The sequence below is a fragment of the Girardinichthys multiradiatus genome, chromosome 3 (genome assembly GCF_021462225.1).
Source record: "Girardinichthys multiradiatus isolate DD_20200921_A chromosome 3, DD_fGirMul_XY1, whole genome shotgun sequence".
Classification (NCBI taxonomy): domain Eukaryota; kingdom Metazoa; phylum Chordata; class Actinopteri; order Cyprinodontiformes; family Goodeidae; genus Girardinichthys; species Girardinichthys multiradiatus.
This window is the reverse complement of record NC_061796.1, coordinates 22,617,810-22,861,602: the sequence shown is the minus strand read 5'-3', so window position 1 is coordinate 22,861,602 and position 243,793 is coordinate 22,617,810. Positions and strand designations below refer to the sequence as shown.

At 41.9% G+C, this 243,793-nt stretch overlaps 5 protein-coding genes across 9 annotated transcripts; 2 read left to right on the top strand and 3 right to left on the bottom strand.

Moving 5' to 3' along the window:
- Positions 1 to 274: 274 nt before the first annotated feature.
- abhd5a (abhydrolase domain containing 5a) lies at positions 275 to 15,819 on the bottom strand. Its single transcript, XM_047360829.1, has 8 exons — positions 15,766 to 15,819; positions 12,223 to 12,303; positions 8,275 to 8,360; positions 6,964 to 7,339; positions 4,430 to 4,584; positions 4,098 to 4,209; positions 3,824 to 4,010; positions 275 to 1,876 (listed from the first exon to the last, which is right to left on the bottom strand). The coding sequence occupies exons 1-8, from the start codon at positions 15,795 to 15,797 to the stop codon at positions 1,787 to 1,789; spliced, it is 1,119 nt and encodes a 372-aa protein (XP_047216785.1). The 5' UTR covers positions 15,798 to 15,819; the 3' UTR covers positions 275 to 1,786.
- Positions 15,820 to 15,904: 85 nt separating this feature from the next.
- Positions 15,905 to 66,504, top strand: ano10a (anoctamin 10a). 2 transcript variants are annotated; one of them, XM_047360826.1, is made up of 14 exons: positions 15,905 to 16,039; positions 18,113 to 18,259; positions 18,344 to 18,541; positions 21,064 to 21,198; positions 23,827 to 23,946; positions 24,736 to 24,920; positions 28,442 to 28,826; positions 29,058 to 29,113; positions 29,364 to 29,438; positions 29,527 to 29,715; positions 29,794 to 29,985; positions 31,706 to 31,834; positions 49,087 to 49,203; positions 65,245 to 66,504. In XM_047360826.1, exons 2-14 carry the CDS (start codon positions 18,130 to 18,132, stop codon positions 65,284 to 65,286), a joined length of 1,953 nt encoding a protein of 650 aa, XP_047216782.1. In that variant the 5' UTR covers positions 15,905 to 16,039; positions 18,113 to 18,129; the 3' UTR covers positions 65,287 to 66,504. The 2 variants fall into 2 exon arrangements, with proteins under 2 accessions (XP_047216782.1, XP_047216783.1); XM_047360827.1 differs by lacking the exon at positions 15,905 to 16,039 and adding an exon at positions 17,462 to 17,617.
- A 6,633-nt stretch (positions 66,505 to 73,137) lies between these two features.
- snrka (SNF related kinase a) lies at positions 73,138 to 104,097 on the bottom strand. Of its 2 annotated transcripts, XM_047361034.1 has the most exons (9): positions 103,958 to 104,061; positions 103,359 to 103,481; positions 100,463 to 101,176; positions 92,068 to 92,209; positions 85,426 to 85,638; positions 84,506 to 84,640; positions 80,856 to 81,045; positions 78,361 to 78,461; positions 73,138 to 78,186 (listed from the first exon to the last, which is right to left on the bottom strand). In XM_047361034.1, exons 3-9 carry the CDS (start codon positions 101,049 to 101,051, stop codon positions 77,052 to 77,054), a joined length of 2,505 nt encoding a protein of 834 aa, XP_047216990.1. In that variant the 5' UTR covers positions 101,052 to 101,176; positions 103,359 to 103,481; positions 103,958 to 104,061; the 3' UTR covers positions 73,138 to 77,051. The 2 variants fall into 2 exon arrangements, with proteins under 2 accessions (XP_047216990.1, XP_047216989.1); XM_047361033.1 differs by lacking the exon at positions 103,359 to 103,481 and having other exon boundaries at positions 103,958 to 104,097.
- A 2,308-nt stretch (positions 104,098 to 106,405) lies between these two features.
- pomgnt2 (protein O-linked mannose N-acetylglucosaminyltransferase 2 (beta 1,4-)) lies at positions 106,406 to 127,987 on the top strand. Of its 2 annotated transcripts, none has more exons than XM_047361613.1 (2): positions 106,406 to 106,720; positions 120,528 to 127,987. In XM_047361613.1, exon 2 carries the CDS (start codon positions 120,616 to 120,618, stop codon positions 122,422 to 122,424), a length of 1,809 nt encoding a protein of 602 aa, XP_047217569.1. In that variant the 5' UTR covers positions 106,406 to 106,720; positions 120,528 to 120,615; the 3' UTR covers positions 122,425 to 127,987. The 2 variants fall into 2 exon arrangements, with proteins under 2 accessions (XP_047217569.1, XP_047217571.1); XM_047361615.1 differs by lacking the exon at positions 106,406 to 106,720 and adding an exon at positions 116,282 to 116,305.
- A 13,076-nt stretch (positions 127,988 to 141,063) lies between these two features.
- Positions 141,064 to 208,972, bottom strand: gask1a (golgi associated kinase 1A). Of its 2 annotated transcripts, XM_047357776.1 has the most exons (6): positions 208,614 to 208,972; positions 182,652 to 183,761; positions 180,237 to 180,668; positions 148,050 to 148,172; positions 144,321 to 144,424; positions 141,064 to 141,615 (listed from the first exon to the last, which is right to left on the bottom strand). In XM_047357776.1, exons 1-6 carry the CDS (start codon positions 208,614 to 208,616, stop codon positions 141,411 to 141,413), a joined length of 1,977 nt encoding a protein of 658 aa, XP_047213732.1. In that variant the 5' UTR covers positions 208,617 to 208,972; the 3' UTR covers positions 141,064 to 141,410. The 2 variants fall into 2 exon arrangements, with proteins under 2 accessions (XP_047213732.1, XP_047213738.1); XM_047357782.1 differs by lacking the exon at positions 182,652 to 183,761 and having other exon boundaries at positions 208,614 to 208,969.
- Between the last annotated feature and the right edge of the window lie 34,821 nt (positions 208,973 to 243,793).

Genomic DNA, 243,793 nt, shown 5'->3' with positions numbered 1-243,793 from the left:
AATTTTGGGTTTTCATGAGCTGTATGCCAAAATCATCCGTATTAAGACAATAAAAGACCTGAAATATTTCAGTTAGTGTGCAATGAATCTAAAATATATGAATGTTAAATTTTCATCATTACATTATGGAAAATAATTAACTTTATCACAATATGCTAATATTTTGAGAAGGACCTGTATGATTGAGCTAGATCATTAAGAGCTTTTAGTAAAAAGCCAAAGTTGCTTCAGTTGATTTCATCATGGCTGTAACATCAACACACAGAGAACAGAATTAAATATGTCTGTGACAAACATCTGATTTATTTATTCAAACTGAATATACAGTAGGACCCATGCAGCATGGACTATGTAGGCAACAGAGCCTTTTCAGAATCATTTTACATTCAAAAGCAGGAACATATCTTACCTTCTGACAGAGCACATTTGATTTCGGAAGCAACTTTAAACTTAAAGCCAAAGTTCCTGAAAAACATTGTGAAACAAAGACAGAAAATGGCTAGATAGATCATTTCCTAACATAGAGTCGCTCTGACTTCCTACTTTAGCTCAGAGAGAGATAAACATACAACCCAGTTTATTCCGTATGAATCCTCTGCTCTTCATTTTTGGATTTTTCCATTTGTGAAAAGACATTGTCCATGTCCTTAGTTTGTGCTTTAATTGATTTCAATTTGATGTGCTGTTCAGTATTCATCTGATCTCAGCCCAAACCCTCATTAAGCACACAACTATTTTAAATAGATCACCAACAAAGCCAATAATTTACAAAATGCTTCTTTTGCTTTTCAAAAAAGATACAAATAAGAGCTGTGTTTAGAAAACCACTCATTCATCAGATATATGCGGTTCTTCTCTTCAGTCTGAATAGTTATTGTTACTCAACAGTTTTCCACTGTTTCTAATCTTCTATCTACTGCATGACTCTGTTCATTCTGAACAGATGAAAACAGTTCAATTAAATGAGAATCTTTGTACCAGAGAAATAAAAAACTCTTTCAGATTAGAACCTTCTCCATCCCAAGAACACCAGCTGCCCTGGATCCTCCAAACTTAATTAAAAGGACTGAGGAAGAGGCCACTGGTTTGATTACACTGTTAGCAGTAAATCGGAGGCCCAGAACAGTAACACCAGTCAGAGCTGGACAGGAAAAGCTAAGGCTGAGCAAAGAAGAACCATGTTTTAGTGGAGGTCACTTCTTCGCTCATGCTGTCTGTTGGACAGAACATCTCCCACCTGTATCTGTGGAGGTAAAGTGGTGCTGGGTTAGAACAAAAACTCTCTTTATTTTTGTAAAAATTTCGTTTTAAAGAAAATAATATCATTTTCAGATTCTTATAAAATGTAAGAGGTTTGGGTGAGATGATGCATGTAGATTAATGGAGTGGTCAAGATGGATGTTCCAGAGTTTGGAATACATCCTCCAGCTCTCTGACCATGAATGTAAAGTAAGACTTGTCCATGTGCCGCACAGACGTCATCCAAATGAACCACACAATGCTGGCCAACTGAGATTATTGGATCATTCAAGGAATCCTGTTAAAAAGCACCGATCTGATGGATGGCATGAACTCTGGAGCTATATTTATTTGGGTTTCTAGGAATACCACTGAGTCACTGGTCTGATGATCCTAACCATGTCCTCATGGCCGAGTCACACTCTGAACCACGCTCTGATCTCCATCTACAAACACATTTTCCTTTTTTTCCTCTATGAGATCATAAAGTGATGCAAATCATGCTCCCCTTTTTCTCCAGAGTTTAATATCCTGCCCGGTCCGGTTCTCAGTGTATGTTTTCACACACTTGCAGAACTTTGTGGTTGAAGTCGTCAGGCTGGTCGGCGTAAACGTAGTGTCCAGCTCCTCGGATGGTCTGCAGAAACAAGAGAGAAACAGAGATAGAGAGTGGTCAAAAAGCGACATGTTGAGGAAGCCTAGAAGCCCCTTCAGCACATTTATTCAGCAACCTCTATGAACAATCTGGTTTCCGCCCTCGGCACAGCGCAGAAACTGCCCTAATAAAAATCTCCAATGACCTCCTGATGACAGCAGACTCTGGACTACTAAGCATTCTCATCCTACTCGACCTCAGTACAGCTTTTGACACCATCTCCCAAACCGTCCTACTCGAGTGACTGCAATGTATTGGAATATTGGACACACCTCTGGATTGGTTTAAATCTTACCTCACTGACCGCTCACAATTCATTCAGGTGAAATCTGCCAGATCCCAGCTATCTCCACTCTCCTCTGGTGTTCCCCAGTACTCTGTCCTTGGCCCAATCTAATTTATAATTTACCTCCTCCCTCTTGGTCATTTGCTCTGTAAATTCAGCATCAATTTCCACTGTTTTGCTGATGATACCCAGCTCTACCTCTCCACCAAACCATCCTCTACTGCCCCACCTACTTCCCTTTGTGACCGTTTACAGAAAATGAAAACCTGGTTTTCATCTAATTTTCTCAAACTCAACAGCGACAAAACAGAAATGATATTAATTGGGACCAAATCCTTCCACTTTCACCCTCACCATCGACAACTCATCTGTCTCTCCATCCACTCGAGGTAAGAGCCTGGGGGTCATATTTGACGGCACTCTATCCTTTCAAAGCCACATCAACAACATCACCTGCTCCGCCTACTTTCACCTACGTAATCTGTTAGTCGCCTCCACCCATCCCTCACTCCTGCCACCGTTGCGGTCCTGATCCACACTCTGGTCACATTTCGCCTGGACTACTGTAACTGTCTTCTCTTTGGTCTCCCCCATAAATCCACTCAAACCCCAGCGGGTACAGATCGCTGCTGCCCGGGTCATCTCCAGAACATCACTCACCAGTCACATTTCACCTGTACTTCCAACAGCTCAACTGGCTCCCAATCAGATACCACCTGGAATTCAAAACCTTGCTCTATACATTTAAGGCCACCCATCACCTCGCTCCTTTATATCTTTCTGACCTCCTCCACATTAATACTCCCTCCCTGTCTCTGAGGTCAGCCTCCTCTATCAACCTCTTGGTGCCTCCTGCTCGACTGACCACCATGGGATTCAGGGCCTTTAGTCGATTTGCCCTACGCCTCTGGAATGCCCTCCCTCCCGACATCAGAAACACCAGCACTCTCTCCCTTTTCAAATCCTCACTAAAAACCCATCTGTACAAACGATGTGTTTATTTTGGCTTTTATTGGTTTTTACTTTGTAAGGTGACCTTGAGTACCCTGAAAGGCACCTTAAATAAAATTTATTATTATTAAGTATCTAAACATGGCTCAAGCTTTTACAGCCAGATGGTGTCAGGAAAAGCAGAACATTTCTTAACTGCTTTTATTTAATATAGAAAAGCAGTGATTAAATAACGCTAAAATAATGTAATATGAGTGTTGCAGTGATAGTTTTCAGGGAAATGTGTTTATTGTGCAGAATAATATTCCCTGTTTTGTTCAGTTCTTCATAGAGAACACTGAGTCTAACGAGCTGATATTAGCAGGTTAAGAAGTCGGGACATCTGACAAGATGCACATAGCTTTGCATCTGTAGTGCTAAATTAGCCTTACTTCAATAGGTGGCACACCATGACTGTCTTTGGGTTTTTTTTCTTCTTATGAGGTTTACATATAGGGGCTTTTCTTTGAGTCAGCTGAACAGCAGTGCATAGCAACGGGTTACTCTGCACATCGTACTCATTAAAGCGGCTTCAAACTGTAGGAATGGTATGAGGGAAAGTTTTAAGGCTCAGGATTCTTCTAACCAGTCCCACCTGTTCATTATGCTGGGGGACAATGAAGACCCTGCAGTTTACCACAACCTTCACTCACAATAATCTCCACATGAGAGTTGGTTCTCATCTCTTTGATGGAGCTGGCCGAGATGCTGTCTATACAGGAGCGGGAGCCGTAGATGATGGAGATAGGGATGTCAGGATGTAGCTGGTCCAACCTGTCCAGCATGGGCCTCTTTGCCCAGCCGCAGGAACCAGTCATGCTCTTAAAAGCCGTTTCTCCACTGAGACAAAACGTCAAATGAGTGATATAAGGTGGTGTGAGTGATGTTAAAAGTGGACAAGAAAGAGAGAAGCAGAAAGAGGCAAACCTGGGAGACTGGACGTTCAGGTGGTAGATGTACTCTGACACAGTGTTGTCCGAGAACATGGAGGAGAACTTCTTCTTGAAGTCAGGCCTGAGAGTCTGAACCAGAGTGAGACCTGCCAGGGACACGGAGACACTCACGTCCCAAATGTAAGCAGTTAGAGATTGAGACAGAAGGCTGCTTGCTGGTAAATAATCTGTTCTTGTGTAGATCCTCAAGAACCTCAGCTATAACATTACTGCTACTATTCCAATCTCTTAGTTCCTTCTCCAGTTAATGGAAGTGTAGGTACCACCATTACCTGAAAGAGTAGAAAGGTGCTGCTGCACTCTTACCGAGGGGTCCAACCAGTCTCAGGCCAGCCAGGGGGTTGAAGGGACTGAACATAGCTCCAAAGGCTTTGATCCACACAGGAATGGGTCGGTCTGCTTCCACCGTCTCCTGAAACTCAGGAAAACCCCACGGCTCCACCAGTATGATATGTTTAACCCTGTAATGGAATAAAATGCTCAGTTGATGCCTGGGATGTTTAAAATGGACTCCGGGAATCATTATGCTGTTCTGTCAGCTTTACATAGAGAGGCAGAGGTGGCCTTCTGCTGAGACCTTGATATCAAACATTAAGCTAATCTGGTTCTGTTCATGGACTGGACATGTTCAGTGCATCAGGAGGAATTCCTCTGAGTACAATAAGCATGCAGGAAAACATGGTGGCGATGACTTTATTAGGTTACGTTAACACAAGCAGTGTCTAACAATGAACAGTGGCAGATGGTGTTGACTGCATCTTCTCAAAGTTTCAGGACATTGTCTTTCAGTCCTCTGTCACCCATCTTCCTGTCCAGGTTCCCTTCTCCTGTTATGGCTTTCTTACAAGCCATTGATAGAATTTTACCCAGAAATTACATATTCATCTAATAATGGCCATGTGATGGATTGGTGACCGTTCTCCAGGGTGTACCCTGCCTCTCACCCAATGAATGCTCTAAGTAGGCACCAGCCCCCTCTGCTAAGATAAGCGGGGATAGATAATAGGTGGATGGAGGGATCTACTAATGACCAAGGTAAATAACAGAGACATGTTTATGTCTTCTCATAAATGTTTCTTCATTGCACATGTCCAGAATATAGGACTATGGTAATAGTGTAAGCATAACTTATTCAAAAAGGTGGCTGAGCTGATGGCCGCTCACTTCTAAGAGCAAACACCTAAGCAATGCCGGGAGTAGCTTAAAAAGTTGAGAAGCGATTACTGGACCACAAGGACCACAACGGTATAGTACAAAAGGGCTTGGTCAATGATTTTTTTGTACACTGATGGCTCCTTTTCAAGAAAAGGTAACCTATATCATTATAGAAGTTTATGTGCTCATTTACACGACTAGTAAGGGGGTGGATCCCTGCGCAATCAAGCTGGTAGCGTTTTATTAATTCATTGTTGTTCATTAAATGGAGAATCTCTCTCCTTTCTCTCTGCCTTTCCTCAATCTTCTCTGTTTAAGTCATCCTCACTCTCAACATTTCCTTACGCTAGGAGCTCTATTAAGGTCTAAGATGCTTCGTGAATAACTATTATCGTACCGAGGGAAAATTCTAAGAAAAATCTAAGAATTCAAGAAATTCTAAGATTTTTCTCAGAATGACATCACTAGGAGCTACTTTTAGTCTTAGGATTCTTTGTGAATACGAGCCCTCAGTGTGAGTGGCCCTTCTCTTCCTTAAGAGGGGCCACTCTTCACTAAAAATGGTATCTTGTCACTCCAGAGCTGGATGCAGTTTGTTGCACAGGAAGTTAAACATTTATCCAGATATCCTGATGTTCTGTAACCATTGCGCGTTTGTGAAACCAGGAACAATAACATCCCACCACTGGGAGGCTGGGTCAAACACCACACTGACGGTTTGCGGCGATAAATTTGCAGCCGAGCCGAGTAGAACAGCCAAACGAGCGGTGACACCACACTCTGAAGTAAGCTGTGAATTTAACTTTCCAGAGGGAGAGATCATCTGATGAAGTTAGATTGTCATCAGCTAAAGAAAATCTAAATGTTCTCCAACCCTGAAAGTTGTTCGATTTCATCTGTTAGTAACTTCTTTATTATACAAGTGTGATCACTAATTAATTATTGATTATTTTCGACAACTGATTCAATACCGTCATTCAGTTTATACTTCAAGTATCATCATTGTGCTTCTGAGAAATAATATATTTTTATATTATAATTTCTCCCATTCCTTTCACGTAATTTAGGCTTCCTGAAAAAGAGAATTTATTCAGACTGATTAAAATATTATTAAATGAGACTGAAAATTATTTCTAATTCAGCAAAGGATTTTTTAAAAAGGATTTTTAAAACATTCTTTCATTAAAATAATGTTTTATTTTCCCCTTCTGCATTGCATTGTGAACTGGTTGTTTGAACACATAGCAAATATTGTTATTTGCTAGCTTTGAAAGCTAATTTGACCTTATTACCAATTCCTCTAAACAATTCTTGGTTCATAAACATATTCAACCTGAATGTGATATCGCTGCATCAATTTATTTCATCTTGTTCTATAATACCACACCTCACCAGGCAGGTATTCATAAATACTAAATACAGGCTGATAGCTGCTTGGCTATTAGTTCGGTGGTGCCCGGCTAGGTCATTTTAATCAAAATAAGTACATTTATTAATAATTGCATTTGGCACTTATTAATGGTTATTCATAGCCAAACCTTTTTTTGCATAACAATGCGTTGGTCTGTCAGGGTAACATACATTAACGTTTGGGTCTGTAACAGGATAAAATTTGGAAGAGTATGAAAGCTTTTAGAAAGCTCACTAAGAATCTAAAAACACTAATGGAAGATAACAGAACTCACCTGCCTGGGTTTTTAATAGAATAGGACACAGCCAGGAATCCTCCCAAGTTGTGACCGAGGAGTATCATGGACTCGAGACCCACTTTGGTCCTCCACTGTTCGATAGACTCCACAAACTGAGCTTCTGCTTCCTGGGGGTCAGTGGAGAACACAGGCCTGGTGCTCTGGCCAAAGCCCAGCAGGTCCAAAGCGTAGACTGGTCGGTCCTGTGAGAGAGCTTCCAGGTTCTGAGCCCAAAGACCCACGCCACCTCCAAAGCCATGCAGCAGAACCACAGGGGTTTTATCTTTAACATATTCACTGCAAAAAGTCAGCGTCCACAACATGTTGCCACAGGAGACGGGGACAAACTGTCTGGCAAATGCAGTGTTGATGCCTGACAAGAACAAAAAGAGCCATAAGAAAGAGGAAAAAATATTAGAATATAAAACACTGAAACATAGTCAAATAAAATTGTGCGTATATGCTAGAAAAGGGCTTTTTTTAGCCAGGAATTGATCCGAACAGAGGGCAGAACCATTGTGCTTCAATGTAGGATGGATTGAATAGTTTTTAACAGATTGTTATATGATTAATTAGCACTGGATAACAGGAATGTAAGCTTAACACTGCTTTGGAGATTAAAGTTCACACGTGAATATTACTACATAGACTTTTTAGAATTGAATTTTGTGATTACTTTAAACTTACATTTGACATTTACTAGTTATTAACTGTTAACTTGAACTTATATTAGACATACAGTATATTGGTTAGCTTATGCATTAGTACTTTGTAGGTTTTATGATTTTTCATGGAACTTCTCTTTGTATTCATACAATCTTCTTAGAGCTGAGAAACAGAGGAGAAAGGTCATTGCTGTACAGTACAGTGGGTCCGTTGCAATTAGATACACGCTCAGGAACAACTCTCACACACTATTGTAGCACATTCCAATAAGTTCATGTGTGCAGAGGTTGACCTGCCCACAGTATTAGCGTATGGCCAATTAGATCGCGGTGCTTGCCTAAATCCGCCAGATTATACGAGGCATTCGTATAATGCCCTGGAAGATAAATATGTATTGTCCTCTAATTACGGGGCTCTTATCTGCGGAAAGAGTCCAGCGCTGTGCAACTTAATATGTAGTCAAGATAAATTAGGCTTTGGCTTCTGAGAACTTAAGATGACTTAAGACTCCAGCTCCTTTCCTTTAAAACATTTAAAACATTTAAAACCTAAAACCAGAGAATATCTGTGGTGCCATAAGACATCCTGATCAGGGTACTGAATGGTTAAGTGGGAAAAGAAAAGAGAGGCCATGATGCTTACATCGCAGCATCTTGTCCTCTGCAGCCTTAAGATGGCTCGGAGAGGTGGGACACCATGAGGGCAGCCAGTCAGGGATCCAACACCACCTAAAAACACACAGAGAAAAAGCCTTGCTGTGCATATATCAACTAACACAATCTTTTTATGACTCAATATTAGTGTCAGTGAAATAACATGAGGATGTTCTGCTGGTGCCTCTCCATCCTAAAAGGAACCTTGCTGCAGGACAAGGTGAAAAAAGCCATTTCTCCAATTATTGGTGGCTGTCTGTACAGTTCCAGGATGTGTTCCATAGTCTTCTCCTGACTAATACACTCATACACTGAGATCACGTTGATCCTCTGTAAGCTCTCCGTAAAGATTAAAGCTAGAAAAAGTTCTCCGACGATTAACCAGGGTCTCCGTCTTTATATGTCACAAGGACCTGGTGTTTTAACAGGGGTGTGTAGACTTCTTTGTACCCACTATCTGTGTGAACATAACATTTAATGACCCCCGTATCAGCTGCTCAGTCAAAGAGGTTTCTAAAGCAGATGGTTTAGAAAGGGCAGAACATCAGAGCTGGAGCAGAGCTTTGCTTATTTCATAAAGCAGGAGAAGAAGAAATCTGTCTAACTGAACAAAAAGGGAAATTCCCTCTGTCACAATATGTGAAGATGTGAAAATAAAAATCCTTAAAGAGGAAGAAACCAAAGGAAGTTCTACCCTATTCCTCTCCAACACACTCCTTCTGGTGCTTTATTAGGTTATTGTAGTTTGTATCACCGGATGTTTCCATGGAAACTGTTTTAATTACCACTGTGTCACACCAGTGCATGTGTTCGGATCAACCCGTTCAACACTTTTACATTTAATTACTGATGTAATCATTAATGTTAGCTGGCTGTTTTCAGTCACTGTAAGGATAGGAAAGGGAACCTCTCTGACCCGCAAACCTCAGCTATCTGCTGATTCCACCCTCTGATGGAGAATAAACACAGTCTCATAACTACACAGTCGGTATTTAGTCAAGAATCTGTTTTTAACTGGACTGAGATCCAGACTGGCCATGTCATGTTCAGGTTTCACTGACATGGCACCAAACAAATGTCCCTGCATCATCTTCTGGGTCGACCCAAACTCGGGATTCATTCCTGAATCCCACTTTCATCCAATCCTCCACATTCCATGACTGGTTCCCTGCAGTCCACTGGAACCTTACTTTCTTCAGACGTTAGTGATGCATTTAGTGTGGGTCACTTTCCCTCAGCGGAGTTATTTGCTCTCAAACATGGACTCCTGGTTCTGTCCACTTCTCTGTCACCATGTCCTGTCCGCCAGAGTAGAGCTCAGAATTGTTATCTGACTGCCAAGAAAAAGCCCAACAGATTTACTTTCACAAGCTAACGCTTTAAAGCTCTGCTTGATATTTATAAAAGAAACTTTATTACAAACTGCTTTGGGATTATTTCAATTGTTACGGACACACAGACAGAAATGAAAAGGAAAAAAAAAGAAGCACGAAAGAGAGAAAGGGGGGCAAAAAGGAAAAGGGGAGAGAAGGAGAATAGAATGGAGGAAAGAAAGAAGGACGAAGAGATTACAACATAACACTGGACCCTAACCCTAACCCTGGACTCAGGGGTGAAATGGGATAAATCTTGGAGAAAGTTGTTCGCTCGGATCTGGCAGAAAGACCAGGAATTTGTCTATTTGGATTCGCCTTTGAGAAGCACCAGCGAGACTCTCAAGGCTGACAGAAAATTAAGAGTCAGCCTAACACAAATAATTATTGTTTTTCTGAATCTGGCTCCCCTGCACGGCCTTGATGGCTGGCTATCTTCAACTTCTCCTGGAAGTTATGTAAACATGACGCTCTGCCCCCTCCCTTCCCTGAGGACACCTGTGGACCTGCTCAGAACTTTGTGGCCGGTTGATGAACATTCCAACATACCATCAAGGACAATGGCCTCTGTGACAGTGTTTCATGGACTTACTTGCACACAATCACTTGCACACACACACATGCTCAAGATAAACGTATGCACCCCTCACACCACCTTCACCGTTCCCAGCATGATGTTGTTTTGTCAACTTGTTGCTTCTTTGTTCTGAGGTTTTTTGCAATCTCAAACTGTATCCTGCTAAGGATAAAGTGTGAAATATGATTTTTTTCCTCTACTTACCTAATGTGGCCTCTTTTCTCATCTAACAAGGGCAGCGCCTGTGAGCGGGCAGCAAAGCCTCGGTGACCCGTCCCCCCTTGTCTTGTGTCATGATGTATGTTTGGACGGGTTGTACTGGAATTCTAATTTCCCCTCAGGGATCAATAAAATATCTTTGAATTGAATTTGAATTGAATTGAATCTAAACACATGTGGGTCTGAGTGTGAGCGCGCATGTGCATACAAGGTTTCTCCATAAAAATATGCAATGGCGAGTGTGAGGAGCTACAGACCCGCCCCCCAGACCCAGTACAGATACGTAGGAGAACCGAGCCACAGATATCTAAAGGCCCACCAGAGCACAGGGCATGAGCCATCACACACCAAAGCACCCAGCCCCGGACACCGAGAACCTCAAGTACACCGGCGGGGAGAGACACCAACCACTGGCAGGTAGTGTGGCGGGGATGAAATAGGCCCCACATTTGATGGGAGGCCTAAACTGATCCAGGAGAGGGAGCAGCCCAAGATCCAACCTGACACAAAAAACAGGCACACACATTCACAATCACACATTCCCACCCTCATGCGTACACAAAAACACTCACACCCATGTACCTACCGTAAAAACAAACAACAATGCACTCACTCACACTCACCATACATACTCTGCACTCCCAGATCCAGGTGCCGATATCCCATAGGGAGAACCAGCCTCCAGACCCAGGAGGTGGTCCCCTTCCCTCCGGAGGTGGAGACAGGCAGACCGCCCCAGCACCTGAACCTGGTCCAGGCTAGCCCAGGCTCGTACCTGAACCTGAGTGACCCAGGCCTGGACCCCAACCCGGATCCCGACTCCCCGCACCGACCCCAGTCCCCAACGGCCCCCATCCTCATCCGAAGAGGGGGCCATGTACAAAAGAGAGGTCTATATGGTCCAAACTAGCCTGCCAACCAGAGCCGCCACAGAATAAAATAGTCCCAACCCCTCAATGAATTCCAATCCCAATCCAAGCACATCCCACCAGCCGCCCCAGTGAAGGCACAAGACATGCTCCCACCCCACCCACCCAACTGCTAACCTTAGCCCGGCGCCCAGCCAGGGGAAAGAGCCATAGAAGGAAGCATTGGAGGAAGGACACCACAGCATACCAAGGACCGGGCACCCTGCCAAGCCCGCACCCAAACCCCGGAGGTGCGCCAGGATGTTGGCCACCCACCCTCCCGCACGGCACACCTCGGCGCACCAAGCGGGCTGGCCAGTCCCTCCACCAAAGCGAAGCCACATCTCAATCAACACTGCTCACTGCCTGGCCAAGACCTCCTTGCCGGAGCCCGGTGCCCCCCCAACCGATGGACCAGGCACCGGAGCCAGGGACTGAGATCCAAGGAAATCCAAGCGATCCTAAGAGAGCCGAAAACCCAGCACCAGACAACCCCCAAGTTCCGAACCCCAACTCCAGCCCAGATCCCGACCACAAGGCCCGCTCCCTCTCCCGGCCTCCGACCCCAGGATGAATTAGAATTAGACCACGAGCCAGGCCTTCTCATCCAGCATCAGTATCTGACCTCACACATGATCTCCTGGAAGAATAGAATAGAACAGATTCAAATAAACATACACCTAAACTTTGAGGACCCTTCCTAGAAGAGTTGAACAGCAGTTAGGCTAAAATATCCAAGTAAGGGTACAACAAGGACAGTCTGTGGGTGGCAGGGGGTCATAGTAGTGTTTCATCAACCACAGGGGATGTGGAAGGAGTCTGTGGAAGTTGTTTCTGGATGGCCACAAACCAGGAATTACCTTATGGTGATATCCACGTAGCTCCAAACACTGCTGGCCAGACTGGGAACTCCAGCAACAGATAAGACTCTCTGCACAATCCTGCAGAGGAGCAAAGGTGGAGAAGGGCAGGGATCACTGAGCTGGTACAGGAACACTGATGCTACACTGTCACCATCATGAGTTGAGCTCTAAATGACTATATATGGCTGACAGGACAAAACGGCACATAGCAACAGAGCCCACATATCCAACTGGATGCCTGCCGCTGTTCACAAACAGGTACATCTAAATACATTGAAATGTTGAGACAAAGTTCGATATTTGATGTCCCTTATTTCAGAAAGTAGAACTCATATAGATTTGTTACACATAGAGTGAGTTGATATCATCCAGTATGTTATAAAGAATTCCAGATGTCAGGAAGACCAAGGAGCAACACTGGAAATATTTACCTTTTCCATACGTCACATAGAACAGTAAGTGAACCTGCTAAATAGTAAACATGAAAAAGGGAACAATCAGCATGTATGACGTCAGGTTCCCAGCATGTTTTGGTAACTGGGTTTTCTCAACACAAATCACTGATGAAAAACTTTGTTTATTTAAGTGATATAAGAAAATTGGCCAATTTATCTATGTTATTGTTTTATTAGTTTAAATATAAAAAGATTATCAAACAAAATATTGATTTATGCTGTTTTTAACCACAAATCAGAAAAACTGTCTTTCAATTTCATATTTTATATCTGAAATCGCTGGTTTTTGATGATAATATCCAAACAGCAAGAACACAGGGATCGGACCAGACTGTTCCGACCCACGACAACCTTTGACGTTAACCTTCAGGGGTGGACTCAGAGGTCAGGTTCATGATAACCAGGTCAGCGACAAACAGAGGGGAACCTGAGGGGCTCCAGCTAGAATGGAAGTTACGCTTTAACTATGGTTCTGTGAATTCCTGGATGACTGCCAGTGGCGGTAAACAAAGTGGATATGTCTCCTCACGCTCCGCGCATGTCGAGATTAAATGTAAAATGTGTTAGCCAGCCTCTGTTCCTCAGACTGAAGTGGGGGAGGGCAGTATGCCCCCAGTTCAATGGCTGTATTCACGTAGCCTGGGGGCAGAACCTTAGGGAAAAAGGCTATGTACAGCCACAGCGTTACGCCAGACTCACCTGCATTCCAACGCAGACAGGTAGGGGTGATGGCGAGTGCGTGGAGCTCACTGAACCGCTTGGCTGTTGTTACCGCCAACAAAAAAGCAGTCTTAACAGACACCAGTTTCAGTGGGGCAGCACAAAAGGTGGCCCACTCAGGGCCTTCAACATCAGTGGGAGGTCCCATGCTGGTGCCGGTCTCCCTAACGGGGGGCGCAGCCTCCTTGCACCCCGGAGAAATTGTGACACCCAATAGTGTGTCCCCACTCGTCTGCCATCCAAGACATCGTGGCTGGCTGAAATGGCAGCCAGGTGCACCTTCAGGGTAGATGCCGCCCGTCCAGCATCCAATAGACCCTGCAGGTACCTCAAAATATTATACAGCGAACACGAAACTGGGTCAACTCCTCCACATCTGCACCACTCCTCCAAACGCTGCCAGCAATGGGCATAAGTCCTCAATGTGTAAGGAGCCCTGGCCTTCTGCAGTATCCGCTGAATGGAGGGCTCCAGATCCGTCAGGGGATGTCAGCACCCCTCAGCGGCCACACCGTGAGGAGAAGATGGCCCGGAGACGGATACCAAACATTCTCCTCCAACTGAGACAGCAGGTCTGCCCTAACCGGGAACCGCCATGGCTCCCCGTCCAGCAAACTGAGGAGCAGTGGGGACCAGACCCTCATGAGCCACTCGGGGGCCACCAACAGAACCTTGAGGGTCGACGACCTCACTCGGTGGAGAGTGGGCAGAAGCAACGGAAATGGGGGAAAGGCATACAGTAGGGCGGCTGGCCATACGTTCGCTAGGGCATCCATCCCCAGCGGGGAGCTGGCCTCCGCAAGGGAAAACCATAAGGGGCAATGTGTACTGCTCCTTGAGGCAAAAAGGTCGACCTGGGCCCTCCTGAACCGATCCCATATCTGCAGTACGACCTGAGGATGCAGCCTCCAATCCCCGGGGGGGGGAGCCTCTGTCGGGACAGATAATCAGCCACAGAGTTTCTCGTCCCCGGTAGGTGCATTGCCCTGATGGAGGCGACGCGAGGGTATGCCCAGGTCCACAGCCTTTGGGCCTCCCTCAGGCACTGCAGTGATCTGGTCCCACCATGGTGGTTGACGTGGAACACTGCTGAGGTGCTGTCCTGACGAGCACATGCTTGCCCTCGAGAAAGGGTGAGAAGTGCCTTAGCACCAAACAAATCGTCCTGAGCTCCAGGACATTGATGTGCAGACTTCCCTCCTGAGGCCCCCACAGCCCCTGGACGGACCTGCACTGCCACACTGCTCCCCATCCTAGAGTTGATGCGTCCGTAGTCACCACCTCCCGTCTTGCGGGGACCGTACCGAGGGCGACCCCACGCTGCAGATATTTCGCGTCATTTGTGTGCTTTTGCTCGCTTGACATTCTGCGTGAACTCCGCGTTGCAAAATGGCAAAAAGGGGCAACGCTTCGCCGCTTCATCAAATAGGAGGAGCTTCTATCTGCTGCTTGCTGGTTTCAACTGAACATGGCGGACATGGATTTCACGGACCTAATTACGGTGTTTTACCTGTGGAGAGCCGGAAAACGACGTCAACGTCCCTGGGTTCACGAGATTCTTCAGGGACGGGAACAGTTCGAAGAGTACCACCACTTACTCCAGGAGCTGCGTCTGGATGACAGTAGTACAATGGTGCTATTTTAAAGTTTTACCTGCTACTCCAGTCTCTTCACTGACTCTTCTCCAGGCCCGGTCCTTTCTGTACTTGACTCGGTAAAAATAATTAGTTGAGTCATACAACTGTGGCTTGACGCACACCGCCACTATGATCTGGTCCTCCATTATCACTGACAACCGCTTCTTCTCTGCTGCGGTCACAGCCACATCCAGTCCCTGATTGGTTGGCAACACGAAGTTAGAAAAAAGTTCAGATTTTTCAACTCATCCACTGCTCTCGCTTTGCTCGGCGCGCCTTTCGCACCGCATCCTTCCTCTCCTTCGCACCGCACCTCTACATAGAGATAACACGCAAATCGGCCGCTCCTACCGCAGAATCCGCATTCGGTGTGAACGAACCGGAGCGAACAACTTGCGAAACAGGGATGGTCGACAGTGAGAAGATCAAAGAGACCGAACTGTAGCCTTTCAAGTGCTACTTATAGACGCACGCCCAGGTGGGCTACATGTCACGTGACTTTGTTTACATTTAATCTCAACCTTTGTTTACTGCCACTGGCAGTCAGGAAGGAATGAAACAGAACTCTCCATCTGAACTCAGGTTTAACCTGTGTTCCGGTTTTCACAGCAACACGCAGACCTTTAACACAGAACCAAACAGAACCTCTCAAAGCGGTTCTGACCGATAGTTAACCACTTTAGAACATTCTGCAGCTGGTCAGACAGACACTGAGAGCTGGAACTCACCCGCTGCTCGCCGTCTCGTCCCGCTCCGCCATACTGCAGCTGCTGTCACGTGACTCTCACTGACGCTGACGTAACTCAGTCCGAGCGTGGCGTTTGATTTATTGTTCAGGATAACTCTGCCGGGCGGCAGCACATTGTTATCGTGCAATTCACGGCAGCGTTGGTTTTCATCTGTGCGGAAAAAGGAACACATCACGGACTGACAGCTGAGTTTTGCGGAAGTGGACTTTTGTGTTTCCAACTCTGCGAACTACTGAGGAGGAAAGGGGCTGTGGTGAGTGTTTCATTCAGATCATCTGAGCTAATCAGGACGAGTTACAGGAGCAAGATGCGTCCAATGCCTTATTTAATATAACAGATCAGACGTGACGGCGTCAGGTCGGTAACGTTAACCTGTCCATGTCCTGCCTCCAGCTGCAGCTCTTCTGGCTCTGCTTGTCCACTTCATCCAGCTTGTAAGAAAAGCGTATTTTCTGGAGTTAATAAAGAAAGGAGTAATAAAGAATGAGCAAAGCAGCTGGAGTTTCTTTAAGCTTTCCAAGCTACACACTTTTTCCTTCTCTTTGCCTTTCATGGGGGACTTCACTTAAAGTGTTTTACTTGTATCCAGATTTATGTATAAATAAAAGAAATGGCACAAATTATTAATTTTCTTAGTAAATAATAACATTTTATTATAGTGACAACTTTATTGAGATCAAGTATTAACCAAATCAGCCCCTTGTTGCTTTTCTGACAGCTGGAAATTTTGTGGGAGAACTTCACAGATCCCAACATCCTCTCAGCTCTGCAGGGTGGAGACTTGTCCTGGTCCTCTCAGACTTTTATTTCCCTTTGCTGAGGAAAACCTCTTAAGGCTCGCTGGCAAAATGCCTGGTCATCCTGGAAAATTACTTCATCATCAAATCATATCAACATTTTAATTTTAGCTCTGTTTTCCAAAGCCAGAATAATGAGCTGAAAGATTTTATTTTTTTTTACTGAACTTTCTCAATATTTTTTCAAGATGATAATAATAATACTAAAACACTGATGCTTCCCCTTACATTGAGTTCGATGTTAGTTTTATGTCATCAAATGTATGTTTCTTTCTTAACTTCATCATTTTCCATATAATCTCTTTCCACAATATTGTTGATCAGGTAGAAAACAACAAGCGATGAAGATGGGAAGAAAATAGACAGACAGTGCCATTAATTGCGTATTTTTCTACTTATGTTTATTAAACGAAGGATTGGATTTAAATGTTTATGACAATAGAAAGAAATAGACAATATTGGCACTGAGGTGTTTTTTTAAAGCGAGTAATTGTGAAACAGTATTTCTAAATTCCATCAGTCTGCAAAAAAAAAACATTTCTTTAGATTATATGACACCAGTGGGCATCATTATTAGTAATCATACAGGAAATGGGCAGAGAGACATGCAGCAAAGGTGTAAGGTTGGGAATTGAACCCTAGACTGCTGGACTGAGGACTATAAGCCACTATATATGGAGACCTGCTCCAGGGCTTCATCACATGCCGCCCATCAGAACAGATTTTAGCTTTTTTTTAAAAGGTTTTTTTTCATGGAGAGCTGATTCCAGCAGGGGGCACCATAATGGCTACACAAACGTGTATTAAAATCTTTTTTTAACCCAGGGAGCCACCAGCTAAACAGACCTGACGGTGACACTCCAGGCTGTGGGCTGGCCCGTGACGTGACACAGAGCTCCACAGTTCAAGTCCAAACACACACAACACACACACACTGCTCCTTGATTTGCTAACCATTCCATTTACGGGTCAGCCGGACACCGGCCCTGAGATCTGGTGTGCTGGAAGGTCCGTGTGTTTAAAGAGAAGCTGAGGTAGGACTGATATCAGCCGTGTAGACCCACAGCTATTAATATCATGCTCTACAGAGGGTCCGTCCTCCCTCTGTCTGTCTGCTTCTGTCAGGTTCAGTCTCTGCTCTGCTGGACTCTTTCCTTTCAGTCTGTTTCTGCTGAATAAAGCATGTTCAGCACCACACAGCAGGACTAATGTGTAGTATTTCCTCCAGGAAAAGATCGCTTTATTTTAGTTCTCTGTTAACAGTGTGTGTACTTGACACACCCTGGGTAGGAATGCCAGAGAGATTTCCTGGATATTATCCTTAGACTCCCAGCAGCTGGTCTGGGCAAGCAAAACATTTGCCTTTCTTTTACATTTTGCCTCTTGCATACATTTATATTTGGGTAAAGCGCCCCCTTCTCCTCTACTTTTTAAAATATCTGGGACAATACATCTAGTTATCCACCACCAACAGAAACAGGAAGGATCACCTTACTAGTGGAGCTCAGCTGATTGTTGGTCTGGTGCAGGAGCTCCAGCCGATGGGATGATGCCTACAGCAGACAGCAGTTCCTCCCCCTTTGATCCGCTGGTGGTGTTGGAGCTCGTCTCGGACACCAAGGAGGAGGCCGTCACATGGCTGCTGAGCAGGATCAGAGACCCACCGCAGATTGGAGGTGTGGCAGTCATTCTGCCCTGTCTGTTTGGTTTTTCTCCACTAGATTCCACACATTGCCACTGATGTCCTCTCTCCCACTCAGGTGCTGGGTTACTGGTGGAGCAGCTAGGCCCTGGCGTCGGAGCTGAAGAGAAGGACAACCTTAACCTGTTTTTGGTGGGTGCCTCCTTGGAGAGGCTGCTGTCTGGTGCTGAGGATTTGGGCCTCTTCAAGGAGTACAACGATGGGTCCATGAGAGGCTTCACCCGCTCCAACAAACACAACTTTAAAGACTTCAAAGGTGTTTCTTCCGCATGTGTTTTATGTGTCAGACGAGCAGCTGTTCTGCTGTAACATTATTCCAGGTCCAGTCAGACACCACTTAGTTCATTAGGTGTTCTGCTTTAGTAGCATCATATGGTCACCTGCAAACACACACCCCAGTGTGTTTTACGGGAGTTTTATGTGACAGACCAACACAAAGTAATAGATTACTCTGAAGTGGAAATAAAAAAACTTTATTTTCACCCCTCTTTTGCCCTTGTTTGTAAAGCAGTTTAAACTCATTAGACTAGATGGAACACATCTGTGCAACCGTTTTCCATCCTTACAGATTCTCGGTTGGATGTAAGACCGGACTTTAACTAGGCCATTGTAACACAGGAATCTGCTTTGTTCTAAACCAGTCCAATGTGGCTCTGGCTGCGTGTTTAAGGTAGTTGTCCTGCTGGAAGGTGATGTTTTTTGTCACAGATGGTTTTGCATTTGATCTAGAAAGCTCGACCTTGTTCTCCTCTGATCAGACCTCCTTCTCCATGTGAGCTGTGTCTCCTGCAAGGCTTGTTTAAGACTCCAGCCTGTCAGTTTAGGTAGACGTCCACGTCTTGTTAGGGCTGCAGATGAGATATCTGAATGTAGCTGGTTGCAGTGGATTTTATTTGATGGCATCAGAGTAAAGCATACCCTAAATCCAAATGCATGCCGCACTTTTCAGATTTTTATCTTAAAGAAAAGGTAATAAAACCATGGGTCCCCTGACATAAGCTGGCTTGTGTTGGTCTGTCACATAATATCCCAGTAAAATACATCGAGGTCTGCAATGAAATTTGGAAAAGGTGAAGAAGGTTGAATACTTTTGCAAATCACTGTAGCTACATACAATCACCAGCCACTTTATTAGGTACACCTGTCCAACTGCGTGTTAATGCAAATTTCTAAACAGCCAATCACATGGCAGTAACTCAATGCATTTAGGCATGTAGACATGGTCAAGACAATCTGCTGCAGTTCAAACCAAGCATCAGAATGGGGAAGAAAGGTGATTTAAGTGACTTTGAACGTGAGATGGTTGTTGGTGCCAGACAGGCTGGTCTGACTATTTTAGAAACTACTGATCTACTTGGATTTTCATGCAGTATCATCTCTAGGGTTTACAGAGAGTGGTCAGAAAAAGAGAAAATATCCAGTGAGCAGCAGTTCTGTGGACGCAAATGCTTTGTTGATGCCAGAGGTCAGAGGAGAATGGCCAAACTGGTTCGAGCTGATAGAAAGGCAACAGTAATTCAAATAATAACTCGTTGCAACCAAAGCAATGAAGAGGAGCATCTCTGAACGCACAACACGTCGAACCTTGAGGCGGATGGGCTACAGCAGCAGAAGACCACACCGGGTGCCACTCCTGTCAGCTAAGAACAGGAAACTGAGGCTACAATTCACACAGGCTCACCAAAATTGGACAATAGAAGATTGGAAAATCGTTGCCTGGTCTGATGAGTCTCGATTTCTGCTGCGACATTCGGATGGTAGGTTCAGAATTTGGCGTCAACAACATGAAAGCATGGATCCATCCTGCCTTGTATCAACGGTTCAGCCTGGTGGTGGTGGTGTAATGGTGTGGGGGATATTTTCTTGGCACACTTTGGGCCCCTTAGTACCAATTGAGCATCGTGTCAATGCCACAGTATTGTTGCTGACCATGTCCATCCCTTTATGACCACAGTGTACCCATCTTCTGATGGTTACTTCCTGCAGGATAAGGCGCCATGTCATAAAGCACGACTCATCTCAGACTGGTTTCTTGAACATGACAATGAGTTCACTGAACTCAAATGGCCTCCACAGTCACCAGATCTCAATCCAATAGAGCACCTTTGGGATGTGGTAGAACGGGAGATTCGCATCATGGATGTGCAGCCGACAAATCTGCAGCATCTGTGTGATGCTATCATGTCAATATGGACCAAACTCTCTGAGGAATGTTTCCAGTACCTTGTTGAATCTATGCCACGAAGGATTAATGCAGTTCTGAAGGCAAAAGGGGGTTCAACCCGGTACTAGCAAGGTGTACCTAATAAAGTAGCCGGTGAGTGTATATAATGCATAGACCAGCTGACCAGCTCGGCTTTGCTGCTGAATCAGAAGCTCTGGTTTGATGGCCATCTGAAGGAGACCCTCTCCACAGGACTTATATCTCCACACTTCCTTTGGGTTTCAAATGTCATCTTGGCTCATGTTTAGACGAAGGTAGCGGACCTAGAGCTTACACATATTATAGAAAAGACATATCAGATATGGATTTTAGATGAGTGAGAACAAGATACTGAATGTGTTGTAGATGTCTAACTATAAAGGGAACTGTAGAGAAGAATCCTGCCTACTGATCAGTGATGAATTACTTACATGGTAGGTTGCGTTGCAGCCTTGGTGATGAAATGAATTCCAGTTGCAGGATTTCTCTTCATTCATCACTCCCACTTTCCAGACTGCTCCTGAACTTCTGTTCCTTACAAAGGAAACAATCTGTGATGTTCTTTGCACCTCCAGGGGACGGAGATGGCTTCCTGAGCATGGCAGAGTGTCAGTACATTGTCAAACATGAGTTGGACACACTGCGAGCCAAAGAAGAGACTCATGTACCAGGATACAGCCATGTCAAGCTTTATCCAGGAAAATCTATCAGTAAGTGTCTGTCTGTGTCACTCTACTGCTTCTACATGTCACCTCAGCTACTGCTTCAGCATTTCACTTAAACCTCAGACACATTCAGATGTTTTTCATCTGTTTTTAATGCTTTAAAAGATTGTTCTCTTGGATTTTCTAGAAGATGAGTCCTTTACTAACTTTCAGTCTCTTCAAATGACCTTTATGTCCATAAATTAAACAGTTTCACTAAATATCAGAAATTAGACAGGTTTTAGTTTATTAATTACATTAATTTCACCGGAAGATGAGTTTTTAACCTTCCTATCTAGTTTAAAACTGTATTTGAAGAAGAAGGAGGAGGAGATATCTTTATTTTAATGACGCCTAATGGATAAAGTGAACAGCTTACTAAAAGCCATATCTTCCTCCTACTCATTGTTAATCTGCTAAACTAGAACTCAAGTACGTAAACAGGCAGGCCTAATTAACCAAGAAGCATGGCAGCGAAGGAGTAAAGGACGCACCTTCTTCTGACTAAACGTTAGAATGTAGCTGGAGCTCCTTTCTCTAGAACAACTGAGCTCATTATCGGGACTCTCTTGGACTGTCCAGCGTCCAGAGATGGGTTCATTTTGGTGGTCCTGTGGGGAGACTTATCATCTAATGGTAAATTTGAAGACTAAATTTGGGAGTGAGAAAATATAAAAAATGGGGAAGGTTGGAGGAAAATCTTTTTTTTTTTTATGTAACAAACACGCCCACACACATATCAGGCCCTGCTCAATACATGTGAGGAACGTTCAGCTTAGGTCCGATACATGTTGCTGTGTTCATTTCATCTGACCAGGCCTGGATCTTCTGCCCTCTTACTATCATACTTTTGGGGAGACACATCCAAACTGCTTCTGTTAGCCCACAGATGTTACTCGAAACCACGGCAGATGTCGTGGTCTCTTTTTGTGCCCGGTTTAGATGACTGCCAATATTCAAGACAGATTTGTCCAAAATGCAGAAGCAGGGTGTGAAAAAGAGTCAGCAAAGGTGACCACCTCTCTAACAGTAGAAATCTGTTTCTGCTCTGGGACGTTCAGGGCCAATCATATCTGTTAGAAATTCTCTATTCTTCTAAATCCTGTTGATGGCCCAGTGTGGGCCCAGCTTCATCTCTCTGACCACAAATTTAGAATATTCTGGTAGACAGAGGAGTTCATGGTTGACTCCAAGACTGTGAAGTGCTCAGGGCCCAAATCATCACTCTTCCACCACCATCATTGAGCCCTTATGAGGTGTTTCAGCCCTATGTAGGTATCTCCAAACATAGTACGGTGTTATGGTGAATCTTTTAATTCATCTGTGCACATTGTTCTAGAAGGTTTATTCTGATCTTTCTTCAGACCTAAGATGTGCTGCCATATTGGTTTTAGAGATAAATGGGTTTCACCTGGGAACCTCTCCATGCAAACCCCCCTTTTTTCAGGATCTTCTCAGCTTCTATTAAATTCATGATGACTTGCTGTAACATGCTTCATGTTGTTGATCTGAAGTTTAGTTGTAAACTTGGTAACAACTAGATGATTTTTTTTTTTTTTTTGTATGACCTTCTTTGTTAAACCAAAGAAACAGAACCGGACCGATTTGCCTGTTAACACATGAATCCGGTGAAGGCGATCATTTCATTTCATCCTCTGACTGGACGCTACTGTTGTCTCAGCTAATGAGAAATAATTCTGGTTTTGTTGTATCCAAGCTGAGCTGTTGGGAAAAAAAACAGCTCTCTACTGCCTTCTGTTGTCCTTGGGAGCAAACTCTGCTTAACTGTAGGAGGTCATCTTGTCTTTGGTCACCAGTCTAGGCTGGATATACATGCTATAAGAACTTCTGAAGGACCAGATCTCCAGTCCAAGTGTAGATCAAGGATTTTAGACCAGAATAGGAAAGAACAGACTTTAATCGGTTAAATTTGACTTATAAACAGTTCACTCAGTAAATGAATGTCAAAACAGCCTTATTTCACCAAACAGGGCTCGTTGTTGTGTTTGATACACTTGAATGCTGTTGCTTAAAGCTTGAAACCATTCGATGACATTGACCGGACTGGAGTTCCATGTTTTACCCAGGCTTGTGTTGCTCAAACCCGGCAGAACTTCTGTTAAATGTCCCCACTGCTGCTTCTCTGTTTCTGCTCATCTTTCTCTGTCTGCAGCAGCATGATAGAAACAATGAAAGTGGAAACATGCTGAAATATCCTGGCAGCGAGATAAGGAAGCAGTGAACTCGCCGTATTAAGCAGCCTATGTTTGACAAATAGTTCATTAGCAAAATGCCTTCATTTTCTACAGATGACTCATGCTTTGAGGCATTGTGGATGAAACAATAGGAATGAATGTGTTGGGTGATAGATTGAGCTATTTTTTAGTGTTGTGGCTTCAGGAGCTTAAGCTCCATTGTTGTTTAGTCACGAGGGAATGAACTGCAGGATTATTTTTCCATATCATACAGTGCAGCATGTTCCCAACTTTAACTTTAACTCACCTTTACTAGAACCCCTGTCCGTATCCTACTAATAACAGATCAGAGTGACAACTGTGTGAATTGATGGCAAAATAAAAATGGAATCAAACACACAGGAAGTAACATACTGCCTTTTTTATTTTAACATCTTAGTACGCAGATTGCTGTCCAAACGGATCCTGGTCCAGATATTTCCTCTACATCATAAAGAAGAACTCAAGAGACTCTCTTTTTCTTGGTACAAAAAAGTCAAGCTGTCCCTTCAGCCTCTCGGTGAGTAAAGCAGATGTCATTATATTCAATTCAGCAGAGTTCAGTTTATTTTAGAGCTGATTCACAACCAATGTCTTCTTAAGGCACTGTTCAAACAAACAAAAAGCATCCAATTTATATATAAAAATATGCAGTCAATTCAGTCCATTCACACAGACAGATTCCAAGTCTAGTACATTCATTCCATTTGATCCCAGTTATCAAACAATGCAGTCAAGTTTGGTTTATTACGTTTAAAACGTTTTTCTGTCTAAGGAAACCCAGCAGATTGTATTGAGTCATTGACTTTGCAGCAATCCCTGAGCATGCATGGAGAGCAAAACTACTCTTTAACAGGAAGAAACCTCCGGCAGAACTATTAAATGCAACAATGTCCCAGATGCATCCTTAATAGGAAAGTAACCATAACTATATAAGTAGTCCAGTAACTGGACTTACATTTTTCAATCTCAAAGTGCTACAATATAAAATCAAATAGAAAAACAGAGCAAGAACTGCAAAATGAAAAATACACAGTATAAAATCTGTAGTAGTTTTAAATGAATGGAAAATGCAGCAAAGCATTTGTCTGGTTCCTTTTACTGAACTCAGAACAAAGTGCATCAGGACATGCTTGTTGGTGTGTTTACTGATTAAATAAAGTAGGAGTTTGGCTGATTTATCTCACTCTCAGATTGATTGGTGCATCAGTAAATGTCTGTTTGAACATACTGTGATATTAGTAGATGTTCAGACACTGTGATGTCAGTACTCCTTCTCCTGTCTTTATTTACCTCCTTCTCTTTCCAGATGATATCAGACACTACTATGGTGAGGGCCAGGCACTCTACTTTGGCTTCCTGGAGTACTTCACCTTTGCCCTGGTGCCAATGGCTCTATTAGGAGTGCCTTACTACCTGTTTGACTGGGAGGATTATGACAAATATGTAGTCTTTGCTGTTTTCAACGTGGTCTGGTGCACTATTATTCTGGAGGTATAAAAACTGATTTCACTGACTAAATAACAAATCATATAATACACAGCCATTCACAGTGCTGTGTACAGTATTTTCCATCATATAGATACCTCATGTTCTTGGATTTTTTGTCAGTGACTTTGTTTCTCATCTGTTCTTCAGTTTCTTTAGATCGGGGTATGATGTGTTGCTTTCTGAGCCCTTTCAGCCTACTTCGTGTTGTCAGACAGATTCTTTTTAAGTGATTACTCGGTTCTACAAGTCTGGTAGTAATCAGGCCTGGGTGCGGCTAGGTTTAGGGGGTAATTACTGTTTAACACAGTGCCAGGTTGGTTTGAATAGCTTTTTTTCTTCAATAAATGAAACCGTCGTTCAAAAATAACATTTTGAGAGGTTATAGACAGATGGAGAAGAAGGCAAATGGGCAGAAAATGTACTTTAAGGTCAGTCTGTACAACAACCCAAACAGGAACTCCCTCCTAGACCCTATAGGCCTTGGTTAGTATGTGAAATCAGGAGAGAGTCACTTGTCTCCCAGCCAGGTTTACAGAACAGGTTATGTTTGAGTTTTTGCCACAGATGGGACTGGTATGGAGACATTTGGACTTAAAGGACAGCACCAGATTTACTAAAAGTCCTAACAGCAAATAAGCCAAAAAGTCTTTAAAGCTCAAGCATGGTGGTGGTCAGTCTGTATCCTCCTATAGCATCATAAACAACACAAAGACAGCTCTTTTGTTACAATGACCCCTGTCGGACTTCCCTGATTGGATCTTCCCAACCTGTCTCCACAGGGGTAGTGATCTGGGCTTGTTGAGCAGCCAGCTTGTTGTTACTAAGTGAATAAAAATCTCTAAGGGATCCTAGAGTCAAATGTGAGGCATGACGTGTATTGATCCATCTTAACAGGACAATGATCCCAAACACAGTAGCTGACCTCCAACACAATGGCTTCAAGAAAAAAGAATCAAGGTGCCGCAATGTCCCAGTCAAAGTCCAGAGCTCAACCTGATTGATGAGTTGTGGTAGGACCTGGAGAAATCGTCTCCCAAAATATGTCTGTAGCAAAGTGGATGACAGATGATGTCCTACAGAGGACAGTTACTTCACGAGTGGTTCTCCCAGCTGTTGCATCATGGATGGACTAACGTTGGGTTAGCTTTTCTTAGCTTGTGTTTGAAACCAGCCAGGGGGCAGAAAACCTGTATGATGTCCTTTTGAATTTAAAAACTTAGAAGTTGGAAGGTTTTATAACGAAGTGCTGGATCTCAAATATCTACCCCCCCCTGATAAATGTCATTTTTGGGGGGATGTAAAACATGAGATCATGATCAGTTATTTTCACACATTTACTGCCTTTAATGTGAGATTTATCCTACACAGTTCAGCTAGGAAACAAACATGTGGTTGGGGCAGGGCAATGTGCAATAACCTGTATTTATAAGTGTGCACACCCTTTGCTAATACCTCCGTTTTCAGCTCTTAGCATTCAGTCTTCTTTGGGTCACACCTTCTATCAACTACAGGTCCTTCTCAAAGAATTAGCATATTGTGATAAAGTTCATTATTTTCCAAAATGTCATGATGAAAATTTAACATTCATATATTTTAGATTCATTGCACACTAACTGAAATATTTCAGGTCTTTTATTGTCTTAATACGGATGATTTTGGCATACAGCTCATGAAAACCCAAAATTAATATCTCACAAAATTAGCATATCATTAAAAGGGTCTCTAAACGAGCTATGAACCTAATCATCTGAATCAACGAGTTAACTCTAAACACCTGCAAAAGATTCCTGAGGCCTTTAAAACTCCCAGCCTGGTTCATCACTCAAAACCCCAATCATGGGTAAGACTGCCGACCTGACTGCTGTCCAGAAGGCCACTATTGACACCATCAAGCAAGAGGGTAAAACACAGAAATAAATTTCTGAACCAATAGACTGTTCCCAGAGTGCTGTATCAAGGCACCTCAGTGGGAAGTCTGTGGGAAGGAAAAAGTGTGGCAGAAAACGCTGCACAACGAGAAGAGGTGACCGGACCCTGAGGAAGATTGTGGAGAAGGGCCGATTCCAGACCTTGGGGGACCTGCGGAAGCAGTGGACTGAGTCTGGAGTAGAAACATCCAGAGCCACCGTGCACAGGTGTGTGCAGGAAATGGGCTACAGGTGCCACATTCCCCAGGTCAAGCCACTTTTGAACCAGAAAAAGCGGCAGAAGCGCCTGACCTGGGCTACAGAGAAGCAGCACTGGACTGTTGCTCAGTGGTCCAAAGTACTTTTTTCGGATGAAAGCAAATTCTGCATGTCATTCAGAAATCAAGGTGCCAGAGTCTGGAGGAAGACTGGGGAGAAGGAAATGCCAAAATGCCAGAAGTCCAGTGTCAAGTACCCACAGTCAGTGATGGTCTGGGGTGCCGTGTCAACTGCTGGTGTTGGTCCACTGTGTTTTATCAAGGGCAGGGTCAATGCAGCTAGCTATCAGGAGATTTTGGAGCACTTCATGCTTCCATCTGCTGAAAAGCTTTATGGAGATGAAGATTTCATTTTTCAGCACGACCTGGCACCTGCTCACAGTGCCAAAACCACTGGTAAATGGTTTACTGACCATGGTATCACTGTGCTCAATTGGCCTGCCAACTCTCCTGACCTGAACCCCATAGAGAATCTGTGGGATATTGTGAAGAGAACGTTGAGAGACTCAAGACCCAACACTCTGGATGAGCTAAAGGCCGCAATCGAAGCATCGTGGGCCTCCATAAGACCTCAGCAGTGCCACAGGCTGATTGCCTCCATGCCACGCCGCATTGAAGCAGTCATTTCTGCAAAAGGATTCCCGACCAAGTATTGAGTGCATAACTGTACATGATTATTTGAAGGTTGACGTTTTTTTGTATTAAAAACACTTTTCTTTTATTGGTCGGATGAAATATGCTAATTGTGTGAGATAGGAATTTTGGGTTTTCATGAGCTGTATGCCAAAATCATCCGTATTAAGACAATAAAAGACCTGAAATATTTCAGTTAGTGTGCAATGAATCTAAAATATATGAATGTTAAATTTCCATCATTACATGATGGAAAATAATGAACTTTATCACAATATGCTAATATTTTGAGAAGGACCTGTATAATCAATCAGAGTAACAAAGCTTAGCTGTCCTTGTTAGGGTTCTTTGACATTTCCATATGTGTGGCGTTTAGCTGAAGCTATAGTTAGCAGAGAGATTTAAATGGATCACAGGGTTCAGATCAACCTGGAAAAGTCTGGATTTTGATTCTATGTTTATGACAGCCTGTCATGCTTTTTCTGAGTTCCAGAAAGCAGCTGATTGTTAATTTGACAGAGAAAATTAGGCAGTTTGTTGGTGAAAAATAACAGATTAAATGTTAATCCTGGAATGTACTTCCTGTTAGAAGGTACCCTGCATCTAAGCTATAAGTTCAGAACTGTAGAAGCCTGTTGAAGTCTTTACTGAATGAGTTTACCACTGACAGCTGAGTAACAGGTTTACTGGACCTTCCCTCCAACAGTTATGGAAGAGATTCAGTGCCTCGCTGGCCTACCACTGGGGCACGCTGAGCAGGAAGAAGGCCTTCGAAGAACCTCGACCTGGTTTCCATGGCGTCCTCGGGTTCAACCCTGTGACGGGTCGGGAGGAGCCTCTGTACTCCAACACTATGCGCCAGCTGCGTATCTACCTGGTGTCCCTGCCGTTCGTCCTGCTCTGTCTCTACCTGTCTCTCTACGTCATGATGATCTACTTCCATATGGAAGGCTGGGTGCTGTCCATGCATGACCAGGACCCTACGTTCTGGACAGGAGTGCTCCTTTACATCCCCAGTATCATCTACGCTGTGGTGATAGAGGCGATAAACCTTGTTTACAGATACGCTGCTGAGTTCCTCACAGAATGGGGTGAGGAGGTCTAATGACTCTAAATACACTCTTAGACACACAAGATGATCAGTAATTTATACTGAGATTAAATCACACTATCTTTATTAATCTGACTCTTCAGGTAGTTGCTTTCACTGGATTTTATTTAGAGGATCAGAATGAAACATTTTCAGATTTTTCTGAGTTGGTTTATCATAAAATGGTTTGATGCTCACACACTGAACCAACTTCTTGTTGGTGTGTGTTTAGAGAATCACCGGCTGGAGTCTTCATATCAGAACCACTTGGTCCTAAAAGTACTTGTTGTGAGTATAAATGACTTGTGTACGATTTTTTCCCTTTAATAAATTAAATCCACATTTGAAAACAGCTGCTTGGTTTTACACAGATTGTCTGTGTCCAATATTAAAATTAGTTTGATGTTCTAGAAACATTTAAGTGGAGAAACAGAAAAAATCTGTAAAGGTGTAAATACTTTTTACAGCTCTGCTGGTGTTCTGTACTGCTGCCACCTTCAGGGCCTAATAGGTCTAATCTCCTCATCTTGTCTTATAGTTCAACTTCTTCAACTGTTTCGCCTCGCTGTTCTACATCGCATTTGTAATGCAGGACATGGCGCTGCTCAGGCAGGTAGGTTGCCTCCTTTCAGGTCCATTTACTTCTCCATGTAAGTCCAGGCTTGGACTCATCTCCTTCCTGTGTTATTTTCCATCATTAGAGTCTGGCTACCTTACTGATCACCAGTCAGATCTTGAATCAGGTCATGGAGGCCTTCTTCCCCTACTGGCTGCAGAAGAGACGCAACAAGAAGATGATTCGCAAACTTCAGAAGAGAAGAGCTTTTGGGGACAAAGAGCTTCCTCTGGCAGATCAGGTCCGGCTGGAGGCCGATATGTGCACCTACTTGGTAAGCTCACATTTCTTCTGATGAAAGCCACAATAATCAGCTCAACAAAGTCTGATCTGTGATGGCTTCCTCTCTCAGGGTACATTTGATGACTACCTGGAGCTCTTTCTGCTCTTTGGCTACGTGAGCCTGTTCTCCTGCGTCTACCCTCTGGCTGCTGTCCTGGTGGTTCTGAACAACATCACAGAGGTTTACTCTGATGCCTTCAAAATGTGTCATGTGTTCAAAAGACCCTTTGCTGACCCTGCTGCAAACATCGGAGTCTGGCAGGTTGGTATTTGTAACGTTTACCTGTACAAAGTTAAACTGGTGGTACAGCAGACGTTTCCACTGTTCTCAGGCTAGTCATCTAACTATTTAAACAATCTGTAGACCCTAGATTTAGATTTGCTCATATTCATTCATTCCATCAGGAATTACAGTCAATAAAGTCTTAGAAAAGACTGTGTAGTATTTATGTCTAAGAGGCATAAAGACTTAAGTATAAATGAATGAACCTCACTCATACCATACCACTTTATATGTAAAGCATATAAACAAATTAACAGCTATAAATTACTGTATAGGAGCTATAGAAAATATAAAATAGTAATAGTACACATGCTAACTCACTTAGGGTTTTTCAACAAGTTTCAAAAACAGCCAGATATGGAGCCTGCTGGACCTGCAGCTGCAGGTCATCCCATGTTTTAGGAAGGCTCTGTCTCCTTTGGATTTATAAAATGTCTTCACAAAAGTCAAACGTATCTGGTGAGCTGATCTAAGAGCACGCCATGGCATGTAAAGGTGAAGCGGCTCAGACAAATAAGAAGGGCTGGGACCATTAGGAGACTTAAATACAAATAAAATAATTTTAAAATGGATTTGAAACTAAACGGGAAGCCGGTGAAGGGTAGCTAAGACTCGTGTTCTGTGCTCTCCTTTACTTGTACCAGTTAAAAATCCTGCAAGAGTAGGCCTCGCTACCTCCAATCAAAAGAATGTTAAAAATAATCCAAGCATGAGGTGGAAAAAACATGGAGCAGGGTCCAGGTTAGGGTCCATTTTTACACCTAAATTGGTGATGCTGGATGTTTTGGAGTTATTTAATGGTGGTGAGATCAGCAGCACGGTTGTTTTCACTATTACGCTGATGACACCCAGTTGTACATATCAATAATTCCTAATAAGACTAATCGCCTAATAAAGTGACAGGCCTGTATGAGGATGTAAAGATCTGGATGACTCATTGTTATGGAAATTAGGACAGTAATCATCCTAAAAACGTCAGGGAGTTTCTTTCACAGTTTCTGTTTAAAGAGTCTCATTGGCTTCAATAAACACTAAAAAACCATGGAAAAATTCTGGAGCACTACTTAAATTTTACTTCACACACCAAGCAAAGCAATATGAGAGCTTTTTTTTTAGCACTGTAATATTTCTAAGATCAAGACAATTCTTACGCAAAAAGAAGCAGGAACATTAATACATACTTTCATCAGTAGTAGATCAGATTATTGCAATACCTTTTTATCTGGTTGGTCAAAAATGTGTTGGCTTCTCTGGCCCCATCTTCATAAAATAATTTGTTATTCATTATGGGTGAAGGATTCTGAGGTTTATTGGACTCAAACTCCAGGTGGTAGTAGTTTTGATAATTTTAGACTTTTTCTGTTAAATCTGGCCAGTAAGTGATGGAAGAACATTTCTGGAATTCTAACATTTTGCTATTTTAAATACAGTAACGTTTAAATGTCTTAATCTGCTTTTAGAAATGCTAGAATGTTCTAATTGTGCTTCAGGTCCAGTTTATGTAGATTCTAAATTGTTTCATAAAGCAGTGTGTCCTCTATTCCTTAGTTCTGGTATTAAACCCGTTAGCCTTACACAGTCTGTGATCCTCAGCCCATCTGATCCGATCTGATCTGGGTCGGGTACTTTTAAAGCGAAGTGGTGGATATATTGCAGCCATTGACAGCAGCTGCTGCTCTCTGTGTCTCTGACTCTGCAGCTCGCCTTTGAGACCATAAGTGTGATTGCTGTTGTGACCAACTGTGCGCTCATTGGCATGTCTCCACAAATCAAAGCATACTTCCCGGACTCCGAGACCCAGCTCATACTGTGGACGGTCACCATCGAGGTAATTCATGTATGACTCACTGCCTTTCTGTGTGAAATAAGCGTCAGTCCACAATATTGAAACTTTGCATTCTGATTATGTATGCACTGCAATAAAATAATCCAATCAAAAATCACACCAGCTGGTCTTCAGCTGGACCAAAGAACTACTTGAAGGGTTCTGCATATTCTGCCTCTTCTCTTTGTCTGCCTTTGTGGTTTTGGCGGACAAAGGTTATTAGAAGGAGGCATCTGCAGCAAGTTGTTTCATACTGACCATGCCACCGTTAGTATCTGCTGAACAACTGAGGATTTCAGGTAGAGTTGTGTAAAATGTGGTCCATGGACCACATGTGGCCCTTGAAATGATTTTGTGCGGTCCTCGATCATAATTCAAGACTGAAAACAAGTTTGGCTTGGCAGCACAAGCAGTTGATGCAGCTAGACACTGGGCATGTTTTAGGGTGTGATGTCCACTGATAAATTAAAATCTTCACAATAAATTAAAATCTTCTTGGTAAACAACTTATTTATTTATCTTTTATTAAACACACTTTTTACTTTTATATGAATTTCATTGTAAATAAGTCCACAAACATCCAGCAGGTTTCCTCTAAAGCAGACCTGGGCTAATTACAGCTGGCCAAGTGTTTTTAAAGAAACAGTGACCCATGTCCTGTTCTTGGTACTGGGAATGAAGAAAACTAAGATCATAGAAAATGTAGAAAATCTTTGCCCTTCATTTAATAAAGTAAATTGCCAGGCCCTTTTTATGTTTTGGATGGTTTATGGTTTATAAAATTCTTATTACTCAGTTTGTTCCGTTGAAATAATCTATGTTTTGTTCATTGTTAAGCAGATGAACCTAATAAATCCCAACAAAATGCAGTAATGGCTGGAGCTCACTGATCCGTTTTTAGCTTTATTGTGCAAATTTCAAGGAGTCTAACATTTCAGCACCATCTGTATCTTCATCAGAGTCACAGGTCTGATCAGTGAGCTCCAGCCTTTTCCACATTGGCAAGTTTAATGTCCTGCAGCACCTAGTTCTGCCACTCTTTACTGGAAGCTGCACAAAGTGCCTACATTTTATTCAACTTTTTGTGTTTTTAATTTAAAAATATATTGTTTTTTTTGTCGCCTGCAAGTACTTTCAATTTGAGGTTTTTGGCCCATGTGGCAAAACGTTTGGACACCACTGATTTAAAGTAATTTCCTGAAACGTTCTGATGAGGCTAGGTAAGAAAATGTGGTTATGTGACTGCAGTAAACGATATCTACCAGCAGGAGGTTGCTCACAGTTATTTTAGATTGGTCTGTTGTATTTTATAAGAATCATCTGGACCAAATGGGATCAGAACACTCACACTCATTGGAAATATTCTGTTAGAAACTCTTAAAATAATAAAAATCTAAATATGCAACTAAATTACAAAACATGTGGGATTTCAGCCTTTCTCTGCTTATTTATCTACAGGATTCATTTAGTTACTGAACTACACAGAAAGCAGAAACTCAACCCAGTGGTTTCAGAACATGGGTATTGTGGGCAGGTGCGCAACTACATACTTTCTGAGGGGTATGCGGACACATTACAGGTGATCCACAAAGCCCTGTCTTTTAGTGTTTAACCCTTTCTCTCTCCTAGACATGGCAATTGACTGAGCTTCTACTGTAACTAACTCTATGTTCTCTCTTTCAGACTCTAACCTTGAAAACTGGCTCAGAGTTTATCTGTTCTTTCTTTCTAGGTGAAACGACTAAAGGAGCTACATCCATTAACATTTACTTTTCCTTCCCATAGAAAGTACTCCTGGATCAGTGCTTCTTTGTTCTCTTTGTGTCTCTGCTCTGTTCTCTCAAACCCCCAGTCGGTCGTGGCAGATGGCCGCTCACACTGAGCCTGGTTCTGCTGGAGGTTTCTTCCTGTTAAAAGAGAGTTTTTCCTCTCCGCTGTCGCTACATGCATGCTCAGTATGAGGGATTGCTGCAAAGTCAACGCCAGTGACTGTCCACTGTCTCTACATGCTCATCTGGGAGGAGTGAATGCTGCAAGTCACTGACTGGATGCAATCTGCTGGGTTTCCTAAGATAGAAAAACTTTTTATCCAATTTGAATAAGTAACTAACTCTGGCTGCACTGTTCAATGGTTAGGATTAATTGGAATGTATGTACCTGACTTTTGTGAAGTGCCTTGAGACAACATGTGTTGTGAATTGGCGCTATATAAATAAACTGAATTGAATTGAATTTACATACATATTACAGCAGGTGATCAACTCAACCAAAAAAAAAGTCATACCATGTAACAGCAGCGACACCCAGTGCTCAATACATTCTCTTTAGCTTGTACTCCAGAATATTAAAACTAAATTTGTCAAGAATGGCATCAAATGAAATAGACCTGTTTTCAGTAGAGGTCACTGCTAACTGAGTGAAGCGATCGAACAAAGCTGTGTTTTTATAAGCTTCAGCTTATTAAAGGATCTCTCAGCAGATGCAACAATCAGAGGCATGGTAGCAACCCTTCACTCTTTGTGCTCTTCTCTGCTAAGTCATGTGGTCAAACAAGCATTATTTAATAGCTTTAAATAATTTACACATCTGGCTAACACACTTTTTCAACCTAAATAATATTTAAAGATGAATCACTTAGTTCCTACACTTCCCCTTCCCCTTTCTGTCCTGATTGTTTCTCTCTCTTCTTCTCTTCTTTCTCTCCATCCTGACAGCTGAATTACATTGAAAATACTGCAGTCAAACCACAAATAAAAACGTGAAATTATAATTTTACCTGATATCCTTGTTGGATATCAGTTACCGATTGGACGCTACATCTGAGCAGACTTAACAGATACATCACAACAGCACTGTAGTATTATATCCCAGTGAAGACATTTAAACTCAAGTACATCACTTCCAAGTTCTATAATTTATCTGTTTTATGATTCACCATCTAGTTAAAGTCCCTTTATTTTTCTTGTGATTTTCAGTGGCGTGCCTCTGTTATTGATCATATCAGTTACACATGCATTAACAGCTGTTAATACGGAAAATGCTGACTAAAAATCAATCCCCCACCCTCTAACGCAGCACCCCTGTGCATATAGTGCATACAAATTTTTTTTGCCACTGATTGTGGGTCAGAAAAAAAATCCACAAAGAATTCAAACTTGTACACCCATCAAATTCAATGTTGCTGCTATGAACACTGAATGAAAAGGTAAATAGAGAAAGCAACGTTCTATGTGAACAGTAATAAAGAACAGAACTTATTCATATAAATGTACCATCAGAACCAGAAGAAGCCCCACTGCGTAGCTCTGGACATCCACCAGCAAACCTAGAGCTGATGTAGTTTTTCTCACTAGATGGAGCCACAGTCCAAACTGGCTCAGAGGAGAGGAGATTCTGTGGGAGTGTGTTGGACATGTACACCTGAAACCCGATGTTTACATACGCTGTTTGAAAAGACAGAACCATATATCTCACTGTCTGACATTAATCAGAACAAGCTTCTCCACTTTTTAGTCAGTTTGAGTTACCAGCATTTTTTCTATTTGCTGTCAGAATAGTGAGAGAGAAATTTTATTACTTTCTTTCAATTCACAAGTTTTCCATCCATTTCCTTGGTATTTAGTAGAATAACCTTTTAAACTGTATGAACTGGGTCAAACGTTTCGGGTTGCCATCCAAAACCTTCTCACAATAGTTTGCTGAAATTCTGGCCCATTCCACCTGACAGAACCTGTAAGCGGGTCTTTTGTAGGCCTCCTTGCTCTCACACATCTTTTCGGCTCTGCCCACAAATGTTTTTAGGACTGAGATCAGGACTTTGTGATTGTCACTCCAGAACAGATGGAGTCAGATGAGCAGGGGATGGCACATCTGTTTATCAAATGTTTATTAAAAATGTCAACCATGCACCCCTTGTCTGTTGCCATGATGTTGTCAATGTTTAGTGATAGATATAGATTGGAATTAGGCCTATTTTACAGATCTTTCACTGTTTTCCAGAACTGTTTTGGATCAGAGCCACAAAGTAAAAACTGTTCTTTAAAATAATCAGATTTAGCCTTGTGAACAGCCTTCAAGGCCTTATTTCTGTTTTGCCTAAAACACAAGATATTGCAGGACATCTTGAAAACCGTGCTCTATGGCATATGTCGTTTTATGTCTGAGGAGCACTGTTGGGCTCATGGCCAAACCAGGGGCTTTGCCATCTCTATATTTCTAAACCTTTTTGCAGGGGCCAACTTATTAACAACGGGCCTGAAAGGTTCAGGGAACAGATTTCATGCCTCCTCTACTGTTGGGATCTGGCTGATTCTAGGCCAGTCCTCATATGCTAGGTCATGTAAAAAGGCTTGTGGATTGAAGTTTTGTTCGTAGCTAATGCAAGCTGACAGAGTAGCCTTTTTGCACACGTGCAATAAAAGGGATCACTGATATCCGGACAGAACACCCCAGAATGGTAACTATGGGCGAACTACGTTAGGATAACATCAATCAGAGATTTTGGTGCCATAATTGTGGGGGTACAAACAATTTGAAAAAGATTTAAAGCATCAAATTGTTCCAAATCCAGGTTCTTTATAAAGCACATTTAAAAATAGCAAGTTTGCCAAAGTGTTGTACATACTAAAATAAAAAAATAAAAAAATAAAAGCTATAACAAGACATCCAGCAGACATTTAAAACACATAAAATACAATAGATACAATAGAAGAGTCAACTCACAACTGGTCAAATGCTACTGAGCAAAGATGTGTTTCGAACAGAGACTTGTCTTGGCTTTTCACTTGGCTGGCCCAGGTCCTGCTGGACTGCTCCAGCCGGGGAACAACTGCCCTGTACGGTTTTAGGGATCTAGGGGGATTCTGGCCGGCACCTTGGCTCCCATACCCTCGTCTATAATGTATGCAACACCACACATCAGTGTGATCTTGAGGTGTGGGATGATGGACTTTGGTTTAGGTTTAGTGGTTAACTCCAGGGCCGAGGGGCATGGCAAGGTCCTCTTTTGTTGCCGCCTCTGGCGGCATATAATAAATTATATTTTACAAAACAATAACTGGTTGTTCCATCCTTGTCAGCACAAACTGCCATCAAGCATTTGTGATAACTGGCAATGGATCTTTTCCATCACTGTGGAGGAATTTTGGTCCACTCTGGTTTGCAGAATTGCTTTAATTTAGCATTTGGGGGATTTCCAGCAAAAAAGGCTTGTCTAAGGTCACTTTACAGCATCTTAGTCAGATTGAAATTTACACTTTGACTAGGCCACACGAAAACCATTTTGTTTAGTTTTTTCAGCCAAACAGCAATGGATTTGCAGGTTTGCTTAATGTCATTTTTTCTGCTCCCAAGGCTTAGAAATGGCTATGTAACCCTTTCCATACTGATAGATATCAGGGACGTATCTCATTTGTTCTTGGATTTCTTTAAATTGGGGCATGATGTGTTGCAGTTTGAGATGTTATGGCTCAGAACAGGTCCTATTTAAATAATTCCTTTATTCTACAGGTCTGACGTAATTAGTCCCGAGTGTGACTGTTGAAGGATTGCTTTGAAAATCTTAGTTCCCCTAATAAATGAAACCATCATTTAAAAAATGAATTAGTTTTTACTCATGTTGTCTTTCTTTGATAATAAAATTCAATTGATTATTACATTTAAGTGTGGAAAAAAAGCAAAAGCAGAGGAAATCTGTAAGGGTGTAAAACCTTTTTACAGCTCTGTAGATATACTGGAATACTCCAAGAGAAGGTTAGGCATGGGAATATGACTTTTTATTGTTGTGGACAGGGCTCTGTTTGACTCATGGGCCCTCTGCAGGTGAGACACTGCTCTGCTGAACATAGACAGAAACCAGGACAGCTCCTGGCATGTGGCCATAGCGCAGGTCTATGGTAATAACAGGCTGTACCACTCAGAGCCATCCTGCATATGTTTGTGACAGAGGCTACAAATCCTGAGCAAGATGACAAACACAACCAAATGCTTATTGTACATCTGAACATGTTTCTACGTCATCAGTATCACCAACATCATCATCATATTCATGCACATTTCTTATAATAGAGCGAGGGTTGCAGCCTCCAGTCCAGACTAATAGTGTGAAGACCCAGCTAGGTATGCTGGATGTCCACATTCAGAACAGTTTGGGTTAAAAGTAGAGCTCACTGTTTCTCTTATCTTGGTTGTTGGGCTCCTTGAAGATTTCCGGCAGTGGTGCTATGATAGCTGGGTAATTACTATATAGAGCTTCCTCACATCACTGAACAGTAACTAGGCAACAGGCCGGTCTGTCGCAGAGACAGAGAATTTCTTTCAGAGTCACAGGGCTGTCTTGTTTTAGAGCAGCTGAGCTTACAGAGCAAACCCTCTGAGCAAAGTGTGCAACTTCAACAGCCAGCTGCTTGTCTTCTGGACAAAACAGAGTTTTAAGAGGAAAACATCAGTAGTGCAGGTTTTTGATACTGAGTTTTATAATGTTGGTGACCTGATCTGCAGTTAAGTGCATGTAGTTTATTCACTCGTATTTGCTTTTTACACAGGTCCAAGTTAGTTCGGATAGCTATTTCCTTTAATTACAGATAGATCATCATTTGAAAACTGCTTTTTGTATTTTAGTAGGTTATCTTTGTCTGATATTAACATTAGTTTAAAGATCATTTAGATGACTAAAAGCAAAAAGATCTATATGCATTAATATTCTACTATCTGATTCAAGAGTTTATTTATTGTTTCATTTCATTATTTTTGTTTCACCAAACCATTGTCATTTTAAACCACCATAATAGTTCTGATGACATGCATCATGTTCTGCTGTGGCTGGAGGCTGCATCAGGCCAGCAGAGACTGGTAGATCTTGTCACAACCTGGCTCATGGTTTATGACAAAAAAAAAAAGGGAAAGGACACCAGATGACAATTTACAATTATTTATTTGAAAGTAATTACCAAAAAGTAGCAATAGTTCATTGTATGGAGTCGGTAAAATCAGTCATGTGGACGTGAATGGGTGACAATGTTGAATGTAAGTGTTGGGTGTTAAATTAAGCAAACCAAACATAAGCAGACCAAATCTAATCCTGGAGGACAACCATGGCCAAGAGATCAGACGATTCCCACCCTTGCTGTGCAACACCCAGGCCTTTATATAGGAGTAAAGGATCAACTCAGGTGTTTTTGACCAGTATGCCTGCTGCACTCCAGCCAATGGATCTGTCACAGTCTTCCCTTTCCTTTATTCAGTGGCCAGAAAAGAGTTTCATACCCACAAGCACTCTGTGTTGGCAGCCCATGTGAAACATGAAAACAATTTATTTAGGCCTCATTATTGGTTTGTTTACTTAAAGTGTCCAGTTACTATCAGTTTCCACTCTTGCAAGTGATCTGAATGAATCGATTTAAAATTCTTGCAATTCAGATAGAAAAAGAAATCAGTTTTAAAATAAACACATTTGATAATTGCTATTATTCATGATAATAGAGATCTGCAGCTGTAACTTGAGCCAGAGAACACATCTTACAGAAATATCTCTGTCAGATTGTCAGTAAATGCCACATTTTTGTGCCTTATTAGTTAAAATGATGGTGGATTGAAATGATAATTTTCTAACTAACAGTGGAGGGATACCATGGTTGTACTGGACTGGAAATAGCTCTGTGACTTTTGCCAGAATCTTCAGAAATGAACCTGTCTGTAATTGCTTGGGATGGAATACCAGCTGTAAAATTATTTTAGACAAATGGTCAAGATATAATTTAAAATCTTCCTACATTACATTTTTATTTATGTATGATATTTTTCTCTGTTGAGTGATATTATTTATTGATATTAAATTAGGACAGTCTAAGCAATCATCAAGTAAAAAGTCAGGTTTCAGTTCTATTCTTCAACATGCTGGAGGTATTTGTTAACTGACACATTTCTAACCCACGAAGTCCATTAGCAACACTGAGGCTAACAGAACTTGGCTCCTTTTATCTTAACCAGGTTCTTTGAATGGGGAACACCCTGCATATAGTAAATATTTTCTGCCACCGTCCGTCCTAAAGGACATTTTAAGCCGAGTCTGCCTGACATCATCATCGGCAATATGAGATTGCTTTCAAATAAGATGGGAGACCTGACGGCACTGTCACAGAGTCAAAAGGACATAGTGGATGACAACGCTGTCTCTGCATACTTCCACACAACATGAGCACACAGAGGGAAGAACGAATGCTAATCTAAGGGATGCATTCAGCTCTTCCCCCCTTCCACCACTTGGCAAGTCAGATCTTGACCTGGTTCCCCTTTTTCTCCCGCTACGTGAATCTGGTGAACCACTTGCCTATTACCTAAAAGAAAACTGAAGAGGTAGACAGATGGGGCCATGGAGGCACTGAGGGGCTGCTTTGAAGGGACAGACTGGTCGGCACTCTATGAGCCCTACGGCAAGGACATTGATGGGCTCACAGAATGGTTCACTGAAGACATAAACTTCTGTGTAGACGATGTGGTAGTAACAAGGACTGTTAAATGTTACCCCATTAACAAGCTGTGGGTAACTAAGGACACTAAAACACAACACCTTCAGCGCAGGAATCAAGGTGTGGCATGAGAACCATCACCGGCAACAGCCCAAGCAACAGGAGAAGTTGATGGCAATGTTGAGCGAGCAAATTAGTTGAATCAGTTTTTCAACAGATTTGACTTTGTAATTCCAACGCAATCCCTTGACTACTCTTCTGGTTAACGGCAGGTTGCGGCCACTCCGCCCCCACTCCTCTGTCTCCCCCTTCCTATCAACCACATCCACACTAAGCTTCACAACTGATCTGGTGAGAAGACAGCTGCAAAGACTTGCAAAGCTGCAGGAACTGATGGCACAAGTCCAGCCATCCTGAAAGCTTGTGCCCCCCAGCTAGGTGGATCATTGTATCCTTAGTCTTCACAGAATCCCTGTGATGTGGAAGACGACATGCCTTGTTTGAGGATGCTGAGGAGAAGCCTGGACCTTGATGCTCTAAGGCAATGTGGAGCGGGCTCTGGAGTTCTCTGACAGGCTGCTGGAAGGCTATCGAGACTCTTCAGATGAAGACATGAAGTGAAAAGCTGAGCCATCCATTCTGGAACTGGAGTGGATGTCCAGCAACGCTGTCTGTGACTAGAGGTTAGCGTAGCAGCAGGCAAGCCGGAGATGTTGGCCAGACCCTCCATGACAGGGGAGAAGGCATCAGCCGGACCCTCAGAGACAGGCACGGAAGCATCAGCTGGACCCCCGGAGAATGGAGCAGAGGCTGCCTGCTGGTGACGCAAAGAGAAGGAAACAGATGGAGGCACCGACACAGGTGACGGTGGAGGAGACAACCTGTGCTTGCAACTGAGACAAATTGTGGAAAATCTCTGCCCTGCTGCATGTAACACATGTACAGCTGCTGGGGATCGCAGGGCTGGACCACCATGTCACAAAAGACTCTCACAGTCCTCTTTAGCATCTCATAAAACTCCTCTGAAAAAAGCTCTGCTGAGTCAAACTGGCTGGTTCCTTCTGCCATGTTTCGGTTAATGATGACCCAAATGCAAAGCAAGCGTTAAATAAGAATGAGAGCTTTTTGATAGAAAAAATTAAGAGAACTTACAAACATCAGGCAGACAAGCAAGACCAACTGGAATAATGGAGCAGAGAAATGGACCAAAAGACAGTTCAATGGAAGGAACCAGTGAAGAACAAAGAGAGACAGTGAGTATATAAATAATAAGGCAGGGGTTGAGAAATGACAGGTTAACCAGATGAGCTCATCTGGTTAACCTGTCATTTCTCAACCCCTGCCTCATTATTTATATCAGTGTCACATTGTGACAATAGGAATTTCCTCTTGAGGATTAATAAAGTAATTCTGATTCTAATAAGGCCCACATGGCACTGGGAGAACTCAACCTGAAGCCTGTTGCCCATAAAAATCTCCAGCACTGTGCTCACTGCTTGAGGACGTCTTCCAACTGAGGAAAACTTGATCACCTCCATACTGCGCCCAGAGTCAGCTGTGTTGGTTGCTGGGTTACCAAAGGAACTCATGAGCTTTTCTGCCTGAAGTTATAAGGCAGGATGCACCTGTCAGGCTGGTGAAGAACAGGCCTAGCATCATAGCTACAGATGAGGGGTGAAAAGAGGCAGAAAAAACTCAAACAACACTTAGACTCATACTCCACTGTGTAAAGAACAATGTTACAATTTGAGTGTGTTTAGTTTCAACCAATAAAATATGCAAATAATATTGCATACAGATGATGTCATGGGGTGTACTTGCCCCACATACTCAACACACACACACATTCAAACTCACATACACATACACCTGTGTCAGCATGTCTGAATTTCTGCCTGGTGCTCAGTCCTGTTCCTCATCACAGTAATGAACTGATGTAAGCTTTAGTAGCTGGACAGGGCAGACTCAGACTGGATCCCTATCTCCATCAGACATTGGACGAGAGACAGGTGAAAACCAGAACAGATCACCTGTCCCTCACAAAACTCATCTGCTTTAGGCCCTGTCCCAATACTCGCACTTCCACCCTTGTGTCCCTGAATTGCGTGTTCCCGTTGATGGATTTGAGTGCGTAGTGTGTCCTAATTCTCCAGAGTGGTCCTTAGCCCCGCCCCCTTTGTGCCCTCAATCCACACTTTGGCTAAGCACGCATCTAAGTGGACTTCGCCGAAGTATATTACCCACAATTCACTGCTGAAGATGACGTTCTGAGAAAATACCAATCACAACCATCAATGTAATCAACTATCAAATCAGAATAACAAGAACTGCGTAAACTGTAGAGAGCAAGCCGACATATACATAATTTTACTGGTTTTCCAGGGTCAACATTGTAAGATACCACTGGGTTCAGAGTGAGTCTGGGCAGTCAGTAGGCCATAACACTGAAATACCTTTCAAACAAACACTGGCTTGGCGAGAGTCTGGTGTATAATCCTCCTTCGCTTCCTGTACATTCTTCTCCTCAAAACAATTGCTTGTTGCAGTTTTAAAATATTTTTTTAGCAGCAAGACAGCAAAAACAACACCGGTCCTCCCCCTTTTTGATGTTACAGTTACGGTGCAGAGGTGCAAGTCGATGACGTAACCCCTACTGTCCCAATTCTCCAATTTTGCACACTTGTAACCTGCGCACTTCAACCCCTACATGCACTTGTACAAAGTACACACTTCATAGAGGGGCGTAGGGTGTAGTGTGGGTATTGGGACAGGGCCTTAATTACTATGAAGAAGTCTGGCTTTAAATTCTGAAACAACATTACTGCTAAAAGAAAGCATGAGGACCGTACCCTGGCAAGGTTACAACTGCCAGTCTCAGCACGGTTTATCTGGACCCTGGAGCGGTTGAATGCAAACCGCATCGACTAAAGAGGTCAATTTTCTCACAATTACAGATCCCTGGACTGGACCAGCAGTGTGATTGCACCCTTAAAGTGCACAATAAAGACTCCAGCTCTTAGCTGATTGCTAATGTTGTTCAAGGCCAGTTTATTTATCTGACGTCTCAGCAGCACAAGGTTAGCCTGAACACTAAGGATGTTAAGGCTTGGACCATAAACTGTGTTTTGCCTGAAATAATGGATGTGAAATTCCAAATGATATCTGCACCGTCACTGCTGCTCGGAGCTGGCATGGCAACGGTATGAGTCCTCATTCAGACAAATGATAAGACATACGTTATCCATCACTGACTCCCTGTTGTGATAAGTTACTTTAAATATAAGAGTTATATGTAATGAATCTTGAATTTGCTTACCAATGACACAACCAGCATTGGAAGCAGCAACCCCTCATTAGACCTCATGTCAGTAAAAATGGGTTTCCATGGAGATGCTCAATTTATGATGTTTATTGTGAAACAAATAAGCCACACTAGGTGAAGTGTTCCTTTCTGTTGGTGACCTATCAAACTTTCTTGCACCAGGAAGTTTGTTTAAACAGCATGCAGTAACACTGATATAATGTTGTTAATCTTTCTTCATCTTATCAGTGTCTTCTCATTGGCTCTGACAGAGTTGGAGATAGTTCCTCACGATATACTAGCCTGAATAAAGAGACAATGTACAATGTTGCTTCACTTATTACCTTTCCCTGAAATCACCAGGCTGCCCATCTGTTTCTCCCTCTATTTGGAAAGATGGACTGGGGTCCTGTCTGCAGTAATGCCAGTGATGCTGTGGTCTATCATGAATAATACCAAAAAACAAAGCTCTTGTTTTACTGGTCCATCTTTAGCAGTCATTTTTGGTAAGGGGATATGGACCATGATTGAATGAATAAAATCCCACATACAAGCAGCTGAAATGAGGTGCATAGCTCACTCTGCACTTCACTGAATTTCTCACCTGAAATGACGTCAAGCTAAATATCAACATAGCAGATACCGGAGAAAAATCAGTCCAAATTCAGCTGCCTCAGGCATTCAACCAGTCAGAAACACTGCATAGCATATGAGATGTTTCTAAACACTGGTACTGTCGTTCTATCCATAACTGTCCACTTGTCCTATTCACTCAAGCAGCTCCTCTTCAAGCTCAGGTCTTCTACCAGAGGATTGTGAGCTTGAGGGTTCTGCACAATATGTTAGCAGTTCCTAGGACTGCTCTCTTCTGGACCGACGTTGTTCCTGGAATCTGCTCCAGCCACTCCTACAGTTAAGTGGTTACAGCTCCAAGTGTTCCAATGACCACTGGAACCACTGAGGCCTATGCTCTCCACAACTGCTGTATTTCTTCTTTAAGTACTTGATATTTTGTGATCTTCTCATGTTTCTTTTTCTTGATGTTTCTGTTAAATGTGATTGCTTCATCTATCAGTACTGCACTTTTTTCTGCTTTGACCACCAACCCGCCATCACTGGATCTTAAAGTCCCACAGGATCTTAGTCCTGTCGTTCTGCAACATTCTGTGTGTCTCGCTTTGAATGAGGAACCTCCATCCCATATTCGGCACAGAGGTCTCTGTACACTATACCTGCCTTCTGGTTATGGTGTTTTACCTGCCAGTATCTGGCACCCAGGTTTAATGTGTTTGACTGTTTCAGGGGTGTCAGGTGTTGTAGACCCAGGGCTCTATTGTTCTTGTGCTGAGTGCTAACTCGTGCTGTCATGATTAGTGTCCCTGAGCAGTCTAGCCAGCTCTAGCCATTGGTAGAACTTCTTCATATGAGCCACATTTACAAACTGTCTGTGACCGTGGCTCCACCTGGTCCTTCTCTTATGTATTGGATTTCTGCTGCCTGAGACATTTATATCTCGGCCTCTTAGATCTTAGGTTAAGATATTGTGCCAGTGTATCAAGATCTGTCCTACAATGGTTTTCCTCATATCTTTCTGATCGTTCATTCTGGGTCATTGTTCAAATTATTGGTATTCCTTAAGCCTTCTTCATTTTGGTGTACTTCAGGGTTCTGTTTTGGGGTCTTTATTATTTTTGGTTTCCAAGCTGCCTGTTCATTACTTTTAAAGATGTCTCATGTCACTGCCACACAGACGATATTCAGTTATTCATCTCTTTTTGGCCTTATGAGGTATCAAAACTACATGTGTTACATAATTACTTAGCCTGTGTAAAAAAGGTGAATGGCTAAATATTTTGTCTAACTAAATGAACATAAAACTAAAATTCTTGTTTGAGCTCCAGAAAAGCATACAACTCTAATAATAGAAACTCTTGGTTCTTTAGCCGCTTATGCTAAGTCTTCCATCTGGAACGCTAGGGTAAATTTTGTCTCTGGTTTTACTTGTATATGTTTTTATCACTCACAAAATATTGCTAAGCTAAGTAGTATTATTTCATGTACAGAACTGAAAATTGTTATTCATGCATTTGTTTCTTCGAGATTAAATTACAGAGCTCATTATTCACATGCTTAAACAAAGCATCACTGGACCTTCTACATGTTGTACAAAACACTGCTGCCAGACTTCTGACCAAATTACCAAAGTTTCTCACATCACGCCTACTCATCAGGGTCCATTGGCTACCCATCCATTCCAGAGTACACTTCAAGATCTTGGTTCTCGCCTACTAGGCTTTGAGTGGTCAAGCACCGGCATACATCTCAGAACTTTTACATCTGAAAAAGGTCATGTGACCTAGTCCTGCTGGTTGTGCCATGTATGAGGCTGAAAACAATTTTTTTTCTGTAGGTGAAAACTAACTTTTTCTGTAGGTACTTCCTTGCAACCTTATTAAGGTTGCCAATTGCCTGTTGGATCCCAACCTATTTGTACCTGTCTTCAACATCTTTAATGTTCACTTCTCATAGTTAAACTCCTTCAGTAGCAATCACCTTGCTCCCCTAAAATACTGTTCAACCACATCTATCTTTTCTGAATGACATTCTGATGTCCTTGCTTTATATCCTGGTGAGGTGGATCATTAGATAGGTGTGTCACTCATTCTTTGCATATAGCTCGATGCCATTCATGTACAGGACGTGACTGATGGTGGCACCACTTTGAAAATAGTATTTATAGCCACTCTCTGTAATGATCGGGGGTTTAAAACTTTGCAGAACAGTCGTGGAGACAGAGCGTAATGCTTTGAGCATACCTTAGTGTGTATGCATGTGTGTGTGTGTACATGTTTTAACATTTGTTACAGTGTGAGGCCCATTTTTTCCAACATACTATGTTGAGAGGACCCACTGCTCCTTATGAGACCCAAAGCCTAGGTGCCATAAGTAACTGTTTTGGGGTTAGGGGTTAGGTTTATGGGGCAGGTTTAGGGATAGGTATGTACTGGTAATGGTAAGGGTTAGGGTTAGGCCATAGAAATGAATGGGAACTGAATGGAAGTCAATGCAAAGTCCTTGTAAAGATAGAAACACATGGTGTGCGACACGTGGCGTAGCAGTAGAAACACATAATATGGGTGAGTGTGTGTGTGTGTATACACACGTTTACCTAACTCACTTAAGACCTTTTCCTGTTATATTCACTAACCTTCTGAAGACTGATTGGCCATATGGGGAACAAAGCCCATACCTAAGGCAGCCACCCTGTTTTAGAGGTATAGTATGAGGTTAGGGTCAGAAATACACTAATAGTAAGCGTTGGGGTAGGCATTACAGTTAGGCCTAAATGCAGTTACCAAAATGGAAGTCAATACAAATTCCAGATATGGGTATAAATACAGTTGTTCAATTCAGTTTATTTATATAGCGCCAATTCATAACACATGTCGTCTCAAGGCACTTCACAAAAGTCAGGTACATACATTCCAATTAATACTAACAATTGAACAGTGCAGTCAGATTCAGTTATTTATTCAAATTGGATAAAAAGTTTTTCTGTCTAAGGAAACCCAGCAGATTGCATCCAGTCAGTGACTTGCAGCATTCACTCCTCCCGGATGAGCATGTAGAGACAGTGGACAGTCACTGGCGTTGACTTTGCAACAATCCCTCATACTGAGCATGCATGTAGCGACAGTGGAGAGGAAAAACTCCCTTTTAACAGGAAGAAACCTCCAGCAGAACCAGAACCAGGCTCAGTGTGAGCAGCCATCTGCCACGACCGACTGGGTTTTGAGAGAACAGAGCAGAGACACAAAGAGAACAAAGAAGCACTGATCCAGAAGTACTTTCTATGGGAAGGAAAAGTAAATGTTAATGGATGTAGCTCCTTTAGTCGTTTCACCTAGAAAGAAAGAACAGATAAACTCTGAGCCAGTTTTCAAGGTAAGAGTCTGAAAGAGAGCACATAAAGTTAGTCACAGTAGAAGCTCAGTCAATTGCTATATCTAGGAGAGAGAACGGGTTAAACACTGAAAGACAGGGCTATGTGGATCATCTGTAGAAGGTGAGCATTAAGTTGTTGCCTGCAGAAGCTTGGACGATGCCCCTCTCTAGGAAGGTGTCACAGGTAGACACAGAGTCAGGCCAGGTGTAGCTTCAAGGAAGAGAAAAGAGAGAGAACAAAGTTAAAAGCTGAAATAACAGCAAATAATGCAGAATTGGAGAGTAGTGTGAGAATGTAGCGAAGAGGGGGAAAGTGATCATTATGTCCTCCAGCAGCCTAAGCCTATAGCAACATAACTACAGAGATAGCTCAGGATAACCTAAGCCACTCTAACTATAAGCTTTATCAAAAAGGAAAGTTTTAAGCCTAGCCTTAAAAGTAGACAGTTTGTCCATCTAGAACCCACTGATGGCCATTTTTATACTAAAAACCACAACGATTAGTATGCCTCTCTCTGTCAGATTGACCATAACCATTGGAAGCCATAACCGTGTGTGTGTGTGTGTGTGTGTGTGTGTGTGTGTGTGTGTGTGTGTGTGTGTGTGTGCGTGTGTGTGTGTGTGTGAATGGGAGGTGTGTGGGTGGTTAAGAGCAATGGTAACAGCATATATCCAATGCCTTGCAAATTTTTTGCACCCCTTGAACTTTCCCACATTCTGTTCTGCTTTCATGTGACACAAGGCAGTGCATTATTGTGAAGTGAAATTGTGAAGTGTGAAAATTGGTTTTAAATTGTTTTACAAATAAAAATCTGACATTTTTAATTCAGACCCTTTTATCCCATAACTAAAATCCATTGCTAGCAGTTAAGTCACCTGATTGGTTACTAGAGTCCAGCTGTCTTTAATCTAATGTCAGTATAAATCTAATTTAAAATGAATCGTATGTGCCAGGCAACAAAGAAATTTATATTAACTCTACCAATTCTACCAAACATCCAGCCTGACTGAAGTCAGAAGGTTGTTGATGGCTGTAAAAAGGGTGTGCTCAAAGTGCAACTGCCTAAGGGACATTTAGCTAATACAAGTGAGGGTTTATGAATATTTATGAGCCTGTATGTATAATTCTGAGTCTTGCCTGCGATTTTATTTGGTATTGTCATCGCAGCTTTGAAAAAAAAAAACAACTGATGTTAGTTAATTGAATGACATCCATGATCAGAGCAGGTAAAACATTGAACACAACTTCTTCAGGAGGCGAGGAAAGTTCGTTATGATGATGTTTTCCTGGCTCAGACCTCTTGGACATCAGCAGCATCTTTATACTCATAAACCTGAAGACATATCCACTCAGTCACTTTGTCTGTCTTCCTCTGTCCCTGCAGAATTCTGCTGTGTTGTCATTTCTTTCAAATCAAGCTTCCTTCACCTTATGTAGGCAAAACCACAATTAATTGAGCACTGAAGATTATTTACTGTGATATGCTTAAAACTGCTCTTTGAAACTAATTGTGTGATTTTTTTTTTTTTTTTTTTTTTTTTAGCACGGACTGCTGGCTTTCAAGTTCATCCTGACCTTCCTTATCCCAGATGTCCCCAAACACATCCAGATCAAACTGGCCCAGCTTGAGTTTGAGTCACTGGAGGCTCTTAAGAAGAAGGTAAATTGACTGGTTTGGAGTACAGTAGATTCTCCAGGACAGGACAATAAGTGAAGGCAGGGGTGTTTTTAGAGTCTTAAAAAAGTTAGGAGCTTTAGGCCAGACCCCAAATATTTTATTTTTCACAAGATAGCAGCCCAGTTTATAAGTAACTTAAAGTTAAAATAACATGAGACATGTTTTACCAGTTCTCTGCCTTGGCTGAGTTTTCATTGTACATAATTTATTGTGAATCAAACAAAAAAGGTACAATAATTACAACAATTTTACTTGGTTTTAATTTTTTGTTAGAAGCCGAATGAAGGACAAAGAGAAACAGAGTTTAGGATTGATGAAAAAAAACATTTTGCTGAAACAGAAAATGCCACATTTTGTGGTTTTTAGAAAAAAAAGTTCTTAAATTCAGAGATCTTTTCTCATCTACACAAATTAGTTTTTTCAATGTTCATTCATCATATTATTCCACTCCTGAGGCTCCATGGTCTTAATTTCATACTTAAAAAAACACATTTACTTATTTTATTATGCTGAGCTTTCCAAACATTTCATTGAAATGATTTCTTCTTTGATAAACCTGTTCTGTTTTACTGTTATCTTTCCAACCCTTAATTCCAGGTATGAATACTAATAATAATAAATGAAACATTTTACAACGCAGCCTGTTGTTCTCTACTGATCATGTGAGTCTTTACTATTACACACACACAGAAAAGGGTGTTAAATTGTGGTGTTTGTAATACAAGCATTTCATCCTGGACCTTTCTTGGACTCTCATCTTTTGTCCTGTTATCAGGACTAACATTACAGATATTAATAACTGTCTACATATGGTATGTATGTATTGCCTTAAGTAAAACTGTATCCTTGTTTAATTAGCTTAGTTCATATAGTATTCCACATTACATGTAGTATTGAGAAATATAGAATCGTTGACTAGTTAATGGTCCACTTGTGATGAATTGCTGTGATTTATTTCTTATTAATTCAGCACCTTTAAAAAACCCAGAGCTGTATGTTTAGAATCAGCACAGAAGATATAAAAGAGAAGAGGGAGGCTTACTTTTGCTTTTTCTACTACGTCTTACTGGAACCAGGAGATATTTTCCCAGTTTATTGAGCAACACGTTTTTTTGTCTACATGTAGAACTAGACTATAGGACTGGCTGCAGCCATGAGATGCAATGTGTTGATCTGAAGAACCTTGTAATGTGTTTAGCTGCTTTAGGATTAAATGCTTTGATTGCGACTAAACCAGTGGACCAAACACTTTCACAGCATGATGTAAATGCAGCCAGAAGCTCACAAAGAGGGTTCCTACTGATTTCTATCACTGCCAGGTCATTTAACGTTAGCTGTATCTCAGGTAAAGCTCCTCATCATGACCCTGATGATGCTCATTAGGGTCAACCTCTACTGAGTCAGCATTCAGGTTTTATTGCTGCCTGTGTTGAGCTGCTCTGCTTCCACCTGTTCCTGGGCGCACACACACCACCAGACTCCCACTCTGGTTGGCTCTGTTACTGCTCTGAAATCTCCCCTATTGTAGTCCTGTCCAAGGTGCTGAGTGTAACTTTTTGTTTAATGAAAGAGGCAGGCTGACAGCCCTGGACTGAACAGCCGTTGTGAACTTCTCCAGAATGGAAAAATACAATTGCCAGGCTGCCTCTGTTTGTGCACATAGTTGCACAGTTGTGGTGCTGCAAATGGAATACAATAGAAACAAATGTGATTGTTTTTGAATAAAAATTTGAAATCTAATGTCATTTGGGGCATAGTGCATTGATATGTTAAGGTCTTCTTTCATGAGGCTATTCATGAGCCGGAGGCTATTTAGAAAACATCCGGGATTCAGCCCTGGGAGCAGGTCTAACGACGTGCCTGAGTGAGGGCATCTGGACTTTGCTTGTTTCTTTAATATGTTTCATTTTTCATCCAAAATGCTTTTTCAGTTGTAATCATGGATCAGGAGTCTAAGACGTTTCAGCTGTAGTCACAAAAACAGCAATGATAGAGCCTTTAAGGTAACAGGAGTCACTGACCCAGACCTTCATCATTTTAATTGGGTTATTATTTTACCTGAAATGCTTCTCGCCCTGCTGGAGACGCTGTGATGTGCAGGGGAAATATGATTTGATATACATTTTTCTACTGGAGCCAGCTTCCGTTATCTGAGTTCTGTGTGTGATGTGGGGTGTTACCTACTGGCAAAGCTGAAGTTGCAGCCAGTTGTTTGGTAGTTCTGTTGGTGGCCGAGTATATAAATATATTCACGAAGTGACCTCTCCAGTGTGGGGATAAGATCCAACAATCAAGTTTTTTTCCCAGTTTTTGTAGACAGTTGTTGACCTTCTTCCTATGTTTGTTCCTCCAAAGAACCCCCTTTGTCTTATGGTAAAATGGTGATGCTTTGGTCATGCCTGAGGGATGTTGTTGGCTCTTCTGGAATCTGAGGGTAGAAGGAGGAGGCAGAGCTAGCGTGAGGGCTTCATTCGGCTTTAACTCTTTGTTTGCATCCTTGGAAAAATACCTCCAAACAACGCTTTTGCCTTGTTTTCAACTAAAGAGCGTTACAAAGACGTTTCTCCGGATGTACTTGCCATGTCAGCAGAGTTTTACACTTCCAGCAGCAGCTGCGCATTGTTTGGATTTTCAGTCATGGTCCGTAATAGGGGGCTCTGGGTTGTGTGCCAACTTGGGGGGATGAAAATGGGTAACTTTTTTGACATGAATGACAATCTGTAAGGAATTAATTTTCTTAGTATCTATATGTTATATCAACAAATAGATTATTCTGAATCAAGTACAGCGCCGTGGCCTCAGATTCTTATCTGGTGGATCCTGATGATTCTAAAACATGGGTGGATTTTTTGCTGCAGTCTGCGTAATTTGTATTCCTTCTATTCTTTGGTCCTGTCATGTTAGGAAACCTGGGCTTTTCCTGTGAAACTGGAAGCTTCTTTAATGATTGAAGTAGAAAGTAGTCTAGACATCTTTGAGCAGATCGTTAAGGCATCCAAGATTTCAAGAAATTACTCAACTGAGTCCAGTGAAGGAGAAAATATCGTCATTGCTTGATTGTCCTAGAAATATTTTCCAAGCCCAATATTCAGAAACATTTTAAACCCAATAACATTGCAAAATCCAGCAAAACTCTCAGACTGAGACTGGCTCATAGTAAAGATAAAACGCCCAAAAACAAACTAAATATTGTGGTATGTGCAGTCCAGTGCACCGAGCAATGTTCAGACCTCTACACTGGAGAAACTAAACAGTAAATACAACAAAAGATGGCCCAACACCAAAATGCCATCTCACTGGGTCAATACTCAGTGGTTCATTTACATCTGAGGGACAAGGAACACATTTTTGAAGACGGCAATGTGCACATTTTGGAATAGGAAGACAGGTGGTTTGAGAAAAGAGTGAAAGAAGCTAACTTTAACAACTAACACTATACAGAGAAGGTGTCTTCAGGTTCGATCTTTTTAACACCTACATTGATCTGGACTCTTCTCCCCAGATGGTTTTACAGAAGAATTAACACTTGGAGTCAGGTGATCAAAATAATTCACATATTGACATGGTTAGCATATGGACTGCCATGTGCATATGACCCAAACTTTAAACCAGATGGAGGGCATCTGTTAATTCACTCTCTGTCAGTTAGGATTGCAAAGATTATTTCCATTTGCTAAATGCCAGAATAATGAGAAAAAAATCTTTAAATATTCTCCAAAGTCACAGGTTTACATGCATTCCTTCAGTATTTGGTGGAATTGCCTTTTAAACCTTCGAACTTGGATCAAATGTTTTGGGTTTCCTTCTTCAAGCTTCTCGCAGTAGTTTGCAGAAATTTAGGCCCATTCCTCCTGACAGAACTGGTGTAACTGGGCCAGTTTTGCAGACCGCCTTGGTCATACACACCTTTTCACATCTTACAATTTGATGCTAAGCTTTAGGGACATTGTCTATGTGGAAGACTTGTTTGTGTCCAAGTTTTAATGTCCTGGATGATGTCTGGAGATGTTACTTCAGTATTTTCGTCTGTGTTTTAGGAGCTAGACATGATGTGGGACTGTGGGTGATATTTCCAGATTGCAGGTGACACACACTGAGGCAGAAATACAGCAGATGGCTAAAAAACGGAATCAGTTGGTCCAGTCAAAGTCCAGACCTTAAACTTACTGAAATGCAGTGGTGGGACCTTATTAGAGCTGTGCATAATACAGCTGAATGTTAAAGGACTTACCCCTCGTGTTAACCATGACTAAATTCTGGTCCTAACTCTAAAACCCAGTCTGAGCTATCACTGATCCTTTGTGGCCATGGGGACAGTCTCCCATGCTGTGTGGTTGTTTTGCTGCAGGAGGAACTGGCACAAGAACATTAGGCGAATCAAGGAATTTTACTTCGGTTGACTGCAGGTCTAAAGCAAATGTCCAGAACAAAACGCTGGGTTATAGCTTTCCATTTAGCCGGTACCTCTGCCAGAGACAAAGCGTTGGCAGCATGCTGACAATATTGATGTGGCTCCTTTGTGAAGCATTAGCTTACTTTGTGTTGCAGTCACTTGTTTGATGTGGACTGACCAGGCTAAGTGTATTTCTAATCAGGTCTTTATCATACTATCTATGACAGACTTCTCCTGCTGCGGCATCTTCTAGTTCTGCACTTTTTTACTGCATTTTACTTCTACAACACCTCATACAGAGAAATGATTGAGAGGAACTCAAGCAGAAGGACCCTATGAATCTGTTTTAGTTGTTGTTTTCCCAAAAAATATTGTCCTCTCAGTCCTACACACAGAGCTGCACAGTTGGATTCACACCCCTTGAACCTTTTCATACTTTGTCACATTACAACAACAAACTTCGGAATATTTTAATGGGACTTAATGTTGCAAACACAAAGTAGTGAATAACTGTGAAGTAGAAGGAAAGTTATTAATAAATTTTAAAATGTTTTACAAATAGAAAAGTGTCCTGTATGGTTGTATTCAGCCCCCTCTACTCAGCCCCCTCTAAGTCATTGTTGAAATAAAGTCATAAGAAATGTAGTTCGCTGCAAACCATTTAGGGGACAAAGTAAACCTATGGAAAACCACTAGATGTAAAACACTATGTGTGGGAAAAAAATCACGAAGCCCATCACCCTGAGCACACCATTATCATGGTGAAACATGGTGGTGGCATCATTATGCTGTGGGGATTTGTTTCTTTAGCTGAACAGGGAAGCTGGTCAGAGTTGATAGGAAGATGGATGGAGGAAAATCCTGGACAATCCTGGATGAAGACCTGATATAAATGAACGACACACCATGAATCATTTTCTTTCTCTCTCATAATTATTCACACTTTTGTTTTGGCCCATCACATAAAATCCTAATGAAACACAATGAAGTTTGTGGTTGAAACGTGGCAACATGTGAAAAAGTTGGAGGGGTACTTTAGCAAGGCACTGTATCAGGTCGAAATAATAATGGTCATTGCCAACTGTACAAACATATACAACTGAATGAAGCCAAAATGAAAAGGCTGTGGACACAAAAGTGCACCCTGTCTGATCTTGTTGGTTTTAAAAGGTGGAGGAGCAGCCAGGTTCTGCTAATCAAGTGAATCTGGTCATCAGTGTGTGTACCTTTTGTAAAAACAAGAGTTTGTCAGTCTGTTGCTCTGGAGGATGCAGGTGTGTGTTAGTACCATGCCAAGAAGGAAAGACATCGGCAACGTAAAAGTAAAGCTGACAGCTTTTCTCCATCCTTCTTCTGAATTGGGGTTAAGCTGCTTATATTAATGTCCACGCCCTCATATGAGCTTCTGAGGTTTGATTTATTAAGTTGTTCTCTACTCTCTTGCTTCTCCAGAGGCAGCCCCATGCAGGGTGAGTAGCTCCGGGTTGGTTTTGACTTTGGATTATTTTGATTGTAGTATATTCTGACTGATGCTTTTTTTATAGTAACACATGATAATATTTTACAACGTTGGCTACTCTTCTAATATCTAAACTCATGACTCAGTTTGTGATCTAACATTCAGAGCTTTATAATACTGTTGCAGCTGTAATACACTTATTGATGGTGTGTTTTCCGGCATGGGCTAAAGTATAACAATACTATGGCAAGCCAAAAGAGTCAAAAATCATCCGTATATTAACGCATTGTTCCAGTCCTTAAAAAACAGGATGTACTGTTTTTTACGCACAAATGTGTTGTGAATCTCAATGCACGGAGAGATAAATAACGCGCGTATGGTGGCATTCTATGCATATCTTATCATCAAGAGGCGGTCTTATTAGTAGTCAGCCACTAGATGTTAGGGCATTTTACTCAATCAGTGACATTCAACTCACTTTACATTAGTCATCTTTAACAGGCTATTTATTATTAAACTAAACAGATATTAGCATTTGATTACACAGATACAACCTACAGAAAGGCTCACTTTGTTTAGTCCACTGCTGTATTTTCTGGTTTTTTGTATTTTATTTTGAGAGATTTACTTTAAATGGCTGTTCTTTGCATTTTTCTTGTCCTTATAGATGAACTGTGTTTTTTGGAGTAAAAATGTCTTTTTCTTTTGAGGCTCGGGGATTGGGATTTCATATTACAGGTGGAAAAGAGAAAATACACACTCTTCTAGTTCTTAGGTTTTACATTTTAAATTAAATAATTAACACCACATATTGGCAACATGTTAAAAATTAAGTTCTTCCTCACTGCTTCCATTGAAATTGATGATGCAAACAACAAACTCAGTCTTACACTCTTGAATCAATAATTTAATGAATAATTTATATCAGACATTCCAACAAATTGACCAAAATATCAAAATAATACATAAAGACATTTTTCACAGTGCAAATACATACACCATGTTACATATTTATATCAGAATGCAACATTTATTATTTTGTGGTTATAAATGAAATGAATTGAATTGAATTATGTCTGAAAAGGGTTATGAGGAAGTAAAACATATTTAATCATACCCCTTCTCTTATAGTGTTTAACATAAATGGTTTTCCAGAATCCTGTTCATTCTTATGAGTTAACAGAATTCCTATGCCAAAATGTTAACATTAGATATATATACACTAATTACAAAAAGTTAGGGATATTTGGCTTTTAGGTGGAATTTATAAAAAAGCGTAAAAGGTTCACACTACAGTGTTATTATATCATGAAAGTAGTGTATTTAGGTATGAGCATACAATGGTGATTTCCTCATCTCAAACAAAGTATTAAAACAAAAGCCAAAAACAGTATACTACAACAAAAAATGTAAACGTCTGAATATTGTGTCATGTGCCCTTGAGCATCAATTACAGTTTGAAAACAACGTGTCATGCTGTTCACAAGTCGACTTATAATCTGTTGAGGCATAGCATCCTATGTGCCTGGAGTTGAGTGGCATTCATCATTCGGTTCCACAGGGCACTGTTCACAGTGAAGCAGTCATCAGTTTAGGATGTAGCGAAAGGACGTCCACTTCTATGGTTTTCTGTGACTCTTCCAGTCTCTCTGTTGCAACCTGTTGATAACAGTCTGTGACACTCGAAGTGGCCACTTCCATCTGAAAACATCCTGTTTAAAGCCTCACAATGGTGAGGTACTGTTGATCAGTTGTCAGGTGTCGTCTTGGTCTCAAGATGTCAAAAATACAATATCATGATGAGGAGGACTGTTTTATTGCCAAGTCTGATTGAACCAGGAAATGTATTGGTGGATTCATAATCAAACACCTGTTGTGAATTTAGTCATTAAGCTCCTAACATTCTGTGAGTGGTGTATAAATATGGATAACCACGTACATACTCATAGGTAAACACACCCATAAACATACACTACCGGTCAAAACTTTTTGGTACATAATTCCATCTGTTCATTCACAGTTTTGAGGCCTTCAGTGAGAATCTACGTATAGTGTAAATAGTCATAATAGTCAAAAATATAAAAAAAAACATTAAATGAGAAAGTGTTTCTAAAACGTTTGACATATATATACATGCACACATACATATGCACATCTGCATAAACACACACACATATATATATATATATATGCAGGAACTAGTTGTTCTGAGGTACATAAACCACTATCAAGGCAACAGGCATCTGTGTATATACTGTATACATATTCAAGAGGTAGTCACCTGAAATGATTTTCACTTCACAGTAGAGGCTGACATTTTTTCGGGAGTCCCACGGGTCACGGGATTCCCACGGGAATCCTGCGGGACGGGAGACAGCACCAGTAAAGATCACGTGATTGGGACGGTACAGGATAAAACATGAACTGGAGCAGACGGGAGCGGGAGCCAACCAATAGGAGGGAAAATAAACTAGGATCAATTGTCTTTGGAAATGTAAAACTGAGACTTTGTTATAAACTTTAAGAAAAAAAAACTTGAATTGATGCCGCCATTGTGTAGTTTTTTTTCCAAGAAGCCTATACTATAATGCGAGTCAAACGAACTACACGACCCACAAGCCAACAGTGCTTCTGCTCGATGTTTTCCACCTGCGTTCAGAATGGAGGGAGCAAACGCAGGTGGAGAAGTGGACGTGGTAAAATTGGATTTGTAACGTAAAGTCAGAAGTAAGGACTTATCTATTAAACTCATAGAGCTGACAGGAAAGTCACAAATATTACCGAACTTCAGGAGAGTTGAATGTAGCGTGTTAACACGCAGTCTGCTGCTTGTAAAACGTGTTTCGTCGTAATCAAGGACACCAGTGATTAAGGGACACTTGTGCTGCATGTGCACTAAAGATTTAAGAGGTAAGGTACGGAAGCCCATGAGGGGACATGGGGAAATGTATTTATTTTGCGTCCCCATGCAATACTTTTGCATTTGGCATTTTGGAACAGCAGCACAGATGACAAATTGCTCATAAAACAAACAGCACTGATATGTGATTGATATGATTTATTTGTCATATGTAGTTTAACACGCAGTCAACAATGCGATTAAATGCTTAGGATAAGAAGAACCGTTCAAATCACGATAAAAACAAAAACACTAATGGCGTACAAAAAAAAAGTACAGGTCCTTCTCAAAGTATTAGCATATTGTGGTAAAGTTCATTATTTTCCATAATGTCATGATGAAAATTTAACATTCATATATTTTAGATTCATTGCACACTAACTGAAATATTTCAGGTCTTTTATTGTCTTAATACGGAGGATTTTGGCATACAGCTCATGAAAACCCAAAATTCCTATCTCACAAAATTAGCATATCATTAAAAGGGTCTCTAAACGAGATATGAACCTAATCAACAAGTTAACTCTAAACACCTGCAAAAGATTAATTAAAAATTAGCATATTTCATCCGACCAATAAAAGAAAAGTGTTTTTAATACAAAAAACGTCAACCTTCAAATAATCATGTACAGTTATGCACTCAATACTTGGTCGGAAATCCTTTGGCAGAAATGACTGCTTCAATGCGGCGTGGCATGGAGGCAATCAGCCTGTGGCACTGCTGAGGTCTTATGGAGGACCAGGATGCTTCGATAGCGGCCTTTAGCTCATCCAGAGTGTTGGGTCTTGAGTCTCTCAACGTTCTCTTCACAATATCCCACAGATTCTCTATTGGGTTCAGGTCAGGAGAGTTGGCAGGCCAATTGAGCACAGTGATACCATGGTCAGTAAACCATTAACCAGTGGTTTTGGCACTGTGAGCAGGTGCCAGGTCGTGCTGAAAAATGAAATCTTCATCTCCATAAAGCTTTTCAGCAGATGGAAGCATGAAGTGCTCCAAAATCTCATGATAGCTAGCTGCATTGACCCTGCCCTTGATAAAACACAGTGGACCAACACCAGCAGCTGACACGGCACCCCAGACCATCACTGACTGTGGGTACTTGACACTGGACTTCTGGCATTTTGGCATTTCCTTCTCCCCAGTCTTCCTACAGACTCTAGCACCTTGATTTCCGAATGACATGCAGACTTTGCTTTCATCCGAAAAAAGTACTTTGGACCACTGAGCAACAGTCCAGTGCTACTTCTCTGTAGCCCAGGTCAGGCGCTTCTGCTGCTGTTTCTGGTTCAAAAGTGGCTTGACCTGGGGAATGCGGCACCTGTAGCCCATTTCCTGCACACACCTGTGCACGGTGGCTCTGGATGTTTCTACTCCAGACTCAGTCCACTGCTTCCGCAGGTCCCCCAAGGTCTGGAATCGGCCCTTCTCCACAATTTTCCTCAGGGTCCAGTCACCTCTTCTCGTTGTACTGCGTTTTCTGCCACACCTTTTCCTTCCCACAGACTTCCCACTGAGGTGCCTTGATACAGCACTCTGGGAACAGTCTATTCATTCAGAAATTTCTTTCTGTGTCTTACCCTTTTGCTTGAGGGTGTCAATAGTGGCCTTCTGGACAGCAGTCAGGTCGGCAGTCTTACCCATGATTGGGGTTTTGAGTGATGAACCAGGCTGGGAGTTTTAAAGGCCTCAGGAATCTTTTGCAGGTGTTTAGAGTTAACTTGTTGATTAGGTTCATATCTCGTTTAGAGACCCTTTTAATGATATGCTAATTTTGTGAGATAGGAATTTTGGGTTTTCATGAGCTGTATGCCAAAATCATCTGTATTAAGACAATAAAAGACCTGAAATATTTCAGTTAGTGTGCAATGAATCTAAAATATATGAATGTTAAATTATCATCATGACATTATCGAAAATAATGAACTTTATCACAATATGCTAATATTTTGAGAAGGACCTGTACACATCATGCAGCAGTAATAAGCAAACAAAGTGTCTCAGATGGGGTTTCGTGTAGTTTTATGGTCCAGAGTTCAGTAGTTTAACAGCTTGTGGATAAAAATAGTCTTTTAGTCTGATTTGAAGATAATTTTATTTAAGGCTGATTTCAAAATAAAACTCAATAAATCTCAAAACGGGTGTAGTGTTTGTTTAATTTTTGCAGTTATCTGGTTTAGAAACTATCCCACAAAGTATTGCGAAATAACTCGAAGATTATTGCGTGAGAACGCAAAAAGAGAAAAAATTCCCCATGTCCCCTCGCGGACCTCGTTGAAAGGCTTCATCAAGAGAAGATATTAAATAAATATGTTGTGAAATAGAAAAAAAATTAATGTACCATTAAATGTACAATTTATTTAATACATCATTAAATATTAAGTGTACCACTAATTACGTCATGTCGTCTTTAAAATTATACGTAATTATTCAGTGGTACATTTAATTGCATAATAGTCCATTTCATGATATAATGTACATTTATTGTTTCTAATGATGTATTAAATAAATAAATGGTACCTTTAATTTAATGGCACATTTAACGTTACATTTCTTTCATGTTACATTTACTTCACTTATGGGACATTCACAACATTTATTTATTTAATGATGATTTTATTGTATTAATTTTGTCCAGTTTGACCCTCCATTCTTGATGCCTGTATAGGAGGTCATGTCAGAATTTGAATCAGGTGTTCTGGAGCAGACACACATCTAAAACCTGCAGGGAAGGGGCCCCTGAGGACCAGGACTGTGAACCATTGTGGTACAGTTTCTAAATTGTGAAGGTAATGCCTTTTTGGCCTTTTGTTCAACAAGTACAGTTCTCTTGCTAGGTGCATTTTTCTTTCGTTTCAGCAACTTGAAACATAAAAGTAATGTCATTGTTCAAAGGAAACAATCACTTAATAAATAAGTAAAAGACAACTATGTACATTTTGTTTATTCAGCTAAGATAGGCATGGTCTGTTTCCTTGTTTGATATTTTATTATTTCTTCATTATTATTCTTTTTACTTTAACTGGCCTTTACTACAACTAAAAACAGGGACCTAACTGGTCCTTCAAAGAAAGAAATTGCCAAAAGACTAAATGAAGAAAACAAAAATGGGAGAGTCACAGGAGTGGGAGTCGTTCTGAATGGGAGCGGGAGTCAATTTACCAGGAGTGGGACGGGACAGGATTTTTTTCGTTATGCTGGCCTGGGATTGGGATGGGACAAGACATTTTTCTGTGGGAGCGGGATGGGACAGGAGAGAAAATCCACTCCCGTGTCACCCTCTACTTCACAGGTGTGCCCTGTCAGGTTTAATAAGTGGGATTTCAAGCCTTATAAATGGGGTTGGGACCATCAGTTGTGTTGTGCAGGAGGTAGATAGAGTACACAGCTAATAGTCCTACTGAATAGACTGTTAGAATTTGTATTATGAAGAGAAAAAAGCAGCTAAGTAAAGAAAAACGAGTGGCCATCATTACTTTAAGAAATGAAGGTCAGTCAGTCCGAACAATTGGAAAAACTTTGAAAGTGTCCCCAAGTGCAGTCGCAAAAACCATCAAGCGCTACAAAGAAACTGGCTCACTTGAGGACCGCCCCAGGAAAGGAAGACCAAGAGTCACCTCTGCTGCGGATGATAAGTTCATCCGAGTCACCAGCCTCAGAAATCGCAGGCTATAAATAGCAAGTTGTTGAAAGTACATCTCCCCGTTTCACTCCGAAAGGGTTTGGAAACCAACCAGTCATAAAACGGTTTACCTGTATACATGCGTGTGGATCATTTTAAAGAGCTTTAATAGCGTTGTAGAACTTTCCTCAAATTCCAAGATTTAGTTGTAGTAGTAGTAGTAGTAATTTATATTGTAAAAAGTCTCTATTAATCAAATCAATGGCTTTTTGAAATCTGTAAAACAAACAAAAGTCATTTTCCTTTCATAGAGTCGTGCTCTCACTACTGTAGCCAAAACATAATACAGACTCGATTCTTTCTAAAGGCATTCTGCTCATCCACTAATACGTCGTACGTCACTAAGTAATTAACCAATCATCAATTAATTATTCCAGACTATATTTTATACATTGTACTCATTAAACTAATACCTCTTTAATTCAAAGGAACTCATGGGTCAACTTTTATAGATTTGGGAATAGGTTATATAATTATTCCACAAAGAAGGAATATTACCATTGAAGAAACATGTCTGAAATAATGGTAAAATGATCTAACTCAGGATTTAATCTTCCATTAAGCACGCAGCACTTGCCCCCTTTAAAATTTATTTTTTAATCCTTTATCCAAAATAATTCTAGAAGAAATATTGTCAGCTGACTCCACAAAATCTTTCTGATCTGAAATACAGCTATTAAAACCCCCACAAATATATACATTCTGCTTTGGCAGAATAAATCAAAGCCAACAAATTACCGAAAAATCCACATTTTGACCCCATATAGAGGTTTCTGCTGACAAGTAACAGAAAATTATCATCAAAGAATAATTTGACACCTGATGTTCACAGAATAATAATAAGAACACATACAAAGTTTCATTTGGTAGTTCAATCTTCTAAATCTGGATGAGGAAGAACCAGATGTCCTGACCTAAAGATGCAATACGAATGTAGAAATCTTTAACGCTCTGTTAATAAATGTGCAAATTAAAATAATGATATTTTCCCTGATGTTTCCTTTGTGTGTTGAAAGTTGGGCTCAAGTGTGTGTTCAGATTATTGTCCCAAAGATGCAGTTTCCTTCATATCGGTGCGTCTAATGTTAATGCAGTGGAATAAATGATACTTATTGGCTCCCAGTGTTCAGGCACAGAGAAGTTTTAAGTTCGGCAGAGTTCACATTCCCACATGAGACACTTGATCAGGCTGATGAGAGAATTTCTTGGCTGCACATCTCCATCTCCAAATCAACTTGCTGTGCAGCACCATTTGAGCTGATCAGTCACAGCAGCCTAAGATCCAGTCATACCTTCAGACTGCTGTCATTGGACCAACGGCCCCACAGCCACAGGCTCAGCAAGCACACAAAGACACACAATGTACAGTAGCTTACTGATGTCATCTCTGCTGAACATTCTGGATGGCACATTTTTCTGGGTCTACTGTCCTTTTCCAGAGCAAAAATAGCCAACTCGTCTTTGCATTTATTTCACATACACTGCTAGGATTGTAGGTGCTCAAGTCTATCCTTGACCGGTCTATTTAAATAATCATCCCAGAAAAAGTCTCAGCAATCTTTGTGGAGGTGACAAATCTAAATGTCCAAAGCCAGAGAAGATCCTAAGAAAGGAGGTTGTTCTGATTGAAATTGACACATCAAAAACTTGGCGGTAATTACTGTTTCATTTTTGGGTTCTTGTAAGGATGTGGGGTCAATACAGGGGTGGAGTTATTAGTTATTAGTTATTATTGAATTCCAGCCTGGCTCTGTCCACATGAATTTGCATGTTCTCACTTTGCATGCATGGATTCTCTGCAGGTACTCTAGCGTCCTCCCACAGTCTGAAAACATGACTTATGTTAATTGGTCTCTCTAAAACTGGGATTAGGTATGAGTGTGTGTGCATAGTTTTCTGTCCTTTGTGTCTCTGTGTTGTCCTGTGATGGACTGGCGATCTGTCCAGCGTGTGCCTCACCTCTCCCCCAGTAACCCAGAGACGGGCACCTAAACGTAAATATCTGCCATTACTGAAATGTCCCTTAACATCTAGTGTTGATTTTGTCCTGGTTTTGTGTAGCTAACATAAATAAGACACACTGACACTATCAGCTTTACTGCCACAATTCATGTCCATACCTTTGACTTTATGTTACAAGGCTGATAATTGCATACGTCTCAGAACACTCTTTTCTTTCCTGTATTCACAGTCTCTAAATCTGGGAGTGTAATATGTTGTAAAATGGTCTGAAAGCCACACAAAGCAAGAAAATCACACCATACTCCAACATTGTAATGTAAGGAGCCTTTCTGCTGTGAAGGTGAATCCTTTATGAGAGGAGATTATCTTGTGTGTGTACATAAGAGGTTAGGGGAAGTAACAAATTCAAAAATATTTAGTTTTTTTAGTAGTTAGCCGTGTTAGTGCTGTTAAGTCTTTGAAGCATCTATGTTGCTTTTGATGCACTCCTGTTCTAAATAGTGCATATGTACTGGGATCAATGGTGTGGAATTCACAGTGCTGCATTAGGAAGAGTATGTAACTTTTGCGTTACTGTCACCATCACTTCCTGTTTATTTTTTATTTATATTTAAGGATCAGCTAACCATACGGAAATTATATTTCAATTGTCATCAGTTGGTTAGAATAGTATTTGCCTTTTTAATTAAATTGATAAAGCTATCAGTTTTAACTTTCAGTTTTAAGCAGTCAGCATACTGAGGTATTTTCATCAGACCAGACATCCCATTTTCATAGTGTTGCATAACATTAATTACTGTTATTGCTGGATCATTACTAATATGTTTGAGTAGCAGTTGTGTAATTACTGTAGCAGTGGTGCACATTTGTAGTTTATATGGCATGTGTGTGGCTCTTGTGCTATAGAACCTTGGAAGACACCCAGGAAAGCCATGGCAGCCTGTTTAATCTGCTGATCACACCACATATGCTGCAGTGTTAAGTGCGACGGAAGACAATGATGGAAGACAATGCTTACCTCAGCCAATATATATCCCAAATAATGTGATGGAGCTTGAGGACATTAACACGAAATCATTTGTGTGAGCCACTAGTTCAACAGTAAATGCAACAAACATTAACCATAAAAGAAAAAAAAAAATGTCATGCAGGTTATCTGACATTTTCCCTGAAGTTTAAAATGAACTATAAAAACACAGGCAACCAGTGGAGGCCAGAACACAGCACTGAATACAGGGACAAAAAACAGTGAAGTAGAACTGAGTCCTGGGAGCTTACATGACAGAGGAGCACTGGATGGTTCTGAGTCTAAAATGTTGATGCAGAAAGGCTTATTTTCCAGATAAGATTGACCCCAGTCAAGTGCTGCGTCCTAAATGCTAAGTGATTTAAACGTGATATTAAAATGTTGTTGTACACATTGTCAAAGGCAGCAGTTAGGTCTAGCAGAACCAGAACAGCATAGTCACCAGAATCACATGCCAAAAAGATATGTTCTGTTAATAATGTTAATTTAATTCTGTGGCAAGCTTTAAAACCAGACTGAAAGATTTCCAGAATGCAATCTTCTCTAAAATTTCTGAAACAAATAATAAATTAATATGTGTTGCTTTTGGTGTTGTTTCAGAAAATACTGGAAGTCTCGGAGTTCAGTAAGAACATCCATTGAGGAGAGGAGGACCTGCACACTCTGATGTCACCGGCGTTTGACAGAAGCTCCTTTTTTTATACTTTAAGAATCACACCTTGTTATTTTTAAACTTTATTGGCTCATTGTTTGAATGCACATTGAAAATCTGGTTTAATATTAGAGTGCCAGACTGGAGGAGGCATGCATGAAGAGTTCATACAGTTTAAGCAGTGATATGGGGTTCTGTGTTAGGGTGCTGTGTAACTTTAAGAATAAATGATGGGATACATGTTGGGATGAAAGAGCTGCTGTTCAAATCTTCTCTAGATATTATGCACTGTAAACATAATTGGTTATACCAAAGAGTGTTTATGAAAATAACTGCATTTGTGTTCTTATGTTCAGTCGCTAAAGTCAGTGTGGGTTCAGTCATTAGTTTGGTTCAGAATGGTGCAAACTAACAAAAATGGATAAAAGCCCAGGTGTCACTCCAGTAAACGAGGGCCGGTGTTGTGCAGCTTTTAGATGTGTCTCTGCTTCAACCCACCTGAATCAGATTATAAGGTGATTCGCAGGACTCTGTAGAACCCGCCTGCATACTGAGGAGGAAAAGTAGCTATTTGATTCAGGCGTGTTGGACCAGAGACGCATCGAAAAGTTGCAAGACACTGGCCCTCAAACTGGAGTTTCACACCCTGGGTTAGAGGCTGCAAGGTGGTGGTGTGTGCACAGTAACCACACTTCAGACTCTACCTGATTGGCTGCTGGCTCAACTGATAACGCGACAGCCTATTGGATGGTAGCTGATACTTCTGTCCACAGAACTCCAGGTATGAAAGCATAGAAAGGCCAAAAAATTCAACGTATTAAAGCAACATTGGACTTGATTTGGTAATGTGAGTAAACACAACTTCCAGGTTTCTTCCAGACATGCATGAGGGAACAAGGTTTGGGATTTATTCTGACTCTTCCATACTGTTCCTCACAGTTAACCACGCTTCCTGCACTGAACTGGTTTGGCCTTTCTTTGTTCCCACAAACACAATCACAGTAACATGCTGTATAATCGTTGCCTGTGTTTTATCATCAGTTATTTACCTTCAGGGTAGAGAAACATGAGAGGAAGTTTGAAGCACTACTGTAACACTCCTGGTGCCTTAGATGCCTGCTGTTTTACTCATAAAATGTATCATAGCTGCAGCAGCAGGTTAGACTGGATCAGCCTTGGCTTCAATAAACGAACAAACTTGGAACTTATATGGATGTCCAGTTTATTCTGCTCTACTACAGCAGCGTCTGAACACAAACTCCACTGTTTCACTGGGATTTTATGTGACAGACCAATATAACATAGCGTTTGTGAACAGCAGTTTTCAGATCTTGCCACAGATTCTCGATGGGGTTTAGGTCTGGACTTTGATTGGGCCATTCTAACACATGGATACGTTTTGTTTTAAACCACTCCATTGTAGCCCTGGCTTTATGTTTAGGGTCGTTGTCCTGCTGGAAGGTGAACCTCCGCCCCAGGCTCAAGTCTTTTGCACCAGGTGCTCCAACAGGTTTTCTTCCAAGATTGTGATGTACAGGTCCTTCTCAAAATATTAGCATATTGTGATAAAGTTCATTTTTTCCATAATGTCATGATGAAAATTTAACATTCATATATTTTAGATTCATTGCACACTAACTGAAATATTTCAGGTCTTTTATTGTCTTAATACGGATGATTTTGGCATACAGCTCATGAAAACCCAAAATTCCTATCTCACAAAATTAGCATATCATTAAAAGGGTCTCTAAACGAGCTATGAACCTAATCATCTGAATCAACGAGTTAACTCTAAACACCTGCAAAAGATTCCTGAGGCCTTTAAAACTCCCAGCCTGGTTCATCACTCAAACCCCAATCATGGGTAAGACTGCCGACCTGACTGCTGTCCAGAAGGCCACTATTGACACCCTCAAGCAAGAGGGTAAGACACAGACAGAAATGTCTGAACGAATAGGCTGTTCCCAGATTGCTGTATCAAGGCACCTCAGTGGGAAGTCTGTGGGAAGGAAAAAGTGTGGCAGAAAACGCTGCACAACGAGAAGAGGTGACCGGACCCCGAGGAAGATTGTGGAGAAGGGCCGATTCCAGACCTTGGGGGACTTGCGGAAGCAGTGGACTGAGTCTGGAGTAGAAACATCCAGAGCCACCGTGCACAGGTGTGTGCAGGAAATGGGCTACAGGTGCAGCATTCCCCAAGTCAAGCCACTTTTGAACCAGAAACAGCGGCAGAAGCGCCTGACCTGGGCTACAGAGAAGCAGCACTGGACTGTTGCTCAGTGGTCCAAAGTACTTTTTTCGGATGAAAGCAAATTCTGCATGTCATTCGGAAATCAAGGTGCCAGACTCTGGAGGAAGACTGGGGAGAAGGAAATGCCAAAATGCCAGAAGTCCAGTGTCAAGTACCCACAGTCAGTGATGGTCTGGGGTGCCGTGTCAACTGCTGGTGTTGGTCCACTGTGTTTTATCAAGGGCAGGGTCAATGCAGCTAGCTATCAGGAGATTTTGGAGCACTTCATGCTTCCATCTGCTGAAAAGCTTTATGGAGATGAACATTTCATTTTTCAGCACGACCTGGCACCTGCTCACAGTGCCAAAACCACTGGTAAATGGTTTACTGACCATGGTATCACTGTGCTCAATTGGCCTGCCAACTCTCCTGACCTGAACCCCATAGAGAATCTGTGGGATATTGTGAAGAGAACGTTGAGAGACTCAAGACCCAACACTCTGGATGAGCTAAAGGCCGCTATCGAAGCATCCTGGGCCTCCATAAGACCTCAGCAGTGCCACAGGCTGATTGCCTCCATGCCACGCCGCATTGAAGCAGTCATTTCTGCCAAAGGATTCCCGACCAAGTATTGAGTGCATAACTGTACATGATTATTTGAAGGTTGACGTTTTTTGTATTAAAAACACTTTTCTTTTATTGGTCGGATGAAATATGCTAATTTTGTGAGATAGGAATTTTGGGTTTTCATGAGCTGTATGCCAAAATCATCCGTATTAAGACAATAAAAGACCTGAAATATTTCAGTTAGTGTGCAATGAATCTAAAATATATGAATGTTAAATTTTCATCATGACATTATGGAAAATAATTAACTTTATCACAATATGCTAATATTTTGAGAAGGATCTGTATTTGGCTCCATTCATCTTGCCATCAACTCTGACCACCTTCCCTGTCTCTGCTGAAGAGAAGCAACCCCAGAGCATGTTGCTGCCACCACTATATTTTTCAGTGGGGATGGTGTGTTCAGAGTAATGTGCAGTGTTAGTTCTCTGCCACACATAGTGTTTTGCATTTTGGCCAAAAGGTTTCTTCCACATGTTTGCTGTGTCCCCAACATGGCAAAATGAGCTGTGGATCTCTGCAGTTCATCCAGAGTCACCATGGGCCTCTTGGCTGCATCTCTGATCAGTGCTCTCCTTGTTCAGCCTGTAAGTTTAAGTGGATGGCCTTGTCTTGGTAGGTTAACAGTTGTGTCGTACTCTTTCTATTTCCGGATGATGGATTGAACAGTTCTCCGTGAGATGTTCAAAGCTTGGGAAATCTTTTTATAGCCTAAGTCTGCTTTAAACGTCTCCACAACTTTATCCCTGACCTGTCTGGTGTGTTCCTTGGACTTCATGATGCTGTTTACTACCCAATATTCTCTTAACCAACCTCTGAGGCTGTCATGGAGCAGCATGGGGCTGAATACGTTTCTTACCGCACTTTTCAGTTTTCTATTTGTAAAAAATGTTTTAAGTCATGTATAATTTTCTTTCACATCACAATTGTATACCACTTTGTGTTGGTCTTTCACATAAAATTTCAATAAAATATATTTAAATATATTTAAAATTATTAAAATATTTTAAACGTTCAAGGGGTATGAATACTTTTACAAGCCACTGTAACTGTACTGTGTGTGTGTGTGTGTGTGTGTGTGTGTGTGTGTGTGTGTGTGTGTATAGGTACAGTATATGTGTGTTTTCATAAGCCACTTCTTGTTCTGTGATTAGTCTTTGGTTCTGTATAATAGAATAATCCACCACCTCCCTCTTGTTGATCTGGTGGACCAGACATGATGAAGGAAACCAGACACACAGGATCCAGACCGTTTGTTTTCATCACAGTGTTTGTGTGAGGAGCTCTGAATGAACACACATCGTGCCAGCTGGTCTGGAAGCTTCTAGGTTATTTGAGTCGAGAGGAGGAGGCTGCCAAACAGCTTGTTCATCATAGCTGAGAGCTTTTCGACACCTTTTACTGGTCTGGGTCTCATTCAGAGACCCTCGCAGCTCTGTATCTGCTTCACAAGACCATGTCTTAGGGACAGCCTGAAAGAAATGCAGTCTTCAAAAGCTGGAGCTGAAAGAAGACAGGAGGTCCAGCAGGGAGTTCCTGGAAGGACAGAAGGCTCCTAATAAAAAAAGCATAGACAGAAGTGTTGGGACCCACAGCCATGGTTACAACGTGAAAGGCCAGTACAGACTTTCCTGGAACTTTCAAAATAAATTGCATTAACTTACTGCCGGCACAGCCAGGAAATGGGGTAACTGCGAACTTCCTGTGACGTCACTGTCCAAATAAAAGCACCGCTCTTGCTACATCCTGTCTCTTCCACGCCGGTGATCATCGGGATAGGAGGGGAAACAGTGCGCCAATGTCTCTTTGCTGGCAAAAAGACATAAACTCTTCAAACTGGATCCAAGGGTGTCATAAGATCACGCGCTCCTATGCACAAAGTTATGGATGAATTACTGTTTGTGTATCCGGTGTATTCATTAATAAAAAGGGGAAATTAAGGTATAAGCATTGCTTACTTTCTCTCTGAGGCCTGCAGAAGCAAACTGTGTCCCAGAGAAGTCCCCAGTAGAGACACTGTCTCTACAAGCCGAGTCTGAGAGGCCAACAACAGGAGTCGCATCCCGTGGTAACGTGCAGTGTGGTCAGCGGACAGAACGAGCCATCTTCCAGCCGCAGCTCCAGAGGTTAGCTGGAAGCTATGGAAAATAATGAAGTTTATCACAATATGCTAATATTTTGAGAAGGACCTGTATGTGCAGAGTTTATGCTGTTCAATAATGTCCTTTCTATTTTGTCCTGTGTTTTGTGTAAGACCACAAACTGAAAATGAATTAACTTTGCAGTTAATTTTAGTATCTGACGTAATTTTGATGCATGTATCCATTCAGAAACTTTATAGTTTTATGTTTTGAAAGAATAGGATTTTTGCCAGATTAAATCCCAAAATTTAGTCTAATCCACCCTGCCATAAAGGGGGAGTGAACCAAAAGTCAAATTGCAATAATTACCCTCAGGAGGTGTAGCAATTTTCTTTTTCCTTTGCATTTTTAAACAAAATTCCCTTAAAGGTTAAGAGTAGTGTCTAATCACTAGTTCCTCCAAAGAAATGTGAAAAATTAATGCTAAAATCACAAAATATCCTTAGAGAAAGGAATAGCATTGTAACACTTAGAGCATAGTGTTGTCACAAGATACAGGTTGAATGATCAACGTTTGTGCCCATTTTACAATCATCTGTTTTTGCTGTTCAATAATGTCAGAGCTCATCTCACACCTTTCTATTTTGTCCTAATACTATCGCCTTACTGGGCTGGTATTCACAGGACAACCCTTAACAGACCGAAATATTATTTGATAAAATATTAAAATATTAATATTAAATACTATTCTCAGATTCATAATCACAACAAAAGTAACAACAGATCCAATCCAGTTTGTGAACATAAAACTTTGTACTAAGAACAAGAAGCATTAAGTCACGCCTGCATTTGAGAGGGACTTTGACATCCTTATGACTTGGAATAAGAGAACCTGATCTCTGGAGCAGATCCAGGTGAAATACACACTCTAGGGCTGCTTGACCTTTTGGGAGGCAGAGCTAGATTCCTTTGGCCTGGGTGGTCCTCGTGATACTTCTCTGTCTTCTGTTCCTACTCGGGTCCTCATCAAGCTTCTCTTATCTTGTGCAACACTTGTAAATACTTGTATTTAAAGGGATTCACTTACAGTTAGCCTGAGATTGACAGAAATCCAGCACACACACCAAAGAGATAAGAACTACTTACGTTGCATCTTAAGCCCCTGAAAATGTTTGTCCAAGGTACACCATGAAGATCTAAGGAGAAGAATTATAGCTTTACTTATGTTGGGAAAAACATTTAGAACCCATTTCTAAACGAGTTAAGATTCCAAGATTATCAGTTCAACCCAGAAACAGCCATGGCTCAGGAATACCATGAACTAGAAGCTGTGGGAGATGTATTGTGACTGTCCACCATGAAACCAGTTTCACATCACCAGGAACTGAGAGGGTTTAAGAACACAGGACCAAATTCTTGCAGTGGAAACTTGTATTAAATTGTTCCAACTGGAAAATGATCCCAAATGTACTTTAAATATGGCTTTGGATTGGTGCACGGCCGTGGCGCAGGGGTCAAACATGCAACCCATATAGGCTTCAGTCCTCATCGTGGGTTTGATTATGCTTTGATCCTACATTTCAATGATCTCTTCCGTTTCTGCTGAGGAGAGAAAATATCAGCCAGAATGATGCTGGAAGCCTTCTGGTGAGGTGGAGATGAAAGCTTGCTGCGAAACGTCTAACCAAATATTTCTGGGTTGTATGTATATATTTGAGCTTGTGTGTACTCATTTGACTTGCTGAGGATCACTGTAGGGTTGCAGCATTGTGTGGTAATTTCCTGTGTGAATTCAACACGGACAGGAGCTTTCCTGCTTTTTCAAACGGAGCTTCTTTAGAACTGTAGACCAACATTTTGAGTTTATCTGTCGGCCATGTCCAATTCCTGAATGCTGTCCTTGTTCTAGAATCCATTTCTCCTCTCATCCTAAACCTTCCTTTGATTTTTTTTTTTTTTACATTTTGCTTTGTGTGAGAGGTGAAAGTTCTTGAGAAGGAAAGAAATTAAAGTTAATAATTTCCCTTTCCTTGTTTTCAAACATGTTGCCTGTCAAAGGGAAATATTTTATACAAAGTCAGGTGACTTGGAAGGACTTGTCAAGTGTAGCTTTCAGACATGAATAGCCACCACAGTGTGGAGCATGTTGCCTTTATTAACACAGATCTAACTGACCCAGATGTTACTCAGATTAGTTTGGTTTGTTGTTGAACGTTTTGTTGTAAAGCTCATCAGTATGCTCACCATGTCATTTTTACAGTGTTCAACAAATTATTTACAGCCTGGTACTATTTAGCAAGGACACATATCCTTTATTTTTGGATGATCGTTTTGAAGGAGACCATCAGTGACACCCTTTACATGCTTGTAAAGGGTCAGTGCTGTATCTAAGTGTATGTGTGAATGGAAAGTTGAGTGGAAGGAAAAATCTAACATATTGTAACAAATGTCATCTGTAACAGACTAGGTCAGGTTGGTTCTGACGTCTTCAGAAGAGATAAAGGTCCATCACAAAGAGGAGAAAATGTTTCTGGCTAGAAGCTGAAGTCTAACTCAAGGTGACCAACAGAAACCAAGAAGTCAAAGTGTGGATTCAGTTCAACTCTGTACTGATCATGAATAAATTATGGGTAATTTCAAAAGCTGAGTCCTTAACAAGCAGAATGAGATCACTGACTTTAAGGACATATCTGACATGTTTTCACTTGCATCCTAATAAGACCTTCACCATTACTGCTTCCCAGTCATAAACATTTGGACATGGTTTAATAACTTTATGGTCAAAGCTTATTTCAGTTGAATCTGATATCATGATGAAGGCCTGTTGCACATGTCTGCAGAAGGTCAGATCTCCAAGGGTCTCCATCTACATTTGAAGGAAAAACAAACACCCAGACAACATGTATGAGACAAAAATTCAGCTTTTATTGTTGGGATGTTACCAGAGTTATATGCATTGTCTGACAACAGGTATCAACTACAGAATATTACAGCGATTTTGTTTTCTTTCTCCTGTTGTTGCCTTTTGGTCCAGTAAGATTTCTGTGGCAGATTATCTGCTCCAACACTGAGACACATGCACATCATTCACCTGAAAACAGCTGAGTAAGACAACAGTCAAAGAGACCCGACGGTATGAAGAGAACACATCCATACAGTATTACTACGGTCATTATAAGGCTAGATTTACTGTACAACTATGCACCAAAAGATTCTAAATAAAGAGAGCACCATATTTACAACTTTATGTACATTTGGTTCTTCAGCAAACCTCCAACAAAACTACAAATCTTTTTTTTTTTTTTTTTTTTTTGCTGAAAGCAGAAACTGCAGAAGTGTGGAAGAAAATGTGAAGCTAACGAAGTTTCTGTACAGATAGCTGCAACACAATGCCCTAAAACATGGCTGCTCCCTGCCGACTCTCACCTGGCAGATTTTCTTTAATACGCCAGCAAAGAAACAAAAACTAAAAACCAAAAAGCAGACGTCTCACAAAATGTTCATGTTTAAAAAATACACTTTTAATCTTCAGAACGCTGTATGTACAGAACACATGACTCAGCAGCTGAATGAACAGTGAGCTTTGGGAGGCGGAGAAAACGAACACCAATCAGCTTATTTTTCCAATGTTGGTCAGCAGTAAGATTTTCATGCAGGAATATCCAAACAATGTTGGGCTTTTTTTCAAATGTTTCTTTTAGAAGGTGCTGCTTCAGAAGCCAGAAATGGCCATCCACTCATGTTCATGGACCTCCCAATAATTTATCTGAGTAAGGACTCAACAACTGCAATCATTTTCAAAAACAAGGACTGAGTGCATGTTTTAATTTCTGGGCCAGATATATACATACACCCAGCTAGAACCTGGACCGAGGCCAAGGCCTCTAACTGCTAGTGATCCTGATTTTTTCTCAACCATAAACACAGCAGAACTCACTGGTCCAAACCACCAACCGGTACTGATTCTGCCAAGAACAGCAGTCAGATATCCAGCAGAACATTTGGAAAGACCTCTAGAAGAGACATTTAACTAAATATGAATGGGGGTGTATATTGTACTCTATTGAAGACCAATTTAAACCAGTTCTTGTTTTTAAAGCTTCCTGCAGCTGTATAATCCTCCCAGCCTGCAGAATGGGTGGGTCTGATTCTAAGAGATCATTAAAAGCCCCAAAATAAATAATATTCATGCTCATGTGTGTAGAGCTTTGTGATCAGAGCTTTAAAGGTGTGCAGACATGGCTCCTCTGACAGGAGGAAGAGGCGGCCAGCACGTGCTACAGATTGTCAGAGTGCATCGTGAATTTGAGACGGTATCAGAAGCGGAAGCAATCCTCCACAGAGATGATTCATGGTGGTTGTGATGAAGATCACACAAATCAGGAGCAAAGGTGCTCCTAGAGCCCCCTGATGCTCCACACCAACCAGTGTTTGGACAAAAAGATCATGTGGGGACAATGAAGAAATTCCCCAGAAAAGAATTTTTTTTAATGGAAGGAATCTAAATGTCACAGTAAAAAATCTTTTTATCCAGCAGCTTTAAAATGACCATCATTTGCTTTCCTATTAAACATGCAAACCTGAAGGACCTGTCTGCTTCCAGCCCAGCCAGCCTTGGACTTTCCTCCACCTCTCTTGTAACACACTTGTCTCCAGCTCATGTGTTACCTTTATTGGGCCAAATATTTCAGTATTAATTACGGAACATTGGTGTGTTTATGTAATTTATGGCCTTACATCTGAGGAGGCTTTTCCACCAAAACCAGGCCCACTGTTACACAAGTGCTACTGCTGGCTTGGCACCAGTTCCTCCAGTTTTCACCTACAAAAACCACAAACTGGTGGTTTATTGGTTCTGTCTTGGCACCAACTCTTAGCTGGGTCAGGAGAAAGAGCAGCTTTGTTCAGGAGAAGGCGGGTTCACAGGGATGAAAACCCAATCAAATGTTCCCAGAACCACATTTTCAAACTTCTGAGTTTCTTCCTGAAATTCAACTTGATTACAGATTAAAACAATGAAACCAGTAAGTTACTGTCTGCAATCCGCCTCCTCTTCTCAGACTGAATCCATCTCTGCACTCAGAGCCACTGCTTACGGTTCCTGTTTGCTGGGCGCTTAGATGTTGGTTGTAGGGTTCTGTCATGTCAGTGTGCTGTCAGATACTGGACCAGAACAACTTATTCTGATGTTGGAGTGTCTCCTAGTAAATCACATGACCTGGACTCAGGAGTTCATTTTATGGGATCTGGTTTTACTCTACAGGTGGTATCCCCCAAAGCTGTAAAACCCAAATAACCTCTTTGTTTAGAGATCCTTCCTCTGTTCCAAGTGTTGTCTGCAGACAACCTCAGTGGATTTAATGTGTCAGACCATCTGTGAAAAGGAAGGAAAATACATGGGCTTCATTTGTTTTATATACATACAAATCTGAACGGTAGGGCAAAGAACATTCAGACCTGTGTAAACACTATGATGCCCCTAAATAAAATCCAGTGAAACCCAATGCCGATCAGTCCAGCTCTGTGTGATCAGATTATAACCCCAGCCGTTCTGAATCTGGCCTCAGAGGTTTGTTGGAGAACATCAGAATACAAACAGCACCATGAAGGCCAAGGAACACAGCAGTGAGGTGAGGGAGGAAGATGTGGAGATGTTTAAAGCAGGGTTAGGTTCTAAAAACAATATTCCAAGTTTTAAACATCTTCCAGAGCTCTGTTCAATCCATCATCTGAACATAGAGAGGATGGACCAGGAGACCTGAGATTGGGATGGAGGTTCACCTTCCAGCAGGTCAACCACCCTAAACATACAGCCAGAGATAAAATGGGATGGTTTAGTTCAAAGCAGATTCATCTGTTAGAATGGCCTAGTCAAAGAGTCTCCGTTCCAGTGTCTCGATCCAATCTGACTGAACTCCAGCTGTTTCAGTCTGCAGATGCTCAAAGCTGATAGACATTCCCCAAAAGACCGGCAGCCAAAGGCGGCTCTACAAAGTATTGACTAACTGGGGCGTGAATATGACTTCACACCACACTTTTCAGATTTCAGAAAAACAAAATGAAAACCATGAATCATTTTCATTTCACTTCTGCTCTACTTTCTGTTGGTCCGTCACATTAAATCCAATGAAAACACTGAGGTTTATGCCTGGAATGGGACAACTGTGGAAAAGTTGAAGGAGTGTAAATACTTTGTAAGGTGCTGTATGCTGGTTATCACAGCCACGTCTTCTTCACATCTCGGTTGGACCAACAACTAAATGAAGGGTAGAAGGGCTGACAGAGTAGGAAGTCCAAGGCTGCAGTGTGTTCTCTCTTCTTAACTATATTTATAGTTTGGTCTGTCTGGGAAACTATTCAGTGATATAAAAGTAAATCTTTGAGATACCTGACCTAGAACCTGACTCAGAACTCTTTGTGAAATTAACACAAATTCAGTTATACATTTTGCACCATTCCCAGTTAATGTTCTTATATGACTCAGGCTTCAAAAGCTGATTTTCCACCCACATTAGCAGATACCTTCCATATTTATGTTCAACAATACACCATTTCAACTGTATGAAGCTCTCTCTGGGGTCCCTGTCGTGTTTAAAGGTCATTGTAAAAAAGCTTTGTTTAGTAGTTTTAGTTCTTTATCAATATGGACTCCCTTCTACTCGGCTTGACATTCAGGTGAAGAACGTTAAAGTGCAGTTGGGTTAAAAAAAACCAAATGAAAATGGGAGAAGGTATCTTCCTACAAACAAGCGGCTAAAAGGAGTTGTTTAAAAGGTCAGAGAAGGTAGAAGGAGGAGGGAGCCATGTCTGGTGGTCCTCAGATGACCTGGCAGCAGCTAGCTGGAGCTGAGGTACACAGCAGACCATCTCTGGAGCCCCGCCGGATGTTGACAGAGATGGTCTTCTCACACAGAGGTAGTTGCAGAACACCGTTTTTCAGGGCGTTCATGTTGCTGTGAAGGTCCCTGCTGCCGGGCCCTGTTTGCAGGCCTTTCAGTACCGCTTTCTGGTGGAGATGCAGTACAGCGTGAGAGCGAGGAAGGCCGGTGTTGGTAGTGGTGGGGGTGAGGGTGATGGAGTCCAGGCTCTCGGTGGAGCCGATGCAGATCCTCCACGCTGATTTCTCCTGGACTTTCACACCTCGAGGGTCTATGATGACCTTGGCCCCTCCTGCTCGTCCCTCCCGCATGCTGCGGTGCTGCTGCAGCTGGGAGCTGAGGCAAAGGCTCATCAGCTTCAGACTCTCCACTAGCTCAGTGCCGCGGCTCGCTGTGCGGGAGGGTCGGGACGCCATGCTGAGGGATGGCTTCGTAGAGCTACTGTTGCTACAACAACTCGAGGGGCGGTCCTGTCCTTGGTTACCTCCTCCTGCCCTCCCACTCCCACCTCCACCGCCACCACCTTCTCTTTCTCCATTACCACCAGCACCAGGACTGCCTTTGTCAGGGCCAGAGGAGCTGCCTCCCTCAGAGGGGGGTTTCCCCTGCCCAGAGCTGCTGCCTCCCCCATTTCCCCCCTCGCTGCCAGGTGGCCCCTCGCTGCTGTCCCTCCGGTTCCAGCTGTAGGTGAAACCTGAGTCCTTGTCCAGACGTCTCCTATGGCTCTCTGAGTCGTCGTCGCTCGTCTCCGAGCTGGAACATGACGACCCCCTTCCCTGGCTCTTACGCCTGTGGTAGCGCTTCTGCGTGGGCCCTGGGGATGCCCCAGAGCTCAGGCCGCCAGCAGTCCCAGCAATGTTCATCTTGAGTCGGCTGAGTTTGGGTGGAAGGCCCTCCTCCATCTCAAAGTCGTCGTCTGACTCGCCCTCCTCTTCAAAGATCTGGTTGAGCACCGGGGCACTCTTCCTAGAGGTGAGGCGGTTGGTGATGGAAGGGGGCTTACGCCGCAGGATCACTTGGGTCGGGAGGGTAGAAGGGTCCTGCTCTTCCTCCTCCTCTTCATCCTCCTCCACTCTAACACCCACAGAGAACATAATTGACTAGTTAAAAGAGGATCAAAGAGCAACAACAGAAGTGATTACATAGTATTATCAAATCATCTGATCAACAGACAGTCTAGAGTTTATTTTAGAAACAGTTTTTATGTTTTTAATTCTTCTAGAGCTGAAGCCAGAATAATAATCAGACCTGAACAGACAGATTCTCTGCTTGGCTGCTGTTGTGGAGGGACCTGGAGCTCTGAAGGACCCAGGAGAAGGAGCAGGGCCAGAAGCCGTTGCCCAGGGTCCCTGTGGTGAACACACAACACAGGAGAAGCATTGTAGGTAACACCACAAAGCTGCACACACACACTATGACATGTACACACAGGAAGCATCACAACACACACGATCTTATTTACCCAGTCAGTAAAAAAAAAAATAATCAAGAAATCATAGAAAACAACAGAGGGAACACACATAGGGTCCACACAAAACACACTGCATAGCAGCTTCACCTGGACGTTCAGATGAATAAAGTAAAAAACCTTGGTGTTATTTTTGACCAGGATATGTCATTTAAATCCTATATTAAACAGGTTTCTATGATTTCCTCCTTTCACCTATGGAACATTGTCAAAATTAGAAATATCCTGTCCAGGAGTGACGCTGAAAAACTAGTCCATGCATTTGTTACTTCAAGGCTGGACTATTGTAATTCTTTACTATCAGGATGTCCACAAAATGCAGTTAAAAGCCTTCAGCTGATTCAAAATGCTGCAGCAAGAGTTCTGATGAAAATTAAAAAGAGAGATCATATTTCTCCTACTTTAGCTTCCCTTCATTGGCTCCCTGTTAAATCCAGAATAGAATTTAAAATTCTCCTCCTCACATATAAAGCCCTTAATGATCTAGCTCCATCATACATCAGAGATCTGATTGTTCCATATGTTCCTAACAGAGCACTTCGTTCTCAGACTGCAGGTTTACTGGTGGTTCCTAGAGTCTCTAGAAGTAGAATGGGAGGCAGATCCTTTAGTTATCAGGCTCCTCTCCTGTGGAACCAGCTCCCAGCTTTAATCCGTGAGGCAGACACCCTGTCTACTTTTAAGGCTAAGCTTAAAACTTTCCTTTTTGATCTAGCTTATAGTTAGAGTGGCTTAGGTTATCCTGACCTATCTCTGTAGTTATGCTGCTATAGGCTTAGGCTGCTGGAGGACATAATGACCACTTCCACTCTCTCTGCCACATTCTCATACTACTCTCCAATTTTGCAGTATTATTATGCTATTATTTCAGCTTTTAAATCTATGTTCTCTCTCTGTTTTTTTCTCTTCCAAGAAGCTACACCTGGCCAGGCTCTGTACAAAAAGCAAATTAAGGAGCTATTGCTCCGACAATCTTTGCTATGTACTATGATTTGCAGATCAGATTTCTATCCTGTATCACTAAAGAAGCTACTACTGCCATTACTCTACTCCAGGGATACTTTCACATAGAAAGTATCCCTGGATCAGTGCTTCTGAGTTCTTTTGTGTCTCTGCTCTGTCTTCTTAAACCCCCAGTCGATAATGGCAGGTAGTCGCTCACACTGAGCCTGGTTCTGATTTTTGTGGAGGTTTCTTCCTGTTAAAAGGAAATTTTTCCTCTCCGCTGTTACTTCATGAATGCTTAATATACAAGCAACTGTCCACTGTCTCTACATGCTCATCCAGGAGGAGTGAATGCTGCAAGTCCCAGACTGGATACAATCTGCTGGGTTTCCTTATATAGAAAAACTTTATTGTCCAAAGGAAATTTGTCTTGGATACAAACACTGACTGCAGCACAATGCAACATTCATAGACATTACATAACATTCACTCATATCCACTTCCCCCTCAACATATTGCACAATGCAAATACTAAATGTATAAGATCAAAAGGAAACAAATATAAACAATAAAAAAAACACATGAAATTATTAAAAGTACTATTAACCATTATCTGTACCTGTAACCAATTTGAATAGTAAACTGAATTTGACTGCATTGTTTGATACCGAGAATTAACTGGGATGTATGCAGCTGACTTCAAATCTGTCTGCATAATTGGATTAAATTGACTTTATATTTCTGTGTATGAACTGGATCTGTGTGCCTTTTAAGTGCCTCGAGACAAAGTTTTTTGTGGATTGGCTCCATATTAATAAGCTAAATTAAATTGAACCCACTTAGGACTCACACACATAAACAGTAACACTGGGCTTTATGAAGCAGATATGTGAGCCTAATTCTTATGTTTTTTAATGGATCAAGGCTTAGGTTTCCTGACCAATATCATCAGAACCAGGATGAAACTATGAGAGCACATCAGCTTGACGGCACCAGCTGGCCATTATAGAGACATGGTTGCATTCAGAGCAGGTCCATACGGAGCTGCAGCTGTGGAAATCCAACCAGCCAGCAGTAAACCATCACATTTGAAGTCTTGTCCTCCAAGATCAGTCACATTTAAAACTACTTTCCCATTTTTAACAGTACCACAGCACATGTCCACTCATTAGGAGGTGGAATAATGATGTTGGGATGTTTTCCCCCTGATCATTTTATCTTTGGGCTGACATGTTTGGATGCACTGTTTGTAGCTGAAGGTAAAATCTGGCCTTCTCATGGTGAAACACTTCAATCACTTCTGCACATGTGAGGTGAAATGTGATAAAACCTGAGCTGAGTCGGTGACTGAAATCTCCTCCCGTCGGCCCAGGTCCATCATGCCTTTAGAGCGATGCCCGTTGAGCAAGTTCTCTGCACTTCGAGCAGGGGACTGGGGGCCTCCAGCGTGCGAGATAGGTGAAGAAGCCAACGTGTCCTCTATATCCTGATGCATGTCCATTCTGGTTGGCCAGGACTGCCTGCAGAGACGAGAGAGATGGCATGGTTCCATCAAGTCAATGAATTTGGTGAGAGGAACCTGACCAGGAACACAAACCACACTCCTGCCACTCAGTGACAGCATGAATGATGCCAGACACCATCTGCACTGTTTGACTTTCTGAAGTGGACTAATAAACAGCAGCTGAGAATATCGCATCGGTGGCCTTCTGGATTACTCAAATACCTTCAAACACGTTAAATCAGCGAAACAGAGGAAACTGTTAAAAACTGTTTGACATGTTAAGATCCTGCACCAAATACTGCTCATCAGCGTAGAGCGCTATGACTGTGGAGGGCAGTGAGCAGCAGATATCCAGCAGTAGGTTCAGCTGTCAGTCATATTCAGAGCCTTACACACAAGATTGTCAAATTAAACCACAGACTTCAGGGGTTTTTATTGAGATTTTATGTGATAGACCAACACGTTCTCTAATGTTTTCTAACAAACCAAAATAGAACAGCTGGGTTTATAATTTGCTTATACAGAACTGGACCGATTGGAGACTTCTGAAGGCTATGGATTGCACTCCATTGTGTTTAGGGGGATCGGAACAAGAGGAACCGAATAGATATTCACACCAACCCTTCAGAATATTATTTGTACAACATTTTGAAAACCATGTATCATTTTCCTTACAGCTGACATTTATTCAAAGCTTGTTGATGGTCTGTAAAATAAGTCAATTAAACAAACTAAAGACTGTTTCAAAAATGACAAAATGTGCATAGATGTCTGAATATCTCTATAAGGCTCTTTATAAATCTGATCAAACCTGGTATACAGCTGCTGTCACAGCTACAGTATTGCTCTAAATAAATGTAGCACACATCAACACCAGGGGAGGAAACAAGTAAAACGTCCAGCAGCAGGAGCATCAAGGTGGTGAATGCGTACATCACAAGTCAATGAACAGAAGGAGCCCTACACCCACCCTGTGCTGTGTGGAAGCTAATGCCCCATCACACTGTTACTCCTACTGCCATAGGAAGACATAACGGTACAGGAGAATAATGCTCTGACATCGCCTTACTACGCCTTTAATTCTGTAGCATACACAGCTTCATCAACAGATAAGCCAGACTGCAGCTGATTTATGTGGACTGGTCAGAAACATCCAGTGCTGCTGTGAACAACCACTGAACTCAGCATGCTGGCTGCATGAAAATGAAAGTTAGACTAATGGTTGAACCTACAGGGGTTGGACAATGAAACTGAAACACCTGGTTTTAGACCACAATAATTTATTAGTATGATGTAGGGCCTCCTTTTGCGGCCAATACAGCGTCAATTCATCTTGGGAATGACATATAAAAGTCCTGCACAGTGGTCAGAGGGATTTTAAGCCATTCTTCTTGCAGGATAGTGGCCAGGTCACTACGTGATACTGGTGGAGGAAAACGTTTCCTGACTCGCTCCTCCAAAACACCCCAAAGTGGCTCAATAATATTTAGATCTGGTGACTGTGCAGGCCATGGGAGATGTTCAACTTCACTTTCATGTTCATCAAACCAATCTTTCACCAGTCTTGCTGTGTGTATTGGTGCATTGTCATCCAGATACACGGCACCGCCTTCAGGATACAATGTTTGAACCATTGGATGCACATGGTCCTCAAGAATGGTTCGATCACTGAGTGATCAAAGGTTTGGCTATAGCAGCCCGGCCGTGTATATTGACCCCGTGGAGCTCCTGATGGATAGTTCTGGTGGAAACAGGAGAGTTGAGGTGCACATTTAATTCTCCCGTGATTTGGGCAGCCATGGTTTTATGTTTTTTGGATACAATCCGGGTTAGCACCCGAACATCCCTTTCAGACAGCTTCCTCTTGCGTCCACAGTTAATCCTGTTGGATGTGGTTCGTCCTTCTTGGTGGTATGCTGACATTACCCTGGATACCGTGGCTCTTGATACATCACAAAGACTTGCTGTTTTGGTCACAGATGCGCCAGCAAGACGTGCACCAACAATTTGTCCTCTTTTGAACTCTGGTATGTCACCCATAATGTTGTGTGCATTTCAATATTTTGAGCTAAACTGTGCTCTTACCCTGCTAATTGAACCTTCAAACTCTGTTCTTACTGGTGCAATGTGCAATCAATGAAGACTGGCTACCAGGCTGGTCCAATTTAGCCATGAAACCTCCCACACTAAAATGACAGATGTTTCAGTTTCATTGTCCAACCCCTGTACTTTCAGCATGATTCAGCCAATAATTATCTGATCACCTTGGGGCGCTCATAAAGCAATGAAATTCTTATGGTCAGAGAGGAAACAGTGTGGCAAGTTAAAGGACTCCACCCGTCATTCTTATTAAGGCAGTGCTGTCTGAAAAGTTGAAAGGGACATATGCTTTTAAATCCTTTCCTTTCCCCCTTAAACCACTCAGTTGTAGTCTATATAAAGTGAAACTGGAATGCTTTGGTCTGAATTCCTTGTTTAATAATTCCTTGTTGATGTTTATTCTGGATTTCTAAAATGTTTCAAAATCAAAACAATTAATAAATATTATAACTCCATTTTATCTTTGGTAATCATTATAGTAAATTATTTCAATCTAATAATAATGTTGCTTTACTGTTTTAAATAAAAGCAATTAGATCATGCTTTAGATTTGTTTGAAACACCTAAACTCCCAACAGAACCTTGTCAGTTCTGTTTAATTTGCCCTTAGTGCTCAGTCGTTCTGTATGAAAGGAAAATGCTTCCATTTTAGATACAAGAACCACAGCACACACCTGCAGATGTCAGTGTGGTGTTTAGCTAGGTCACTGTTGCTATGTACACAGCACTGGAAAATCTGATCACACACGCGTCCTCCTCTGGTGTGTTAAACCAGATATGGAGTTAATTGCTTGGGAGTTCCCAGATTCCCCATAGTGCACCTGAGCATCCAAGTCAGGATGTCAGTAAACAGCTGCTTTAAACCTTTAAAGTCTTCCAGCTTTGTTGAGTGAAGAAAGAATACAGAGGGAGCTGAGTGAGTGTGTCCCGTAACGTCTCTCCTCCCTTTATAACCAGAGAATCAATGCTGGCAAGGAACCCTGGAGCAAATATTTGAACTGCTGAGCAATGAACTGAACAAGAACGCATCTTCTTAGTTTATAGCAGCATAGCTAACACTGCTGGGAGCAGAGAGGAATGTCAGAATTAACAGACGGTGGTAAAAATGACAGAAACCGATGATGAGACACAGATAACGGTTGAGACTTGAAGGATCTTTTTATAGTTCAGAGCATTTCCTCTCATCCAGTTCCCCTGATTCCCACAGGTGAAGGCTTGGACATCACACTCAGTCTCATATAACTGGGACTGGGATCTGTAGAGCAGTGGACCGTGATAGGTCAATTTTACTCCAAACTTTATTATAACAATGACAGTGAAATGTAGTTACTAAAGGTACATGATTTCTACTTTAGTCGCAGTGTATAGTGCATTACCTGAAGTGGGCCTTGATGTTGCTGGGGCTGGAGGAGCGTGTCTGGACCTCCTTCTCCTGCTTCTCCCTCAGGATCCTCTCTGCTAACAGGTAGTATGTTGCTGAGATGTGGTTGTATTTGTTGGTCTCCAGGGCCCTGAAACAACAGAGAAATGATGAGGCTGCAGGACAAACAGGACGTGTCCTGCTCACACTATCTGCTAACAGTAATACTAAAAATAATAAATTAATTTTCTAAGACGCCAGCCAACGTTCTTTGTTTCGGTCACCACACGGAACCTTCACAACGTGGTGAACAACTGTGAACATTAGTTTTCAAGCAGCCTCTAACAGGTTTTCTTCCAGGATGCTCCTGAATTTACCTCTATCCATCACCCCATCAACTGAGCAGCTACTGGAGAACAACATCTCCACAGCATGATGCTGCCACCACCCTGCTGTGTATATAACCTGATGTGCAGTGTTTTGCATAAAATTCAAAGTTACATTTTGGTCTCCTCTAATCAGAGCACCTTCTTCCACAGGAGTGGCCAGAGATTAAACAGTAAGAAGTTCTGTTTCCTTTAACAAGGATGTTATTGTGTTTTTTGTAAGGTGGAATCATCAGAAATATGTGAGCTTTGCTTTTTGTATTGAATCACTGAAATAAATTAGCCTTCCAATAAATACTGTCTTCAGGTAGAGCTCACTGATGCCAGAAATATTGTGGTGTTTTTATATCAAGATGGCTTGTTACACCCCTAGCTGTTGTGACTGATTATATCCAATAAAACACACACTGCAGTATGTTTGCTATGTAGCCAATAATGGATCCCTATACTAATGATAACGCCGCTGTTTTATGACATTCATATAAAGAGTAATAAAAACAATGATAAATAGAAGAGCTTTATAGGTCACTCAGAGCGAAATGAAACTTACTCGACTATAGTCTCTCTGTCAGCGATGTCTCCCAGCACCATGCGCTGGATGATACTGTTGTGCTCCTCCTCTGATAGATTCTTGTGGGAGACCAGGGGAGTGCTGTACTTGGTGGCTGGCGAGGGGTCCACCCCCTGCAGCCAGGTGTGGCTCTCAATCTCCTCCAGTGATGCCCGGCGCTTGGGGTCCCTCTGCAGCATGCGGTCTATTAGACTGGAATAAGATGGAGAGGAGAGTTAGAGATGAAGACTCTGAAAATCAGAAAGGGACGCGGGGCCATCTGAATGCTTGGACATGTTACAGTCTGCAGGTCGAAATGTTCTTAGAGGTTTCATAATACTTTCTTATGTGATGCAAGTTTAAATATAACATTTATTTAGGTACTCTGGCTTCTTTTAGCAGTGCATTCATTGGAGGAAAGAGTTTCCATTTTATGCTGATGAGGATGAGGTGTGCCTGGCCTGGACAACGCTGCTCAACGCGGTGATAAGATCTGACATTCAGGGCCAGGCAGGGACACATTTAGTGCTGTTAATTGGAGAAACATTGATCCTTATGTCTTTTAGGTTGCACTCTGCAAACACATGGAAGAAGTAAGTGTACGGTGTGTTATGTTGACAGACAGTGGGAGATGTTGGCTTTGATGATGCTAAACTGAAGCTGGTGGGCAGGTGGCACTGTAAGCTGAGATCGAACTTCCACAGGATCAGATGGGATATAGGACCAGGGAAAAAAAACTTTAGGTATCAACTTGTTTTCTACTGTTGTTGTACAGTGGTAAACAAACACTCCCAAATATGACTGAAGGTTCCCAGTAATTACTCATATAGAGCTAACAACATCTGTACACAGACTGACCCAAACTGTGGGCACTAAAATCAAAGCAACCTGCACACAGCCTTCATTTTAGCTTCACTACGTTACTTCTTCTAACTCTACCTAATCTCCCAGCATATATGCATCACAGTGTGGGACAGACCACACTAATGGATGCTACAGGCTACAATGTTGCGTAGAACTATACGGTGCTGCCTGTCAGTCATGCTGGGGATTAGCCTAGCTAATTAGCCTCCAGCAGGAGCTAGCATACCTACACATGTATAATCATGCAAGATACGGTCATATGTTCGTTTTAGATTCCGGATTGTTTTGATTCTCTTGGTTAATGCCAAAGATGAGCCAGAGCTTCTCCTGATCGTGGTCAACCTGTAGCTGAGGTGATACTAAAGAGGCAACCCAGAATACTAAGTGGTGAACCTCAGGTCTGTTCTACTGCCATTTGATTTTTAAGCCAATAATATTAACAACGTACGTGCACACATTTCAGCTTCTATAATGGAAAATAAGGCGTGGAGCAGCCAACACCACTGACCGAACATCTCTTTTTGCTTTCTGTTCATCATGTAAACAAAAAGTTAACTCTGGATTGCAGTCTAGCCAACACAGCAGCTGTTCACAACAACATACCCAAACAACACATTATAAGAACAATTCACACATTAGCATTAATAATCACAGTTGAATTTTTACTTTTAGATATTTTATATTTCATTGTGATCTGCAGAGTGACCCAGTCATTAGGACTGTTGCCTTGCAGCCAGAAGGTCTTCGGTTTGAATCCCACTCTGGGGTCTTTCTGTATAGAGTTTGTCTGTTCTCCCTGTGCATGGGTGGGCTCTCCCCAGGTTCTCCAGCTTCCCCCCAGTCCAAAAACCAGTATGTTAGGTAGGGCTGGGACTTTAATGCATTCACTTCTATTAATAAATTACAGAAAAAAATATTTAGTGAATGCAGAACATAATAAACTACAAGCTACGTATCGCTCCCCTAGCTTGTTTGTCATTTAATGACAGGGTAATGTAATGAATTTCTATAGATCTTTTCCTACTACACAAAGTGCTTTACGCTAGAGCCACATTCACCCAGTCGCACTCACAAACACACACATTCACACACCAATTGATGGCAACCTGAGGTTAAGTGCCTAACTAGATCTTCATGGTTGGATGAACCACTGAATACAAGCCACAACATTCCAGTTTAAATTTACAATCAAGGTAGAATTTGTTGTACATCTACATGTATATGTCGATTTATTTTGGTCATTTGTTTGTGCCAAAGAAATGACCCTCCCTAGTTGATAAAAACTGACTATTAATTATTATGAAAGCTCTAATTAATTAGATTAATTTTGTCATTTGTATCCTAACACTGTCCAGTTCCAAGCATTCAAAAACATGGCGGTGTTCAGTGTTCAGGCCCAACAGTGCTAATGGGCCATCTCTATTCTATCAGCATTGCTGATGATTTGTATAAATGGAGCTGCTGTCTACACTCACATCTTCCATCCATCAGAACAAGTCTTCCAGAACAGGCTAATAGCATCCTCCTCTAAGCTCATGTCCTTTTATGATGTAACAACTCGTCTTCCCAACAGGCAGCTGTCCTTTCTCACGTTGTTCTCTTCCTGTCCGCCTTCTCAGAGGGAGAAGCGCAGTACTGCTGACACTCACACCTCAGGTAACACACAGGCAAGTGTAAAATCCCGAGATCCCACATTTTCTGAGGGAGGTGCGTGAGATGCCATTGAGCCATGAGCAACAAGAAAACAGGCTTAACCTCTTAAACCCTTTTAGAGAATTATGCTCCAAAATGAATTAAATCTATCTCAGGAACGACAAGGCTTATTTCAAAGGTTCTGGTATAACAATAAAGAGAATATTGCAGAGGTCTAAAAAGGAAGTTACTGAGTGAGAGTAAATGAATGTGGTACACAGCAGAAAAGAAACAAAACACATTTCAGCCTAAAGTACCTCTTTCTAATCTGAATATTCTTTTGAAAGTATGTAGCAAACCACAATGGCATCTGAACATTAGTTGTACCAAAATCCATGAGAAAAAAAAGTGAAGCATAGACGTTTTAGAGACGTATGAGTTGATAAAGGTCCAGACAAACCATCTAAATGAGCCATTTCTGAACCATATGTGCCATTTGAGATCTCTTGAGTTTTTTTTTTCCCACTTATATCTCACAATCGATGGGTATTCCATCTAATAATTGTTTTAGAAGTTTGTATGGAAGAATCCACCAAACATGTATTTACCTTTTCAAAAAAAAAGAAAAACATACACAAAGGAGTTAATATTCATCTCCAAAAGGGGCAGATTTATCAACAATAAAATTAAAATAGAGTTATAGAAAAGTGAAAATGTAAAAAAACAACACTAATCTTTCAGAGAAAGAGATGAACACAGCTAGAAGCGAAGGCAGGGAGCAACCAATGATCTTTTCTGCTGTGGTCACCCTCTGTAGGGCTTTCTCCTCAGCTGCTATGCAGCAGCATACCAAGCTGCTAAGCAGTATGGCAACGTACTTCCTGAAATCTCTTATCTGCAGGTATGTGAAGAAGTCACTTCCTGGTAACTTGTATGTTTGTCATATTTGGTTGAAAGAAGCAAAGACATGGTCTCAGTATAAATCACTGATTGTCAAGAGTCTTGTCTGTCTCCTAAGTCTAAATATACTGTCCAGAGTAGATCGTTCAAAACATGGATTGTTTGCAATGCGCATACCTAAGGATAAAGACTTCAAATAAAGCGTAATTCGATCTGTTTAAAAATACGTATGGTACTATGTATTAACATGTTTTCATTGTATAGAGATTTATCAATAGGCAGTGGAGGTAACAGTATAGCATCTACAGTAGGGCTGATATGCTTCCTGCTCCAGTTGCACCCACTTAAGGGGTTCGCCAGTGTCAGCTAGCCAGTATGTCATGAATTTTATATGGAAAGCCAAATAATAGAACAGGAAGTTAGGCAGAGCTAGCCCTCCCTCCTTTTAGAGTTGCAAAGGTGTTTCCAAGGTGGTGACAGAATCTGGTTGGTAAGAACATGAGCAACAGGATTGACATACAGTAATTTAACCATTAAAATAAAGTTTTCCCCCAATTTAAATCTTCAATATTTTGAACAAATAAGGCCATTTAATCTGGTCAAATGCCTTGTTGGCATCGAGTGCTAAAACTGCCAATTCTTCTTTAGGTTTGCCAGTAGAGTAAAATATATTAAGTAACCGTCTATGATTGAAAGACAAATTTCTCTGGGGTATAAATCCGGTTTGAACCGGGTGTAGTAGCCGTGTTAAAAAGGGGTTTAATCTGTTGGTCAATATTTTAGAGAATATTTTCCCATCTAGATTTAGTAAAGAAATGGCACCATAAAGGCCAACCTTTTCAGTGTTCCTGGCCTTGTTTTATGCAGGTATGGACATAAAATCTCCTACATTTCTTATAGAATTTGCTAGAGATAATGAAATTTATCTTTCAAATGGGTCTTCTGCAAAAATACGATATCCGGTGTCCATGTTTTAAGATGAGGAAGGACCTTGCCTCTTTAGTGGGTTGTTTAAACCTCACACATTCCAGCTAGCAAAGATTATATTTCTACCGCTCTGTATATTTACATTATTCTGAATAGGCATATCAAAGGAAAGTAAGGAATTTTATTATCAGACTGTCAGTATTTAAAACAAAGAAACAGCTTGACATGGGACCCACCCTCTCCTCCCCGCAAACTCCCCCAATAAGTATTGAAAAGAACAGATTTACATTAATAAACGTAGGTCTAGCCGCTTTAATAAACAAACAGCTGTTTATCTTTGTTTTTCTGAAATGTTTTTTCTTTTTCCGCATTCTTTGTAAAGAACTTTGGTTGCCTAGTCGGCAGTTTTGAAAGGGCTAGACAAATAAATAAAAATTAAAATGAAATGAATACATCCTTGTTAAACCAGTTTAGTCAGTGTGCGCTAAGTGCACTTCTACAGAGTAAAGGGCCTCTTTTGGCCCTTTACTAATTTCAGACCATTAAGAGCTTTAAAAACAATAAAAGTTTCAAATCTATTCTAATACGGACAGACGGCCAGTGAAGGGAGCCTGGGGTTGATGTCTGGATGTGTCAGTTAAAAGATGTGAAGCCTGTTGAGGGATGACTGATAAACACTGACATAAAGAACATTACAGTAATCAAGTCTTGAGCTGATAAAAACATGTAAAGCCTTCTCAAGATGAGCATGGTTAAAAAGGAATCAACTTAAGCTAAAAGATGAAAGCGGTAAAAGCTCAATTTGACAACTGAATCAACTTGTTTGTTGAATTTAAAATTCTTATCAAAAACACACCCAAATTTGTTACATTGTCACAAAATTTCTAATTCAGGGCACTGAGGTCAATGGTGGCATTCTCACCACACCAAATGTATTTGGTCTTTTGTTCATTGAAAAAGAGGATATTTTGGTTTAACCACAGTTTTACTGCAAAGCCATCATCAAGGAGGGAGTATTGAATGAAACACAGGTAAATCTCAAGACCATCTGTCTAGCAGTGGAAAGGCAGGCGGTGCCGAGGTATAATCGCTCTGAGTGGAAGCAGATAGAGGGAGAAATGGAAGTGGACTAAGAATGGAACCCTGTGGCACCCCACATGACAAAGGAGCACTGGCGTGGGATACGTTGTCAACTGTGAAGGAGCTGTCAGTCCAACATAGTGGCTTAAGCGAGACAGAAGGACAGAATGATCGACAGTATCAAAGGCTGCCATGAGGTCCAGCAGCACCAGGACAACAGGACAACTATCATCAACGGACATAGCAATGTCATTATATACTTTTAGTAAAGCAGACTCTGTGTTATGCCGTTGTTTGAAGCCAGACTGAAATGTACCTAAAATACAATTGTCTTCTAAAAATGGCTGCTGTTGGGTAAAAAGATATTTTCTAAAACTTTAGAAAAGAAGGGCAATGGCCAATAGGCAGTTGGCATAATTTCTGAACTAAGACAGGAGATAATGAAAGACAGGAGAGTAGGACCAGTTATAAAAAAAAACATTTTAACAACTTAGTAGGAAGAACATCATAAGGGCAATTAGTAGTTCTCATGTATTGCACACTTTTGTTCAAATAAGTAAAAGACACTGGTTCAAACTGCTCAAATACAGCAGAACCAGCAGGGACAACAGAGAGAACTACATTAACAGGTGTCCCAATAGGATGTCTAACAGATGCCACTTTTTCAATGAAAAAGCAGACATTTCTCATAAGTAGTGACTGAGACATCAACCAAAACAGATGTGGGTGGATTTAAGTAAATTGTATGGCAATGGCTGTTGTTGGTCATGATTTTAGACAAAAATGGGTCTTTGCTTCTTTAACAGACCTCTGGTACTGAGCAAGACTGTTGTAGACCAGAGATACATGCAGTCTGTGAAACGTGTGTTCATCAGAGAGACGGTCTGGGGAAAAACTGTCTCTGTGGTGGCATTTCTATGCGTCATATTTTCAGTGTTTCAGTGTATTTCCTCTGTTCCTCGCACCCTAAAATTGATTAATATATATCTTATTTTGTGGGTACATGTTTTTGTTCTTATTTCTATCGTTTCTATGTTGATCTGTTTTTAACATCTGTAAAGAACTTTGTTACACTTGTCTGCATAAAAAAAACCTTATATTAATGAAGCTTAATTAAATGTTGTTTCCAGAGGCACGCTCTGCATAAAGAGGGAAATAAACTCTTTACATAAACATACACATAAATGGATACAGAGTGGATGCAGAATGAAAAGGAGAAGAATGCTAAACAACACTTACTCTTTGCAGGCACCGGAGACGTGGGCCGGTACAGTGTATTTACAGTCCATTATCATGGTGAGAGTCTCACTGTCGTTTGCTTCCTGGAAAGGCGGCTGGCCACAAACCAACATGAACAGGATCACACCGAGACTCCAGATGTCTGAGGCAGGGAGACACACAGAGGTACAGCCTGAATCCCTCATCACTCAAACTAAGCAGGTCTTCAGATTCTACACTTCAGAGCTACACACTTGTCTATTGTTTGGTATTTTTAGTAGATAACACTAAAAAAAAAAAAAAAACATGTTTGGCTTCGCAACAAGCAGTTAAGAAGAAGGGGTCCAAAAGCTATTTAAAATGAAAGTTCTCCCTTTCTCACCCTGAACAGCTGGGTTATAATATGAAGAAATTACACAGCTGAACTGAACACAAATACACCCACGTTGTTAAACATCTGATTGAGCAACAGGACAGAGAGCAAAATATGAAGATGTCCTCCTGATAAGCCAACAGGGTGATAGTAGGAAGTAAGGAGATAGTAGCAGGTCACGATTCTACAACAATTGTCCGATATAAAATCAGAGCTCTTAATGACAAACCATAAAGCAGCAACTTAGGACAAAGCATTTCTAACCATAGTCTAAAAAGTAGAAAACTGAACGTTAAGCATCTGAGCAAGACCACCAAACTCCAATGCATAGAATGTCCCTTATAGACAATATCAATCTCTGCTTTTGCAGGTCAACATTTTCTAATCCTTCATGATCTAAATTGGCCACTCCTAATGCAGACCTTTTGTGAAGGAGAGAAAATCGGCAAGAAATTTTATTTTGTGCATTAAAATTCTTGATTTTAACAATGAATGCAGTTTTTCTACTGGTCCTTTAGTCCACCATGAAAAAAACCAATGGTTCAAATGCATCATTAACAAGCAATAAATACATATCACATTTATGCTTATGATGAGCAGACGTAAACTTAACAACCCAACTACTTATAGATTTGGATTTTTTTTAATAATATACAGGTTTTGAAGTGTTTTTGGACAGTGCAAAGCTGATCCAGGGGTTAAGCAGGACTGCTGCATGTTTATTTTTGGTTCATGTTAACCTGGATCAAATTAGTGTTGAAGAATAAAAACATTTCAAAGAAAAATCCTTGTTTTTCTAACCAGCAAATGACATGATGATAACATGATGATATGATCATTAAATTCTCTCTGCGTGTAAAAAATACAGATAATTCAAGATGAATGAAAAACACTTATGAATCATGTCTGCCCTGGTAAAGTACAGTTTCTGATGTGACCTGGCAAAGGAAACCTCTAATAGTCTAGATTTCCCATCAGAGATCCAAGTCATTATCATCCCGTTCAATGTATAGATTTATCTTCAGTCTTCTGTTCATATTTAGGCATTTCCTAATATTTTTTACAGAGATATTTCTGCATTGATATTCCTTTAATTTTTCTTTATTCCTTTTTTCTAAAGACTTATTTAATATTGTGAGTTAATGAACGTTTTTTGGCCTGACCCAATCAAGGCGGGTGGGTGGGGGGCAGACTTTTAAACTGCAACAGAAAACAAAATAATAAATAAAAACAATAAATAGGCATAATGAAACATAAACAAATTATTAGAGTGAAAAACAAAATACAAATTGAAACTCCATTGTAAACAGTAATAATTGTCCAAACCCTCTCTCTCACCAGTTATGTCTGTATTTTGGCAGTGTGTGTCCTCCACAGGGAGTTTACAGAGAAGACCTGCTGTCATTATTCAGGACTGGAGAAAACGAGGAGACATCATTTGGAACGTTCAGGGATCAAGCTCCTATTAGGGTGTTCCTTTAAACAGTAACATAATCCATGCTCATAGAACCACAGATCCATATAAAAAGGAAGCCCTGGTCACACTCAGCTAAAGGTGAACATCAGCTCCGATCTGTGGAGTGCCCAATTCCACACAGGTAACCAAGACAAATCCAAAGTTCAGCCGCCGAGCGAAAGGAGGGGGATTCAGGCAGATTTGTTGTTGACATCTAAATGTCTAGATTTAAATGTCCATTTGTTTGTTTATTATTTATTGGTCAAGGACAACAACATTAATCTCACAATGAGAAGAGATGCTTTGAACCCGACCCAGCAAAAGCTACTTTCCATCTGGGCATAACAGCATGTCACTGATGATGCTTCACAAACCATCCACCGTCAGAACATATTCACATCAACGTTAACGGCTGGGTTCCTGACAGGAGGCAGTGCTTTGTGTAACTGCTGCACAGCTGCTTCAACTCAGATTCATGCTAACCACATCCTCCGAGCACAAGTTACTGCTGCAGGAGGTTCTGTGGTTACTGCAGCCCAGGTAAGCATGTTCCAGTTCCACGCTCCGGTTCTGAGGGCTGACAGCACCTGTTGTTAATGGGGTAAAAACCCAAAACAAGACAACTACATTTTATTCAAACATACAAAGGTTAGCCTAATCTGTTCAAAATCTAATAATGTCACATAAATAATAAAACGTTCCAAAGAGGTAAAAGAGACTTTGATCAGATATATTAACAGAGATTAAAGTGAATTTAAACATCAGAGTTAGTGATCAGACTTCAGTGAGTTCTCAACCTTTTTTGGAATGTAGTTTAAGTGACTTAGTGTACAATTAAGTCCAAAATTATTCATACCCCTAGCAGATTTACATTTCACATGATTTTCATACAACCAAGAAGTCGGTTTCAGGTAGGAAATGAGACAGACATGTTTGAGAAGATAATGTAAAAAGGAGCCTCAGTTAAATAAAACAGTACTTTATTGGTTTTCATTTACATTTTATCAAAAAAACGATTGATCCCCTTAATCTTCAATAATCGATGAAAAACTGTTCCCAGCAGCTTTTTCCATGTTTCTGGATGAATTATCTTTGGTGATGAGCTCCAAGGCCACCTTACCATCACCCTAATCTTTAGCTCCCTCCACAGATCTTCTATCAGATTCAGCTCAGGACTGCAAAATATTATTATTACTTCCACTCACAAAAAACATGATCAAATTTAAAGAGGATGTTAAAACATAAATATGCAAGGGGTATGAATAATTATGGCCTTAACTGTAACTTCAACTAAAAGGCAAACTGAATAGATGGCGCTTGGCTCAGTCAGCCCTACCCCGCTGAAGCAGTTTCATGGCATTCATAGTCAGCTTGTCATTTGGTCTAAGTGGCATTTAGCTGCATATCCTGAGGTGTAAGATGATGTGGGACGATGAAGCTCATTTCATAGTTCAGCATCACCATCCGTATCTCGTGGACAACTGAAGGGAAAAATAGATCGAACAGCTTCATTCAATTCAAAAATACTTTATTAATCCCACAGGGAAATTAAATGTAGCTCCCTGCAGACGGGCTATGCAGCTACCTGCAGCCATCTGCAATACCAGATACAGTCTTTTAAATAAGGCAAACTTCATTTCTATTATTCTTTTGATCTTTCTTAACCAGAAGTTAAATATCCAACCTGGTTTAGTCAATAAAGAAAGAATAGTTGTTCCTACACAGTTTCTATTTGAAAATCACACTAGATACACACTAGAGACAAGGACAAGCTGGTAAGGTGCAGGTTCACCAGCACCCCAGCTTCCCTGCCTTAGGTACTGGTGTTGTTCTAGGAGCTCCAACACCTGTAACTCATTTTATTCTCTCCTTTCTAACATCTCAGCTCAGTCAAAGACAATGACAGATACCAGTCTTCTTTACAGACATCCAGCCTTCAGTGACTATAAACTGGCTTTTTAATACACGTCTAGGCGATTAGCTACACCCTGAGCTGCCTTTACAGCTGAGAGCGCATCAATCTCAACAGGGCTCTATAAATAACAATTATGAATGCATGAACAAAATGTAAAATTTATATAGTATGTCTAGAAAGTATAATCTCAAACTAGTCATGTTCGTTACTTTACTGCTACAGAATCATGGGCAAACTGAAGGTTTGCATAAAACCAAGTAGATATGGGCGCGGCGCTGGTGGTGTGGGGGTTAAGCGCGCGACCATATGCGGAGGCTACGGTCCTCGAGGCGGCTGTCCCGGGTTTGAGTCCTGGACCCGGCGACATTTGCTGAATGTCTCCCCCTCTCTCTACGCCTCTTTCCTGTCTGCTTACTGTCAAAAATAAAGACCACTAGTGCCGAAAAAATATCTAAACAAATAAAAAAAACCAAGTAGATACATACGGGTTTGTATTAATTAGAGGACCACTGTAAGTCTTATCATTCTTAATGTACACCTGTAGCTGCCTATTATACAGCCAGTAAAACCTGCTAGGGAAGGTGTGTGTTCACCATAGAGCTGCAACGATTGGTGGGTGTAATCAACATGGTCAATTATGAAAAACACTGATGCAAAATTTCAAGCGTCTAAGCCCCGTATAAAAAACTAGAAACAAATAGTACAGAATGTCTGAATATTTCAGGTCACGGGGTTAAGCACTATACTTCACCTCCAGTTCACTGAGAGGACTGCAGAGGGCAATATAGCCTCACATGCCTGTGTCACGGCCCACCCTATCCCATGATTCATTGCGGGTCAAAGCAGCTATGGCAGAAGGAAGCAACAAACTCTGCGAGTAAAGTTTAATTAACTACATTTCTGTGACACAAAGAAAACTGTTGAGATAATTTTAGGTGAGAATGTAGAGTTAAAATATCTGCTTAGTTTATCAAAATTAATTGTAAAAGTGCTCCTTCAGCTGTCAGTTGAAGGTGCGGCCGATTCGCTCCATACCCAGTGAAAAAACCTGCCTTCCAGGGCACATCGTTTTCACACTCTTGCTAGTTTGTGGAAGTTAAACACAGATTTAATTCAGCCAGATTATATCTAATGGTTAATGTTTGGTTTATTTCAGTGTTTCATTTGTTACTGGGCAAATCAGCTTGGCTGAGATTACGGTTAATCTGCATAACAGGATAGTTTTAATTAACTTCAATGTCTTACTGGAGAGCTGGAGAGTATGTCTGGAAATGAATAATTCCTTCATCTTTATTCCTTGATGTTGATGCTGGGAAGCTCACCTTTTTACACTCGTTCACATAAACACAGCCATTTAAAATCCTTGTTAACGTCAAGCATTCCTAAAAGCTTAAAGGTTGAAAGATTTTGTTTTAAATACATTTGGATCTTTAACTTTTTAGCAGTTGAAAAGAAATATTTTCCTTAAAAAGGATCAGGGTCAGTTAAATTTTAAATTTATAATTTCTGGGATTTTATTAGTAAAGATGTTAAATAAAGGAGAGTGACAACAAGAGGCAACAAAGGGACATTCACAGGTTTGTAGAGTAGAACAAGTGAGGTAAAACATGTTGACGAGGGACTGAAAAGTTGGTTTCAATCACAGACAGTTATGATGGAGATCATAAAAAATATCATCGAAAAAATTATTGATAGATTAGTCAACTATTAAAATAATCATTAGTTGCAGCCCTGGTTCACTGACAAGCAATAAAGATGTTGTAATTCTGTGCTTTGCAGTTGTGCAAACTGCTGCCATAGATGTTTCAAACTCCCACAGGGTTTCGGCACTTCACCTCCACTCGCCTACTAGCCAGTCATCTTTTGCCCCTTTTCCACTTTCTCGTTTTAGCCGGTGCGGCTCCACTCCACTCGGTTTCGATCTACTCGGTACGGTAACTGTTGTGTTTCCACTGACCCGCCGATGGCTGAAGCTATGGTGGCTGAAGCCCCGCCCCCAGCCATGAGTGTAGAGCTGTGCTGCTATTAATGTTACTGTTACATTTTCACATTAAAGTAATCAGCGTGAAATGGTCAAAAATAAATATAAAATAAAAACATAAATTAGCTAAATACTAATAATGTTTGTATTAATATATATGCAAAAATGTCTTATTTAAGTTTTTTATGTCTAAAATGATCTACTAGGATAATTATTTGGACCACAGCCCAGCCAGAACTTATTAAATAAGGCTCACGGGTTCTGATGAGAGGGAGGTGTGGCAGGAGAAGCGGAGAGGAGAGACGCTGCTGTCTGGATGGTGAAGCTCCAAAGTTTGCCTGAAGAAGTTACAATTTTGGGCTTTATGAGGAAGTTTTTGTCTTATCCATGGCAACAATGAGGACAAGGACTTAAAAGCGCAAAACCGCAGACTTATGACCTTTGAAATTATTTTTAGGTTGGATATTGCATATTCGTGCTCTGCAGATTCACCGGGGCTTTTCTCCCATTGGGTCCGATGCAGGCAGTCTGATTACAGGCAGCTGCTCTCTGCCTGCTCCCTCGTCCTGCTGACGCTGGTTCGTTAAAGGGCAATAAATGTCCGAACCAAACACGTTGTTTCATGGTGGTTCTGTTTCGTGTGTTTCGGGGGAAATATTTGTGCCTCTGAACAGCTGATTTTATGTGTGATCAGCTGGTTTAGGATTTTAATAAATACAGCGCTCTGCCTGCTGTAATTCAGAAAGCTGATTTGTCCTTTTTCTTTTCTGTCAGCCTTCAGGCTGGTTTATAACCCGTAAATGGTAAAATTACGTTTGACCAATTCCGGCCACTTTGGTCCTTAATATTATTGTTGTTGCTCTTGAGTTTTATAAAATTTTCAGGCACTGTCTCAACAAAAACCTAATTCCTCCTCCCACGGCCAATCAGTGAAAGACAGTCTGGTCACGTCACATGTAGTTCCGACCTAGCCCCAGTCGTACCTGCTCAGGAGCAGGGACCAAAAAACTAGGCACCGGTACAGGAAAAACTATAATGGAAACGCTCGCAAAGAAAGCCGAGTGGAGTCAAGTCAGGTCAAATCGAGCCAGTGGAAAAGGGGCAATAGATTTCATTAGCCTCTTACTGGCAATGCATCAGCTTCATGCACCGAACCTATTCAATTAGAAAATGCAGAACTGCAGAGAAACATGCTGTTCCTGAACAGCAAAACGTTAGTCTTCCAACCTTTGAAAACCATGTAGCTTTGAAAACCTGAGAGACAATATATATAATGTAACCATTTCTTCAGCTGCTGTGAGTTTGTGAAAAATACATTAAAAAAAAGACTAAATAAATAACCGACACCATTTAAAAGCAGATTAAAAAGTGCTCACAGCATACATAAACATGCGACCGATGAAAGATTTTTCAGCGTTAGGAGTGCAAACATAATTAAAGAGAAATAAATCTGTTCAGTTAGACAAATCTCAGACTTTAAGCCATGCTGTCTGCTTTAAATAAAACTAACTGGTGAGAAAGATACGATGTACTGTAACCAAAGAACAAACAGGATATCAGTCTGCTCTGTTGGTCTCCATGGAAAATCAATGAGACAATTAATTCAGTGCAATGGGACTCCCACAGACATGAGATTGAATCCAGCTGACCTTGTACCACAGAACCAACATGATGACAAGTGTCAGACACAGACTGCAGCATCCTGCAACACCTGAAGCCTGATGGTTAATATTGTGCTCCTTATGGTCCTGCCTAACCTTCTGAACACTAAGCCAACATGTGAGGCGAGACACGTGCAAAACTCGTTCATTAAAGCTGTTACAACAATGTTATCTGGAAAATCTTTAGTCAATTATTTGAGTGGGTTTTCCCACCAAGCAGTTCCAGATCATAACCACAGCTGATGAGGTTCTATGAAAGAACCGGTTTGGTTTCACACAAACTGAGGGCCAACCTGGAACCTCTTTAAACCTCACGCCCCAAAGCTTTGATCTTTCTCCATTTTAATGAAAGTTTAGTGGAATAGAGCAGTGCGTGGACACAAGTTCAGTAATCATATTTAACTCTGGATTCCTGCAACCAGATGGTCAAACATCACAATCTTTATTTATTAAAGCTGGTTTTAAATAGCAAGCAGTGCTTGAGAAGATTCGCTCATTTCCATCCAAAGTGAGTCAGAAATAGTATTTATGGATTTAGCAGTACGCTATCAGCTGTAATGACCTGCTGAAACTCTGTGGTGGGTGATATCTACATTAACAGTGGGAAGAGGAACAGAGCTAAAGGTATTCCTGAAGTTTAAATTAAGCAGATCCAACATGATCTGCTCCTGATTAAAGCAGCTCTTTCCTCTGGCCCAACTCTACATTACTGGATCGGTTTTACTGAGCTTTACGGGACAGAAACACAAACAACTGGTGCCAACAAACCACAAGCACCCAGTTAACACTGGAGCTGATTCTGTGGAAAAACTCCCACAAAGAGAAGTTTGGTGGCCCATGGTTTGGTCATGGTCATCAGAACATCATCCAAATCATAAGGGACCTTATGCCTGGTGGAAAATATACCTTCATAAAAGCAGTGTAAAGGAATAGCTCACATCCTGTTGGTTCATATGTTCTTGCCCTTGAATAATTTCCTCTAATTAACAGCATGACTCATTACAGGCCTCAGCCTTGGTTGGTTACATACCTACAGCTGGAGCATCGTACTCATCGCCCAGGAGGATTTCCGGAGCAGAGTATGCCAGAGATCCACAGCTCGTGGTCAGCTTTTTCCCTGGCTGAAACTTGTTACTGAATCCAAAGTCAGTGAGCTTAACCAGTCCTTGTTTTTCAAAGAACACCACGTTCTCAGGCTTCAGGTCCCTGTGCACCACATGCAGCCGGTGGCAGTAGGAGATGGCATGGACTATCTGGGCAAAGTATTTCTTAGCCAGCTCTTCATTCAGGCCTTCCTCGTGTTTCATGATGTAGTCAAACATATCCCCCCCATCGCCTAGCTCCAAGATAAGATAAAGCTTCGTCTGAGTGTCTATCACTTCATACAGGCGCACAATGTTAGGGTGCTGCACCAGCTTCATGCAGCGCACCTCCTGGAAAAGGTGGCCCGTCGCCACAGTGTCCAGCTTGGTCTTGTCGATCACCTTCACCGCAACCTTCTCCCCAGTGAAAACGTGCCGTGCCAGTTTGACCACCGCAAAATGGCCCCGCCCCAGCGTCTTATCCAGGTCATAAAGGCCTGCGATTTTGCCATCGTATCCCCGCTTGAAACCTGCCATGGCTGGAGAGGGTGAAGGGGAGAGGGGAGCCCCCCCTGTAGGCAGGGGCAGGTCACTGGGCTCCTGTGGGTCCAGCTTATTTCACTTCATCCAAGGCTGAAGAGGAAACCCATAGCTCCAGTTTCCTAAAAGGAAAAGACACAAAGTTACCGAAAAAAGACTCTACTGCACAACACGAGAAACATTAACCTCACAGGTCATACATTTTCCAGTCTGAAGTTGGCATCGGCTCATCACAGGCACTAATCACATTAATCTGAGGGTTTTAAAGATTTATTAAACTGGTCTCTTTCCAGACTGGAATGATTATACAACACAAAACTGTAAGGATTCTTAAAACTGACAATTGGGTGAAAAAGTCTGAATGAAGTTTGTATTTTCTATGAATCGAAATATACACACAGGAACTAACATTTACATTGACCTAAATCTTTGAAATGGTGGTGCTAAAGGTTGTAGAAAGTTTGTTGCTGAACAAGACCAAGACCTTCCTGTTAGCTGCAGCAGGGCGGGTTGGAAATCAGCCCACCTCTGATCCGTCCCTGACTCACCAAGCTGGATGGTCAAAGGCCCGTATAGGCTGACTTCTATAGAGGCAAGACAGATATGCAGGTTGGAGGATTGATCTAGAGATGAAGTACCGGCCAGCAGCAGGATTTACAGGCAAGACCCAGAAATCACTTCCGACAAGAAGAGTTAGGTAAGATATAGGAGTTCAACCGCCATTATTGTTTTTAAAAGAACGTTATGGAAAGAGTCACGATGCAGATTAAATGCCTGTTGTCAACGTCGGCTCCCATCATCCCGCACTGCCTGCTATGGTTTTTGTAGTCACAGCTGTGCAGGAAAATGAAGGATACGCGATTTACAAATCTTTAGTGGGAGCTTACAGGCGACCTGTCTTCATGGGTTTGTGACGGAAATGTTTTGAGAAAGAGGCTAAACATTGAGCTGATCACAACAGAAGTCATTTAAGGTTACATGTATTATAAAACAGGTCTATGCATTGTCTTTTTCTAAACCTCACACTGGACGAGCCACGATGTTCCGCCCCGACGCGCAGACACGCTCGACACGTGCACACCCAGAGGTGACCACACACTATTTGTGCCACCAACCTGAGCATGCAGGGAGAATGATGCGAGCATATACATCTATGTAAACAAACAATAATTTGTGGTGTGTGTTTAAATCTCACACACACTAGCACCATACGTGTTCTGGCACACGCTCAACTCTGACTCTCCTGCTCCGCCTCCCCCGTGCACGCACTCAGCTCCATCTCTGCGCTCGCAACTTGACAAAGTCTTTGTAAATGAACCACAACAGCCAATCACAGACAGGCGTTTTCATCCAATCAGAGTATTCCTTGCAAATACTGCATTCAGTTGAATAAAAAAGAACCAATAACAACCAGCAATTCAAAATACTACAGCAAGCGGCAGAAACGGCAAAACAAAGCGGCAGGATTTAAGGAGAGAACATAAAATAATGAACTTTGTAGCCTAAGAATATTTAGTTGGGTATACAAATATTTTTACTTACATTGTGCATTTCAGAAATTACTTGTACCTTTCTTGGGTGGCTAAGTGAGTTACTTTTGTCTCATTTTCAGGATTTTATGTCTTCCAGCGACACAAACTCTTTAGTTTCACCAAAGGAACATCTATACTATATCCAGAATAAACATTTCACTATTTAACTGTAGGTTTTTGGAGAGAGACCCAGATGAAAACACACGCATACATTCTGGCATATGAAGACTATTTTTCTCCCATAATTCCACCATTTCCATTGATTTGTGTAAACATTTAACTAAACATGGCCTGTCAATAGTAAACAGAAAATGCTTTATTTGAATTATGGCAATGAAACATTTCCTATAATTGCCAACAAGCCTTTTGTTTCTGGTATTTTTCATAATTTGCAAAGAACACAAAAGGTTTTGAAGGCCTCCTTGCCATCACCCTAATCTTTAGCTCATTGCACAGATTTTCTATCTCATTCAAGCCCAGACTCCGGGGTTGTTTTACTGCCAGTGGTACTGGTGCACTGCACAAAGTGGATGCAATAATCAAGAGGGACTACCTTCAAATTCATCAGGCTCCCCCTTAAATCAGCAGTTAGCTGGCGAAAAAACACACATTATGTAGAACTGTGATTCTGAGTGGATTATTCACCATCAACAATAAATTTAAACTAGTCAACCCAATTCTTGTTTATATAATCATTGATGTTTGTTGTATAATCATTCCAATCTAGAAGAAAAATGGACAATCTCATTTATGAGTTGATGTAAACTTCTACCTGCAGCTGAAACCTTTATAATAACCAGCATGTCCCTTTTTCCGGTCGCTGTGAGGAGGCTGGGCTTGTTTTGACAGGATGGCAGCTGCATTAGCATACAAGCTACTACACCTCCGTGGCGTCCTGTTGGGAACCGCAGCTGAATTTTAAGGGACATATACGACGTAACAGACACCCTCCAAGCACACAAATGTTGGCCGAGCTAGCTAAGGAGTGTGCAGCGAAACAGGCACATTTATTCACCGTTTAGCCTAACGACAGCACAGGCTAGGCCCGGCCGGTATTCATTGATTTATAGCGTTAGCTTAAAGACAAAGTGCCACAAGCTTACACTAACAACCACACAAAGCCAGTTCCAGCAGTGTCACACCGCCCCGGCCAAAGGAGCTCTCAGACGGCGAAGCCTTAGACATTACAGCGTTAGCCCCTGTAAACAAGTAGTTCTTAATGTGCTAGAGTTCGTGCGGCTCGTTGCGCTCCGCTCCTCAGCCTCTTCAGCACACATTAAACCCTGAATCTGGTACTCGCCTAGTACCGCAGCTCGCGGCAAATACCTACAACTAGCATGTATAGCAAATAAATAAGAAAGGACAGCACACCTTGTTTTCGGTGACCGCGGCACCCATGAAGTCCCTAAACCCAGGATTTATCCGTAAGACGGAAAATCGCATCGTTAGCAACGACTGCGCTGTTCGGAATGGCTGTTTCCTCCCAGCCGGGGAAGGGGCTGAGATGTGACGTTCAGGTACCTAACATAGTGTCAACATTTCCAGATATCCCGTTTTGGTGGGAAGTAAATATGGTCCCCATACTGCTTAAGCATTATGCGACATTTCAACCTCATTGGAGAAAATAAAATTTTATTTTAAATCCATTCACTTTTTTTAACCAAGAGAAGTGACAAATGTACGGTTTCATTTTGTGAATTCTTTTTGGCTTAGGACATCAGCCAAGCCAAACGTTCTTACCAGATTTTATTGAACGCAGCACAAGAGCATCACCAACCGCATTCAGCTCTGACGTCAAACAGGCTCTTGATGGCAAAAGACCGCAGCAAGATAAACAAGCGGCTTTAATAAACACAACGGTTCAGTTCTTAGTGACGTTATAATTTGGATTAAAAAAGTGTATTAATGGGGTTGCATAAAGCAGAACGCCCCATTAGTCCATTGATGTGTCCTCCTGTGTGATGATGAGTACACTTTATGTCCCTGTGGTGTTGCATAATTTCCTCCCAGACCTGCCATGTAGCTCCTGTCTTCTATTGTGCGTAAAGACTACAGCACCATCCAGAGGCGAACAGTCAGATTTGTTGCTGTATTCACAGGAGACCAGAGCACCATCCATCCTGAGCCTCGGTCACACCTTAAACTGGATCTCTCCTCTGACTTACTGACCATAGTTGTAATGATGACTTCGGTAGAAAACGTTTAACCCAGTTTTATCCCCTGTGTAGTTATACACTTTACAAATTAATTAGATTGCAGCACATGAAATTGATGAATCCAGGAAATATTGCATCTCATAGGCGCATGAACAATGAAAGAAACAGAGCAGCTGCTCCTCAATTTGTAATAGTAACAAAAGTAAACGCATGTTACTGCTTCCTCAAAATCTTATCACTCCCTGCAGCGAATCAATTAAGTCTAAGATATGGACCAGCAGAGGTAGTATAGATATGATTAACTTTTATAATCCGTGGGAAAAATTATGCTAAAGTCTGTTGGATGTTGTTGTGGGATCACTGAAAGGCCACTTAACATAGTTTGGGAATTTAAAATTCACATAATACATGTTAACTGTTATAATATAATATAATGAAGTTGTAGAGGAATATATACATGATCATAATTTGTTGTGAATTATTAATGGGGGAGGAGCAGGATATGGCAGTGATTTGACATTTGTTTCCAACAATTTAGCTAGTATTAGCTCATGGAAAGTCATAACGCGTTCTACGATAGGCAGCGACCTCTACCCTATGATGACTAAAATTGGAGTAAAGGTGAGCTATGACAAAATAAATAAATCTCCTAGGTGGAAGTGGGAGAAAGCTAACTGGGCTATTTATCAAAATATAATTGCAATAAGATGAAGGAATATTAAAGATTTTTACATGATGGATAGACAAACTAAATGAAAGGTTAGTCGATGAAACAATACCTAAAACCACAGAAAATAAATTTGTCTAGAGAGCACCATGATGAAATAATGACTGTAGGGAAGCCATAAAAACAAGAAATAAATGATTCTGGAAACTCAAAAAGTTATATACACAGGAAATTTTCATCCCATATGAAACTAAGTAGTGGTGACTTAGTTATGGCAACTGTAAGTAATCAAGAAAAAGCTGAACATTTGGTTCAAGCATTTAAGAAAACACACAGATTTTTCTCTCTGATGAGCCAAGTTATAGAAGCAAAGTTATGTCACAGAAGAGCAACTAATAACACTCATCATACCCAACCTGGGAGAGATGACGTATTCTGTAAAATGTTGGCATATGTGTCATTCAATAGGAAATATTCATAAACAGCATGACAAGAGTACTGGGATTTATAGAAAGCTGGAGGACATTTATACAGCATATAAAAACATGTTGGGTTAAGAAGGAAAACAAGATGGAAAATGAAAGAAGAAGATTTAATCATTCAACTCTCAATAGGACACTCAGGTCTCAACTACACTATTTAAAATAGGCAGGCATACAACAGGAACATGCACTTATTATTGTTATTGCAATCAGTCAGAGACAGTGGAACATGCAACGCTTCACTATAATAAATATAGATTTCACAGAGATAATCTTTTTCGGTCACTAAGAAGGGAAAACCTTCACATTATCTGGGCTCTTAGAAGTTAAATCAGCTAACATATACAACCAGGTTATTTCGTTCCTAAAGGCAAAAAGATTTTTTAATCGAATCCTTTTATCCCCTGCCTATTCTCCAGATCCACACTCCAGTCCAGTGGGTGGCAGTAATGCATTCAAATCAGTTTGCCAACCGCCAATAAAATCAAAAGAAGAAGAAGATGACGTATTTTCGATGTCCAGCGGAGCTTCCTGTGGAGCTCCGCTAGATACAGCGTCTGCACTCAGACTCCTGTCGCTTTTCCGAGCATCTCTGCAGCCCGTATTTCTGTCTCTATTTTCCTAATAGCCCGGCCGGCCGGGACCCGCTGCAGGGTCAGTGTCGTGGGTCTCTGTGACTGAACAAGCCGGTGTTTCCCCCCCTGTTTTCCGGGGTTCTCCTTTCTTCAGGTGGGGGTTCTAGACTGAAGAGCTGATTGATGCCTGAATGAGCTAACCTCCGGACTGTCCTCACAGAGCCGCACAGGCAGCAGTGTCTCTGGGGCTGCAGGTAAGAGCTGCTGCAGACACAGCCGGATGCTTGTGTTGCATGTGTACAACAGGAGCGAGTTGTTTAAGTCCAGTTCTGGTCACGTTATTGTCAATCCTTCATAAATTTGTTTAAAAAGTCTAAATATAAATTCATCTTTTATTGCGCTGGCATAATCTCACACGGATGTATTTAGAAAGAAAGTTAAGAAATAATTGTTTTTAATTATTGGCACAGCAGAACAGTCCCATCAGGCTTTCCCTACACACCATGAGGGGGATGGTAAGGAGCTCTAAAACTCACTGTTGGAGACCTGCAGCAAAAAGAGGCATCTTGGGTTCAGCACATCTCCATGACAACCATTAGACTCCATCTACAAGCCATCTGGTTGTTGAGGAGTGATGCCAGAAAAAAAAAAAAACATTTTTTTCCTACCATCACAAACAGAAACAAGTGGAGTTTCTAAACACTACTGGAACTGTGAGACTCAGATTGAGCTTTTCAGAACCGTAGCCCCCCCCCCCCCCCCCCCCCCCCCCATGGGTAGATTGTGAAACAAAGGATGAGTATGTAGAAAAGCAGCAGAGATGTTCACGGGGACCACAAGTCATCTCTGAATCCCAGCAGAGATGTTCACAAGACATTTCTCTTTAGCGTCCATGTCCTTACCAGGGCGCCAAACACTGTGAAGGAACAGAAGGAATATTTTCTGTGGCTGTTACACATCTTCAGAATACATCTTTTTTGCACATCTAGACAGAGCTGTATACATTTCCTGCCTGCCCTGCAGTTTGATTTCAGAAGTGAAACAGTACAAACCACTGTTCTCCAGTCAGTATGCATCAAAAGTAAACGTCATTGGCTTTAATATGATTATTTAAGACAAATCAGCAGTATACCCTTAGTGTTAAAAATTAGAAAACACGTTGAGTCAAAATAGAAGTCAATAACCAGGAGAAAACGGAACATTTGGGTTGAAGTAGCCTGTTCAGAGCATCCTGGTGGCACAAAGTGGTGCTGCAGTCTGATGGGATGTGTCCGGAAGGTTCCTCTTTAACTTGTTCTCCTGCCATCCGGACAGTGCCTCTTGGCCCGACCAAATGTTCACTTCTGTGTGAACTTTAGACAGCATTGAGGAACCGGTGGAGGGGTGCTGCAGCACTGGCATGAGGCTCTACACATAAAATGTGTTTCAGACATCTTCCTGTCATCATTACTGTCTAAACTATAACAGAAGAACCCATATATGTTGGCTAATTTGTTTTAGAGTGTTCAGAAACAATTATGTTTATGGTTTAAGTCCTGCAGCCAGCTGATCACGGGGACCACAGGTCATCTCTGAATCCCAGCAGAGACATTCACAAGACATATTTCTCTTGCTGATGTGAGCCTTTTGTGACACGGGAATTTCCTGTGTGAACACCGAAGGACAATAAATTATTATTGATCGTTGGTGATTGGAAGTCTGACTAAAATAAAATTTTCTCAACTAAATTTAGTCACTGCATCGCTGTCAACAGTTAGTTTTGATGATTGATAAAGCATCTAAATATACTTTCTTGTTCAAAGAAGAATATTCGAAATGAATGGAAACCTGTTAAGAAATCTTTTAATTTGTCAAAATATGTTTTATTTTCTGTTTGTATTGGCGTATTTAAAAGCCGCTGTGTTCATATTGTCCCCTCGTTGTATAATTCACTATCTGGGGTTTAAGACTATTGGGAAACACTGTTTTAAACCTGGCGGTAAAACTTCAGTTGGGAAGTTTAAACAGTAAAAATGTTCTAGGCTACGCTATGAATTATAACACAGGAGAGAGCTGCAGTGTAGTGAGTGAATAAGAGTTACATTTTGGAATATACACAACAGGAAGTGCTTTTATTTTGATAAGCGCCCCTCTATGAAGTGTGTACTTTGTAAAAGTGCATGTAGGGGTTGAAGTGCGCAAGTTACAAGTGTGCAAAATTGGAGAATTGGGACAGCAGGGGTTACGTCATCGACTTGCACCTCTGCACCGTAACTGCAACATCAAAAAGGGCGGGAACCAGCGCTGTTTTCACAGTCTTGTTGCTAAAAAAACGATTTAAAACTGCAACAAGCAATTGTTTTGAGGAGAAGAAAGTGCAGGAAGCAAAGGAGGATTATACACCAGACTCTCGCCACGCCAGTGTTTGTTTGAAAGGTAACTAAAGTGTTATGACCTACTGACTGCCCAGAATCACTCTGAACCCAATGGTATCTTACAATGTTGAGCCTGGAAAACCAGTAAAAAAATACATTTGTCGGCTTGCTGTCTAAAGTTTACGCAGTTCTTATTATTCTGATTTGATGGCTGGTTACTTTGACGGTTGTGATTGGTTTTTGCTCAGAACGTCATCTGCAGCAGGGAACAATGCTTCGATGCGGGCTTCGCCGTAGGGCGGATGTGGGGCACAAAGGGGGCGGGGCTAAGGACCACTCTGGAGAATTGAGACGCACTACGCACTCGAACCCATCAACGGGAATACGCAATTCAGGGACACAAGGGTGGAAGTGCGAGTATTGGGACAGGGCATAGGAGTGATAGAACAAGATACGTTTATTTTGCTCCAATACAAACAAAAGTTTGTTAATACAGATTTCAGTTGGAGACACCTGTGTGGACCTTTATGTGAAGCACTGGCTAATAAATCAAGCCACCCTTTAACAGGACGATAAGTGCATGCAGTGCAGCAATCATCAGAGCTTTCACTCCTGATTACATGAGATAAAGTTTGTTTATAAACAACAACCAATATAAGTTGATTTGTTTTTGTGACATTTGTGCAATTTTAGTCCAAGTGTGAAATTTGAGTCTACACCTCTCCAACAAGTCTTTCATTTTATGGCGCCATAATATCGCCACTTGGCAGTTTTTACGGATAACAGTAGGCCTAAACAAATGCTGCTTATTGCTGCAGTGGGGAGTTCTGAGAAAATTGTAGACTTAGCCTGACCATTTGAACAAACACACCTTACAGGTTCCCCCTTGCTTGCTGCTGTGCTGTACCCTCCCTCCCTCCACAGCTCCTCCCCCACAGTGGAGTCTGCCATGAACGCGCAGGCTACTAAAGCCACCGATGATGGCAGATAAACTGCTATGGGGCATTCACTGGTAGGGATGAATCATTATGACCTACCCATATCATTAGCCCAGCTGCACCACTGAGTGGGGGAGCGGTGGGAGCAGCGCGTACACGAGCGGCCCTGTCCCAATACCCGCACTTCCACCCTTGTGTCCCTGAATTGCGGGTTCTCGTTGATGGGTTCAAGTGCCTAGTGTGTCCCAATTCTCCAGAGTCGTCCTTAGCCCCGCCCCCTTCATGCCCCACATCCGCCCTTTGGCGAAGCCCGCATCTAAGCGCCGAAGTATATTACCAACAATTCACTGCTGCAGATGACGGTCTGAGCAAAAACCAATCACAACCATCAACGTAACCAGCCCTCAAATCAGAATAATAAGAACTGCGTAAACTTTACACGGCAAACCGACAAATATATTTTTTACTGGTTTTCCAGGCTCAACATTGTAAGATACCATTGGGTTCAGAGTGATTCTGGGCAGTCAGTAGGCCATAAGACTGAAGTTACCTTACAAACAAACACTGGCGTGGCGAGAGTCTGGTGTATAATCCTCCTTCGCTTCCTGCATTTTCTTCTCCTCAAAACAATTGCTTGTTGCAGTTTTAAATCGTTTTTTTAGCAACAAGACTGTGAAAACAGCGCTGGTTCCCGCCCTTTTTGATGTTGCAGTTACGGTGCAGAGGTGCAAGTCGATGACGTAACCCCTACTGTCCCAATTCTCCAATTTTGCACGCTTGTAACCTGCGCACTTCAACCCCTACATGCACTTTTACAAAGTACACACTTCATAGAGGGGTGTAGGGTATAGTGTGAGTATTAGGAAATGTCAATGCTAAGACATTACACCTGGCTCTGATTGGTTGTTTCTGACCGGGAGCGGTCTATTTCTGCAAGGTGGAGTAGAACCACTGGAAGGAGCCAGAGGAGCTTAATTTCTTCACAGATCATCTGTTTCATATTGTACTGTCAAGACATAGTGACATTTTTAATAAATATATAAAAAATACATTTAAAGTCACCTGCAGTTTAATGAAGGGTTCTTATACCGTCATACACCATGTTTTAACATACGACCTAGGTTAGAATTAAATGGCAACATATAACAACAAATAATTAAAATGAAAGAATGAAATAATTTATGTGTGTAAGGTAATTAGCATTGTTTGGTAAAAGCATGTTTTAAAGATTTAAACAGCTAAATTTAGCATCACATAATTTCTGCAGGTTTGCTGGTTAGAAATCCATGACATGAATTTCCTGCTCCCAAAGATGGTCTGGTGACTGTGGTGGAGAACAGTCATTTTGTTGTCAAAGAAAGTTTGAGATGTTCTGGGGCCTCATGTACGAAAGAGTGCGCAGCTTTCATACTAAAAGTTTGCGGTGGGGTGAAATCCTGAGACTTGTGTGTCCAAATAACCATGGCAACGTTGCTGTGACAGTCAAAGAACCGGTTCCTGTCGGCAGAAAAACACTAAGAGAAACTGTGTCTACACACCATGAAGGATGTTTGTGGTGAATCACAACAAACCTACAGCTACTTGAATGACATCAGCGATTCAAACCTGACTTAAAATAAAAAGGTCGTCGGCTCGAACCTGTTTAAGTTCTACAATGTCTGCATCAAATCCACATGGCTCTCTAGCTATTGCACTAAGCTCAATTACAACTCATTGCTGATGATTATAATTATACGAATATTCATCCCATATTTCTATTAGGAAGACTGTCACTACACACTCTATGTGAAATACTTTAAATCTTTTAAACCATTCAGGACTAGGGTTCTCGACAGCGCAGAATAAAAACGCCGAAATAAGACCGATATGCTCATTCTTTATGGGCGTATCGGCCCTTTGACATATGGACTCCCTCCTTGTTGTTTTATGTCGGCTATAGCGCATGCGCTGAGTCTGTTCCGGCTTCCTTTCGCCCTATGATCCTGTGCGGTCGCTAACAGTAAAGCTTTCTAAAATCATGTCAGCTTCGAAGGGTGGGTATAAACGACGTCATATCATGACGGGCCTGCAGAACAAATTGTTAAAAAGAATTTATAAAGAAATCATGACCTGAGGAAGCCAACGTCCCATTGCATTATTGAGAACCGTTAGCGCGTCATAAATAGGTTGCACATATATTGAATAAAAATGCCTTCTATTCATAAATTCATATTCACTTACAGATGGGGCCCTTATAGCAGTTTGAGTGTAGTCCATAGCTCTGATTACATTCGGAAATCGGCTCATCGCTGCAAATGAGAGCCACAATTTAGCGGAATTTGTTATAGGTGAGTAACACACTGATGAGGTCGACCCATATGGCTGGCATGGCCCAGCTCAGGGATGACCGTTAAATACTCAACCTGTCATCTCCCTCTGAAAGCGCCAGTAAAGCACCGGAGACGCACGATTACTCCTGTTTTCCATTTGTAACACTGAGGCAAAATAACTGCCCTTCATAATCTAAACCGGCCAATAAGCCATGCATTATTTAGTTATTGACTTTTAGGGTGGTTTTGGTTAAAAATGATCAATTATTAATGATAATTAACTAATTGTAATTATTAAGTGCTGTGAGCCCAATAATTACACTTTTTTTATGTTGAATGTATTCAAACCCAGCGTGTGGTTCAGTGCTTTGTTAAAAACAAGATTACTATTAACTTCATACCATTCTTCTAGAAAGATGCACATACAGACCCATTCAATAAATTAGAATATTGGTGAAAAGTTCATTTATTTCAATAACTTGGCTCATTAAGTAAAGCACATTATATAGATTAGTTGCACACAAACTGATGTTTTCAAACCTTTATTTCTGTTAATTGTGATTTTCTGACATTTAAGATGAGAATATTACATCAGACCAATAAAAAACTTTATTATATGAACTTTTTAAAAGGTAGGTTTTATATCTGCTTTAGGGCTGTTATTTAAAAAAATTACTTTTAATCTCACAAACAAACCTCACTGGAACACATGTTCTAATTTATTAAATATGACTGTAAATGTATGTTCATGAAGATTTTAATGTGAAGGTTCTTTGGTGATCAAGTCAGAAAGGCCAGCTTTCCAAATCTGTTCCAAAGATCCATTCAGCAATACATAAGGCCCTGTTTACACGACAACAATCCATTTAAAATGGGATTTTTTTCCCCGTGTCTGTTAACACATCTACATGACAACGTTAAATGCTATTTATACGGCAACAGTAGATGTGAAAAAAGTGTAATTCCCCCGTCACGACACTAGTAGGCGGTATGCATGCACAAACATTCCCTGCTCAAAAAATGGCGGAGAAAATTCCAAAAGCGTTAGCAGCACAATCCGCCATTGTTATTATTGATAGCTTCTTCTTAGGGTTTTAAACTGGTTGGCAGCCATTATGTTGTGCGCATGCGCATTTATTTCTCCTTAATTTTCTCTCATACTGTGAACGGACCAGGCCTTCCCCATAAGAAAGCTTCTATTTTTCCCGTCTACATGACAATGGAGTCTTCAAATTGCACGACAAGTGCATATTAGTTGCCTTTTGGTTTATAAAGTGCTTTATAAATAAATAAAATAATGATGATAGTAATAATAATAATAATAATGCTCATCCTGGAGGAGTGAATGCTACTCCTGCAACGTCATCTTCCATCATATATGTTAATGAGGGATGTTCACCGTCGGGCAAAAACTGCGATGCAAAGTGTTTTTGAAAGTCTTATCTTTGTCTAAACTCTAATCCTAGTTATGTGTTCATTTGATTTGCTCCTGCTTATTTATGTTTGTTTTGTGATGCAGAAATAGCTGGCGATGAAATAATGATGGTTGGACATGCTCCTTCAGGACTTTTAGGTAGAGAGCAGAATTAATGGCTCCATAAATTACTGCACGTCATCCAGGTCCTGAGACAGCAAAGCAGCCCCAGACCATCACACTGCCAGTAGTAGTAACTCGAAAAACAATCCAAAAGGTGCAGCTGACAAATATAGTTTTGCAAATGATTCACATCAGTGTGGACCCGTTCTAGTTCCATTTTTCTGCTAGTCAGTTTTAAATATGGCATCAAGACTGAAATCTCTCTTTGTGTTTTTACCTGTTTTTATGCTAGTGTTACAACCCCAGAGTGCTGCTTTGTCCCCAGAATGACACCTGTTCAGTCTTGTAAGTACTTAGTCTTACTTAGAAATAGACGAGTAGTGAGACATGTGGGTGGTCAAATATAGACAGTGGGCATTTTCTTACACTCACTGGCAGTTATCAGGGAGCAAGCATTTTTGTCCTTCCTCGCGCAAGACCAGATTGCAAGGCTTTAACAGTGTCCTAACATGAAGAAGAAAGAATTGCAAAGTGAGACAAAGGGTATGAGGCTTGTCTTGTTACATCCAGGTAATGGCTGCTGGGCTGTTCATACGCCTCAGTGCCACACTGAGCTTCAGGTAGCTCGATCCAAGCTGACAGACCACATTCAGGTCCAAAAATACTAATGACAACAAATGAAGAAACACTATCACTGTCAGAGGAGCTCCTCATTTAGGCATCCAAAAGAAAAGGGAACACAGGTCGAGACTCCAATGCTACACTCTGCTCTGTTTTAATCGTGGTTTTTGAGTGCTGTCATTGAAAAAGAGTTACTCTGTAGAGAGAGGGCTGGAAATCTGCACAAAACGATGAACACAGGGTGTGACTGTGCAGCTATCTCTCTGCCACAGTACTCTTCACTGTTGCTTTTCAGGATTCAAATTTAAATGCATCAGAGCCCCCAGACTAACAAGCACCATCTCCACCAGATCATCAGAGCACTTATCTCCACAGGCATGCTAAGCCAGTAACCCTCCAGGAGGCAGAAGCTGCTTTCAGATTATTGTTCCACACTAACCAGGTAACCTCAAACCCCCCCATCATGGATTACTTTGTCTTTTCACATCATACAAGCTGATCCGCTGAGATCCTGGCCCTTTGTGGATCTAAAGGGCCATGACTTTCAACTTGCGGCACTCACTTGAGCAATGCATAAATGGAAGATCAGCTCTCATTAGGCACCACAGACTCCTGCTTCTGCAGCTGTCTCTACTTTCTTTCATAGCACTATGTCGCATTTTCATAACTGTATCGTTTTACACAACGCTGCTAATTTTATAGTCATTTTGCTGCTAATACACCTGAATTTAGCCACTTTCCATTCTAATGATGGAAAAATATGCACATCTAGCAAAATGCATTTCATACAAAAAAGTCAGACTATGTTATTTGTCTTGTTAAAATATTACTGTTTACTGTTGAGCAGGTAAAAAAAACACAATGTTATGTGGTTTTAGTTTTAAAAAAAAAGTAAACCGTGAGTACTTTCTGGTCTGTATGAAAAAACGTTTGGAAACCACTGTTGTATAACAACTGGAAGACACTACCTAGTACAGACTTCACCTCTGTGACAAATATTTTAATAAATGGTAAATGGACTGAATATATTTAGATCTTTTCTAGTCATACTGTCCACTAAGAGCCCTTTACACTAGAGCCACATTCAGCCACAAACACATTCATACACTTATAGACAGATCTGTAGACAACTTGGGGCTAAGTGCCTTGCCCAGGGGCACATTGACATGTGACTCAGATTACAAGACTACACTACCCACTGAGCCACAGTTGGACCTCAATACCAGTGCTTAGAGGAAATGTTTGATCCAGTAACTACCCTTCTCAGTTAAATATTCAAGTTGACAATGGATGAGTGAGTCTTTCTGTTATCTTTTACAGACCCAGTTTGTCATTGCTGCATTTCAATTTGTCTGGATTGTGCTTGTCTGTTGTCATTCAGTTTGAATTCAAAAGGTGACCCTCTTGCCAGTGTCATTGCACACGCATGAATGTCAAAAATAGCTCAGGGACTGTGACGGGCTCCTGGAGAACGGAAACAGCAGGGAAGAGAGTGGAGTAGGAGCACTGGATGGGATTGCAGCAACAAGGGTGCAAAACATGCAAGACGGTAACATTAGCAGAATGATTCAGTCTAAACAATAAAGGGACATTTTGTTCAAAGCTTAGTGCATTAATAGAAATTTTGTCAGATGTAAGATTTCAGTGGATGTTCAGAGACTCTTGCCATAGTTTAGTTTGAGCTGATTCACTTCCTGCTAAGAGGCCAGCTTCTGACAGATATTCCCTTATTTCCCTCCTCTGTAGTTCTATTTATCAATATTAGTGACTGCATGACAATGAGTGGAGTAGAACAATTTGATGATGTCTGTTTAGCTAATTAAACTAGCACTTAAAGGGATATTTAGCATGCCAGTTGCCTTCTGTGTGCAGGCAGCTGCTGGCCATTAGCTGTTCCTTTCATTTGGCATCTCTGAACGACTCACTTGTTCCCTCACTATGCAGATGAGGAGAGCTGAGAGCAACGTTCCTTTCTCTGTGTCTGCTCGCAGTCTCATTTGTCCTAACATATCAGGGTGGGGGGGATGGGAAGCAAGGGCAGGAGACTGGTTGTTGAAGTAAATGGACACCTTTCCCAAGGGTAAGAGCTGAAGCTACCTGATGGATGTCTAGATCCATTTTATATAAGGAGTCCTGCTGGAATGTGCTCTGTGTATGGATTTGTTGGTTTTCCTAACTGCAAATCAGTGTCGTGTCCATTTTTTACTCAGACGGTTGGTTTAATTTATTCAGAATATTTGTTGACATTTTAATTTGGACTTGTATTTACTCTCTTCAACCTACAGACACATCCACATTCATTGGTACCCCCATTTGTAAAGAAGTGCTAAATAAATTTCTGTCTTAGCAAAATCTCACACACAAATAAGAACATGAATTGGAGTTGCACAATACCAAGAAATGGTTATTTGGAATATTATTGCTGAACTATGTAATGGAGATATAAATGACAATTATCCCACATTTTCCTGGTTCCATTTTCTTTTTATACAGAGTACCACCACAATGCCACCAAGCATATCTTGGGGCCGAATATGCTATCAACATGCTGAGTGTGAATGCCTGACAGCTGAAATGTTAATAAAATAGTCAGTCAGTCAGTCATTTTCTACCGCTCATTCCATAGTGGGTCCTACCAAATATCATTTTAACATTCATAATGGATAGTAAAATAATGAATAAGGAAATATTAATTTGACAAATATACATAATTAATTGGGAATAGGTGTCAGTACTACCTTAAATCTAACAATAATGAGCTAAAGTTGTCATTTGTCAAAGGTTGTCAAAGGTGCAACAGGAAGAACTGCAGCCTTGTGAGGATTGTTAAGCAAAATCCATTCAAAAATTTGGAGGAGGCTCCACAAGGAGTGGACTGAGGCTGGAGTTGGCACATTTAGACCCAATAAGCACAAATGAATCAGACACATGAGCTAGAAATGTTGCATTCCTTGGGAATCAATGTCCCAGAGTCTGGAGGAAGAGTGGAGAGGCACAGAATCAACGTTGTTTGATGTCCAGCATTAGGTTTCCACAGTCAGGAATGATTCGGGGAGCCATGTCATTTGTTGGTGTTGGTCCACTGGGTTTTTATATCTACCAGGAAACTCTAGAGCACTAATTTTCCAGCAGAACTTGGCACCTGTCCACACTGCCAAAGTGACCAATAGCTGGTTTTATGATTATGACTATCTATGTGCTGCTTCAAAAGCTCAGCAGGCCCATTCTTGATTGACAGATGGCATAGATGAAGTTTCAACCTCTACCCTCTGACCCTAATTGTAAAACTACTTTTTGTGGCAAATGACTGGTTGTTTAAAAAAATTATAACTTTCTCCACTCACCTTCTCCATTTTCCTTGGCTGGTGGCATAACGCATTGTGGGATGCATTGCTGGGCTCGTCCACTGAAAGATGAACCATCGATGCATCCTCGATAAAATGGGCAAAGAAAGTATACATTTGGGCACTTGGAGCACACTTGAGATTAGAACAGTACTTGGGCCATGATATTTCATAAATAGATGAGTACACAAGAAGAGACAAAAATGCATATAAAGAAACGCCTTCTGCTTGTGATAGTAGGAAAGAAAATAAGTTTTTCTGGTATCACTCCCGAACAATCAGTTGGCATGTAGATGGCCTAATGGTTGTCATATGTGGTGAACCTAAGATGCCTCTCTTTGCTGCAGGTTGTTCAAGGGCATCGCACATCTCGAGAGGCACGGCGCTTCTTTTGATGTGTGTCAAATTACAACTTTAATGCACATTGGAAGCATCAGAAAAGTTCTGTGCATTTTATGCACATTGGTAGCGTACACATAAATAACTTGCTACACCAAAATAAATGTACCTACATTCCATAAAATGTTCACAATGTAAATTTATTATGCAGTTTCAAAATAATACTGGAGCATTTCTTCTTTGTATCTTCACTTAAGCTAGATTTCTCACTGGAATATCCAATCTCTGGAGAAATCAATTATTAGGCAATATCTTTTTGCCACCTTCCTTTTATTGATGAGATTATGGGTCATATATATTTTTCAACCTCAAAAATTGGGCTTTCCCCGTCAGTTTTGAAGTATTTGTTTCACCCAAAACGGCACAACAACACAAGAACTACCAAGGCAGAAGAGCAACTACTTGAGCCGGTAGGTAGTGGTATTTGTGGTTATGTTTTATTAACTATCATTGCATTCCTGAATAGAACAGGTTCGTACCGGGTCGCTGCCTTGGAGCGGCAGATGCCACCAGTGTGCGTTGTCCATAATGGTGAGCTTGGAGATGGTTTTACTGTGCATGGGGAAAAATACATCTGGATCCTCATCCAGCCTGGTGTCCAGTGGCTAAAAGAAATGGGTTTCTCATGTTGTATGCAGAAGTAGAAGTTCCTAGAACCTCTAATCAACTTTAATTTTAGAGTATGAAAGGTAGGGCCCAACCATTGTTCCACCTGTGAGTTTTCTTAAATAAGATGCATTTTAACCTACAGAATAAATGAATACAGTACAGACCAAAAGTTTGGACACACCTTCTAATTCAAAGAGTTTTCTTTATTTTCATGACTATGAATATTGTAGCTTCACACTGAAGGCATCAAAACTATGAATTAACACATGTGGAATTATATACTGAACAAAAAAGTGTGAAACAACTGAAAATATGTCTTATATTCTAGGTTCTTCAAAGTACCCACCTTTTGCTTTCATTACTGCTCCGCACACTCTTGGTATTCTGTTGATGAGCTTCAAGAGGTAGTCACCTGAAATGGTTTTCCAACAGTCTTGAAGGAGTTCCCAGAGATGCTTAGCACTTGTTGGCCCTTTTGCCTTCACTCTGCGGTCCAGTTCACCCCAAACCATCTCGATTGGGTACAGGTCCGGTGACTGTGGAGGCCAGATCATCTGGCGCAGCACCCCATCACTCTCCTTCTTGGTCAAATAGTCCTTACACAGCCTGGAGGTGTGTTTGGGGTCATTGTCCTATTGAAAAATAAATGATGGTCCAACTAAACCCAAACCGGATGGAATAGCATGCCGCTGCAAGATGCTGTGGTAGCCATGCTGGTTCAGTATGCCTTCAATTTTGAATAAATCCCCAACAGTGTCACCAGCAAAGCACCACCACACAATCACACCTCCTCCTCCATGCTTCACGGTGGGAACCAGGCATGTAGAGTCCATCCGTTCACCTCTTCTGCGCCGCACAAAGACACGGTGGTTGGAACCAAAGATCTCAGACTTGGACTCATCAGACCAAAGCACAGATTTCCACTGGTCTAATGTCCATTCCTTGTGTTCTTTAGCCCAAACAAGTCTCTTCTGCTTGTTGCCTGTCCTCAGCAGTGGTTTCCTAGCAGCTATTTTACCATGAAGGCCTGATTCACACAGTCTCCTCTTAACAGTTGTTCTAGAGATGTGTCTGCTGCTAGAACTCTGTATGGCATTGACCTGTTCTCTAATCTGAGCTGCTGTTAACCTGCGATTTCTGAGGCTGTTGACTCGGATGAACTTATCGTCCGCAGCAGAGGTGACTCTTGGTCTTCCTTTCCTGGGGCGGTCCTCATGTGAACCAGTTTCTTTGTGGCGCTTGATGGTTTTTGCGACTGCACTTGGGGACACTTTCAAAGTTTTCCCAATTGTTCGGACTGACTGACCTTCATTTCTTAAAGTAATGATGGCCACTCGATTTTCTTTACTTAGCTGCTTTTTTCTTGGCATAATACAAATTCTTAGTCTATTCAGTAGGACTATCAGCTGTGTACTGTATCCACCTCCTGCACAACACAACTGATGGTCCCAACCCCATTTATAAGGCTTGAAATCCCACTTATTAAACCTGACAGGGCACACCTGTGAAGTGAAAACCATTTCAGGTGACTACCTCTTGAAGCTCATCAACAGAATGCCAAGAGTGTGCGGAGCAGTAATGAAAGCAAAAGGTGGGTACTTTGAAGAACCTAGAATATAAGACATATTTTCAGTTGTTTCACACTTTTTTGTTCAGTATATAATTCCACATGTGTTAATTCATAGTTTTGATGCCTTCAGTGTGAAGCTACAATATTCATAGTCATGAAAATAAAGAAAACTCTTTGAATTAGAAGGTGTGTCCAAACGTTTGGTCTGTACTGTATATGTTTCTACATTAAAGGTAGTATTTTTGTAAGCTGTTAAGTATGATGATGATGTTACTGCAATAAGCAGGGATTATTTTCACACACTTTTACAATGGGCGTGCCAATTAATTTGTCTGCATCTCTATATTGTCTCAATTCTGCTCCTTCTCTCTCTGCCTCAGGTCATTGCTTGGCAGTTCATGTTGTCTCGCCCCCACCGAAGTTGGAGGCCAGTTGGAGTTGGGCAGCAGGTCCTCAGCAGATGCAGTGATGCGGGCTTCAGCGGCAGGCTGCAGGATGAGCTTGGGTGCGCTCCTTAATGGGTTGCTGGTTTCTGTGGTTGCGGCTCTGCTTTGGAAGTACTCCAAACTGAGTGAGCATGTTGCCTTGCTGGAGGAGGAGCTGCATATGACACAGCAGTCCCAGGAGCTCTCTCAGGCCCGCATCGACTACCACGTCGCCCTGCAGGCTCTCCAGGAACATGGCACCCGCATGGTGTGCACTGGCAAGATGCACACTGACCGCATCTGCCGCTTTGACTATCTGTGCTACTCCACCGAGGCAGAGGAGTTTGTGTTTTTCCACTCCAACTCCTCCATCATGCTGCCTAACCTTGGATCCAGGCGCTTTCAACCTGCCCTGCTGGATTTGTCCTCGGTAGAGGATCACAACACCCAATATTTCAACTTTTTAGATCTCCCAGTGGCAGCTTTAAAGTTCATGCCCAAACCCGTGTTTGTACCAGATGTGACTCTGATCCTCAACAGATTTAATCCTGATAACCTAATGCATGTATTCCATGATGACCTTCTTCCAGCCTTCTTTACCATGAAGCAGTACTCAGACTTAGATGATGAGGCTCGTCTCGTGTTCATGGAAGGATGGGGTGAAGGGCCACACTTTGACCTCTATCGACTTCTCAGCAGCAAGCAGCCACTTCTCAAAGAACAGCTGAGGAACTTTGGAAAGCTAATGTGTTTTACTAAATCTTACATTGGTTTGTCCAAAATGACAACCTGGTACCAGTATGGGTTTGTTCAGCCACAGGGGCCCAAAGCCAACATTTTGGTCTCAGGGAATGAGATCAGGCAGTTTGCTAAGGCTCTGATGGAGAAAATGAATATAACAAGGGTGGAGGAGGCAGAGAGGGATGGAGGAAGTTCAGAGCAAGAGAGGGAGAGAGACAAGAAGGATGAATACATCGCTGTGTTTAGTCGCTCAACAACAAGGTTAATACTAAATGAAGCAGAGCTAATAATGGCCTTAGCCCAGGAGTTCCAGATGAGAGTAGTCACAGTATCCTTGGAAGAACAGTCTTTTCCGAGTATCATCCAGGTGATCAGTGCCGCCTCCATGTTGGTCAGCATGCATGGAGCTCAGCTTATCACCTCGATGTTCCTCCCCAGAGGTGCAACTGTGGTAGAGCTATTCCCGTTTGCTGTGAACCCAGAGCAGTACACCCCATATAGAACCCTCGCCTCCCTTCCAGGCATGGACCTTCACTACACCAGTTGGAGAAACTCTATGGAAGAAAAAACTGTCACCCATCCAGACAGACCATGGGAACAAGGTGGTATTGTCCACTTAGAAAAAGAGGAGCAGCAACGCATCATGGCGAGCATGGACGTCCCTAGGCACCTGTGCTGCCGTAACCCGGAGTGGCTTTTCCGAATCTACCAGGATACTTTGGTCGATATTCCATCGTTCCTCAAGGTCCTCAGAGACGACATGAAAAATAAACCAAACCTGAAGAAAACAAAGATAGCCAACACGGTCCACCCTGGCCGGGTCAGAGAAGCCCACTGTCAGACATCAGTACAAACCCCTCATGAGGCCAGACTTACAGTCTCTTGGCAGATCCCGTGGAATCTGAAGTACCTGAAGGTGAGAGAGGTGAAGTACGAGGTGTGGATCCAGGAGCAGGGAGAAAACACCTACATGCCTTATATCCTTCCTCAACAGAACTACACTTTCTCTGAGAACATAAAGCCCTTTACTACCTACCTGGTGTGGGTGAGGTGCATCTTCAACAAGAACCTTTTAGGCCCATTTGCAGATGTTCTAACATGTCGGACCTAATGAACACAGGGCCACCTTATTGCTTTCCTACTTTCTCATTGGAAGTGACTGCTTGATTACATTTTGACCAGTCTTGGTAAATAAACAGTATTAAACAAATCTTTGCAGTTCCAGGGCAGACATCGTGACACACTGGCTTCTGAAGGACTGCTAAAGACAGAGGAGGGTTGCTCCTCTACTACTGTTGATGAGGACTTAAAAGGTTATTTCTTACACCTTCAAGCACATTCTCCAATGATACTACAAGAACTTAAGTGAGCAGATGTATTTATGAGAAGAATATTATGAGATTTTAGGACAAGTCTAAACACTGGATTCTACCTTTTAGAATATGCAATGTAGCTTTTGTGCGATAGACGAGAAAGATTATATAACCCCAGTGCTAATAATGTTGGGACGTTGTTGTTCAACCTATATGCAAATGAACATACCATAAAGACAAGATATTTAATGTTGAAACTGATAATCTTTATTGTTTTTTGCAAATATTCAGTCATGTTGAATTTGATTCTTGCAACACAGTTGGGACAGGGGCCTGTTTACCTCTGTGTTACATCATCTTTCCTTAACAACACTCGGTGAGGTTTGGGAACTGAGGACAGTAACTGTTGAAGCTTTGTAGGTGGAAACCTTTCCCATTCTTGCTTGATGAACAACTTCAGTTGCTCAACAGTCCGAAGTCTCTGTTGTCATATTTTGTGCTTCATAATGCACCAAACGTTTATAATGGTAGACAGGTCTGGACTGCAGGCAGGTCAGTCTGGTATCAGAACTCTTTTACTACAAAGCCACGCTGTTGTAACACGTCCAGAATGTGGCTGGGCATTGTGTCTTGCTGAAATAAGCAGAACGTCCCTGAAAAAGACGTTGCTTGAATGACAGCAGATGTTGCTCCAAAACCTCACAGATGGTCAAGTTACCCATGATGCCATGGGCACTAACACACCTCCATACCATCACAGATGCTGGCTTTTCAACTTTGGTCTAATGACAATCCAGATAGTCCTTTTCATCGTTGACCAGGAGAAAATGACGTCCATGATTTATAAAAACTATTAAGATGTGGGCTCGTCAGAACACTTTTCCTCTTTAGGTCATTCTATCTCAGATGAGCTCGGGCCCAGAGAAGCTGGCGCTGTTCCTGTTGATGTTCTGTTAGGGTTTTATCTTGCGCTTGTAGATGTAGCGACGAACTGAGTTAACTGGCGATAGTTTCCTGAGGAGTTCCTGAGCCCATGTGGTAATATCTGTTACAGAATGATGTCTGTCTGTAATGCAGCACCTTCTAAGAGATCAAAGGTCACGGGCATTCAGTGTTGGTTTTCTGCCTTGCTGCTTACGTGCAGAGATTTCTCCAGATTCTCTGAATCTTTTGATGATATTATGGACTGTAGATGATGAAATCCCTAAATTCCTCACAGTTGTAAATTGAGAAACATTGTTCCCAAACTGTTGGAGCATTTGCTCACACAGTTGTAACCTGTGGAATGTTCCAAACAGGTTTTCTTTGAGCGTTTCTTAACTATCCCAGTCTTTTGTTGTCGCTTTCCCAGCTTTTTTGAAACGTCTTGCAAGCATCAAATTCTAAATGAGTGAATATTTGCAAAAAAATAAAGTTTAACAGTTCAAACATTAAATCTCTTGTCTTTGTAGTTTATTTGGGTGCATATGAATTAAACAGGATTTGCAACTTATTCTGGTTTTTTATGTTTTACGCAACGTCCCGACTTAATTGGAATTGGGGTTGTAGATCAGCAAGGTTGTTATATTTTTCTGACTTATCTTTATTTCCCAACTATCCAATTCCAAAAACGTTTCATTTACATAACACATCCAAAATCAAGCTATTCTAAAAAATATCAGCAACTCATTAAAATTTTAGATTCCTACTGGGTTTATCTTATTAAATAGGTTTTCCAAATGGTTTGGAAGTGCACACAGTAAATCCTACTAAAAGGTATTTGGAAGAAGTTTCATTAACAGGTTTTAGTGCATGCCACAAAAATCCTTATTTTAGACTTGTTAAGCTTGTATATCTGTGAAGCACTGCCTATTATTAGGTTTATTATATTCTATTAATAATTTTCTTTGCCGTGAAAAAGCATTTACCTTATTACAGATTTCGGCATTTTCTGTGTCATTTACATTTTTCAGACCATCAGACAAATGTTTATATCAGACAATAATAACCAGAGTATATACAAAATGCAGTCTGCAAGTGATGATTTTAAAATCTATCCAAACCAACCTGGCCCTATGTGAACAAGTAATTACCCCCTAAACCTAAGGACTGGTTATTCCACCCTTAGCAGCAACAACTGCCATCAAGTGTTTGAGGTAACTCGAAACGGGTCTTTTCCATCACTGTAGAGGAACTTTGGTCAACTCTGCTTTGTAGAAATATGCTAATTCAGCCACATAAGAGGGTCTTTCATTGTGAACAATGAAATACCACAGCATCTTCATTGGATTTCAGTCCAGACTTTAGCTAGGCCACTCCAAAACCTTTTTTAACACGTTGGGAGGTGGACTTGCTGGTGTGTTTCGGACCATAGTTCTACAGCATTTGTCAAATGCGCTTGAGCTCAAGATCACACACTAATGGACCTTCTCCTTCAGGATTTTCTGCAAAAGAGCAAAATTCATTTTTTTCATCAATTACAGCAAATCGTTCAGGTCCTGAGGCTGTAAATCAGCCCTAGACCATCACTCTACCACCACCGGGTTTTACTGTCATTGTAATGTTCTTAGAATAGAATAGAATAGAAAAGAATAGAAAATAAATATCCTTTAATGTCCCTCAGTGAGGAAATTCAGATATACCAGCAGCAAAGTGACAGTCAAAATGACAGCCTGCAGGCTCACACAAGGTAAAATTTTAAAAACAAAAATAAGAAATAGTAAAAACATCATCAGACTATTTTCAAAAAATAGAAAAACCGCAGGGATGTAAACACTTATTGAGCTTGTTGGGAACAGTGATGGTTACAACGTCCAACAGCTGCTGGGAGGAGGATCTGGGATAATTCTCCTTTGTGCACCTAGGATGCATGATGTATATAGCTGGACTTACTTTTGTTGGATTGAGGGTTGTAGTTGCATTTAGCAATTGTTTTTTGTTGCGTCGGCAAGGGTGATGGAGTCAGAATCCCACATAGCTGAAGCTGTATGCGTTGTGGACTTTGCAGACATTGAGGCAGAAGGTTTTTTATTGCTGGTCTCATCTGCTTGTCTCCAGATGAGTGGAATTAGTTAAATAGTTTAAACCGTGCTGCATTTGATGAAAAGATTCAAGAATTGGTGGATTTAATTAAAAATCTGACTACAGAGACTTAATTTCAGATTCAGATTTAATTGTTCTTGGTCAGCTTACCTTGTTGGTCAGCTTACCTTGTTGGATCGGCGGAAATTACAACTGGAAGCTAAAACATATTTTCAGCTACAGATTAACCATAAAATAGCTCTTGAGGAAGAGAATGCATCAAAAGTTGAGCTCTCAGAACTGAAGAAACTGAAGCAGAGATTGAAGTTCTGAAGACATGTGTTATCAGGGCGGCTGCACCCCAAAGGGAGAAATCCCCACTTCCCAGGTAAAATCCTTGCATGATCCCTCCAAGCGGCAGGTTCACTCATAGCAAGAGACAGATTCAGAAAACAGTTACGCAGTTTGTAACACAGAACCTAGAGCACAGTATGTTTCCAAAGTTAGTACAAAGACTCCAAGTGTTGAACTTACCCAAGGTACTTCTACAGATCCTAGGGCAAGTGTTGGAAGATGGACTGATTTCAGTGGTGCCCTGCCCCACCCTGTTGCTATGGACAGTCATGTAGAGGACCAGCTGTCAGACTTCCCATCAATGTCAACAGCCTGATTTGTCAGAAGATGGGTTAAACGGATGTGGTCAGATGGTCTTTGTACTCATTTGTATGGAACATAGAGCTTCTTAAACCAGATAGTCAGTAGTCAAATTTTAACGATTAGCTCAAACGCTGTCTCCTTGACCTGCCCTTTCTCCCTTCTCGTGAGAAACTGAAGCTCATTTGAAAAACAACAGTTAAGAGTGTTCATGTGTTCATTGGAACTCTTCCCACAGAGATTCATGTAAATTATTCAGCTCCTTGTCAAGCTTTAAGAGAAGAGTATTCTGTACACATAGATAAATAACAAAAACACAATCTAAAGCAAAGGGTAATATTGATGGTAGAGTTTAGAGCCACCCCAAAGAAGTGATCATAAAGAAGGAGTTGGAGGTGTGTTGTTACTTTGGTAATGGCGTACATGGCAAACAGTCATGGTGAGTCACTAAAATCTGGAAACGGCTCTCAAATTGATCACATCTAATTTCTAAAACCCTCTATCCTGTCTTATCCTTTACGTTCTAATCGTTTTCATACTTAAGATATGATGGTTGAACAGCAGTATTATGATGGTGTGGAGATTCTGATTTGAACTTTATGCTGGTTAAATAAAGGTTAACTAAAATAAAATAAAGTCCTATTGAGATTAAAAACCTTTTTTTCAAGGGAGTGCTGGCCAAAGGCAGCAACAAGTAAAATGCAATTATTGTTACACAGTTAAAAAGAAACAATGAACTATGTACATGTTATATTATACCGAAGCTTTATTCTTTAACACAGCTGTCCTGGGTTCCATTACTGACCCCGTACCCTAGTTATGTCTTGATTCTGCAGGTATTCCTTCTAATCAGGCTGTCAGTATGGTTAATCACAGTTAGTTCAGGATTCACCATGGTGGGCAATTACTTTTTCACATAAAGCCAGGTCAGTTTTATAGTTTTTATTTTTATTATTTTAGAAAAGCATTTTGTATTTACTCAGCTTATATTTGACTGTGTGATACTGACATTAGTTTGATGATTTGAAACAGAAAAAAACAAAAACAGAAGAAATCTGTAGTGGGGCAAATACTTACAGCAATATTTGTAAACTATCAAACACTAAGCTAACTATTTTCATTATTTGGCACAAATCAGACTAATATCAGTTTTTATGCGGTGTCGTTCCACCTAGCAGTAATTAGTATTATGTCTCCAGTGTATGCAACATTTTGATTGTAATGACTAGGTGTTTCCTGCCTGGTGTGAAACACTTAATGAAGGAGTATACCTCCAATGTGTACTGTCGCTTACCAACCCTGCAGGTTTTATTCCTAACTTCAAGGTTACCTGTTAAGTTATTTGTTAATGAAGTGCAGTGCTGTGCTTCTCCTTTATGTCATTGAATTAAAGATGTCTGTGTGTTTGGTAGATGGGACTTAGCAAGGTAGTTCTATGAAAAGTTGGACAAAACACTGCCACCAGCATCATTTCTCTGTTGAAGTTCCTTTGGTCAGTGCATGTTTAAGAGATTCTCTGAAGACTCTCCTGCAAGTGCAGGTTATGATGGATTAGATATTTATCTGTGTTGGTTAGTTTTCTTTGTTCTCCTGCCACTCCTCTCTGTATGTGCCGAGTAAAACCAGAATGTCTGTTTTCTATACTAGAAATAGATGGATTTTTTTTTTCACGAAGTGTAAACCAATAAATAGTTAATTGTTACAGTATGTGTCTTTGCCTGTTGAATGAGTTATTACCAGTGTAAATATTATATGGTGCCAATTTGTATTCAAAATGACAGCAGTCCACATACACCAACTTGATCAATATTTGTTTTTGGTGGCAATTCCATTTCTACATGGCAACTAATTTCCTAGTTGTGGTAGTACGGTATTAGAAAACCAACAGATCCAACAGTCACAATATGCATGCTGCTGGTCTGTATAAATGAATCGTTACTTCAGTGTTTAGTCAGTGGGATAAACCAGTTGGCCCATTTACAAAGTCAGCAGATGTACATTAAGGTTATAGTGTATTCCTCTCTGAAAATCAGAAGAAACTCGATCATTTGTGAAGAAAAGCGTTCAGTTATTCAAGTTAATTGGTAGAGCAGAAAACATTAAGAAGTACAGAAAATGAGTCTGCTCAGCTGAAATGGTCTCAGAGGCTTTGAAATGGAAACCAAAACTATAAAGAAGTGAAAGAAAATAGTCCTGATGACTCCTGGAACAGTCAGAAGATAACTGTTTAAAGCTTAGATATCACTTAGAAACTCCCATAAAGCCTCATTCTTGAGAAAAACGGCACAAGTTGAATCTGGCTAATAACTGAACTGAAGAGATCGGACTGATGAAACCAGGATTGTTGTTTTTGGTTCTAGGAGTTATAGAACGTTTGATAACCCCCAAACGAGTTCAATTCACAGTACACTGTGAAGCACAGTGGCTCAGGGATCATGATATGGGGTTGTTTCTCATGCTGTGGTGTCCGGCCTGGTTTTTACATGCCAGGGATCACGTATTTATTTGAATATGTTAGAATATTTGAAGAGGTTGTGTAGTGTAAGCACCTGTTAAAATTAATGTTTCAGCAAGACAACGACCCCAAACACACCAGTTTGGAGCAGGATCTTGGAATTGTCTGGAAGCGGCCAACCAAAGATCTTCATCCAACAGAAAACGTGTAGGGCGACATCAAATATGCTGTTTCTGAGACAAAACCAGGAAATGCAGAGGATCCAATGGTCCTGGGCTGAAATACCTCTTCACAGGTGCCAGAGGTTGGCCCACTCAGACGTTAGTTAGTTCAGTGATTCGCAGCACAGATAAATCTTTGAGCATTTTTTAGTTTATACAATAAATGTTGAGATTTTTTTTAACATGTCAATATTACCTCTTCCCTGACTTTCTCTACAGTGACATTAATTTATTATATATTTTTCCTAGTATGTGCAGTGTTCTAAATGTTTGTGTGTATACAAATTAAATAAAATTTTAAGCATCACTTCTGCCCACAGATCTTCTCTGGGATTAAGATCAAGACATTTTGCGATGGCCGCTTTTAAACATTGAATTTGTTGTCCTTAAGACACAAAAAAATTTGACTGTATGCTTGCGGACAACGTCCATTTGGAGGACCCATATGTGTCCGGAGTTTTGCTTCACAGATCACGCGAAGTACGGTCATGTGCCCAACGTCGTTTGAAAACACCCCATTTGGATTGGTCTGAACATTTTTACCATCTACAGGAGCCTATCCCCCCTCCCTGAGAACCATCCTTGTTCTGCAGACGACCTTAACAGATTTTACTGGAAGTTTGAAAAGGAGCCATTTACACCTTCCACCAACTCGTCCACATGTCACTTTGACACAAAAGCTCCCCATGCACCAACCACCCTTCTCTCCCCAGACCCCCTGCCTAGACATAAAACTTTTTTGCCCCTTTGCACTGGCTCTAGTAAAGCAGCGCGGCTCTACTTTACTCGTTCTCGCTCTACTCGTCACGGTACTTGTGTTTCCACAGACCCAGTGGTGGCTGAAGCCCCGCCTCCAGCCATAAGTGTAGTGTGCTGTGCCGCTATTAATGTTACTGTGTGACATTGTCACATTAAAGTAATCTACGTGAAACTATAAAAAAAATATATCAATTAAATACAGAAGGAGAAGGACTACCGGTTGGCCCCAAAGCGATTCTGGCAAACCGTCCGGCGCTTCAGGAGGCGGAAGCAGTGCTTCTCCAACACACTGTTTATAGTGGGGGTGGGGAGCTGCTGACCTCGACTGGGTACATTATCGGGCGGTGGAAGGAGTACTTCGAGGATTTCCTCAATCCTGCCATCACGCATTCCCTGGTGGAAAAAGAGGCTGGGGACTCGGGGTTGGACTCTTTCATCACCCAGGCTGAAGTCACCGAGGTGGTTAAAAAGCTCCGCGGTGACAGGGCTTCGGGGTTGGATGAGATCCGCCCTGAGTACCTCAAGTCTTTGGATGTTGTGGGGCTGTCATGGTTGACACGCCGACTGGGGTGGTGGTCACCCTACATAAGAAGGGTGACCGGAGGGTGTGTTCCAACTACAGGGGGATCACACTCCTCAGCCTCCCTGGTAAGGCCTACGCCAGGGTATTGGAGAGGAGAGTCCGGCCGATAGTCGAACCCCGGCTTCAGGAGGTGTAGTGTGGTTTTCGTCCCGGCCGTGGAACACTGGACCAGCTCTATACCCTCTACAGGGTACTCGAGGGTTCATGGGAGTTTGCCCAACCGGTCCACATGTGTTTTGTGGACCTGGAGAAAGCATTCGACTGTGTCCCTCGTGATGCCCTGTGAGGGGTGCTCCAGGAGTATGGAATCGGTGGCCCTTTACTAGGGGCCATCCGGTCTCTGTACAAGCGGAGCAGGAGTTTGGTTAGCATTGCCTGGCACTATTTCGGATCTGTTCCTGGTGCATGTTGGACTCCGGCAGGGCTGCCCTTTGTCACCGGTCCTGTTCATAACGTTTATGGACAGGATTTCTAGGCGCAGCCAAGGGCTGGAGGGGTCTGGTTTAGGTACCAGAGGATTTTGTCTCTTCTTTTTGCAGATGACGTGGTCTTGCTGGCCCCTTCTAGCCAAGACCTACAGCATGCACTGGGGCGGTTCGCAGCCGAGTGTGAAGCGGCAGGGATGAAAATCAGCTCCTCCAAGTCCGAGGCCATGGTTCTCGACCAGAAAAGGGTGGCTTGTCCTCTTCAGGTTGGAGGGGAGTTCCTGCCTCAAGTGGAGGAGTTTAAGTATCTCAGGGTCTTGTTCACAAGTGAGGGAAGAATGGAGCAGGAGATCGACAGACGGATCGGTGCGGCTGCCACAGTAATGGGGGCGTTGTGCCGGTCCGTTGTGGTGAAGAGAGAGCTGAGCCGAAAAGCGAAGCTCTCGATTTACCGGTCGGTCTACATTCCTACCCTCACCTATGGCCATGAACTTTGGGTCATGACCGAAAGAACGAGATCCCGGATACAAGCGGCTGAAATGAGCTTCCTCCGTAGAGTGGCCGGGCACTCCCTTAGAGATAGGATGAGGAGCTCTGCCATCCGGGAGGGGCTCGGAGTAGAGCCGCTGCTCCTCCACATTGAGAGGAGCCAGTTGAGGTGGCTCGGGCATCTATACCGGATGCCTCCTGGACACCTTCCTCGGGAGGTGTTCCAGGCACGTCCCACCGGGAGGAGGCCCAGGACACGCTGGAGGGACTGTCTCTCGGCTGGCCTGGGAACGCCTTGGGCTCCCCCCGGAGGAGCTGGAGGAGGTGTCTGGGGAGAGGGACGTCTGGGTGTCTCTGCTGAGTCTGCTGCCCCCCCGACCCTGTCCCGGATAAAGCGGAAGACGACGAGTACGAGTAAATACAAAATCAGTCAGTCATCAGTCCTTTTTTATAGGGCTTCTTCCATAGTGGCTGTGGGCAGGGTTGAAAGTAGTTTTATAAATATATATATATATATATATATATATATATATATACACAGGGGTTGGAAAATGAAACTGAAACACCTGTCATTTTAGTGTTTGAGGTTTCATGGCTAAGCCTGGTAGCCAGTCTTCATTGATTGCACATTGCACCAGTAAGACCAGAGTGTGAAGGTTCAATTAGCAGGTTAAGAGCACAGTTTTGCTGAAAATATTGAAATGCACACAACATTATGGGTGACATACCAGAGTTCAAAAGAGTACAAATTGTTGGTGCACGTCTTGTAGCATAATTGTTTTGCAATATGAAAGATGTGGGTTTGAATCCAGCTTAGACGTGTCAATGGGCCCTTACATGAGGCCCTTAGGGGAACTTGACCCTAAGTTGCTTGTATGACTAGAAATGGGCTGGATAAATTCATTCCAATAACACAAGCAGAAATGGGTAGCCAAACATTGTTTTTAAGTAAGCACAGTGTTACTTTAAAATAATATTACTCAAGTAAAAGTATGGCGCAGTTAAACTACTCCTAGAATTACATTTTATTAAAAAAGTTATCCAAGTAGATAAAACTGAGTAAAAAACTGAGTATGTAACGTTAGTGGTCAGCTAGATTTGCATTATATTATTTTTGCAAATGCAAAATTTTCCTGAGTGAGTGAAACTAGCAACGTGGGGAAAAAGAGCAGCATAATGAACAGAATCATTGCACTCATTGGGTTACAGAAACTGAAGGAATGATAAGCTGTTAATGCCTCTATACAATAGTCACCCGATCATCCTGTTTTAGAGTCTGAGAGAGTGACAACTGCCAACCTGAGTCTAAGACAATAAACAATTTCACATGACTTTTGCCTTTAAGAGTTGATAACAGCTATAAACTTCAGATCAGTGCTTGGTTCTGTGCAAATCAGCAGGAAAAACATAGGGGCTGTGTGCACTCGGTGGCCAAACTGAAAATAAAGCTACTGCAGACATGATAAACTGAGTGAGAGAAAACACCCTTATAATCTTCTGCTGTAGAGCTGCACCCTGATTCAAACGTACATATCACGAGCTCAAAGGAGCAACGGCAGCCTGCTCGTTGTTTATGTGTTTCACCAGATAATCACCCTCATCACACTGCTCCATCATGATAGCTGTTTATAGATGACACATTGGTGACTGGTTGTTTATTTGCCATGATCATTTCTTCCTTTTCCTATTATCACACTGTCCCACAAACATACTGTCTTGATCAGTTTGGATATTATGAATGCAGCAGATACAGACAATCTAAAAAGAGCCCTTCATACAGTTCCTGTGAATGCACAAAGCACAGTCTAATAATGGAACCACATGGAGGCCTCAGCAAATGATATTTATGAATTATTCTTTGCCTTTTTAAAAACATAATCAGATAATTAAAATTTGTAAAATGCCTGTATATATATATATATATATATATATATATATACATATATAATCATTTGAGAGGAATACAGTTAAAATAGACAACCACACTGTGCTTTAATAAGTACCAAATGTTAGAAAAGTACAAGAACATGAGAACTCCACATAAAGGGTCACATGCAGAAATCCTGCTGTCATTGGCTGGGTACATAAAAATGCTGTTCTGCATCTAATATAACAAGATATTGGGATCCATAAAACACACCAACTCTCTCTCAGTCTTTCCATTAGTCAAAAAATTTGAGTCTTAACCTGGCTGAGGAACGAAACCGGATGTCTTTGCTTTTGTCGGAACCATGCTTCCACAAAGTAAAAAATAAAATGTTAAATGTTCAGCTTACTTAAATTTGTTTTTATATGTTGAAAAAACAAAAATGAAAAGGATACTTCAGATTTTTTAAAGGAAAACATTGTTCAGTCTCACGCTGCATGCTTGAAACTGAGTAATACATAGAGCATTCAAATTTCATTCAAATAATCTTTGCATATGAAAAAAACAACAAATGGCGATGTGAAAGCAAAAGTAACACATCCTGTTCTTACAGACCAGAAAACTGTCAAATTCACACCTTTGTTCCCAATACACATACACTATTTACAATACTACCAAATGAAAAGCAACAGCCACATTTCAAAGATCTGACAGAGCTTGATGTTCCTCAAAATCTCCTTTTATTCTCTCACATTTAGACCCACACTAGCATATTATGACGAGATAGGAAAGAATGTATCCGCATCCAGGGCTGGTCTGGTAATCAGGCATACTGGGTTTTTGCTGACCAACTGGCCAATAAATGTTTTACCTGATTGTTTTCTGACAGGTTGCGCCAATCACACCCGCCACTACTCACCGTCACAAGGAGCCAAAAGACAAAAGGTGGTACAGGAAAGCTGCATGATGAAAAAAAACATCTGCAGGCAAATGCTGCCAAATATGCAAAAATCATACATATCTTTGCTATACCTTTAACTTCTGCAGCAATAGACATTGAACAGCAACATGAAAAAAAGAAAGAAGAAACAGAGTGAAAGCAGACAGAGTGAAGAGAGAGTAGTTCATGGCAAGTAGCAACCTGAGCAAAACAGTGATGGAGGCTGTGATAGTGTGACAACAATAAATTCCTAGTGTTTTAGTCAGTATCATTTCTGACAAAATTTTGTTCTCTAACTTTATTTTAATTTTATGTAAGGTTGTGTAAATTGACTGCCACAATATAGTGCTAAAGTGTATGCATATATGTAGTCAAGCCTGCAGAGAGGAAACATTTTGAAATGGACCAGATGTTAGGTCTTCAATGCATTGAATAGTTAAGTCACCCACACTGTCAGGAGTACTTGAATCCATAGACATCCAGGCGTACTCAAGTTGGACTCAATGATTACTCAAAGCAGACGTCCGCCGGATGCGTCCATGCAGAACTTTATTTATATGGCTGTGTACATGGTGTCAGACAATAATCTGCAGGGTGGCAAAAAGTCTCCACATCAAACTGTTTTATATGTGACACACACTGCTCCGAGCAATCAGTCAAGTGAAAAATCAAAAGCCATTCGGTGACAGGTCTGTGTCTCTTTTTAGTTGCAACAATAACAAACAGTTCTTTTGGGACATTTATAGGAGCCCAAGCCATTTCTGCTCAGTTCATTGCAAGCACCAATATCAGATCCCACACAGGGGCCACTGGGCGTCTGGGTGGACACAAGCGCCTGGCACCTCTCAGGAACAGTGAGTTTTTCCACAGCAATGACCCGTTTGAAGAGTTTCATTCAGGTTTCAGAGCTTATCATGGCATGGGAACAGGACAAGTAAAAATCACTAATGATATTCTCATTGTCTCAGGTAATGGTCCTTGTTAGATCTCACTGGTGCATTTGATCACAATATTCTTTTAGGAAGGCTGGAACATGCTGTAGGGATAACATAAAACAACACTAGGCTGGTTTAAATTATATTTGGCTGACAGATTCCAGTTTGTTCCTATAAATAATAATCTTAACGCAGCAGGGTTGCTTGTGGAACATCACAGGGTTCGGTGCCTTGGTAATTCTTTTCATCATATACAGTAATGTGCAAAGGTTTTAGGTAGGTGTAAAAAAATGCTGTTAACAAAGAATGCTTTCAAAAATGGAAGTGTTAATAATTTATTTTCATCAATCAACAAAATGCAGTGAATGAACAAAAGCAAAATCTAAATCAAATCAGTATTTGGTCTGACCACCCTTTGCCTTCAAAACAGCATCAATTCTTCTAGGTTCACTTGCACACAGTTTTTGAAGAAACTCAGCTGGTAGGTTGTTCCAAACATCTTGGAGAACTAACCACAGATCTTCTGTGGATGAAGGCTTTCTCATATCCCTCTGTCTCTTCATGTAATCCCAGACACACTGAAGGATGTTGAGATCAGGGCTCTGTGGGGGTCGTACCATCATCAAGTCTTGTTCCTATTTACGCTGAAGACAGTTCTTCATCACTTTGGCTGTATGTTTGGGTTTGCTCATGCATTTTGTAAATTGATAAAGATAAACAATCACCATTCATAGTTCTGAAAGCATTATTTTTTTTACAACATTGTTTTACACCTGTCTTAAACTTTTGCACAGTACTGTATATGCTTCCAATTGGTAAAATTATCAGACAGCATGAAATAAATTTCCACTGTTATGCTGATGATACTCAGCTTTATTTATCCATAAATCCTGATTAATCTAATCAATTAGGGAACATCCACCAAATATGGAATGAGTTCAATCAGTCTTTATTTCTACTTTAAATCCTGGTTCTGTTACTGTGTCCATTTCTTCTCATTGCGGTGGCTCTCTCCAAAAACTGTACGAATGGACTAAGCATAATCCACATTGGGACTAATGCGCCAAAACAATATGTTCTGCCAGCAGTAGCCATTAACTTTAAGTTGTTATACAAGTTACAAAAAAGGAGGCAAAACATTATGGCATAATATTTGTGCCACCAATCCGAGCGCGCACTGAGACTGATGTGAGCGCATAAACCTATGTGAGCAAGCAACAATTTCTGGTATGTGCATTTAAATCTCACACACACTTGCATGCTGTGTTCTGGCACGCACTCAACTCCCAACAAACCCGTGCTCCGCCTGCTCTTTATGGCAAGCCAAAAGAGTCAAAAATCATCCGTATATTAACGTGTTGTTCTAATCCGTAAATAACGGGACATTTTACCCAATCAGTTCACTGCAAGATCCCTGATCTTTGGGGAATGTCAGGGAGTACATGCACCTGTCATTCTGCTTCTGTCTTAATCACACCCAGTTTAATAATAAAGTTTGTTATGACATTAAACTTACCGTACTTGTTATTTTTGGACAAAAAAACAGTCATCTTTAACAGGCAATTAATAATCAACTTTGATTACACAGACACAACCTGCAGAATGACTCGTTTTATTGAGTCCACGGCTGTATTTTCTTTTTTGTTTATTTGTTTTGACTTGCACCATGCCTTAGCTGATGTTTTGGTAGTTTCATGTTTAAAATGTCCCCATTACTGTGGCAGCCGCACCGATCCGTCTGTCGATCTCCCGCTCCATTCTTCCCTCACTCGTGAACAAGACCCCGAGATACTTAAACTCCTCCACTTGAGGCAGGAACACCCCTCCAACCTGAAGAGGACAAGCCACCCTTTTCCGGTCGAGTACCATGGCCTCGGACTTGGAGGAACTGATCCTCATCCCAGCCGCTTCACACTCGGCTGCGAACCGCCACAGCGCATGCTGTAGGTCTTGGCTAGAGGGGGCCAGCAGGACCACGTCATCTGCAAAAAGAAGAGACGAAATCCACTGGTCCCCAAACCCGACCCCCTCCAGCCCTTGGCTGCGTCTAGAAATCCTGTCCATAAAAGTTATGAACAGGACCGGTGACAAAGGGCAGCCCTGCCGGAGTCCAACATGCACTGGGAACAGGTCCGACTTAGTGCCGGCAATGCGGACCAAACTCCTGCTCCGCTCGTACAGGGACCGGATGGCCCCTAGTAAAGGGCCCCCGATTCCATACTCCTGGAGCACCCCCCACAGGGCATCACGAGGGACACAGTCGAATGCCTTCTCCAGGTCCACAAAACACATGTGAACCGGTTGGGCAAACTCCCATGAACCCTCGAGCACCCTGTAGAGGGTATAGAGCTGGTCCAGTGTTCCACGGCCGGGACGAAAACCACACTGCTCCTCCTGAAGCTGAGGTTCGACTATCGGTCGGACTCTCCTCTCCAATACCCTGGCGTAGGCCTTACCAGGGAGGCTGAGGAGTGTGATCCCCCTGTAGTTGGAACACACCCTCCGGTCACCCTTCTTATGAAGGAGGACCACCACCCCAGTCTGCCAGTCCAGAGGCACTGTCCCCGACCGCCACGCAATGTTGAAGAGACGTGTCAACCATGACAGCCCTACAATATCCAGAGACTTGAGGTACTCAGGGCGGATCTCATCCACCCCCGAAGCCCTGCCACCGCGGAGCTTTTTAACCAACTCGGTGACTTCAGCCTGGGTGATGAAAGAGTTCAACCCCGAGTCCCCAGCCTCTTTTTCCACCACGGAATGCGTGATGGCAGGATTGAGGAGATCCTCGAAGTACTCCTTCCACCGCCCGATAATGTCCTCAGTCGAGGTCAGCATTCTCCCGCCCCCACTATAAACAGTGTTGGCGAAGCACTGCTTCCCCCTCCTGAGGCGACGGACGGTTTGCCAGAATCGCTTCGAGGCCAACCGGTAGTCCTTCTCCATGGCCTCAACGAACTCCTCCCAGGTCCGAGTTTTTGCCTCTGCCACAGCCCGGGCCGCAGCACGCTTGGCCTCACGGTACCCGTCAGCCGCCTCAGGAGTCCCACAAGCCAACCACAGCCGATAGGACTCCTTCAGCTTAACAGCATCCCTTACTGCCGGTGTCCACCACCGGGTTCTGGGATTGCCGCCGCGACAGGCACCGCAGACCTTACGGCCACAGCTACGGGCAGCAGCATCGACAATAGATGCGGAGAACATGGTCCACTCGGACTCTATGTCTCCAACATCTCCCGGGATCTGGTCGAAGCTCTCCCGGAGGTGGGAGTTGAATACATCCCTGGCCGAGGGCTCTGCCAGGCGTTCCCAGCAGACCCTCACTATGCGCTTGGGCCTGCCAAGTCTGTCCGACTTTCTCCTCCTCCAGCGGATCCAACTCACCACCAGGTGATGATCAGTGGACAGCTCAGCCCCTCTCTTCACCCGAGTGTCCAAAACATGCGGCCGAAGATACAACAACAAAGTCGATCATCGACCTCCTGCCTAGGTGTCCTGGTGCCAAGTCCACTGATGGACACCCTTATGTTTGAACATGGTGTTCGTTATGGACAATCCGTGACTAGCACAGAAGTCCAATAACAAAACACCACTCGGATTCAGATCGGGGAGGCCATTCCTCCCGATCACGCCTCTCCAGGTGTCACTGTCGTTCCCCACGTGGGCGTTGAAGTCCCCCAGCAGAATAATGGAGTCCCCGGGAGGGGCACTATCAAGAATCCCTTATGAAGAATAAAATATCGAGGCACGTGACGTCGCCCGGTACAGCGGAGCCGGGGTCCCACCGAGTTAAAACTAATCTTGTTGTTTTGTATGTTTTTTGTAGTTGTACACGCGTGAATACATGTTTGGAAGAACAGTACTGCTACAGTTTCATACATTTTGGACTGCAACAGCTAGTCAAACAAAAACAGCTGCAGGTGAGCAGTACACTGCAGCCAGAGTCCTGACAACCATCAGGAGAGACGACCATGTCACACCACACATAGCATTGTTTGCTGAGATGTCAACCCGCATTGAGATTCACAACGCGTTTGCACGTAAGAAATGGCACGTCACGTTTTTTACTGGTTTGGAACAACATGTTCATGTATGGATTTTTGACTCTTTTCGCTTGCCATAGCCCTCGAAGTATTCTCTCTGCGCTCACAACTTGACAAAATGTATGCAAATGAATCACACCATCAGCCAATCACAAACAGGTATTTTTCATCCAATCACAGTATTAATTATGGTGGCCAACATGTGTAAACGGAAAGCTACAAGTTCCCTCTACAAAGCGCAATGCGCCAAACCACTAGGGGGAGTCAACCATAGACGTTATATACGTAGACGCCTTATTACGTGCTGTAGAGCATCCTGCGTTGCCGCCATATTCGATGGGTCTCTCCACACTCTAGGGTGGCTTAAGAGCCTAAGGGGGTAAACTCATTTGTTATGATCATTATATTATATGATTTTGCTGGGTTCGAAACTAGGAATTAATGTGAGTCCTTCCTGCTTTAAGGAGCATATCTAGTATTGTTTCTTCTTTATGTTTGTCTGTGTATTTTGAAATCTTTTTGTGCTCAGTGCTTTTCAGGTCAAATGGCATGTTATAGTTTTCAAGCTCTCCTTGCTCAGTTTTAATATAGTTCTTAGTTGCTTTAGCGTCCTGCACGTAAATAATTAATTTCAAGGACGCTAATTCTCACACTGATTCATACTCTCAAGAAGCACACAGCAATTTTGCACCCAGTAGATTTGTAGTGCACTTAAATCATTTACTAATCAGGGACTGTATTAGAGCAAAACATGGATTGCTGCTATCTCTTTCACCATTTGTTGTGTTACATGTTATGAATTCAGTTAAAGTGCCTGTGACATCAAATTGTCATTATAAATCCAGTTACATTTATGGAAAGGAAACATTGATAAAATATTTTAAAAAGTATATTAATGCCACTGAAATGAACAGTTGTTGAGATATATGGTCAAAAATTTGACAATTTGACAAAAAGGCATTTCCAGACTACTCCTTCGCAGTTTTTTTTTTTTTTTTTATGCATTTGTTTATGCATGAATCATACCTCACAACTCTTTGTATGAGAAGGTGTGTCCAAACTTTTGGTCTGTACTGTACACCTTTTAGAAATATCATGAATAAGGCTACAAACTTTTAAAAACCCTAAATCCAATTGTGGACATTCCATGTGCAAAGATTCATGCAGCAAAGTTACTGAGATTTTAGTAAAGACATACCAAAGCCTTTTGTCCATTGGCACAGTATGGCACATCTTTCCACCATTTACAAAAAATTGTGTTTTTACTTGCAAAACTTAATAAACAGTTTTTTGCATTTCTAAAATAGTTCGCTTTAACATATTCGTTTTTTTAAATTACCGATATTTATTTTCTACAGAGAAACTGCTCTGTTTTGCTCCAACAGCATCACATTCACTGACAGGCAGCTTTACGCTTAGCAATATTTCAAGTTTGGTTGGCCCTAATTGCACAAACGACCCGTCCTTTTAATCCGTAGAGCCAATAGAATCAAATTATACCAACCTGATTGACGTCAGTCCCACCAATCACCAGCTATAAAAAGACAAAGACCTGTGACGCAGACTGATTGTAATTGTTGTTTATAATTAAGTTAATTTTATGTCTTTTTTGTTAACTTTTATTCCTTTAGGTTGTGTAAGTTCAGTGTTTAAATAACTAAGTTTGCCTCTTTATGCCCATTGTGAAATTGTGCAATTGTTAATTGCCATACTTGTTTGTACATTTCATACCAAATAAAGTTTTGGGAAAAAAAAGAAAAGAAACTGAGCCAAGCACGAGCACAGAAAAGGCACAGCAAGAGTTTGTTGGGAGTTGAGCATGTGCCACAACATAGAGTACGAGCTTGTGTGAGATTGAAACGCACCCACCACAAATTATTGTTTGTTCACATAGATTTATGCGCTCACATAAGTCTCACTGTGCGCTTGGGTGGGTGGCACAAATATTCCGCCATAAAACATTACATACTACGCAGATCAAGTGGGGTTAAAGAGAGGATCACACAGCTCCAATAGTTCTCTTTAACAGCGTTAATTCAGAGATGACAAAATATCAAGCCATGAACTGGGGTGTGACTGGAATTTTAATTCAGAGGAGGTAAAAAATACATCTGGTCTTTTAACAAGAGTAAGATATAAAAGGAAAGCAGTGCGATAGTTCATCTTTACAAAAGTGTCACTATGACACAAAATGGCACTTGATTTTCAGGCATATTCACTTATTTTCTTTCATCTTTTGCTTTGTGCATCTTAACACAGTGTGGCGACAGACCCTTTCATAAAAAGTAAAAAATATTTTTACATTTGATCCGTCCTCATCAAAAGGCTGATTCTGTTTTACTCCATAATGATCAACATTGAGGAAATGATATCAAATGCTGCTGCCTGTTTCTGTTTAGATGGTCCAGCCAAGTCACACATCACTCTTCAGGTGCAGCTTCTTGTCCTTAATATACTGGAGGAGATAGTGCCCCCTTTTCTCCACCAAGTAGACAAGAGGCCTGAGAGCGTCGTACCCACCACGGCTTTCCCAGAATTCTTTGTCTGTGTAGAGGGAGCACAGGAGAAGATGTTCCAGACAGCCAGACTGGAGCACTGAGACAGCTTTCTCCGGAAACCTGAACAGAGACAACAGATAGCACTGAATAGGATGTGTTGCACCTTCAGCTGCAGCCCCATACTAGGATTAATGCGCATTCCTCACAGGGAGTAATATTTATTTGTGCCCAAGTTTATTTTAAGTTTTTCTGTCTGGTTCTCACTGAACTGCTGTGATGTTCTCGCGAACTTTGTTGTGTTTATCAGAAAGAATTAACAGTATAATTTAGATCAATATCTCTCTAAATTGCCCTTAGGTATGAATGGTAAATGTAAATGGACTGAACTTATATAGCACTTTTCCAGTCATGCAGACCACTCAAAGCACTTTACACTAGAGCCAAATTCACCCAATCACACTCACATTCATACATAGGCAACTTGAGGTTAAGTGCCTTGCCCAGGGGCACATCAACATATGGCAGGAGGAAGCTGGAATCAATCCCACAACCTTCTGATTGTAAGACGACTACTCTTCCTACTGAGCCACAGTCGCCTCTCTAACTGGTGTGTGCATGGTTGTTTGTCCTGTGTGCCTTTGTGTTGCTCTGCGATAGACTTGTGACCTATCCAGGGTGTACCCTGCCTCTCACCCCTAGACCGCTGGAAATAGGTACCACCTCCCCTGCGACCCTGTACAGAAGAAATGGGTATTGAAAATGGATGGGTGGAATTTAGACCAAAATAATAACTTGTTTTAGGGGCTTGTTGAATAGAAGACATGAGAGCAACCCATTTATGATATATTTTTAAAAACTATAAAACAATGGACCATAAGTTGCTGTATGTTTTTACTTTAAGAAAGACCTATTATGCAAAATTCACTTTTTGATCCTTTTTATAATTCCAATTGGATCTCTAAAGCTTCAAACAGTCCAAATGCAAAAAACCATTTATCCATTTTTGTCTATGAATTAATGTTTTATTTTTTCTACAAAATGCACGCTTTCAAAAGCTGTGTAACTGTGACGTCACAATTACAGTGGCACCTAGCAACGTTACCTAAGTCCCGCCAGTGACTAGCAACTGAAGCAGAGCTCCAGCCACTTGATTTTCAGTAGAGGATCACGTCTCACTGGCTGGTTTTACCTTACACACGTTTTACAATGGCTGCCCTGAAAGTCAGATGTTCTGTTGCTGGCGGCAAAGACCCACTTCTGTCCATGCACATCCTCCTGCTGTCGGATAACAGAGATTCGTAACTTCATTTAATTTTTTCCAAAGACAGTACTAATTTATGCAAATCACTTCACCACGGACTGCTTTGAGAACTCACATCAGTACACGTCAGGATTTGCAGAAAGACTGAAGAAAAATTCAGTCCCTATGGTTCGTGGCAAATCTGCAGATGACAAAAATGTCACCTTTATTTGAGACCTTTGTGATATTTGGGGTGTTTCACGCTTCCTGACAGCACCAATGAAATGACGTTTCGATGTTTCTTCCAACAAGTTTCTGGCAGGTGTATTGATCACCAGAACATAAGACTTTCACTTATCATATAAATCTGTTCAAATTATGCAAACAGTGACCCTTTTTATTCAGGTTCCAAAAGGCCTCGGCTTTCGGTTAAATACACAATAAATGCACATAAGGCTCTTTCTCCATCTTAAGGAGTTATTGTAATGTTTTGGTGATTTCATCTGCGCTTAATAGCTGACATTTACCATAGTCCTAAGCATGGCGGTACTCTGGTTGGTGCATACTTGCAATGTCCGGAGCAGGCAGCGCCCTCTGCTGTATGGGCTTATGAATTACCTCCAAGTCACAGATAGTTTTGCTCCACTATCGGTGTGACAAATGGTGCAAAAAGTGTGTAACTTGTAAAGCGGCATCAGTGGCTCACAGCAGCAAATTTGTGCAGTTGCATTCAGTGATTTGTGTTAAGGAAAAAAAAAAAGATAAAAAAGTGTGGAAAAATGTTAATAGAGGTGTGTGAATTTGTTTTGCAACATTTGTTTCATTTTTTCTAGATCAATTTCTAGATCAATTGGAGCAAAACTGTTAATGTAAGAGGTTTTTACTCACATGATGGAATTTGTGTACTTTAGAACCTGAAGAGGTGTAACTGTTGTTTTGTGTGTGAAAGACAGAGAAATATCTACAATTACTAAACTCATATAGCATTTCTCTTTCAACTTCAAATTTACAGTTATAATGCACAAATAGCTTTGCATTTTTCTCTGTGACTTCAAGTTGAAAGTAACAATTCAGAAATACCTTTGCACCAGAAATACCTCCATAATCCTGCCCTATAAAATGAATGAGATGCAATTTAAAAAATATTGCATTTTACTGACAAGTGATTTGGATATTGTTGACTGTATTTTCTGTTATACTCATGGTGAGCATTTGGAACATTTATTTGAGTCTGTAACTTTGATTTTGGAATGACTTCAGATGTTGGCTGTAATCTAAAAATGTTATTATTTCTATCTAAATATGCCAAAATGCCATGTTTGGGGGGGATTACTCAATTATTTTTATTATTTTTTTAATACCCAACAACAGAACAAAACACTAAATCCTTTAGCAGATGTTTAGGTGGTGTTGCTTTTAAACTGTTCACCAGAAAGATTGTTAGAAGTGTCTTTAATATTTCATTCCATTACCATTTTGTTCACTGTAATCAATATGGCTTTGTAGATGTGTGTGATGTAAATTGTTGGCAAAATCACTGAACTGAAACAAATATTTATATTCAGCAATACCACTGTGCACTCACTCATCAATGCCCTCAACCAGCCTGAAGTTGAGGTTGTTGCCAGGTTGCTGTGGTCTACCCGCATTATCTATGAACACAAGTCTGGAAGGATCCGTCTCCCGCACCTGAGCATACAGACACACACAATAAAACAACAGTTAAACAAATGACAATGTTCACTGTACTAAAATTTAGTTTAAATTGGATTGGTATAAAAATATAAAACAGAAGCACCTGAACAGAGGATCAAGTGCAGCACCTGCTTCCCCATATTTATTAGTGGGGGTGTAAATGTTTGTTTCTGCTCACCCATTTTATAACTAAACTTCAAGAGTGCTGACTTCCAGCGCACATTGCTACTTTTCACGACTTGTAAAAACATCATGGTAGGGAATATTTTTGAACTAAATCTAGTCGTAAACTCTTTCCGTGGGCTTATCGATCAGCGTAAAACCCACAGATTAGGGATGTGAACAAATAACTGGTTTACGATTAATTGTCTATAAATGGTCAGTCAGTCAGACAGTCATTTTCTACTGCTTATTCCATTGTGGGTCGCGGGGGAGCTGGTGCCTATCTCCAGCAGTCTATGGGCGAGAGGCGGGGTACACCCTGGACAAGTCGCCAGTCCATCGCAGGGCAACACACAAACAACCATGCACACACTCATTCAAATAACTGATTTACGATTAATTGTCTATAAATGGTTTATTAGATTAACAATTGTTCCATACGATTGTTCCATACTGTCGGCTTCGACAGAATTCTCTCAGTGTTGTAGTGTGGTCGCCATCCATAAGAGGGCACCGGTCACCCTTAAGCTGAGCCGGTTGATATTTGTATCGCAGGCTCTCTAATGGTGGAGGCATCACAGAACAGCAGCAATGAAACGGTCCAAACGGAGTCCATTGTGGGATTATTTTGCGATTTTATATTATTGTTGAGTTAGTTGTAATTAAAATCAATGTTTGGACACATTTCTACAGTCACTGAGTAAAAATGTACTTAAGTGTAGTTCCAGTGTGAAACTTAAATACATAAAAATGTTATGCTAGCTTAATGGTAATCATAATAAATATTTGTTTTGTCTGTTTAAAACAGATTGCATCTGTCAAAATCATATCAACACCACCTGTCAGGATCTGGGTTTGTGTGTGTTAGTGTTTGTTTTTTGCTACATGTGCTCATTCTCAGGTGGTGCTGGTCGACAGGTGCGACTTGTTCCACTGATTACCATGAGGAGTACTTAAGCAGGAGGCTGCCAGCACTTCAATGTGAGAGTGTTTTGCCACCAGTGGTACAAACTCGAGCCACACTCCAAGTTATGCTTTGTACTTCGACCTTTGATTAACTTTGTTTTTGCTCTTCTGCAGATTTTGAAAGTCTATGTTTTGGATCTATGTCACTGAATTTCTGACTTTGTTTTTTGGAAGCTATTCTGGATGATCAAGCCTGTCTACGCTTTGAGGATTGCATATCCTATCTTCTGTCTTCGTTTGGATTTGCATGAAGCTGGCAGCTTTCCTGCTCTCTACGTTTCCTGAGCCAAGCCACAAGCGTACCCTGTCCACCCTCCAACGTAAGCCACCGCACATCAAACTAATACCTTTGCTCCAAGCTCACACTGAACAGCACTAAGAGAACCCTCTACAGATATTCCTGCCTAAGACCTGGATCCTGAATCTCATTCCCCCTAGTGACCTGACCACCATTACCCATGAGATTCTCATCAGTTTCGTTCCTGTTTGTTTTTTCAAGAAAACAGTCTTTATTTTACTTTCTTCTCCTGAGTGTTCTCTGTATGTGGGTCAGGGCTATTTCGAATACAATGACACCACCAATGTAGGCAACAATGCTAGAGCTCTAGCAGAACATGTGAGCTCCAAGTCAGAAGATATCACAACCCCACAGGAGGAGGCCAGAGGTATGACTGTTCAGGACGCTGCAGTTCAGGGACGCACTTCTGCAATGGTATTACTCTTGGGTGAAAACCATACCACCTCCCACAATGATGACACAGAGAAAGAAGTAGACTGCTATCTGAAAGATCCTCAGCCACCTCTTGATTCCAGTCCCAAAGAGTGGTAGAAGGTCAAAGAGAAAAGGTTTCCAAGGCTGGCAGCCTGGGCACGACGATACTTGTGCATACCAGTTGCATCAGTCTCACCTGAACGTGTATTCTCTGCAGCTGGTCTCACTGTAAACAGGCTCCGCACACAACTCACACCAGAAGATGTTAACGTGCTTTTTTTTAAACAAAAATATTTGGGTCTAGGTTTATTTCAAAATCCTCATTCAAAGCATACAGAGAGAGATGTTTGATTTCAGCTCAGAAAGCCTGTAAGTGCTCTTGCATAGTGTTCAGTTGCCAGTTCTCTTAATTGTATTCTCACATCTTTTAAGTTATTTTTATGGTTTGTTTTTGAGTTAATCTTTAATTTAAATGTTAGTTTTATATCTCTGTTCATATGGGATTAAGTGTTTAAAATTGTATTTTATTTATCTTTTTTTTTCCTATTCAGTAACCAAATAGTTTTCTGGTTTGTTATATTTTATAAATATGTTTAAGGCTTATATGAGGGGAAAACAACAATTATGTGTATTCAGTCAGTATTTAATAAAGCTGGCACAATAAATTGTTAAAATATGATGTGCTTCTTTGTTTAAATTCAGCATAATAAAATGCCTTTCATGGAATGGAAATACCTTTCATACAAGAGAAAACTGTTTTTTAAGAAAATGGCCACTTATCAATTAATCATTAGTTGATCGATAAGATAAATCAACTTTAGATTAATTCATTCATCAATAATTTGCATCCCTACAACAGATGGAAAGACTTTGAGGTTTGAGCTCAAAAGAAGGATATCTTAGACCTCTACACCACCAGTCCCATACTTCTAAATCCAAGGCCAGGACTCTATTGATAGTTTACTACAACCAAACATGCTGGTGTAGATCCTCAGTAATTTAAGAAATCAATCCAAGTTTTTTGGATTGATTCTCTAGTTTAGAAATGCGCATGACATCTGGCTCAAAATCCAAGCTAAAGAAATGGAAGCCTTTACTGAACACAACCTAAGCGGACAACAACATCCACCTCACAAGGGAGGATGCCGAAAACAACACGCTACCTTTTTTGAACTTCTCTGGTGAACATGGAGAAAGATGGAAGCCTCACCACTAAAGCCTAAAGAAAACCCACACACACTGACCAAGAACATACTATTTACTATAAATCTCACCACCTACTGTAACATAAGCTGTTAGTCAACAGAACTCTGGCTGGCTGGAGCTTTTTAGAAATTAAAAGGGATATTTTCCAAAGTGGCCAGAGTGCCCACTGTTGGCTGTGACGGAAGCTTAGCATACCAGAGTGAAAACCAAGTCGTCAGTACTTATCCTGCTCGACGTATGAGCTGCATATGGCACTGTCAACCATGGCATCCTTTTGTCTTTACTCTAGCATGGGCATCATCACAGGTAGAGCAGGATACGCTGAATGACCTGTCATTCAGCGTATCGTGGCCTGGTCACACTTCTGCAGTGCACCATCTATATCTAGTTTTTATTTAGCCTCAATGCTACGTAGAGAAAAATAAACAATAAAGTAAACTAGTTAAATCCATTTCAACATTTTAGATTTCAACATTCCCACTACTACAATAATAAGGATCTGTCATGAGCAGGAAAGAAATCATTTTAAAACTGTACAAGTGAAACACAATAAAGTATTAATGTTGTACTGACCAGGATATGAACCAGCTGCAGGTCCTTGCTATTGCCACACTTGCTGTGCAGCAGGTTCTCCACACAGAGTTCTGATGGATCTGGTGTAAACCCACAGCAGTTTCTGTCCAGACGGTCGTTTATCTGCAAAAGCAAAAGCAAAGAGCACAAGATATAACAATATGGCTACTTTGAAAAATACATTTTTTAATACATATGGGAAGAAAAAAAAACAGTTGTTTGCTCTAAAAATCTTTGCATGAAAGCAAACCGCGCCAACTGAAGGTGGGAATTTTCTCACTTTTACTGATTCCCGGATTGGACCAGTAGTAAATGTTTTTTAAATTAAACTGAAACGTGTGAAAACTGCCCTCATTCTACCCTACACATGAATTTACTAATATATTTCAAATTTAGTAAGTGGTAAGGTCAAGCTCAAGACCAGCAAAAGAAAGCAAAGGTTTTCTCTCAAACTTTAAGAACAAAAAGGAAGTAAACTGTTTGTTTTAGAGATGAAGCCCTGGATCAAGGGCAGGTGTAAGATATTTAGGGATCAAAATATGTCGCAGAATAAAAAATAGCAAGCTTTAAATGAGAAACATTTCATGACTACTTTAAATATCAGCAGCAGCCTTAATGATGGGGAGATAAATCCTCTGGAGTAACACTTTCTCACTCTGCAGCTGATGAAATGATCACCCCTCTGGGAAAATCTTGTCAGTGTGATTTCCTCTGTGGTGTTAAACAGTAAGAATGATGGAGTGAAACGCAGAGGAAACCTTGATGAGAAGTGCTTTCAGCTGGACTGCAATAATTGGCTGTATGTAAAGATTTCTGTAAATTACAGTTTTGTTTGGATCAGCAAATTTGTGCAAAGATGGAGGAGTCACATAGCCATGGCAGACATGAATAAATGAATCAGAATCAGAATCAGAATCAGAATCAGAAAAGCTTTATTGCCAAGTACGTTTTTGGACATACAAGGAATTTGTTTTGGCGTAGTCGGTGCAATACAGTACAAATTAAACAGTATAAACATATCTACAATATAATATAAATATATGTGCACAGTTTTAAGTGAGTGAGAGTAAATATAGAGCAGTATAAGATGCAAGAGCAATACAACAGTGCAGGTGATCATTGTGCAAGTAACAAGTGGGAGCCAAACATCAGCTGTAGAGGCTTCTCTGTGTTGTAAAGCACTTCTGCTGTTTCTTCTGACTTTGCTGCCACTTTTTACCTCCACTCTGGACCCCACTCATCCAATATCGACAGTGCCAATATTAACTTACAGTTCCACTTAAAACCAGCCAGCTTCATAGGGAGACATCATTTGGAGCAGTCGCAGTCAGCACATTATTAACGTGGAACAAACTGTAAAGTGAGTCCACAGAGGCTGCTTTAATTATATGCAATATTTAATCAAGTCATTTAAACCCTTTCTACTGTCCTGATGTGCCCTCCATCCTCAAACGTAGCCCTTGTTAGAACTTCTAAGGGGTTCACTAATTCCCACAGAGAGGGCAATTGCATTAGGAGTTTTTTAACAATAAATTGCTGTCTTTTTAGGAACAAGACAGACAACAATTAAACACAGCCAAGTCCACTCCAAAAATCAGTTTTTTTTTCCAACAGGAAACACCGAGTTATAAATGTACACATCTTGGTCAGTGTATGCAATACACAATTTAAGTCAGGGGAAGAGACAGTCAGACATCAATTATGTTTAAAAACAAAATGTGACCCCTCTTTCTATAGCTTGGTAAGCTCACTAGGCAGGTAATCAAGCAAAGGCTGAGTCTTGTAAAAAGCATTAAAATTACCCTGTATAATGGCACTTAGGTGCTCCAGTGGAAACACCTTGAATGTTTCTCTAGAACCTTGTGTAACAGAAAGGGGCCATTCCTATATCCACTGGAACAATATACATCACCTTGCCAGATGTTTGCACAGTACCGTCACTTGTCCAGATTACAGAGAAAACCCCTCCACAGACAGACAAATCTTAAATCATAAAATATACCAATGCCAATACCTGGAGGAAAAGCTTTATTCCTAGTTAGAGGCTGTAGTGCATTCAAAAAACCTCCTCTTCCCATGTGAGCGGCAAATAATGATTGAACAGTTATTGAACAGTTATTGAACAGTTATTATGGACCCCTAGATTTCTTCCCATGCCATATAACTTTAGAAAAATCATCCCTCAATCTCCAAAACTGTGTTCCTGTTGATTTTGAGAGGCAACATTTTCATAGGATATAGTCTTCTGGGAAGGACATTCATTTTAACTTTATATACCCATCCAGCTAGCGGGAAGTCAAACCACTCATCGAGGTCATTCTTGTTGAGGTCACAATTGTTTTAAAGTTCAACTTGTACAGTGTGTACTGAAAGGATATCGTATTGGTGACATGTCCAAGGGGCTTCCCTGCACTCGAGGTCAGGATATCTACCTCCCTCCAAAAGATTTTTTAATTTCCCACATTCCCAGAAAACATGCATGATTGATCCTGTGGAAGCTATACCTATACTATATATACCTGCAACAATCAGGGGATAAGTTAGGGTACATCTTACTCAATGTCATTGGTGTAAGGTATACCCTATACATAAATCACTGAAAACACACCCTATATCTTTCTGCCAGACAGCCTTCAGTAGAGTCAAAGAAGATTTATGATATACTGTCAAAGTGCAGTATATTGAGGATATTGTACCCTTGAATGAAGTTGATTTTAGCAGTATCGCCTTCATCCCTAACAGCAACAGAGCTAGTTGTTCCGCTCTTTTCAAGGTATTAATCATGTTATGGATTTGGATTATTATGGATTTTGAAAAAAAATTAAATGCTTCCAAACCTGTGGTTTGGACTGAGGTAGCATGTCACGCACAAAGTCTGCTGAGAGATGTTGGCCATCTGCTTCCGCTTTAAGTGCAAACAGCAGAATATGTTTCATTCTTCCTGTTATGATTCTGGCACGTCTGCTCTACCTTGTCTCCCTGACTGCAATCAGCAGATTAGATGCACCTGGTGGCTGCTGCAGTGTAGTGCAATCTGTGGAATGCCAAGCACTTGTGTCTTCCCTGATATATACTGACTCTGACAAGCAGACGGTGTCAGATTTTTGAAAGCCATTGTGTGAGTAGATATCCAGCGTTCCTTCCTGTCTGATCATTGTTCTTGACCTTGCCTTGCCTTTTGGATTTATGCCTCTGCCTGCTCCCTGTCGGACTATTTGGATTTTGGTTGTCGACCTTGTTTCCTGCATCTGGTTTATGCCTCTGCCTGTCCCTTGCCTGACGCCTCTTGTTCCGATAGTTGACCCTGTTTCTGTCCTTGGATTATTGAGCCAGCCTAGCCCTCGAATTATTCAGCCTGGAGTCACTTCTTACCTGTGCTGTGGAGATCACAGCCTGCTGCCCACTGATGTTTCCCCTCTGGGTTTCAAGTTCCACTCAAGACAAAAGCAGGTTAGTGGCTTTTCTGATCCCTGCAATATCTGGAGAGACTACAAGTCACTAATCCCTCTTTCTGCCTCAGTGATTCCTGGAAGCTGTGAGGAGTGTTACCTGTGTGACGTTTTCCTGTGGCTGAATAAACCTTTTAAACTTTCAGTACTGTGTCTGGCTGAATCTTGAGTCCGCCTTTTTCTGATTCATAGCAGAAAAATCTGGTCACAAATGTACCCATCGCCAGCACAACAGTGGCGTACCCACGTTGATGAGACCCTTTACTGGTTGGGTTCCGGCATGGAGGAAATAATTTCCACATTACGTTCTGGCAATCTTGTCTTCGAGCCACCACCGTCACAAAGAAACCACGCCCAAGTAAAACGGACAACAGCAGAGGTAAGGGAGCCACGCCTCTCTCCGCCTGAGATGTTCAGGGGAGACTCAGACCAATGTCGAGCTTTTCTAACTCAGTGTGAAATTCATTTTGAGCTTCAGCCATCATCCTTTCCCACTGAACGTTCCAAGATGGCGTTTGTTTTATCTCTGCTGGCAGGAAAGGCAAAACAGTGGGGAACTGCTGAATGGCATAACAGGTCTGCATCTTGTAATCTTTATGAAACTTTTTCCAAGGAACTCATTCGAGTTTTTGACCCAGTCATTCCAAGTCGTGAGGCTGCAAGAGGATTATTGTCCCTCAAACAGGGTAATCAACCTGTCTCGATCTATATAATTGACTTTCATTTGTTGGCAGCAGAGAGCCGTTGGAATGAGGCAGCACAGATGGATGCATTCATGAAAGGATTAAACGAAGTCATCAAGGATGAGCTAGCGACCCGTGACTATCCTTCTTCCCTGAAACAACTCGATGATTTGGCTGCTCGCATTGATATTCGGCTGGCAGAGAGAAGGAAGGAGAAGCGCCATGAGAAGGGTCGCTCATCATTAACTCAGCTTTCTGCACACCGGTATGAGAGAAGGAGTCGTCACCTCTCATTGTGGAAAATTATAATTGTGAGCCCATGCAATTGGGCAGAACCAAGATTACCCCTGAGGAGAAAGATCATCGGAGAAGATTCAAGCTCTGTTTTTATTGTGGAGAGAAGGGACATTTAGCACTCAGGTGTCCATTTAAAGGACAGGCTCAGCAGAGGATGGGAGGTCTCTACTGAGCTGAAGTCAACTATCTGCCTCCTCCTTCTTGTTTCCTGCCCATTTTCAAACCCCTTCTTTGTCTCTCCAGGGGTCCGTGTTTATTGATTCAGGAGCAGATACTGAAGTCATGGAGGACATATTTGCAAATAAGAACGGCATAAAACTTATTCCGTCAGCTGACACAAGAAACGGCTTTGGATGGTCATAGCATGAACAATTCACATCTCAGGACGGAGGAGATTACCTTAACAGTTGGAGGTAATCATCAAGAAAAAGTATCTTTCATGATCATTAATTCACCTGAACTTCCTGTAGTCCTAGGGGCCTCCTGGTTGCAGAAACACAACCCTCACATCGACTGGAAGAAAAAAGAAGTTCTGGGTTGGTCTGAGTCATGTTCCACTGACTGTCTTTTGTCTGCTGCTACAGAGGTCAGTGTGGAGAATGAGGTTGAGGAGACCTATCCGGACTTATCCAAGGTACCGCAAGAATACCATGATTAAAGGAGGTTTTTAATAAAATCAAGGCCACAGCTCTGCCACCCCATAGACCATATGATTGTGCTATTGATTTGCTTCCTGACACATCACCTAAAGGCAGAAACTATTCATTGTCGGGTCCAGAGCACAGGGCCATGAATAATTATGTTGATGAGGCATTAAAAGCAGGGCACATTCAACCTTCTTCCTCTCCTGCAGGTGCGGGTTTCTTTTTTGTTGGGAAGAAGGATGGTTCATTGATGGTTCATTGAGACCATGCATTGATTATAGACCTTAATAGGCCTTAATGAGATAACAGTTAAAAATAGATATCCCTTACCACTCATGAACACAGCTTTTGATCAGATCCAGGGAGCCAAGATATTTTCTAAGCTGGATCTAAGGAATGCATATCATCTGGTCCGAATCAGAGAAGGAGATGAGTGGAAAACGGCTTTCAACACGCCTACGGGCCATTATGAATACAAGGTCATGCCATTTGGACTTATTAACGCTCCTGTAGTTTTTCAGTCATTGGTCAATGACGTTCTAAGAGACATGGTGGGTCAATTCGTATTTGTTTATCTTGATGACATACTGATTTATTCTCAAGATCTGGAAACCCACAGAAAACATGTCAGAGCTGTTCTCCTACATCTTCTCCGAAACCAGTTGTTCGTCAAGGCAGAGAAATGTGAGTTCCACATGACTACCACTTCCTTTTTGGGCTTCATCATTTCCCCAGATCAAGTGCTTGTCGGCCCCTCCAAGGTTAAGGCCGTATTGGAATGGCCTGTTCCAACTGATCGCAAGCAACTTCAAAGATTTCTAGGCTTCGCAAACGTCTATAGGAGGTTTATTAGAAATTGCAGCCTGGTTGCTACTCCCCTAAATGCTCTTACCTCTTCCAAGGTGAAATTTGTGTGGAATAAGGATGCAGAGAAGGCCTTCAATAGGTTTAAGGAACTCTTCACGTCAGCTCTAGTGTTACGGTCTCCTGACCCAGAGTGACAGTTTATCGTGGAGGTGGATGCCTCAAGCACTGGGGTCGGAGCTGTATTAAGCCAAAGAGGTGAGGATGATTGTGTTCACCCATGTGCCTTCTTCTCAAGGACTCTGTCACAGGCTGAGCGGAATTACGACGTGGGAGACAGAGAGTTATTGGCTGTCAAGTTGATGTTGACAGAGTGGAGACATTGGCTGGAGGGGACTAAGGAGCCGTTTATGGTGTGGACTGACCATAAGAACTTGGAGTACCTGAAATCAGCAAAACGGCTAAACCCCAGACAGGCTAGGTGGGCTTTGTTTTTTGGTCGTTTTAATTTCTCCCTATCTTACAGGCCAGGGAGTAAAAATGGCAAACCTGATGCCCTATCCCGGATTCAAGAGCCTGAAGAATCTCAGTCTGCGGGTGAAGAGGAGTTTATCCTTCCTGAAACCGTCAGGTTGTCTGTGTCCCGAGTGGAGGTGGAAAGGTAGGTCCAGGAAGCCATTAGAGATCTGCCTATCCCACCATCATGTCCACCTGACCGCTGTTTTGTCCCTGAACGCCTTGTGCCTAAGGTACTGGAGTCTTGTCATGGCTCTCGTTTAGTTTGTCATCCAGGAATCAGCAGAACCATTCAGACAGTTCGAACTCAGTTTCGGTGGCCATTGCTGGTCAAGGATGTCAAAGACTTTGTTGCTGAATGCACTCAATGTTGTCCAGCCAAACCTTCTCGTCGCCCCCCTGCGGGGTTGTTGCACCCTTTGCCAATTCCCCCTCGCCCATGGTCACATATTGCGATGGATTTTGTGACAGGTCTACCAGTTTCTAATGGTCACTCTGTACTACTAACCATAATTGACAGATTTTCAAAAATGGTTCATCTGGTGCCCTTGGAGAAGCTTCCATCTGCTAAGGAGATGGGTGAGATATTGACCCGAGACGTTTTCAGGCTCCATGGATTTCCAAGTGACATTGTTTCCGATAGAGGACCCCAATTTGTGTCACGTTTCTGGAAGGAGTTTTGTTCGTTGTTGGGAATTTCTGTTAGTCTTTCCTCAGGGTTTCATCCTCAGTCTGATGGCCAAACCGAGAGAGCCAACCAAGAAGCTAAAACCAAACTTCGCATCTTATGTGAGTCTGACCCGACCAAGTGGTCACAAAATTTGCCCTGGGTTGAATATGCCATGAACTCTATGCAATCAAGTGCCACTGGTTTGTCCCCTTTTCATGTTGTGTTTGGTTTCCAGCCACCCATGTTTTCAGTTCAGGAGAGAGAAGCTAATGTTCCGTCCGCCCAAGCGGCTGCCCTAAGGTGCCAAAGAATATGGAGAAAGGCCAGGAGATCGATGATCAGAATGCCACTGGTTCAGTCAAGAACGGCCAACCGGAGACGGATCCCTGCCCCTAAGTACCAGGTGGGGCAGAAAGTTTGGCTCTCCGCCAAGGACCTCCCATTAAGGGTAGAATCCCGGAAATTGGCACCCCGATTTGTTGGACCTTTCCCAATCTCCAAGATCGTCAACCCTGTCGCTGTACGACTGAGATTACCCAACTCCATGAGGATTCACCCCACGTTCCACGTTTCTCAGGTCAAGCCCTTCGTGGAGCCCCGACTTGGGCCCACCTCCGGGACCCCATTTTTGTGCTTTGCGTGCTCATTTTGCAAGATTTGTTGAAGATACTGGACTCCTTGACTGAAGATGGCCCGACATATTTTAATCCCAAGTGTTGGTCAAGTTTTAAAGGGGAGTTGAGGTAATTTTCTGTGTAAAGCTATCTCTTGGAAAAGAAAAGAAAAAAAAAACATTTGTAATGTATGTTTGTAATAATTTTGCTAAATTGCCAAATCATGATAAAGACATAACAATGGGATATGTGAGTCTCCCTTTTAACAGTCTCTTTTTCTTTTAACTGCGATAAACATAGCAGACTTACTCATTCCCCTCCTTGAACCGCCACCTTAACGTGGTGGAGGGGTTTGAGTGCTCCAATGATCCTAGAGGTTATGTTGTCTGGGGCTTAAATGCCCCTGGTAGGGTCTCCCATGGCAAACAGGCTCTAGGTGACGGGTCAGACAAAGAGCGGTTCAAGAACCCCTCATGACGACTACGAAATCGAGGCATGTGACATCACCCGGTACGGCGGAGCCGGGGTCCCACCCTGGAGCCAGGCCTTGGGTCGGGACTCGTCAGAGAGCGCCTGGTGGCTGGGTTGCTCCTCGCGGTACCCGGCCGGGCCAAGCCCAAAGGAGAGACGCAACACCATCCCCCAGTGGGCCCACCACCTGCAGGGGCAACCGTGAGGGACCGGTGCAAAGAGGATTGGGCGGCGGACAAAGGTGGAGATCTCGGCGGCCCAATCCCCGGATGCTTAGGCTGGCTCTAGGGACGTGGACTGTCACCTCGCTGGGGGGGAAGGAGCCCGAGCTTGTGCAGGAGGTCGAGAGATATTGACTAGAAATAGTCGGGCTCGCCTCCACGCACAGCGTGGGCTCTGGAACCCATCTCCTCGAGAGGGGCTGGACTCTCTTCTACTCTGGAGTGGGCCACGGGGAGAGGCGGTGGGGTGGGTTTTCTTGTCGCCCCCCAGCTCAGCCGTCTCGTGTTGGGGTTTACCCCAGTGGATGAGAAGGTCGCATCCCTGCGCCTTCGGTTTGGGGAGAGGTCTCTGACTATCATTTCAGCCTACGGGCCGAGCGGTAGTGCAGAGTACCCGGCCTTTCTGGCATCCCTGTCGGGGGTGCGGGATAGTGCTCCTCTCGGGGACTCCATTATTCAGCTGGGGGACTTCAACGCCCACATGGGAAATGACAGTGACACCTGGAGAGGCGTGATCGGAAGGAATGGCCTCCCCGATCTGAATCCGAGCGGTGTTTTGTTATTGGACTTCTGTGCTAGTCACGGATTGTCCACAATGAACACCATGTTCAAACATAAGGGTGTCCATCAGTGCACTTGGCACCAGGACACCCTAGGCAGGAGGTCAATGATCGACTTTGTTGTCGTATCATCAGACCTTCGGCCGCATGTTTTGGACACTCGGGTGAAGAGAGGGGCTGAGCCTTCCACTGATCACCACCTGGTGGTGAGTTGGATCCGCTGGGGGAGGAGAAAGCCGTGGCAGGCCCAAGCGCATAGTGAGGGTCTGCTGGGAACGTCCGGTGGACCCCTTGGCCAGGGATGTATTAAACTCTCACCTCCGGGAGAGCTTTGACCAGATCCCGAGGGATGTTGGAGACATAAGAGTCAGAGTGGACCATGTTCTCTGCATCTATTGTCCTTACTCCTTACTGCCGGTGTCCGCCACCGGGTGCGGGGAATGCCGCCGCGACAGGCCCCGCAGATCTTACGGCCGCAACTACGGGCGGCAGCATTCCCCGAACCCGGTGGCGGACACCAGCAGTAAGGAATGCTGTCAAGCTGAAGAAGGAGTCCTATCGGCTGTGGTTGGCTTGTGGGACTCCTGAGGCGGCTGACGGGTACCATGGGGCCAAGCGTGCCGCTAAAAACTAGGACCTGGGAGGAGTTTGGTGAGGCCATGGAGAAGGACCAGTTGGCCCCGAAGCAATTCTGGCAAACCGTCCGGCGCCTCAGGAGGGGGAAGCAGTGCTTCGCCAACTCTGTTTACAGTGGGGCTGGGGAGCTGCTGACCTCGACTGGGGACATTATCGGGCGGTGAAAGGAGTACTTCGAGGATCTCCTCAATCCTGCCATCATGCATTCCCTGGTGGAAACAGAGGCTGGGGACTTGGGGTTGGACTCTTTCATCACCCAGGCTGAAGTCACCGAGTTGGTTAAAAAGCTCCGCGGTGGCAAGGCTTCGGGGTTGGATGAGATCCGCCCTGAGTACCTCAAGTCTTGGGATGTTGTGAGGCTGTCATGGTTGACACGCCTCTTCAACATTGCGTGGCAGACGGGGACAGTGCCTCTGGATTGGCAGACTGGGGTGGTGGTCCCCCACATAAGAAGGGTGACCGGAGGGTGTGTTCCAACTACAGGGGGATCACACTCCTCAGCCTCCCTGGTAAGGCCTACGCCAGGGTATTGGAGAGGAGAGTCCGGCCGATAGTCGAACTCCGGCTTCAGGAGGAACAGTGTGGTTTTTGTCCCGGCCGTGGAACACTGGACCAGCTCTATTCCCTCTACAGGGTAGTCGAGGGTTCATGGGAGTTTGCCCAACCGGTCCACATGTGTTTTGTGGACCTGGAGAAAGCATTCCACTGTGTCCCTCGTGATGCCCTGTGGGGGGTGCTCCAGGAGTATGGAATTGGGGGCCCTTTACTAGGGGCCATCCGGTCTCTCTACAAGTGGAGCAGGAGTTTGTTTCGCATTGCCGGTGCTAAGTCGAACCTGTTCCCGGTGCATGTTGGACTCCGGCAGGGCTGCCCTTTGTCACCGGTTCTGTTCATAACTTTTATGGACAGGATTTCTAGGCGCAGCCAAGGGCCGGAGGGGGTCTGGTTTTGGGACCAGAGGATTTTGTCTCTTCTTTTTGCAGATGACGTGGTCCTGCTGGCCCCCTCTACCCAAGACCTACAGCACGCACCGGGGCGGTTCGCAGCCGAGTGTGAAGCGGCTGGGATGAAAGTCAGCTCCTTCAAGTCAGAGGCCATGGTTCTCGACCGGAAAAGGGTGACTTGTCCACTTCAGGTTGGAGGGGAGTTCCTGCCTCAAATGGAGGAGTTTAAGTATCTTGGGGTCTTGTTCACAAGTGAGGGAAGAATGGAGCGGGAGATCGACAGACGTATCGGTGCGGCTGCCACAGTAATGGGGGCGCTGTGCCGGTCCGTTGTGGTGAAGAGAGAGCTGAGCCAAGAAGCGAAGCTCTCGATTTACCGGTCGGTCTACGTTCCTACTCTCACCTATGGCCATGAATTTTGGGTCATGACCGAAAGAACGAGATCCCGGATACAAGCGGCTGAAATAAGCCTCCTCCGTAGGGTGGCCAGGCACTCCCTTAGAGATAGGGTGAGGATTTCGGCCATCCGCGAGGGGCTCGGAGTAGAGCCGCTGCTCCTCCATACCGAGAGGAGCCAGTTGAGGTGGCTTGGGCATCTATGGTGGATGCCTCCTGGACGCCTTCCTCGGGAAGTGTCCCAGGCACGTCCCAACAGGAGGAGGTCCAAGGGACGACCCAGGACACGCTGGAGGGACTATGTCTCTCGGCTGGCCTGGGAACGCCTTGGGCTCTCCCCGGAGGAGCTGGAGGAGGTGTCTAGCGAGAGGGACATCTGGGCGTCTCTGCTGAGTCAGCTGCCCCTGCCACCCGGTCCCGGATATAGCGGTAGACGACGAGTACGAATACGGGACTTACTCATTCATGTAATCTCCCAGTTTAATCCAATGATTCCACAACGTGCTTTGTGCATCCTTTGTAAAATTAACCAGTGCATTGATGAAACTCCATGCGTTGGCGAATCATCTTGTGTTCAGGGTTAGGGTTAGGGTTGTTCAGAGCCGTGATGAGTCAGTGCAAGCATTGCTGGGAAGCGCATGCTGAAGCAAATACCCTTCTCAATCAAAACATGGCAAGTGGCATAGACTTCCACTTCTCATGGACTGCATAGGAGTCCTGATGTATAAAGAACTGTTATCCCACATTGTGCCAGAGTTGCTCTTACAGCGCCATGATCTGCTGCTGGTCCATGGAGTTGTGGAGCTTAATAATCACAAGTCTGGGAGGTACACCCTGTTGACCATGCCTCGATGTGCACAGTCCATCTTAATATGATCCTTGCCCATGGAGCTTTTCCCCAGGCCAAATATAGTGACCAGCCAGACTTCAAAAAACTGAACAAGGATCTCGCCCTCCATGCCTTCCTTCAGATTGATGATGAAAATTTTTTCTGGCCCGCTCCTGTCCTCCATTTCTTCCAAACCTTTGGTCATAGTATTAGTTTTCTCTTTAGCTTGAGTCAGTCTCCTTGCAAAATTGGTAACCATGTCCTCCATGTTTGAGATTCTGTACTCTGCCTCCGTGATGCGTGTCGAGAACCTTCCCAGAGTGGAAGATATTTATTTAATGTACCATTATCACTTGGAGGCATAGGAGTAACTGAACATCTGACACAGAGAGCAGGAGAGAAGAAGAGACTGTAGCCATGATGGAGAAAACGCTAAGCTAGCGACCCCTTACCACTGAGAAAAACAACGTGAAACACAGAGAGTCCCCTAACATTAAATGCAGCAACAGAAAATATGTTTTAACGTGCTTATTTGTTAGAAAAAGTCAGAGATGTCACAGTAAGAAGAAATCAGATCAAATCGAGAGAGCCTTCACACACCAAACAATCCTCCGAGCGCAACAGTGAAAACCGGAAGTGACGCAATACACCTTACCACGCTTCTTCACAGCAACACCTGACAATCCTTCACCAGAGTGAAGGATCTGTCTGCAGGATTGGATTAAATTGGCTATTTTTATAAAGTGCCTTGAGATAATTTGTGCTTTAAATTGGTGCTCTATAAACAAACTGAAATGAATTGAATTCTTATTACTTTATCTTTTGTGTTGTTCTTGCCTCTCCTTGTCTTTATTTCTTTAAATGCAAAATACTCAAAAATAGCTTGTATCAGTGCCCTGCTGGATCTACCAGTTTTGCAGCCTAGGATAGTGCCTCTAATGCTACATTTCTGGCTATGGAGCTGCCAATTACCAGAGTCAGCTTCTTAGTGGGTTTGTTGTTGAGTGGGGAAATTGTATGCTTCCTATGTACCGTCGCCTAGCTGGCCTGAGATTCTGGCTGCCTGGGCTCTGCTGGGAGAGCGGTACAGGGAACTACCACAATGGGTAGTGTGGGTCGGCTATCTGCTGGTTTGTCCACATCGAGGAGCCAAGCTTCCAATTCCAACAGCCTTGCCTCCAAGACTGCAAAAAGTCTACTTTTACTACATGTACCATTATGACTAAAAGAGGTAGAGGAGTAAATAATCATCTGGCACACAGTAGGAGAGAGGAAGAGACTCAGGAAGATAAATTAAATAAGACTGAGGAACAAACAGAGCAGCCAAGCTTACTTACGCTACGCCAGGGGTACGGAAATCCAGTCCTCCTGAGTTACTGTCCTGCAACTTTTAGATGCAACCCTCCTGCAACACATCAGAATCAAATTTCTAAATTCCCTCATTAGCATTCAGTTATTCAGCTCTGCAGAGGACTGGTAACAAGATCTTCATTTGATTCAGGTGTGCAGGAGAAGGGATGCAGCTAAAGGTATAAGGACATACTGTAGGGGTCTGGACTTGGGCACCCCTGCACTAAGCTATTTGCCAGTAAACCTATCAAACATACATGTAAGAAACAAAGGTTAATGTGAAACCTATCAACAGAAAGCAGTGTTATTAGCATGTTTAGGTTTTAGAATAACTGAAAAGTGTCACAGTAAAGAGAAATTAGATCAAGTTGACAAAGAACAAACAGTTCCACCATGTACAACAATGAAATAAGAAGTGGCACGATACACCATACCCACCGGGCAAATACTGTAAATATTTTCTAATTACAATAACTGAAGCTCAGTAAGCACTGGAGAACAGCAGCCTGGGCAACCAGGACCTGATGAAGAGTGGAGGAAACTCACTGAGATATCTGCTGGGGACATGAAGGAGACATGAGAGCCAGTGGGAGCAATCATCAAAAAGGAATGCAGCTGGGTAAATGCCTGAATTGAAAACCTAGGGGGAAATGACCCATTAACACAGAGATTAACTCAGGGATCTGCATAGGAGACAAAATGAAGCAAAAACTACGGAGTAACATTAGGTCAGAACAACTGACTTTTTTGTAAAGTCCCTTGAGACATCATTTGTTGTAAATTGGTGCTATATACTGTATATAAACCAAACTTAATTGTATTGAACACAAGAAAAAAACTGCACCATGTATGGAACACTGAGGGACAAAAACCAAAAAATAATCAATAAGACTCCAGAATGATCTACAGAGAAAACAAAAGTGACAAACAAAACTGGGTCTTTGACCCAGGGATCATGGCAATCATTTACATGTGGACCTCATGGGGTCCACAACTGTTTCTGTAGGAATGCTTGCATCACCCTACTCCTCCCCTGACACCAGTGTTTGGTTCTCTGCTATCAGAGGCACACTAGGTGTTGAGGGAGCAAGTAGGAACACGTGGTCAGAGGAACAAGGCAGATCAATTGGAGGCTATTAGAGTTTGGCCATTTTACAGGACTTCTGGCAGCAAGAAGGAGAATTTGTCTTATAGGTTATTCATATTCAGCCCCACACACACTGCATATGGGCGTTAGACACTTCATTTCAGAACAAAGCAGCTCCAAATTACTGCTGCAGGCTGTGAAATCAGAGGCTCCATCTTGCCTCTGCAGACAGACATGTCAGAGCAAGCTAAGGAATTAAAGAAAATAAAATATATTCTCAGTGTGTGATAACTACTAATAACCGTTTCAGCTTTGTTACAACAGGTTAACCCTTAGCCGAGACCAATTTCCCACATTCAAACTGAGGTATCCATCCATCCATCCATCCATCCATCCATCCATCCATCCATTATACCGTGGACAGGTCGCCAGTCCATTGCAGAATGTATGCAAACATGTTAATTAATTAAAAAGGGCCACAAATACCATTTTATCTATTTATGACCACTATAGGCCACAAGGTGGTGTAGTTCCAGTCCTCCTAACTGGGCAAATTCTTTACTTTATGGATTCAGATAGGAGCTGGAGACTTTGCTAGCTTACCTTTTGAATTATACACTGATGCCCAAGTTTGGCAATATATATGAGACACAGTCAACTTTAATCTGCAATTTCAGCTGAAATGTTCTTGCTTTTTCTTGTTTTTGGACATAAAAATGCTTGAAACTACAGTAGATTTTGGTTTTTCCTGAAGCTGTCCCCATTTTGAAAAGCCAATAAAACTGTCTAAGTCACACTCTTGACATAGTCCATTATACAACAGGCATGGAATATTTGACAGGAAAAAGGCCATTATTTTCAGAAGGTGAAGATATGCAGTTTTCTTTTCATGTAGTTATTTATATGTTTGTGCTTGTATTACTGCTGTTCCGAAAGCTTTGTCAAGGTTTTCAGGAAACAAACACAAATAAACATGTTTCTCCGAGCATGAAAGCTCAAGGAAAGCTCAGGTTATTATTAATGTGATTTATGTAAATGAATGTCCCCTAAAGTGATAGAAACAAAACAGATGTTTACACACTGCACCATGACCAAATTGTGAGATTGCAGCAACACAAGTGCACACACTCAGCAGCAAGTACAAGAACACACACACACACACACACACACACACACACACACACACACACACTCATTTGCTAAACCCATTTGTACCCTGAGCTGCATCAAAGCAGGCAAACCATGTTCTCTTTTATTTGAAGTCAAAAACACTTCTTTAGCATAATCACATTAATGTTAATGAAGTAAACAGAACCGATTCAGCATTGTGCTGAATCCATGTCCTGGATGGTGTGCACAGAATGACTATTTCAGTCAGGCCTCTCTTTTACACCTTCAACTTGTTCAGAATGCTGCTGCTAGTATTTTAACCAGTACACGCAAACACAAACATATCTCACCTGTTCTGTCAACTCTTTACTGGCTGCCTGTGTGCCATAGAATTGATTTTAAAAACCTTATTTTGGCTTTTTAATGATCCTCTGTTCCTGTCTGACTTGCTTCAGCCTCATGTTTTAACAAGGACACTTAGATCAACTGAGCAGATTCTGTAGGGTGAACCAAAACCTAGGCTGAAGCTCAAAGGAGATCAGACCTTGTCAGTTGTGGTTTCAAAATTATAGAACAAGTTGCTATTAGATATTAGACAGGCTTGTTCACTTAATGTTTTTAAAAACACACTGGTTTTCGACACAGAGTGAATTGGTTGGTTCAATTCAATTCAATTCAATTCAACTCAAAAATACTTTTTTAATCCCAAAGGGAAATTAAATGTTGTAGCTCATATTATGCAGGTTTCTTCAAAGAGCCGTTGTAGATGCTGATGGATGTGGGCAGGAAGGATTTCCTGTAGCGCTCCGTCTTACAGCAGATCTGAAGAAGCCTCTGACTGAAGACACTCTGTTGTTGTAGGACAGTCTCATGAAGAGGATGTTCAGGGTTCTCCACAATGTTCTTCATTTTATGGAGAATTCTTCTTTATACAATGATCTCCAGGTGCTCCCTGTACTCAGTTCTTGTCCATCTCTGATCCACCCCACGACTGCAGAATCATCTGAGTATTTCTGCAGATGACAGGAGTGTGTCTTGTACTGGAAGTCTGAGCTGTAGAGAGTGAAAAGGAATGGTGCTCCTGTGCTGCTGACTACCTGGTTAGACACACAACCCCTCAGTCACACAAACTGTGGTCTGTATGTTAGCTAGTCATTTATCCAAGAGATTGTTGAGGCCTCCACCTGAGTCTTCTGGAGTTTCTGACAAAGCAAATCAGGTTGAATTGTGTTAAATGCACTGAAGAAATCATAGACCATGATCCTCACATTGCTGCTGGCTTTATCCAGATGACAGTGGGTTTGCTTACTCAGGAGGGACAACAGGAGTCTCTCTAGGACCTTCATGATGTGGGATGTCAGGGCAACAGGTCATTGAGGACTGATGGGTGAGTTTTCTTTGGTATCAGAACAAGACAGGAGGTCTTCCACAACACTGGAACGTTCTTCTGGGCCAGGCTAAGGTTGAAGAGGTGCTGCAGAATCCCACAGAGCCTCACCGCACAGGCCTTAAGTACTCTAGGGCTGACACCATCTGGACCTGCAGCTTAATTCTTGTTCAGTCTCTCCAGTTGTCACTTCACCTGACTTCTTGAGACACACAGGTGGAAGGGGGAGGCAAGGGAGCATCAGTATCTTCTGATTTGGTTGAAGGCATACACGTAGAAGCAGAAGGGCCCATGGCTGACATGGAAGATAAAACATTTGAGGTGTGACAGGAAAGCTGTGGCTCAAAGGAGGGTGGGATGTCTGTTTGGCTGTGAGCAGGAGAGAATAATGGTGAGCTTGTTTCAGAACTGAACCAATTGAAGAATGTGTTTAGTTCATTGGCTCTGTGTAGACATCCATCAGTCCGATTGTCCATCTGCTTGAAGCCTGTGATCTTCTTCATCCCTGACCACACGTCTCTGATATTGGTTTGCTGAAACTTGCTCTCCAGCTTCTTCTTGTACACCTCCTTGCTGTCTCTTATCTTGACTTTAAGTTGCTTCTGGATACTCCTCAACAATGCTTTGTCTCCCTCTCTGAAGGCTCTTTTTTTCTTGTTAAGCAAGTCCTTTGGGTCACTGGTGATCCAGGGTTTGTTATTGGGGAGGCATCTCATCGTTCTGGTGGGGATGGTGGTATCCACACAAGTTTATATAGTCGGTGACACACTCAGTCATGGCATTGATGTCCTCTCCTTGTGGCTGGCACAGTGCATCCCAGTCTGTAGCCTCAAAGCAACCTTGCAGGGCTTCTTGAGCTTCCTGTGACCATCTTCACACAGTTATTTTTATTACAGATCTTGCTTTAGAGATGTATGTGTCCTTGACATTTGCATAAAACAAATCCAACGTTTTGTTTTCTCTGGTCAGCAGACAAACTGTTAAAATGTTTAAAGTGTAGCAGAGAGTGAAGCATGGTTAAAATCACCAGATATTGCCACAAACGCATTTGGGTGTTGTGTCTGTAGCTTAGCAACAACTGAGCTGATGGCATCACATGCAGTGTCGGCAACAGCTAAAGGTGGAATGTATACTGTTGCCAAAATAACACTGGTGAACTCTCTGGGTAAATAATATGGAAAACTTACTGCTAACAGTTCAATATCTGGGCACTTCACAGTGACATGTCCTGGATGACACCATCTGTTGTTCATGAGTAGTGCATGTCCACCTCTTTTGCGTTTGCCGCTCCTCTTTAAATCTCTGCCTGCTTGTATGGTCAGAAAGCCTGGCAGAGAGACACTGGAGTCAGTGATATGATCCTGCAGCCATGTCTCAGTGAAACACATAATACTGCATTCCCGATACTACGACTGGGTCCGTTGTAGGGCTTGGAGGTCAGCAAATTGTTTCTGAACAATCTCACATTGCCCATCATGATCAATGGAAGAGAGGGTTTTAGACTTCCTCCTTCTCTCTCTTCTCTTTGCTCCTGCTGTGCATCCACAGCGCCTCCTTTTCAACTCGTATTTGGATTTGGAATTGTAGTTGAAGTATTTGAGATATTAATCAGCTGTTCCCAGCTGACAAAAAAAAAAAAAACCTTGTTGCAATGGTGACGCATCATAACAAATGTCCAAAAGTAAAAAAAGTATTAGCAAAAATCCTTCCAGTTGCACAGCATCCATACCCAGAGAAGATAATCGTCTAAAAAATATTAATTTTATCCACCACAAGAGGAGTTTGTGTTAAACAGAAATAATCAGAATAAAAAATAACAGAGCCACTCCAACCAGCTGCCACCTTGAGCGGCACAAGTCTAGAATGAGTTTGTTGCTGTTTTTGTTCATATTTCACGGTTTTTGTAGTACATTTTATTCTGCTTTTATTGTTTTTTTGTTCTGTTTTTTTTTTTATTAGTGGTGTCTTGGTTTGATCTGTTTTAGTACTACACAGCAATGTTGTTTCCAATGTGCTTTATAACACACACCATGGAAGTATGTTGTATCCAGAGGAAGTCCACTGTTTCACCAAGTTTGAGTTAACCCTTCATTACACTGAAAACACCTTTTTGACATATTTAAAAGATAATTTTGCATGTTTTACATGTGGTGAATTACAGAGCTCTGCAAAGATATTGATACTCCAATTTTTCAAATTTTTGTAGGTTCCAACCCAGTGGTGCATAATTGTAAAGTAAATGGAAATGCTACATTTTAACATTTTATTTACAAGTAAAATCTGAAAAGAGGTGTGCATTATCATTCAGGTCCAGCTGCAGGACTTTTGGGGTTAGTCTCCTCCAGCTTTGAACATCTACAGACTGACATTTTTCTCTATTCTTCTTAGTAAAACAGCTCAAGCTCAGTCAGAGTGGATGAACATCTGTCAACAAGGGTTTTTAAGTTTTGCCACAGATTCTCTGTTGGATATACGTCTGACTATGCCATTCTAACACATGAACTGGCTTTGATCTGAACCATCCCATTGTAGCTCTGGCCAGGGGTGTGGCCACAGGGGTGGGTGGGGGTGGCACAGGCTACCTCTGGAACCCTGGAATCTGTCAATCAGTTTATGTAGAGTTTTTTTTTTTTTTTACCGTGTCCTGTCTGGCAGAGAAGCACTCAGAATTGTTATCTGACCATCCACAGTCGGAGGCCTGAGCCGCCACGCACAGGACCATCGCCCCAACACCACAACATGCCATATAGCGGAGGACATAACACAGCAAAGAGCACCCAAAGCAAAAGCCGGGCACAAACCACACCATGCAAATGCGCCCACACCAGCCCTCCAAAAACAAAGCCCCCTGCGAAAGTGCACCCCCGCGAAAAGAAGACTCACAGCATCCAGGTCAAAGAACATGCCGGACACCCATAGCCCTGCCAGAAGTAGCCTTGCGAGAAAACCCACACTGAACCCCACAAAAGGCAGAGAGCCCACAGAGGCAAAACCCACCAAGAAGCCAAGACCAGTCCACCCCGATATCAACCCCGGCCAGCCGGCCCAACCAAACCATGCGGACCCCTCCGACCCCCCTCCCCCAGACAGAACTGAGACTGGCGTCAGGGACCGGATCCCAGACAAGGAACCAGAATCCGAACCGGAACCACCCAGGTTCAAACGATGCCTATCCCCACCCAAAACCAACTACCCACCTCCATTCCAGAAGAAAAACTACACCCACCCCAACATTCGAACGACTCCCAGAACACATAAGACTTTGGACACCCAGGTTGTCTCCACCCCACTTCCTCCCACAGACCCTCCACCCCGCCGGCAGAATGTACTCCTTGAAGGAGAGAGCACCTGTAATGAGATGGTACCTACCCGCCAGTTTAGGAGGCCCCTACGCCCACCAATGCACCGATGCATACCTGCCTGGACCCAAGCCCCCCAGACCCATCCAGGACTCCAGCCCGGGGGCAAAACTCCCCAGGAACCCAGAGCGCCCAAGGCCACCCCAGACACGCCCAGGAACCCCTGGCACCAGACCCCCCAGCGACCCCAGCCCAGGGACACCCCAAATGCCCTAAACCCAGACACCCCCCTGCATCCGCCACAACGCCTCACAGGATGAAGCCAAAGCTGCCCCACCACGGAGGGGTGGGGTTAGTTTTAGGAACTCTAGTACACTTGATGGCATTTGTAACCCAACGTTTTTAAGCCTAAATGTATTTATTATTATTGATTTAATTTGTTGATATTCCAAGAATGTATTCTTGTCCATCTCGTATTGTATAATTAATCTGTTAAATGGGATTAACTGAATTCCTTCAAATATAAGTTCCAGGTATTCAATTCCTTTACTCCTCCAATCTGGAAAGTTTATCATATTATTTTTTTGTAAGATGTCAGGGTTGTTCCAGATGGGTGTACGTCTGCATGGGATTAGTGAAGACCCTGTCATTTTTAGATATTCCCACCATGCTGTCAGAGAAGTGCTGATATTGAGGCTTTTAAAGCATATATGTATATTTGAGCTAACAAATGGTAGATCTGAAATCTTAATATTATTGCATAATGCCTGTTCTACGTCTAGCCAGGGTTCATCTGGATGACTGTATTTAAACCATTTTGAGATGTATTGTAGCCTGTTGGATAAGAAGTAATGATAAAGTTAGGCAGATCTAGTCCTCCTTTATTTTTAGTCTTTTGTAGCATTTTTAAGCTAATACGCAGGGGTTTATCTTTCCAAAGAAATTTATTGATGGAGGAATCCAGAGTTCTAAACCAGTCAGATGACGCTTTATTTGGGATCATTGAGAATAAGTAATTTTTTTTTGGCAAGACCATCCTTTTTATTGAAGCAACCCTGCCCATGAGTGATATGGGTAGAAATTTCCATCTAGTGAGATCATCTTCCATTTTTTTTAAAAGCCGGATGTGGTTTAGTTTTGTTAAGTCTGAAAATCTAGGAAAAACATTAATACCCAAATATATAATATTCCTTGACTGTAGTTGTGTATTAAGGGGATTGTGGAAAAACAATTAATTGGACGAACTGTCGATTTCAACCAATTTATAGAAGAATCCGAAATTCTTGAGAAATAATTTATCAATCCAATTACCTGACAGACAGAGGTTTGCGAATGCTGGAGAGAAAGTAATAAATCATCTGCAAAAACACTGATTTTCAATACAAATAACAAATAATGAGTGGGAAAGTGGGCATCCCTGCCTAGTGCCCCTCTGAAGATAGAAGCTGGAAGATGTTTGGTTATTTGTCCTGATAATGTCCTGCTCTTTTGTTTCTGCTCTTGGTGGAGGAGGACGCTTTTCTCTGTCTCCTGCACCCTCCCATATCTGCCCTGCTTCAGCTCTGTGTCTTGTCTTTCTTTTTGGAGCCTCTTTTTGCATATCTTCCAAAATTCTGAGTTATGGATTTGGTCAGCTGGTGTCTTAATGCAATTGATCAAATTTTCTCAACGAGAAGACAGGGTGAAGGGGAACTCTCTTGTCCAGACGGGACATTTGTCTCCGGATACACAATGGACTCCTGGCAGAAGTGGAGGATTGTGTGTCTGTCGATATTGTCTGTCGAAGATGTGGACACAATTTGATAACAGAATTTCTGCTTTTTGGAGTTGACGGTTACCTGGCATATCGAGAAATTCGAAAAACGTCGGCAGCTGTTCTGGCCATTGTAAGGTTGCCTGACATGTATAATGGGATCTGCAGAGAGATCAACACTCAGACTGAGATGTTACGTGAGCTGAATCGCAGACCGGATGTGATCCTTACACAGGATCGCAGGCAGGTTGCGGTTCCTGGACTCAGGGGTGAAATGAGATAAATCTTGGAAAACATTGTTAACTCAGATCTGGCGGAGAAGACCTGAAATTTGGCTGTTTGGATTCGCCATTGAGAAGCACCAGCGAGACTTTCAAGGCTGACGGAAAATTAAGAGTCAGCCTAACCCAAATAATTGCTTTTTTTCTGAATCTGGCTCCCCTCCACGGCCTTGATGGCTGGCTATCTTCAACTTCTCCTGGAAGTTATGTAAACATGACGCTCTGCTCCCTCCCTTCCCTGATGACATCTGTGGACCTGCTCAGAACTGTGGCTGGTTGATGAACATCATCAAGGACAATGGCTTCTGTGACAGTGCTTCACGGACTTACTTTGCACACACTCACATGCACACACACACATGCTCAAGATAAACATATGCACCCTTCACTGGATCCCCTGCATGTTGTTGTTTCATATATATGTTGCTTCTTTGTGCTGAGGTTTTTTTTGCAATCTCAAACTGTATCCTGCTAAGGATAAAGTGTGAAATATGATTTTTTTCCCTCTTCTTACCTAATGTGGCCTCATTTCTCATCTACCTAAATGTGATTTCATTACTTTTCATAGATTTTCAGATGTCTCAGAAGGATTACCAGCAAAAGCCAAATATTATTATTAGTATTTGAAAGAAAAAAGAAAATGTGAACTAAAGCTGTTTTTACACCAATGACCAGAGATTTTTAGATTTCTTAAAAGGATTGTATTACAACTATATCATACCAGTGACAGCCAAACATTATTAGTATTTAAAAACTTTGGACTAAAACTGTTTTATACCAGTGATCTAGCTTATTTGAATGATGGGACCACAACTGCCTCATACCAGCGACCTCAAGGATTAATATTATAATTTTTCTTCTAGCACAGGATGAAGTCCTTACCACAGAGGACTTAATGATCTAATTACCTCTATTAGAAAGATTGGATTAGAACCAGCTCTTACCAGCAAACACCCAAGGATTATTAATGTCATTTGATGTGTTTTTTCTGTATCATTGTAATGTTTTTCCTCGAGTACAGCCCTTCGAGTGCCTTGTTGCTGAAAAGCTCAATATAAATAAACTTGACTTGACTTGATACATGCCGCTGGGGAACTGTATAATATTTTTAATCAGTTTATGAAAGGTTTCCAAAATCAAATTTAGTCAAGGTTTCCAGTTAACTCTATCAAATGCTTTCACTGCATCTAGAGATAATATATTGGTCTCAGTATTTTTACTGTAGGAATAGTCTATTAAATTAAGTAATCTGTGTGAATTTCTGGATGAATGCCTCCCTTTTATAAAACCAGTTTTGTCAGGATGTATTATGAGAGGAGTTATGTTTTCTAGTCTTTTTGCGAGGGCTTTACAGATTATTTTGAGATCAACCTTAATAAGGGATTTGAGACAGTAGCTGGTAGGAAGTACTGGGTCTTTTCTGGTTTTAACAGTAGAGTGATGTTGGCAGAATTTATACTTGGTGGAAGTGTGCCATTTTCTCCAGTTTCCTGCAACATTCTTTGGAACGTTGGAGTCAAACCTTTCCAGAATTCTATGTAGAACTCTGTGGGACATCCATCTGGGCCTGGAGCCTTTTTATTAGGCATACTTGTGAGAACTTCTTGGATTTCGGCTGAAGTCAGTGGTACATCCAGGGCCATTGCTTTATTATCTGATAATTTAGGAAGTGTTAGACAGAGAAGATTGAAAACTTTTACAAGAGAAATCCTGTAAGTGATATTACTGTAAAAAGCTAAAAGCCTTTTTAAATAAAAACATAACAAATATATATTTTTTGTATTATGCGTTTTGTGTAAACTGAGCCATAAAGTATTTCAATCATTTTTAGGCCGATCTTCATCACTGCACCTTTCTGGTTTAGGATAGGTAGTTGCAGGAGTCATCAGTTTCAGAGAGAGCACATGAAGGTTAAGAGGTCAGTAATTTAATAAACGTAGGCTTAAGCTATACTATGTTATAGTTACAATTTGTGAAAGAGGTCAGTTGAAGCAGACAACAAGTGTGTAATGTTTATTTCCATCCCAGGTAAATGTGTGTAAGTGTTCATAAAGTTCCCAGATTAGTTTTAAATGTTTTTAGGATGTATTTTAAGATCTGGCCAGGAGTGATGAGGAGAGAGAGGCAGAAGAAGGTATGTTGAAATAAACACATAAAACACACAGCCATTAATAATCTCAATTCATAGCCGAAGTCCCCACAGACAAACAACACCTCCCACACTTTTGAATAGCTTACAACACCACTGATTTGGAGGACCGATCCTGACAAAATTAAAAATAAAAGCAGAAATATATATATTTTCTTTTTCCTTTTCCTTAGACATGTGTTTTCATCAAGAAATGTATATATATTTTTTTTCCTTTTCCTTACACATGCCTTTGTTCTTTTTACATTTCCTCGTCTCTCATTTTTCTTTACCGTATGCATTTCTGCTTCATTATGCAAATGAGGAGGGCCGCCTTCTTCTCACCAGCTCCTCTCCTATTGGTCAATAAACAGGAAGGAGGAGGATCCATGTGCAGGCCGAGGGTGTGTCCCAATTCAGGGGCTGGATCCTTCCAAGTGCGTACTTGTGGGCTGATTACGTCACAGTGCCGGGCGGAAGGTCTGTCAAATGCTGTCGACAAATGTGTCCTTCTTTTGCCCGATTTGAAGGATGAGTTGTGAGTATCCTTCGCGGTCCATCATTTCCCATGATTCATTGCGGGTCGAAGCGGTTTGGTCAAACGGGCAGCCATGGCGGACCACAGTGGCAAAAGCTGTGAGTAAATTGTGAAAAATTACACTTTTTGTGACACAAATGAACCTGTACAATGTTTTTAGTGCCAGAATATAACTGTGTAGATGTGAAAAATCTGCTTGATTTATCAAGACATCGCTTAATTTCAAACGTGATCCGACATGTTCGGAGTTTTCCGCTCCCACAGTAGTAACTGCCGGCTTGGCTCGCCAGCCCTACCGGCGGTGAGGCGAGCTAGCCCGGTAGAGATCTGACCAGACTATTGGCACTGAGTTCCTGCTGCCAGTCATAACAGTGAATGTTAAACTCAAGTGATTTCTAACAGTTTATGTTAGTATTATTTTAATGTATTGTGTCATTTGTTCATGTAAGTCGATTTGAAATTTCAGGTGATATTAAAGTTAACCTGAATAAATGGACAATTTTATGTAATCTCACCGTATCGCTGGAGAATGTGATTAAGAATAAATAAGCTTTTAAATGTTTATTTTTGATGAAGAAATGTGCTATACGTGTTTTTAAAAGTATATTTATTATTCAGCTAGCATTATAATTCGTGATTCCAGGTACAGCTGAAGAGAAATACACTATCAAATGCAAGCAAATCTCAGTAAAGAAGTGAAAAGTTTGAAAGAGCTTGTTTGTAATAAATGTACCATTTTTGTAGTTTTGGAGGCAAAGGTGTCGGAATTGGAGGCCCGGCTCCGCGCTGTTGAAAAACCAGCAGATAGCCGAGGCCCCTTAGCCAGCGCAGAGCCACCGAGGGTAGCTCCCTGTAGCTGTCCTCCAGCAGAGCCCGCGCAGCCGGGGCTTCAGGCCGGCTGGGTGACGGTACGTAGAAAGCATAGTCCTAGATCCCAGCCCACAGGTCACCACCAACCCGTCTGCGTTTCTAACAGATTTTCCCCGCTCAGCGACACACCCGCTGAGAAGCCAACCCTGGTAATTGGCAGCTCCATAGTCAGAAACGTGGCACTAGAGACACCAGCGACCATAGTCAAATGTCTGCCAAGGGCCAGAACGGGCGACATCAAATCCTACCTGAAACTGCTGGCTAAGGATAAACGTAAATACAGTAAGATTGTTATTCACGCTGGCGGTAATGACACCCGGTTACGTCAATCTGAGGTCACCAAAGTTAGTGTTGCTTCGGTGTGTAAGTTTGCCAAAACAACCGCTGTGGTGTCCAGAAAACAATGTGGTCTACATTGATAATTGGCGAACATTTTGGGTAAAATCTGGTCTGGTCCGGAGAGACGACATCCATCCCACTTTGGATGGAGCTGCTCTTCTTTCTAGGAATCTGGCTGAATTAATTAGTTCTCCAAAACTCTGACAACCCAGGGTTCAGACCAGGAAGCAGGGTCGTAGTTTAACACTCCTTTCTGCAGCTTCTGTACTGCTACCCACCCATTACCCTATTAAGACAGTGTCTCGCCCACGGCCAAAATTGAATAGATTAAAAAATAATCTAAAAGGAGGAAATCAGGAAAATCTCATAAAAATAAACACAACTCAGACCGAAAAGAAAAATAAAACAATTAAATGTGGCTTACTGAACATAAGATCTCTCTCTTCAAAGACATTGCTAGTTAGTGACCTGATTTGTGACAATCAGATTGATTTATTTTGCCTCACAGAAACCTGGCTGCAGCAAGAGGATTATGTTACTATAAATGAGTCAACTCCTACTAATTATTTAAATTTTCACATTCCTCGAATTACTGGGTGAGGAGGAGGAGTAGCAACCATCTTTCAGTCGGATTTATTGATTAGTCCCAGACCAATCAATAGCTACAACTCTTTTGAATATTTAATCCTAAGTTTTCCTCATCCAAATTGCAAAGCACTAAAACCTCTTCTGTTTGTTGTTTTGTACCGTCCACCAGGGCCTTACTCTCAATTTTTAGATCAGTTTTCAGACCTTTTATCTGATTTAATGTTAAATACAGATAAAGTTATTATAGTGGGGGATTTTAACATTCATGTAGACGCTGAAAGTGATAGCTTAAATATAGCGTTTAATGCTATCTTAGACTCAATTGGCTTTGATCAAAACATTAACAAACCTACCCACCTTTGTCTTCATTCTCTGGACCTTATACTGACATATGGCATTGAGTGTAAAGACATAACAATATTCTCTCATAACCCTGTCCTGTCTGACCATTTCTTAATAACCTTTGAGTTTAATTTAACCGAGTACTCCACACCTGAAAGAAAATTTCATTATAGTAGGTCATTATCAGGCGATGCTGTAACAACCTTTAAAGAATCTGTTCTACTTTTATTTCCTCATTATCACTGAAAAGCACAATGGAAGGCAATAATTCTGTTTCTGCCCCTTCACAAATTGATTCTTTTGTTCATAGTGTTTCTTCATCATTGCGTGATGCATTAGACAATGCAGCCCCCTTGAAAAAGAAGGTAATCACTAATAGGAGGCTAGCTCCTTGATTTAATTCAGAGCTGCATACTTTAAACCACGTTAGAAAATTGGAGAGAAAATGGCGCTCTACACACCCAGAGGATTCCTACTTAATCTGGAAAAATAGCCTACTGTTGTATAAAAAGACACTTCGCCAAGCTAGAACAGCTTATTTCTCATCATTAATAGAAGAGAACAAGAATAATCTTAGGTTTCTCTTTAGTACAGTTGCTAAACTTACACAGAGTCATAGCTCTGTTGAGCCATCAATTCCCTTAGCTCTTAGCAGCCATGACTTTATGGGATTCTTCTTAAATAAAATTCATTCTATTAAAAAGAAAATCATTGACATACTCCCGAAGATGATTACTTTATCCTCAGCAAGTGAGACAACATTGGAAGTAACTGCAGAACCTGATTTGTGTTTGGACTGTTTTGATCCTGTGAAGCTTCCTGAGTTATCAGAAATATTAGCTTCATCTAAACCTTCAACTTGTATGTTAGACCCAATCCCAACCAAATTATTTAAGGAAGTGTTCCCTCTGATTACCAGCCCCATTTTAGATATGATTAATTTATCTTTAGTAAATTGATATGTACCACAGGCTTTTAAGTTAGCTGTAATTAAACCTTTACTTAGGAAACCTTCGCTTGATCGAGATGACTTGAAAAATTACAGACCTATATCCAATCTTCCATTCTTATCTAAAATTCTTGAGAAAATAGTTGCTAATCCAATGTGTGAGCATTTACACAGCAATTACCTGTTTGAAGAGTTTCAGGCTTCAGAGCTCATCATAGCACTGAAATAGCTCTGCTGAAAGTCACTAATGATATTCTTATGGCCTCAGATAATGGACTTGTGTCTGTTCTGGTTGTGTTAGATCTCAGTGCTGCATTTGATACAGTCGATCACAATATTCTCTTAGAAAGGCTGGAATATGCTGTAGGGATCAGGGGAACAGTGCTAGGATGGTTTAAATCTTATCTGTCTGACAGATTCCAGTTTGTTCATGTAAATGATAAATCATCTTTAAACTCAAGGGTTAATTGTGGAGTACCACAGGGTTCAGTACTTGGACCAATTCTCTTTACTATATATATATGCTTCCAATAGGTAAAATTATCAGGCAGCATAGGATAAATTTTCACTGTTACGCTGATGATACTCAGCTTTACTTATCCATAAATCCTGATGGGCCCAACCAGTTAGATAGACTACAAGCATGTCTTGAAGATATAAAAACTTGGATGACGTTAAATCTTTTGCTTTTAAATTCAGACAAGACAGAAGTTGTCGTCTTTGGACCGGAGTCTTTCAAAAAGTAACTGCTTAGTCAATCATTTAACCTGGATGGCATTAAATTGACCTCTGATAATAAAGTAAAAAACCTTGGTGTTATTTTTGACCAGGACATGTCATTTAAATCCCATATTAAACAGGTTTCTACGATTTCCTTCTTTCACCTCCGGAACATTGCCAAAATTAGAAATATCCAGTCCAGGAGTGACGCTGAAAAACTAGTCCATGCATTTGTTACTTCAAGGCTGGACTATTGTAATTCGTTACTATCAGGATGTCCACAAAATGCAGTTAAAAGCCTTCAGCTGATTCAAAATGCTGCAGCAAGAGTTCTGATGACAATTAAAAAGAGAGATCATATTTCTCCTACTTTAGCTTCCCTTCATTGGCTCCCTGTTAAATCCAGAATAGAATTTAAAATTCTCCTCCTCACATATAAAGCCCTTAATGATCTAGCTCCATCATACATCAGAGATCTGATTGTTCCATATGTTCCTAACAGAGCACTTCATTCTCAGACTGCAGGTTTACTGGTGGTTCCTAGAGTCTCTAGAAGTAGAATGGGAGGCAGATCCTTTAGTTATCAGGCTCCTCTCCTGTGGAACAAGCTCCCAGCTTTAATCCGTGAGGCAGACACCCTGTCTACTTTTAAGGCTAGGCTTAAAACTTTCCTTTTTGATAAAGCTTATAGTTAGTGTGGCTTAGTTCACCAGGGAGGGAGCCTCCCTCCCTCCCTGTTGGTTGGAGTAAGGGGGAGTCAGGTTTAGCCTAAACCGGCTCAGTTATGGTTGAGGTCCAAACACACCCTCCATTTCTGCTACCTGTGTGACCCCTTCTCTTTTCCAATGGTTATAATCAGTCTGACAGAGAGAGGTATCCCAATCCTTGTGGTTTTTAGTATAACAATGACCATCAGTGGGACCCTTTGTGGGGTTCCTTGAGACGACATTGTTGTAAATAAGCGCCGTTTAACTAAATAATCTGAACTGAAACTATCTGTGTAGTTATGCTGCTATAGGCTTAGGCTGCTGGAGGACATAACGACCACTTTCACCCTCTTCGCTACATTCTCACACTACTCTCCAATTTTGCATTGTTTGCTGTTATTCCAGCTTTTAACCTTGTTCTCTCTTTTCTCTTCCTAGAAGCTACACCTGGCCTGGCTCTGTGTCTACCTGTGACACCTTTCTGGAGAGGGGAATCGTCCGAGCTTCTGCTGGCAACAACTTAATGCTCACCCTTTCAGAAATATTTCAACATGTTCTGCAAATTAAGACAAATGTAAAATTAAAAAATACTTTTTTTACACTGATATTAAGCAAGATGGTTTTTTGTTTTTATTGCTTAGGGACAAAGGAGTAGACGGGCCAGTTTATTAAGCTCAGGGGTGAGAATGACCACCTTTTTACTGGAGCTAAAAACTCAGCCACCGTGGCTTGGAGGTACAATAACAACATTATTTGCAGTCAATTTCTCTCCAGTTTCAAAAACTCCTATCTTTCTAACTTTGATAAATATCCATCCAGTGATTAACATACTTCTTTTGGTTTTCCCTCTTTCCTTTTGCTTGTTTAGGACAAATCTGGGGACGATGGGCCAACAGGTGTCTTTTTGCAGCTAACGACCTCAAACAGGTGCTTCTAATTTAGAATAATAAGTGGAGTGGAGGTGGACTTTTTAGAGGCGGACTAACAGGTCTTTGAGGGCCAGAATTTTTGCTGATTGGCAGGAGTTCAAATACATATTTGCAGCAGTAACACACAAATAAATCATAAAAAAATCATTGTTTTTTCTTTAGATTATGTCTCTCAGAGTGGACGTGCACCTAAGATGAAAGTTTCAGACCCCTCCATGATTTCTAAGTTGGAGAACTTGCAAAGTCTCAGGGTGTTCAAATGCTTATTTTCCTCTCTCACTGCTCAAAAAAATAAATAACACATCTTAGATCTGAATGAATGAAATATTCTCATTGAATACTTTGTCCAAACACGTCTGAGCACGTTTGAAATTAAGCGATGTCTTGATAAATCAAGCAGATTTTTCACGTCTACACAGTTATATTCCCGCACTAAAAACATTGTAAAAGTTCATTTGCGTCGCAGAAAGTGTAATTTTTCACAATTTACTCACAGCTTTTGCCACTGTGGTCCGCCATGGCTGCCCCTGCTTGACCAAACCGCTTCGACCCGCAATGAATCATGGGAAAAGATGGACTGCGAATGATACTCATAACCCATCCTTCAAATCGGGCAAAAGAAGGACACATTTGTCGGCCGCATTTCAGAGACCTTCTGTGCCGCGCTGTTACGTAATCAGCCCACAAGTACGGACTTGGAAGGATCCAGCCCCTGAATTGGGACACACCCTCGGCCTGCACATGGATCCTCCTCCTTCCTGTTTATTGACCAATAGGAGAGGAGCTGGAGAGAAGAAGGCAGTCCTCCTCATTTGCATAATGAAGCAGAAATGCATACGGTAAAGGAAAAAGAGAGACGAGGAAATGTAAAAAGAACAGAGGTATGTGTAAGGAAAAGGAAATATATATATTTCTGCTTTTATTTTTAATTTTGTCAGGATCGGTCCTCCATACACTGCAAGTGGTTCTTGCTGCGTGAAGTCAAAACTGGCATTGAGCTGGGCATGTGCAGAGTTTATTTTCATTCTGATGATGGTATAACTCTTTTTAAATTTTTTTTACATTTTTTAGAAACAGTACCGTAATGGAACAAAACATATACTGTAGACAGAAAAAAATTATAATTTAATGCAATAAATGAAAACAACTACTGCGTCAAAACTAAATTGGTGCTGTAGGGTTGAAACATTTTAATGGGAGGTATAACTTTGGTATCTATAGGACGGTCAAATTTTCTTTTTAACCTTTTTTAAAAAGCATAAATATAACAGAACAAAGGCAGAACGAAAATATAATAGCTTACACTTTAGATCTTAGATTACCCTTAGGTACCCTAGGCCACCCTTACAATCTGTGCCCCTACCTGCCCCCACAAGAAAAACATTCTAGACACACCCTTGGCTCTGGTTTATGGTTAGGGTGGTTGTCCTACACAACCAGTTTTTTGTCCTGGATTTAGTTCAACCCAACTTGCTATCAACTCTGATTAACTTCTCTGTTCCTGATTAAGAAAGAATTCCCACAATATGACGCTGGCAGCCTCTCAGTTTAGGTGAACGTCCATGTCTTAGTAGGTCTGGAGTTGGTCCATCCTCTCTCCATGTTCACTGAACAGAGCTCTGGGATATTATTTTAGAACTTAGCCCTGCTTTATACAGTACATCTCCATAACTTCCTCCGTGATCTCTCGGCTGTGTTCTTAGTCTTTATGATTCTGTTTGTTCTCTAACAAACCTGAGGCCAAAAACAGAACAGCTGAGTTTATAATCTGATTAAATTACACAGAGAGGGACTAATAAGGTGACTGCTGAAGGTAGTTGGTTGCCATGAATTTTATTGGTATCTGAGTAAACGTTTTTCAGGTTTTATATTGGCTAAAAGGTTAAAAAATTCACTCATCATTTCTCCCCGTCATCACAGTGATGGAGTAATTTATGTTGGTCTGTCACATAAAATCCAAATAAAATATTTATTAGTGAATGTAACAGGACCAAATGTGTAAAGGTTCAATGGGTATAAATACTTTTACCAAGTCCTGTAACCAGCAAAATAATAAAAATAAAACTTGTCTCTTACTTGTAATATGAAGTCAAACAGAGCCAATTTTCCCCACTCTGCATGCAGAACTCCCACACACGGCTCTGACCAAAGGCCTGTTTGGTTCCCACATCTGGCCTGTAACAGCTTCTGGTACTGGACCCAGCTGAGAGGCACTGAGTTCTGGTCATTGTCTTTATCATCAAGATGCTGAATGTCAGGATCCCACCAAACCACAGGTCTTGGCTCACCATTAATGTATCTATAGGGCAGAATATGATTGTGGAAAGTTCTGAAAACTACTGGCAGACTTCTGTTGAGTCCAAGGACTCTGTCCAGGTGGAAAGCAAACACTTCAAACCAGTCTTCTGGGCGTTTCACCAGGGAGCAGAGCCCTTGCTGGCAGTGCTCGCTGTGGGTGGCAGTATGTCCAGCTCCATGCTGCTGTGAATCCTTCAGCTGCTGGATGTTCTGTGATAGATAATCACATATAGCCACACTTAAGTTTGTATTTTACTGAAAACATACTGTATATATACACTAATATAATGACATTATATTTGTAGGAAATCAAAACTGTAATGTATTCAGGGTTGATAAACCTGCTCCATGTTACAGCCACGGTAAGATCCAAACCTAGTTTTCTCTTATTCACAGTTACTGACTCTTTTGAAACGATAACACAGTGACATATTTTACAGTTTTATTTTTATGGAGATTTAAAACTTAAACAACAATAGTCACATACAAAGTACAGCTGCTTTTTAATTCAATAAGTTTAAAAGTCAGGACTTAATAAAATCTGGTCAAAAACACAGAACACATTCCACATATTAAAGAAAAAACAAACCAAACTGCAATGCTGTGTGTGACACTAAGTTTGAACTTATTTCGTTTTCTTATGGCTTTAAAAAATAACCAAGAACAATGTGCGATGACTGGGTTCTCCCAGCACTGTGTATACAAATAATCTAACCAAATTATACTGCTTCCAAACACACTGACATGGAAGAATTTAGTGTATCAACTCTTTCCTCTGCCTTTAAAGCACCTGTGTTTCATCAAGTATTTGTAAAATGGTTAAGGAGGAGAAGATCACCGTTAAAGTTCCTATAACTTTTCACACTGTTGGAACACATGAGAGAGGGATCACAATCTCGCTCCATCATCCTGATTCCAGGGTCCTCTCTGGTGATTTCTTCAGCTCAGCCCACAGAGTTTCTACAGAATTAAAGTCTGGGAACAAATTATTTATGACAAAAACAACGGACCAGACTGTGATTAAATGGGTCTGTTGTGTCATTTCAGCTGGTCCTACACATGCGGGGTTATTTTTTGCCTGATATCAACATCTGGCGATCTCATACATTAAAATGTAACAATAGTTTAAGGTGAAATATATTCTTGCTTCACTAAATCCCTGATATGATGCAAGTGCAACGTTTTAAAACTGAAATTTAGCAGTTCAGTCATCTCAGAACTTGGTAGTCCAAGTCTATGAAGATGTTATGTTGATCCAGAGCTGCATTGTTGAAGGAACACATTAATATGAAATCAGCAGATTTCCTATTTCATTTTTTTCTCCTCATATATTGCTGCAACATGCTAATATCATGGCTCAAAGTGGATGAGCTCAGAGGTTTACTGAAATCATCATATTTGGACAACCCAACCTATTAAATGTCTGTGGCAGTGTCATTGGTCCATTAGATTCATATTGTCACCTGTCTGCTAGGAACCTTGGGGTTATTTTTGACAAAACATTTAAATGTGACAAACGGATCAACAATGTTGTAAAGACAGTCTTTTTATGAACTGTCTCAGCTCAGTAAAATTAGGGACTACATCTCTCCAGACCAGGTTGACACAGTAATCCATGCATTTATTACATCTCGTTTGGATTACTGCAACTCCTAGTATGTTGGTGTTGATCAGGCATTGCTAATGCTTCTGCAGGCTGTACAAAATGCATCAGCTCGTCTTTTGACTTTGTGACATGTGTGTTTTATGTAAAACATTTTGAACTGTCTTGTTGCTGAACTCTGCTATACCAAATAAATTCACCTGGCCTTGACAGGAAGCATTAGGCACCATCGCATCAGCCCTATATTTGAAACCCTTAACTGGCTTCCTACTTATTACAAAATACAGTTTAAAATTGTACTGCTAACTTTTAAAAGTATCTGATCAATTTATTCTCTGCCTAAAACACATTTGTTTTCAACCTTTCTTAAGCAGGACATCTCAGTGTTTGTTGTGCAACTTTTAATGATTATTTTGATTGTTTTTTGCTGTTTAGTTGTTGAGCATTAATTATGTAACTTTGTTTAACTGTGGTTGTTTTTTGGTGTGCTATATAAATAAATTTAACCTGAGCCTCATTCATCTTAGACCTTAACTTTGTATCTTCTTAGTGTTCCCCTCAATCTGTTACAAACGGATTGAGGAACATACCTGATGGTGTGCAGGAGGACCAAATGCTACTTGGAGGACTTGTCCATGTGCAGGCACCCTGGTCTTACTGACAACTTCCCCACCAGCCAAGAGCTGCATCTTCTCTATGTCATCTTTGCTGAGCCAGGGAAGATGCTGCAGGTCTCCACCTACCCTGATCTTCCTCTGGTCACTGTCTGAAAAGTCATGCTCTCTAAAGTTCTGACACCAGCTGTCATCCATCTGTATGGTGGCTTCCAGTTGGGACAAAGCCTTTCTGTGATCCCGTGACACAAGATGCACCTTGACCTCAGGGGGACCTTTGGAGAAATAATGGTCCCTTTTCGGATCACTTGAGGGCTTTTCCTCCTTACCCACACGGACAGGTTTTCCAGAGGGCTTTGGAGCTTCACTGTGTTGCTCCAAAGCCCTGTAATGTTGGGATCGCTTTGAATTTCTCTGGCTGCCATTCATTTGTCTGTCTGCAACCTGGTTTGTGTGTCTGCCTGCCTGTGTGCGTGTAGATCTCCGGCCACCTTTTATGATATCTGCTGGAGAAGATGAATGCTCTCCTGTGGGAACAGTTCCTTTGAGATGACTGTGTGTCTGTACAGTGTGGCTACTTGGCTTAGTTCTGTGCTGTAGCTTTGTGTTTTTACTTGTAAAGTCAGAAAGCTGAGAGTGGTGATGATTTGCTGCCAGGATAATGTCTGCCCTCACTATTCTTCTAGTAGCAACTCCTTGGCTTTTTTGTTTTTTTTTGTGAATGTTAGCATGACTTCTAGCTTTTATGCTGTTTTTAACATCTCCAGCAGCATTCCCAAAAGGTTTATGTAGCGCTAAGTGCATGGGAGTCTCTTTCCCAGAACTGTGTCTCCACGTTCTTCTGTGGCTGAGAGGAACAGGCTGCTGGAAGCCGCCGACTGTACCAGGCTCCGGAACCCTGGGCCTGGGTTTGAACTCCCTAGCGGAACTCAGACCTCGGGATGACCGCCGGTCAATGTCAACAGGCGGCAGAGGGGGAGGCAAAGTAACCGCCATCACAAAGATCATGAGGAGGAGGAGGAAGAGGGGAGAAAGAAGAAGAATCCATCTTGGGCTACAGCACAGTTTTGACCATACTCTCCAGTTCTGACAAAAAAAAAAACACACACACACAAAAGGAAAGAGGAATGCAAGTTAGAGACCAGACCAGAAGAACCATAATTATAATGGAGTGGAATCATAAATCTCAAACTTAGCAATTTTCTCTAAACATAAAACTGTACTTATACTTCTGAAGAGTTCTCTCAGCGAGCCATTCTACAAGAAAACAAATAAGTGTATGTGCATATGTATATACAGTACAGACCAAAGGTTTGGACACACCTTCTCATTCAAAGAGTTTTCTTTATTTTCATGACTATGAATATTGTAGCTTCACACCAAAGGCATCAAAACTATGAATTAACACGTGGAATTATATACTGAACAAAAAAGTGTGAAACAACTGAAAATATGTTTTATATTCTAGGTTCTTCAAAGTAGCCACCTTTTGCTTTGATTAATGCTCTTGGCATTCTGTTGATGAGCTTCAAGAGGTAGTCACCTGAAATGGTTTTCACTTCACAGGTGTGCCCTGTCAGGTTTAATAAGTGGGATTTCAAGCCTTATAACTGGGGTTGGGACCATCAGTTGTGTTGTGCAGGAGGTGGATACAGTACACAGCTGATAGTCCTACTGAATAGACTGTTAGAATTTGTATTATGGCAAGAAAAAAGCAGCTAAATAAAGAAAAAAGACTGGCCCCAAGTGCAGTTGTAAAAACCATCAAGCGCTACAAAGAAACTGGCCCACCGTGTCTTTGTGCGGCGCAGAAGAGGTGAACGGATGGACTCTACATGCCTGGTTCCCGCCGTGAAGCATGGAGGAGGAGGTGTGATGGTGTGAGGGTGCTTTGCTGGTAACACTGTTGGGGATTTATTCAAAATTGAAGGCATACTGAACCAGCATGGCTACCACAGCATCTTGCAGCGGCATGCTATTCCATCCGGTTTGCGTTTAGTTGGACCATCATTTATTTTTCAACAGGACAATGATCCCAAACACACCTCCAGGCTGTGTAAGGGCTATTTGACCAAGAAGGAGAGTGATGGGGTGCTGCGCCAGATGACCTGGCCTCCACAGTCACCGGACCTGAACCCAATCGAGTTGGTTTGGGGTGAGTTGGACCGCAGAGTGAAGGCAAAAGGGCCAACAAGTGCTAAGCATCTCTGGGAACTCCTTCAAGACTGTTGGAAAACCATTTCAGGTGACTACCTCTTGAACCTCATCAACAGAATGCCAAGAGTGTGCGGAGCAGTAATCAAAGCAAAAAGTGGCTACTTTGAAGAATCTAGAAAAAAGATATATTTTCAGTTGTTTCACAATTTTTTTGTTCAGTATATAATTCCACATGTTAATTCATAGTTTTGATGCCTTCAGTGTGAAGCTACAATATTCATAGTCATGAAAATAAAGAAAACTCTTTGAATGATAAGGTGTGTCCAAACTTTTGATCTGTACTGTATATACATATAATTTTCCTCGTTAGGTTCAGACTATGGGAACAGACATTTGAAGAATACCTTGAGCACTCCGGCCATACTGGGTGTGGTATGTAAACACAGCACAAGTAGGGATTTCTATCTAACATCTCTGTTTAAAATATACTTTTCAAGTTTCATGTAATAAGACGTAGCTGGATGTGTCTTTTCACTAACCAAACCAGTAAACAGAGTTGCAGCAATGTGAGGTAAGCAGCACAATATGAAGCTAATGCTTCCAGTTTTTAAAGCAGAGATGGGCTGCCCATCTGAGACCAGTATGATTGTGCAAAGTCCATAATTTAGTACTTCCTTCTGCATCAGTGCAGAGGAAGAGGGAATCCAAATTTTCTTCCCCCCAAATATGACTGCAGTTTTGTCACTGAAGGCTCTATAGGTCAGTTTGTTGTTAGAAATTGGACACACTGTAGCTATGAGTGAATGAAGACAACCTGGCAAGAATAAAACAAAAACAGTCTGCAGGATTTGCCTAGGTCTTCAAGAATTTGTGATGTAAGAACTCTCAATAGTAGCTATATGACACCTGACAATGGTCACCTGCATACTTTAAATGAAACTGCCTTTTATTAAAATGACAGCTCTTCTCCCACAGGGGGAGAGACAAATTCATTTAACCAATCAACAAGTCATCACAAATCAGGATTCCTTTCATGCAGCCATTCCCACAAAGCTCCAGTAACTTTGGTGGAGTTGGAAAATAACTGTTTCTGTAGTTTGGCTTGTTACTTCAGAGCATTTTATTGGGATTTTATGTGACAGACAAACACAAAGAAGAGCGTAACTATAAAGTGGAAGGAAAATAATACAAAGTTTTCAGATTGGATGGAGAGTGTCATTAACATTCATTATCAAGGTCGGATTCTCAGTCGGATTTAGCACCGTACCTTGACTGCTACTTTATATTTATCCAACTCTTTGTGTTGGTTTGTCACATCCAAATAAAATATGTAGGAGTTTTTGGTAGTAAAGTTAGAACGTGAAAAAAATCAGTGGGTATTTCTGCAGGCACTGTAAATCAACCATCTTCATGTAGGGGTAGGAATGTTTTAGGGTCTTGGGAAATCTTCCTTTCTTACAGCTGTTTCCCAGATTCTCACTGGGTTCTAGGACTTTTGTGAAAGGATTCCATTATTCTTCACCTGGAATGTAAAGAAAAACAGGCCCCTTGTGCAGCTGCAGTGTGTCCTATGTTACACCCCTGTTATTGCCCAATAGACCCAGAGAGGCATGTGTGTGTTAGAGACTAAAGAATCTGTCTTCCCTCAAGAGAAACAACATACTGAATATTATGCTTGATCCCATGTGGAATTTTCATTTTTAGGACATTTTTCAATGAACATTCTTCTTTGAGCACACAAATAAGCTTGTCTTAGCGACAGATCACACTGCTATACACTGTATAGCCAATCTACTACTAGATCAAGTACTGGTAACATTTGCACCTCTTGTCCACCTGCTCATGGATATTTTTTGTTTGTAAAAACTAACTCCTAAACAATGATTTTTAAAACTCTGAAAGTATCGGTTTGGACTTCATATGTGGAGATAATCAAAAAGCATGAAATGTACACTTGTCATTCCTAAATACCCAGTCCTGCAATGACTTTATAAATTTAAGAAAAACAAGATTCTGAGAAGACAATCACTATGTGCAGATAACCTGATGTTGTCTCATGTGCATCCAGGATTTGCTCATCTAGATGATTGGTATCCATTGAATTTTGTATCTGATAGAAACAGCATAAAATCCATGGTTTGCTACATTCACATGGTTTCCACAAGTTTATCTTTGAAGTCCTTATCTGTGTTGCACCTGAAATAGTACAGATAGTAAATACTTCCCGGTCATTTTCCACAGACTGTCATTTTTTCTAGAAAGAATCAAACTCAGGACTCAGAATGAAAAAACGTAAAAGGTTTATTTACAACGAGACAATGTAAAATGTGCACAACAAAGGTTGGTTTCAGTATCCGTGGTTCAGCGGCACCTGGAGGAAGAGAGGAGCTAGGACATTCCAAGGGCCCCTGACTGACAGGGGCCCCACAAGAGAGAAATTGAAAAATAATGTCACTCAGTAATAAAGTTACAATCACATATATATTTTATTTACAATGTATTTGTTTTGGAACATTTCTCAATGCCCACCCCACCCCCTCTCTATTTACATAAAATGGTTCAGTCCACCACCTGCTCCGTCAGAAAGCCACAAAAAACGTTTCACAGACAGCGAGTGGAGGCAAAGACAGCAAGATGCTACATAAGTCAGGGAGCCAAAAAATAAAAGAGAAAGCTCAGACAAGAGAAAGACGCAAAGGGTAGACAGTATGTCACCCAATTTTTTCACAGGTAAGGTGGGTATGTTAGTGGTTCATGTAATAGAATGTTCTGGAACATTAACCTGTTGTCTATTCCTAACTTTGTCCATATGAGCTAGTCACTTTTCTCCCAATTTTGGCTCATATTTCTGAAGAAAACTCTGGATTTATACATTTTACTGTTGTTTAAGGTAAAAAAATAAATGGAGGCAAATATTTAGCAAGCTGCTCTACTAAAATAATGACGCATGTTCTGAACAGACATGTCAAGAGCAGCAGCAGCCGTCTGTCAGCTCCCCCGCCCCATGCACTAGCCCCAGTACCATATGAGGAAGGAAGTGAGCAGCTGTGTGTTGGATTAGTCAATAACGATGGAGAAAAAACATTAAGGAATAAAAAATAATTCTGAAAAAAAAGGCTATAGTCTGTATTTATTTCAGAATGATTTTAATGGTTTAAAAAGCATCAGCAATCAGCAAAATGTTTACATTTTCTGGAAATCAGAAGATTAAATAGCAACAACAACATAGCCTCATATGTGTATATTTTCACCACAAATCTAATGTCGTCACCTGTGAGTCTAAAGTTTTGGAAATAAATTGTACCTTCATTTGGGGCTACAAGAGGGGGACAGTGAATAGTGGAGTATTGGTAGTAAAATTTTCCTTTGTTATTTTTGGTGAAATCACTGAAAACACGTTTAAGTAAAACAAATGATGAGAGGCCACCTGAAATAACGATTATGATGCTACTACAAATGGTATTACAATATAGTAAATACTATATAATTTTTGTATGTCATGTGCACTACAGAGCCAAGTCCAGAAGGATAACCAGAAATATCATTAATATGCATAGTTTTACATAAAACTATATCAAAATTTTCCACTGGCCTCATGGCCGGCTATAGGGGTGCCCAGTAAGATTTCTATTCATGGGGCCCAAGATCCCTGGGGGCACCCCCGAGATCCTGGGTTGGCGGATGAAGGAGTCAGGGCGAGGGGTTGCATTCCAGGAGGGATTCCGATAAGAGCAGATGTATGGTGCGGTATCAGTGCCAAAATTAAGACTATTGTGCACCCAGCAGTGGCTACTTGTTATAGGAGGCTATATTCATTCCGAAGCCAGCTACTGATCTGATTAATGATAGGCTGGCACTGGTAACTGAGCGGCTGGTGCTGGCAAATGAGAAGGTGAGTACTCACTTGTGTTAGCATTGGAGAAGCTGGCGATAGAGAGGCTAGTGGCCAGCATGCCTAGGCTGGTCACTAAGCTGAAGTTGGCTTCCAATTGCAGCATTTGATTCGGGAAACAGTTAAAGGCCAATTCCACCTCATCTTTCATTACCTTGAGCATCTTTAATCGGCTCCAACTTATAAACTACGGTACTTAGACACTTAAAACCTGGACTGGATTGTTCTACACTAATAGCAGAATCCTATTAACACAATTTGGAATTCGATTTGATTTGTGAAACTTTAATAAAGGGCCATATTAGTGTTTTCTTTTTTGCATCTGAACTATGAAAGTAATTTTGGGGCAAAACTATTTGTGCATTGTAACTGGGAATTAGAAGCCACAGAGAGAAATGACAGAGTTTTGTAATTGTAGATTTGTTTTTTCAGTCTTACAAATACAAAACAACAGTTACACCTCTTCAGTTTCTTAAGTACAAGTGCACAAATTGTATTCTTTGAGTTACACATCAAAAACCTATTAAATTCACAGTTTTGCTCCAATTGTTCTGAAACAAATGGTGCAAAAATAAATTCACACTATTAACATCTTCTCACAAACAGTTTTTTAATACATTTTTTTACTTTAACATAAACACAAAGCAGTGAACACCACTGTACGATCCGCTGCTGTGAGTCACCAATGCTGCTTTACAACTTACACCCTCCTTTTGGAGCGCTTTCACTTTTGCCCCAATCATACCACTGATGGTGGAGCGATACAGTCTGTGACTTGTGGGCAATTCTGCTCCAGACTCAGTAGGTATGTGCCAACCGGAAATACAAACACTGCCATGTTGATGACTAGGGAGACTCAGGGGCTGCATCCTTCGCAGGACACATTTGTAGGCCGATGACATGATTCATTGAAGCGGATTGTTCAAACGGAAGTAGCAATGGTGGAGGAGACAGAAAAGCTGTGAATAAAGTTGTATTTATCAGGCTTTCTGTAAAACAAAATTAACGTTTACAATGTTTTTAGGCGAGAATGTAGCTGTGTAAATCTGAAGTACATGCTCGTCTTATCAAGATAACACTTGATTACAAAAGTGTTCTGATGTGTTTGGACATGTCCTGTCCCGCTGTGCCAAAAGCCTGCTCGCCTCGCAGCTGACCGGTTGTGAGGCTCACTAAACCCGGAGAGAACAGCTGACTCCCGGCACATCGTTTTCAAACTGCCGCTGGGTTTCCCCAATGGGTGGAAATTAAACACAGATATATACTGCCTGGCCAAAAAAAAAGTTGCCACCTGGATTTAACTAAGCAAATAGGTACGAGCCTCCCATTGGATAATTACTTCATGGCCGATTATGATTCAGCTGGCAACAATTTATTTAACCCCAACTGGTGCAATGAGTTGCTTCTCATTTCTTAAACAACCATGTCAAAAGACACACCCCGTGGTCGTGGAAAAGATGTCAGTCTGTTTCAGAAGGGTCATATAATTGGCATCCATCAAGGAGAGAAATTGGGTTAAGAACTGTGCAACGCATTATTAAAAACTGGAGGGATAGTGGGGACCCATCGTCTTCGAGGAAGAAATGTGGCCGGAAAAAATTCCTGAATGATTGTGATCGACGATCACTTAAACGTTTGGTGAAATCAAATCGAAGAAAAACAGCCAAATCACTATCTGTCTTCGCGTTCATCGAATGCTATGGTAGTAACTGTAGAACTGTATTTTTGGAGCAAGACCAGTTCTGATGTGGTCCAGATCAGAAAAGCACTAATATAGCCCCTTTTTGTTAAACTTTTGCAAATCAAATAAAGTTTTCACAAATCCAAACTGTGTTTATTCTGCTATTAATGTAGAACAATCTAGTGGAGTGGCAATGTTTATTTTTGTCCATACCTAATAGTCTATCATTGAAGGCTTAAAAAGGTGAAATATATTAAGCTGGATTTACTTTTTTAGTAGCAAGTTTTATCAAACATTTATAACAGATTTTACATACATATCTCCATGCCGCAGACGTGTATGTCTTTATTTATTAATTTTATAACAGCCGCTGTAAGTTATGAATAGCCAGTTGGTGGTGGTACTGAACCTATGTGCGGGTTTCCTAACGCTAAAACAACGTTGCAGGAGAAGAAATGCGTCTCCTTCAAGGTGAATGTTGCTTCTTGTGGTCGAGGTAGTTTACCTTAAAGTTGTTTGCCAGCTGACATAAAAACAGAAGGAGGCTGAGGTAGTCTCAGAGGCAGGGTGCTGCAAACTACTGCTGACTTCCATTGCAGGCGTCAGTGATGAATCCATTTAAGTAAAAATATATTGTAAAAAAAAAAACAATACTCATTATCAAGCACTGTTGAACCTCTGTCACCGACGTAAAACAGAATTGCGCCGCTCAAGATGGCAGCAGGTTGGAGTAGCTCTGTAGTACATGACAGACTCCTGTCACCTGCAGAAATACTCAGATGATTCTTCAGTCGTGGGGTGCATCAGAAATGGACAAGAAGATGAGTACAGGGAGCTGGTGGACCGCTTTGTGGCATGGTGTGGAAACAATCATCTCATCTTGAACGCGACTAAAACAAAGGAGATGATTGTAGATTTGAAAAGAAACAGGAATAAGTCAAAAACTATTTCCATCATGGGAGAAGAGGTGGAGGTGGTGGAGGAGTGTAAATACCTCGGTGTTCACCTGGACAACAGACTGGAGTGGAGATGCAACTGTGAAGCCATCTATAAGAAGGGACAGAGCAGACTGTACTTCTTGAGGAAGCTTAGGTCCTTTGATGTTTGCAACAAGATGCTGCATATCTTCTATAAGTCTGTTGTAGAGAGTGTGATCTCTTCTACCATCATCTGCTGGGGAAGCAGCATAAGAGCCAGGGACTTAAAAAAGATGATAAAGAAAGCTGGCTCTGTTCTGGGGACTCCTCTGGAACCTCTGGAGATCATTGCACAAAGAAGGATTCTTCATAAAATGAGGAACATTATAGAGAACCCTGAACATCCTCTTCATGAGACTGTCCTACAACAACAGAGTGTCTTCAGTCAGAGGCTTCTTCAGATCTGCTGTAAGACAGACCGCTACAGGAGATCCTTCCTGCCCACAGCCATCAGCATCTACAACGGCTCTTTGAAGAAACCTGCATAATATGAGTGTCAGGATGTGAGATTTTGGACTTTGTTTTGTGGTTTGGTGTTTTGTTTTACTAGATGCTCGTGTTTGAAGTTTTGTATTCTTGTTCATCACTTTCTGTGTTCTGACAATTCTGGTTTCCTTTTGCCTCCCTGTCTGTTCTCCTCTCATCATTAGTTTTCCTCTTTTAGTTGTTAATTACTCAGTTTCTGTTCCCTTTACATTCATTGTCCCTCTTAGCTCTGTTTCTTCTGTTTATCTTTATTCTCCAGTTCCTCCTTTAACAGGTTAGCTTTATTTACTGTTTACTTTTATTCTAGTCATCATTTCTCCTGCTTAATTCTCAGTTTGTTCTTTCAGTGTTTGCTTTTGTAGTCAGGCTTTCTTTACGGTTCCCTTTTTCTTAGGCCTTAGGTTCTGTTGTTTTTCCTGTTCCTTCCAGATTCCTCTGTTTCCTCTATCTTCTGGTTATTGTAGATTTCTTATGTTTTGGTTATTTTACCGTAGTCTCCTGTTCTGCTCGGGTCTGTGTTTCTCCTTATTGGTTAATCTGTTTCACCTGCTCCCTCTGCCTCCCAGCCTCCTTGTGTCACCTGTTCCCTGTTCCTCTGATTACCTGCCCTATTGTTTCTTGTCCATCTTTGTCAGTATTTAAGTTTGCCTTCGTCCTTTGTTCCACGCGGTGTCGTTATGTCTCTTTGGATTTTGTTCTTGCTCCGGATCCTGTTAAGTTCTAGTTTGAAGATGCCTTGTAATCAGGATTATCCTGTCATCCAGTACCTCGCCTGCATGTAAGTGGACTCACTTTAAATTAAAGGAGTTTCGACCCCCTCTCTGCTTTTCTCTGTGCTTGTCTGCCTTTTGGTCCAGCCAAAACAACAATTATGACAATGAGCTACAATAACATTTAATTTCCCTTTGGAATTAAGTATTTTTGAATTGAATTGAAACAACTAGCCCTATCAAATGTTCTCATTAGCCAAATAATTTACTGTTAAGTACGCAGAGTATCATTATCACTGAAGTCAACCAATTGGAGACTTGCTGTTTTGATGACCAACATGTTTTTTTAACAAAAATATGCTCTTATCTTTTATATTTTAAAAATTATAAACAAATCGTAAAAATTGTCCTGGCCATGTAGTAAATTGTATGTCTTTACTTTCAACATTGTGCGATGTGTAACATTCTAAGTGAGTCTGCAGTAAGTTTATCTTTGAATCCAGGTGTTATAAAACAGATGAGTGGTTTGTGGACAGAAATAATAATTGTTTTGCCTTGTATTTAGATTTGCCGGCAAAAAAAAAACCATATAGGAAGAGAAGGAAATGGTGGGAATTTGGTATTACTTCTACTTCCGCTTTGCACAGCTTCCCATACACTACATTGTTGTATTTCCAAAGTCGAGTAGGTTAACCCATTGCATTTCAGAAATTAAGAGCATGTTGTCAAAAATAACTGTCCACCTTTCATGTAAAGATCACATGGTTTACTATAGGTAGCCAATAGAAAAAACAACTCTTATCCCAAGTCTTATTCAAAAGCCTGTTTCAGAATCAGTTCAAGAATAAAACTCCTAACAGTTTTTGTGTAGTAGGGTTAATACCGACTACTGTCTGATGAAAACAGGAGTTTGTGCCGCTCTCATTCCATCCCCAAAGGCTGGCACCCCATCTCCAGCCTCAGCCTATGTGAGACTTACCAGTTCCAATTCAAATATAAATCATTTGTTACATAAACCCTGTCTTTGGCTGGTCATGACCCACATATTTGACACGAATATGGCACCAGGTTCCCAGGACATGCCTTTAGATAACAATAAAAGTCCCAGAATCAGACGTTGTGCTGTCGGCCACTCAATCTGATGACTTCTATGTTAAGAGTAAGGATTCTTTTATCAGGAAACAGGTCATACAGTACACTTCAGGAGGAGGAGACATTCACTTCTTCCCTATTCATCCCTGAACCACACAGATATTTTGATTCCATATTCAAAGTCAGAAAGCACCAATATTTTTCAAACATTGAATGTCAAGAAAGGAATGAGTTTTAAATAATAAATAAATAAACCGGATATAAACTTTATATTCTCAGGTTATCTGCATGTGTGTTTTTGCCTTTTTGCTTGGGTCCCTTCCATCTTTCTGTGTTACTCTGACAGCAGCTAAGCACCAGCAGGTTCCACCCAACTGCTCTCTCAGATATATGAATATTTGTTATGCCTCACACTCATCTTCGACCAACCACCTCATCTGCTCTGACAAGCCTGGTGCCTGACTTTCTGCAACCTCCCAGGCCTTTTCTTTCTTTGTTTTGCCTTTTTCCTCCCTGTTCATTTGCTGTGTATGGTTGCAAGGGTGGTATGCAACAATAGCCTGAGACATGCAGCAGGTGCTGCAGCCAGTCAGCAGAGGACGGAGTGGAGGGAGATCGGGGAATAAGCACAGATGGAAGAAGAAAACCACTTAGTTTGCAGAGACACGGTAATGATATGTTTAGTGAGATGGTTCAAAGACGAGCAGAACAATCTTAACAGAGGGGTCTCTGCAACAAGTGATTATATTGCATCCAAAACTGTGATTAGCTATTACAGGTATAGGGACTTTATTACACCACATTTAGTCAACTGTCTGTGCTGAAGGTGACATCACTTTTATAATTCTGCTGTCCACTGTTTCCAATCTTGACGTATATGTCGGCATATTGGAAAAACATTACGTGGGTCTAAAGATGGGGGGACAGAGGAGAAATTGTGGAACATTAGATTATGTGGCGGCTTTAAAATATGCATGTTGCTTTGATGTGCTCCCTTTATTTTTGCTAAAATATTCTTATTTTGTTTGGAGAGTTGTTGTGCGTTTATTCTACTTGTGCAGGGCTTGCTGTTAACTGAACACCACAGTTTTAATTGCCTCGGTCAGCTCTCTATAATACCACACCACATTGAGTTGGTATTCACAAAACAATACCTGACAGACTGAAAGTTGTTTGGCTAGGGATTCCTGATCAGGTGTTGCTCTGATTTGTTAGTCTGACTAAAAATAATTAATTAATAATTAATTGTTAATTATATTTATTAATAGTTGCTAATAGTTAAACAAATCACTGTTCTGTTACCTGACAGTGGTGCTCTGATGTTTTGGTTTGGCAAAACATCAAACAGAGGGACTTTAGCAAAGGTGGTTCGAGACAGAAGGACTCCCCATAATGACCCCCACCCTATGCATGAAGCTGTTGCAGACTAGTTCACTGACACACTGCTGCATCCTAAGTACACAAAGGAGTGTTGTAGTTCCCTCCTCTCTGCAGCTTTTTATAACCATCATTGCTCCCAACAAGGTCAATAAGTTGGTTGCATCACTGCTATTATTTGCAGTTTTAGCATTTTTTGCAAATAGTCTTTTGTTGTTCTCTCTCTTCACCACAACGGACCGGCACAGTGTTCTCATTACTGTGGCAGCTGCACCGATCCACCTGTTAATCTCCCGCTCCATTCTCCCCTCACTCGTGTACAAGACCCCAAGATACTTGAACTCCACTTGAGGCAGGAACTCCCCTCCAACCTGAAGAGGACAAGCCACCCTTTTCCGGTCGAGAACCATGGCCTCAGACATGGAGGAGCGGCCTTTATCCCAGCCGCTTCACACTCGGCTGTGAACTGCCCCAGTGCATGCTGTAGGTCCTGGCTAGAGGGGCCCAGCAGGACCACATCGTCTGCAAAAAGAAGAGACGAAATCCACTGGTCCCCAAACCAGACCCCCCTGCCCCTATAAATCCGGTCCATAAAAGTTATGAACAGGACCGGTGACAAAGGGCAGCCCTGCCGGAGTCCAACATGTACCGGGAACAGGTCCAACTGGCAATGCGGACCAAACTCCTGCTCCGCTTGTAGAGATGCTGGATGACCCCGAATTAAAGGGCCCCAACTCCGTACTCCTGGAGCAATACCCTGGCATAGGCCTTACCAGGGATGCTGAGGAGTGTGATCCCCTATAGTTGGAACACACTCTCTGGTCACCCTTCTTATAAAGGGGGACCACAACCCCGGTCTGCCAATCCAGAGGCACTGTCCCCGACCGCCACGCAATGTTGAAGAGGCGTGTCAACCATGACATTCCCACAACATCCAAAGACTTGAGGTACTCAGGGCGGATCTCATCCACCCCTGAAGCCCTGCCACCGTGGAGCTTTTTAACCACCTCGGTGACTTCAGCCTGAGTGATGAAGAGTCCAACCTCGAGTCCCCAGCCTCTGCTTCCACCAGGGAATGTCTGACTGCAGGATTGGGTAGATCCTCGAAGTACTCCTTCCACCGCCTGATAATGTCCCCAGTAAAGGTCAGCAGCTCCCCACCCCCACTCTAAACAGTGTTGACGAAGCACTGCTTCCCCCTCCTGAGGTGCCGTACGGTTTGTCAGAATTGATTCGAGGCCAACCAGTAGTCCTTCTCTATGGCCTCACCGAACTCCTCCCGGGCCCGAGTTTTTGCCTCAGCCACAGTCCTGGCCACGGTACGCTTGGCCTCACGGTACCCGTCAGCTGCCTCAGGAGTCCCACAAGCCAACCACAGCCAATAGGACTCCTTTTGCAGTTTGACATTATCCCTTACTGCCGGTGTCCACCACTGGGTTCTGGGATTGCTGCCGTGACAGGCACCGCAGACCTTATGGCGGCAGCATCGACAATAGACGCGTAGAACATGGTCCACTCGGACTCTATGTATCCGACCTCCCCCGGAATCTGGTCAACTCTCTCCTGGAGGTGGGAGTTGAATACATCCTTGGCCAAGGGCACCGCCAGACGTTCCTGCCAGACCCTCACTATACACTTGGGCCTGCTGAGTCTTTCCAGCTTTCTCCTCTTCCAGCGGATCCAACTCACCACCAGGTGATCAGTGGACAGCTCAGCCCCTCTCTTCACCCGAATGTCCAAAACATGTGGCCGAAGGTCTGAAGACACGGCAACAAAGTCAATCTTTGACCTCCTGCCCAGGGTATCCTGGTGCCAAGTGCAATGATGAACACCCTTATGCTTGAACATGGTGTTCATTATGGACAATTCGTGACTAGGACTTGAAGTCCAATAATGAAACACCACTCAGATTCAGATCGGGGAGGCCATTCCTTCCTATCACACCTCTCCAGGTGTCACTGTTGTTTCCCAAGTGAGCATTGAAGTCCCCCAGCAGAATAATGGAGTCCCCGGGAAGGGCGCTATGCAGCACCCTTGACAGGGACGCCAAGAAGGCCAGGTACTCCGCACTACTGCTCGGCCCGTAGGCCGAAATGACAGAGACCTGTCCCTGACCTGAAGGTGCATGGATGCAACCCTCTCATCCACGGGGGTAAACCTCATCATGAGACAGCTGAGCTAGGGGGCAACAAGCAAACCCACCCCAGCTCATTGCCTCTCCCCATGGTCCAATCCAGAGTAGAAGAGAGTCCAGCTTCTCTCGAGGAGCTGGGTTCCAGAGCCCATGCTGTGCGTGGAAGTGAGCCCGACTATTTCTGGTCGATATCGCTTGACCTAGAGCACAAGCTCAAGCTCCTTGCCCGGCAGCGAGATAACATTCCACGTCCCTAGATCCAGCCTAAGCATCCAGAAATCGGGCCGTCAAGGACTCCACCATCATCTGCTGCCCGATCTTCTTTGTACGGTCCCTCATGGTTCACCCTGCAGGTAGTGGGCCCAATGGGGGATGGCCTCACGTCTCTTGTTTGGGCTTGGCCCGGCTGGGTCCCGCAAGGAGCAACCCAGCCACCAGGCACACTCCAACCAGTCCAAGCCCCAAGGCCTGGCTCCAGGGAGGTACCCTGGCTCCGCCATACTGGGCGAAGTCACATGCCTCGATTGTGTCAAGTCAAGTCAAGTTTATTTATATAGCGCTTTTCAGCAACAAGGTAATCAAAGCGCTGTACATGAGGAAAAACATTACAATGATACAGAAAACATTACAATGATACAAAGAATCAAACACAGAAAAACAAATCAAATGACATTAATTATCGTTGGGAGTTTACTGGTAAGAGCTGGTTCTAATCCAATCTTTCTAATAGAGGTAATTAGCTCATTAAGTCCTCTGTGGTAAGGAATTCATTCGGTGCTAGAAGAAAAATTATAATTATATATATATATTTGGCTTTTGCTGTTAATCCTTCTGAGAAATCTGAAAATCTATGAAAAGTAATGAAATCACACATTTTGGTAAAGTAAGAAAGGAGGAAAAAGAAATAATATTTCAGACTGTATTCTTAGCAGAATAGAGTGAAATAATACAAAAAACCTCAGCAGGGGTAAGCAACACACACATAAGTAAAGATTTAGCAAGGGTACGGTGGAATCTTGAGGCTGCGAATGTAAGTCTGAGTGTGTTTGCAAGAATTAGACTGTCAACACTGATAGAAGCGTCATTGTCCATGAGAAGAGAGGTGGAAGTTTTCTCAATCGGCCGCATAGTCCTATCAATACACAGCTGGTAGGGGAGTGCTGGAGAAGAGCGTCGTGTTTATATAACATCCAGGAGATATTTTGTCGACGGCCAGTTAGCAGAAGTTGCCAAGCCCACATTGGGGCGCCAGATTTAGAAAAACAATAAATGTTGTGGTTCAGGCAGTTGTGAATTTCCAACTACCTTAAGAGTTTTACTGGTATGTCTCAATTGCGAATCTAAATAGCCAAATTTCTGGTACTTTCCGCAGATCTGGAGCGTACAACTTCTCCAAGATTATATCCTTTAACCTCTGAGTCCAACCGCTGCCAGGCTGCGATTCTGTTTAAGAATCATGTCCAGCTTGCGATTCTACTCTCTTAACATTTCAGTCTGAGTGTTGATCGCTCTACAGACTCCATCCAACATCGCAGGCAGCTTTGGAAAGCTTTGGACAGCCGCCCACGTTTTGCAATTCACTCAATAAGCCAGGTAACCACCAACTCCAAAAAGCAGAAATCCTGTTATCAAAAGTCCAAATATGTACACATTTTCTATGTCCTCAACCGACATCGTAGTCAGGAACACAATCTTCCACTGCTGCCAAGAATCCATTGTTTCCAGAGAAGAACGTCTTGTCTGGACAAGAGGGTTCTCCTTTACCCTGTCTTCCCATTTAAAAAATATTCTCAATTACATTGAGATACCAGCTGACCACATCCATAATTTACAAGTTTGGAGGATATGCAACGCGAGGCTCTGGGAAAAATACAGACAAAAAGCAGAAGCAGGGATCAGCGTGGAGGGAGGGAGAGAAAACGTGTGTCTTCCACCAAGAGCATGTGGTCCTCATGAAGGCGTCTTGAACCGCCCTTTGTCTGATCTGTCACCAGACACAATTGGAATATGCACAATTATACAGGTCCTTCTCAAAATATTAGCATATTGTGATAAAGTTCATTATTTTCCATAATGTCATGATGAAAATTTAACATTCATATATTTTAGATTCATTGCACACTAACTGAAATATTTCAGGTCTTTTATTGTCTTAATACGGATGATTTTGGCATACAGCTCATGAAAACCTAAAATTCCTATCTCACAAAATTAGCATATCATTAAAAGGGTCTCTAAACGAGCTATGAACCTAATCATCTGAATCAACGAGTTAACTCTAAACACCTGTAAAAGATTCCTGAGGCCTTTAAAACTCCCAGCCTGGTTCATCACTCAAAACCCCAATCATGGGTAAGACTGCCGACATGACTGCTGTCCAGAAGGCCACTATTGACACCCTCAAGTAAGAGGGTAAGACACAGAAAGAAATTTCTGAATGAATAGGCTGTTCCCAGAGTGCTGTATCAAGGCACCTCAGTGGGAAGTCTGTGGGAAGGAAAAAGTGTGGCAGAAAACACTGCACAACGAGAAGAGGTGACCGGACCCTGAGGAAGATTGTGGAGAAGGGCCGATTCCAGACCTTGGGGGACCTGCGGAAGCAGTAGACTGAGTCTGGAGTAGAAACATCCAGAGCCACCGTGCACAGGCGTGTGCAGGAAATGGGCTACAGGTGCCGCATTCCCCAGGTCAAGCCACTTTTGAACCAGAAACAGCGGCAGAAGCGCCTGACCTGGGCTACAGAGAAGCAGCACTGGACTGTTGCTCAGTGGTCCAAAGTACTTTTGTCGGATGAAAGCAAATTCTGCATGTCATTCGGAAATCAAGGTGCCAGAGTCTGGAGGAAGACTGGGGAGAAGGAAATGCCAGAATGCCAGAAGTCCAGTGTCAAGTACCCACAGTCAGTGATGGTCTGGGGTGCCGTGTCAGCTGCTGGTGTTGGTCCACTGTGTTTTATATCAAGGGCAGGGTCATTGCAGCTAGCTATCAGGAGATTTTAGAGCACTTCATGCTTCCATCTGCTGAAAAGCTTTATAGAGATGAAGATTTCATTTTTCAGCACGACCTGGCACCTGCTCACAGTGCCAAAACCACTGGTAAATGGTTTACTGACCATGGTATCACTGTGCTCAATTGGCCTGCCAACTCTCCTGACCTGAACCCCATAGAGAATCTGTGGGATATTGTGAAGAGAACGTTGAGAGACTCAAGACCCAACACTCTGGATGAGCTAAAGGCCGCTATCGAAGCATCCTGGGCCTCCATAAGACCTCAGCAGTGCCACAGGCTGATTGCCTCCATGCCACGCCGCATTGAAGCCGTCATTTCTGCCAAAGGATTCCCGACCAAGTATTGAGTGTATAACTGTACATTATTATTTGAAGGTTGACGTTTTTTGTATTAAAAACACTTTTCTTTTATTGGTCGGATGAAATATGCTAATTTTGTGAGATAGGAATTTTGGGTTTTCATGAGCTGTATGCCAAAATCATCCGTATTAAGACAATAAAAGACCTGAAATATTTCAGTTAGTGTGCAATGAATCTAAAATATATGAATGTTAAATTTTCATCATGACATTATGGAAAATAATTAACTTTATCACAATATGCTAATATTTTGAGAAGGACCAGTACATGTGCATTTTGTAAATTTTCTAAATCACCCTGCTCAGTTACACAATCCATTTAATTTGAGCAACTTAACCCCAAATCAACTTTTTTTCAAATAAACTGTATAAATGGGGCTTTAATTGTGCTATATTTATGTTACTGTGCTATTTTGTTAAATTTCATGTAAACTTGTTTCATTCTGGAATGTTTGTGACAGGCCTTGGCAAAATGAGGAACAACTCTACCCGGGTTCATTTTGAGTGATTTACAGATGCTGAAAGAGTGGAGTCTACGCTTTCCAATGATGTCAAACTTGTGGAAATTGAAAATGAATTGAATTAACTGCCTTTTAAAAGTCCACAGAGTCAACTAAACGTAGCTGTAGAGGTAGATTGATGACACTGATTATGACACATACATCAGATTAATATGTAAAGCTCAGTGGTCTTATTTTGCACCTATTTTCCCTCCTATTCAACTATGTGCTGCATTTAATGTTTACTGTCACCATCAGCTTTAGTCAGATGTGTTTATCATCATTGAGAGTGTGTACAAATACTTATATGTACACAAGAGCAGTGTGTGTGCCAGGTGGATCCCACTCACAGCACCTGTTTTGCCTTAATGGGACAGATGTTTTTGTTTAATAGAGTTTCTCTTTCTGGGGGTAAGGTCTTCTACTGCTCCATCAGTCATGGTTTACATCCAAACACTTGGGTCTTAAAAACAAAATGCTGTAAGAGCAGAACTGGAGGCTTCATTATGAAGCTAAAGGTTGTGCACATTTTTTACTCCAAAGATAACATTTGATAATTAAGACAAAGGGAACAAATAAAACTGACTCTAAAAACAAGAATGGAAGGGGTACTGTTTTTACTGGTAGTTATAATATTCTTTCAGAAATTAGCACACAGAAAGGTGACCTCTGACCTTCAGGGTCTACCTGAAAATATTTATGGATGTGACAGTTCACAAATTTTAACAGTTTGTCGGTACAGCATCAGTGTGATGACTAAAACTAAAATGTTCTTAGTTAATATTTGGAACTATATTTATATGAGCATGTCTGACAGAGCAATCCCTCAGTTACCACGGAGACTGAAACACCAGAGTGATAAAGTGCAGTATGGGGAATTAAAGTAAGATACTGTAAGTTACTTCAAGAGTCAAAGCCAAAAAAAAAAATAAAATCAACATCTAACAGCTTCTTCATGCTTTCATAAAAAATGTGACCCCCTGTGGTAGCAACAACACATCACAAGGTGGAAGCAAAAACAAGATAGTGAAAATGAACATTTCAAGTTTACCTGAGTTCTCCTGCACCAAGACAGGGAACATTACTTTTACCATGATGTTGCCATCTTCTATTATATTTCATATTTAAGGATCAACTGACTATATGGGAAATTAATTTAAATTCTCTATTCGTGCCCCAAAATGGGCAGAGATTTACTGAACCAAATAATGAGAAAATAGGATAAGCCATCAGTTCCAATTTAAGTTTCAGGCATACAGTAGGCCAAGGTGAGTGAAGCTGTCATGGTTTTGGGGAATTCTCAGTGTTCACAGAAACAGATACAGGTTTGGAAAGTTTGTTTAAAAACTGCTAAGTTGTGTCTTTGATCTGGGTAGTTCAGTTGATACACAAAACATAAATAAACGAGATAAAAATAAGAAATATATAAAATAAGGCACAGGGTTTGGATGTGGGGGGTGTGGCAGGAGAAGTGTAGAGGAAAGGCGTTGCTGTCTGGGATGGTAATGCTGCAGAGTTTGGGCTTTATGAGGATGTTTTGTCTCAGCCTTGGTAATAACGAGGACAAGGACTTCAAAGCACAAAACCACAGACTTTTGACCACAGTGAAGTTAGTTTTAGAATGGATATTGGATATTTGTGCTCCGTGGATTCAGCAGGGTGTTCCTCTCATTTGATCAGATGAAGGCAGTCTGATTACATCAATAAATTTCTGAACCAAACATGCAGTTTCATGGTGGTATTTTTTTGTGTGTTCTGGGGAAAAGGTATGTGCGTCTAAACAGCCTATTTTATGGGTGATAAGCTGATTTAGGATGTTATTAAATACTGCGACCTTCCTGCGTGTAATTCAGAAAGCTGACATGGTGTCCTTTTTCTTTTCTTTCAACCTTTATGCATGGTTTATGATTTGTAAATACACTGCCTGGCCAAAACAAAAAGTCGCTACTTGGATTTAACTAAGCAAATAAGTACAAGCCTCCCATTGGATAATTACTGCATGGGCAATTATGTTTCAGCTGGCAACAAGTTATTTAACCCCAACTGGTGCAATGAGTTGCTTCTCATTTCTTAAACAACCATGTCAAAAGACATCCCGTGGTCATGGAAAAGATGTCAGTCTGTTTCATTAGGGTCAAATTATTGGCATGCATCAAGCGAAGAAAACATCCAAGGAGATTGCAGAAACTATCAAAATTGGGTTAAGAACTGTCCAACGCATTATTAAAAACTGGAAGGATAGTGGGGACCCATCGTCTTCGGGGAAGGAATATGGCTGAAAAAAATCCTGAATGATCGTGATCGCCGATCAATTAAACATTTGGTGAAATCAAATAGAAGAAAACAACAGTAGAACTCTGGTCTATGTTTAATAGTGAAAGTAAGAGTATTTTCACATGCACAATGCAAAGGGAACTCAAGGGATTGGGACTGAACAGCTGTGTAGTCTTAAGAAAACCACTAATCAGTGAGGCTAACTGGAAAAAAAGGCTTCAATTTGCTAGGGAGCATAACGATTAGACTCTGGAGCAATAGAAGAAGGTCCAGATTTCCCCTGTTCCAGAGTGATGGACGCATCAGGGTAAGAAGGGAGGCAGGTGAAGTGATGCAACCATCATGTCTTCTGCCTACAGTACAAGACTGTGGGGCTACTGCTATGATCTGGGGTTGCTACAGTTGGTCAGGTCTGGGTTCAGCAACAGTATGTGTTCAAAGAATGAGCTCAGCTGACTATGTGAATATACTGAATGACCAGGTTATTCCATCAGTGGAGTTTTTCTTCCCTGATGGCACGGGCATATTCCAAGATGACAATGCCAGGATTCATTGGGCTCGAATTGTGAAAGAGTGATTCAGGGAGCATGAGACATCATTCTCATACATGGATTGACCACCACAGAGTCCAGACCTTAACCCATTGAAAATCTTTGGGATGTGCTGGAGAAGGCTTTGACTCTACCATCATCAATGCAAGATCTTGGTGAAAAATGAATGCGAAACTGGGTGGAAATAAATCTTGTGACATTGCAGAAGCATATCGAAACAATGCCACAGCGAATGTGTGCCGTAATTGAAGCTAAAGGCGGTCCAACGAAATATTAGGGTGTGTGACCTTTGTCTTTTGGTGGCGACTTTTTTTTGGCCAGGCAGTATATTAAAGATATATTTCAACTTGACCTGCTATGGCCTTTGGCCTATTTCTCGTCATCCCATGACCAATCAGTCAACAGCAGTCTTGTCACCTCACATATAGTCCCTACTCAGATCTGGTCGCACTTGGCACAAATGTGCCCTTTCTTCAAGGGTACATTTGTTTAGACATTCGAAATAAGGTTCCAAGTCACTCAAAAGCTAAAAACTACAAATATGACTACTGGATTCTGCTCATTGCACCACACTTAACATTCTACTGTATTTTCTTTTTCTACTTGCTTTCCTCTAAATTAGTTTTGGTAAATTTAAGGCCAGCTTTAAATAATTTTGTCCTATACTTTTGCCCATAGCTGTTCCTTATGCTCCATAGGCAGCTTCAAAACTGTCTCAACATTCTCTCAGCACCGCAGCCAAACTGTTGTCTGAATAACAGATGGGATTATTTTTACAGTAAAAAAAACAAAAAAACATTGTTTTTTTAATTTATCTTTTTGGTTTAGGTGTGAAGCCCAGACATCACATCATAGGCCTGAATGTGGGTATTGTTTGGCGCAAGAATCTTCCTCTCCATATGGCTGCGACTGGATTGCATACGTGGTCAAATCTGTTTCCCAGTGTTCACATTCCATTCTCCTGAGAGGAAGGTGCAGCATGAAAATGAATGTTTGCTGAAGGAAGCAACGCTTGAAAGATAACCATAGCTGACATTTCAAAGTAAGTGTAGGGTTCAAAGAAATAAACTGTATTTAGTCTGTTTTCTCTCTAAGTCTGTGGCCAGAATAAAATATATACCTCATCTCATTCTGCTTGTTATTTGCCTGTGTTGTAGTAACAACAGTAACATTAGTGTCAAATTTCATAATAAAATGCTGCCCAGAGATTCGCCTGCTTTCATACTGTTTACTAACTCAGGTGTGGTCACTGGTAAATATTCAAAAATGAATAAATTGAATGACCGAATTGACTGACCTCCAGATTCAAGCCACAAATCCTAGAGGTCTTTGCACTTTCACCTGGAAAGAGGTATTTCTGTTAGCTTGATCCTCACTGAGAGGAGAGAGAGAAACTAATATTTCAAACTAAATGAGCAATATAAAGATTTTTTTAAGTAATGTTACCTGTAGAAACTCTTAACAAATGTTCGCATTTTGATTAAAATATTGGAAATACTGACACTATTGTGAATGTACTTGACCATATTTGCATTCTGAAAATGTCGGACAGTTTCTATCTATCTGGATTTCTTGATTGTAGAGACCTGACAGGATACTACTTCAGGCTAGAGTATGGCTGATGAAACCGAGCCAAAAGGTATGGTTAATAAGTTACTTCTTAATAAAAAATAAAAAAAAGGGGGGGTGTATATTTTTACATAGTGCCAAATTGCTTTGGATAGCTTTTCTCCCTTAATAAATGAAATCATTTGATTGTGCGTTCCATACTAACTCAGGTTATCTTCTTGTAACATTAAAATTTGTTTGATGATAAGAATAATTTCGAAGTGTCAAAAAGCAAAAACAGAAGAAATCTGTATGGGGGTAAATACACAAAACTGCTGTTTCTTCAGACCCCCTCAACCACATGGTAATAGAAAGATTCAATTTGCAGTCAGTTTTCAACACTTTTCAGGTAAACACAAATAAACTGCTTAGTTTAGTGTCTTTGATGGACCTGAATGTTGTTAGGGTTGCGTTCAGTCAGTGGCTTCTTCAGATCTGCTGTAAGACAGACCGCTACAGGATATATTTCCTGCCCACAGCCATCAGCATCTACAACGACTCTTTGAAGAAACCTTCATAATGAGCTACAACAACATGTAACTTTACTTTGTGATTAATAAAGTATTTTTGAATCAAAATGTAATTAAATTAAGGATCATGAAGGATTAGAATGCGCCCACGATCTGTCAGTGCAGAGACGATGAAATCATCTATATAGCATATTCTAAGCATAATAGTTCTTTGCTCTCGTTCAGACACGAGTTAGTTTATTTTTCTTCTCCTTTATGAGTTTCTTTTTTCCTCTACTTTATAGCATCAGTGCAGCAAACCTTCCCAATAAGACACGACCTAACATATTCAGGTGTGTTGTCAAGTTAAAACACTAATTTATTTATGAGAAATGTAATGTAATAAACAATATACAGTGGATAGATTGATGAACTTATAAAACATATTACTACTACTTCTAATAGTAATACTGTAAACATGTATGCTGAAGTTAAACTAACGTTAATAAATTTCATTACAATAATCATCATACAAAACTGCTAGATCTTCATCATCTAGCAAGAGTGCACTTTGCCTGAGTAGTGTTTGTGTTTATTTTCTAAATTAAAATACATTTTCTTGAGTTGGGTAAATTAGTTTGAGACAGAGTGAACTTCAAGTCTTCAAAATGCCCATGCATTTATTAAATCTCAGCTGTGTTTTTTTCCATAGATAGATTGTATGTTGGCAAATGGTATAAAAATCATGATAATAATTTTACTTTAAACAATTAGGATATGAAATGTTTGATATAGGACACCCAAGGCAGGAGGTCAATGATCGACTTTGTCGTATCATCAGACCTTCGGCCGCATGTTTTGGACACTTGGGTGAAGAGAGGGGCTGAGCTGTCCATTTATTTGGTGGTAAATGTGGTTATTTCATACAGTTGAGATTGATATATGCATGGATATTAATATAAGCAAACAATAGCATGTCAACTATGCTCTCAAGTCTAAAAGTATAATTATTCTAATAAGTTTTTAGTGCCATAGTGTAAATACTCAGTGGTATGTCACACTGCTTGCCAATTCCTACCTGAACCCATATCCCACCACTCTTCACAGATCTCTTCTGCTCATTAGAAACAACTGATGTATTTGTTTTGCCTAAATAATTTGTGTCTTTTCTGATTTGATTCATTTTTTAAAATGATTTTCAAGAGCATGTGGGCAAAAAAAGGACACAACAAAACTGTTAAAATCTGTAAAGGTTTGTGCAGCCTCTGCATTAGCAGTTTGATTCTTAATGTGGTTGTTAAATTCTATTGCTATCTGTATGTCACCCATAAACCCCAGACCCCCAAACATCCCCATATAAATCCTAGTTTATATCATATGCAGTTATATTTCCACTGGCAGAGCAGAGAGAAAGCCTGCCTTTAGCTTTTGTGTCAGTAGGGAGTTTGAATTGCTCCCATCTGGGAGACGGAGACGGTTGCTGCTCCAAACAAACCTCACCTGTCATTTTCAGAAGTTATGGAGATGTGTGAAGACATGTTAGATGAGCATGTCTACCCACTGATTTTCTGTCTCTTTCACTCACAGACAGCAATGGACCTGGGGAGTTCACTGCTGAGAACACAATCCCCAGCAGTCCCTGGTGTGTAACACTCAAATACCTACCAGAGTTCTGACAGGATTTACAGCACCCAGCAAATAATTCCAAACTAGCAGCATTCGCTAAAGATGATATGCAAAAATTTGGACTCATTCACTGTTGCCTCTGTGAAAATCTGTCCTCTTACATCTACTTGGTTATATGATTTCTGTTACCACAACAGAAAAACCCAAATGGAAATGTAGGGAAGAGCAGTCTGAGAGTTTCCCCTCTTGGTTTCTATGTGGCACTTGAAACCCAGCACTCTGTCTGCTCTGCATATGGAACCAATTTGAAATTTGAAACTTAGGAGACTCCATAAAATGTGAATGTAACTGTTTAGGTGTGCAAGCCAAACTATTTAAATCCAACTTTGCAGAATGCAGAGGTAACACAGAAAAGTGACTGAGTAGTTGAGCTCTGGAGAAACAAACAGGAAGGCTACTGCTCTATTTCATTTAACCTGGCCTTAATTTTTTGTAGTTGCACTGCTGTTGCCAAGCAACTTCACACTTTCATTTAGTCATTCAAGGAAGGCAGATTGCATGGCAAATTTCCATATTCCATTCTACAAATAATAGGGAAACAACTTTTACCATATATTGTGTCTTGCAGGTGACATGCTCATCATTAATTATTAATTATTAATTAAATTGGCAAAAATTGGCATTTGAAACATAAGTGATTAAAAATTTTAGAATTATAAATTAGGAAGTAAAGATTAGGACTTTAAATCTCATATATAACACAATTGTAACTTTTAAAGTCAAAATTATGTATTTGGAAGTCAAAATTGTGACTTAATCTCATAGTTATGAATTTCCAAGTTATAATTACGTTTAAATCTCATAAATATGAATTTAAAAGTCGAAAATATGACATAGAATGTGCCGGGAAAAGTGACTTTTCACATTAAGGAGACACAGAAGTAATAACTTTATCCTGAAACTAAACCTGTTCCCAAATCAATAAAACAACAGAGAAGGGTCCGATTTTGGATGATCTCTTATTGGCTCAGTAAAGCGCGAGGAAATAGAGGCTTACCATGGTTGTTGTCTCTGATAGGGGGCATTCCTTTCCAGGGAAGAGGTGAGTTATCCCAGGATCTGAAGGGTTTCACCGGATCTCCGTGAACCGGCCCGCCGGTGATCCTCTGATGATGCAGCACAGCGGCGTCTTGTCCAACAGGAGGCGATGGGATGATTAGGAAGTAGCCCACATGGTCTTCTGCTGCTTTCTAATCGTTCCTACAGAAGGTGTCATGAAGCCCCAGGCTGCACACAGGAGCCCCGGCTATGGGATCCCCGGGGATCACCGGCTAAAACGCGTCTTCCAAACAGGATTTCAAAGTAAAAGCTTGAGTGTGTCTGAGGAGGAGCACAGCGTGGAGTGAAACCTGAGCATATTCTGCCCTCTCTCCCTCTCTCTACCATGAAATGTTTCTCCCAGCCTACAGAAAACGCTGACACGGGAACCACTGCTGTACCCAGCAGGTTGACAGTAGAAAACCCAATACAACGAACAGTTTCTATTAATCAAACCCATTCAGGTTATCTGAGTGAACTTCATAACAGCTGATGATTAATGACGCAGATGGATGATGATAACTTGGAGCTGTAACATCATCTCCTCGGCCTTTATTCTTGTCTCTGTAGTTATTATGAGAGAGAGATTAGTTTGCTGAGCATCTGAGAGTAAATACTAAACTTTCTAACATGTTCCTTAGGTCACAGTTTAGCTCTGTTGTTGTTCCAAGCTGAAGTTGGCATATCTGTAGCTTAGAAGCACATCAGTTTACTGCTCTGTGATTTGATGTTAAAACAGCCTTATATGATTTTACCTGCTTAATGGTTGTTGGACTGTTTTCTCTGCAAAGGCCAAAGAGACACCATACAAGGTCAAAAATAAATACCTGTTTTTATACTTATATTTATATTTTTTTGTCAGCCCTACTGGTATTTACATTTTTATTTTGCGTCTTCTTGGTACCCAGACAGCCAAAGGTTATATAAGTTTACATGTTAATTCATGTGCACTTGATACATGTGAACAGAATCTGTTTTTATTCCACCATTTGCTCCTATTACATAGAAATAGATCAGCCACTGGGAGAAAAATGTCTGGATGTCTGTTTTAAATGATTGGAAAAGATGCTCAAGATTTTCACATTCTATCTTATACATTGTTATATTGAACTTATTTCATGGTGGAATCTTGTCTAGACACCAAAGCATCTAGAGCCAGCAATTGATGGATGGATGAGCCCCAAAATATTCATACCCTCAGCAGATGTGTGACGTTTTTAATACTTCTATTTTAATGAAAATTGTCAAGTTGATAATCATTGCCCCACTTCTCAATAATTCATTTAAAAACTTTTTTTTTTTGCATCACAGCACTCAAACCCTTCTTCTAAAGCAGTGCAGCTTGCATGTGTCACCTTGTATTTTGATGATTTATCTTTGGTGATGTGTTCAAAGTCTTTGAGGATGGAAGGTCTACTTACAATCACCCTAATCTTTAGCTCCCTCCAGAGATTCTCCGTTAAATTCAAGGTGGGGGACTTTGACAGGACCACTCCAAAGCATTAATATTAATTCCAGTCAGAACAATTCTCTTGGTAAAATATTACTTTCAAATTTTCCTATACAGAGAGTGATTTATTTTAATATATTTATAAATACAGTTATCAGTTGTTGTGATAATTGGCAATGACTTTTACATCATTGACTTCCAACATGAACAGCCTGTTTAATTTTATCCCACAGCATCTCAGCCAGATTGAAATCCAAACTTTGACCACAGCACTCCGAGTTGCAGATGCGTGGGGAAGCCACCAGAGGAGTGGTAAGGAGACTATTCAGACAGAACACAGAGGTGTGACCATCAAGGTGTTCCTGAGAGCAAGAAGGCAGAGGACTTGAAACCATAGAGGGCTCTTCCTGGAAGGAGAACACACAGGAGGAAAGCAAAGGATCATTAGAGCAACAAATCTAGCAAAGTTCAGAGGCCTGACTACAACTATGCAAGTAGGAACTATTTGTTATCTGCCTTAGGTAATCCACTCATTTTTAAGCTCCTCCTAATTGGCCTAAATGAGCTCCAGCTGTGTAGACACCACTGCCCTCTGCACACTGCAATAAGAGGGGTTAAAGAACACGCATACACACAATCCTGCACACAACCACTGCAACCTGATCACTCTTTTAGTTGGACCTAATAATCCTCGTGTTCTATTATTTCTTTAGTGTCCAGCTTGTATTAGTGTAAATTACTAATCCCTTCAAAGCACCTCAACATACAGCTATTAATGTCTAAACCGCTGGCAATAAAAATGAGTACACCCGTAAGTGAAAATGTTCAGATTGTGCCCATATAGCCAACCCCTGCTGTACTGGGACTCGTTGGGGTTACAAGTTCTCAGGTGTGAATGAGGAGCAGGTGTGTTAAATCTGGTGTTATCGCCCTCACACTCTCAGACTGAGGATATGAAAACAAGAATTGTTGCTCTACATTAAGATGTACTAGGGCAGTGCTTTTAAAAGTGAGGGCCACAAGGGGGTGCAGGGGGGCTCAAAAAATTTAAAATAATAGAATCTTGTTATTTTTTAATTCATTATCATAAAATGTATTCTATTTTCTATTAGTTTTATAAAATTGAATTTATAATAATATATCATATCGAAATGTTATTTGCCATGCTCATCTTTCTATTGTTGCCAACTTAGCAAATTTGTTGCTATATTTAGGACAGCCAATAGCTACTTTCCTCACTGAGGAGTTGGCAACAGTGCATCTTTCTGATTGCCTGCCAATCAAATTTATCAAGCTGCTTTGCTAGCCTAGCAAGCACAAAATGGACAGGTTTTTGACAAGAAAGAGACAGAAGAAACAGACCAACAGCCGCTTTGTGAAAGACACTGCTGCAAAAGAATCTAAGAACTCCTGGCCAACTAACATCAGATGGGATGAGGCAGTATTAAGTATGGCCTTACAGAAAAATGACCATGAGTGGCTGGAGACCCTCTCAAACGAGTGTTTGAGACCTTCAAAACACCAGCATCACTTGATACAAAAACATACGGCAGAGGACGGAAAAATGGTAGACTTGTTTGTAAAGAAGAGCATTTGATCAGGTAATCTGCTGCATTCACGCAGCAAGTTGCCATACTAGAGCGACCTCCAAGGGCATCATTTATACCATCATACCCCATTGCTCATCCTAAAAAACCTCACACAGCAAAGGACCAGCTACCAAAGAATTGCTTGGTGAGGATACCAAAAAAATGTACACTGTCCCTCTCTCTAATAGCACTGTGAGCCCATGGATTGGTGATATGGCCCAGGACATATCAGCTCAGCTTTTGGAGCAGATGAAAGCCAGCGAATACTTTACTCTTCAGCAGGATGATTTATCCAATTATTCCCAACTGTGTGTGCATTACAAAACAATGTTGGACTCCGTAATTTTCTCTGGTCCCCTCCCCGATCTGACCAGTGACGACATGTTTAGCTGCATGGAGTCATTCAACCGCTGGCTGTCTAGGTGGTGTCCAGAAAACAATGTGGGTTACATTGATAACTGGCGAACATTTTGGGGAAAACCTGGTCTGATCTGGAGAGACGGCATCCATCCCACTTTGGATGGAGCAGCTCTTCTTTCTAGGAATCTGGCCGAATTTATTAGTTCTCCAAAACTCTGACAACCCAGGGTTCAGACCAGGAAGCAGGGTCGAAGTTTAATACTCCTCTCTGCAGCTTCTGTACTGCTACCCACCTATTACCCTATTAAGACAGTGTCTCGCCCACGGCCAAAATTGAATAGATTAAAAAATAATCTAAAAGGAGGAAATCAGGAAAATCTCATAAAAATAAACACAACTCAGACCGAAAAGAAAAATAAAACAATTAAATGTGGCTTACTGAACATAAGATCTCTCTCTTCAAAGACATTGCTAGTTAGTGACCTGATTTGTGACAATCAGATTGATTTATTTTGCCTCACAGAAACCTGGCTGCAGCAAGAGGATTATGTTACTATAAATGAGTCAACTCCTACTAATTATTTAAATTTTCACATTCCTCGAATTACTGGGTGAGGAGGAGGAGTAGCAACCATCTTTCAGTCGGATTTATTGATTAGTCCCAGACCAATCAATAGCTACAACTCTTTTTAATATTTAATCCTTCGTTTTCCTCATACAAATTGCAAAGCACTAAAACCACTTTTGTTTGTTGTTTTGTACCGTCCACCAGGCCCTTACTCTCAATTTTTAGATCAGTTTTCAGACCTTTTATCTGATTTACTGTTAAATACAGATAAAGTTATTATAGTGGGTGATTTTAACATTCATGTTGACGCTGAAAGTGATATCCTAAATATAGCGTTTAATGCTATCTTAGACTCAATTGGCTTTGATCAAAACATTAACAAACCTACCCACCTTTGTCTTCATTCTCTGGACCTTGTGCTGACATATGGCATTGAGTGTAAAGACATAACAATATTTTCTCATAACCCTGTCCTGTATGACCATTTCTTAATAACCTTTGAGTTTAATTTAACCGAGTACTCCACACCTGAAAGAAACTTTCATTATAGTAGATCATTATCAGGCAATGCTGTAACATCCTTTAAAGAATCTGTTCCACTTTTAATTTCCTCGTTATCACTGAAAAGCACAATGGAGGGCAATAATTCTGATTCTGCCCCTTTACAAATTGATTCTTTTGTTCATAGTGTTTCTTCATCATTGCATGATGCGTTAGACAATGCAGGCCCCTTGAAAAAGAAGGTAATCATTCATAGGAGGCAGGCTCCTTGGTTTAATTCAGAGCTGCATACTTTAAAGCACAATGTTAGAAAATTGGAGAGAAAATGGCGCTCTACACAACTAGAGGATTCCTACTTAATCTGGACAATTGGCCTACTGTTGTATAAAAAGACAATTCACCAAGCTAGAACAGCTTATTTCTCATCATTTATAGAAGCGAACAAGAATAATCCTAGGTTTCTCTTTAGTACAGTTGCTAAACTTACACAGAGTCATAGCTCCGTTGAGCCATCCATTCCCTTAGCTCTTTGCAGTCATTACTTTATGGGATTCTTCTTAAATAAAATTGATCTATTAAAAATAAAATCATTGACATAGTCCCGAAGATGATTACTTCATCCTCAGCAAGTAAGACAACATTGGAAGTAACTGTAGAACCTGATCTGTGTTTGGACTGTTTTGATCCTGTGGAGCTTCCTGAGCTATCAGAAATAGCGTCCACCAGGCCCTTACTCTCAATTTTTAGATCAGTTTTCAGACCTTTTATCTGATTTATATCCAATCTTCCATTCTTATCTAAAATTCTTGAGAAAATAGTTGCTAATCCAATGTGTGAGCATTTACACAGCAATTACCTGTTGGAAGAGTTTCAGGCTTCAGAGCTCATCATAGCACTGAAATAGCTCTGCTGAAAGTCACTAATGATATTCGTATGGCCTCAGATAATGGACTTGTGTCTATACTTGTCCTGTTAGATCTCAGTGCTGCATTTGATACAGTCGATCACAATATTCTCTTAAAAAGGCTGGAATATGCTGTAGGGATCAGGGGAACAGCGCTAGGCTGGTTTAAATCTCATCTGTCTGACAGATTCCAGTTTGTTCATGTAAATGATAAATCATCTTTAAACTCCAGGGTTAATTGTGGAGTACCACAGGGTTCAGTACTTGGGCCAATTCTCTTTACTATATAAATGCTTCCAATAGGTAAAATTATCAGGCAGCATAGGATAAATTTTCACTGTTATGCTGATGATACTCAGCTTTACTTATCCATAAATCCTGATGAACCCAACCAGTTAGATAGACTACAAGCATGTCTTGAAGATATAAAAACTTGGATGACTTTAAATTTTTTGCTTCTCAATTCAGACAAGACAGAAGTCGTCTTCTTTGGACCAGAGTCTTTAAAAAAGAAACTGCTTAGTCAATCACTTAAACTGGATGGCATTAAACTGACCTCCGATAATAAAGTAAAAAACCTTGGTGTTACTTTTGACCAGGACATGTCACTTAAATCCCATATTAAACAGGTTTCTACGATTTCCTTCTTTCACCTCCGGAACATTGCCAAAATTAGAAATATCCTATCCAGGAGTGACGCTGAAAAACTAGTCCATGCATTTGTTACTTCAAGGCTGGACTGTTGTAATTCGTTACTATCAGGATGTCCACAAAATGCAGTTAAAAGCCTTCATCTGATTCAAAATGCTGCAGCAAGAGTTCTGATGAAAATTAAAAGGAGAGATCATATTTCTCCTATTTTAGCTTCCCTTCATTGTCTCCCTGTTAAATTTAGAATAGAATTTAAAATTCTCCTCCTCACATATAAAGCCCTTAATGATCTAGCTCCATCATACATCAGAGATCTGATTGTTCCATATGTTCCTAACAGAGCACTTCGTTCTCAGACTGCAGATTTACTGGTGGTTCCTAGAGTCTCTAGAAGTAGAATGGGAGGCAGATCCTTTAGTTATCAGGCTCCTCTCCTGTGGAACCAGCTCCCAGCTTTAGTCCGTGAGGCAGACACCCTGTCTACTTTTAAGGCTAGGCTTAAAACTTTCCTTTTTGATAAAGCTTATAGTTAGAGTGGCTTAGGTTATCCTGAGCTATCTCTGTAGTTATGCTGCTATAGGCTTAGGCTGCTGGAGGACATAATGACCACTTTCACCCTCTTCGCTACATTCTCACACTACTCTCCAATTTTGCATTATTTGCTGTTATTTCAGCTTTTAACTTTGTTCTCTCTTTTCTCTTTCTAGAAGCTACACCTGGCCTGGTTCTGTGTCTACCTGTGACACTTTTCTTGGAGAGGGAAATCGTCCGAGCTTCTGCTGGCAACAACTTAATGCTCACCTTCTACCGATGACTCACGTGGCCCTGTCTTTCAGTGTTTAATCCTTTCTCTCTCCTAGACATGGCGATTGACTGAGCTTTAACTGTAACTAACTGTATGTGCTCTCTTTCAAACTCTAACCTTGAAAACTGGCTCAGAGTTTATCTGTTCTTTCTTTCTAGGTGAAACGACTAAAGGAGCTACATCCATTAACATTTACTTTTCCTTCCCATAGAAAGGACTCCAGGATCAGTGCTTCTTTGTTCTCTTTGTGTCTCTGCTCTGTTGTCTCAAACCCCCAGTCGGTCGTGGCAGATGGCCGCTCACACTGAGCCTGGTTCTGCTGGAGGTTTCTTCCTGTTAAAAGGGAGTTTTTCCTCTCCATGTCGCTACATGCATGCTCAGTATGAGGGATTGCTGCAAAGTCAACGCCAGTGACTGTCCACTGTCTCTACATGCTCATCCAGGAGGAGTGAATGCTGCAAGTCACTGACTGGATGCAATCTGCTGGGTTTCCATAGAGAGAAAAACTTTTTTATCCAATTTGAATAAACTAACTAATTAACTCTGGCTGCACTGTTCAATGGTTAGAATTAATTGGAATGTATGTACCTGACTGCTGTGAAATGCCTTGAGACAACATGTATTGTGAATTGGCGCTATATAAATAAAACTGAATTGAATTTAATTATGGGCTGCACGGTGGTGCAGTTGGTAGCACTGTTGTCTTGCAGCAAGAAGGTCCTGGGTTCGATTCCCGGCCGGGGGTCTTTCTGCATGGAGTTTGCATGTTCTCCCCGTGCATGCGGGGGTTCTCTCTGGGTACTCCGGCTTCCTCCCACAGTCCAAAGACATGCCTGTTAATTGGTCTATCTAAATTGCCCTTAGGTGTATGAATGAGTGTGTGCATGGTTGCTTGTGTGTTGCCCTGTGATGGACTGGCGACCTGTCCAGGGTGTGCCCTGCCTCTTGCCCATAGACTGCTGGAGATAGGCACCAGCTTCCCCGTGACCCACTATGGAATAAGCGGTAGAAAATGACTGACTGACTGACTGACTATTTAAATCTGATGGCTCTCGGTGGAAAAGGAGCTAATACATGTCAGTCTAAAGTGGTAGGAAAATGCCCTGTCCATTTACAACTGCACCTACTGATACACAACCTGTTTTGTTGCAATATAAAGATCTGAGTACAGTAATGATGATTTTGCCACTCACCAAGGAGGAAAATCACCACACCTCAACTGTTAAAGTGAGGAACTGGGTTCTAAGGAATGTCAATAAGCTTAACTGGTCTTCTCCTAGGTGGAAGGGGCCATACAAGGTAGCAGAGGTAACGTCACACTGTGTAAAAGTTTGGTTGACTGAAAACAGATTAAACTTTTTTGACCAAGAGAGTTGTGGGCAAGGAACAAAAGGTGCAGGTGCTCAAGCTGCTTCTATTCCTCCTCTGCAATTGCCTGGTCAGGAGTTGATCTTTTTCTGCATTATTTGAGAGAAACTTAGTTCATGGTAATGATTCTGACACATTTATTTTGTCTTTTACAAAGCAGTGCTGTTGAATTTAAGATTCAGTGGTGGGTGGCAGTTAAACAGAACCCTCTTCATAAAGAAAGGAACAGAGCTTGGACCCGGGGTCACATTAATTGAATATTTTCAAATTCTTTTTAAATGGTGACAAAAAAACATTGAAGGCCTTCAGTCGTTTTGACACATGGAGTTTAAACGAAAATGCAGAATGAAAGACTCACCTTCACCGCCTCCACCTCCCAATGACTGTTCTGTGCATCTCCCGGACTTCCAATCAGCATCCTGTCCGTCTGATTCTCCATCCAATAACCTTCCGACGCCTTGCTTTTAAAGGACCTTCAGCGGTGCTCATCCTCACTTGTCAGCTGAGCTCATCCCTCCTCCACCCCACCATCTTCCTTCACATCTACTCCTGGCTTCCTCGCTCCCTGGCCGCTGATCTACCACCAGTGTCGGATCAGGGGGAAGATGGGGGATCAGGGGGAAGACATCTCTACATCTAAACCTTACAAATGTTCATCTTAACTCATGTCATTCTCAGCATTCATGTCTTCCTCCCAGGTCCGAGCGAATAACCATGTAATTTCACATCATTAAAACTTTTCTAATTGCCATCCCTTTCTTTGTGAGCCTTTTCAGATTGAAATTGCAATTCACATCCCTGTCCAGTTGGTGGCTAGTTTGCAAATTAATTAGCTCTTTCCTCCCACTGAAGAGAGTGCTTGCCGGATCAGAAAACCCCTTGTTCTGAGTTGCCGACCTATGATTACTTCACTGGGCACAATGGGCACAATGGGACGCAGCAGAACTCGGTTGTTGTACCAGTAACTCGCAGATGTTTTAACTTCTGTGTCTTTTTCATGGTCTAGCTAAAGCAGCTACCGCTAAAAGAATAAGGAGCAGGGTTCCACCAGAAGTGATCGACATGGCTTAGATTTAAACGGAAGTATGCTGCTTGTGGCATATAGCCTATTAGAGAAATGTTCCCTGATTTCAAAACTTACCTGAAACGGCGTTTGTAATTCCCATCTCCAGTGTGGCAGCAGAGATCAGATTCCACCTCCAGAACAATATCAAAACAGCCACAAGAAGTCTTTTGTCCGAGGCAAAAGTCCAAAACCTAATGACAAAAGCCTCTGCAGCAATTCCACTCCAGACATTTAACTACGCACAAGAAGCAGTGCAATTCAGGTCCAAGCAGACCAGGAGGAAGTTGTGAGACTCTGCGTTCAGACAACAGCCGGTGATCTGTTCATATTTTAAGTGCAATCATTCCATTTAATTGTTTATATGTAGTTACTGGGAACACAAAGTCAGTGGGTTTTTTTTTTTTGTCACTGCGGAGAAAGTTACGTGTAGTCATCTGGTTGATTTTTTGTTCAGGTTATTTGGGCTGAATATTAATTGGAATGAATAAAAATAAATGCTAATGAATGTTTAATTATTATCACTTAAAAAAAAAAGTGACAGATAAAAATCGAATATGACAGGATTTGTTTGATCCTTTAAATCAAAATGACAGACAACAAAAAAGTGTAACGCAACCTTTGCCTTGGACATATTTGTAGTTTTATAAGTGTATGTTGAAAAGCTAACAGGATGTGGAAAAATAACTAAGAGAAGTTCCCATTCCACAGATCAGTACCGAATCGTTCGAGTTTTTAACTGATTTTCGCCAATCAGTGACACACCTGCTGAAAAGCCAACTCTGGTAACTTGCAGCTCCACAGTCAGAAAAGTGGCATTAGAAACACTTGCGACCATAGTCAAATTTTTGCCAGGGGCAAGAACAAGCGACATGAAATCCTACCTGAAACTGCTGGCTAAGGATAAGCATAACTACAGTAAGATTTTTATTTAGGCTGGTGGTAATGACACCCGTTTACGCCAGTCGGAGGTCACTAAAATTAGAATTGCCTCGGTTTGTAAGTTTTTAAAAACAACTTTCAACTCCTAATTGTCTCTGGTTCCCTCGCTAATTTGACCAGTGACGACATGTTGTTTCACATAGACCTTTGTGACTATTTTGAATTGTGTGAATGTTTGAACAGATTTAGAAACCAATCTGTACATGTCAACAAGGAACAATGGGGAAATGGTTGTCACCAAGTGGGGGCTGAGAACAGGGGATTATATTTTGTTACTGGGAAAAAGCCATCAGGTGCCCATTTTTGGAAAAAAGAAAAATAGAAAGGAAACAATGAGCAAAAGACAAATGTATGCTGTAGCTCTTCATATTGAGAATTCATGATATGGAGTTTTGACGAAAATTCAAACTGAAAGACTCACCTCCATCCCTCTGCCGTCCTATGACTCCACCGTGTGTCTCTCCTCCATCCAATCAGCGTCAGATCAGCATGTGTCTTCAATCAATTATCCTCCGAGGCTTCGCTTTTAAAGACCTCCAGTCTTGGATTCAGCTGAGCTTCGACCCTCCTCAGCCCCACCTCCACCATCTCCCTTCCATACTCCTCCCGGCTCCCTTACTTTCTTGGGCCTTCACTCCACCACCAGTATCGGATCCCAAGGGGAGAAGACTCATAATTCTAAGCCTAAGACGTGCATTCAAGCTCACGTCATTCTCAGTATTCATGTCTTCCACTGGGGTCCAAGCGCCAAAGATATAAACTTTTATCAATAAACTTCTCTGATTGCCATCTTGTTTCGTATTGTGAGTCTTTTCTGGTTGATATGTTAATGAAGCAATGCTTATAATGTTAGCCCTATGATATGATGTTTGCCCTGTTTTGTGTCTGGTTGTATTTCAATGTGTCATGATAAGTGGTATTGCAGTGGACTCAAGTGCAGACAGGAGCAGATGGCGTGGTGAGTCAAGAAAGATTTATTAAAATAAAATAAAAAATGAAAACTTACAGACAGGCTGGTGGTAGCAGATGAAGGAATAAACATGGTCAACTTGGCATGAACAGAGCAGGCAGGTTCTGACTTACCATGGCACGAACAGAAGTATAAACCAGCAAAGAACAAACAGAACTGAAAGGTACATATAGACCAGAGGTCAGCAATCTTTCTGATAAGGTGTGCCATCAAAAATTCCTCAGAAGTCAATGTGCCACATAAACGGTTGCATTACGCTAAATTTATTTATCCTGTATATCAACAGTTATACACTACAGAAAACAACTTTATAGAACCTGTTGGAAAATATTCATGCAAGGCTTATAGGATCTGTATTGCTATGCTCAAGTATGTTTAATAATGTGTGAAATAAAATGTATTGTGTAACTTAGAGGCCTGCTAAACAGGCTTCTCTGTGTATATGTATGTAAGATTTCTGCCTCACAACAATATGTTATTTCTGGATGTAAGACGTCTGCCCTACGACAAGAATATATTTGTGTATATGTCTGTAGATAAAGGTCAAAAGTGGAAAAACAGGAAGTGCTGAAAAGGCAGCTGAATGTCAGAGTGCCAGACAGCTCCGGATAAGAAATCAGACATACATTTGTATGTTTTTTATTTGTAATGTACAAGCCTTGCTTCTGAATAAAACTGCTGTTCTGGGAAGAAGTTTCAGAAGTATTCAGACGAGCTTCTCCCTGTACAGGCATCTAAAAGCTGCACAGCCTCTGTGTTCTTTTATTACTTTGTTTTATTAGTAACAGTATAGGATGTCTTAGCTTTACCAAACAAACGAACACGCAGGAGTTTAGGGAACAACTCCATCATTCTTGGTGACCCCGACGTGATTTGGGAAAAGCGAGGACTTTCGGCTAAATCAGAACTTCACCAAAAGACGTTTGACACCGGGTACCCAATCTCCAACTTCAGCAGAAGGTAAGGCAGAACCTGTTTAAACGAACTCTGCTGTTTTGGCATTGTCAATAGGCCTAAATTCTTGGTGTCAGATGTCTGAGTAAGTGAAATGTTCTGCTAAATTTAACACGTGTAAAGTAATGCATTATGGTACTGTGAAAGAGGTCATGAAAAGCAAAATGAGAAGTGTTTTTTTGAAATAAGGGTTAGAGGTCCAAAGGGTTAGAGTCCCTGTGAAATAAGGGTTCGAGGCCCAAAGGGTTAGAGGCCCTCTAGATAAGGGTTTGAGGCCCGTAGTTTGAAGATACTACAAATTCTGTATGATTTAGTTCTGGGTTTGAGGCCCGTAGTTTGAAGATACTACGAATTCTGTTTCCTGAGTTTGGCAACTCCACATGTTTTCTGACGAGAATTCATGATTTTGCTGGGTTGAAGTCCCGCAGGGTGGGGACCTCCGAAGTCCGAAGTGTAAACAGTTTTCTTAAGGTTTGAGGCCTTTAAAATAGGGTTAGAGTCCCTAGGTTGTGCATTGTATTCTGGAGTCAGAAAGCTAAGACCGGGCAAAAACACAAAGGTTTGAATGCTGTGTTTTATTTGAGTTCTGTCTCAATAAAACCAGATTACAGATGTGGTTAACTTTAAAACACATAGTCAAAAGTCCCGTGAAGCTATGAGCAGGCTGAATAAGTCTGTGAGATCAGTAACAGTTAGAGTGTGAATGTGAGTTTTATATATAATAGTGAAAATAGACCAGATTAAGAGAAACTATGAGCTGAATAGGATAATTCAGCTAGAATAAAACAGAAACGGGAGTGTATTTAGTACACTCCAATAATAGGTAGAAGTTGCATAAAACATAAACACATAAACAATACATGAGCTGTTCACAGAAGGTATAATCTGTGTAAACAGACGTTATCAGGCGGAGTGTATGAGAGTGTGAAAGGAGAGACGCCCTGCAGACGGCAGAACTCTTCATTGCTGTTGTGTGAATGCAGTTATTCTGTCTGGCAACCTCGCGGTGTTAACAAGGACAGATAACTGATTGCAGTTTTGATGTATGATTGAGAAGCATTGGAGCGAGTGAATTTTAACTGTGAATGTTTACGTGACAAGCAAGTATTAAGGTGTAAAGACTTTGTGGGGTGTTTATAGTCTGGTGAGGCAGTTTTACGGTCCAGTAAGATGGACAGGGAGATTGATGACTCAGGTTTGGGTGTAGCGGCACCGGTGTGGAAAACATTTAAGGAACAAGTGTATGTTGTGAGACAGTTGGTGCAGCAGACACAGGAAGAAAAACAGGCAGAAAAGTTGATTAAGAAAATGGATCGGAAAATACAGGAAGAGGTACAGAGAGATGGAATTGATGAAAAGAGCAGAAAAAGCATGGGAAAGTGGTTTTGGCTGAATATGGCAAAGGCTAAGAAAGACAGAAAGTTGGCGGAGGAAAAATGCAAAGATAGTGGATGGTTTAAAGGCAAATGGAAAGATGTAAAAGATAAGGCAGCAAAAGATGAGACATTTTGGTCTCAGATGGTTTTAATTTGGCAGGGAGAAGCTAAATATGCAATGTGTGATGAACCTGACACCACACATACAGAACCACACACTGACAGAAATGAGGAAGTAACAGACAAGCCACCACCGTATGCACCTCTTTCCTCTAGCTCTGCTCAGCCTCCTTCCCCTCCTACATCTCCTCCCACAGGGTTGTAACCTGTACTTGACGTCAAAAAAGGGCATGTAACTGTTCGTGGGTTGTCTAGCCCACAGGCTGCTCTCACCAACTGTACTGCCCCTACAGCTTCACAAGAAGAACAGAAGGACTTAATTTCTTTCTTATCTGAATCACAAGACTCTCTGTCTGTACCTGATTCAGCTTGTTCTGAAGCATTTCTGTTGTCTCTTATACTCAAGTAAGCCCAGATGGGTTTAAGCTTAGAAAAATGCGAGAAATCTTGGATGGTGGTCTCTCACCCCATTCACCCTGCACAGATGATTCACCCCAAAGCATGACCATGGCAACACTTGCCCCATCTAAGCAAGTAGGCTCAGTGACTGTTGCTGTGTATGGTGACTGGCGGCCTGATGCCACACTTCATCATAGAATATTTCCACCACGGACATCTACTCCTTGGGCTTCACCCAGTCCTAGTGTAGAATGTGAGGCCCAGGAAAATGATGAAGCTGTCTCAACCTTGCATGAACCACCAGAAGACACACCTGAGCGCAGTGCCCCCCAACCAGAAACTCAAACCATGCAACCACGCGTCCTCCGTCAGGTGGCATCAAGAGAGGAGCCTGGGTTCTATAAAAAGCAGTTGCCCCTCCTTCATCAACCTGGGTTCAGGGAGCAGCGGAAATATAAGCCTTTTTCCTTGGGGGATCTTACCACACTCTGCGACAAGCTCCCACCTGTAACGGAGGGGGCTTCTATTTGGTTGCAAACATTAGATTCTCTTACAGCAGGCACCACTTTAGCTCTAGGGGACTACCATGCAATTGCAGCACGTTGTATGAAACCACACAGCTGTAGAGAGGTTGAAGCGAGTGCTCGCTCCCTTCTCTTCCCGGACACAGATCCTTTCTCTCTCCATGCCCAAGACATAGGGGACGCGCTGAGGGAGCTATACCCTGTAACCAGGGGGTGCACTATCCCTAAATTTGAATGGAATCCAAACACCAATCCAAGAGAATATTTGGATCAATGCAAATCCATGTGGCAAACACAAACAGGAACCAATCCAGCCAATGAGGGTTCACAGAGGGATTGGTTCAGAGACGCTGTGCTGAGAGGCTTACCCACTCAGGTTAAAACGAACATGGAGGACAATCCTGATTTGCCAGGGGATGATACTGGAACGTGGGATCGCCATTTAATTCACCATTTATCTAAAATAAGAGAGGAACATAAGAAGGATGAGGAAGAACTTAAAGCGTTGCAGAATCAGTTACTAAAAATGCAGTTAGCTGAAGCAAAACAAAAAGCAGGGGAAAAGAAAAAAGAGAATAAAACCACCAAAATAATGTATGAAGGTGCTGTGTCCCAACCACCATAAGCTCCTCCATTTCCTGGCCACCAGGACGCGTTTGCACAGGGGCCTATGACATCTGGTCCTCATCAGGAACATGCTGGTCGTTTCAGAGGACGAGGTGGGCCCAGGGGAATGGGATTCCAGCGAGGACCACCACGGAGGTGGTGGAATGCTGATGTGTGCTATTACTGCGAAGAGCCTGGTCATTGGAGCAGGAATTGTCCCTACAAACGCGGTCCACATGTGGAATATGGATGGCATGGACCTAGGGGAGGGCCTGCGAGATGCCCACAAAGGGGAAGAGGTGGTCCACCACGTGGAGGCCAACAGCAGCAGCCTTCACTCCAATTGCCAGCCTGGGATGAGCCCAGTCTCTGGCCAGACCACCACTAAGGGTCCCCACAGAATCCCCCGGACAGAGGGACCGAGGACCCCTTACTGTCCGTGACGGTGTATGGACAAAGTCTTCCTTTTCTAGTGGACACTGGGGCTACATGCTCAACCATCAAACAAGCCCCTCCCAATACTTTCTCCACAAGGACTACCACTGTCATGGGGTTTTCTGGGGCTAAACAGGTCCTACCTTACACCAAGCCCCTAAGAACTGAAATAGGAGGGCAAACTTTGAACCACAGTTACTTAGTGTCCGCAGACACACCAGTAAATTTACTGGGCAGAGACATGTTGATCAAAATGGGCGCAACCATTCTGTGTGGTTCAGACGGACTGCAGTTGCATCTTCCTAATGGCACCCAACTTTCATGTGGCAGCAACACACACTTTTCACATGGACAGTATTTAATTCAGCCCTTACCCGATCCTATGGCTGACATTTATTGGGTCTTGCTACACCCAGAAACCACAGCGTGCAGAGGTGTTCTCTCTTCCTTCCTTCGGTGGAAATCCTGGATCTCCACCCTGGCACCCTACATTTCTCCTCCTGACCCCCCGCATGTCACCCTGTTTTATGACAGAAATAATTGTGAATGTTACCAGGAAAGCTTTGCTGATGAGCTGGAAGGTGAGACATGGGACATTGTCACCACTGATATTTATGTAGCTCCAGAAGGCGTAGTCGCCTCTGTCAGGTTGACCAAAGAACAGGATGTTTGGTTTAAAATGTGGTCTGATAGCATTCCGCACATTTCTTTAGCCCACCATCCAGGACATGACGCACGTGAGTTAGGGGGGGTGTTAAAACGCTCCCTCTCCCTACAGGATTGGCATCTCTCTTCCACTCCTAACCTCTCCTATTCACCTTCAGGGAACACTTATCGCATTCTTAATTATTCCACAGATGTAAGCACCCTGGAACATGTACAGTTAGACAGACATCATGGTAGAGAAAAATCAGATCACCCACTGGCAGCTGCAGTTGTACAAAGCATGCCCTCCACACTTTGGGCAGAAGGTCCCACGGACGTGGGCCTCATACATTGTACTCCCATTACTTTTCAGCTTACTTCTGATCAACCAATCTGGAGGTCCCAATACCCTCATAAACCCGCTGCTGAACTGGGCATTAAGGACACAATTGAGGGTCTGTGGAATGCCGGTGTATTAGAGTCGGCTGACTCCTCCCTGTGGAATACACCTATTTTACCAGTTGAGAAAAAAGGAACAGGGAAATGGAGAATGGCACACGATTTGAGGGCCGTTAATGCAGCACTGTCCACACCTACTGTCCCTGTTCCAAATCCTTATGTTGTTCTCACTAATCTTACTCCTGAACATGAATGGTTTACATGCATTGACCTGGCAAATGCTTTCTTTTGCCAGCCTTTAGCTGAAGAATGCAGGGATATTTTTGCTTTCACCTATAGATCACATAGGTACCGATACACTCGTTTGCCACAGGGTTTTGCTCTCTCCCCAGGAATCTTTAACCAAGTTCTTAAGGACTCCTTACAGGACTGCCCACTTCCACTGCATACTACACTCATCCAGTATGTTGATGACATTCCTTTGGCCACACCTACTGTAACTGAATGTTTGGAGGCCACTTCTGTTGTTCTTTCACATTTAACCGAGACAGGCTATAAAGTCAGTAAGGCTAAACTTCAAATGTGCAGAAGACAGGTGGACTTCCTGGGCCATGTGGTCTCCCAGCCGGGAACTGGTATGTCACCTGCACACCAATCTACAATACTGTCTCATCCCAAACCACTCTTTGTGAAAGACATTTTGTCATTTCTGGGCCTTACAGGTTACAGCAGATCATTTGTCCCCGGCTACACTGATCTCACAGCTCCCCTTAGAGACTTAGTGAAAAACAGGGCATGAGAAATCTCACTGCCCCTTTAGAATGGACCACAGAAGCTGAAGAAGCTTTTATCACTCTCAAAACAAGCTTATCTCAAGCTGCGCACTTGGCACACCCCGATTACACGCTTCTATTTTATTTGGATGTTTCTGTAACAGCACACACAGCCAATGGGGTGCTGTTTCAGAAAAAAGGGGGTACTAGAACTGTCCTTATGTACATAAGTGTTATACTTGACAACATGGAACAAAGACATCATGAATGCACCAGACATGCAGCAGGGATGGCTAAAATAATCCAGAAAACAGCCCATGTAGTTATGGGACACTCCCTTCATATTCTCACATCACATGGAGTGGTGGCTTTTGTGAACTCAAAGACATTCACACTATCACCACTGAGACAACAGAGACTGAGCAGGGTGCTGGAAGCTCCTAACATCACATACACACATGAGGGCATAAATATGGCAGACAGAATGACGTCAGGAGAACCACATGTCTGTGCAGAAAAAGTTGAGTTTAATGAAAAAATCAGACCGGACCTACAAAGCACATCTCTGACAGATGCTAGAAATCTGTATACAGATGGTTGCTGTTTCAGACATGACACAGAAGGACTGAAAGCAGCGTATGCAGTTGTGGAGGACACAGGGACAGACTTTGTGACAGTGAAAGCGGAAAAGCTGACAGACACACAATCAGCACAGAGAGCAGACGTTTTGGCAGTGATAGCGGCCCTAGAATTAGGAGAAGGACAGAAAGTAAACATTTACACAGACTCAGCATATGCCACAAGTGCAGTGCATGTTGAACTAAAGCAATGGTTGAGAACAGGGTTTAGAACAGCAGGACAGAAACCCATCAAGCATGAACAGGAAATGAGAAGGTTGGCTGAAGCATTGTTATTACCACAGGAGGTGGCGGTTATTAAATGCAAAGGACACGACAGTAGTAACACCATAATAACACAGGGGAACCAGGCGGCCGACCAGGCAGCAAAACAGTGCGTTGGTTACCAACCCAGAAACATATTGTTGTGTTCAGAGGTAGGGTGGACACCAGAGCCCATTCTGGAGGAAGTAGTGAAACTACAACCCCCTACTACTTCTGGGGGCCTCACCAGAAGAAAGGTCAGTTTGGAAGGCGAGAGGAGGCAGTGAGGACCAAAATGGACTTTGGAGGAGTCCAGACGGACGTCCAATCCTGCCACCAGGACTCACTACAGCAGCCCTGGAAGAAGCCCATGGCATGGGGCATGTAGGGACCACACAAATGATAAAAAATCTCGAACACTGGTGGCATCCTTATTTAAAACCAATGGCAGTGCATTGAATAAACTCATGTAAAATTTGCAGACAGTTCAATGCTAAACCTACCCTGAAACCAGCACCAGGGAAATTCCCAGTGGATCCTATTGCAGGGAAAGAAATCATCATTGACTATACAGACATGACTGAGAGAGTGAATAGGTTCAGACATCTATTGGTATGTGTGGACGCTTTCACAGGATGGCCAGAAGCCTGGGCAACAAAAAAGGAAGACATTAAGTCTGTGGTAAAATGTTTAATAAATCATTACATTCCAAGACACGGTTTTCCGGCAAAAATCAGATCAGACAATGGTACACACTTTAAAAATGAGGAGCTAAAAGAAGTGGAAAAGTTTTTGGGGCTAAACATTCTTTTGGTACAGTTTATCATCCACAGTCCCAATGCAAAGTTGAAAGAATGAACCAGACTTTAAAAACAAAATTGGCAAAAATCTGTGCAGAGACCAAAATGACTTGGGTCACAGCCTTACCTTTAGCTCTGATGTCTGTAAGGAGCTCTGTAAATCAGAGACATGGTCTGACTCCACATGAACTGCAGACAGGGAGACCATTTCCAGGTCCTCAAACCAGACTACCTTTTCTAAATGAATGTGAACAGTCTATGTCTCATCGTGATTATTATAGATCTCTCCACAGTTTGGTTGCAGCCTTCTCAAAACAGGTTTCAGAGAAACCAACCGAGGGACCCCAGCCAACCACGTCCGACGCTGAGTGGGTCCTGCTGAAGGTGATCAAAAGGAAGTGGTCAGAACCCAGGTGGACCGGTCCATTCCAGGTCACAGAAAGAACCTCACATGCGGTGAGACTTAAGGGTAAAGGCGACACCTGGTACCACTGGAGTCAGTATACAGCGACAGACGCTCCACAGAGATCCCTCGCTGAGGTCCGTCCAGGAAAACCTGAGAGAGAACACGACAACAGAAGAGCCACCTTCTCACCCTACAGAAGGGGCAGAATAATCCCCTAGGGGTGAGGAGAAGTCATCATACCCATAGGTTAGTCTACACCTTGGGTTCAACAATCTGCAAAAGTATTCATACCCACATAGGGGCAGAATAATCCCCTGGTATGAATCCCAGGCTCCAGGTCAGTCTACACCTGTGAGTTGAAGACCAGGACAGCATACAGCAGAAGAGGCGGTAGTGATTGAGCTTCCCTCTCACAGGGTGGTCGTAGCTGCTCTCCCACCCAAAACACAACTGAACTAAAAAAAAAAAAAAAAAAAACATTCTATTTTTCTATTTACAGGGTTTGTTCGCTCATTGTATATTCCAGGACTTGTAGTAAGTATTTTGATGAAAGTATGAGCCAAAAGGCAAAAACCCTACCCCATAGGGGTTGGATTTTGGTAGGTTCATGCATTATTTCCTTTTTTATTGTTACATTGATTTTTGGATTGTTTTGTGAACTTCCATTCCAGACATGCTCTGACAGCCGCCAAATTGAGCAAATGTTCAAACATGCAACCAATAAGGGAAAAGCAGACTGGTGTATGGATAAAATCGAGGGGGTAGAGCTCAATTATGTTTGTGGGGCCTCCACCACCTTTTCTTTTGACCTCTGTCTGGTAGTGAATTGCGGGACTGGCGGAACCGGGTGGGAAGGTTATGCCATTTATTTATGCACGGACGAAAGATGGTCTAAGTACTGTAAACAACGGAGGTACTCCTTGCCCAGTCCCCTACCATGTGGTTCTTGGAGCGGGGTGACTAGTTGGACGGGCTCTGGATGGACTCCTGATAAAAAGGCAGTACCCAGTAATTTGACAAATATCAGCATCCAGCACGGCACGCTAGGTGGAGCCATTACCAAAGGACGTAACCCCCTTATGCTCTCCATGCACGTTAACTGCACTCAACCCTCTGTAGAGTATTTTACTTTTGCAGTATGGCAGTCAGGAACAGACACATGGGGACCAATAAAAGTTAACACCGTCTATGCACCAGGTCCCACCGACAGTTAGGCCAAAAAATAATTGCAAGACGACTACTCTTCCTACAGAGCCACAGTCACCTCTAGTCAGAATAACAGCGGACTTCCCGTGACGTCACTGTCCGAATAAAAACCCCGCTTTTGCAACAAACTGAACTCTTCCACACAAGTCCCCAGCGGAACTGGACGGAGGGACACGGCGCACTAATGTCTCTTTGCTGGCAAACAGACATAACTCTTCAAACTGGATCCAAGAGTGTCATGCGATCATGCGATCATATGCACTAAGTTAAGTAGAAATGAATTGCTGTTTGGGTATCCGGTATTCATTCATGAACGGGCAGAGAGAAGTAGTTTAGAATGAAATAATCTAAACATTTTTCGTTTTACAACGTTTGGTTTTGTTTATGTTGAAAACTCAGCCATCTTAGTGCTAGCAGATTATCTGCTCAGCACATGTGCCATTTGTGTGTTCTGTGTTTGTTTTTCTTTTAAGTTAAGACAAACTTTATTTAAAGGATCATTTTAAACACAGAAGATCGGCCATAATGCGCTGTCCACGCATATGCATTTTAACCCTTTTATTAACGGTATTTTAAAGGTCTGCATTTGATTCTGGTGCTAAGCTATCAGCTTCTTTTGTTAGCTTCAAGCGCTAACAGCTAAGAACACGTGCTTGCCTGCTAAAGATCATTTATCCAAAAAGGCTGTTAGTTTTCAATCTAGTAAAATAATATTTCCCTAACTATTATTTTACTAAACTTGATAACTAACACAATTAAGCCCATTTCTCAAAGATTTGGTGGTTATTCAAAATGATATTTCTTTAAATATTATTTTAATAAATAAAGGCAGCTAATTAGACACCATTGAGAATTGGTCATCCAGTAGGTTGGTTTTATTCAGCAAATCATTCTTTAAAATGTTATTTTATTAAATAAAAATATTTTATCTGATCTTGCACTGTGAATGGTTGTCTAAACATCTGCTGATTATTGCCTAAGTTGGTTCCAAGACTAACTTAACTTCCTTTCCAGATTCTTCAAGATAATCCTTGGTTCTCAAACATAAACATTGCATGCTAATGTTGCCTCATTCTTTTGGTCATGGTTCTAAACCATCTTTGATCAACTTGTTTATATTGTACATAGCCTATTAGTCTTCCTTATTCTTTAATTCTGCTTGGTAGTTTAATTGGATTGTTTTAGCATAGTAAAGAGTTTGTTAAATTAAATTTGTTTGACTTGAGTTTACTTAATTTTGTTAATAAATTCTTGTATTTTAAGAAATTGTGTGAGCTTGGCTCATCCCTTTCAATTTTGTCCTAATACCACAGCCTTATTGGGGTGGTAGTCACAGGGCAACCCTTAACAGACTGAAATATTATTTAATAAAATATTAAAGTATTAATATTAAATATAAAAAAATATATTCATATTCTTAATCTCAACATTAGACAACTTTCTTAAGAAGTGGTGCAATGTGGCTAGCTAATTTAGAATGTGCACTGGTGGTCCTATATTATGTGATTTTTTAAATGCACTTTGTAACCGTAATGCACTGTGTGCCATCAGTTACCCTCAGGTGCCACCTGTGGAATGAGTGCCCAGGTTTGCTGACCCCTGATATAGTCCATGGCAAAGGTGAAAGCAGTGAGACCGTGTACAAGGAGCAAGTGGATTTAATAAAACCGATTGCAAGCTGGCTGTGGCAGGGAGTGGTAACAAGAACATGAACAGAGAAACAAGAAAACAATCTAACCCAAGGAAACGGTCGCAGGACAAACCAGAATGCATCAAGAACAGAACATAAACTAGAATGCATTGTGAGCAGAATACAAGAATTATAAGAATCAAAACCTGGAAATAAACGCCCCACCTGGAAATAAAAGCACCACCTGGAAAACAATATTAGAAGCAAAATCCAAAACACAACTTGAAGAACATAATGAGAAGCAGAGAAAAAACCCAAAACAAAAACTCAAACACCCTTGAGTTATGACAGAACCCCTCCCTCAAGGGCGGATACCAGATGCCCCAAAGAATCCAAAAACCAAAAACCACTCAAAGCGGGTGGGCGGAGGAGGCCTCGGAAGGAAGACTAAAATCAAAACAACGAAATAAAAGTTCAGGTGGGCGGCCCACAGGTTGTCCCGAGTGGACTAAGAGTTCAGGCAGACAGCCCGCAGGTCATCCCAAACGGCGTCGGGAAACCCTCAGTGGCATGGACAAGAGCTGAGGTGTCAGGAAGACCCTCAGCGGTGTGGATGAGAGCTGAGGCATCGGGAAGGCTCTCAGTGGCGTGGACGAAAGCTGAGGCGTCCAGCTGACCCACAGTGGCATGGTCAGGAGCTGAGGCATCGCGTTGACCCTCAGTGGCTAGAGCCGAGGTGTTGGTGGGACCCTCTGTGGGTAAAGCCGATGTGTCAGCCGGACTCCTGATGACTAGAGCTAAGGCGTCCTTCTTCTGACAGTGTTTGCGGCGTACAGAGTAGGTAGAGGCGGGCTCATCAGCGGTGCTTAGGAGACATGAAGCAGGCTAAGCTGCAGCACTCTGGAGACATGAGACAGGCTGAGCTGCAGCGCTTTGGAGGCATGAGGCTGGCTGTGCTGCAGTACTCTGAGGACATGAGGCGGGAGTGTTTTGTGGAGTAGCAGCTATGGAGCATCTATTAAAAATCCCCCAAAACTGCTGCACATTAACCTCGCCATCAGTTCGGCAAGTGAGGGCAAAGACAGCATGGGAGCAGCGGCTGCAGACAAGAGGCTGACATTTTTTCCGGAATCCCACGGGTCACGGGATTCCCATGGGAATCTTAGTCTTTTGGCAAGAAATTGCCAAAAGACTAAATGAAGAAAACAAAAATGGGACTGGCACAGCAGTGGGAGTCGTTCTAAATGGGAGCGGGATGGGAGTGGGAGTCAATTTACCAGGATTGGGATGGGACAGGAGTTTTTTTTTTATTCTGGCCCGGGATTGGGATGGGACAAGACATTTTTCTGTGGGAGTTGGATGGCACAGGAGAGAAAATACACTCCTGTGTCACCCTCTACTACAGACATAGAAACTGCCCTTTCGACAGACATACGACTGAAAACTGCCCTACAACGGTGCTCTCTACAGCTGAAGGGCTTCCCAGCTTTGGAAGATGTAGACTCCACTGCTTGGAGGCAATGAGGAGGCATAGGATCATTGACCTGATCCCCCGGAACAAGGACTGGTGCAGCTTCCCATTGGTGGCATCTGCGGTAAGCAGCAGGGGAAACAGGCAGAGACCGCTGGAGCAGAGGCAGAAGGAGGGGACAGCCCTTTTGCATTGCCTTGCGTTCCATCTTCTCTGGTAGCAATGGGGAAGGCATAGGCTCCACCACTGCATCATGGTGTAGGTAGGACGAGGAGTGGCGCCTAAGTGGTCCCGTCCCCGAACGAGGTATTGCCAACCTGGAGCCATCGTACACTGTTTTATTTGTTTATGCAATGCCATGCCAAGTTATTCAGATCAAAGTTCTCTCTGTTAATGCATGCTTGTATTGTAATGGTTTATTTGGCATATGCAGGTTAACACACAGTCAACAATGCAACAAAATGCCATAAAAACAACAATACTAATGGCGTGCAATAAAAAGTACACATCGTGCAGCAGCAATAAGCTAATAAAGTGTCACAAATGTAGTTTGGTGCAGTATTATTGTACAGAGTTCAGTAGTCTGACAGCTAGTGGATAATAACTGTCTTAAGTCTTTTTGTGGTGCTGGCTGGCACCTGTACCACCTGCCAGAAGGTAGCAGATGAAAAAGTCCTTTTGCTGGGTGAGTGTGGTCCTTAAAAATGCTGTGTGCTTTACGCAGACTGGCTGTGGTAGGTGTCCTAGATGGGGGGGGGGACTGCAGCCATTGATGACCTCTGCTGTTCGCACTACCCTCTGTATTGCTTTCCATCTCTAGTGGGTGCAGTTCCCATACCACACTGTGATACAGCCCATCAGCAAGCTCTCGATAATGCACCTGTAGAGGTTTGTGAGGATGCTGGTGTTCATACCCAACTTTCTCAGCCTTCTCTGTAAGTAAAGTCTTCGTTGGGCTTTCTTGACCACAGTGTCTGCATGTATTGTCCAGGATAAGTCCTCAATGATGTAAACAGCGAGGAACTTGAAGCTCATCTTTGCATTTAGAACTGGGAACTTTTGTCCAGATTCTAGTCTTAAAAAATACACTGCCTCACAAGGATTGTTTTAGATTGGTAGGACATTGGTAGGGCAAAGGTTTGAAGATGTTCCTTATTCAGTACAGAGTTCACCAGTTGATGGTGACTGATATTAGGGTTAGGGTAGGGTAGACTGATTGTTGGATATGCAAGCAGTGTCTAATATTTAGACAATGGCTCATGGGGCTAGTATCCAAAGTGTGACTGTGGCTTGTCTCTCTGTCAGCAACAAAAGACTGTATTCGCATATTAATTTCAAAGGTTCATGAAATAACTAGCTTTAGCTTTATGAGACTAGAGGCCTATCATAGCCATGTGACCATGACTATCAGTGCAAAGCATATGATGCAAAGAAAAGTATTTAGCACAACCAGATCTAACAAGTTGTTCAAACTTAATTCTGACTTGGCTGGGCAAGTCATCTTAGTAAGTAAATAAGTACATATTATTGATATAGCACCTTTCACAGATGAAACTAGAAAGCTTTAAAAAGATTTAAACAAATTCCATTGCTGGTTTTCACTCTATTTCTGGGTGTCTCAGAACTCCCCTTCCTCCCTTCCTCAGCTGAGTGAAGCTGACACCCCACCCACATGAAAAATTCAGACAGAATGGTTAGTGCTTTGTTTGTGCAGGTGTGTGCCATTAAAATTTTTGTTTTGCTGCTATGGTTTCTGACATATTAAAAATTATTTTGTAGGTCATCCAGAGGTCACCATCTGCCCATTTTGCTCCAAATTGAACCAGAGGGGTCTACTTCCTTAGTGCTTCATTTGTGCAGGTTTTGTCGTTAAAGTTTTTGTTTGTGCTGTTATGGTTTATGAGATAAGTTTAAATTTCGACCAATGACGTCACCAACACCCCAGCTTGCTCCAAAACAAACTAGACCAGTCTTGTCTTAGTGCTTTGTTTGTGCTGTTTATGAGATATAAGTTTTAATTTCAGACGATCACATGACTTCACCTGAATTGATTAACGTCTATTTGTGCCAAACAACACTACCTTGTGTGGGAATGAATTTAACCAGCTGCAGCCTACCTTGAGAGGCAATCAGAATCAGAATCAGAATCAGAAAAGCTTTATTGCCAAGTACGTTTTTGGACATACAAGGAATTTGTTTTGGCGTAGTCGGTGCAATACAGTACAAATTAAACAGTATAAACATATCTACAATATAATATAAATATATGTGCACAGTTTTAAGTGAGTGAGAGTAAATATAGAGCAGTATAAGATGCAAGAGCAATACAACAGTGCAGGTGATCATTGTGCAAGTAAAGCAGTGCAAGTAAAGCAGGAGTCCAAGCTGAGCGTTAATGTAACGCATAGAGTTACAAGTTACAAGTGTCCTGTCAGCAAAAAAAGGGGGGGTGTGGGGGAAAGGGACAGTGTCAGGGTGGTTTCCGGGCTTTGTTAACCAGGCTGGTGGCAGATGGGAAAAAACTGTTCTTGTGGCGTGAGGTTTTGGTCCGGATGGGCCGCAGCCTCCTGCCAGAGGGGAGAGTCTCAAAGAGTCTGTGACCGGGGTGGGAGGGATCAGCCAGAATCTTCCCTGCCCGCTTCAGGGTCCTGGAGGTGTACAGTTCCTGGAGCGACAGTAGACTGCAGCCAATCACCTTCTCAGCAGACCGAATGACACGCTGCAGCCTGCCCTTATCCTTGGCTGTAGCAGCGGCGTACCAGATGGTGATGGAGGAGGTGAGGATGGACTCAATGATGGCTGTGTAGAAGTGCACCATCATAGTCTTTGGCAGGTTGAATTTCTTCAGCTGCCGCAGGAAGAACATCCTCTGCTGGGCTTTCTTGATGAGGGAACTGATGTTTGGCTCCCACTTGAGATCCTGGGAGATGATGGTTCCCAGGAAGCGGAAAGATTCCACAGTGTCAATTGTGGAGTCACAGAGGGTGATGGGGGCAGGTGGTGCTGGGTTCTGCCTGAAGTTCACAACCATCTCCACTGTCTTTAGAGCGTTGAGCTCAAGGTTGTTCTGGCTGCACCAGTCCAACAGATGGTCCACCTCCCATCTGTACGCAGACTCATCACCATCAGAGATGAGTCCGATCAGGGTGGTGTCGTCCGCAAACTTCAGAAGCTTGACAGACTGGTGACTGGAGGTGCAGCTGTTGGTGTACAGGGAGAAGAGCAGAGGAGAGAGAACACAGCCTTGGGGGGAACCAGTGCTGATGGTCAGGGAGTCAGAGACGTGCTTCCCCAGCCTCACGCGCTGCTTCCTGTCAGACAGGAAGTCAGTGATCCACCTGCAGGTGGAGTCGGGCACACTCAGCTGGGAGAGCTTCTCTTGTAGCAGAACTGGGACGATGGTGTTGAAGGCAGAGCTGAAATCCACAAACAGGATCCTGGCGTAGGTTCCTGTGGAGTCCAGGTGCCGGAGGATGAAGTGAAGGGCTAGGTTGACTGCATCATCTACAGACCTGTTGGCTCTGTAGGCAAACTGCAGGGGGTCAAGGAGGGGGTCGGTGATGTCTTTTAGGTGTAAGAGCACAAGGCGCTCAAAGGACTTCATCACCACAGAGGTCAGGGCGACGGGTCTGAAGTCATTAAGCCCTGTGGTCCTTGGCTTCTTGGGAACAGGGACGATGGTGGAGGACTTGAAGCAGGCTGGCACATGACATGTCTCCAGTGAGGTGTTAAAAATGTCTGTGAAGACTGGAGACAGCTGATCAGCGCAGTGCTTCAGGCTGGCTGGTGAGACAGAATCCGGACCAGCAGCTTTCCGGGGGTTCTGTCTCCTGAAGAGTTTGTTGACGTCCCTCTCCTGGATGGAAAGAGCCGTCCTCGGCGTGGGTAGGGGGCTGGTGGGGGGGAACTTCAGGGTGGGGGTTGGAGGTGCCAAGGCCCCTCTTGAGGTTGGAGAGATGGGGGTGGTGGATTGTGGCTGCAGCTGTTGGGGGGCGTCGTGGGAGATGGTTGCAGGACTGTCCCTTTGTCTTTCAAAGCGGCAGTAGAACTCGTTCAGGTCGTTGGCGAGGCGTCGGTCGTTGATGGAGTGGGGGGCTTTCGGCTTGTAGTTGGTGATTTGCTTGAGCCCTTTCCAGACAGACGCAGAGTCGTTGGCTGAGAACTGGTTTTGGAGCTTCTCAGAGTACAGTCGTTTGGCCTCTTTCACTGCCTTGCCAAACTTGTACTTTGCCTCTCTGTATATGTCTTTGTCCCCACTCCTGAAGGCCTTTTCCTTATCCAGTCTTAACCTTCTGAGTTTAGCTGTGAACCAGGGTTTGTCGTTGTTGTAACTCACCCTGGTGTATGATGGTACACAGCTGTCCTCACAGAAGCTGATGTAGGAAGTCACAGCCTCTGTGTACTCGTCCAGACTGTTGGTAGTAGTCCTGAACACATCCCAGTCTGTACAGCCTAAACACGCCTGGAGATTCTCCACAGCCTCACTGCTCCACTTCCTTGTCGTCCTCACAACAGGTTTGCAGAGCTTTAGTTTCTGCCTGTATGCAGGAATCAGGTGGACCATGATGTGGTCGGATTGGCCCAGTGCAGCACGTGGGACGGCGTGATAAGCGTCTCTGATGGTGGTGTAACAGTGATCCAGAATGTTGTCCTCTCTGGTCGGACATTTTATAAACTGTCTATATTTGGGGAGTTCGTGGGTCAGATTACCTTTGTTAAAGTCGCCAACGACGATAACTAAGGAGTCCGGGTTGGTCCGCTCCACACTCTGTATCTGGTCGGCGAGCATGCGCTGTGCGACCTGCACGTTAGCTTGTGGCGGGATGTAAACACCGACCAGGATGAACGAAGCGAACTCACGGGGGGAATAGAAAGGCTTACAGTTTAAGATGAAGGCTTCCAGGTCTGGAGAACAGTGCTGCTGAATCACTGTCACGTCGTTGCACCAACCACTGTTGAGGTAAAAACAGATTCCTCCACCTTTCGCTTTGCCGGAGAGTTCCGTGTCTCTGTCCGCTCTGTAGAGCTGGAATCCTGCCAGCTGCAGCGCAGAGTCCGGTATTAATCCACACAGCCACGTCTCCGTGAAGCACAAAACTGCCGATGAATAAAAGTCCCTGTTTTTCCCCAACAACAGTTGTAGTTCCTCCATTTTGTTGGGAAGTGAGCGCACGTTAGAGAGAAATATTCCAGGTAACGGTGTTCGTAGTCCACGCTGGCGAAGACGTACCAGCACCCCAGCCCGTTTCCCTCTCTTCCGGCGTTTCACCGCGTGAACAAAGGTGAGCGCACCTTTGACCAGAATGTCCATAAATTCCAGAGCAGTAGGCAGAAAAGTGGGAAATAACTCCTCTGGTGTAGTAGCCCTGATGTTCATGAGTTCTTCTCTGGTGAGAGAGCTCCGGGTACCATCACAGAAGACCGTTTTAAAGCAAAAAACAAAACAAAACAATGCGCACCAACACGCCGAGGCGACTATCTGCGGCGCCATCTGATGACGTCTATGGCCTGCGACCGTTATAATGTAATGTTTATAACATTTATAATAACTTAAATCTGATGCTGCTCAGTTTGTTGTCTTCTTAAAATGACTTTATGCTTTTGTGTGTATATTTGTTAAATAAAGTTTGGTGAAGAAATATATTGTGTATAATGTACTTCTGCTTTAATCAATAGAATTTGTAATGCATTGTTTTATTTTAACTTTTGTCAATCACATTTCTGTTCATAATTGACCTATTAAATGTCTTCAAGGTTTATGAAAAAGAGCGTTTTTGCAACTTTAATTATTAATGAAGTTCTCACCAATCAAGTGTCTGCTGTGCTTGCAATCTGCCTCGGATTAGGAGAGATGAATGGATGGATGGATATTGTAGTCATGCTTTCAAGTAAATACATAACTGGCAATATAGTTTGACGTCCACACTTTTGATACATCTTGAAATCAAGACTCAGCTAGGCTCTGTCTCACAGATATGACATTCATATTCATTCCTGGATGTTTTGGAGGGTCTGCGACCCTAGAGGGCTAAGGAACAGTTTCAAAATTGAAGAGGTACTTTTAGTTGCAAGCCAAGTAGTAAAAATAATAATGCATTTTATTTGATGGCTTCTTTCAAGACTCTCAAGAACACTACAAATTTAAAACCAATAAAAAAAACTTTTTATAAAACAAACTGAAATTAAGAACTATTAGAAATGGCTAAGAAATGAAAATGAGAAGGCTAACTTGAATAGATGGAACTTGAACAGATGGTTTTTGGGTTGTGATTTGAAGGTTGTACATAGTAAGTGTCCAAAAGTTGCTGTAGTTTGATATGTTTTGTGGTTCCAGACAGATTATGTAGACCAGAATTAATCTTTTGATCAATGCTAATCATAGCTTTTGCCAACTGTCAGCAGTACCTACATAGAGATTGGAGGCCCCTGTAATGAGTATCATGGCCATGTTGAAATGACATGTGACAGACAGCCAGCAGTTAACAGCCCAATGGTGCTCCAATGTTCTATCGAAGTGCAACCGTTCCACTTTGGTTACTCAGGTTCTTTTATTCCAGGCAAAGAGATTCAATTTACCCTTTAAACTTTAAATTATATACTACAACTCTGTAAATACATTTTAAATTCTTTAAAGCAGAAAAACAGTATAACTACCATACTGGGGCCCAATCCTACTCCTCTCGTGAATGAAGGTGGAACACACCGAAACACAGAACACTAATCACTATATACTCTAGGCTCCACATTGTTACATGAGACTGAGCACAAACCTCAGTCTATCAGTAAATGTATGTGTCAGTCTGAAGCAGTTTTAAGTGGATTGAGCAGTGTGGTCAGTGGGTGTGATGAACCCTAATTCTGTGTGCAAGCAGCAGTAAAACGTCTAATAAAGCATTTAATAAGTATGTTACATATTTTCTTCATATGTTCCTGTAAGGAGACACAGGTAACTTTAAGGCCACCAGCCATTCCAAGTGGTTACTGTCTGGAAAGGTGGTTGCTGTCTGCATAAGGCCTGTGTGATGACAGGATGGCAGGATGGAACCAGCTGTATTGAGGTCAGCAAAGACAGCAGATCTGGTGGATGTTGGAGATCCAAGCCACCTAACTAATTTTGCCACACTGTGGAAAGTCAAACAAGAGAGAAACAATTTGGAATTAGGGGACAAAGATACCATTGTATCTTTGTACTAAAATATAGCACACCTCAGCCTGCAGCTGGTGAAATACATTTCCACAGACACAGGTAAAGTCATGCGATTATCTGAAATTTAAACTTATAATATCTCATAAACCATAACAGCACAAATGAAAATTTTAATGGCACAAACCTGCACAAACGAAGCACTAATCATTCTGCCTATTTGCCGGAATTCTTCATGTGGGTGGGGCGTCAGCCTCACTCACCTCCCTACCTCCTAAGCCGGTAGCTTCTGCTACAGGAATAGTCCTGAGAACCTGGTCAGCCAATCAGAAGTAGATCTGGGAAGTATGCAGCCACATTGCCCCATAGACAGCTAATACAAAAGATGAATCCCCATTCTTTAGACCAAGGAAGAGGCCAAGAATGTTAACAACTATCCTTGTAGATCAAAATTTTTCTAAGGACTCCAAAAACCCAATTCTTTAGATTCCTGCAACTTAGAAGTTTTATCAGCAAACATTTTTCTCTTCCATCCTTGCCTGTGAAAAATGTTTTTGATGACATGCCTGCCCTTAATTCATATGCAAGGGTAACATTTCAAAACTATATGTCCTGACTCAGAATATTAATCCTTTGTCATGGGAAAAGACAAGAATAGCATGGGAACAAGATCTTAATGAAAGATTTCCAAAGGAGTTCTGGCAGTGCTGCTTAGAAAATATTAATGCTTCTTATTTCTGCATTAGGCAGTGTCTAATACAATTCAAGGTCGTACATCCTCTACATTACTCCAATGATAAATTTTCTAGAATATACCCCAGTGTGGACCCAACATGCTTAAGATGCCATGCCGTACAGATCGAGCCAAATTGGGTCATATGTTTTGGAACTCTCAATCATTAAGCAACTTCTGGGAAAACGTTTGCAAGCTCATTTTGCATATGTGTGGGAGAAAATGATCACTCTCTCCCCATGTTGGTATCTTTGGGATCTTAGTCACTAAAACACAGGCCAAAGCATCAGCGTTTGCCTCATTAATAGCTCACAAGCTCATCCTTCTCCAGTGGAAGTCTAACAAACCCCCTGCTTTAAAGAGTTAGATCAATGAGATGCTGTCCAAGCTACTCAATGCATTTAGGCATGTAAACATGGTCAAGACGATCTGCTGCAGTTCAAACCAAGCCTCAGAATGGGGAAGAAAGGTGATTTAAGTGACTTTGAACGTTGCATGGTTGTTGGTGCCAGTCAGGTTGGTCTGAGTATTTCAGAAACTGCTGATCTACTGGAATTTTCCCGCACTACCATCTGGTTTACAGAGAATGGTCCGAAAAAGAGAAAATATCCAGTGAGCAGCAGTTCTGTGGGAGCAAATGCCTTGTTGATGCCAGAGGTCAGAGGAGAATAGCCAGACTGGGTGCCACTCCTGTCAGCTAAGAACAAGAAACTGAGGCTACAATTCGCACAGGCTCACCAAAATTGGACAATAGAAGATTGGAAAAACGTTGCCGGGCCTGATGAGTCTCGATTTCTGCTGCGACGTTCGGATGGTAGGGTCAGAATTTGGCGTCAACAACATAAAAGCATGGATCCTTCCTGCGTTATATTGTTGGGACCCAGCCATGGATTTCAACATTAACCTCCGCTACGAACTCTTCTGGAACTTTTCAGAATAAAGTGCATTAACCTTCTTCCGGCACAGCCAGGAAACGGGAAAACTGCGGACTTCCTGTGATGCCACTGTCCAAATAAAAGCACAGCTGTTGCTTCATCCGCCCTCTTCCACACGGCATCACCGTGTTAACGTGCAGTGTGATTGGCGGACACAACGAGCCGTCTTTCATCCACAGCTACGGAGGTTAGCTGAAAGCTAACAGTTTGTTGACTGTGGACATTTCTTCAAACTTCGCCACCTTGGACAATGTGATTCACCACAATTCATGAGGTTAAGTGTTTGGGCAGAACAATAATGGAAAGATTTAGATTGAAATGATCTAAACGTTTTTCATTTAATGAAGTTTGGTTTTGTTTGTGTTGAACTCAGCTATCTTGGTGCTAGCACAATATCTGCAGCACATGTGTTCAGGTTGTGTTCTTTGTTTGTGTATTTTTAAAGTTAAGTAAACTTTATTTAAAGGGTGAAAAAAGAAGATTGATCATAACGCACCATCCACGCTTATGCATTTTAACCCTTTTATTAACCCTGGTATTTTAAAGGTATGTGTTTGATTCTGGTGCTAAGCTATCAGCTTCTTTTGTTAGCTAAAATGCTAACCGGTAAGAACACCTGCTTGCTACTAAAGAGTATTTAACAGAAAGGTTGTTAGTTTTCAAGCTAGTGAATAATAGTCCCTAAACATCATTTCACTAAATTTGAAAACTAAGTAAACATCATTAAGCCCATTTCTCCAGAAATATTTGGCTCTTTTTCAAAATACTAATTAAAAAGAGAGATCATATTTCCCCTACTTTAGCTTCCCTTCATTGGCTCCCTGTTAAATCCAGAATAGAATTTAAAATTCTCCTCCTCACATATAAAGCCCTTAATGATCTAGCTCCATCATACATCAGAGATCTGATTGTTCCATACGTTCCTAACAGAGCATTTCGTTCTCAGACAGCAGCTTTATTGGTGGTTCCTAGAGTCTCTAGAAGTAGTATGGGAGGCAGATCCTTTAGTTATCAGGCTCCTCTCCTGTGGAACCAGCTCCCAGCTTTAGTCCGTGAGGCAGACACCCTGTCTACTTTTAAGGCTAGGCTTAAAACTTTCCTTTTTGATAAAGCTTATAGTTAGAGTGGCTTAGGTTATCCTGAGCTATCTCTGTAGTTATGCTGCTATAGGCTTAGGCTGCTGGAGGACATAATGACCCCTTTCACCCTCTTCGCTACATTCTCACACTACTCTCCAATTTTGCATTATTTGCTGTTATTTCAGCTTTTAACTTTGTTCTCTCTTTTCTCTTCCTAGAAGCTACACCTGGCATTTGTTTTTGCATTGAATGTTAAGTGTTAAGGTGGGGGCCATACCATCACCTCCAGAAAGTCTTGTTCTTTACGCTGAAGATAGTTCTTAATGACTTTGGCTGTATGTTTAGGTTTGCTCATTTAGGATTTTGTAAATTGATAAAAATCATTAACCCTAACCCACCATGTGTTATGTTTCTGAAAATATTTTTTGTTTACAGTATTTTTTCACACCTGCCGGAAACCTTTGCACAATACTGTATAATTTAAAATCATAATTAAAAATTTTTTTATTTTTATTTCTTAACCAAAAATCATCACTTATGTTGGACCACTTGTTTGCTGAGTATTGGATTATCTGCACGTTGTTGGACGTCACTGTGCCCCTCCAATGGCATCGGCCATTTTGTACCCAGGACAGCCCGCTCCTACATATCCCTTCGAGCATTGCGACTGATATGACTGGGCTTCCCCAGTCTGACGTCACAGGATGCTATATAGGAGGCGCTCATGTTTGAAAAGCTGCCTTCTGCTGGAAACCAGATCTGGTGATTGAGGCGCGTCACTTTAAGAGAAGAATTCTGTGAAGAGTTTCATTCATTCTCTCTCGTTGGACAACGAACTATTCATAACTGAAGTCTGTGGACTAAGAAGGCCACAGGTTTCACTTTTGCCGATCGAAGACGTGAGTTAACTGGAGACACGGAGTTTCGGAGAGACGAACCGCTACCGTGTTTCATTTTCAAGTCGACTTTGATGGTCAGATCATATTTTTCCTTTTTGTCAAGAAGATCGAAGGACAAAGACTGACCGTTCCCCTGAAGTTAATTGTGGACGCACATTAACTTAATCCCACTTTTCCTCGCTCGAATTCCCTCACTCGGAAGAAGACGACACAAGTAAAACCCATTTCTTTTTTTTAATTTCTTTATTAGAAGGCCTGGGCAGGGTCAGAGGTTGTAGAAGCGATCAGAATCGCTGGTTAGGATCTCATGTGTTCTGAATAATATGTGCATGTAACCTTGCTTGTTGAAACGTTGATGTATTATGTTGATGTCGGGATCCGCCGCGGTCCTAGAGCTGTTTGTGTTTACTATCTGAACGCGGGTGCGTTGCAAAACTGGACTGTTAAAACGACCTCTTGGTAAAATTCTCCATTTTACCTTTGTCTTCAATCTCACTGTGCTAACTTGCCGCCAAAAGTTATCAATCCTTTGTGTTCAGGAGTAAAGGGGGAA

Coding starts and splice junctions, on each gene's coding strand:
- ano10a (XM_047360826.1), top strand. CDS start 18,130: ATGATGCCTACAGCAGACAGCAGTTCCTCCCCCTTTGATCCGCTGGTG. Junction 24,921..28,441: donor GGTGCACTATTATTCTGGAG/GTATAAAAACTG, acceptor TCCCTCCAACAG/TTATGGAAGAGATTCAGTGC. Junction 29,986..31,705: donor CAAACATCGGAGTCTGGCAG/GTTGGTATTTGT, acceptor CTGACTCTGCAG/CTCGCCTTTGAGACCATAAG.
- abhd5a (XM_047360829.1), bottom strand. CDS start 15,797: ATGGCGGAGCGGGACGAGACGGCGAGCAGCGG. Junction 7,340..8,274: donor AGAGGACAAGATGCTGCGAT/GTAAGCATCATG, acceptor TGTTCTTGTCAG/GCATCAACACTGCATTTGCC. Junction 4,585..6,963: donor TCTATTAAAAACCCAGGCAG/GTGAGTTCTGTT, acceptor ATTCCATTACAG/GGTTAAACATATCATACTGG.
- pomgnt2 (XM_047361613.1), top strand. CDS start 120,616: ATGCGGGCTTCAGCGGCAGGCTGCAGGATGAGCTTGGGTGCGCTCCTT.
- snrka (XM_047361033.1), bottom strand. CDS start 101,051: ATGGCAGGTTTCAAGCGGGGATACGATGGCAAAATCGCAGGCCTTTAT. Junction 84,641..85,425: donor GACAGAGAGACTATAGTCGA/GTAAGTTTCATT, acceptor CTGTTGTTTCAG/GGCCCTGGAGACCAACAAAT. Junction 78,462..80,855: donor CAGTCACCGACTCAGCTCAG/GTTTTATCACAT, acceptor TGTTCACCACAG/GGACCCTGGGCAACGGCTTC.
- gask1a (XM_047357776.1), bottom strand. Junction 144,425..148,049: donor TGCAGCTGGTTCATATCCTG/GTCAGTACAACA, acceptor CTGTATGCTCAG/GTGCGGGAGACGGATCCTTC. Junction 141,616..144,320: donor CTGGTTGAGGGCATTGATGA/GTGAGTGCACAG, acceptor GTCTCTGTTCAG/GTTTCCGGAGAAAGCTGTCT.